The following is a 288,358-nucleotide window of genomic DNA, read 5'->3' on the forward strand; positions in this document are numbered from 1 at the left end:
TGTATAGTAAAAGTTGTGAACTTACAAAGCAAACATGCATACCATCATAGGGGGGTCCCATACATCAACCCTCTACCATCACCTTGCATTGTCCTGAGATGTTTGTTACAAACTATGAAAGAACACTGTCAAAATCTTACTACTAATCACAGTTCTTATCTTACATTTGGTGTGTTTTTCCCCCAACTCACCCTTAATTATTTTTTAAATATTTTTTTTAATGACAGAAGTTGTAAGCTTATAAAACAATCATGCACATGTGTGGAATTCCCAAACAGCACCCCTCCATCAACACACCACAATGTGGTGTGTCATTTGCTACAGATAAAATAATATCATCTGATTATTGCCATGTCCATAGTGTATACGTTTGGCTCACATTTTCCATACTGCCTCAGTATCAACACAATACATCCTTTGCACAGATGCAAGAATGTTATATTATTACTACTAACTACAGTCCATAGGTCACTCCAGCTGTGTTTTTCCCATGCTTCTCCACATTCCCAGCACCCTGCAGTAGTGATATACATTTGTTCTAGCTAACAAAGGACACTCTTGCATCTGTACCATCAACCACAATTCTCACCCTCCTCTTGGTTTACTGTGCTATCCAGTTCCTAGATTATCCTCAAGCATTCTGTCAGATGGCATGTATATAACTAGACTACCATTTTCTATCACATCCCCATTTATAAACCAGCTGTTATTCACCATGCACTCTATACATTTCCACACTTTTTCAGTAAAGCTAATAAAACTTCTACAGACATTAAACATCAGTAGTCCACTCAGTCCTCCTTCTATCTTCTCTAAGCTAAGACTCCACCACCTACTACCAGGTCTTGAAGATATTTTCCAATAATTTCTTTTAGAAGTTTTATGGTTCTTGCTTTTATTTTTAGTTTTCTCATCCATTTTGAGTTAGTTTTTGGATAAGGTGTGAGATAGGGGTCCTCTTTCCTTCTTTCAGCTACGGATGCCCAATTCTTTCAGCACCATTTGTTGAATGGATTGTTCTGCCCGAGCTGTGTGAATTTGACAGGCTAGTCGAAAAGCACTTGACCATACCTGTGAGCGTCTGTTTCTGAACCATAAAGTTGTTTCCATTAGTGTGTTTTGTCTGTCTTCAGGCCAGTACCGTGTTGTTTTTACCACTATAGGTAGGCATTATGATTTAAAGTCTGGAGATGAGGGTACACTTTTCCTTTTTATGATGTTCCCGGCTATTCAGGACCCCTTACCCTTCCAAATCAATTTAATGATCGTGTTTTCAATTTTTTCTTTAAACTGGTGGAATTTTTATCGGGATTGCAATAAATCTGTATACCAATTTGAGTAGAATTGACATCTTAATGATATTTAGCCTTCTAATCCATGAGCATGGAATGTTCTTCCAGTTATTTAGGGCTTTTCTGATTTAACATTGAGTTAGTTTTCTGAGTACAAGTGCTTTACATCATTGGTTAAGTTTATTCCTGACTATTCGAGTTTTATCTGTCATATTTTATTTTCACCACTCTTTTGTCACTTTCAGTTACTTTTATTGATCTAATCTTCATTTCAGACTCTCTTCCAGGCCCCTCTCTCCTGTCTTTTCTTTTCAGGCTCTAGCACACCCTTTAATATTTTCTGAAATTCTGGCCTCTTGCTTAGAAATTCTCTTGGTTTCTGTTTATCTGTCAATATTCTAGTTTTGCCCTCATTTTTGAAAGACAGTCTTGCTGGATATAAGATTCTTGGCTGGAAGTTTTTCTCCTGTAGTATCTTAAATGTATCAGACCACTGTCTTCTTGCCTCCATGGTTTCTGGTGAGAAATCAGCACTTAATCTTATTGGATATCCCTGATATGTTACGCATTGCTTTTCTCTTGCTGCTCGCAGAATTCTCTTTGTCTTTGGCCTTTGACATTCTGATGAGTATGTGTCTTGGAGTTGGTCTATTTGGATTTTTTTGGATGGGAGTATGTTGTTCTCCTTGGACATGGATATCTATGTCCTTCAATAGGGCTGGAAAATTTTCTACCATTATTTCTTTAAATATCCCTTCTGCCCCTTTTCCCTTCTCTTCTCCTTCTGGGACACCCATGACACATATGCTTGCATGCCTTTTGCTGTCGCTTAGTTCCCTGAGACCTTGTTCACTTTTTTCCATTCTTTTCTTCATCTCTTCTTTTCTATGTTCACTTTCAGAGGCCATTTCTTCAAGCTCACCAATCCTTTCTTCTGCCTCCTCAAATCTGCTATTATATGATTCCAGTGTTTTTTAATTTCATTGATTGCACCTTTCATTCCCATAAGATCTGCTATTTTTCTGTGTATGCTTTCAAATTCTTCTTTGCGCTCATCCAATGTCTTCTTAATATGCTAAATCTCTTTAGTCATCTCATTGAATTTATTAAGCAGATTTGTTTGAACATCTATAATTAGTTGTCCCAACTCCTTTATGTCATCTGGAGGCTTATCTTGTTCCTTTAACTGGGCCATAGCTTCCTGTTTCTTGGTGTAGATTGTAATTTTTTTGTTGGTGGGTGTTTCGTACCTGGCTTACTAGTGTATTTTTTCAGGGTGCAGTCTTTCTCTTTAGTTTAGGGCTTCCTGTCCTTTCTCCCTTGCTGGTTGTGCAGTAGGAGCCAAGCATGTAGTTGGTGCTGTAAGCTGTGGAGGCTCAAGCTGCCCTTATTGCATCAGGGACCAATGAAGCTTCTTCCAACTTTCTCCTTTGCCAGGGGTAGGGACAGAGTCACAGCCATGTAGAATATTCCACGTGCAGGCCTAGACTGTAGTTGCCCAGAGAGACTGATGAAGCTTCACATCCCTTTCTCCCCTGCCTGGGTCAGGGATGGAGCTGCAGGTGTGGGCAGTAATCCATGCAGTGCAGGTCCAAGATGACCACAGTTGCTCTGGTAGACTTCCGATTTTCAGTCTATGCGGGTCAAAGTTCCCTGCAGTTCCCACACAGGCTGGTGCAGGGCTTCTCAGCCTCCTCCCTGCCAGAGGCGGGGCTGAAGCCTAGGCAGGCTGCAGACTGATCTGCGTGAAGAAAACTGGTTCCTGCCGACACTGAGCGTTTCGGTCAGCCTGGCTTCCCCTCAGGCTGGCGGCAGAGTCAGAATGGCGGCTACTGGCCTCTTTCTGACTTGGGCTGGTTGACACCCCAGCCATTCCCAGGGTTGTCTCTCAGCCAGCCAGTCTCCCATTCAGTAGCTGAAATCGGCAGCCAGCCACCTCCTCCTCCCCTGTTTCTGGGAAATGGAGCTTCCAGTTCCCATCAGAGAGCAGCTCCTGGGACGGCTTGTGCCACCAGAGTAGGATGATCATCAGCCTCTGCGGTTGGCCGGTAATTTCCTGGAGAGGCTGGCGCAGGTCCCCGCAGCTTCCTCCCTGCTGGAGGTGGGGCTGGGGCCTAGGCTAGACCTGCAATATGATCGGGATGTGAAGAAGCTGGTCCCCACTGGCCCTGGAATTTTCAGTCCACCCTGCTTCTCCTCATGCCAGGCGTGGAGTTAAGTTAAGATGGTGGCTCCTGGCCTCTTTCTGACTTGGACAGGCTCAAACCTTAGCTGTTCTCAGGATCATGCTGTAGCTCACTGCATTTCCTCATCATAGCTGAAATTCAGACCCAACCGACTCTTCCTCCCCCGTTTTGGGGAAGTGGAGCTTTCGATTCCAGCCGGGAAACTGCTCCCGAGGTAGCGTGTGCCTCCAGTGGAGGATGGGCACTGGCCTCTGTGGCGTGGAGTGCTCTACTTACGAGTCTTCTCTGCAGATGGACAGTCTCCTCCTGCCACTCCTTCAAGGACATTGCAGGATGCTCTTCTGGCCTCCTGGAGCACCCAAACAGGTGCTTCAGCTGGCTCCAGAGAGCTCTGGGTGTTTGCTAACTGCCCTGTAGCAGGACCTAACCTAGGAGCTCCTTACTCCACTGCCATCTTGCTGGTTCTCTCGATATTTTTTTCTAAAGATTTATTTTTATTTATTTCTCTCCCCTCCCCTCTGTTGTCTGCTCTGCTCTGTGTCCATTTGCTGTGTGTTCTGCATCCGCTTGCATTGTCGGGCAGCACTGGGAAACTGCGTCTCTTTTCGTTGCATCATTTTGCTGCATCAGCTCTGTGTGTGTGACGCCACCCCTGGGCAGGCTGTGCTTTTTATCATGCAGAGCGGCTCTCCTTGTGGGGCGCACTCCTTGTGTGTGGGGCACCCCTGCGTGGCATGGCACTCCTTGCACGCATCAGCGGTGCGCACACCACACAGCTCACCACACAGGCGTCAGGAGGCTGTGGGTATTGAACCCTAGACCCTCCCTGTTATGGTAGGCAGACGCTCTATCAGTTGCGCCACGTCCGCTTCCCTCTAGTGTATTTTTAATCTTCATTATTGTGTTCTTCAGCCCCATAAAATCATGGTTCTGTTTCTTTTTAGACTTTCTAATTCTTTTTTTTTTTTAATACATTTGTCTTCTAAATAACTTTAGCTCTGTATCCACATTTCATTAGTTTCTATTTTCCTTTAGTTCCTTGAACTGATTCAGGAAATATGTTCAAACTCTTTGATTATGTGTTCCCGTGTCTGTTTTTATGCTGGAGTGTGGGAGGAAGGGCACCCGGCTTGCCACAGTAGCAAACGGTGCGGCAAGAAGTGATACCGCCTCTGCCCACTGGGCCTAGATAAGGTGACCACGCCTGACTAGGCCTTTGCTGCTAACGGCTGGCCGGCGCTGCCCTCCCCCTTTTTATCTCCCGCCTAGCCCAACATCTGGCCAGCTCTCACTCCCCCTTTCCCCTCCCCTATTCCAAACCTCTCCGCCAGCCCTCTGCTTAGCAACCGCTTACAATCACCTATCAGGAAGCAGTACCCGCCCGCACCTATCAAATCCCTCCACGCAGTCCCTAACCCTATAAAGCTATGTCCCCTTCCGCAATAAACCGGACTTGCGTACCAGACCTGGTCTCCGCGGCATTCTTTCTCCCCTCGCCGCGCGTCCTCCATGCCTGAGAGCCCCTCTGAGGCTGTCTGCCACAGCCTCAGAGGCCTTTGCGGCCAGCTGACCCCTCCAAACCCCCCCGTCAGCGTCGGGGTGCAAGCCGCCCCAGCCGCAACTGGCGCCCGAACAGGGACCGGGGCCAGTCCGACGTGACCGCTGCCTCACCCCCGTGGGACCTCGCTCCCACCCCTTCGCCGCACTCTCAAGGTAAGGACCCCCGTTATCGGCCCCCGGCAGAAAAATGGGCGGGCGTCTATCTTCCCGCCAAGCGCTGCAAGTCAGAGCGCTTGCTGGCCTACTAGCCTGCCACCAATGTGAAGTTTCGGGCAGGCAACTCCAGGCTTACTGGGATCTACTGGTCCCCTTCAACCCCTAGCTTTCCACTGCCAATCTCTCGGGCCCTGATACCTATCTGAAATTAGCCCCGCCTATCAACAAGGCCAGCCACAAGCCCGAAAATCCACACAAGCTTATAAGGCAATCAACTCTGTTCCAGCAAATGCCCACCCCCTTTCACAACTCTTTGGGCTCCCTACTATCTACATGACAATGTATCTCTGGGCTAGTGAAGGCTGATATAATTAATCCACTGGTATGAGAGAAAAACGTGGCAACATTTGTGTTTTGTTTTATTTCCATGCTAATTCTGATTGGGCTTATTTAACCAAGATAATAAAATGAGTACAAAAATTTTATCAAGGTTTAAAAAGGAATTTTCAGTTTTAAATCAATAGTTTACTCTTGAACTTCAAGTCTCACTATAGTCTTACAGTAATTATCCAAAAATGTGTGCTAATGGTCTGCCTAACTGCTGCTCAGGTTATTTTAGCTGATTGCTGATAACTGATAGGAATGTTTCCGAGCACAGGCTTTCGTGTTGCAGGCAGCATGGGTTCCAGAGAAAATCTTGAAAGGTACAATCTAAAATGTGCTATATAACAGAGAACTTAAAAGCAGCTATACTAAGAAACTAAGAATTATGAATTAATTGTAAACTGTATGTTTCTGTTACTGTGTTGTGATTGTTCTGTGTTTGTCTGTTCGTTCAATGTCAGTGTATATTTTGATACCTCCGGATGGTAAATATAAATTAATAAAAATTTATAAAAGAGCTCTATACAAATGGCCAAAAATTAAATAAGCGCTTATATTAATACTTAAGTTTATTATATCAATACATGAGCTTAAATGTTAATAAGATATCTACAATAAGAGAAATTGTAAGTCTTAATTGACAAGATTAACTGTACGTCTTCATAAAAGGTTGTTCTTGCCCAGATTAAAATGAATAACTTATTTCTCTTCACAGGATAATATAAAGAATGTAAAGCTTAAATGAATATTAAAAAAGGTTAAAAGTTTGTGAAAATGCTAACTGAAATGTAATAAGTTTTGCAAAAAGGCGTATTATGTCCTAAAGTAAAATAGCTAATTTTTCATGAACTCTTGAAACTTAATTTGCAGATGGCAAGCTGTAAAAGGTATTGTGATAACTTTAAGTAAGGGAATGTGTTCTATAAAAATAAAATTTGTCTTCAATAGTCTATATGGTTATAAATAAAAGGTTTAATAAAGCATTGTTTACATTAAAGTATTAAATGGCTAATTCCAAAAGGTCATTCTTAAATATATATAAAACTGAATTCATGATGATAATAATAAAAGGTAATTTTATAACAGGAAAGATTGGCAGCAACCAGCCTCCCCTGCCAACTTGCTTCTAGAAAACTGTTTCTAATATTGCATGCTACTAAGTATTTAAAGAAAAGTTCATTATTTTAACAAGCTTGTTTAATGTTCACAGTATTGTTATAAGAGGTTTGCTTGATAACTTTGATGTAGGCTATATGGAATGTGTTTTTATTATTAAGGAAACAGAAAATAATTTTGTCCTGAAATAAAATGATTGACTATTGGAAAAAGTAGAGTATAGGACGAAACCTGAGTGAATGCTAAAACTGCAGAAGATTAATGGACAAAGAATTTTTACAGTTAAAGTTAAATAAAATTTAATGGGTCTATCTATAAAATTTTACAAGCTTTGGTGTCGGGTAGTATGCTGATGCAAAGTTGAAAATTTTTGTTCTTTCTCAAGGCCTCTCACCATTAATCTGTTTTAGTAAAAGTTCTTATCCTCAGTCAGTATACAAAGAGAGTCTGTCTTATGTTTCTTGTGCTTATCGTTTCCTCGGTGTTCCAAGAAGGAAAGCTTTATCTCTTAAAAGAACATAACGTTCAAAACTGCTTTCTCAAAACCTAATCCTGAACAGTAGCCTTTTATTCCAAACTAATTATAAGAGATTTGTTCTTTTACCTTGAAAGAAAAATTAAAGTAATAATTAAGTTCATTTAATATGTTATAAGCTAAATAAAGGTGTTTTACAGTGTTATAAAATTAACTTTTTCTTCCCTTAAACCCTCTATTAATTAAAGTCGTATGGATAAAAGGTTTCTATGAATGTTTAAAAGTGTATAAAGTTACCAATATTTCAGCATAATATTAAAGAAAAGTACAATATGGTTAATTATAGCTTTAATTATTATAAAAGAGTATATGTCACAAAAACAACCCCTTACCATAGATTAAAGTAACAACACTAGTATGCAGCAATCCCAAATACTGCTAGTTTGTTACAAAAAGTTAAAGTCCAGCTGTATTGCTATCACTTTGTTTTAAAACTTGCTGAGACTCTCTTTAGTGTCTTACACAAATCAAGCCACCTGCATTCCTTTATCTGTAAAGAACCCAACAATAAACTTTTGCAGTGCTTTTCAAGTCTATGTGCATAGCCCAACCATCCTGTACAGTATTTACTAATAGTAATAGTAATGAAAAAGCAGCATGAAAAAAAAAAAACAGCATGTGTTACTTTCCAAAAAGAACAGGTTTAGCCAACTCCTTATTCATCTGCTCAATGCACAGAGCTTTGAGCCATCATTAAAGGTTTACAAATGTTTTAAGAGTCCTTGAATATTGTCTCTAATTCTGAATATGTATGCCTTACTGATAAGCACACCACTGCCCTTTTCTCCGAAAACCCCCGTGCTCAAATTCTTCTAGAAATCTTCCACGGGACCTTTGACTGCCATTACCCCCCCCCCCCACAAGTTGCTCCAGGGCCTCACAAGGCTCCCCCTCTCCCCACTATACCACCCTTTCCCTGGCTCCAAGCCTCTCTCCAACTCCACTACTGTCTTCACGGACGCCTCTAAGACCAAGTTTACTTATATTGCCTACTCTCCCAGCCGTGACTTGCCAACATTTTACTGCCAAACCCATCCCGGATCGGTTCAGGTGGGCGAGCTACTAGCCATCCCCACTGACTTCCAACACCATGGCAATGAGCCCGTCAACATCTTCACTGACAGTCAGTACGCCCTGCAAGTTTGTTCAGTTATTGCCCATGCTGTTTTCTTTCCACGTGACACGCCCATTGATCAAGCACTCCATGCCTTGCAGCGAGAGCTCAAGCTCCGCACACAGCCATGGTACATTTCTCATATTCGCAGCCATTCAGGGCTGCCCGGGCCTCTAGCCACGGGTAATTCTGCTGCCGACCAAACCGTCTCCACCCATACAATAGCCACTGTCGGAGACTTGGTCAATCAAGCCAAACTTCTCCATTCTAAGTTCCACTTTTCAGCAGCCTCACTTCAACGTCTTTTGCCAGGCCTCCCCAAGGAAACTTGCAAGCATTTGGTGCGCGCCTGTAAAACATGCGCCCCCTTCTTGCCGCTTGGACAGTTGCAGCCACAAGGGGTCAACCCCCGTGGCCTCAAGCCAAACTCCCGATGGCAAATAGACGTCACCCATGTGCCATCATTTGGGCGCCTCAAGTATGTCCATGTCACAGTCGACACCTTTTCTCACCTTTGCTACGCTGTCCCCTTACCGGGAGAAACAGCCAAGCATTGCATTAAAGCATTGCGGCAAGTCATCTTATTCATGGGGGTTCCTTGGATGTTAAAACCGATAATAGGCCTAGGTATCGCAGCTCCTCATTCGCTGCATTTCTCCAGCTCTACAACATTACTCATCACTTCGGCATTCCATACAACCCCCAAGGGCAGGCTATAGTAGAATGCATCCACCGCCAGCTCAAAGCGCAAATTCAATAAGAGAAGGATCTACGCCCACATAGTCAACCAGGCGACATTATCACTGCCTGCCTCATTCACATAAACCTCCTCTCCTTTGATAAAAACGGTCTTTCCCCCCTCCATAAGCATTGGGGCCCCTCCTACGCACCAACAGTTGCCCCAGTGGTGTTTTGGAAGGACCCAGAAACAAACAATTGGCAGGGACCCAGTCCCCTTCTCACCTAAGGCAGAGGGTTTCTTGTGTCTTTCCAGAAAATGCCTCCCAGCCGCTCTGGATCCCCGGAAAAAAAACGTCAAACCCGCCACCGGCCAGCAGCAGGTTCCAACGACGGATGATGAGAGCACTCGCCCATCGGATGGAGAGGCTAAATATGGCCGCGAATCCAGCTCATGACACCCTCCTCCTTGGACAGCTAGTACAGCTTGCTGTCCCCACCTTGGCTTCAAACAAAAAACCTAAAAATCTACACTCTCCTGCTTTTCATGTTAGTTCTGCTCCCCTCCACTACGGACCAGGCTAGTATAAGCCATCGGCCCTTTAACTGGACACTCTCTCTTTAGCAGCAGGAAAAGCTCCTCGCTAATAACATTACTGCGGGTGCTCCCTCCTTCACAGTGCACATATGTAATCTCGCCAACCTTCCTTTTGCCAGTGGTGGTTCCCTTCAAGACATTACACACAATACTCACCAGTGTTGGTACAGCTCACTTACAGGCCTTAACGGCCCTTATAATCATGAAGTCTCAGGCTTCTATATCTGCCCTTCCACAGCCAGAGGCTGCCATGACCCAGCGCACTATTACTGCCCCTCCTGGGGGTGCAAAACCATGGCCCACGGGTGGTCGGGAGCTCCCAATAGGGACCCCTACCTCTCCCTTTCTTTTAAGGATAAAAGTCACAGGAGCAGCATTAAGCCCTACTGGAGCAGCATTACGTTCACTGTCAAAAACCCTAAAAATGCAGGCTGGTACAGGGCCGCACCTGGGGAGCCCGACTTTACATGAGCAACTATGATTACGGTGCCTTTTTCATTATAAAGAAAAATTCAATCCGCACACAATCCGCCACCGTGGGCCCAAATCAAGTTCTCAATCCTCCCCACACACGGCCTCCCCCTCCTCCCTCTGTTTCTCCTTCTCCTCCCGCTACCACCTTAAATCCTTCCATCACTAGGTATCCTCCCCACCGCCAAACCCTGCCACCCCCCAACCCTCTTGTAACCCTCCTCAACGCATCATTTATCTCCTTAAACTTATCCCAGCCCAACCTTACACAACGTTGCTGGCTCTGCTTCTCCGCCGCGGCTCCCTTCTATGAAGCCATAGCTACCAACGGCGCCTATCACGCCTCCCCAGACTCCACCGGTACCTCTTGCAATTGGAACCAAAAAAAAGAGGACTCACCCTCCGATCAGTTTCCCAGACTGGACTCTGTATAATAAAAATCAGCGGCAAAGTTCTCCCCTCCATGCGGTCCCTCTGCAGCCTAACTCACACCCCTAATGCAGCCGCTAAGTTCCTAATTCCCCCTAATAATACCAAATGGCTATGTTCTTCCTCCGGCCTCACTCCATGTCTCAATGTTCAAACCCTTAACTCCACCAGCGACACCTGTGTGCTCATACTCATTGCCCCCCGTGTTCTCTTTTATACTGATAACCAATTCTTTGACTCCTGGCAGCACTTCAGCTCCCCGCAGCACGAGCAGAAACGGGAAGTCTTCACCGCCATCACAATTGCCACCCTTCTAGGTCTTGCCGGTGCAGCCACTGGAGCTGCAGCTCTCAGCCTCCAAGATAATTCCTTTTCAACCCTTAGGCAAGCTGTCGATGCAGACATCGCCCGCCTTGAGACTTCCATGGCCCACCTTGAAACATCTCTCAACTCCCTGTCTGAGGTCGTTCTCCAAAACCACAGGAGCCTAGACCTCCTCCTCCTAAAAGAGGGGGGCTCTGCGCAGCGTTAGGAGAAAAATGCTGCTTCTATGCTAACCACTCTGGCCTCATTCGAGATAACCTCGCACAAGTTAGGGCCTCTGCAAGAGAAAGCAGGAACGTGAAGCCGGATGGTCTTTCTCTTGGGGGCTGCCCAATGGAATCCTTTCTTACTTTCTCCCCTTTCTAGGCCCACTCCTCACCCTTGTCCTCCTATTAGCCCTAGGACCCTGGATCATCAGGTGAATTGTCCGGCTTGTCAAAAGTCAAGTTAACTCTGTCCTTAGTAAGCCCATCCAGGTCCGGTACCAGCGAATCCGCACCACCGACGAAGACGCACCAGGAGTCTCCATTAATTGCCGTCCTCCCCAAATGGCCAGCCGCCTCTCAACACACCCAAGCCCCAGCTCCCCTGCCCCTACCCCTTCTCACTGCCCATCCTAACCCCTTACCCTTACCCTTTCCCCTCCCCCGCCCTGTTTATCTAAGGCCGCCAACATTCCATCGAGGCGCTGGACTGGTTAGCCAATGACGGGCAACGGGATCGGCCCGCCAGTCAACCTAAGGCAGGGACACGGCCTTTTGCTGCCACGTTTCCCCATGACGGGTAAGACTGGCCACCTGTGTGGCACGGGCATTGCCCGGCTGGGCGCAATCCCGACCTAAGACAGGCACAGTCCCCCTCCCTCCTCAAATCAAGCTTTTCGGAGGAGCTTAATAAAAACAAAGGGGGAAATGTGAGAGGAAGAGCGCCCGGCTTGCCACAGTAGCAAACGGTGCGGCAAGAAGTGATACCGCCTCTGCCCACTGGGCCTAGATAAGGTGACCACGCCTGACTAGGCCTTTGCTGCTAACGGCTGGCCGGCGCTGCCCTCCCCCTTTTTATCTCCCGCCTAGCCCAACATCCGGCCAGCTCTCACTCCCCCTTTCCCCTCCCCTATTCCAAACCTCTCCGCCAGCCCTCTGCTTAGCAACCGCTTACAATCACCTATCAGGAAGCAGTACCCGCCCGCACCTATCAAATCCCTCCACGCAGTCCCTAACCCTATAAAGCTATGTCCCCTTCCGCAATAAACCGGGCTTGCGTACCAGACCTGGTCTCCGCGGCATTCTTTCTCCCCTCGCCACGCGTCCTCCACGCCTGAGAGCCCCTCTGAGGCTGTCTGCCGCAGCCTCAGATGCCTTTGCGGCCAGCTGACCCCTCCAAACCCCCCCGTCAGCGTCGGGGTGCAAGCCGCCCCAGCTGCACTGGAGTTTTATTTTCTTCCCTTGAATGAGCCATATCTTCTTATTTCTTTGGATGGCTTGTGGGTTTTTTTTGATGTTGTGTGGGATTTGATTGTTTTGGTGTGCTAACTCTGGCAGCCGTTTCTCCCACTTGCCTGAGGCTTTATTTTAGATTGGCCGTGTGTTAAGGCTTTTCGTCATCACTTGGTCCAGTTTGTACTGAATCTTTAGAGCAGCCCCCTATTGAATTGCTCAGCTTTTCTCAGGTCTTCTGCACCTGTTGCTCACCCTGCAGGCACTGCAAATTTTAAAATTACCAAGTATGTGCAATTATTTCATTTCCAGGAGAAGATGTCCTTTTTTGTTCCTTCTGGGCTCTTCTGCTTGCTTTTATGCAGACTTCCTTCCCCAGCATATGTGCTTTGTCCCACTGTTCTCCCACGCTCAGGTCTGCCTTTTCCCTACAACTTTTAGCGCTGTCTTCCCTGCTTTACATGGTTCACTTTCTCCCCACTTTCCCTTGCAGCTTTTTGGCCTCAGGTAACTTCCACATTAGGGTATCCCACCCTTGGGAGCCTAATGGCATCATGGTTCAAAATCAGCCTTTTTCTTCATTTAGGTACACCAGCTATTGGGGTCCAGATTGAGGGTGTGCACTACTTGCCAACAGTTCTACGGCAGGTCGCTCTTGCTTCCTGGACAGCCTTTTAATCCCTGCCAGTGGCTACTAGGGCCCCTCCCTGATTTCATAGCCCTGGGTCTTGTGCCTGAATGTGTGTGTTGCTCCAAGTTGCTGCAATGTGGGGCTCTGTGGTCAGTGACCACTAGGTGGCTGGGCTGGAAGCCTGTCATTCTGCCTCCCTCCCCTTCATGCCCCTTTCCTCCCCTTCTTCCTGCAGGTGCACATTCCTAATTGATAGGGAACAGACCTCCTGTCCCTGCTCCCTCCTGGCTCCCTCCCTTCACATTCTGGTATGATAGTAGCACCCAGGTCAGAGGGACGTGGATGGAACTACAGAGCCCATAGGAGTTACCTCACCCCGACCTTGAAACTGCAAAGCTAGCATACTACAAACTAGTCCCTTTGTAGTCTAGCCGCAGATCAAGTTATAAAACCCGCCTCCCCCTCTTTCGCTGCTGCTCTCTATTCTAGACTCAGCTGCCTGCAAAGCTCTCTCATTAAAGGCTTTGTTTCAACTAAGCTCAGCTTCTGGTCTGATTTCTAAGATACCTCCCTTCCTCGGCTTCCCTTCGAACTTAACAGTAGTTCCCAGTTGCATATCTCCAACCTTCTTTTCGGGGGGCTTGCTTTTTTGTTTTCTGTCAGCATTTGTGGAGTCTCTGTCATCCTGCAGATTTCCAAGCAAAAGGAACGAGCACTTTTGTTTAGTTGTCTCTACAGGGAAATGTTTCCAGGGATGTGTTCTGCCACCATCTTTTGATAACACTCTACTACCTGATTATGTTTTATTTTTCATGTTATTTGTTTTTTCTATCTTTTTTTAGGAGGTACTGATGATTGAACCTGGGACCTCCACCACTGAGCTCCACCAGCAAGCGAAGCAGGCCCTGCACTACTGAGCTCCACCAGCTCCATAAATCATTTTATTTTAAGCATAGGTCATAACGACAGTGGTGCACCTTTTAAAAACTGAGGTAAAATTCACATAGTATAAAATTAACTCTTGAAAAGTGTAAAATTTAGTTGCATTTACTATGTTGCCAATGTTCTTTAACTGTCACTTCTCTCTAGTTCCAAAACATTTTCTTCATTCCCGCAATGAACCCTGTACCCATTAAGCAGTGATTTCCCAATACTCCTCCCCAGGCCAGGCTGTCAAAAGAAAAATCCGTGTTGGACAGTATTAATCAGGCAAGAATGACTTTACTCAAGGACTGCTGCAGGAGGGAAGAGAGGCTAGAACTCAACTCCAAGGAAGGCAGAGGTTTAGTTAGGAAGAAAACTTTTAACTGAATGTTACACATTAATTGCTAGGAGACCAGTCATCTTGTGATGTCACTGCTATTCAGGCTGAGAAGCATTGTGATGGCATAGGATTAGTTTATCTGTGCAGCCTTAGCAAGGCAGCATTTGAAGCTGCAGTGTTGAAAACCATGCAGGTGAGAAAAATAACTGAGGGCAAATTTATTTAACATGGAAGTTCAAGATTCTTCTCCGAAAGACAGATCAACTCATTCAGAAACCTCCATTGCGTCTCCTTCCTGTGGTCACACATACACTGGAGACTCAGACTTGAGGTCTAAAATTGAAGAAAATGCTTTTCAGGCTTTGTCTGAAGGACCCTTGATGAAGAGACCACGTTACACATTTTGTGTTCCCCGGCCAGAAGAAGATGATTTCCTTTCTTTGACCTTCCCCAGAAAACTCTGGAAAATAGTTGGAAGCGACCGTTTTAAGTCAATTTGGTGGGATGAAAATGGGACTTCTATAGTGATTAATGAAGAACTCTTTAAGAAAGAAGTTTTGGAAAGAAAAACCCCTTTCAGAATATTTGAAACTGAGAGTATGAAAAGTTTGGTTCGACAGCTAAATCTCTATGGATTTAGTAAAGTGCGACAGCATTTTCAAAGATCTGCTTCTCTGGCTGACTTTCTGGCAGAAGAAAAAGAAGCCTCTGTTTTAAGCAAGGTATTCAAAGATTTTCAGTTACTGCTTAGATGGGAAATAAATGATTTTATTTTTATATGTTGCTAAGTACTTGAAAATATATAAGAAGTAAAATTAGATTTTTTAAATGATGTGGGAAAATTAGGGTTAAAATTAATTTTAAAATACCAGGATAGCTTAGACATTAATCATTGAGGATTATGCAAAAAAACTTGGAATTTTATCTTTGAGCTTTAAAGGCACTGAACTAAATGCAATTCACTGTACTTGTAAATATACAGCATATTTTCATTTGGAGATCATAATATTTAAATGTTTGTTTCCCAACAGTGAAATTTTGAAGACTAGTCAACAGGATTCAGGCATTACTGATGATATTAACTTTATGTGATGAAACTAAAATCCGAGATTTTTTTGAGTTATATTTATTATTGTCTGACTTGCTCTTGGTTGAAAATGTCACTAAATAATGTTTTCCTTTGCTTTTAGTTACAGTTCTACCAACACCCAAACTTTAAACGAGGCTGTCCCCAGCTTTTAGTAAATATGAAAAGAAGAGTCGGGATTAAAAATGCTTCTACCGTATCTGCTTCATTAGTTCAAGACTTCAACAAGAAGCACTTTAGAGCAGTGAGTAACGCGGACAATCAGAATTCCGGTGCAGTTGCTGAAACTAGTAGGGAAAGATTACTTTCAGCCTCTACAAATGTAAACGTGCCTTTAATAAGGCAGCCTTCGAACAGCCAGGAAGTTGCTAGTACAACTCCCCTAGTCAGAAGTGTTTTTTCTCCTTCATCAGCTTCAATTACACCATCAGAACAAATCCTAACAGATAAACATGGTGTTTTAAACCAGCTGACCACTTTTCACATGCAATCCCATAGCAGCTACACTCAAGCAAATGGCTACATTGTGAATTTTGTTAGAACTGCAACTTCTGTTTCTCAGTACCATATCGTATCTCCTATAGAGAACAATTACTCTGGACTGATGGTGGAGCCGCCTTCTGTCCCAACTGGTTATCCTGATTTACCAGCCCATGAGGCTCCTTTTTCCACCTTCCTACAAGGAGGCAACCCATGGCTCCCAATGGCTGTAATACCTGATTCGTCTGCCACCTCTCTTTTAAGGTCACCTCAACAACCATCTTCATTATACCAACATTTTCCTCATTTCAGTTGACCTTCTACCAAAAGAGGTCCAGATTTTGCAGGATGAGAAAGACTAAAATTTTCTTTTGACAAGTGTCAACCTGCAATTCTCTAATTTGAACAATAAACTTAAGTGTTTATTGTCACTGTTTCGTTTTCCTTATTTTTTAAAATAATTAAGAATGAAATGGGGTGCAGCCGTGCTCAGAGATGTATTCACCAAGTGCAATGAATGTCTCATGATGGAGGAGGTTGTGGTTATGGGAGGAGTGGGGTGAGGGGGGTGGGAGGCATAGGGAACCTCATATATATTTTTTAATGTAACATTAAAAATAAATAAATAAATTTTGAAAAATGAAATGCAATGAGAAAAGAGTTAAAAAAAAAGATACAATAATATAAAATGTCTGGTAAAGGGAAACCTAGGCAGGCAAAAAGCAGATGAACAATTTCCTAGGGTGTCAGAGTGAGAATAAATATTATTTGTTAACGATTATGAAAAGAATCTCTTCAGTGATAGAAATGTCCTAGAACTGGATTGCGGTGATGGTTACACATCTCAGGAAATGTACAAAAAGTCATTAAATTGTAACTTAAAATGGTGAGTGTTATGGTATGTGAATTATACCTTGATAAACTTGCTAAAACATTAAACTAATAAAGAAGTGTGATATCTACGAAAAACAAAAAAGAATAAAATGGGTCAGGCTCTTGTGCCATATTGTACTATATATATATTATATGTGTACTTCATTATGCAGATGACTTGGGTCATTTGAACCCAAGGATGTTTGAAATGTATGTAAATTATATTCATACTGGTATACTTAATTGTGTAAGAAAGAAGAAAGAATGCAGTGTGTGGAGAATGAATGGGGCTGTTTGGAGATAGGGAGAGGTAATCTACGATGAATCAAATGAGGGTTTGAATTAGGAGAGCATGGAGGAGGAAACAGATACTAAGATGAATCTAGGGAAGGTAAATACACACTATTTTCTCTAATACTTCCTCAAGTACATTGCATTTCCCTACCCCATTATTTTCAATAATGGCCTTGAGTTAGCAAAGAAGACTGACTTCATAAAGTACTGTCATGCTTGAAAGTCTTACATAATCTAGCCAGCCCCATAACCATGATGGCCATTAATTAATTCATCGCTGGAATAATAAAGACCGCATATCAAAACATGGAATTTTACAGCCTAGAGTTAGCAAGGGCCCTTTTTCCTCTGCCATCCTCAAAGACTTCCAAATGGTTTGTGCTGTTAATTGTGCTTCATGAGTCCACACTTTGACTTTTCTTTTTCTCCCCAAGATTTATTTATTCCTCCCCATTTTTATTCCCTGTTTGATCTTCTGCATCCACCTCTCCCCCGTCTTCTCCTCTCCCCCAGGATCCACCGGACTTGATCCTGGGGACCTCCGATGTGGAGAGAGGTTCCCCGTCAGCTGCGCCACCCCAGCTCCCGGCCTCCGCTGCAGCCCACCCTGGACTCTTTCCCCTTCGACCCTTCCCAGTTGCATCATCATCCCGCTGCCTGACCCAGCTGCATGGGCACTGGCCCACCAGGAGGGCACCTGTGCTTGCCACGCAGGCACTCACAAGGGCACTGGGCTCACCGCGTGGGCACTCAGCTTGTGATGTGGGCACTCACACGGGCACTCTGCTCGCCTAGCGGGCACGGGCCTGTTGTGCAGGCACGCCCCCTCCTCTCCTTCACCAGGAGTCCCAGGGATCGCACCTCGGCCCTCCCACATGGCAGGCAGAAGCCCCATCACTTGAGCCACATCTGCTCCCTCGCTTTGACTTTCATAATGCACACTTTTATTAGGTTACTTTCTTGCTGTATACAAAGGAGGCTTAATTCTGTATCCTGGCTTTTAATACCACATAGATTCTGAGCCCAGATCCTTAGCATACCTTAAGGCCCTTAAAAATGTGGCTTCTTTTCAGTTTTGCAACTTAAATCTCTGCTTCTCCACTCTTTGGAGCTCTATTCAGACAATTGCTTTTACCAATTCTCATTTCCATCTCGTAACTTCTGTCCAAGATCTGCCTGGGGCTTTCTCCCTGTGGACCCTCTCCCTCATTGCTTATCCTTTAGGTCTCAGCACAGCTGTCAACTCCTCAAGGAGGCCTGGTGTTCTCCTTGTCTGCCTTGGACACCCAGCACTGACGCAGGACAGTGGCTGGCACATCACCTTTTTCAGTACTTATTGAATGGGTAATAAGGAAATGCTTCTTTAAAATCTACTTTCATTGCCAAAAAAAAAAACAAAACAGTACACATGCCATTGCCATCAAACTACTACTGGGTGGTCTCCACTCTGCATTGCAAGCTTTGTTTTCACAGCCCTTGGACGTTTGCCAGCTGCCCTTGACACGTGAGTGGGGCTGTGGTGCTGGCCCTGAGAGACAGGTATTCATTGTCCCTTCCTGCCACATACCTCCTGAGATCTGAGGCATCCCCTCCCTATGATGAGTTTGTTGCTCTCCCTTCAGCCCCCAAAATTCATTTCTCATATCCCAGAACCTATCCCTTTTCCTGCTCATCCCCTATTCACAGATCTTTGTCCAGAAGGGTCAGGGTGGAATCCCAAATTTTCAAAATAAATCTATAGACTCCATGTGGCCCCTACCTACCCCTTTCATCCTGTACCCAGGAAGCAGCCAAGCAGAGATAAATGCTTGTATTCATCACGAGACTACTTCACTCAAATGTGTGGACCTGGAGGAGGTGAGGGTGGTAGAGTTTGGCATTTGTCCAGCGCTCAACAATACCAGATGCCCACAGGTGTTAGGGAGGATAGAACATCCGTCAAATACTTTTAACTCCCACTACTCTGTGGTTAAAGGTGTACTGTTGTCAGAATGTAAAGGGCCTGAGAAGCTGAAAACCCTGCTATCAAGGGGAATGAGAGTTCTAATTACAGTGATGTGGCTGGAGTAAATGGATTGGACTGGAACAGGAATAATGTAACCTGAAAAACGATCGCCAGCCATGAGCCAATACTCTGGGAGGGGGTCAGGGATCAGGGCAACATCCCTAATGTGATCTCCTTTACTAGGAGACAAAAGGATCATCTTTTGGCAGAAGTCACAAGTCTGCTATGTGGTAGTGGCTTCTGCGTCAGAATCACGGCTCTAATTTGTGGCACCTACCTATGAGTGGGTGTTGGTTTACAGTGACAGCCTGCGATGGGTAGGTACATTCAATTGGGGGTGTGATTCCAGTCGGTCTCAGCAGAGAATGAATCCTTACCATGGACACCTTCAGAGTGGCCTGAAGAGGGATTCCGTAATGTGCAGTTTTTAAAAATATAACGGCTTACTTTATCTGTTTCTTAGATGTTAACCCTTATATACGTGTGTTGATGGTAATTTCACCTTTTTTGATGACATAGAGTGACCACAATAGACAATTATCAGAAGATGATGTGGCTATATTGATGTCCTCTAGGCTGGGCTGGCTGTTCCTGCACTAAGAGATCTTGGATAGCGTACGCTATTCAGTTTTGTTCAGTCTCCTTTTCAGGCCACCACTTCTGAACTGTTAATGAGCTTGAGGGTGGGAAATCAAATAACCGAAATTATTAAAATCATATAAAACAAATGCATCAGCTCTAATGTATAGACTTTGTGACTTAAGTGGCTTGTTAAGAGCCATTGCATCAGCTCTAATGTATAGAATTTGTGACTTAAGTGGGTTGTTAAGAGCCATTTAAAGAAAAAACCATTACACCTTTCTCAGGTGTGTTCCATTTTGATGAGATTGCCAGATAATCTCTGGAAGAATAAGGCATTGCTGTGCATAAATACTTAAACACCTTCATTTGACTCTTAATAGAAATGTGTGACAAAACACTGCCTTTATAAACAAAGAATTCTCTAACTTTAAGGTGACATTGGGTATTGGGTATTAGGTTTAACTTTCCAGTTTCTTACCTCCCCGCCCCCAAAGTGAACATAAACAAATGTCCTATTGATAATATCAGTCTGAAAAGAAAATTGAGGTGCAATCATGTTACAGTGAATGTGTGTCTGCTTCCGATACATTCAAAGACAGTATTAAAAAAGAAAAAAAAAAAAAGAAAATAGTTAAAAACAGGGCCTTTTGCATTTTCAGTCCGACAATTCAGACTGAAAAAAAAAAAAACTGCAAATACATATACATGCAAATTCTTCATATATACAAATCTTAACAAAATTAAGAATTTGCACACAAATTGGAAGGATCCATAGTAGTTTGAATTTTTCTACATGACTGTCTAATAAAATTTTCTCTTTTAGATCTAAAAGTCACTAGAAGTCTTCTGAAATTCTGATGTAAGAATTCAAGATATTCTCCATTCACTGCTCATATTTATGGTCACTGTGGTAAAGGCACTGCAGCAAGAACACAAAAACAATGCGTATTTTCTCATTTTTTTTCACCTGCAAACTGTAGCAAAACATGATCAGCTTTATTCTTCAGAGAGGAATTCCTCAACATTGTAAAAGAATTTAGACATTTGTAAATAGAAGAAGTCTGTAGAAAGGAAAAATTAAAGAATGATTAAAACCTTCCACGTTTGTTTTTGCAGCTTTCCAGAAGCAACGGTTCAAATGATTTTGGGTCATTCGTTCCGACATACATGATAGCACCTTCTTAAAAGTGGCTGATCTATTTCCCAGGAACATTTTTCACATAGCAATGTGGTTGTTAAAGTTATCCATACTGAAATGCACAAAAGCTAACATCTAAGAAAAATATGTACAGTACTGCAGCATAAATGAATGTGGTATCTGCAATAACTTAATATTAGCCAATTTTTAAAATATGCCTGATACTGCTACCTTTTCCTGCAAATTCATAGATTAAATGTAACTGGTACCATGTTGTTACTCTGTTCTGCACATATCATCTGGTGCTTAACCCACAAGACAGGGTTTTTAAAGACTTCTCTTGTCTTGAAAGTGACACAAGACAGCAGTGCAAGAGGTGGACAGATGTAATGTGACCAGATTAAAGTTTGCTCCCGTAAAGTGCCTAAATAAGGATAAGCTGTAAGAAAGGACTGGTTGATGAACTTCCTGTTGGAAATTGTCCTGTTGGTGCACTAGTCACAAAAGGACTATTAGATACTCCAGAGGCTGCAGCTTGACGAAAAGGGGTTACCACTGGCTTTGTTTGTCCAAATGCTGCAAACCTGGCACCACTGGGTTGTTGAGAAAAAGCTGTCTGTTGAGGGAAAGCTGTTTGGGCTGGGAAAGCAGGCTGCTGGAAGCTGCCAGTAAAGCTGGTGGGGAAACTGTGGGGAGCAGGGTACCAATCCTGCAGGCATGCTCATGGATGCAGCGGCAAAGGTTGAGGCTGTTGTTCCTCTGTTTCTGGCCTGAAATGGGTTTGTAGAAGATGCCACAGACGGGCGAGCAGCAGCAATGAATGGATTTGTGAAAGGCATAACTGGCAGATAGAGTAGGCACACTGGAAGAGTTGTAGCAAAAGGAGGAGTTCTGAACTGTAGAAACTCACCACCGGCACTCCAGAAAGGTGGGTGAACAGTTTTTTATGCACGGGACCAGAGGAGAGTCAACCTCCAAATTCTGAGGCCCGTTTTTCAGTTTTCATAGGTTTGTATAGGATTTCAGGTGGGATCAGCATAATGTTTGCTCATTGGCTAACGCGTTGCTAGGTGAAATTTTGCAAGCAGGGGAGTTACAGAGGCAGAATGCCGCTGATTTACAGAAGTGGGGGCGGGGGGTGAAGTCACTCACTTGATATCTTTCTACTAGGCCATGTTTTCACAGGCTGATTTACAGATACAGAGGCAGGAGTTATTTACTGGATATTCTGCAGCAAGGCCAAGCCCTCACAGGCCCATCCACAGAAGCGGGGCAGGAGCGACTTGTTAGATATTTTACAGGGTCATGCTTTTTATTCCTCAACAGGAGAAGCAGGCTGTCAGTGCAGAGGCACCCACCTGCACTCTCCCAAAAACATGGCCTCTGGCATTATTGGTACAAGTACATGCATTGATGGATGTAGCTGCAGAACGGAAAATGCTGTCTAGTTCTGCCAGCGCTGCACACCTGTCTGGAGATGCACTTGCCTGCCTGGGAACTGAAACCCTGGCACCAGAGGGAACTTTACCTGTGGTTCCTTGATCACCACCTACATGACTGTTAAAATGTGCAAAACTGGCTGTAGCTGTTGACTGAAGAGCTGGAGCAGCAAAGACGTCTGAGCCCAGATTACTCAGAAGGCCAGACTGCTCCTTTTCTTGTAGCTGACCCAACAGCAGGAGACTGACTAGGTGTGCCATTATGTAAGCGCAGTCTGGTGCTGAATTTCCATCTCCGCTGCGGAGGTTGGAGGCGCTGTGCCCGCGACCCGCTGTCCCGTGGGCCTCCTGGGCCGTGGCCTCCGCCTTCTCTCACTGTGCTCTACCAGAGCGGACCCTGCCGCGGGGGCTTGGCTGGACTGGACTCTGCGTGGCGTGGAGGCTGCGAGCACAGCTGATCCGTCACATCAACCTGCCCGGCCGGGAAAAATGCCGCCGCCGCCACCTTCTGCATACCTGCAGTTTTCACATGGCAGAACAAACATGCAGGCCCTCGGCAACAGCCCCAGATTCGATAGAAACCGAACAAGTTTCAACTATTGGCCAGCTCGGTGGAGCAAGCACATCTGCTTTTGCACCTGCATAACAGATGGTAGAGTGGAGCAGATACCATCCGATCCTAAACCAACAGTGAGTTATTCCTTGCAGTTAGGGGAGTATCTGGGAATCACGGCCTGGGAGCTAAGATTTCTCCCAGAAGGGTAGCTGTTTCCACATGTTCATGCAAAACTGAGATGATGTTAGGCAAGGCCACTGCACTCTTTCAGACACTGTTTCCGTTTGAGCTGGGAGGCACTTACAGTCTCCAATAGCCAAAGAGTCCCATGAAGTACTGTGCCTCTTTCCTAGTTGGGGGGTTGAGGGAGCAAAGAGAGCAGGCTTTTCTTGTCTGTCAGAGGGATGAGCGTTGTGCATCCATCTACACAGTCCCAAGAAACTTTTCTTGCAAAGAGGCCCCTCAACTGCACAGAGTTTAGGGGTAAGTCCTGTTGACAAAGGCGTGAAAATACTGAACTGCAGGACTGTTGAAACCGAGTGTTCTCCCTTGCCTAAACCAAAGGTCATGGTCTACGTATCGTGAAGGCTTTGAGCATCAGAGAGAAGTGGCAGCTGCACTATCCCAAATCCTGCACTGAAACCTTCCCCACTCATGGCAAATATCAGGTGAAATTTGCCTCCCTAGGTGCTTCTCCATAGTAGTGATTCTCACAGAAGAGAATCTCCTGTGACACTTAATGAGCACTTAACTATTTAAGCAAGTGACACATCATATGTACCTTAGAAGTCCCTACATACCATACAGTCATAGGACCTCACTCTCAAGGTCACTTCAACCTCTTTCCTCCCTGTGAGTTTTGCTCAAAACTTTTCAGACAAATTCAAATGCTTTCTCCCCCTGTGGAAACACAGACTGAGGGATTTAACACCTGCCAAGAGATCTTGTTATCTGCAGCCTGGGAGCATGGCAGCTGTAGGTGGAGAGGGCTGGCAGACTACCACCCTGTGTGGAGATGGTTGGCAGAGGATTCTTCTCACCTCTGGGCTGTGTATGTCTCAGTGTCTGGAAAGTAACCTGCTCTGAGAGTCTTTCTTTCTGCACCGCCTAACATGCCACAGCTGTGTACCAAGCCCTCAGCATTTAGCCACACATGCACTCAGGACTCCTTTCCCCATGGGACCGGATAGGATTATAAAAGTTTGGGTCCCTCCTATCCCCAAAGTTCTCCAGCATATGCAAGTTTTTTGTTTGTTTGTTTTTGTTTTTGTAAAGAGCCGTCAGAGAAGAGAGTAAGAGAGGTATTAGGGAGAAATAGAGGGAGGGTGCAGCTCCACATTTATAAGCAAGGCATTGCATTTATTTTAGGTTTCGAGTTTCCACCCATGCAGACTCAGCAAAAATAACTTATGATTTTTTCCCTCATTGCATTAACACTTCAGTTTTGAGGATCCCTTGACAAAGCAGCCGATCCATACTCTCTTTAAGCTGAGAATTGCCATGCAACCTCCTTTCTTCCTCGCCCTGAGAAGAGTGACAACAACCCAGGTAGCGTTTGGGAAACTGAGGCTTCTGTCGCTTGAAGACATGCTTTAGGAAGCTGCGGGGAGCTTTCTCCTTTATCTCCTTCCTCTGAGGAACTGAGGTGAAGAGGGCCATCCTTTCCCTCAAGCACCAGCTGCTGTGCCTTTCCAGTGGAAGTTCTCTGCCACATCCCACCCTCCTGCACATTGCTCATATCTGTTGGGGCAGCAAGAACAACCTTGCCCCTCTGAAGCCTCTTTGGTTAGATTTTGTATATGTTCTGAGGCAGGGCCCCAACCTCATTTTTTATATCAGATTTTTTTCCCTTTACTTTTTAAGGAGCTTTATTTATTTATTTTTTCTCCCTCCCTGCCTCTCCCCCTCCCCACCCCGAGTTGTCTGTTCTCTGTGTCCATGCGCTGTGTGTTCCCTCCTTATCAGCGGCACCGGCAATCTGTGTTTCTTTTTGTTGCATCATCTTGTTGTGTCAGCTCTCCATGTGTGCGGCGCCGTTCTTGGGTAGGCTGCACTCTCTTTCGCTCTGGACGGCTGTCCTTACGGGGCGCACTCCTTGCGCGGGGACACCCCTGCATGGCACGGCACTCCTTGCGCACATCAGGCCTGCATGGGCCAGGTCCACACGGGTCAAGGAGGCCCGGAGTTTGAACCGCGGACCTCCCATGTGGTAGGCGGATGCCCTATCCATTGGGCCAAGTCCGCTTCCCCAGGAGCTTTAGGTTACATAAATGTTACATTGAATATATATGGCATTCCCCTATATCCCACCCCTCCCCTTCCGACACTTTCCCACATCTACAACATCTTTCATTAGTCTGGTACATTTGCTACAATTGATGAATACATGTTGAAATGTGTTACACATACACTAACCATGGTCATAGTATACGTTATGGTTTACTCTCCGCCCCGCACAATTTTATGCATTTTGACGAAATGTATAACGACCTGTATCCGTCACTGCAATAGCATGCAGAATGATTCCAATGTCTCCAAAATACCCCCCACGGTATTCTTCCCTCTATCTCCCCTCAGAATCTCTGGTGACCACTGTCTTTATATCACTGTTACAAGTTCTTCCGTTACTAGGATAATAAGTGTATTTAGTCCACAGTTGCATTTCTCTCGTGTGTTTGTTCATTTCTTTATCTTGAATGTTTATTCAAACATTCTTTTGAATGTGGCTGTTCGGTGTTTTTACCACCATTTGTTGAAGAGACCCTTCTTTCCACAGTTAATTTACTTGGCACTAGAGTTGGAAATCAGTTGGCCAGACGTGTGTGTTTATTTCTGAGCTCTAAACTCTATTCTGTTGCTCTATATGTTTATCTTTTTTAAAACTTTATTTGAAAGGTATTTTTGATTACAGACAAGTTACATAGAAAATAAAGGGGGACAGTGGGGGTATTTGAGGACATAATGGTCAAAAATGTCTAAATTTCCCAAATCTTATGAGGGAGGTTATATTAGCCAGCCAAAGGGTTGCTGATGCAAAGAACCAGAACTCTGTTGGCCTTTATCAAGCGTATGTATTTGGCGTAGAAGCTTACAGCTACCAGGTCCTAAAGAGTCTAACTCAAGGTACCGTAAGAGGTACTTTCTCTTTGGGTCAACAGACCCAAAGTCTATTGCCACATGTTGGCACAAGATGGCCGACGATGTCTGTGAGGGTTCAGCCTTCCTCCTTCCCCTGAAGGCTCCATGGTCCCTGCTTCTTTCCAGGCTCAGCTGCTCTGTTCTCTCTACAAGGTGAGCTGTAAACTATCAGGCTCATCTCTCTTCCTGCGGCTGAGTCTGTGGATCACTCTGTCTTCCTGCATGTCTGCTTTTCTGTGTCTACTTCCATGTGTGAGTCTGTTTCATCAGTCCAACAGACTGGGTCTCAGCACTGAGCCACACTCTAATGACATGGTCGACTCAAAGCCCTGATCTTAACTTAATTTAACAAAGGTCTCAGCTGAATTCAATACAGTCAAAGGGTTATCACGCCAGAGGAACAGACCATTTACAAACATAATTTGTATTTCTTTTAGTAATTGAAAAATAATATCAAGCTGCCACAGACATGGCTATCCATGTCCATGGAAGCACAGTGTACCTCACGCACAATAAACCCTAGACACATACTTATCAGAATGTCGAGAGCTCAAGACAAAGACAGAATCCTGAAATCAGCAAGGGAAAAAGAGATCCATCACATGTAAGGGAAGCTTGATAAGATTAAGGGCTGCATCCTCATCTGAAACCATGGAAGCAAGAAGGCAGTGATGCTATGGCATAGTTATGGTGCTGAAAGAAAGGAAAACAAAAACAAAAACAACTGCCAGCACAAAATTCTGACTCTAGAAAACTTGTCATTCAAAAATGAGGGAGGTTTCAAAATAGTCACAGATAAACAGAGTTTGGGAGAATTTGTTAAGAAAGGAAGATTATTGGTAAGAGTAACTAAAAGGATAAAAATGGAAATAAAGTAAAATATGACTTATGTAAACCTAAAACAAAATTCTTTAAGTTCTGCCTTTAGAGTCCTAACATTGAATGCCAATGGGTTAAACTCTCTTATCAAAAGACACAGAATGTCAAAATGAGTAAGGAAGTATGACCCATGTATATGCTGTGATACAGCATATATGTAAGATGTAACTCATCTATATGAGTTTACAAGGAGCTCATTTGAGACCCAGGGACAGAAGGAGGTTGCATGTGAAAGGTTGGAAGACAATTTTAAAGGCAAACCATTACCAAACAAAAAAAAAGGGGGGGGGGAGTAGCTATGCTAATACCAAACAAAATAGACTTTAAATGCAAAACTGTTGTAAGGCATGAGGAAAGACACTCTCTGAATAAAAGGGGTTATTTACCAAGAATAAAGAACAGTCAAATATATGTATGCACTTAAGCAGGGGGTCCCAAAATATTTGAGGCAAATGCTGGCAAAACTAAGGGGAGAAATAGATGCCTCTAGAATCCTGTTGGGGGACTTCAATACACCATTATCTCCGTTAGACAACATGTAGACAGAGCCTCAATGAAAACACGAGGCCTTGAATAATACGTTAGATGAACTAGACCTAAAGAACTTACACAGAACATTACACCCCAAAACAACAGGATATACATTTTTCTCGAGTGCTCATGGCCCATTCTTCAGGATAGGCCACATGTTGGGTCATAGAACAAATTTCAATGAATTTAGAGAGATTGAAATTACACAAAGCACTTTCAATGACCACAACAAAATGAAGCTAGAAATCAATAAGGGGTGGAGAACTGTTACCGTCAGAGAAAAATGGAAGTAAACAACACACTCTTAAACAATCAGAAGGTCAAGGAGGAAATTGTCAGCTAAATCAGTAACTACCTGAAAGCAAATGAAAATGACAGTGCAGCATATAAAAATTTATGGAATTTAGCTAAATGAGTGCTGAGAGGGCAATCTACAGTCCTAAATGCCAACATTAAAAAAGAAGAAAGCGTTAAAATCCAAGACATCACTGCACACCAGGAGGAACTAGAAAAAGAACAAATTAATGCCAAAGCAAGAGGAAGGAAGGAAACATCAAAGATTAGAGCAGTATTAAATGAAATTGAGAATAAAAAACACCAGAAAGAATTACCAAATCCAAAAGCTTGTTTTTGGAGAAGATTAATAAAATTTAAAAACCTTTAGCTAGACCTACGAAGGGAAAAAAAAGAAATGCAAATAAACAAAATCAGAAATGGGAGAGATATCAGAAACAAAGTATCGTAAGAGGATGCTTTGAAAAATTTTATGCAAACAAGATGAGCAATTTCGATGAAGTGGATGGCTTTCAAGAAACACAGGCAACCTACTTGGCAAAAGAAGAAAAGTATTCATCCAACCAATCACAAGCAGTTGAGATTGGAATAGTCATTAAAAAATCTCACAAACAAAAGAAAGTCCAGGACCAGGTGGCTCCACAGGTGAATTCTACCAATCATTCCAGAAAGAACGAATACCAATCCTGCTCAAACTTTTCAAAAAAATTGTAGTGGAGGAAACATAACCTAACTCGTTCTATGATGCTGACATCACTCTAATACCAAAGACACATAAAGTTCCTAAAAGATCAGAAAACTACAGAGCAATTTCTCTCATGAACTCAGAAGGAAAAAAATACTCAACAAAATATAGATTTATTTTTATCCTACCAGTACCACATTGGGTTTTTTTGAAGATTTAGTATTATTATTGTTTTTTATTTCTCTCTCCTTCTCTGCCCATCCTCCCTCCTCCCTCCTCCCCACCTTCCCCCACCCCCAGCTCTCTGTATCTATTCGCTATGTGTTCTTCTGTGTCCACTTGTATTCTTGTCAGTGGCACCCGGAATCTGTGTCTCTTTTTGTTGCATCATCTTGCTGTGTCAGCTCTCCGTGTGTGCGGCACCATTCCTGGGCAGGCTGCACTTTTTTCGCACTGGGCGGCTCTCCTTACAGGGAGCACTCCTTGTGCGTGGGGCCCCCCTACGTGGGGGACACCCCTGTGAGGCACGACATGCCTTGTGAGCATCAGCACTGTGCGTGGGCCAGCGCATCACATGGGTCAGGAGGCCCTGGGTTTGAACCGTGGACCTCCCATGTGGTAGGCGGACGCCCTATCCATTGGGCCAAATCCACTTCCCCACTTACAGTGGATCTGTAGTAAATTTTGGAAAGGGTACATTTGCGATCTCCATCCTTGTTGTTTTCAATATTGATTTGACTATTTGGGGTCTTTGCAGTTACATATGCGTTTGAGGATTGCCTTTTTCCAGTTCTGCATGAAAGGCTGAACTGGCACTCTGATTCCCACCAATATACACACACTAACATTGCAGGATGCTTTATTATTATTATTATTATTATTAATTTGGCTTTTATAAAGGGTACTTATTTGGGGTAAAGTCTTATAGGTCCCAAGGGCATGGAAAGTCCAACCCAAGGTAACAACCAGAGTCAGCGGCCATGTATTTGAGGCAAGATGGATGTGATCTCTGCTGGATTTAGCCTTCCCCTCTGGACTTTCTTTTTCCCTCTTGAGGTTCCATGGGCTCAACTTCTTCCTGATCTCAGCAGCAGGCCAGCATAAGACTTGTCTCTCAGGGCTTCCTTTATCAATCTCTGCTCTCTCCCCAAGGTCAACCGTAAGCTGACCTTACCGGCAAATGGTCCATCTCTCCCTGGGCCTTTAGCTGTTTCAGCCTTCTCTTTTCTGTCACTTAGTAGGATCAAAATGACAGTGTTCTCTCCTCTGTGTGTCTTCTTGTCTGTGGGATCCTTTATATCATGTGAGTTCATCTGAAATTCTGGCACTTCCTCTACATCCCATTACATACGGTGGTCACTTCTACAGACCTTCAGAACAGGCATCCCAGGAAGTTTCCTCCTCACTCATCTGTATTTCATTACTTTTATAAATCTGACAGGTTCTTTTCCATCCACAGCACTATGACCTATCTCTGTAGTACACTCCTCCACATATATAGTGTGCTTTAATGCATTCCCATTGTGAGGAAGGTAAATTCCTATAAAAACTATGGTGTGATCATTAATATCTCAGAGGAGTTCATTTACTACTGCGGTGTGACGCTCTATATTCTATTTTTAAGTATTGTGGGCTGTGCTTACATTTATCTGCAGGTCTGCTACATCACATGTGAATTCTGTTACACATATGATAGTCTCCTTATTTTCCTATGGTGGGCAACTCTAGATCCATGGCGAGAAGTTCAGTATCCATGAATATCCTCTAGACCCTTCTTGTATTCCTTCTGGTGCATCTCCTGAACTTGCTGCAGTCCTGTCCTCCCATGATGAACTCTTCACCTCAGGTCAATTCCATTCCACTTACTGTGACCTACTTATATTCTCATTCAAATGAGCAGAGCTTCTCTACACAGATGGTAACCTCTTCCTGGCTGCAGATGACTTTCACCTACACAAACGGTGAGCCACCCAAATACAGTGAATTGCCCAATCTAATTATCTGTTATAGATAAGTTTATATGGTATTTGTAAGGTCCTCTTCTCTACATACTCACTAAAATATGTTAGACTCATCTATTTCTTGCTGTGACCACTAAAGACAAACCAAGTACTTTTATAAACCCACTACAAGGTTGTCTCCTTTTCATTTAGACAGATACTCTATGCCTCAGATGAGTACCTTTATCTTTTTAGTCTGTTTATGCATGTTCCCATCATATGTATGGGTGTGTCTGCTTTTAAAATATGGATATAGTCTACATCTCAGGAAATTTCCTTCATACCCATCGTGCCGTATCCTACATACTTGTACAAATACGGTGGACTTCTGTACACGTACGGTGATGTGCTCCAAAACCTTGGTTTTAGTTCCTCTAAACCATCAGCATATTCCTCTCCATATCCACTACAAACTTTTCCAGTCATAAATTCTAGTGCTTCCCCACTATTCCACAACAACCTTACTTTGTTTCCTTCGCCAGTTTGAGCTCATCTACAACCTAGAGGGCTCTCTTCTACACTCTCATAGCCCATGCACCTGTGGTTTGATTATCTATGCACCAGATAGGTATCTTTGAACTTAGCACATCTTCCTTTCCATGATGGAGAAATCTACTGCATATCCACTGCACAGAGATCTTCTGTGCATCTTTATTGATTTCTTCTGTGATACCCACTTCACTCATTTTGAGTTGGCCTACACTTATGTATCATTATTACACATACTAGAAACATGGTCTTCTTTTCTAAATCCATAGCATTATGATCTTATGTAACCCAATTAAGTTATGGTGATGCCTCTGGACTCACTATGTTCTCACTATACTCATGATATAAAACCTCACTCATCTGGGGATTACTTCTAGACTATGGTACACTCCCTATGTTACAATCACCCACATGGTGGAGCAATGTTGAACTCTAACCACAGTTTTATTACTTTACACTAATGGCATTTTCAATGATCATGTGTTTTCCAATGTTTCCACTATAAAACTTGGTGGATTGTTTTTCATCATTAGTGCGCTTTCCAAACCTCAGATAAGTTTCTGTGCACAAAACAGAGTTCCCCTACACATGCTTTGCCTTCTCCTACACACCTCTACAAAATTGGTAAACTGGTTTGCCATTTTGTGTGCTGTTTAACTTTGAAGTTCAGTGTTTGTACACTTGTCTATATTCATATAAAGACATGGCCAGTTCTGCCTCTCTAGTAAGTTCCTCTATAATCATGAAAAAGTTGTTCAAATCTGTGTCAGAAATATGGAACAAACTACACATTATGCTATGCCCTGTGTTTCTCCCGCACTTTAGTGGATCGGCTTTCCAAAATGATGAGCTCTCTAAACCCTAGATAAGTTCCCCACATGCATTCTAAGTTTCTCCCCTGCATTCTGACTACAGGTGTGCCCTACAACTTTTTGAGCAATTCCTCTGCACTGCTGGTGTGCTCCTATATTTTTGTTACCTATGCATGCTGCGTTTTCATCACACATGGTGAACTGTACAATCTCCAATTAAGTTTCTCTTTATTTAACTTGTGTTCCTCCTTGTATATCATTTTCTCCCCTGCATTTCCACGACAATTTTGATGTACTTGCTTAACATTTTTGTGAGATTTCTCTTCCAATATTATTGATTCCAAACCTAAGTTTTCTCCTACACATTTACATATCAGTACATGATGGATGTGTATCCTCTTTAACCCCATATGGGACTTATTTAAATTTCAGTTAGAGGTGGGGTGGTATTCTCCACTGCACCCCCTCCACTGAGCACTTTGTACTCTGCGTTCTTCAACAACATGGTGTATTCTTCTGGATTCCAACTTCAAACTTGTTGAGCTCCTCTTCATCCAAGATCATCTCTTCTTATTTCAGTTATCCACTTACACTTTGAGCCAAATTTGGGTTGACTTCCATTAGATTCTCACTACTAATATTGTGAATTATGCTACACATCTAGTGAGTTCCTCCACTCTGTGGTGCACTCGCTATATTATTGTTCCTCACAAGTTGCATTCCTCTACCCACATGTTGAGCACTTATGAAACTCAGATCCTTTCCTGCCTTTCATGATGGGCTCATTTAACTATCCACTTCATGCACTAAAATGTTGAACCAATGGTCCCCTATACATCCATACACTAATGGTGAGCAGTTACACAATCCTAATGCACCAATATTGCATCTTCCAAATTCCATTACGAATATGGTTGGCGCCTCAACAAAATTCTCAGCCCTAACATCCCTGGTTCCTTTTCCTACAGGTATGCTGTATTTTTCTTCATAGCACCTTTAAGTGTGGCATAATCAAAGTTCAAATTTTTAGTTCCCTGCTAAAGTCCTCTACACCTCATACGTTTTGCTAGAATTCTATCAAGAACTTAATGGATTCCTAAAACACCCATATCAGATGAGTTACTTTAAGCCCCTAGTGTACTCCTCTACATTCCCACTGTAAACATTTTGGGTTCTGTCAAGTTTATTTGGAGCTCTTCTATGTCCAATGGGAATTCCATTGCATCCTTTTTTTAAAAAATTTTTTTATCGATTTTGTAAAAATATTACATTAAAAAAATTATATGAGGTCCCATTCAACCCCACCCCCCCCATCCCACCACTCCCCCCCCCCCCCCCCCAGCCACACTCACTCCCTTCATCATGACACATCCATTGAATTTGGTAAGTACATCTCTGGTCCATTGCATCCTTGTGTCCTCTTGTACTCTGCCTCCCCACTCTGAGATGGCTCTCTTGTCTGTTTGCTTATTGTTTTTGGTTTTTTGTCCTCTCATTGTTTCTGCTCATTGTTTTTCACTCATTCTCTGCTCACTGTCTGTCATTTCTTTAGGTGGCACCAGGAACTGGAGCTGGGACCTCCCGTGTGAGGTCCCAACTGCTTGAGTCACGTCTGCTCCCTGCTTGTTTGTTTTTGATTTTTGTCTGTACATTGTTTGCTTGTTTTCTTTTTCTAAACATTTTATTTATTTACTTATTTTTAAAGATGTACAGATCACATAAAATGTTACATTTTAAAATAGGAGGTTACCCTATATCCCACTCCCCATATCCCCCACTCTTTCCACATCAACAGCTTCTTTCTTTATTTTGACACATGCATCACATTTGATGAATACATTTTGGAGCACTGCTACACAGCATGGATTATAGTTTTCATATACATTTCCTTCAGTGGGTTATGGCAGGATATATATGTGCTGCATCTGTCCCTGCAATATCATTCAGTACAACTCCAAGTCCTGAAATTGCTCCTGTATCACACCTCTTTTTCCCTCTCCCTGCCCTGAGCAACTCCTGTGGCCACTGTCTCCACATCAATTTCACAGTTTCTTCCATTGCTCGAGTCACAGTAATTCTGTAGTAGAATACCCGTAATTCCTCTCTAATCCGTATTTTGTTCCTCCATCCTGAGGACCCTGGGATGGCGATGTCCACTCTACCTCTAAATTGAGAGAATCCTTAGATCCCACATGACTGATAGATGGGATTTTCCTGTTGGCAGTTAAGACTGTCTTGGTTCCCTTGTGCAGTGATTGACCATACTCACTTTCTTGTTAGCTGACCTGGGTAAGCTTATAAAAGAAAATGGTATTGGAAGACTCTCACTTCCTGACTTAAAAGCATATTACTTACCTACTGTGGTAAAAACAGCACGGTACTGGCATAAAGACAGACATTGCCCAATGGAACTGAATCAAGAACTCAGACACAGACTCTCACATCTATTATTTTTCATTTATTTATTTTTATTTGTCTTTTTTTTTTAAAGATACATAGGTCACAAAAAATGTTATGTTAAAAAATATAAGAGGTTCCCATATATCCCCTACACCCTCACCCCATTCTTCCCACATCAACAACCTCTTTCATCATTGTGGCACATTCATTGCATTCGGTGAGTACATTTTGGAGCACTGCTGCGCTGCATGGGTTATAGTTTATATTGTAGTTTATACTCTCCCCCAGTCCATTCAGTGGGTAGGATATATAATGTCCAGCATCTGTCCCTGCAGTATCATTCAGGACAACCCCAAGTCCCCAAAATGCCCCCAAATCATATCTCTTCTTCCCTCTCCCTGCTCTCAGCAAATATCGTGGCCACTTTCTCCACATCACTGCTACAATTTCTTCCATTGCTAGAGTCACAATAGTTCTATAGTAGAATAACAGTAAGTCCACACTAATCCTTACCTGTGGGCCCTGGGATGGTGATGTCCACTCTACAGGCAGGAGAATCACATCCATCAGCCAGAGAAGTAATTTTTGACAAGGTAATCAAGCCACCAGCCGGGTGAAACAGTCTATTTAATGGATGGTGCTGGGAGAACTGGATCTCCATATCTGAAAGAATGAAAGAGTACCCCTATAACACTCCTTATAAAAAGTAACTCAAAATGGATGAAGTGCATAAATACAAAAGTCACAGCCATAAAACTTTTAGAAGAAAATTCACAGAAATATCTTCAAGGTCTGTGGTATGTGGTAGTTTCTTAAACATTATAACAAACGTGAACAAGAAAAGAAAAAACAGAAAAGTGGGACCTCCTCAAAATTAAACAATTTTGTTTTTCAAAAGAATTTCAAGAAAGTAAAAAGGCAAAGTATTAATTGTGAGAAAATATTTGAAAGCCAAATATCCAATAAGATTTTGATATCCAGATCATACAACAATGACAAAAGACAAGCAACCCAATTAAAAAATGTGCAAAAGTCGAATAGACATTTATCCAGAGTATATACAAATAGCCAAAAGGCACATGAAAAATATCCAACATCACTACTATTGGGGTAATGCAAATCAAAATTATGATGAGATATCTTTTCATACCTTATAGAAGAACAGATATCAAAAAACAAAAAACAAAAAACAAAAAAAACATAAAACAAAAACCACCCAGAAAATTAGAAGTGCTGGAGAGGATATGGAGAAATAGGAACATTCCTTCACCATTGTTGTGAATGCAGAATGGTGATGCCTTTATGGAAGACATTTCTCTAAAGAAGCTAAATGTAGAATGGCCATATATTCCAGCAATCCAGTTACTAGGAATATATTCAGAAGAACTGAAAGCAAAGACATGAACTGACATTTGCACAACAGTGTTCATAGCAGTATTATTCACAATTGCTCAAATAGAGAAACAACCCAAGTGTCCCTTTACCTATAATGGATAAATAGAATGTATACACAAAATGGAATATTATTCAGCTGTAAAATGGAACAAAGTCCTGATAGAAGCAACAATATGGATGAACCTTAAAGACATCAAGGCGAATGAAATAAGCCAGACAGTAAACGAAATATATTGTGCCATCTCTGATTTGAAATTAGGATAAGCAAATCTAGAATACTAATATAAATTACTCTGAATCAGGTTGGGGATGGAATGGAAAGTTAAGTCTTCAATGATACAGGTTTCCTATCTGGAATATTGAAAATGTTTTAATAATGCATAGTGGCACGACATTGCCAACACAATGAAATACATATCTGAATATGATTAAAAGGGTAATGTTAGATTATATATGTGGTAACAGAATAAAATTTAAAAATAAATCCATGGAACTACACTGCAGAAATAGAAACTGTAAGTTAAACCATGTTCTTTATTTAATAGTATTATAAACATGTGCTATCATCAACTGCAAGAAAGTTTTCCATACCAATTGAAGGTGTTGATGGTCGGCTGGTATAGGGGAATCCTTTATTTTATGCATGATTATTCCGCAAATGTACACCTTTTCTAATAAGGAAAAAAATTAAAATAAAAACAAAAGCAAAGTCACTGTATAGAATGGAATAAATTATATGCATGTCATATACTATCCACAATACATTAAGGATTTTTACAGTTTAACAACAAAAAGCAATCAAATTTAAAAAGGGGGAATTGTGGGAACATGGTGAAAGTTAGCCCATAAGGCTCAGTGCTCTCACCAAAACAGGAGAGAAAAAGTCTAAAGCTGCCAGGGGGACTTGCTTTGGGGTCAGCAGACAGGGACAGCACTTCACAATTCCCAGCAGGTTGAGGCTCAGAGAGAAGCAGCAAACCTTGAGCTGACGCACCTCCAGGTGGGCTGGAAGGGCCCCCTTTCCCCACCTCCAAGATATTCAGAGGCGGTAAAACACACTGCACATTGAAGCTGACTTAAAGGAGAGCAGATGTCTTCCTCCATGCCAGCTGTTACAAAGGAAAAGAGGAGGTTTAGGGGCCTTTTCTTCAGTGAATTATATCTGCGGAGACCACTCTGAATCTTGGCTCTGGCTAGACTTAAAACAATGGAATCTCTAGAAACACCTCTGTGGAAACCTGCGCCAACATGCGCCATCTGCTGGCTGGTCTGGCATTTACATGGACAGAAACTCTCAGAGCTCTCTTTATCCCACCCTTGGGAAAAAGTCTGTCCCCTAATAGTGAGATCCAGGCATGGTTTTGGTAATGTAAGCAATAATTTAACAGTCTGAAAAGAAAAGTAGCTGACTTCATGGAAATGAAAGACATGATGAGTGAGATTAAGACATGATGAATAACGTTGCAGTGACTACTACAGGTCATTATATATCCTGCCGTATTCTACAGAATTGAATGGGAGAGAGTGTAAACTAAAATGTAAACTATAATCCACCCTTAGTGGCAATGCTCCAAATGTGTTCATCAATTGCATCGAATCTACCAAACGAATGAAAGAAGTTGTTAATGTCGGGAATAGTGGGAGGTGTGGGGAGAAGGGCATATGGGAATCCCCTATATTTTTTGTGTTTTCAATTTTGTGTAATCTAAGATTCTTTAAAAAAAATATATACTAAAAAATAACACATAGAGTCATGTTAGAGCAGATTTGAAATGCTTAAAGAAAGAATTAGTGATTTTGAAGATGAACATCTGAACTGGAAAAGACAGAATAGAAAGAGAATGGAAAAAAGGGAAAAGAGTCTCAGAGAATTGAAAGATAATGTGAAATGCAGAAACATACATATTATCAGCATCCCAGAAGGAGAACAGGAAGAATATTTGAGGAAATAATGACTGAAAACTTCCCTAATCTTATGAAGATACAAGTAGCAATGTCCAAGAAAGACAACACACCTCAAACAGAATAAACATGAATAGGCCTACCTCAAGACACCTACTATTCAGAATGACAAATATCAGAGATAAAGAGAAGATTCTGAAAGCAGCAAGACAAAAACAAAGCATCATATACACAGGAAACTGAGTAAGATTAAGTGCTGACCCCTCATAAGAACCGTAGACAAGAGGAGAAAGTGATGTAAGTAAGGTATTAAAAGAGAAAAACTGCCAGCCAAGAATTCTGTATCTGGCAAAGTTTGTCCTTCAAATATGAGGACAAGTTCAAAGACTTCACAGACAAACAAAAACTGATACAATATGTTACTGAAAGAATTACAAGGGATATTCAAGGGAGTACTTCAGACTGAAAGGAAAAAACAAGGGCCAAAAAGTTGGAGAAAAGTGTAGAAATGAAGAATATTAGATAGGGAAAAAAAAAAATAGACTATAGTGTAAAACAACAATGAAAGCCCGAGGTCAAATGCATGAAATAAACAATGCCTTTACACTTAAAAATTTTGATGTTGATGGCCTGAACTCTCCAATCAAAAGACACAGACTGATAGAATGGATTAAAAAATTATATAACCCAGCTGTATTTTGTCTACAAGAGACTCACCTTAGATGTAAGGGCACAACCAGGCTAAAAATGATAGTTTGGGATAAGACATTCCATGCAAATAGTAATCAAAAAAGATCTGGAGTAGCAATACTAATTTTGGACAAATAGATTTTAAATGCAAAAGTGTTATAAGGGATGAAAAAGGTCAAAATATATGTTAATAAAAGGGTCAATTCAACAAGAAGAAATAGTTATTCTAAATATTTATGCATCAACCCCAGTGCCCCAAAATACATGAGGCACACCCTGGCAAAGCTGAAGGGAGAAATAGATGTCTCTACAATAATAGGTGAAGACTTCAACATATCACTTTCAGTATTTGATAGAATATCTGTTCAGAGGATGAATAAAGAAACAGAACTTGAATAATATGATAAATGAACTTAACAGACATCTATAGAACATTGCACTGCAAAACAGCAGGATATACATTCTTTTCAAGTGCTCATGGATCCTTCTCCAAGTTAGACCCTATGTTGGGTCACAAAACGAGTCTCAATATTGAAATTATACAAAACACTTTCTCTGATCCTAACAGAATGAAACTGGAAATCAATAATAGATAGAAAAAGGAGAAGTCATATATGGAGATTAAACAACACATTCTTAAACAACCAGTTGGTCAAAGAAGAAATTGCAAGGGAATTGCAAGCTATCCAACGAATATCTTGAGATGAATGAAAATGAGAACACAACATAAAGAAACTGATGGGACACTGCAAAGGCAGTGCTGAGATGGAAATTTATAGCCCTTGATGTTTACATTAAAAAAGAAGAAAGAGAGAAGGAGATGTGGCTCAACTGCTAGGGCTTCCAAATACCATATGGATGACCTGGGTTTGATGCCTGGGGCCTCATGGTAAAAGAAGAAAAACAAAGAGAGCATGCCTGTGCAGTGACCCAGTGCCTATGTGGCAAGCCAAGTGTCCATGTGGCCAGCTGAGTGCCCATGTGAGTATCCTTGTAGTGAGCTGAGACCCAGGTAAGTGCCTGTGCAGTGAGCCAGTGTCTGTGCAAGTGAGTCACACAGAAAGATGATGATGAAACAAAGGTAAGACAAAGGGGAGAGTCAAGGTGAAGTGCAGCAGAAACCAGGAACTGAGGTGGCTCAGATGATAGGAAAATTCTCTCCACATCAGAGATCCCTAGGATGGAATCCTGGTGAATCCTCGAAGAGAAAAAATGAGAAGAGAAGAAAAAGGGAGAAATAGATACAGAAATAGATACATACACACAGTGAATGGATACAGACAGCAAAAACACCAGGGTGGGGAGACTGGGAGGGGAAAATCCTAAAAAAGAAAAGAAAAGAAAAGAAAGCTAAAATTGAAGCTCTAACTGTACACCTGGAAGAGCAGCAAATGAATCCCAAACCAAGCTGAAGGAAAGAAATAGTAAAGATCAGGGCAGAAATCAATGACATTGAGAACAAAATTACAATAGAGAGAATCAACAAAATCAAAAGATGTTTCTTTGAGAAGAATGACAAAATTGACAAACCCTTAGCTAGACTGACAAAGAAAAGAGAAGACATATATAAACAAAATCAGAAATGGGGGCGGGGGTGGGGGATATTAAAACTGACCCTATAAGAAATGAGAGATCATAAGAGGATACTGTGAATAGCTGTATGCCAAAAAACTAGAAAATGTAGATGAGACGGACAAACACATTGTGATTGTTAGGCTATTGTGTCTACACAGCCAGGTAATAGTGCCCAGTCGTTTGGTCAAGCAAGCACTGGGCTAATTGTAATTCAAGGGCACTTACGGACTTTAGTCACCATTCACTTTACTGCAGTGGTAAATAATAGATAGCTGGTTATAATTACATCGATCAGGAAGAGTGCCATCAGCAATGACTGACACTTAATCCAATCAGTTGAATCCCTTAAAAGGGAAAGTGATTCCAGCATTGAGAGAGAATTTCCCAGCTCACCTTTGGACAGCCAACATCTCCCAGAACTCATTAAGAACCTTTATTGGTCTGTCATTGCAGCTCCTGGTTGCAGCCTTCCTGCAGAACTGGACTTGTGCATCCCCACAGCTGCATGAGATACTCTTATGAAATTGCATAATTTTGACAGATATCTCTTGTTGATTCTGTTTCCCTAGAGAACCCCAGCTAATAAACACATGAACCATTTACAGTGACTTAGAAGAAATAGAAGACATCAACAAATGAATCACAAGTGAAGAAATTGAAATAGTCATCAAAAACTTCCCAAAGATGGAAAGCCTGGGACCAGAGAGCTTCATAGGTGAATTCTACCAATCATTCAAAGATGAACTAATATTGAGGTTGCTCAGCTCTTCCAAAAAATTGAACAGGACAGAATGCTACCAAACTCATTCTATGAAGCCACCATCATCCTAATACCAAAACCAGATAAAGATACAACAACAACAACAAAAAACAAAACTACAGACCTATATCTTTAATGGATATAGACACAAAAATCCTCAACAAAATACTTGCAAACAGAATCCAAAAGTACATTAAAAAAATTATACACCATGATCAAGTGGGTTTTATCCTAGGTATGCAAGGGTGGTTCAACACAAGAAAATCAATTAGCATAAAACCACATTGATAAATTGAAGAAGAAAAATCACATGCTCCTTTTGATTGATGCAGAAAAGGCATTTGATAAGCTACAGCACCCTTTCTTGATAAAAACACTCCAAAAGATAGGAATAGAAGGTTTCTCAAAATGGTAAAGTAAATATATGAAAAACCTACAGCTAGTATTGTACACAATGGTTCAGGACTAAAAGCTTTCCCACTGAGATCAGGAACAAGACAGGGATACCCACTGTCAGCATTACTACTCAATATTGTGCTACAAGTCCAGCTGGAGGAATTAGGCTAGACAAAGAAAGAAAAGCTATGCAGATTGGAAAGAAAGAAGGCAAAAATCAACAGCATTTATGTACACTATTGATGTGCAGTCTGAGGAGGAATTGTGAAAAAAAAATTCCATTTATAATAGTGTAGCAGTTTGATATGAAAAGAAATATTGATTATGCTTGTAATCTGATCTGTACCTAGGCATGATTGAGTTATGATTACGGCATGGCAAAGAACAGAGCTGAGGGTTTTCTCATGTTGGAGTTTGATGCTGAAGTCTTAAGCTGGAGCCCCAGGGAAAGAGACAGAGCTGTTAGCCTGATAGTCTACAGTTGACCTTGTGGAGAGAGGCAACACCTATAGAACCTCATAGTGTACAGCTGACCTTGTAGAGGAAACAGAGGAGCTGAGCCCAGAGGAACCCAGGAAGCCTGAACCCTCGCAGACGTCAGCAGCCACCTTGCTCCAAGATGTGGAAATAGACTTTGGTGAGGGAAGTAACTTATGCTTTATGGCCTGGTATCTGTAAGCTCCTACCCCAAATAAATACCCTTTATAACGCCAAACAGATTTCTGGTGTTTTGGATCAGTATCCCTTTGGATGACTAATACAATAGCATGAAAAACAATCAAGTATTTAGGAATAAACTTAATCAAGGGCATAAAGGACTTATAGTTCAAAACCTACCAAGCATTGCTAAAAGAAATTGAAGAAGACTTAAATAAATGGAAGGACATTCTGTGTTCATAGATCAGAAGTCTAAATATCATTAAGATGTCAATTCTACCAAAACAGATTTACAGACTCAACATAATCCCAATAAAAATCCCGACAGCCTTTTTTGCAGAAATTGAAAACCTATAGTCAAATTTATTTTAAAGAGGAAGGGACCTCAAATAGCAAAAAACTATCTTAAAAAAGAAGAATGAAGTTGGAGGACTCTCACATCCTGACTTTAAAGCATATTACCAAAGGAGCTGAGGTGGCTTAAGCAATTGAGTGCCTTTCTCCCACATAGGAAGTCCCAGGTTTGGTTCCTGGTGCCTCCAAAGGGAGACAAGCAGGCAGCAAGAGCAAACAACAAGGTGGGTGGGGCATGAATAAAAACATAAAATAAAGCATATTACCTATATGCTCAGTGGTATAAAACAGTCTGGTACTGGCATAAGGACAGACAGTTCACCAATGAAATGGAAATGAGAACTCAGAAATTGAGCCTTACATCTATAGTTAAGCAATTTTTGACAAGGCTCTTAAGCCCTTTTAGGTGGGCCAGAACAGTGTATTCAACAAATAATGCTGGGAGAACTGAATATTCATATTTGAAAGAAAGAAAGAAGACCTCTGTTACACACCTTATACAAAAACTAACTCAAAATGGATCAAGGACTTAAATATAAAAACAACAACCATAAAACTCATAGAAGAAAACATAGGAAAATACCTTCAAAATCTTGTGGTAGGCAGTTGTTTTGTAAACCTTATGCCCAAGGCATGAGCAACAAAAGAAAGAAAAAAAATAATTGGGGCCTCCTCAAAATTCAACACTGTTGCACCTCAGAGGACTTTGTCAAAAGGGTAAAAAAGCAGCTGACTCAATTGGAGAAGATGTTTGGTAATCACATATTTATTGTATCTGATAAGGATTTAATATCCATGATCTAAAAGATCATAAACTCAACAATAAAAAGACAAAGTATCTGATTTAAAAAATGGGCAAAAGACTTGAAAAGACAGTCACCCAAAAAAGAAATACAAATGGTGAGGCAATACATGAAAAAATGATCATCACTAGCAATTAGGGAAATACAAATAAAAACTACAATGAGATATTATTTCATACCTGTTAGACATGCCACTTTTAAAATCAGAAGACTAAATTGTTGGAGAAGATGTAGAGAGATAGGAACGCTTATTCACTATTGGTGGGAATACAGAATGTTACACTGTGGAGAACTATTTGGCAGTTTCTAATGAAGTTGAATATAGACTTGCCAGTGGACCCTGCAATACCATTGCTAGGTGTATACTGAGAAGCACTGAGAGCAGTAACATGAATAGACATCTTCACACCAAAGTTCATAGCAGCATTATTCATGATAGCTAACAGCTGGAAACAACCCGGGTGTCCATCAACTGATGAATGGATAAAAAAAATTGTGGAGTATACACATGATGGAATATTATGCATGTGTAAGAAGAAATGAAGTCATGAAACATGTCAACTTGGATGACCCTGGAGGACATTATGCTGAGTGAAGCAAGCCAGACACAAAAGGAAAAATACTGTATGACTACCCTATTATGAACTAAATATATTATGTGAAATATGAATATGGGTAATATTGCATATGTAAGACCATTTTTCCTTGAAGCTGAACAAATGTAAGTTAATACTACACAATGTTAGTATCAGACAGAAAAAAAAACCCATTATGCTAAGTGAAGGAGATCATATACAGAGTACTACATATTGTACAATTCCATTTAAATATGAATCAATTTATAAAGATGAAGGGTTAGTTGTTATATAGATCTGAGGAAGGAAAGTTAAGGATTTGGGTCTTTCTTTTTGGAGTAAAGAAATTTTTCTAGATTTTTAAAAGAGGATGAATGTATAACATTGTGATTATACTAAAAGCCATTGATTATACATTTTGGATAGAATAGCCAGAAATAGCAGCTATATACTATGGGGGAAGTATAGAGGGATTGAGAAGTGAAGAATTTTCCTGTTTGTTTCTTTGTTTTTTTGTTTATTAACATTGAAATAATGAAAATGCTCTAATAATGACTGAAATGATGAATGCACAGATATGTGATTATGGTAAATGTCATTGATTGTGTATCTTAGAGGATATGCTTTATTAATCAATAAAATTAATAAAAAATGTGCAGAGAATCTCAATAGACATTTCTCAAAAAATTATCTTTTGGCATATAACACATATAAATGATCTAAAAGTACATGTAAATATGTTCTGTGTTGTTTGGCATTAGAGAAATGCAAATCAAACACCACAAGGTACCCTTCATACCTATAATAATGACTATGATGAAGCAAAGTGAAAATAACAAAGTGCTGTTTAGGATTTGGAGGAATTTGTCACTGATACCATGCTGGTGGGAATGTAAAATGATGTAGCACTGTGCCACACACACTTTGGTATTTCCTCAAAATGTTAAACAATTACTATTATGATCTAAAAATTTTGTTGTGTATATTCCCCAAAGGATTGAAAACAGTAGTGAAACAAAAACTTGGACATGAATATTGATAGCACACTATTCACAGCAGTCCAATGGTGGAAATAACTTAAATATCTATAATACCAACTGATAAATAAACAAAATGTGGAGAACTCATACAATGGGAAAAATTTCAGCCTTGATAGGGAATAAAATACTGATACTGTAGTATTTTATTAAAATTTGTTAATCTCTGGAGAGAAAAAATACACATATTTTAGATATTTTTAGAGATTTTTTTGGCTAATATTCTACTCTTCCTCCTCACTGTCAGCTCTATTGAGGACTCAGTTTTATCATCTATACAAATTAGTGAATAAAGATGGGGAAGGTGGCAAAATCTTGCTTTTGTTTAGATTCTGAGGTAAGAGAAGGTTTAGCACAGATTTAATACGCTGGAATGATGTTCACTTGACTTGAATACTTGAAGAGAAACCAATTTCAGGGATTGTATCAACATATTACCCCACTGAACGTTGAGTGCAGGGTGGTTGGCTGAAATTTAGGTATAATTATCCAAGAACAGAAAGAATTCTACTACTGACCCTAGAACACAAATGTGGATTGTTTGTACCCTTAATTCAATCTGATAAATTCTTCCTCCCAGAAAACATTCATTAAATGGCTTTTAATTATACAAGACATAAAGATGCTCTATGACTGGGTCTTGTTGATTAGCATTAATATTAGCCACTGAAACATTTAATAGTTAAAGTGATTTGGAGTAAAACGAATTCTGAGATCAAAGGTTTTTCAATCTGTCTTTTCTGTACTCCTAAAACAGTACCAAACAGTGCTTAAATTTAATTACATCTTCCTTAATGATGTTTACTCATAGTTCACTTCAGCAAGTTACTTATAAACATTGATACTATTACTGCTTACTATTACATTGATACTTACAAACATTGAGGTGGTTCTGAAGACTTTTAAAAATTCTTGTCTAGAATTGCTATGGTTAACAAAAAGGGGGGAAACTAGATGCTTACTCTCTAACATGAAAGCAATGTAGATAAGGATTTTTTTTAAATGACTATGCTGTACATCGTCCCATCTGTGATTTCATTTCAATGTATTAATTTACATTAATAATTAATTTATTAATATGAAGAATTTGGTAACAGGAACTAATAGCATAAGATGGAGACTTTAGCAGTGACAGACATTAAAGGGAATGTGCATAAGGAAAAAAATTAATTAAGTGATGTAGTGAATGGAGTTAAGAGAAATGAGATTAGCTTTTTCCTAGAATTCTCCAGAATTTTAGAAAAGAAATTGGATTTAACCATAGTAGAAATTTATTGGAATCTACATAGTTTGGAGGTTGGTTAAAAATTACAACAGAATATTAATACCAGTGTGGAGGTATTCTGTGAGGAAGAGAATCAAGAGCTTTGTACATTTTGTTAAGCAGGTTGGTGACTACTTTCTCCTTTATTATTTTTTGCAACTTTTGATAGCTTTTATGAATTACTTAGAGAATTATTGGATTAAGAACTTAACTCTTGTAGTTTTGCCTGTTGGTATTTTTATGCAGAATTACTGTATCTAGTGCTTGTCACTCAGATAATTTTATCATTTTAATTTCAAGAACTACATACATTTGAATTCCCTACTAGGGTGCCCAATCTCTCTATTTTTCCCCCACACTAAGCGTTAGTCATGTAGGCTTAAATAAGCCTACAATATATCTCTCTGACCAAGCGTCTTGTCATTCCTCTGGTTGCTTGCACAATGGCCGTTTACAACCGGGGTTGCAAGCTGTCGTCATAATGGGAATGTAGGCTCAGTTATTTCTAGTGGATGACGGTTGAGTTCTCCTATCGCGAGACATCGAGCCTATAAGCTAGTCAACATGAGCCTCTGAGGTACTGCCTCCATCTTCTAGAGGCTAAGTGCAGTGATACCCACCTTCCGAGAGTCTTAAGTTTTCTACTAGATCATTATGCCTTGATTTTCGAGGTAAAGTATTGCTATTTTAGTTCTCTGTGGTTAAGACTTCTATTATTAATTTTGCAACTGGCTTATGTGACCTGTACGAACGCCTAATTTTCTACCCTGATCTTCCTCTGCTTTTCATTTTTTGACAAAATTTGAGAAAATTTACCAGCCTTGTATGTGGGTATGCATTTCTTTCTCGTCTTTAAGTGTAACGGTTTTTCCTTCTCCTGTATTATTGTTTGATAACTTCGTCTTTTTCTTTGATTTATATTTAATCCTTGTATTTCCACATACTCTTTTATAGCTAAATTTCGGTTTCTCTTTTTTCTTCCACTTAATCTGTCTTTACGGTGTTCAGTTTCTCATTTGTCACTCTCTGCCTTTGTCATCTGACTTTTAATATTTTAAATATTAAATGTAATATGCCTTCAATTTATCACCTTTTTATTTTCGGTCCTTTCTGCCTCACTCGTTTTGATTATAACGTTTGTCTCTGATTTTTTGGCTTTGCCTCTTCCTATTTTTTTCCCGTCTCTGCCCTGTATCTTTAACTTTTTTCTTTTTCTATCTTCCACTGATCTTGTTTCTTTCCTTTCAGATTATTTAGTCTTAAATTTTTTTTTCAGTCTTGTCCTACCCAAATTCTTGAGTACCTTTTTCACGTTATCCTTAATTTTTCTATCACTTTTGACTCCTTAAGCCTTACTACTGTGTATTCTGCAAACTTTGTGTACTGGCTCTCTTTTTTTCCTTTTTCTATTTTTTGTCCATTTTTCTTTTCATCTTTTCCCCCTAAGCATTCAGTAATGTCTGTCTTTCTATGTCTTTGAATCCTTGTGACATCTTTTTGAATTTGTACTTCCTCTTTCTTGTGCTTTTTTTTTTCCTATTTTCTCAATTTTCTCCACTTTGTCTCCTTGCCCTCATTTCTAATCTTATATGATCTTTTGTTCTTTTACCTTAGTTTTCCTTTCAATCTTGCTCATTATTATCTACTCCCTACCTTACTTTCCTTTATTTCATGGTCTTTTTTTTGTTTCTCTTTCTGTCAGTCTTAAAACCTCCCAAACCTCTTATTTCTCTGAAGTTCTTGATGTTTTTCTTTGTGGTTCTCATTTCTGCTGTGATTCTTTTTATGTCTTTGTCTTTCTTTCTCAATTTGCTTCTCTGTTTTTCTTTACAACCTTTTATTTTTATTCTTTTTTTTTTAAAAGATACATGGATCACACAAAATGTTACATTAAATATATGAGGTTCCAATATACCCCAAGCCCCACCCTGCCACCCTGCTTACAGCTGTAGACTCTTTCGCTTGTCTGGTGTAGTGGTTGTCTATCCTAACCTCCTTACAAGCTTTTATTTTATGACAGCCTTATTCCTTCTAATGTTCTTTTTTTCCCAAGGTCTCTCTTTAAAAAATTTATTGACATGTTTTCATAAACCATACAAAATGTACAATTATTAACATTTGGTATAATCATGAAGCAAGATCTCTTTACATCCCAAATTTTCAATATCCTGTTTAAAAAAACAAATCAATTTTATTGATACATATTAATATAGCATGCAGTTTTTCCAAAGTGTACAGTCATTAGTATTTGGTATAGTCACATAATTGTGCATTCATTATTTCAATCATTACAGCATTTTCATTATTTCAATAAAAAATAATAATAAAAAACAAGATAATTCCTCACCTAGCAGTCTCTTTGTTTCACCCACTGTACATAGCTGCTGTTTCTGGCTATTCTAGCCAAACTGTATAATCAGTGGCTTTTAGTATAATCAAAATGTATATTCATCATCCTAAAAATTGTAGAAAAGTTTCATTGCCCCAAAAAGAAAGATTCCACACTCCTTAACATTCCTTCCACAGACCTACATAACCACTAATCTCCTGGCTTTTAGTATAATCAAAATGTATATTCATCATCCTAAAAATTGTAGAAAAGTTTCATTGCCCCAAAAACAAAGATTCCACACTCCTTAGCATTCCTTCCACAGACCTACATAACCACTAATCTCCTTCCATCTTTATGAATTGATTTATATTGACATTTTATATAAATGGAATTATACAATATATGGTACTCTGTGTCTGGTCTTTTTCATTAGTATATATATATTTTTTGGTTTTTTTGTTCTGATATTAACATTGTGTAGTATTAATTTACATTTGTTTAGCTTCAAAGAAAAATGCTCTTATATATGCAATTTTACCCATATCTGTATTTCACATGTTTAGTTCATAATAGGGCAATTATATAGTGTTTAATATTTCATTATAAATCTTTCTCACTCATGCTCATTTTCTCTGTTTTTCTTTTTCTACTTTGCTCCCTGTATCTGTGCTTCTTATCCCTTCGCCCATTTTTTTCCTCTTTAAGTCTGCCACTGTCTCAGAACATCCCACCATCCTATTTCTGGCTTCTAATCATCTCTCTCCTTCTCTTGGCTCTCTCTCTTTCTCTATTCTCCCCGCCCCCCACTCCTGCACTTTCTGTTTTTTTTTTTTTTTTTCTTTGTTTTTTGTCCTTCACCTTTCCAGACTTTGTCTCCTGATTTTTTTTGACTCTGACCTTTGGTACAAGGCTTTGAAAGTCTTTATTTCTTTTTGTTTTATATTTGTTATTGTCTTTGAAAGACTTTGAACAATTCTTTTTTTATCTTCCTTCCCTCACTGTCTTTCCTCAATCTTGGCTATACTCTGATATTTTCTACCCTATTTCCACTTGTTTGAGGCTCTGATTGCTCTGTCTTTGATTAGCTCATCTACTACCTTTTGTCCTACTTTTCCCACCTTACTCTTAAACAATTTCTAGACTTTGTCTTTTTGCTTATGTCTTTAAATTTTGTTTGTCTCTGATCCTGTCTCTTTCTAGATGTTTTAAAATGTCTCTTTAGGTTTCTGTATCTTCCTATGCATTTGTTTGTACTTTTGTCTGTCTCTGAAACTCTCATTTTTTCACATACTCCTTTCTCGCAATTTATGCTTCGCTGTGTGTGTGGTGATTCCACTTTACCTTTCTTTTGTTCTCCTTTTCTTGATTTTCTTTTTCTCTGTATCTCCTACTCCCTTTTCTCTCTCATTGTCTCTGTAATGTTTTCACTTCAACTCTCCTTTAATTTGGTTTCTCTTCTGTGTGCCGTGTCTTTTACTCTCAGGTTGTTTTTTCTTTCATTTTGCCATGTTTTTCTGGCTCTTTTATAATAGGTGTTCCACGAAAGCAGGGACTTTTGTGTTTATATTTTACTCATGTATACTAGCACATATATTTAAACATGAAGTAAATTGACAATAGTCATGTTATATTAAATTACTGTCTTGTTTCTCTTTGACTCATCCTATCTCTTTTTACATAACTTATTTTTTGCATATCCTTATCTGTCTTATTTCTCTGATTTTATGTTTGTTTCACTGTGCTTTTTCTCAAAGTAACTGTATGGGTGTAGCAGGTTGTGATTGTATGGATATAGGTGGCTTTTTACTTCTTTTCTCTTAGTTTGTATTCCAATTTCTGGCTTTAATTCTCTTTTTTGGTTTGTTTTTGACTCTCATTCTTTATTATTTAACTATCTAGTATCTCATCAACCAATTTTGCCCTCTTCATGTTACTCCATGCTAATACCAGAGCATGCTCTTTGTTTTGTTTTTATTTTATTCTTTGCTTTTAATTATTTTCCTCTCTTTTTGTGTGTGCTTATTCATCTTTCATATTCCCTTAGGTTTTCATGCTTTTAAGAGATGTGTTTTGTCCTTTATTCTGGAAATAACTACTGCTGATGAACTTCATTTACTTCTGTATACCACTAAAGAAAATATTAATTCTAGGAACCTGGGTTAAGGGTAATATGCACTGAGAGGTTGGTGGGGTGAAAGACATTTATGCGGTCCCTTACTCATCTATTCCAGCCCCCCTTCGCTTCACCTTTATTCACACTTCTTAAATCTACTAGATGGCTAAATTAGAAATTGAATTCTCTTGAAATTTATAGGACTTAATGTGAAAATGGCTGAAGAAGATTCATCTCCTTCATCTGCTGCCTCTCAGGAACAAGAGCAATTTACAAGCAGAGGTTTGACAGTGTTCTTTGTGACTGCAGAACACCAAACAGAAAACTTGACTAAAGCTGCAACAGCCCTGTCCAGTTTTGCAAGTATTAACTCTAGCATTGGCTCTGCCAAGAAGTTGGTAATTAAAAACTTTAAAGGTAATATAATAATCATATATTAGAGATTTAAATTTTGTGTCCTTACTCCCTGTTGTTGCTCTCATATTTTAAATCTGAAAGTCCACAATTGATTATTTGAAGGGTTGGAAACTTTGTTAGTTTTGGACTTAGAAAACTAGGGTTCTAGCCGTGATATACCACCACAGAAAAACATGACATTGGCAAACTGCTTCATGCTCCAGATCTTTGTTTTTCCTATAAAAATAAGCAATTTCCTTTGATTTCTGAAGTGTCATTCTAGATTAACAAGACTTTAAAAATTACATTTTTTGTGTTCCATCTTAATGAATAACTAAAAAAATTAGTGAAAACCATGCATCTTAAGGAACACAGTGAAGTGAGATAAAGATCCGAGTGAATTTATTTTAAAATTTCCAAGAAAATATTCATACTATTTTTAAAAAGGAGAAAATAAGTACAACTATTGAATCATTAGGTTTTGTCATGTAAAATTTGTACAGAAATCATCTCTACATGGATATTTAAAAAAAAAACAACAAAACCACATATATCCTTAGTATCAAGAAATATGTTTACTATTCTTTGTTTACAATTGGAAGGGCATAAACCAATCTTTTTGCTACTTTTTTCAGAAGAAAATTTAACATTCCCTATTCAAAATAATATTTTTATTTAATTTTTTCTGTAATACAGTTTTTCATTGTTTATAAGAAATGACATATTGCAAAGCTTTCTGAGACCCCAAATCTTCCATAAAAAACTGCAAAAATAAGTGCTGTTCTTGACATTTTGCCCCTTGATGATTTCCCCCTCCCCCCACTTACTCCTGTCTCAAAATGGTACATGCTGAATTTATTTTGCTGAAGCTTAACATTGGAATTTTTTTTGTTTTGATACTCAGGATTGAACCTGGGGCCTTGTATGGGGGGTGCTGACACTCAACCACATCAACTTCCCTGTGTTGGTTTTTTGTTGGTTTTGCCTACTGTTTTGCATTTTTTGTTTGCTTTTTCTGTTTTGTTTTCAGGAGGCACTGGAAACTGAACCCTGGACCTCCCCTGTGGGAGGGGTGCTCAACTGCTTGAGCTATGTCCTCTCCCTTGACAGTGAATTTTGTTAATACTTAAAAATCAGTCTTCCTCACTTTAGAAACCAATTATTTCATGAGACATGATAAATTTGAAATTTCCATTTATTCTTGGTAAATTTGAAAAAAAAAAAAAAATATATATATATATGAAAAATTTTAAGAAAGGGGATGCCTGGGCCCCCCAAAAATTCTTTCAACAATATTTGTAATTCATTTGAACTATATTTTCATAATTAAGGTTAGTATTTTATATATCCTTTAAAGCATCTACGTAATTTTTGGCTATTTTCAGTTTTTATTCTACTTCATATTAATGAAATTTGTTGTTTTGTTTCAGATTTTAAGAACACTATCAAATTCAATTTAGAAAATATTCTTCCATGGAAATTTCCGAACATTGAAATTGTCCTCTCGACCCACACAATATTTGAGTCTTAGTCTTTTTTCCTGACTTCATATGAACTTGTAGATTTTAAAAGGAAATTAATTGCATATTGGCCAGTTCTTCATGACATATTTTTCAATCTTTCAAATCATTCTTTCAGGATAAAATTTATATTATGTTCATAAACACTACCTTAAAGGAGGAGAGATGTTTGCTTTCTTGCATAATAATTTCTAAGGAGTAAGAGTGAATACTATATAAAGAAAAATGAAATCCAATTTGGTACTTGTTATACTTGGCCTAGCAAATTTACTTACAAGGAGTTTCAAAATAAAAATGCCAATTTATTCTGTGGAAGTAAAGTTCTGATTTGGTGTTATGTTTTTGGAGTGCCTTAAATGCATAATAATATACATATATAAATATCTCGGATTTTGGTTATCTGTTTTCTAATTCACTTAGTTTTTGCTCACATTGGTAGTCTTGCTCTCCCCCTTATTTTAGATTTGTTTTGTTTTGCTTTGCAAGCATCAAGTTCAGTCCTCACTTTTAATTCTTTTAAAATATTTCTTTTGTTCAGTCATTTAAATATAAAATTTCTCAATTTTTATCCAGAATACCTTTTAGTAATTTTGTATTTTTTTCTTATTGAGATAAAAATTCATATAACATAAAAGTAACCATTATCCACTTTAAAGTTTAAAGTGAAATACGTTAATAGTGTTGTGTTACTGTCAATCTCTGTCTCATTCTAAGACATTTTCATCACCTCAAAAGGAAATCTTAGAAATCACTTCCCGTTTCCCTTCCCTTTAGCTCCTGGCAATTAATATCTGCTTTCTTTCCCTATGGATTTATCTGTTCTAGATGTCCTGTATAGATAGAATCATACGCAATGTGACTTTTTGAGTGTGATTTTTTTCACTTAATTTAATGTTTTCAAGGTTCATCCATGTTGTAGCATGTATCAACTTTTTAATTCTTTGTATAGCCGAATAATATTTCATTTTAATGCTATACAAAATTTTGTTCATTCATTGGTGGACATTTGGATGTTTCTAACTTGACCTTTGTGAATAGTGGCCTTATAAATATTGTGTACAGGATTTGTGTACCTGGTTTTTTTTTTGTCTTTATTTTTTTAATATTATATTTAAAAAATATGAGGTCCTCATATACCCTCCAATCCCCTCACCCCACTCCTCCCCCCATAGCAACAATCTTCTCCATCATCATGAGACATTCATTGCATTTGGTGAATACATCTCTGTGTGTGAAAACATCCTGTTTTTAGTTTATTTTCCATATACACAGAGAATGCACTTTATTGTCATGTGGTAATTCTCTGTTCAACTTTTGAGGAACTACTAAAATGTTTTTCACATCAGTGGCACAATTTTATATCCCTATAGGCAATGTATGAGGGCTCCAGTTTATCAACTTTCACCCACCTTTGTCATTTTCTGTTTGTTTTCTTAAATTATAACCATTCTAGCATGTATGAGGTAGAATCTCATGTTGGTTTTGATTTACATTTTCATAATGACTGAAGGTGTTGTGCAAATATCTTTTCATGTGTGTTTTGACCATTTTTACATCTTGGAGAAATTTCTATTCAAATTCATTGTCCATTTATAATTGGGTTGTTTATTATTTTGTTGTGGAGGTGTAGAAGTTCTCTATATGTTCTTGATTCTAGATCATTATGAGAGAAATGATTAACCAATATTTTCTTCTATTCTGTGGGTCTTACATTTAGATCTTAGATCTATATTCATTTTTTATTTTTAGGAAGTACTGGGAAGTGAATCTGGGACTTTGTACATGGGAAGCAGTTTCTCAACCACTTGAGCTATATCCGCTCCCTCTTAGATCTGTTTTGAGCTGATTTTTCTAAATAGTGGGAGGCGGGAATCTAATTTAATTAATTCTTTTTTATGTGCATATCCGATTTTTAAAAAACCAATTGTAGAATTCTTTCTCTATTGAATGGTTTTGGAACATATCAAAAATTAGTTGATCGTAGATGTTTTGGTGAAGTTGTTTTCTAATCTTTTGACATTATTTCCCATAAGATTTCTTGCTATAATAATATTTTTTCATTTGTTAGATAAACCCTTATTGCTGGAAAAATACACTGAGAAAACATGGAAAAAATTAAAAGAAGCTGTACAAGCTATCCAGAAAAATACCTCTGTTAAGTATAGCCTGGAAGAACTCTATCAGGTACATGTTATTTTGGGTACAAATATTTATTCATTTTAAAGGGAGTCAGAATTTACATAATTGTGTTAGATTTGTTTCTGATTCTTGAATCTGTTTTATAATAATGCAATAAAATCATGGAGTCCATTATGGATTATAATAATGCAATCTATTTTAAAATTCTATGTGTTAATTTTTTTTTCTTTATTTTTAAAGAAGCTTTACATGTCATAAATGTTACATCAAAAATATAGGGGATTCCCATATACCCCATCCCTTCCCCCTTCCACATTTTCCCCATTAACAACATCTTTCATTAGTGTGGTATTTTGTTAAAATTGATGAACACCTATTGAAAAATTGGTACTAACTGTAGTCTATAATTAATAATATGGTTTACAGTTTGCACAGGACAATTTTACAAATTTTGACAAAATGTGTAACAACCTGTATCCCTCATTGCAACATCATGCAGGACAACTCCAATGTGTCCCCCAATGTCCCATGTTACCCCTATTCTTCCCTCTCCCTCCCCTCAGAGCCTCTGTGGCCACTGCTTTTATATCAATTTTACAAGTTCTCCCATTACTAGAATAATGATAAGTCTACTTTAGTCCATAGTTGCAGTCCCCCTTACGTTTGTTCATTCCTCAATCTTGAGTATTTGGGGATGGTGATGCCCACTCTGTTTATTATTGAGAAGAGCCTTAGATCCCATGGGGCAGATGCATGGAACTCTTTTGCTTGCAGTTGTCGATACTCTGACTTTTGTGGTGGGCTTTGTCCATCATCCTTTTCATAGTTTTCCTGGATCAGTCCGATAAAATGGAGAGTAGATGTTGGTTGCAGCTCTGCTGAGATTCAGGGCTCAACTGGTATATGAACAGCCAGAAGATTTAAGTCTGTGGGACATAATTTAACATGTATAGTGTTATTTGAAGGTTCAAATAAAAGGGGCAGAAGAACATGGAAACTGTAAATGAGTCTAACTCTGATATACTGGGGAGATAATCATATATTCCAAGGTAAGGCCCACTGAGGGGGTGCCGATTTCCAATCTGCCCTGACTATAGTTCCTAGATGTCTCTAGGGCCCTCAGGAACACCTGTGCTTGAGGCGCTGGTAATTTAACTACAGTTATGCTTTGCTCACTGCATAATTTTACATATTTGCATCAACCAAATTGTTTTAATTCAGTATCAGAAGGTTTTGCATAAATTTTCATAAACAGTCTAGAATGGCTTTTTTTTTGAAGTTGAGTAATTATATAGAATCAATAATGGATTTCCAGGACCTTTTTGGTAATACTCTAAATACAGTTTTAGAAGAGTATTAAATCATTGAATAAACTGCTAGTTATTTTTAAAAAACTTTTTATAGCTTATAAACAATTTATTAGTTTGGGAATTCACTATTTGTTGTATTTCAGTTATTTGCACAGACTCTGCATTTGTTTTTCAGAAATCTGTTGTCTGTGGCTACAAGAAATAAGCATTTCTTCCTGGACATACAAAGGAACTTTCATGTTATTTATGCAGTACATGCGCTGGGACTTTGAATCCCTGAACGCACTTATTTCCTTTAATACCTTTATCCATTGTTTTTATGACCAGCTGGCCAACACTTTATCATTTTTAACTTCATAAAACTCTGCTAAGCTTTCAAGTACACTTTCACCCAGGGCCTTATAAAAATTTGAGTAGTAGTATCAAAAGTGTGGTATTTTCCATATCTTTATTGCCAACTCACACCATGGACTATCATTGCCCTCTTAATCATTCAAAATAGACTCATTAGTGTCTTTTAATCTAATCAGATTAGAGAATCAGTTCTAAAACCCCAAACCATTTAGAAATCTCACTCTTAAGATTCTATTTCTCAAGAACCATTCCTGACGCCAAAAATCTTTATTAAACTTTTCTGAGAAAAGGACATATAAGAAATATACGTAGGTGTGTTTTATGTTAGTTTAGGTATAAATATACCTGTAGCATGTGTGTAAATGAGTTTATTGTAAATATGAATGTATATGTATATACATATATTCAAATATTTAGAGATTTATTATAGTGATTGGTTTATGCCACTGTAGGGATTGACAAATCTGGATTCCATAGGGCAGGCCGAGAGCTAGAAACTTTGTAAAAGGCAAAGTTGTATTTTTAAGAAGAAGCTGGATGGCTGAAGAAGAAGCAGAAATTCTTTTTATTACTGTTGATTGTAGATACCATTAACTGTAGATGTAGTCAACTAACTAGATGCCAATCTACACATAACCATCACAGTAATAATCAGGCCAGTACTGCTTGTTGAAACAACTGGACAAGATAGCCTAACTATTTGACACATGAAATTAACCATCACAAATCTTTAATTTCTCTCAGGGATGTTGGTTAAGTATATTCCTAGAAATATCATTTTAATATTAATAGATAATATTTTAAATAGAATTCTTTTATTAATTTCCCTAATTTGCTGGTTTACAGTAGTTCATTATGTTTGACTATTATTCGTTCATATTCTGTAATGCCAGAAGTTATGTCCTTATTTTTTACATTTCTCATTTTAGTTATTTGCATCCTTCTCTTTTTTCTTTGGGTAGTGTAGATGAAGATCTCTCAATTTTATTGAACTTTGCTTTCATTGATCATCTCATTTTTCTCTTTAACTCATTTATCTCTGCCATAAATCTTTACTTCTTTCTGTTAATTTAAATTTATTTTGCTATTGTTTTAGTTCTTCACGTTTGAAGAATTAAAAAAGAAAAAAAAGAATTGAAATCTTTTAAAAAATTTCAGCCAAAAATTTGAGTATAGCCTTTGCTGTATCACAAAGTCTTGGTTTGTTGTATTTACAGAACTTGTGTCTCTCAATTTTGTGACCTAACATATCATCTGTCATGTTATATGATCCATGTGTACTTGAGAAAATATGTATTCTGATGTTGTTTTTTGGAGTGTTCTATATATGTCTGTTAATACTAATTTTTTTATAGTAAAGTCTTGTTTCCTTATTTTTTCTGTCTAAATGTTCTGTCCATTATTGAAATTTGTGATTCAAGTCTCCAAATATTATTTTATAAAGGTCTTCTCTTTTTAATTCTATCTGTGCCTGCTCCATGTATTTTTCTTATATTAAGTACATATGTCATAATTTTTGTGTTTTCTAGATAGTTCACCCTTTTAATATCTAATGTCTTTATTTGTCTATTATAACAACTCAATTTGTTTTTTTTTTTTGTCTGCTATTTGCACAGTTACCCCACTTATATTGGGTGCTATTGATCTTTTATTCCTTTTCTTTTACTTCTGCCTGTTTGTTTCTTTGGACCTATGCTGAGTCTCCTGTAAATAGCATATTGTTAGATGATGCTTTTTATTTACCTGATAATCTTGGTTTTAAATGACGTGTTCATTTCATTTACGTTCAAAATATTTACTCATAAAGTTTGACTCATCAGTCATTTTGACACTTTTTTGGTCTTTTACTTTTTTGTACCTTATTTCCTCCATTATTGGCTGCTTTTGTGTTTAGTTGATCTTTTGTAGTGAGACATTTTGATTGACTTCTCACTTTCTTTTTTGTATGTGTTTTAGACATTTTCTTTTGGTTAATATGAGGTTAACTTTAATATCCTAAAGCTATAGCAGTCTATGCTGTTCTTATCACAAGTTATACCTTAATACTTTGTGTGCCCAATAATATTTTTATGTACATTTATTTTAGATCATTTAAGAAATAAAACTTGGTATTATTACCAAGAATATAGTAATGGTATAGTTATATTCAGTTATGTGGTTATGATTATCATGGATCTTTAGTTTTTAAGCTTTTAATTTTAGTAACATACATACAAACCAAATTTTCCTGTTTTCACTTTCAAGAATACAATTCATTGGTCTTCATTATGTTCACAAAATTGGGCTTCATCACTATCATCTGTTACAAACCCTTTCCATCCACCAGTCAGAAACACTGTGCACTTTAAGCAATAACTATAGTTTCCTCACCAAATTCTGTCTTTATGAATTTGCTTATTCTAGATATTTCATATAAATGAGATCACATAATATTTATCTTTTTTTTGTTCTGGTTTATTTCATTTAACATAATGTCTTAAAGGTTCATACATGGTGTAGCATGTTTAAGAACTTCATTCATTTTTATGACTAATAGTCCTCAAAATATGAATATACCACAGTTTGATTATCTTTTCATATATTGATGGACACTTGGGTTACTTCCACCTTTTGGCTATTATGAATAACATTGATGTGAATATTGGCATACAAACATCTTTCAGGTTACTGCTTTCAGTTTTTGTGGGGATATACCAAGAAGTGAGATTGTCAAGTTGTATGGTTTGGTTTTCTGAGGAACCACCAAACTGATTACCACAATGGAGGGATTTTATAATCCCTCCAACAGTATGTAAGAATTCCAGTTTCTCTGCTGAGTATATCACATTTGAAGTTTGTTAAGTTCTTTATGTGTATATTCTTGTCATTTGGCATATTTTGAATGTTTTGGCCATTTCTAAAATATTCCGTTTGCCCTCTTTTTTCCTTTTCTCCTGAACACCCATAACACATATATTGTCATGCTCCATGCTATGTGGTATGTCCTTTAGGCTCTGCATTCTTTTATCATTTTTATTTCTGTCCCTCAGACTGGATACTCTCATTTGACCTACCTTCACATTCATTGTTTCTTCTGCCTGCTGAAATTGCTGAGCTTTTTTATTCATATTTTTCGTATAGTTTATTATACATGCTCTAGAGCTTCTATTTTGTTCCTTTTTATAATTTCCATGTAATTGTTGAATTTCTTATTTTTTGAGCACTTTTTCTCCTGGTTTCTTTTGGGTCTTTGTCTGTGGTACTTCTTACTTTTCACATATATTTAAAACAGGTGCTTTACAGCATTTTTGTATTAAATACAATTACTTTCCCCCTCCTTAGATAGCTTCTGAATGAACCATAGTTTCTTGTTTTACTTAATTAGTTTTGTTATTTTTAAATTGAAGTCTAGACTTTCAATATTGTGTTATGGATGGAAATAGATAACTCCCCTTTCCCCAGAGTTTGTGTCTCATGTGTTTTTATTTTTTGTTTAGTGATACTTCTTAGTTAAATATTTGAAGACTGTATTGTCTGTATTGTCTCATTTTGCCATTGAAGTCTATGTGCCATTAGCTTAGTGGCCAGTTTGTAATTTTACAGAGTTCCTTAAATGCTTGGAGCCAAAAAAACAAAAAACAAAAAACAAACACCAATACTTTCCTTTTTTTTTTGCCTTCCTCCAAGGTTTAACCAAGACTTTTAAAACTTTTCATTATCCTCTTCTCCTGCTTGTATGGAGTTTGAAGATCTGGCACAAATGAAAGTTTTGGTCTCCTCAGGTCACATAGCATGCATTTAGTATGCCCTAGAAAGATATGTGTGTAACCTCATTTTCCCAGTAAATGTGGGAGTTTTTAAAAATCTTTGATCTGTCATGGACCTCTTTATTTTTTCAACATCTTATCACACACTTTTTAGTTCTAGCCTTCCTTTATTATATTTAGGCCCATGCAACCATGGTTCATTTATTTGCATTTTAATCTTTTCTTCAACCTTTCCCCCATTCCTCCCACATACATATCTTTTCTTGGGGAAACTCTGAGGAAGCCTTCAGAAACAAAGTCTCTGTGATCATCTATCAGGGATCGACAAAACCTCTTGAAACACTATCCTCAGTTCCTTGAGAACAAGATCTGTGTTGCTCCATCTGACACCAGCAAGCTATGCCCAATAAGGATCTATGGTCTCCATAGTCATTGCTGAACTAGGGTTTGGAAATGGTAGGTCTGTAGATTAACACCCCATGTTCTTTTTCTAAAACATATCATTCTCTTTATCTCATTAATCCTTTCTCTGGTAGTTTCGATTTTGTTATTATATCCTAGCCCTCTGAAAATGTTCTAACTCTCCTTGCCATATAATTGTGTTTTCAATGGAAGAATGGCATTTTTGAATTGCTTATCCATGAGTTTTGGAATTACAAATTCCAGTTGTTCATAAGTATAACTTAATATAAACAAACTGAATTCTTGTATTATTCATTCCAAACATTTTAAGCCAAATTTGTATGTGGTTGTACTAATTGTATACATAGTTTTTAATTCATTTTACTGTTCTTTTAACTTTATAAACTAAGATTTTCTCTTAAACATTTAAAAATGGTGTTATATTTAATTATTACTAAGTTTTTGCTTTCTTTATTTTGGTGAATGTCTTTGGGTAAATTAAATTACCATGGCCACTTTCTCCACATCAATGCTACAATTTCTTCCATTACTAATCACAGGAATTCCGTAGTAGAATATCAGTACATTCATTCTAATCCATACTCTATTCCTCCATCCTGTGGACCATGGGATGGTAATGCCCACTCCCCCTCTATATGGAGAGGAGCTTAGATTCCACATGGATGATCAATGCAGTTCTCCTGCTTGCAGTTGTAGGCATCTTGGCTCCCTGATGTGGTGGTTGACCTTCTTCACCACCCTGTTACCTGGCTGGGCAAGTCCAATAAACCAGAGGGTAGGAGATGCAAGTCTGCTGAGGCTCAGGGCCTAGCTGTCGTGTGGACGGCCCAGCCCAGAGATTCAGGTCTCCTGAGTATACTCCAATCCCAGTGCCAACCACAGGTCCGGTAAAAGTAACAGAGGAGGCATGTGTAGAAGGGTCACATTTGAGTCCAACTCCATCACACTCAGGAAGACAAACTCCAAAGTAAGGCCAACTGGCATGGCGCTGAACTCCAGAGCCATCTGCCATGACCATAGAACCTGTGTGTCTCTAACCATCAGGAGAAACATATCTGAGCTTCTATCTACTTTGGCTGTCTCTGGGCCCTGCTGAGGCATGCATAAACATTACCCCTCTGACTACCTCCTGACTCTTATTTGGAGACTCATAGCCATATAAACTCATTTGTCCATTCCATTTCCCCCTTTTATCCAAAGTCATAAAGCAGTTTTTAACACCTGGTACTACATGTAGGCTGAGATATTCTGCTGGTCTGTGTTGACCCTTTTATTCAAGGTCTTTTTCTAGTTATATCCTTAGCTGTTGCTTGGTAGTAATCCCTTGGCATTAGGGAGACTGAACCCCGGGAGTCTGTTCATGTTGGGAGGAAGGTCATGCATTTACATGCTGAGTTTGGCTTAAGAGAATTGACACATTTGAGCAACATGGAGGCTCTCAGGCTTAGGCACCCTGCAGCTCTAGGCCTAGTTCATATATCAGGCACACAGGCTCATAATCATAGCTATCAGTATCAGGGGTTCATTGTTGGACCATCCTTCTTTATTGGTCTTTGCCATTGCACTTGGGGGATTGTTGCTGTTGCATTGGGAAATGTGTTAGAGCTACCCTGGCTAGGAACTGAGCACTCCCTCTGTTGTCGTTTTTAACTGAAACCACTATGAAAAGGGCTGAACATTTTTATGTACCCTGTATACATGCCCTAGAGAACTCCCTCCCAACCATGTGCCTCCTATCAATAACACCCCACACCAGTGTTCCTCCCCTGCCATAGTTGAACCTCTCTGTCATCTGAAAGTTCTTTAAAAATGAAGCCTAATATATTGCCAGGTTCCATTAATAGTAAAATTGAATATAGTGATGAGTTTAAAGGTTAGGTATAGAATACATACTAATTTAGAAAAATTAAATAAAGTAAAAATAAATTGGGGTATCAAAAAAAGAAAAAATGAAGAAGCTTTGTTTTTGACTTTCTGCCTTCATCACTGCTGTAAGTGTTGCCCTGTATGTACAGTGGCAAGGCAGTTTTTTCCATTTCTTCCTCATTGTCTACATCCTTTCTTTTTTTTCTCCCTCTAATTATTAGTTTTGTCTTCACAAAAGTTTTAGATCACAGTAATTCACATATACAATATACGGTACTCCCACATATCCAACATCAAACCCTTTGTCCCTTCCCCAGCAATGATCTTTTCACATGTTCATATTATATTTGCTGCAGCTGATATACAGATATTGAAACAATAGCTTTCAAACATGGTTCCATTTGAGTTTACATTATGGTTTATTTTTTCAACTATACAAGTTTCTAAATTTTTAGTTATCTTACGTTTTACATTATGGTTTGCATTTTAGCCTATAGACTTTTATACATTTTTGGTGTAATTTAACGTGTCATGTATCCATCATTGCATGATCTTGTGGAACACTTCTGTTGCTCCACAGTTACATTGATTCCATCTATTTAACACCTCTTTCCCCCTCCCCTCAGGGCCCACCATGACAATTAATTTTCATTACTTAAAGGACCGTATTCAAAGATACTTGTAATAATGTTGAGGGCTTGACATACTTGACTGCCCTAACCCATTGGAACCCACCAAATCTCTCAAGAGATACGATTCCCTCTGTTTGAGAACATCAGTCCTTCCCAGGATGTGGGTATATCTTCACTCTCATTGTATGGATCTCCACCCAATGAGATAAGCCACTATGACAATATGAGCACTCACACAATCCCAGAAGCTTGCTCTGTGTCAGATGCCCCCCTTAAGCATTTTAAACAGGTAGTCTTCCATATTATATTTTCAAAAAGAGTTTTCTCTACATTATAATTTCAGCCAATACCTGACAATCTCCTATATTCAAAGGTTCCCCCCACCTTCCCCTCAATTTCTTGGGCCATCTGACCCATCCTCCCATCCCTACCCCCCTTCAAGCCCATAAAGCCCCACCCAAAGATACCCCTATGCCTCCATTCTGTCCCTTCCTTGTACAAATACTTACCTCCAGCTTATCATAGATTTCACCCATGTAGGTGTCAGCCCGCAACTTTCCTCTACCACATGACTTCCTTTAAGTTTATCATCCAGTCTGTCACTCTCTGAGACAGCTTGGTTTACTTATTTCATATCAGAGAGGTCATGTAGTATTCTTCAATGCCTGGTTGCTTCACTCCACGTAAGGTTCTCAAGATTCAGTAAATACAGTTATCACATGTGTTTGTACTGTATTCTTATAGCTGAGTAGTATTCCATTGTATGTATATACCACATTTTATTTATCCATTCATCTGTTGATGGGCATTTGAGTTGATTCCAATTTTTAGTATTAGGGAATAGTGCTGCTATGAACATTGGTGGTCATATATTGGTTTGTGTCCTTATTTTCAGTTCTACTGGATATATACCCAGCAGTGGTATTGCTGGGTCATATGGCAAATCTATAGCTAGTTTTTTGAGAAACCACCAAAATGTCCTCCAGAATGGCTGGATCCTTCTGCATTCCCACCAGCAGTGGATGAGTGTTCCCATTCCTCCACATCCTCCCCAACAATTGTAGTCTTCTGATTTTTTGATAGCTGCTAGTCTTATGGGAGTAAGATGATATCTCGCCAAGGTTTGATTTGTATTTCCCTGATAGCTAGTGATTTTGAGCATTTTTTCATATGTTTTTTAACCATTTGTATATCTTCTTCAGAGAGTTGTCTGTTCAAATCTTTTTCCTATTTTTTAAATGATATAGTTCTTTATATATGCAAACATAAGTCTCCTATCAGATGTAAGGTTACCAAATATTTTCTCCCCTTGTGTAGGCTCTCCTTTCACTTTCTTGACAAACTCCTTTGAGGTGCAGAAGTTTTAATTTTGAAGAAGTACCATTTATATGCTCTCTTGCTGCTTGTGCTTTTGGTGTGAAGTTCATGAAGACGTTTCCTATTAGAAGGTTTTGTAGATGCTTCCCTATATTGCCTTCCAATGTCTTTATGGTCTTGGCTCTTTTATGGTCTTTGATCCATCTTGAGTTGATTTTTGTATAAGGTATGAGTTGGTAATCCTCTTTAATTTTTTATTTACATATGGATATCCAGTTCTCGAGGCACCATTTGTTGAAGAGGTCATTCTCTACCAGTTGAGATGGTTTGGTGGCCTTGTCGAGTACCATATGGCTGTATATGAGGATCCTTATTAGAACTCTCAATTCAGTTCTTTTGGTCAGTGTTTCTATCCTTGTGCCAATACCATGCTGTTTTCACTACTGTAGCTTTGTAGTTAGTTTTGAAGTCAGGTATTGTGATTCCTCTAATTTCATTTTTCTTTTTAAATATATAGTTAGCTATTCAGGGCTTCTTTCCTTTCTAAGGAAATTTTGTAGTTTCCCTAGTTCATTAAAGAATGCTGTGTTGATTTTATTGCTATTGCATTGAATCTGTAGATCAGTTTTGGTAGGATAGACGTCTTAATAATATTTAGTCTTCCTATCCATGAACAGGGAACATTCTCCCATTTATTTAGGTCTTCTTTGATTTCCTTAAGCAGTGTTGTGTAGTTTTCTGAGTATAAGTTTTTTGCATCTTTAGTTCAATTTATTCCTAGGTGTTTGATTTTTTTTACTATTATAAATGGTATTTGTTTCTTGATTTCCTCCTGAGATTGCTAATTATTGGTATACAGAAATGCTACTGATTTTTGTGCATTGATCTTGTAACCTGTGACTTTACTGGACTCATTTATAAGTTCTAGAAGCTTTGTGGTAGACTTCTCAGGGTTTTCTATCTATAGGATCATATCACCTGTAAATAGTGAAATTTTGACTAGTTCCTTTCCAATTCAGATGCGTTTTATGTCTGGTTCTTGCCTCAGTGCTTGAGCAAGTACTTCTAAGTCTATGTTAAATAGATGGGTGATAGTGGGCATCCTTGTCTTGTTCCTGTTCTTAGAGGGGAAGATTTTAGGACTTCAACATTGTAAATGATGTTAGCTGTGGGCTTTTCATATATACTGTTTTTCATGTTCAGAAAGTTTCCTTCTAATCCAATCTTTTGCAGTGTTCTAATCAAAGAAGGGTGCTGTATTTTCTCAGATGTTTTTTTTTTGCATCTATAGATATGACCATGTGATTTTTTCCCCCTTCAATCTATTTATATGGTATATTGCATTAATGATTTTCTTATGTTGAACCGTCCTTGCATACCAGGAATGAATCCTACTTGGTCATGGTGTATCATTTGTTTAATGTGTTGTTGAATATGATGAGCAAGTATTTTGTTGGGGATTTTCGCATCTAGGTTCATTAGAGTTATGGTCTGTAATTTTCATTTCTTGTGGTGTCTTTGTTTGGTTTTGGTACTAGAGTAATGTTGGCATCATAGACTGTGTTAGGCAATATTCCTTTTGCTTCTATTTTTTGGAAGAGTTTAAGCAAGACTGGTGTTTGTTCTTCCCGGAATGTTTGTTAGAATTCACCTGTGATGCCGTCTGGCTCAGGGTTCTTCTTAATTGGAGGTTTTTAATGACTGATTCTCTTTACTCGTGATTGGTTTTTTGAGATCATCAATTTCTTCTTTTGTCAATGTAGGCTGCTTATGTGTTTCTAGGAATTTGTCTGTTTCCTCTCAATTGTCCATCTTTTTGGCATATAGTTTTTCAAAGTGTCCTCTTATGATAGTCTTTATTTCTGTGGGATCAGTGGTGATATCTCCTTTACATTTCCTATTTTGTGTGTTTGCATCTTCTCTCTTTTTTTCATTTGTTAGTCTAGCTAAGGGTTTGTCAATTTTATTGATCTTCTCAAAGAACCAGCTTTTGCTTTTGGCTTTGTTTATTTTTCCCATTGCTTTCTTATTTTCTATTTCATTTTGTTCTGTTCTGACTTTTGTTATTTTTTTCTTTCTTCATTCTTTTGGTTTAGTGTTTTTTTTTTTTTTTTACTAATTCCTCCATGAGTGCAGTTAGGTCTTCAATTTTAGTTCTTTTTTGATGTATGACTTTATGACTACAAATTTTCCTCTCAGTACTGTTTTTGCCACATGCTATAAGGTTTGATATGTTTTGTTATCATTTTCATTAGTTTCAAGGTAGTAACTAATTTCTTTTGAGACTTCCTGCTTGACCTATGGTTTTTCTAAGAGTGTATTGTTTAACTTCCATATCTTGTTACCAAATCTGGGTCTCTGGCACTTGCAGATTTCCAGCTTCACTCCACTGTGGTCAGAGAAATTATTTTGTATGATTTCAATCTTTCTGAATTCATTGAGACTTTCTCTGTGGCCTAACATGTGGTCTATCTTGGAGAATGACTTATGTACACTTGAGAAGAATGTATGTTCTGCTGTATTTGGGTGTAATGTTCTGTATATGTCTAGTAGGTCCAGCTCCTCTAATATATTGTTCAAAGTCTTTGTTTCTGTATTGATTCTCTTTTGAGATGTTCTGTCCAAAGTTGATAGTGGTATATTAAAGTTTCCCTCCTTGTAATTGCAGGGGCATCTATTCCTTCACTTAGTTTTTCCAGTGTTTGCCTCATGTATTTGGAGGAACTCTTGTTAGGAGCATAAATGTTTATGATCTTTCTTCTTGAAAGATTATCCCTTTCACTACTATGTAGCATTTATATTTATCTCTCACAATTGCTTTGCATTTAAAATCTATTTTGTCTGATATTAATATAGCTAGTCCTGCCCTTTTTTGGTTATTACAGGTTTGTAAGATGGTTTTCTAGTCATTCACTTGCAACCTCCTTGAATTCCTGGGTCTAAGATGAGTTACTTGTAGACAGCATAAAGATGGGTCATATTTCCTTTTCCAGTATTCCAGTCTGAGTCTCTTGTCAGGTAAGTTTAATCCATTGACATTCAGTATAATTACTTTCAAGGAATTACATATACTATCCATATTTTCTTTGGATTTGTGCTTGTCATATTTTGTCTGATTTTTTTTCTTTTTAGTTGCTCTTACACTCTAGTTTAACTCTCTCTCTCTTGTTTTTTTCTTTCTTCCTGTATAACTCCATTTAATAATTCTTGAGGCGCAGGATTCTTGTTGGCATACTCTCTTAGTTTCTGTTTATCTGTAAATATTTTGAGCTCTCTATCATTTTTGAAAGCTGATTTTGCTGGATAGAGTATTCCTGTTTTGAAGTTTTTTTAGTACCTTGCCTATGTCATACCACTGTCTTCTTGCCTCCAAGGTTTCAGATGAGAAATCAGCACTTAATCTTATGGATCCTCCTTTGTATGTGATGGTTCTCTTTTTTCTTGCTGCTTTTAGTATTTTTTGTTTGTCTTGCGCATTGGATAGTTTTGACAAGTATATGTCTTGGGGTAGGCCTGTTGGGATTCATGCTGTTTGAGGTGTGTTGTGTTTCCTGGACATGTACATCCATCTCCCTCAATAGGTTTGGGAAGTTTTCCGCCATTATTTCCTCCATCACCCATTCTGTCCCCTTTTTCACCTCTTATCTTCTTCTGGATGCCTATAATGCATATGCTTGTGCTTTGTCAGTCAAGTCTCTAAGTACCTGCTAGTATTTTTGTATCCATCAGTTCTACCATCTATTTTATTTCAGATTACTGTCTTCCACATCACTAATTCTTTCCTCTGCCTTTCAAGTCTGCTCTTATTTGTTGAGATTGCATTTTTGATTTCTTGAATTGTGCTGTTTATCACTGTCATACCTCTTATCTTTTTGTGTATGATTGCAATTTCTTCTGTATTCTCTCCAAGTGTTTTCTTCATATTCTTAATCTCATCCTTCACTTCATCAAATTGGTCCCTAATATATATTTTGAGAGCTTTAATTACTTGCTCAGTGTTCTGCTCCTCTTCCTGTTTTTCGTTTATTCATTGGTTTGGGGCATGTTTTCCTGATTATTGGTTTGGTTTGTAGTTTTTTCTTCCTGTCTGGTCATCATTTTATCATGATAGGTTTAATCAGTTGCTTAGCTTCTTTGTCTAGTTTGGGGTTTAAATAGTTGTTTCTGCATGTGTGTTAAGTTTTCTCTTTGTCACTTTGTTCTTCTTATTCTATTTCCTTGTTGTTGACTAAGTTCACTTGGAGGAAAATATTAGGGCCAGAGAAGGTAAAAGGAGTAAGAAAAGAAAATGAATAATAGTAGTATTGATAGTAAATATTAACAGAGGAACCATGTGTGATCTAGGAGAATGGATATTAGACTCATGTAAGCTCTGTAAAGTTGTAACAGTAAGCAAAGTAGAGTACCTATAAAGAGACAGTAAACTGGATATGGAGATCAATATAGTGTGAATTGAAATGCCTGTGTGTTCGGAGACAGGGAAAGAGAAAAGAAAGGACAATAATATAGTGAATATAAGACAGAAAATAGAACAAAGGTGTTAGAAATAAAAAAGTCTGAAAAACTCAGTGCCAAGCAAAGAGAGGTGTAATGTAGGAGAAACAATAAATGATGGAGGATAGAAGATGTAGAGGAAAGTGGATTAGTGTTAGTGGCCAAAATCAATACACCCAGAAAAGAGGAAATGGAGAATGAGAAAGTACAGCAAATGTGAAGTGCCCCCTGCATCACCTAATATAAAAAAAAAAAAAAAGAAGAGAAAGAGAATGAAAAGGGACAAAAATGGGGATGAGGGAAGCATGAATCAAGCAAGAAAAAAGAAAAAGGAAAAAAAAAAGAAGAGAAAAGGGCCTTTGGGGATAAAGAGGAAGGAAAAACAAGAAGACAAACCAGCAAAAATACAAAATTTCAAGGAAGAAATCATCTTTGCAGTTAAATAAAATGCATAGGAATCTGATGTTTTGCCTTTTTCCGTTCCTTGCTTCCATTTCTCCCAGGGCAGCAGGAAAGCTGCCTGAGAAGTCCAGAAGGAGATTCAGTTGGTTCCTTGTTGTATCAGCACAGAAAACAATGACTCTTAATTTCCAGAGAGAGAGCACCCACATGTCACCAGGAACCCCAACTATGGTTTTGGAAGCTTGGAAAGCACCTCCTTAGGTGTGTTACAGGAGGGCTAGTTGATTTTCTGACTCCACCTTTTCCCAGACCAAGTTTCCTATCTCAGGTGTTCAGGTAAATTGGGCTTTCTCAGCAGATTCTCCACTCCTTTCTTTTCAGGCTCTCCCCAGGCCAGCTGGTATATTCCTCCAAGTGCAAAACAACAACAACAACAACAACAAACGGGGGGTGGGGAGGGGACTAGAAAATTGAACCTGCACTTGTTTGGCTCCTCTGCACCTCCCACCGAATCCCTTCCATTTACTGAGTCAGTCCAAAACTGGAGGGCTAGGGTAATCCTGGACCTCAGGGAACACTGGATTCGGGAAAGGGAAGTCTGGGATGTTGCAGACTCAGGGTATGAGGTCGTGGAATGGGGGCTTAGGAGACACAGATCTGGGGCCATGCATCTGGGGATCATGGGGCTTGGGGACGCTGCCATACAACTGACGGTTTTTAGGGAACACTGTGGCTGCCAGCCCTAGGGGGAACGGTCCCACCTCTCCACAACTTCTGACCTTTGTGCTAGTAACCTGCAGTTCTATCTTTAGCAAGCACTACTTCTGTCACCGTCTCTCCATATCGACATCCACACACCTCCTGCCTTGCAAGCCCTGGAAACAACTTCCTCTGGCAAGATTCCCACCCTACTCAGCCGTTTCTTTGCAGGAGAGATTGTGAGGTGCACTCACTCAGATGCCATCTTGCCCTGCCGCCTCTAAATTTCTTCTTAATAGATATGTGGAAATTGACTTACTGGAAAAAATATGTACATTTTTATGCCCTTTCAATTATTCCAAATTTAATTTCCCTACTGCCCTATCCCATTTAATATTTGCATTGTCAGTGTGAGCACTGATGACATTTCTATTAATTTTTCTGAGGTAAGTTCACATTCTGTACTTACTGTAGTTAATAAATGGGGAAGTAATTTGAAAACTATCAATTTAACTTTTAATTTTATTTTGGGTATATATTTTTAATTTTCAGCATGTTGAAAATCTTTGCTCCTACAATTTATCTGCAAACTTATATCAGCAATTAAGACTTCTTTGTGAAGAACATATCAAAGCACAGATTCATCAGTTTAGAGAGTATCCTTTTGTGAACCCAAGCTTTTATTATTGTACTCGCTAGCCTAGCTTTAACAATGTATAATTTATAGTTCTTATGTGTGGCAGAAGAAAGAGGGAAACTGTTTTGTATTTATTTTAGACATCTAAATTGCTTTTTAAGCTTAATTTAAAAATAATCTTTTTTCTTTTTGCAAGTTCATGTTAGATTCCTTATGATTGGGTGGGTTTTAATTGTGGTAATCTTGAGTGTTCTTATTTAAGATTTATAGGTGCTTGAACTTCTGATTTTTCACTAATCAGTTTTGTCAAATATTTTTATCTCTTAGAAGTCCATTTTCCATTTGTAGAATATGTGTTAGGTTTAGAATGTAAACTTTTTCTTAACATTACCTCATGGATTCTTTGGATACTGAACCTTTCCTAAAGAAAATGGATAAATGCTGGCAAGACCATGGCAGACAAATGGTAAAGTGAAAAAATTAAGTTTTTATTGAAAATATTATATGGAAAAAGTTAAATGGTTCTACATCCAAAATGCAGTTTTCATATATTATTTACAAACTTTTGGTAGGAGTTTATTCTTGGTCTTTTAAAATTCACCTTATAGATTTTCTAGTTACAAGTTGGGAAGTTGTCTTAGTTTTGTATTAATAAGAATTTATAGATTAATATGTCATTATAAAATAGCGTTTTACGAAGTGGGAGTATATCTATTAAAAGTAAGGGATAATTGCTAATACAATGGTTCTTAAAGCCCCATATTCACAACCATGGCAATCATGATATTTTTAGGGAGGATTGTGGGGGAAAAACTGTTTCATAATAGTACTAACATGCTTATTTTCCTTTTGGAAGTATTTGCGCGGCTTAAAAACAATGCTGGGTAAACAGCTGATGCCTCTTGGCATGATGAATGTATTTATCTTATTCACAACCATGCACTTACAGTAAAAACAAGACATTTTCATATAATAATGTATTTATACAGTAAAATTTATTAAATCTTGATCCTTGAATATATTTGTTTTAAACGAATCTGCATAACAAAAGGGAAGTACATACAAGACAATTCTGGTGGGCACTAAATTATAATGATTATTTTGAAAAATTAGCCACTTTTTACTCCTTGGCAAGCAGTTTGTAACTGAAAGAAGTATTGACAAACTATGTTTTCTTTGTTTTTCTTTTTCTTTTTTTTACCTTTGAGATTTTGTATGCATTTTCTTAAAAATAAATAATTTGATGCCTTTTGCGAAAACAACTTACCAGTGATAAAATCTGAGTTTCAAACATAAACCTTAAGGTTTTAGAAAACTTTTACTCATTTTATTAAGTCTGAGAGCCTCTCAGATCTTAAATACATTTTTGGTAAGATAAGTGATGATATTAACAAAAGTGCTTTTCTGCATCAACTTTTGGAAGATATGGAAAACTAAAACACCATTTTCCGAATTTCACATGGATTTACAAAATTTTGCTTGGGAAGAACTTCTACTTCAAGTTCAAGGGAAAAAGAACTGTCCACAATTATCAGAAAAGGCTATTAAAATACTCTTCTCTTTCACATCTGCATACATGTGTGAGGCTAGATTTTGTTCATGCTATAACTAAAACAACAGATTGAATGAGGAGGAAACAGAATTGTCTACAGTTCATTTTATTTAATAGATTTTAAAAAGATTTGAGAAATATAAAAACTTTTATTTTCTTTACCATATTGTTTTGGAAAATAGTTATTTTTGATAAAGATGTTACCTATATTAATATGTAAAGAGTCTTATTTTTAAAATCAATGAATTTAATGTATAAATTTCTAACAGTAAATAAATGCCAATAGATATGAGCAAAAGTTCTTAAGGATGATCAGTAATTTTTATGACAGTAAAAGAATTTTAAGACAAGAATGTTTGAGCACTGCTGTCTGGCATTTGTGCAAAGTACAATTATATGTACACACAACTTATTTATAGATCAAGAATTATCTTTTTGTTGCTATATTATGTCTTTATATGAAAGCCATAGTGTCTTATGTTTGAATATTTTGTGGCAATTGCCATTAATTTTTCTGTCTACCACTTTTTATATTCATAGTTTATTAAACTATGCTGAGTATTGACATCAACAACTTTTATATGAAAAAATAAACTTTTAAAAATAAACTATCATTTAGGAAGAAATTTAGGACTAAAAGTGTGGAAAATAAATGGGAGTTTTGAAAATCTTTCAAAATTAAATTATTATTGCCTGTGTTTGACTTAGCAGACTGATAGGACTATTTATAAATGCCAAACATTTTTTATTAAGAATAAGCTTAATTTAGGTGGCTTAACAATTTAACTAAAAATCTTCGAAGTCGTGATGTTTATTTTTTGTTTTCTTTCTGGCAGGTCATGATTAGGAACATTTTCCTGTTCCTAGATAGAACTTATGTTTTTCAGATTTCAGTGCTGTCTTCAATTTGGTAAGACTGCCAAAAATTACTTTAAGGAAAATTATCACATATATTTGTAATAACTTTTATTTATCCTAAATGAAAGAATATATTAAAGAAAAGTTGCCAAAATCTTCATGTCTTTATGTCTGTAATAATATTCTTAATTACAGTAATTTAGTTTAAAAATGATCATTGGGCACTGTAGATGGCAGAACTGTGTTTATTTAGACTTTTTCCTTATTGTTTAAACAATATTTGTCTTATTTAGGAAACATGGTAGTTGTAGGGTTTATTTTAGAATAATCGGTTATATTTTGCATTCTTTATTATTAAAAACCTAGAAGGTGACTAAGTTTATGTTAAATTGTGCTTTTTAAAGGCTAACATCTGTGGAATCTAACAGAAGGCCAAATTAAAAGCCTGAAAATTTATGCTAAACATTACTTTAAGATTACTTCAAAAAATCATTTTATATATAAAATAATTTATGTTCTATGGTAATGTATATTCAATTCCATTTATTTGAGTTAGTTTCATTCTCCATCAGAAGTCAAAGAAAAATTTACCCAACTGTACATAGAATGAGCTAAACATCAATATTTTTTATTGTATTATGAGCTATGTATTTATAAACATAAATGGATAGTTAACAATAAAATAAGTTAAAATTTGATTACAGGGTTTTTAATGGCATTTATTTAGGCAGTTTTTTTTTTCTTTTTAGGGATATGGGTCTAGAATTATTTAAATCATTTATAATTTGTGATCAGAAAGTTCAGAGCAGAACTATAGAAGGCATTCTTCTGTTAATTGAAAAGGAAAGAAATGGTGGAATGGTTGACAGATGTTTGATTCAAAGGCTTTTAACTATGCTTTCTGATTTACAGGTAAGTAATAACTTGTCAAATTGTAGCTAGTATTAATCTATTTAAGACAAATTTTAGCTGAGTGTCTTTTTATATATTCTCAGATTTACCAAGAGTCTTTTGAAAATAAATTCTTGGAAGAATCAAGCAGTTTCTATGCAGCGGAGGGAAAGAAGCTAGTGCAAAAAAGAGAGGTATTTGAAATCAAGATAACTGTTATAAAAAGCTTCCATTAATACCCCACGGAACCATCATTATTTATATTTCATATATATGTATTTCATATTCTCATTATTCTTTTTCTGTATTACAGAAAAAAATACAGTTGTGGATTTAAAGAACAATCGTGAACAAAATACATGATTCCCATATGCAACCCTGTTAACCTTGCATTGGTACGAACATTTGGTACCCTTGGTGAAAACTTGTTTATATACCTCACATTCCCCCTTTAAACCACATTTAGATGTGTATTCCAGTGCTGTTGATGTCAGTTGCAATGTTGTGGTGCTTTCACCATTATTCATTACTAAAACATTTCATTCATTCCAAATAGGAACACTGTACATTTTAAATCTTAACTGTCCATTCTCAATCCCCATCCTGTTCCCTGGTCATCTACCTGTTATCTAGATTCTCACTCTGTGAGTTTGCTTATTGTACTTACTTATCAATGAGGTCGTACAATAATTGTCCTGTTGTGTCTTTTTTCCCTTAACATGTTGTCAAGATTCATCCATGTAGTGGCATGTATCATGACTTCATTCCTTTTTTTTAAGACTGAATGATATTCCATTTTATGTGTATATGACATTTTCTTTATCCATTTAGTGGTGGGCAGTTGGGTTGCTTCCATCTTTTGGTACTTGTGAATAGTGTCTCTCTATGAACATTGATTTGCAAATATCTATTTAAGTTTGGCTTTGAATTATTTTGGGTACTTACATAGTGTTGAACCCAATCTGGGTCATTTGGTAATTTTATATTTAACGTTCTGCGGAACCCACCAAAATGTCTTTCACACCAGTTACATCATTTTTCCATTGCTACCAGCAAGGAATGAGTGTTCGTATTTCTGTGCATCCTCTCCAAAACTTGTAATTTGATGATTTTTTAAAAAATAGCAATCATTCTAATAGGTGTGAGATAGTATTACATTGTGGTTTTATGATTTGCATCTCCCTGGTTGATTATGACATTGATCATATTTTCATTTGCTTTCTGGCTATTTGTATATCTTTGGAGAAATGTCTGTTCAAGTTCCACCCTTTTCTTTTGCAAATGGAGATCCAGTTTTCTCAGTACAATTTGTTTAAGAGACTATTTTTTTCCCAAATGAGTGGACTTTTCTCTTTATCAAAAATCTGTTGGCCATTAATATGAGGTTTGATTTCTGAATCCTTATTTGATTCCATTTTTCTTTGTCTATTCTTGTGCCAGTACCACGCAGTTTTTGAAAAAACAATTATATTGGAACATAGTCATATACCATAGAGTTCATCTATGGGACTGTATAACATAGCAAATCATCTTGTGAAGAGTGAATATGGTTAATAATGCCTCTATAAGACAGTTTTCCCCTGAAACAGAAAAAAAGTGCCTTAATATTACAAGAGATTAATACCAGTGTGATATTTGAGCAAAAATGCTACTAAAATAAATGACGGACTATGGTGTATGGTAATATATTAATAATCTCTTCTGTCACAGCCTTAGACTTTGTCTCTCAACCACCATCATGCCTGTATGTTATTGCTACTAAATACAGCGCCTATGATGTGCTTTCACCATTTCTATTAATGTCCAAACATTTATGAACAACCTTTTTACTAATTCTGCACAGATTTAACCTCAGTTTCCATTCTTTAACCACATTCTATTCTCTGGTAATCTATAGTCTAGTTATTAACTCCCTGCGTTTGCTTATTATATTTGGTTCATAATAATGAAATCATGCAATATTTGTCCTTATGTGCCTGGCCTGCTTCATTTAATGACCTCCAGGTTCATCCCTGTTGCCATATTCTTTATTATGTCATTTATTCTTACAGCTGAATAATATTCCATTGAGTGTATTTACCGGTTTGTTTATCCATTCATTGGTTGATGGAGACAAAGTTTATTTCCATCTTTTGGCCATTGTAATAATAACCCTATGAATATGGTGAGTGGATGTCTGCTTGTATACTGGCTCCCAGGTCTTCTGAGTGTATACCTAGTAGTAGTATTGCCAGGTAACATGGCAGAATTTTTTCTAACTTCCTTAGGAAATACCACTGAGACTTCCACAGTGGCTATGTCATTCTACATTTCTAGCAATAGTGACTAAGTGTTCTCCACTCTCCATGTTCTCTCAACACTTGTAGATTTTTTAAAATATTGCCATTATAGTAGGTGTGAAGTGATATCTCATTGTAGCTTGAATTTGCATTTCTCTAATAGCCAATGAAGCTGAATATTTTTTCATATATTTTTTCACCATGTGTTTTTGCCCATTTTTTAATCTGGTCTTTTAATTTTTGAGCTGTAGGTCTCTTTATATATAATGGGTATTAGACCCCTGTTGGATGTGTGATTTCCAGATATTTCTCCCATTGAGTAGACTGCCTTTTTACCTTGTTTACCAAAGTCCTTTGAGGTGCAGAAGAGGAGGTCTCTTTTATTATTTTTTTCGAGGAGGTCTCTTTTATCTTTTTTTTTCTTTTATTGCCCTTTTGTTCGGTGTAAGGTAGTATAGATGTTGATACAAGCTCTGACTTTTATCAAAAATCAGTTGACGATAGAGTTGTGGGTCTATTTCTGAACTATCAGTCCATTTTCATTGATCATTGTGTCTTTCTTCATGTGAATACCATGCTGCTTTGACTACTTTAGTTTTATAACACACATCAACGTCAGGAAGTGTGAGTCTTCCAACTTTGTTCTTCTATTTTCTGGCTGCTTTTGGTTATTCAGGACCCTTTCCCTTGCAAATAATTTTGGTAGTTGACTTTTATGTTTCTGTAGAGTAGGTTCTTGAATTTTGATTGGTATGCATTGAATCTATAAATCAGTTTGGGTAGAATTGACTTCATTATGTTTAGTCTTCCAATCCATGAACATAGAATGTCTTTTGATCTTCTTTGATTTCTTTTAGCAATGTTTTGTAGTTTTCTGAATACAGATCCTTTATAATCCTGATTAAATTAGTTCCTAGATATTTGCATTTTTTGTTACTATTGTAAATGTATTTTTTCCCCTTGATTTCTTCCTCACCTTGCTTATTGCTAGCGTATAGAAACACTACTCTTCTTTATTTTTTATCTTTATTTTTATATAAACATTTTATTTTGAAATAATTTCAAACTTATAGAAGACTTAGAAAATCAATGCAAATTGCATATAGAGATTTCCAGCATATCCCCCACCCAGATACCTAGATCCACATTGAATTTTAATATTTTCCACATTTGCCATGTCATTGTACCTATCATTCCATCCTTTGGGTGTGGGGTGTGGGGTAGATGGGAACTTCTTATGCTTTTTAATGTAATGTTTTATGTGATCTATTAACTTAAAAAAACATAGAAGTAGCTTTAATGGAAAAAAATAAAGAAGAGAGAATGAGAGTAAAGAGACAATCTAAATTTACATGATCCTGGACTAAATATAATAATGGAGGGAAAAATGCCCCAATGGACATAATGGGGGCATATGGAAAAGTTTAAATACTGACTGAAAACTTTATGTGAGTATTAAATTTCCTGACCTTGATAACTGTACTTAAGGTAGTTACACAAGAGACACTATTTTTTTGAGAATTGCTTTTGTTGTTTTTTCCTTCTTTATTATTTTTTAAATGTTACATTAAAAAAATATGAGGTCCCCAAATACTCCCCACCCCATGCACCCCACCCCTCCCATGTCAACAACCTCTTCCATCATTGTGGCACATCCACTGCACTTGGCGAATACATTCCGGAGCACCGGTGCCCCACGTGGACAGTGATCCACATTGTAGTCCACACTCTCCCCCATTCTACACAGTGGGCCATGGCAGGACACATAACATCCAGCATCTGTCCCTGCAGCACCACCCAGGACAACTCCAAATCCTGAAAATGCCCCCACACCATATTTCTTCCCTCTCCCTACCATTAGCAGCCACTGTGGCCACCCTCTCCGCATCACTATTACGATTTCTTCCCTTACTAATCACAGTAGTTCCCCAGCAGAACACAAATAAGTCCCTTCTAATCCATACTCTATTCCTCCATCTTATGGACCTGGGATGGCTATGTCCAGTCCCCCTCTACATCAAGAGGGGGCTTAGATTCCACATGGATGGTATCCTGCCACTTTGCTGAACTCATTTATTAGCTCTATTTACTTTGTTGTAGATATTTTGGAATTTTCTAATCATGCCATCTGTGAATACTGAGATTTTTCTTCCTTTTTTAGAATTTGGATGCCTTTTATTTATTTATTTTTTCTTGCCTAATTGCTCTAGTTAGAACATGTAGCACAATGTTGAATAACAGTGGTGGTAGTAGACATCCTTGTCTAGTTCATGATCCTCAAGGCACAACTTTCATCTTGCCCCACAGAGTATGATGTTAACTGTGGCATTTTCATATATACCCTCTATCATGTTGAGGAACTATCCTTCTTTTCCTATCTTTTGAAGAATTTTTATTAAGAGTAGATGTTGGATTTTGTCACATGTCTTTTCTGTATTGAGATATTTTTTTATCTTCAATTTGTTAATATGATATGTTATGTTAATTGATTTTCTTATATTGAATCACCATTGTGTATCAGAAATAAAATCCACTGATTATGAGGTGTAATTTTTTTTATATGCTCTTGAATTTGAATTATAGGTGGGGTTTTTTTTTTAAATATTTGCATCATTAGAGAGATTGGTTTGTAATTTTCCTTTTTTTGTAGCATCTTTGTCTGGGTTTTTAAAAAAATATATTTTTTATTTTTTTAAATGTTATTAGATTACATGAATGTTACATAATAAATATACGGGATTCCCATATGCCCTATTCCCTATTCTTCCCATATTATCCCATATTAACAACATCTTTCATTAGTGTGGTACATTTGTTACAATTGATGAACCATTTGGAGCATTGCCTCAGCAGTAGTTTACGTTGTAGTTTACACTCTCTCCCACACAATTTTTTAAGTTATGGGAGTATATATAATAGCTTGTATCTGTAATTGTAATGTCATTCAGGATAATTTCCAAATTCTGAAAATGCCTCCATATTACACCTGTTTTTTCCTTTCCCTTCCCTCAGAACCTCCAGTGGGCACTGCCTCCACATCAGTGTTATAAGTTCTTCCATTACTAGAATCACAATGAATCTATAGAAGAATACTAGCAAGTCTACTCTACTCTATCATTCAATAAGTTTATATGGCTAAGATACTTCAGAGTGAATCATGAGGTCATTCTAGAAGTTATGCTTATGCACATCTCAGCAGGATCTCATTGAGTGCCAAATTAGACATTACCCCAAATAGTGGGGCTGCTGAGGGCTCTGGAGAGGACACATTCTTGTTAATGAAATCCCTTTGTTTCTGTTTGTCTGTAAATATTTTAAAGTTACCATCATATTTGAAGGACAGTTTTGCTGGGTAAAGAATTCTTGGATGGCAGTTTTTCTCTTTCAATACCTTAATTATGTCCATTGCACTGCCTTCTCCTGTGGTATTGGGAGGGAAATCCATACTATGTCTTACTGGGCATCCTTTGTTTATGATATTTAGCTGATCCTCAAAGTAGGGCCTTTATGGATAACCAGAGATGGCATGAAGAAAACTAGAATAGAAGAGTTAGGCAAACTTACATCTGCAGAGGTAAGGGGCCATGGTCAGTCTAGAGTGACTCAGACCCGACCCCCCATGCTGCTATTTCACTCTTGCTTGAATACCTAAGTTACTACTTATCACTTGCTTTGATTTTGCGTTAGCGTTTATGCATGTGGATGAATATACATAATTAGTTATATAATTGTATGATAGTGTGTTTAGGAAATTACACTTGCACAACAGAAAAAGGGCGGATAACTCCACTCCTGGGTGGGAAATTTGCTATGTTAATTAAGCAAGTTGAAGTGAGGACAGCTAGGGGCTTCTTCTGTGCAGGTCTGGCCAACTGGTTGAATCTGGTTTCACTTCATTGTTTCAACAGTATGTTTCTTTTTTTTTTTAAATTTTTTAATTTCTCTCCCCTTCCTCATCCTCTCCCAGTTGTCTGCTCTCTGTGTACATTCGCTGCATGTTCTTCTGTGTCTGCCTGTATTCTTGTCAGCGGAACCTGGAGTCCATGTCTCTTTTGTTGCATCATCTTGCTGCATCAGCTCTCCACGTGTGCAGCGCCATTCCTGGGCAGGCTGCACTTTTTTCACACTGGGCGGCTCTCCTTATGGGGCTCACTCTTTGTGCGCGTGGGTCTCCCTCATGTGGAGGACACCGCTGTGTGGCACAGCACGCCTTATGAGCATCAGCACTGCGCATAGGCTAGCTCATCACACAGGTTAGGAGGCCCTGGGTTTGAACCCTGGACCGCCCATGTAGTAGGCAGATACCCTATCCGTTGGGCAAAATCCGTTTCCCTCAACAGTGTGTTCTTTGCCACCAAAAGTGGAATTTGGAACCAAGAAAGGGTTTCATTTGATTACGGTCAAATTTACATATAATTCATTCCTTTGTATCCTAGCAACAGGGAGAGAAACAAGTTACTTTCAGATTTCCGTTACCCTACATCCATCATAATTTGTCCGTTGCTGCTTTCAGAATTTTCTTTCTCTTTGGCATTCTGAGTATAATGCATCTTAGAGTGTGTTTATTTGATTGGAGTTACTGTGTTCCCTGGACACTGTGTTCATTTCTTTCTTGAGAGTTGGGAAGTTTTCAGCTATTATTTCCTCAAATACTTTTTCTGCCCCTTTTCTCTTCTCTTTTTCTGAAACACCTGTAATACCTATGTTGGTTTGCTGTGTGATATCATTCAGTTCCCTGAGCCCTGTTCAATTTTTTTCATTGCTTTGTTTCTGTCTTCTCTCTTTTCAATTTCAGCTGTTCTGTCCTCTCTGCCACTGATTTTTCCTTCTGTGATTTCTAATCTGCTATTGTATGCTTCAGTTGTGTTTTTTAAGTTGTGTTCTTGAAGAAGCTTTGCATAAATGATACATTGAAAGTGTAGGGGGATTCCAATATATCCCACCCCTCCCAATCTGTATTTTTCCTCACTATCAACATCTTGATTAGTGTGGTATATCTCTTACAATTGATGAACACTTATTAAAGCATTGCTACTATCTATGGCCAGTAGTTCACATTATAGTTTCCATTTTGCCCTGCATATTTTTATAGATTTGGACAATATGTATAGTGGCATATATCCATCATTGCAGTGTCAATCAGAACAATACCAATGTCCCAAAAATGTCCCATGTTATACTTACACTTCCCTCTCCCTCCACTCAAAACTTCAGGGGGCCACTGCCTTTATATCAGTGTTACAGTTTTTTCCATTGTTAGAATAATAATGTCTACTTTAGTCCATAGTTGAGTTCCTACCTTATGTATTTTCTTCCTCAATCTTGAGTATTTGAGGATGGTGATGCCCACTCTGATTCTGATTGAGAAGGGGATTACATCCCAGGGGGGCATATGGATGGAACTGTTTTGTGTGCAGTTGTAGATACTGTTTTTTTTTTTTTTTTAGGAATGAGCATTATCTATCATCATTGTTTTGTTAGTTGTCCTGGGCTAGTCGGATGAACTAGAGAGTGGGTGTTGGCTGGAAATCTGCTGGGATTCAGGCCCAACCAGCATATGAACAGCCAGAAGATTTAAGTTACTGATACATATATGTAATGGATATAGTGCTAATTATAGGTTCACATAAAAGTGGCAGAAGAGCCATGTGTAATGAAATTATAAATAAGTCTAACCCTTTTACACTTGGAGACCACTGAGAGGTGCTGAATTCCATCCAGAGACAGTGTGCCTTGTCTATGTCTTTGCACAGTTTACTGTAGCATTCAGTGAGAACATCCTCAGACATGGAATAGCTATAAACTCTAGAATGACCTGCTAACTCAGTTTGAAATATCTCAGCCATAAAAACTCATTGTATTTAGTATTTCCTCCCTTTGGTCAAAGTCTTTTTCTAAATGCATTGCTCTTTGGCGCTTGGTGTAATAATCCCTCAGTACCAGGGAGGCTTATCTTTGGGAGTCTTGGCCCATGCTGGGGGAAGACCATGCATTTATATATTGAGTTTGGCTTAGAGAGGCCACATTTAATCAACAAGTAGGCTCAAGAGATAACTCTTAGGCAATATATAATACTAAGCTAAGTTGCAGTTTCACAAGAATGAGGTTAATAAGTACAAGCATCATTATCAAGGGCCTGTTGTATTGGTCTATGTCCTCCTTCACTAATCACTGCCCATGTACTCTAGGGATTCTTGCTGCTCTATTAAAGAATGTATCAGGACTTCCCAGGTTCAGAATTCCATTTTCTTTTGGTTATTTTGTGGGTCTCCACCCAGTGAGTCAATACCCCATGACCACTTGAATATATTCATATGCCATAAAGACATGCCCCAGTCCCCCGCCTCCACACATACCTGTTACCAACATCCTGCACCATGATCCTCCTTTCCACAGTTGGAACTCTTCTGCAATCCAAAATCTCCCCCCAAACTAAGCAAAAACATAAATGAATAAAAGTAATACAATAATAATAAAAAGCAAATAAAATACCAAATAAAAATTTTAAGCAAATAAATTTAAAAAATTTCTTCATTGTATCTTTTATCACTATATGTTATCTTTCATATACAGTGACAGTTTCTTCTATATGTTCTACCAATGTCTTACTTTTTTTGCTTTATTTTCAAAGAAACCTTAGGTTACAGAAAAGTAATGGAAAATATAGGGGATTCCCCTAAATCCCAGCCTCTCATTTCCTCACATTTTCCCTAATTGATAACATCTTATATGAATATGTTACATTTGTAAAAATTGATGAACAAAGTTTGAAGCATTGCTACTAACCATGGTCAGTGGTTTACATTATGCATTACTTTGTGTACTATACAATTTTATAGATTTTGACAAAAGTTAAAATGGTCTGTATCTGTCAATACCAAATCATGCAAAGCCATTCCAATGGCCTAAAAATGCCCTATATTCCACTTATTCTATTATTCCCTCCCCTTTCCCTCCTAGTCTGTGGTAACCACTAATTATCAATTTTTGAAGAATAAGGTTCATCGTTACATGTATTAATACTGAAGTTTTGAAATACTGGTTTTGTAGTAGTTTTGATGTAGTTCATGAATTCCAGAGATAGATTTGGATTATGTTTGTAAAGTGATCTGTATCTGGGTGTGATTAAATTATGATTAGGGGAAAGAGGGCTTGGCTCAACAGATAGAGTGTCTGCCTACACATGGGAGGTCCAGGGTTCAAACCCAGGGCATCCTGACCCGTGTGGTGAGCTGGCCCACGCACAGTGCTGATGTGCGCAAGGAGTGCAGTACCACATGGGTGTCCCCTGAGTAGGGGAGCCCCATGAACACGGAATGCACCCTGCAAGGAGAGCTACCCTGTGTGAAAGAAAGTCCAGCCTGCCCAGGAGTGGTGCCACACACAGAAGAGCTGACAGCAAGACGATGCAACAAAAAGAGACAGATTCTGGGCGCCGCTGACAAGAATAATCGGATACAGAAGAACACACAGCAAATGGACACAGAGAGCAGACAGCTGGGGGGCGGGGGGAGAAGGGGAGAGAAATAAATAAAAATAAATCTTAAAAAAAATCATGATTAGGGCTAGGACTGGACCAAATCAGTAGGGCGTTGAGTCCTGCCCCTTGCTGGGTGGGTACTTATAGATAAGAGACATGGCAAAGGACAGAGTTGGAGTTTTGATGCTGGAGTTTTGAGCTGGAGCCCAGGAAGGAAACACACAGGAGTAGAACATAGAGTAATAGAGATGACTCCTTAGACATGGCAGAAGCCCCAGGGAGGGAGACAGAGCCAGTCACCTGATAGTCAGTAGGTGGCCTTGTGGAAAGAGGCATAGCCTTAGAGAGCCTTATGGTCTACAGCTGGCCTTGTGGAGAAAACAGAGGAGCTGAGCCTGGAGAGAAATGAACCCTGGGAAGAAAGGAACCCAGGAAGCCTGAGCCCTGGCAGATGTCAGCAGTCATCTTGCTCTGACATGTGGCAAAAGACTTTGGTGAGGGAAGTAACTTAAGCTTTATGGTCTGGTAACGGTAAACTTCTACCCCAAATAAATACCCTTTATAAAAACTAACTGATTTTTGGTATTTTGCATCAGCACCCCATATACTAATAGAGGTCTGTTTTCTTTTATTTGGCACTGCCTCTGTTCTTGAGAGATTCTTGTCCCTCTAATTGAGTACATAGTTGTAGTCCTCAGGGTGAGAATTTAATATTTTCTTATTTATTGTATGGGTCTCCACCCACTGAGGTAATACACGATGAGAAGATGAACATTTTCATATTCCAAAGAAGCATGCCCCAGGTGTGCCCAGTCCCACATTTCCCCCCACCCTGATAAAGTGCATCAGTAACCCTTCCCTGCCATATTTGCCAAAAGAACATTCCCATCATTGTAGTTTTAACCACATACTTACAAATTCCTAGAGATTACCTGTTCCTTCCTCACTCCTCTACACAGTTCCATGGATAGGCCAACCCAACCCCTTTACCCTATTCCCCTCCCATTCCAGCATCATCAAATCTCCTCATATCCTGGCACCACCATCACTCCCATCCACTGCCCAACCATGCTCTTCAACGTTATCGTAGGTTTTGCCTGTTACTGAACATTGACTGACCATAATCTATTCCTTTTTTGTCTCCTGATAACCAGTCTTCCAGACTTCAGCTCTTGAGTCTGCTCAGTTTGCTTAATTTATATCAGTGAAGTCATGTAATACTTGTCCTTCCATACCTGGCTTATTTCACCCAATGTTAGGTCTGCAAGATTCATCCATGTTGACCCATGTAGTAATTCTGCATTCCTTCTTATAGCTGCATAATAGTCCATTGTATGTATATACCACCATTTGCTTATCCATTCATCTGTTGATGGACGCTTGTATTTCTTTAACTTTTATTAGTAGTGAATAATGTCACTGTGAAACATATCTGTTCATGTCCCTGCCTTCAGTTCTTCTGGTATACCCAGCAGTGGGATTGCTGAATCATATGGCAGTTCTATAGTTAGCTTCCTGAGGAACCGTCATACTGTTCACCCTTTTACATTTCCACCGGAATGGATGAGGGTTCCCTTTGTTCCACATCCTCTACAACACCTGTAGTTCTGTTTTTTAAATAGCCACCAGTCTAATAGGTGAGTTCTGTTTTTTAGACAGCTGCCAGTATAATGGATTTAAGATGATCTCTCATTGTAGTTTTGATTTATATTTCTGTAATACTAGTGATTTGAACTTCTTTTCATGTGCTTTTTAGCCATTTGTATTTCTTCTTTGGAAAAGTATCTGTTCAAATCTCTTGCTCATATTTTAAATGGGTTGTTTTATGTGTAAGAATTTTTTAAACTATGCTAGATATTAAGCTTTTATTGTATAAATGGTTACCAAATATTTTCTTATGTTGAGTGGGTTGTCTTTTAAGGAAGTTTCCTTTATTTTTTTTGTTGCTCACAATTTGGTAGTAAAATTTATGAAACCATCTCCTACTACAGGATCTCATAGATGCTTCCCTAATTATCTTCTAGGAGCTTTTATGATCTTGGCTTTAATATTCAGATCTTTGAACCGTCTTGGGTTAATTTTTGTAACTGGTTTGAGATGTGGTGATCCTCTTTCAGTCTTTTGCATATGGATATCCAGTTCTCCAAGCACCATTTGTTGAAGAGGTCATTCTGACCAGTTGAGTGGTCTTGGTGGCCTTGTTAAATATCTATTGACTTTATAGGCGAGGTTCTATTTCAGAACTCTCAATGCATTTTTTTAACTTTCTTAAAATTAATTTTTAAAATTTTAAGTAGATTACATAAATGTTACATGGAAAATATGAGGGATTCCCATACACCCCCTTCTGCCCCCTCCCACACTTTCCCACATCAACAACATCCCTCATTACTTTGGTACATTTGTTACAGTTGATGAACACATGCTGATGAATTTCTACTTCTTTGGATTACAGTTTATGTTATAGTTTACACTCTGTCCTACACAATTTTGTAGGTTATGACAAAATATACAATGACCTGTATCTGTCACTGCAATATCATGCAGGACAATTCCAGTGTCCCCAAAATGAACCCCATATTACATCTATTCTTCCCATTTCCTCCCCTCAAAACCTCTGGTGGCCATTACCTTTATACCAATCGTAAAAAAGTTTTTCCATTGCTGGAATAATAATAAGTCTATGGTAGAATAATAAGTCTACTTTCGTCCATTGTTCATTCCTCAGTCTTGAAGATTTTGGGATGGTGATACCCACTCTGCTTCTAATTGAGAGGGAGCTAGATCTCAAGGGACAGATGGATAGAACTATCTTGCAGTTGCATACACATTCTGTTCCTTGGGATGGTCATTATCCATCATCTCCTTGGTGTTGTCCGGGGTGAGTCCAGTGAGCTGGAGAAAGGTGTTGCAACTCTGCTGAAACTCAGGGAAGACCTAGCAGATGTGTCAGTCAAAGATTTAAGTCTCTGGGACATATATGTTGATACTTTTCTTAAAAAATTAAAACATGCAGAATAATACATGTTTACATTACTTACATATATATGTATTAATTGCATTCTCTTTAAGGGTAAAATCTTTGTATGGGAAGAATATTAAGGGAGTCTCCATTTTCCTGTAAGTGCTTTGCATGCATGTTTGTATTTAGCACAGGCTGGGGTCTTTGAGAAACAAACTGTGATTCAGGGTTACTGTGTAGGATATTTATTAAAGAGTGTCTCTTGGACCACTGTGTATTGAATGACTCAGGGAAGCATGGAGAGAGGGAAAAGTTGAACTTCATTGCAAACCCAGTAATAACCTCAGCTGACCATGTGAGGACCACTTCAACTCAAACTACCCATCAGAGTTTTTTCACCTTGAGCCAAAATGGCTGGACTTTATATTTCTGCCAGAATCAGTCATTGAATAAGAGTCACTCTTGGAAGGACCTGTCTTGCAGAGAGCAATGCAGCTCTCTGAAGCTGATGAATGCCTTGAAAGAGCTGACAACTGAAAATTCCCTCAACTAACAGCACTTCTAGCAGCTGCTAGGTCAACAAATTCTTCCTTTGAAGGGGATCTGGGCAAAGTTAAATCAAGTTAAAAGGTAAATGCATAAGAAAATAGGGAATAAATATTTGCAAAGAATGTGAGTGACAAATGACTAGTTTCTTAAGATGTAAAGAGTTCTTATAGAGCAATGAGAAAAAAATAAATACAAAGATATAATAGAAAATGTGCAAAGGACATGAGGTTATTTACGCTTACATGTTAAATAAAAACTTAAGTGAAATTTGGGTAGGTTTTTTTTAAATCAATTTGTGGACTGGGAAGATTGCATTCCTCAGGTGGGAGAGAAAATTCCACTGAACAAAGAGAGCAGCTAGATTTTATATAAGGGCAAGAGAGTACTTTGGGAAGAAGTTTTCTTTGGTTGGTGTGTAGCAACGAGGAGATTAGCTGCTCTAAAAACAGGGGTTGATGATAGCTTATTGGCTGATATAAATTCTCTTTTTCTGGGAGAGATGGGTATTTACAGGGAATGGAAACTTCCTTGTTTTGCTGATATGGAGTTTATCACTGGGCATCTTTGGTTGGGCCTATTAGATTTTATTTTTCTTACCATATACACATGTTTATGTATCCACACCATATATACATGTTTCAGTGCACTTTGAGCACTGTTCTTTTGTAGTATGATTCCTCTAATATTGGTTTACTTTTTAAATATTTTTTTGTTATTTAGGGCCCCTGCTCTTCCAATTAATTTAGTAATTTGTTTTTCCAATTTAATAATGTAATTTTTATTGGGATTGTATAAAATCTGTAAATCAGTGTGGGTAGGACAGACATCATGATGTTATCTCCCACTTCATGAACATGAAATATTCTTCTACTTATTTAGGTATTCTTTAATTTCCTTTGAAAATATTATGTAATTTTCAGTGTACGAGTCCTTTATATCTTTAGTTAATTTTATTCTTATACATGTGATTCTTTTAACTGGTATTGACATGGAATTTTTTTCTCGACTTCCTTCTCAGATTGCTCCTGAAAGGGTGTACAGAAATGCTACTGATGTTTGTAAGGACATCTTATATTCTGCCACTTCATTGAATTTGCTTACCAGGTCTAGAAGCTTTGTTGTAGATTTTTTAGGGCTTTCTACATATAGGATCATGTCATTCTTTCCCATTTGGATGCCTTGTATTTCTTATTCTTGCCTAAGTGCTCAAGCAGATACTTCTTACACAATGTAAAATAAAAGCAGAGATAGTGGGCAGATTTTTGCTTGTTTCCAGATCTTAGAAAGTCTTTAGCATTTACCATTGAATATAATGTTAGCTGTGATTTTTCCTATATACCCTTTATCATGCTGGGGACATTTCCTTCTACTCCTATCTTTTGAAGTGTTTTTTATCAAGAAAGGATATGCTGTATTTTGTCAAATGCTTTTTCTGCATCAATAGAGATGATCATGTGATTTTTTCTCTGTTGCTCTGTTAATGTTGTGTATTACATTGGCTGATTTTTTTAGATTGAACCATCCTTTCATACCAAAGAAGAACCACTTGATAATGGTGTATAAGTTGTTTGTTAAGTTGTTGGATAAGATGAGCAAATATGTTGTTGAAAATTTTCACATCCAGATTCACTAGAGAGATTGGTCTGTAGTCTTCCTGGCATCTTTATGTGACTTTGGTATTAGGGTGATGTTGGCATCCTAGAATGAGTCAGGCAGTGTTCCCTCCACTTCTGTATTTTGGAAGGTTTTATGCAGGATTGGTGTTAGTTCTTTCTGGAATGTTTAGTAGAATTCATCTGTGAAAACATCTGGTCCTAGGCTCTTCTTAGTTGGGAAGTTTTTGTGAGTGATTTAATCTCTTTACTCAAGATTAGTGTGTTGAGTTCATTACTTTCTTATTTAGTCAGTGTAGGCTGCTTGTGTGTTTCTAGAAATTTTTACATTTCATCTAAATTATCTGTTTTGTTGGCATATAGTTTTTCAAAGTATCCTCTTTATTTCTGTGGCATAAGTGGTAATGTATTCGCTTTCATTATTTTATCATTTTGTATTTGCCTTTTTTCTTTCTTTAATTGTGATTTTAATTTTTAGGGTTTGTCAGTTTTACTAATCTCATAGAACTAGCTTTTGGTTTTGTTCATTTTTTCTAATGATTTTTAATTCTCAGTTTCCTTTATTTCTGCTCTAATCGTTGTTATTTCTTTCTTTATGCTTGCTTTGGGATTAATTTGTTATTTTTCTAATTCCTCCAGGTATGCAATTACATCTTTGATTTTAGCTCTTTCTTTTTTATTAAAAAATATTTTCTTTTATTACAGAGGTTAAGAAATTACAAAGGAATCATGCACATGTGCAGAATGCCTATACAACACCCCTTCACCAACATACCACACCATTGTGGAACATTTGTTACAGATTATGAGATAATATTATAAGACTAATGCAATTTACTATGGTCAATAGTTGTTGATGTAGCATATTTTTTTATATCCCCATTATTAACACTACATATCTTTGGCACTGATGCAAAAATATTGCAGTATTGCTGTTAACTATAGTTCATAGATTACATTAATTGTATTTTCCCATATTCTCCACATTCCCATCATCCTGCAATAGTGACGTACCTCCATTCTAGGTCACAGAACTACATTCTTGCTTTCATAGTATCAACCACATAAAACTTTCCTCTCAGCACTGCTTTTGCTGTATCCCATAGGTTTTGATATGTTATGCTTTCATCTTCATTTATTTCATGATTTCTTTTGCAGTTTCCTCCTTGAGCCATTGAGTGTCTAAGAGAGTTTTGTTTAAATTCCCTATCTATATTCTGGTTCTCTGCCCCTTTTTAATTTCCAGCTTCAATCCATTGTGGTCAGAGAAATAATTTTGTATAGTTTTAGGCTTTCTAAATTTGTTGAGATTTGTTCTGTTGGCAATCATGTGGTCTATCCTGGAGAATGATCCTTGTGTACTCAAATATAGCTACTATATTTGGATGTAATGTTCTGTGTATGTCTGTTAGGTCTAGTTCTTCTTAAGTATTATTCAAAGACTTTTATTTCTTTATTCACTCTATGTTGAGATGTTCTGTCTAATGGTGATAACAGTGTATTCATGTCACCCACTATAATTTTAGAGGCATCTGTTTCTCCACAGTTTTTCCAGTGTTCTTTCTTCTTGGTAGATTACTCCTTTTATTTATATATAGTGTCCTTCTTTGTCTCTTATGTTTTATATTTAAACTCTTATTTTGATGTTAGTATAGCTACTCCCACTTTTTATTTGTTTATTTTTGCATGTAAAATCATTTTTCAGACATTCATTTGCAACCTGGTTTCATCTCTGGGTTAAAGGTGAATTTCTTGTAGACAGTTTAGAGATGGGTCATACTTCCATATTTATTCTGCCAGTCTGTGTTTTTGATTGGACAGGCTAGTTCCATTATCATTCATTGTTCATATTGTTAAGGTGTACTTACATTATCCATTTTTTCTTTAGATTTGTATATGTCATATTTTGCTTTTATTTCTCTTTTTATATTTTAGTTATTCTTACAAGTAATTTTCCTCCCTGCACTATCCTTTAACCCTCTCTCATTTTATTATTTTCTTTTCAACTTGCAGAACTCCTTCTAGTGTTTCTTGAAGGGGAAGTTTCCTGTTGATAAGCTCTCTTAATTTCTATTTATCTATTTTGAAGTCACCCTCATTTTTTCTTAAAGATTTATTTTTTATTTATTTCTCTCCTCTTCCCCTGCCCGCCCCAGTTGTCTGTTCTCTGTGTCCATTTGCTGTGTGTTCTTCTGTGACTGCTTCTAATCCTTATCATTGGCACTGGGAATCTGTGTTTTTTTTTTGTTGCATCATCTTGTAGTGTCAGCTCTGTGTGTGTGTGGTGCCACTCTTGGGCAGGCTGCACCATCTTTCGTGCTGGGCGGCTCTCCATATGGGGTGCACTCCTTGCATGTGGGGCTTCCCTACGTGGGGACACCCCTGCGTGGCACAGCACTCCTTGCTTGCATCAGCACTGTGCAAGGGCCAGCTCCACATGGGTCAAGAAGGCCCAAGATTTGAACCGCAGACTTCCCATATAGTAAGCAGATGCCCTATCCATTGGGCCAAGTCTGCTTCCCAGCCTCATTTTTGAATGCCAGTTTTGCTGGATATAGAATTCTTGGCTGGAAGTTTTTTTCTTTTAGTATGTTAACTATGCCATACCACTACCCCCTTGTGTCCATGGTTTCTAGTAAGAAATCAGTGCTAATCTTATCAAGCTTCCCTTTTATGTAATGGATCTCTTTTCTCTTGCTACTTTCTTATCTTGTCTTTGTCTTCAGCATTGGACAATTTGATAAGTATATGTCTTGGGGTAGGTATGTTAGGATTTGTACTATTTGGAGTACTCTGCACTTCCTGGACATGTACATCCATGTCCCTCAAAACAGTTGAGAAACTTTCAACCATTATTTCTTCCAACACTCTTTCTACCCTTTTCCTTTATCTTCTTCCTCTGGAATGACTGTGATACATATGTTTGTGCATTTTGTGTTGTCATTCAATTCCCTGATTCCCTGCTGAATTTTTTCTTTCTTTTTATCTATCTGTTCTACTACCTAAGCAATTTCAAATGTATCATCTTTGACATCACTAATTCTAACTGTTTGTGACCTATCTCTCCTGGCTTCTTTCACTCCAGGGCTGTTAACCTGCTCCCTCAGTGATGTAGTCTCTTTCTCTCCCAGGGTGGTTGGGTATGACAGCCTGCCTGATCTTACCTGCTTCCCTTCTCCCTGGGGCTCTTTCAGTGCTGTCTGTGGTCTTTTTTATTTTTTTCCTGTTCTACCTGACTTGTCTTCCTTCCCCCATACATTTTCCTTTCTCTCAGTTTGCTGTATGCCTGTCCTGCATTTGTTTGCCCACAGTAGGTCTCTTTCGAACTCCACTTCCTGGGCTGGCTACATCTGAGATTCAAAGGTAGCTCACCTGGCCACAGTGACTGAAGAGAAACCACTGTCTGTCCTCCTCCAAACCCCTATTCCTCCCAGGAAGGAGGACTGTGTTTCCCCTCTCAGTGGACTGCAGTGATCTAGGGATTTTACTGAAGAATCTCACCTTGAGGGTGGGGTATGTATGCTGCTACCAGTCAAAGGGGTAACTCATGATTTATCTTTGGCTTCTTTGTCTCTCAGTACTTCTCCTTCCTGGATGTTGCAAAGCACTCTCCTGGACTGCAGATCCCCAAAGCAGCTCCCTCAGAAAGCTTTGTACCCTTCCTTTGTTGTTTTTGTGAGAGGGTTGAGTCCTGCCTATCTACTCTGACACCATCCTCAGGGAAGTCCCCTCTGTTGTATTTGTAATGTCGTTTACTGTGTCTTTCATTCCAATAAGCTTTATTATTTTTTTATCCAAGTTTTCATATTTTTCTTTGTGCTCATCCAGTATCTTCTTAATGTCATTTATCTTGTTAGCCATGTTGTCCTTCAATGCCAGGATTTGCTCTACATCCTTCTGAACATCATTGATTGGTTATTTCAAGTCCTTTGTCTCATACAGAGTTTAGATTTGCTCCTTTGCCTGATATATATTCCTTTTTCTTAGTATGGTTTGTAATTTTTTTGGTTGATGTCTACTTATCTGATTATGTTGTTGTGTTTACTCTGATGGTCAGTTTCTCTTTCTTACCTACAGATTTACCATTATGTAACTGTGTGATTTCAAGATTCTTTGATTCTTGGCCCAACTTGTTCCAGATCTTTAGGATTACCCCTGCTTAACTGCTCTAACTAGGGTCAATGACCCAGTAATGGGGTGCAAAACAATTTTCAAGGCCTTAGAGAGGATGGCAATAAAGGCATCAGATTGCCTCTTATTTATTTATTCTCTCTCCTTTTTATACATTTTCCTGGTCTGCTAGCAGATGACGGCCTTCAGCAGACCCCTAAGCTCAGGCCCTGGGTGCTAAGCAGGAACGCATTTAGGGTAACCCTGCCCAGGTGCAAGGTTCAAAAGAAATGTCCTTGAAGGCAGGCCAAGCCTCACAAACAAACATTTTCAGAAGTTGCTGTCTTCCCTTGTCTAACCACACATTTTGCCTCCTCAACAACTAGTCAAGGGCAATGGGGAGGGTGTTTGAGAAGGCAGATTATATTTTACCTCCCCTGTGGTTCTTGGGGCAAACAGTGTCACAGTACTATGTGGCCTAGAAGTGTGTAATCCTTTGGATGCAGCAGACCAAGTTTGCTGAACAAAATCCACTGTTAGCTGTGTCCCTCCCTCTTTACTTTCTTGAACAGGATGTCTGCAACTCCCTCATTCTGTTGGCTGTTGGTGGGAGGCCAGAAGACCTTACTGCTGTTTGTGCTGATGCTGGGGCTAGATACCAGCAGCTGATCCTGCAGCTATACTCTGGTTTTTCCCCAACCAGTTGAGACTCCAGTCCTTTGACTCTTTCACTTTTGGTGTGCTAATCCCTAGACCAGTTTTCTGGACAGTTTCTATCCATCTTCTAGCTATTTTTTTTCTGGAGGAGAAATGAGCTCTCTGCTTCTCTAATCTTGCATCTTCCTGGGAACATTCCAGTTTTTAAAAAATTTATTTTAAATATACTTTTTATTTATCTTAAGAAGATACATTTTTACACAAAATGTTACATTAAAAAATACAGGAGATTCTCATCTGTCCCACTCCCCACACCACCCACTTTTCCCATATCAACAACTTCTTTCCTTAGTGTGGTTCTTTCATCACGTTTGATGAATAAATTTTGGAGCACTGCTACACAGTATGGATTATAGTTTACATTGTAGTTTTTACTCTCTCCTAGTCCATTCAGTGGGTTTTGGCAGGATGTATAATGTCTTGCATCTGTCCCTGCAATGTCATTCAGGACAACTCCCAAGTCCTGAAAATGCCCTAAAATCACACCTCCTTTTCCCTCTCCCTGAATTCAGCAACTACCATGGCCACTGTCACATCAATGATGAAATTTCTTCCATTGCTAGACTCACAATAATTCTATGGTAGAATACCAATTGTCAGAGTCACGGACCCGAAGGGTATCAGGAATGAAAGACAGAGAGATTGGGATCAGGGGATCTGAGAACACTGAAGTCTCAAGCTCATCAGACAAACTTACTGGTCTCAGGGGCTTCCTTATATATCCCAACCGATCGTGAGCAGGAACTATTCTAGATAACTATTACCACTAGCAGGAACTATTCTAGATAACTATTACCACTATCTCATTCTTATTAACACAGTGGATTAGATAATAACCAAAGCTCACAATGTTCAATTATGTTATTGAAACAAATGTAGTTATGAATCTTGTTGCCCATGTTGTTCCGTACTATCAAGTCCTGGTTCTGCCAGAATATTACATCTCCCGGAGAGATTTATGACCTACACGTATATCTCTAGGGACAGCATGACCCAATGATCAAGGAAGTAACTTGCTATTTTGGAAACAAAATGCCTTTGTTTCCCACAACCAATAAATCCACTCTAGTCCATATTTTTTTTCCCAGTTCTGAGGAATCTTGGATCATGATACCCGCTCTACCTCTTAATTGAGAGGGGACTTCTATCGCATGTGCCTGAAGGATGGGACTCTCCTGCTTGCAGTTGTAGTCTCTCTCCATTTCTTGGTGTGGTGGTTGTCCATCCTCACCTCCTTGTTAACTTTCCTGGATAAGTCCAGTGAACTGGAGAGTAGGTGTTGGACCATGCTGTTTTCATTACTGTGGCTTTGTAATAATTTTTAATATAGGTTAAGTGTGAGTTCCCTCCATATCATTCTTCGTTTTCAAGGTTGTTTTGGCTATTTGGAGCCCCTTACTATTGCATATAAATTTAATGATTGATTTTTCCATTTCTGCAAAGAAGGTATTTTGAATTTTGATTGATTGCATTGAATCTATAAATGGCTTTTGGTTGGATTTATCTCTTAACAGTGTTTAGTTTTCCAATCCTGAACACAGTGTCTTTCCATTTATTTAATTGTTCTTTGATATTTTTTAGCAGTGTTTTGTAATTTTCTTTGAAAAAAATCCTATACATCCTTGGTTAGGTTTATTCGTAGATACTTGATTCTTTCAGTAGAATAATGCAAATGTTGCGTAGTGTTCATTAGCCATAGTTTTCCATATCCCGGTTATTATGAAAGAGGAGGGCTGAGAAGGACTATCCATGCTTAATGTATGTAGAACTTTTAATTAAGTGTAGAAAATGGATAGAGTTGATGGCAACAAATTATAGCAAGTAGCAACCTAGAAATGGGATTGTGACTGAAAATAGTAATCTATGGATGTAAATGCCAATTGAAAGAAAGTTAAGGAATAATCTAGGGACTTGTAACAAGGTGAACTCAGAAGGGGATATGAATTGTGGTTATTGGTTCAGATGCATGAATGCTAGAATAGATGTATGTCGCTGTTGCAGGGTGGTGGGAATGTGGAAAAGCATGGGAAAGAATACAGTTACTGTGATCTGTGGACTGTGGGTAACAACAATAATGTAATATTCTTACATCAATGCTTCTAATGTATTTTTAATCTTCTCCATGTCTTTCATTCACGTAAGCTCTACTGATTTCCTTTGCAGGCTTTCAAGTTGTTTTTATGCTTGCCCAGTGTATTCTTAATATCTTTTTATCTCATTAATCACGTTCTCCTTCAATTTTTTGAATTTATTTAGGAGTTTTGCGTGATTATCATTGATTACTTGTCTTAAATCCTTTATCTAGTCTGGATTTTGGATGTTCTTTTGACTTGCCATCGTTTCCTGTTTCCTGCTATGGCTTGTAATTTTTTTGCTGATGTCTAGGCATCTGAATATTTTGGTGAATTCATTCTTGCCCAGTAGTTTCCACCCCCCTCCCCATAGCTCATCTTTGATACATGGTTCAACTTACTCCAAGTTATTATTTTGTAATAATTAATTCTAAGTCTTTAAAATTGTCCAGCTTATGTTACCAAAATCAGGTCAGGGACTCCACTAATGGGTGCAGATTTACTCTGAGAGGTGTGGCTAGTGACCTAAAAGCAGTTTTCTTGCAGTTTCCTGGCTGTCAGTATGTGGTGCTTTGCAGGGAACCTTCTCAGGGAGATCTTTCTTTGAATTTTTGCTTCCCCATGTTTCTGATCTGGCTGGAAGTGAGATTCAAAGTGGGCTCTGCTGGCTGATTTTACTGACGAGAAGCCCCTCAACTCACCCTCTGTCTTCTTCTTGTAACAGCTGAAAGGAAAGAGGACTTATGTTCCCCTCTCAGTCAACTGCCATGAGCCAGTGGTTTTACCCAAACTTAGTATTATGGGGGTGGGGCTGGGGAGCTCTTTGCATCTGCCACAGATACTTTGTAATTCAGTGTTTGTTGTTTTGGGTTCTTCATCTCTCTGCCTTTATCCTTCTGGAAGTTGCATAAAACTGTCCTAGATGTTAACCCCCAAAGCAGTTCCCTCCGACAGCTTTTGACTATTTCTCCATGGCTTTTGTGATAGAACTGAGCCCTGCTTGCCTAATCAGTTACCATCTTCTCAGAACTCCTATTTCTTCTTGAGTTACTGTAGGTAGTTTGTGTGTTTGTCTAGGCCATCTCATTTGTGGCATACAGTTATTAATAAACCCTCTTAAGATCTTTTTTGTTTCAGCAGAGTCATTTGTAATGCCCCTTTCCATTTATGATTTTTAAAAATTTATCTTTTCTTTATCAGTTTAGCTACAGATTTGTAAAGTTTTTGGTCATTTCAAAGAGGTAACTTTTGGATTTATTAATTTTTTAAAGCAGCAGTTTCATGGAGAAGTATACATATACCATCCATTCACCCAAGATGTAAAATCAGTCACTTTGTAAGTATAATTCAGATTTGAGTATTCACCACCACAGTCAATTTTAGAACATTGTCATTACTCAAAAAAAATACAGAGTAGCAGTAACTTAGTCATCCTGTTGAACTACATAAAACAACTAATCTAGTTTTTTCCCTTACAGTTTTTAAATTACATTTTATTCAAATGGTTTCACACCATTTGTAGTACTTTTTTCACTTTGTAAAAATTTTTATAGTAATTTAAAAAAATTTGAAGCAGTTGTAGGTTTACATAAAAGTCATTTAAAATTCAGCATTCCCATGTTCTCCCTATTGTTGACACTCTGCATTAGTGTCACATCTTTGTATCAGTTATTGAAAGGATATCAGAATAAACTGTTACCTGTAGTCCATAGTTTGCATTTGTTGTATTTTTCATTATGTCAGCACCATGCTGTTTTGGCTGCTGTAGCTTATATGCTTTAAAGTCAAAGTATGATTACTTCAGCCCCCTTCTCTTTTTTTAGATTTTTTTTTTCTTGCTATTTAAGGCCCTTACCTGCCAGATAAATTTTATAATTGACTTTTCCATTTCTGCAAAGCACACTGTAGGAATTTTGATGGGGTTGCTTTGAACTTATATGTCAGTTTGGGAAGAATTGATATATAAAATGATATTTTTTCTTCCAGTCCATGAAATTGGAATAGGCTTCTCTAGGGAAACAATCAACAGGAGATATCTTTCAACAGTATGTGATTTTATGAGTCTCTTATGTGACTGTGGGGATACACAACTCTAGGTTCTGCAGGCAGGCAGCAACCAGGGGCTCCAGTGAAAGTCCAGTGAAGGTTGTTGATGAGTTCTGGGAGAAGTTGGTTGTCCAAAGATGAGATGGGAAATTCTCTCTCAATGCTGGAATCATATCCCCTTCTAGAGGGATTCAACTGGATGGGTTAAGCGTCACTGGTCACTCATTGCCGATGGCAATCTCCCTGACTGATATAATTATAACCAGTTATCTATGATTTACCACTGCAGTAAAGTCAGTGGTGACTAAAGTCCATAAATGCCCCTGTATTACAGTTAGTCCAGTGCTTGCTTGACCAAACAACTGGGCACAATTATCTGGCTGAATTGACACAACAGCTTAACCATCACAGTCCACCCCTGGTCAGCAACCATACACATTACCTTAAACCATAATTAGTCTCTAAGTAGAAACAATAACAGATATGCACATATGTATATTTCTGCCTAACAATGTTCAACTCCCCTACATACAACCAGAAATGCATTATTTCCATACAGAATAGGGTACAAGTTCTTGGATAATATTCACTCTCAGACTTGGCATCCTCATGAAACTGATACAACTTTTTAAATGATAAGGGAAAAGTTGGGGAGGAAGGCAAAGAAATTTGTTTTGTGTACATATACAGTCATCATCATAATGAAACAAGGAAGAAAGATTCATAACCATTTTAGTCCTGATTTCTGTAACTGGTCACATGGTCAAAGTTCCTATTAATCACTTCCTTCTTCCGCTACCCATTCCATGCTTCTATTACCCTCAGCAAGCCCTTCAGCTGGCCGTGGTTCTTTGCCTGGTGGGGTGACCCAGCCTTTATTCCTGAAGATTCTGAGCCATTGTTGGTCCTGCTTGGATTGGGTTGTTGCATTTTTTGATTGACTTGAATCACAGGACATGGCAGTACTAGGAGATGCCCTAGAAGATCTCCTGTATTCCAGTCAAACTCTTCTTTACCCCCATTCTGTAGATGCAGTTCTATTTCCCCTTGATAGTCAGGATCAGTCACCCCAGCCAGTAGAGTAAATCTCTTCTTCGACTGTTGATTCAAAGGTACGAGGAGCCCAAAGTAGCCAGGTGGCGGTTTTAATTCCAAGTTCAGTGGAATCACTGTTGTGTTCCCTGGTGAGAACAGTCCTCCTTTTGGGTCTAAAATCTGTAGACCAGCAGTTTGAGGTTGCAGGAACAGGAAGCAGAAATTATCCTAGTGGGTCGCTAGGGGTAATGGTGAGTGGTGCCACTCCCCTTTCCACACCTTGATTCCTGGACCCATGGATCCTGTTGTGGGAGAGAGAGCACCATAGAGTGGATGCTGATTTAAAGCATACACAGCCTCCTGGAGAATATTGACCCAGGCCTGCAAGGTATTGCCACCTAGTTGGTGCCATAATTGAGTTCTTCAAAAGGCCATTCCACCGTTCTGTCAGTCCAGCTACTGCAGGGTGATGGGGAACATGGTAAGACCAGTGAATTCCATGGCATGTGCCCATTCCACACATCATTTGCTGTGAAGTGGGTTCCTTGATCGGAAGCAATGCTGTGTGGAATGCCATGGCGATAGATAAGACATTTGGTAAGTTCCCAGATGGTAGTTTTGGAAGAATCATTGTGTGCCTGAAAGGCAACCCATATCCAGAGTATGTGTCTATTCCAGTTAAAAGAAATTGCTGACCTCCCATGGTGGAAGTGGTCCAGTGTAGTCAACCTGCCCCTAGGTAGCAGGCTGGCCACCTTGAGGAATGGTGCCAAATCTGGGGCTGAGTGTGGGTCTCTGCTGGTGGCAGATTGGGCACTCAAGCAGTGGCTGCAGCCAAGTCAGCCTTGGTAAGGGGAAGTCCGTGTTGCTGAGCCCATGCATAACCTCCATCCATACCTTCATGGTGACTTTGTTCATGAGGCCATTGGGCAGTGATTGGAGTGGCTGGGGAAAGAGGCTGAGCATAGTCATGGAGCAGGTCATCTTATCCGCCTAATTATTAGTATCTCCCTCTGCTGAAGTTACCCTCTGGTTAGCATTCACATGGGACACAAATATTTCTTTCCCCCCCCCCCCCCTACTCAGAAAAGCCTATCCACGTACCTCTTCCCCAGACCTATTTGTCACCAATTTTCCAATCATGTTCCTTCCTAGTCCCCGACCATCCAGCCACACCATCGGCAACAGCCCATGAATCAGTGTACGAACTCACCCCTGGCCATTTCTTCTTCCAAGAAAAATGGACAGCCAGGTGCACTGCTTGAAGTTCTGTCCGCTGGGAGGATTGCCGTCACCACTGTCCTTCACGGACGTTGCAGAAAGGGGCTGCAGTGCTGCAGCTGTCCACTTTCGAGTGGTACCTGCATATCGTGCAGAACCATCTGTAAACCAGACCCGAGTTTTCTCTTCCTCGTTCACCTTATTGTAAGGGACTCCCCAAGAGGCCAAAGCTGTGGGCTGGGGAAGAGAAGGTAACATGGCACGGGTGGTGACCATGGGCATTTGGGCTACTTCCTCATGTAACTTACTCATACATCTTCAGGACCCGCTCGCACCCTGTCTCGTTTTTACCACTTCACTGTACTATGGAGTGCTGCCGTGCATGCCCAGCTTTATGGTTTGGTGGGTCAGACAATACCCAGCTCATGATCAGCATCTCAGGGCTTATGGTAACTTGATGGCCCAAGTTAAGCGTTCAGCTTCTAGTAAGGCCCAGTAGCAGGCCAAAAGCTGTTTCTCAAAAAGGGAATAGTTATCTGCGGAGGATGGCAGTGCTTTGCTCCAAAATCCTAAGGGTCTGCATTGTGATTCCCCTATAGGGGCCTGCCAAAGGCTCCAGGCAGCACCTCTGTTTGCCACGGAAACTCCAGCACCAGTGGATCTGCTGGATCGTGTGGCCCAAGTGGTAGTGCAGTTTGCACAGCAGACTTGACCTGACGTAGAGCCTCTTCTAGGTCCAGTGCCCAATCAAAACTAGCAGCTTTTCTGGTCACCCAGTAAATGGGCTGGAGTAGCACATCCAAATGAGGCATGTGTTGTCTCCAAAACCCAAAGAGACCAACTAAGCATTGTGCCTCTCTTTAGGTCATAGGAAGAGCCAGATGCAATAGCTTATCCTTCACTTTAGAAGGAATATCTCGACATAATGCACACCACTGGACACCTAGACATTTCACTGAGGTGGAAGGACCTTGTATTTAGTTGGATTTATCTCCCATCCTCTCTCACGCAAGTGCCTTACTAATAAGTTTAGAGTCTTTGCTACTTCTTGCTCACTAGGTCCCATCAACATGCTATCATCAATATAATGGACCAGTGTGATGTCTTGTAGGAAGGAGAGATCAAGATTCCTGCAGACAATATTATGACCTAGGGTTGGAGAGTTGATATGCCCCTGAGGCAGGACTGTGCAGGTATACTGCTGGCCTTGACAACTGAAAGCAATCTGTTTCTGGTGGTCCTTACTAATAGCGGCTGAGAAAAAAGCATCTGCCAAATCAACAGCTACATACCAGATACAAGGGATGTGTTGATTTGCTCAAGCAATGATACCGTATCTGGGACGGCAGCTGCAATTGGAGTGACCACCTGGTTAAATTCACGATAATCTACTGTCATCCTCCAAGATCTATCTGTTCTCTGTACACGCCAAACGGAAGAGTTGAATGGGGATGTGGTGGGAATCCACCCCCTGTGCATCCTTCACATCCTTGATGGTGGCACTGATTTCTGCAGTCCCTCCAGGAATCCATCTGGTATTGGTTTTGGTTTACTGTTTTGCTAGGTAGGGGCAGTTCTAGGGGCTTCCACTTTGCCTTTCCAACCATAATAGCCCTCACTGCACAAGTCAGGGATCCAATGTGGGGATTCCTGCAGTTATTGAGTATGTCTATTCCAATTATGCGTTCTGGACCTGGGGAAATAACCACAGAATGGGTCCAGGGATGCACTGGGCCAACTGTGAGACAGACCTGAGCTAAAACTCCCATTAATTACCTGACCTGAGTAAGCCCCTACTCTGACCGGTTGGACCACAGTGAGATTTTGGGTTTCCTGGAATTAATGTCACTTCTGAGCCAGTGTCTAATAATCCCCAAAATGTCCAATCATTTCCTTTTCCCCAGGGCACAGTTACTCTGGTAAAAGGCCTTAGATCTTGGTGAAAGGTGGGAGGAAGATTAAGAGTATAAATTTTGGGCCATTTGACAGGATCCTTCCCCAAGGAGACCTGGCCTCCTCCTCATTCAAGGGATTCTGGGTCTGTAAACTGTCTCAATTCTGGGAATTGATTAACGGGCCATGATTCTCTGTAATTTGAGTTAGGGTTTCGTTCACTTGACCTAGAACTCTTCTGTTCATACAGATCCAGAAGAAATTTAGTAGACTGCCCATCTATTTCATTTCTAGGTGCCCCATGATGTACTAGCCAACACCATAACTCTACACAATTCAGACTTTTTGAGTGCTTTTTTGAATCTGCCGTTCATTGCGGTCGCCACAACCACCTCGACTTTGGCGATTAACTGCCGATACTTGCCTTTTACCAGACCGACATTGGATCATCCCCATAATTCAAATTCATCACAGCCCTCCCTACAGTAATATCTGGACTAGAGAGAAGAACATCCACAGAACTCTTAAGGGAAATGGAGTTAGTCTTACAAATTTATTCCTCACAGTTCTGGTTAAAGGTGTGTCCTCTGGACGTTCCTGGTGTGGGTGGGCAGCTTGCAAGTGGTAAATCCAGTCTAGCATGCCAATCTCCCTAAGCCTTTGATTTCTCTCTTCTCTTGCATACCAAGGCAAATCCGTCACCTCAACTTCAGACATGGTAGGCCATCTTTTGGTCCATGTTTCAGTCAGTCACCCTAACAAATTGTAGAGCCCTTTCTAACCCCTCGAGCTACAGCATTGAATCCAGAATTTCTGCTTTGTGGGTCCATAACAGTAAATTCAGCCTGATCCAATTTTATATTCTTTCCACCGTTATCTCACACCCGTAGTATGCATTCCCACACGTATTCCTCTGATTTCTGTTTATGTAAGTTGGAAATCTCATAGAGTTCTTTCTGAGTATACCTTACTTCCTCATGGGTCACACTTTGTATTTCACCTCTGGGGACTTGTTGTGATTTTAGGCTAGTAAAAGGTCTAGAAGACAAGAAAGGTGAGGGGGTGTGTAAGGAGAAGGACTAGAACTGCCTTGCAAGATACTGACCTCAGGGCATTCCCTTGCATTTTCTTCTGGTGAGACAGGATTAATCTCTTCAGGCAGGGGTTGGAAGGCAGTTTTCTCAGGGCAGACTGGAGGCTTGGCAGTGCATGCTGGAGTTTGGCTGGTACGTGCCTCAGGGCTAGGAGGAGGTCCACACTCCCTGGGGCAGGTTGAGGGCTGGATCCTACAAGGTTGACAAGCTGTGGTCTTGCCACATCTTGGGCAGACCATGGCAGGCTTAGCTGGTATACTCTAAGCAGAATTCAGGGTTTCAGTGTCTCCACCGCTATTGTTACCCCATATGTCTCCATCCCAGTTACCTGGATTCCACTCTTTTCCAGTCACAGTGCCTTCACTTTAGGTACAGAAACCCTGCATGGTTGAGACGATAGTTTCCTCTGTAACTCTGCTACTCATACAATGAGAGTCTGAGTTTGTGGCTACAGGAGAGAAGATTTTCTTTCAGCGCACACATAGAAACTTGCATCATTCATGCAGTGTTTAAGTTTCAAATTTGAAGCCGTTAACTCATCTCTTTCATTTGTAACAGTATCCAGAGTATCTAGGAGGAGCCAGCCAATGCCATTATACCGTTGACTCCATAAAACTCTGTAAGGTGTTGAAAACACTGTCACCCAGAAGCTTGCTTATACTCATGGAAGTAGGGGAATCCAGTGATGATGTTTTGTGTATCTTGATTGCCAACTTGTGCCATGGACTGTTAGCAGCCTTTTCATTATTGGAAAGGGAGTCATCAGTACCCTTGAGTCCAATTAGAGTAGAAAGCCAAAGGCAAAACTGCCAAACCACCTTAGACAGCCCATGTTTAAGACTCCGTTTCCCGATAACCATCCCATTCCTGGTACCAAGCTGTATTAGACAGGGTTCTGTAGGGAAACAGAATCAACAAGATATGCCAGTAGTATGTGATTTGTCTCTCACATGACCATGGGTACACACAAGTCCAGGTCCCACAGGCAGGCTGCAAGTTGGGGCTCCCATGAAAGTCCAGTGAAGGTCCTTGATGAATTCTGGGAGATATTGGCTGTCTAAAGATGAGCTGGGAAGTTCTTGCTCAATACTGGAATCAGTTCCCCTTTTAAAGGATTCGACTTATTGTGTTAAGGGTCACGCCTTGCTGATGGTGATCTCCCTGATTGATGTAATTACAACTAGCTATCTATGATTGACCACTGCAGTAAAGTCAGTGGTGGCTAAAGTCCATAAATGCCCTTGAATTACCATTAGCCTAGTGCTTGCTTGACCAAATAGTTCAACACAATTACCTGGCAGAGTTGACACAATAGCGGAAGCATCAGAAGCTACCTTGTTTTTTTGGTATAATCTCACTCAATCATGGGTAATTTTGTTTTATTTTAACAAATAAAATTTACTCATACACTTTAATAAAGCATAAATCTAACCAAAGTCTGCAATGATTTGTATTCAGAATGATCACAGGTTTGTGCATTCATCATTTCTGTCATTTTTAGACCATTTTCATTATTCCAGTTAATCATAATAATAAAAAAACACAAAACAACTACCAAACAAATAAAACTCATTACTTTTCAATCTCTCTGTGCTTCCTGTTCCATACATAATTGCTATTCTCTTTCTATATTTCTTTTAATGGCTGTTGTCTTTGATTTGAAAGTTTGTTGAGGAGTTTTGCGTTTATATTCATTAGAGTAATTGGTCTATAATTTTCTTTTCATATTGTTATATGGTGTTGGTATTAGGAAGAGGATGGCTTTCATAGAAGGAGCTAGGTAGTAATCTCTTGTCTTCAGTGTTTTGAAGAGTTTGAACAGGATTTGTATTATTCTTTGGATCATTGGTTGTATTCACTTGTGATGCCATTTTGTCCTTTAGTTTCTTTGCTGGGATGTTTTAGATGGCTAATTCAATACCTTTACTTGTGGTCTGTTTATTGAGGGTTCTATTTCTTGTAGAGTCAGTATAGGTTGTTTTTATATTTCTAGGTGTTTGTCCATTTCATCTGAGTATTTTAATTTCTTGGCATAGACTTGTTCATAGACTACTCTTATGAAGCTTTCTATTTCTGTGTGGTCACTAGTGAGGTCCCCCCTACATGTCTGATTTCATATATTTGCTTATTCTTTTTTTTCTTTGTCAGTCCTATTAGTGTGTTTGTTAATTTTATCAATATTCTCAAAGAATCAACTTTAGGGTTTGTTTACCATGTTTTTTGAAATTTTCAGTTTCATTTTTTTGTGCTGTAATCTGTTATTTCTTTCCTTCTCCCTGCTTTTGGATAATTTTGCTGTTCTTTTTCTAGTTCCTCCAGGTGTGCCATTAGGTCTTTGATTTTAGCTCTTTTTTTCTTTTTTAGTGTAGGACTTGAGGACTAGGTATTTCCTTCTTGGCACTGAAGTTTGCTGTGTCCCCTAAATATTAGTAATTTGTGTTCTCATTTTTATTTGTTTTGAAATATTTATGACTTCTTTTGCATTTTCCTTTTTGACACAGATTGCTTAAGACTGTGTTTAACTTTCATGTATTTTTGAGTTTCCAGTTTCCACTGCTAATGATTTCCAGCATAAATGCATTGGGATGAGAAAATGTCGTTTGAATGATTTCAATCTTTTTAATTATTTGGGACCTGTTTTGTGACCCAAAACATGATCTGTCCTGGATAGTGATCCATGAGCACTTGAGAAGAATGTAAGTCTGCTGTTTGGCAGTGCAGTATTCTGTATATATTTATTAGGTCTAGTTCATTTTCAAATGATTTGTCTGTTTCTTCATTGATCCTTTGTTAGATATTGTATGTAGTCACACCTGTGGAGTATTGCAGTCTCCAGACATTATTGTAGAAATGCTTGTGTCTCCCTTCGATTTTGCCAGTAGTTATCTCATTTATTTTGGAGCACCTTGCCTAGCTGCATAAGTATTTATGATTGTTTTTTCTTCTTGGTGTTTTTAATTGGGGCATTTAATCTATTAGCATTCAATATTATCACCATAAAGTGCTTCTTCCACCATCTTATTCTTTATCTTTGTGACATATCTAATTTTTGTTCCTCTTTTTACCCTTTTAGTTACCTTTCCTGAATATCTCATTTCTACACACTATTCCAAACCTCTCTTCTATATTTTTTATCAGCTTGCAGAACTCCCTTCAGTATTTTTAGTATTTTTGATAAACTCTCTCACTTTATGTTTATCTGTGAATATTTTGAACTCTCCCTTATTTTTTAAAGATACTTTGGCTGGATAAGAATTCTTGGCTGGCAGTTTTTCTCCTTCAGTACTAATGATGATTAGGCTTATGTGTCAACTTGGCCATCTAATGGTGACTGGTAGTTTGGCCAAGCAAACACTGGCTTAATTGTTACCTTGAGGACATTTTTTGGACTTAAAACATTAGTACACTATTACATTTATGGCTGATTTCATTTATCATCGACTGAGGAGATTACTTTCAGCAATGAGTGATGTCTTATCCAATTAGTTGAAGGCCTGAAAAGGAGAAATGATGATTTATGAGGTCAGAGTAGAGAGAATTTTCATATTTACTTCAGCTGGACAGCTACTTCTGTGAAATTCATTGAGACCTTCATCATAGTTCCTGGCTTGTCTTCTAACCGACAGAATCTGGACTTGTATGCCTCCACAATTGCATGAGATAATCTCATAAAGTCTCATAATATTTGCAAATAATTCTTGTCTGTTTGTTTCCATAGAGAACCCTAATATAGCTTGGTACTTGGAATGGTTCTTGAGAAACAGAATTTAAAAAAGGGATTTCTGAATTGGTTCTGAGATTTTTGCAGTTGACAGTTTACTCTGACTATATTCAAAGGTACAAATACTCAATTTTGAGTGATCAAAATGCCAAATGATAGTTCATGGCAGGCTGTGACAATAGAGATATGCAAAATATCACCACTGGCTACAGTTACGTCCTTATAAGAGATAGGGCCTTAAGTGAGAGAGTTTTTGATGTCTTAATAGAGTTTATGTAATTAAAAGATATACTCATTTTTCTTAAATAGCCTGTATACAGTTCTAAAAAGGATGAGCAGAAGTCTTTAAATTTGCAACTTAAGTGCCACATGGATGTAAATGTTTCTATGAATGCCGTGAAAGAAAATCTTGTTTTGTGTAACCGCAGACATGAGATCTCTGAAAACCAGACCCAGAATCTCATTGTGAAAATAAGTAGAGTTTCAACAGAAACTAAAGTCTCAACTTTTCAGGATGTCTGCTATTAAAGTGAAAAAACTGATTGGAAAGGAATGGGGTTCTAAGAATTGGAATGAGGACATATGAGTTGATAATGATGGCAATGTGGACATTGAAACCCTAAATTCTGCTGAGTCTTTGCCACATAAACCTGTAATTGGAGTGTCCTGAGGAAACACTTCCTGTCCTTTAGATGACCCTCAGTGAATGCCCTGGGATAATTGATTTGCAGAAAACTTCTAATTACTCTTGTTGCCAGCCCTTAGAAGCCCTTTTTCCTTCCAGACCTCTAAGTAAACTAAAGTTTACTTAGGCCCCAAAAGGTGAGGTACAAAGTTTAACCCTTGAGGAAGTATGCTATACTTGGGAAAATTTGTCTGAATTTTCCAATATATATTGACAAATCAGGGGAATATGTATGGGAATGGGTATGTGATAATGATGGAAAGAATATAAAATTGGATCAGGCTGAATTTATTGATATTGGCCTACTAAGCAGAGATTCTGGATCCAGTGCTGTAGCTCAAGGAATTAAAAAAGCTCTGTTTGTTTAGGTGGCTGGTTAAAATATGGACCAGTAGATGGCTGACATTACCTGAGATTGAAATGCTAGAACTGCACTGTTTACTGTAGATGAGGGGATACAAAAACTTAGGGAGATTGAAATGCTGGAGTAGATTTATCATGTAAGACCTGCTCACCCATGCAGGAATATCGAGATGATACACCTTTCACCAGGAAAGTAAGGGATAAATTTGTGAGACTATCTCTGTCTTTGCTGAAGAGCTCTGTAAAATGGGTCTTTTTTCTAGTTAGATATTACCTTGGAAACTGTTGCCACCAGTTGGGATCCTTAAACACAGTGGACATGATTGGGTCGCGGGTTAGCAGAAACCAAGTAATAGCACTTAATTGTTCAAAAGAGGGTGGGCATGGCTATCATAATGAACAGCTGATTCCAAGCAGTAATTTATATAGTCTGAGTCACAGACTATCTACCTATCGCATTGGATAATAATTCATGTAGTACCTAGAAATAAAATAGACGGGCAGTCTACTAAATTCCTACTTGATTTGTATGAGAAGAGGTCTAGATTAAGTGAACAAAAGTCTAACTCGATTTACAAACAGAGGGGGTCATGGGCCCTTAATCAATTTCCAGACTTCGTACAGTTTATAGACCTAGATTTCCTTGAATGAGGGGAATTAAGGGTCCATAGGAGTGACCTTTTTACACTGTCAAAAATTTTTACTGTTAATCTTTCTGTGAACTCCCTAAAGAGAGAACTAAGACATTGTATCAGAGTGAGCTTAGGAAAAAGGAAATAATTAGACATTTCAGGGATTAGTAAACACTGATTTAGAAGTAACATTAATTCCTAGACATGCAAAAAATAACTGGGGTCTATCAGTCAGAGTTGGGACTTTGGAGATCAGGTGATTGATGGAGTTTTAGCTCAGGTCCATCTCACAGTATGTCCATTGGGTTCCTAGACCTATTCTGTGGTTATTTCTCCAGCTCTGTATAGTTGGAATTGATATACTCAGCTATAGGCAGAATCCCTATGTTGGATCCCTGATGTGAGTTTTGAGGGCTCTTATGGTAGGAAAAGCCAAGTGAATACTCCTCCCACATAGCAAAATAGTAAATTGAAAGCAATATTGGATTTCTGGAGGGATTGCAGAGATAATTGCTACCATCAAAGATTTGAAGGACGCGGGGTTGGTGATTCCTACCACATCCCCACAGTGGAATGCCACACTCTTAATTGGCCTGTGCAGGAAACAGATGGATCTTGGAGGATGACAGTAGATTATTGTGAACATAAGATAGGAAAGGGACTCCAATTGCAGCTGCTTTCCAGACATGTTATTATTGCTTGAGCAAATCAACACCTTCCCTGGTACCTGGTAGGCAGCTTTTGATCTGGCACATGGTTTCTTCTCAATTGCTTTTAGTGAGGATCACCAGAAACAGTTTGCTTTCAGCTGGCAAGGCTGTACTATCTCATGGGTATATCAACTCTCCAATCATATGTCATAATATTGTCTGCAGGGACCTTGATCATCTCTCCCTCTCACAGGATATCACACTACTCCATTATATTGATGATATCATGTTGATTGGAACTAATGAGCAAGCGGTAGCAACTACTCTTGACTTACTGATAAGGCATTTGTGTGGGAAAGAATAGAAGATAAATACAACAGAAATACAGGAACCATCCATGTTGATGAAATTTCTAGGTTTCTGGTGGTATGAGTCATGTCTAGATATCCCTTATAATGTGAAGGATAAGTTGTTGCCTCTGGCTCCTCCTACAACCAAAAAAGAGGAAAAAGGCCTAGTTGGCCTCTTTAGATTTTTGGAAACAAAATGTTTCTCATTTATTCCAGCCCATTTACTGACTGACCTGAAAAGCTGCTAGTTTGAGTGGGGGCTGGAAGAAGAGAAGGCTCTTCAACAGGTCCAGTGTATTGGGCCAGCTGCTTTGCTACTTGGACCTTATGGTGCAGCAGAAATTTCAGTGGCAAATAGAGTTTCCATCTGGAGCCTTTGGCAGGCTCGTGTAAGAGAATCAGTGCAGACTGTTAGTATGTTGGAGCAAAGGCTTTCTGTCTTCTGCAGATAGCTAATCTTTGGAGAAATAGCTTTTGGTTTGTGTATTAGTCAGCCAAAGGGTACTGATGCTAAAAAGAGAAATCTGTTGGCTTTTATAAAAGGTTTTTATTTGGGAAAGAAGCTTACAGTTATCAGGCCATAATGCATAAGTTACTTCCCTCACCAAAGTCTGTTGCCACGTGTTTTGGCAAGATGGCTGCTGATATCTGCAAGGGTTCAACCTCCCTCTTCCTCTTAAGGTGCCATGGAACCATGGAGTTTCTTCCAATGTCAGCTGTAGTCTGAGATGAGTCTCTTCTGTCTCCCAGGGCTCATTTCTCTCTGTGTTCAGCTGCTCTGCTCTCTCCACAAGGTCGGCTGTAGACCATGGAGCATTCTCTCCTTCCTCATGTATCCGCTTCTCTATATGTTTACTTCCTGGGCTTCAGTACAAAAGTACTAACCTCCCTGCTCTGCCATGCAGTTTTCTTTGTGATTCCCCACCTGTGGGAATGTCCCATTAATGTGGCCCAATCATAGCCCTAATCACAATTCAGTCAAATGAAAGTAAAACCTGTGAATCCAATACAATCTAATATGCCCAGAGGAAAACAGTTCACAGACATAATCCAATATCTAATTTTGGAATTCATAAACTATATCAAACTGCTCCAGTCTGTGATTGGGCCTTAGTAGAGAATGAACACTTAGCAAGTTAGCATGAGACCTGAGTTGCCTATCACGAACTGGATGTTTTCTGATTCTCCAAACCATAAAATTCGGCATAAACAGCAGCCCTCCGCCGTAAGTGCAAGTGGTATGTAAGAGATAGAGCTCAAGAGGACCTGAAGGCACAAGTAAGTTACATAAGGAAGTAGCCTAAATGCCCATGGTCACCATCCCTGCCATGTTAACTTCTCTTCCCAGCCCACAGGTTTGGCCTTTTGGGGAGTCCCTTATAATCAATTTACTGAGGAATAGAATTCATTGAGGACCTTCATCATAGTTCCTGGCTTGCAGCCTGACATATTGAATTTGGACTTGTTGCACTCCCACAATCACATGAGACAATCTTATAAAACCTCATAATATTTATAGATAACTCTGTGGTTTGTTTTCCTAGGGAATTCTTACCATTTCCAGTATCTTAAATATATCATACTGCTTCTCTCTTCGTGGTTACTGATGAGAAAACAGCATTTAGGCTTATTGAGCACCCCTTGGATATGTTGAGTCACTTTTCTTTGATGCTCTTAGAATTATCTGTCTTTGGCATTTGGCATTCTGATTACTGTGTGTCTTGCAGTAGGTCTGTTTGGATTCATTCTCTGTGGAGTAAGTTGTGCGTATTGGATATGTATGCTATGTCTTTCATAGCAGTTGGGAAATTTTTGGCCATTTTTTTGGGAGGGGCATAGTTTTATTTCACTAATGTTATTATTTCTTTAAAGATACTTAAATTAAATAAATGTTATATAAAAAATATAGCAGATTCCCATATGCTCCACTCCCTACCCCTCCCACACTTTTCTATGTTAACAATATCCTTCATTAGTATGCTACATTTGTTATAATTCATGAACACATATTGAAGCATTGCTGCTGTTTACATTTTAGTTCACATTCTGCCCTGTGCAATTTTGTGTTATGACAAAATATATAGTGACCTGTATTCATCAATGCAATGCCATGCAGGACAATTCCAGTGGGTTCCCCCCCCTCCCTCCCCTCAGAACCTTCAGTTGCTGCTGCCTCCACATGAATGATAAAATTCTTCCAGTGCTGTATAATAAATCTGTAGTAGAATAATACTAAGTGTACTTCAGTCCATTGTTCATTCCCCAATCCTAAGGATTTTGGGATGGTGTTGCCCACTCTGCCTCTATTTGAGAGGGGGCATAGATCCCATGGCACAGATGGATGGAACTATCTTGCTTGTAGTTGCAGACACTCTTTTCCTTGAGATGGACATTGTCCATCATCATCTTGTTAGTTGTCCTTGCTGAATTCAGTGAACTGGAGAGTAGATGTTGCAACTATGCTGAGATTCAGAGCCCAACTGGCACATGGATGAACCAGAGATATGTCTCTTGGACATACACTTATCTGAACTGTCAGTTCAGATAGAAGGGGCAGAAGAGCTAAGTGTAAGGAAACCACAAATGAGTCCAACTCTGTCACACTGGAGAGTGTAAATTCCAAAGTAGGGCCAACTGGCAGGGTGCCATGTCAAACTCCTGAGCTCTTTGCCCTGAGTGTAGTGTCGGGATGTCTCCACAGCACTTAGGAGCCCTGCTATTTGAGGTTGTATTTACTTTGGCAGTCAGTGAGATCCTGCTGAGACGTGCAAAGGCATGCATACCATAAGTTTTTGCAGGCTCTTTCTTCATTGCATTCTTGAAGTGTTTTCTAGATTCCCTGTGACCTCTTGACCTATTGGTTATTTAAGAATATGTTGATTAATTTCGTATACTTTTAACTTCTCAAATTTAGTTCTGGTAATCTTTTCCTGTTTCATCCCATGATGATCAGATAATACATATAGTATTTTATATAATTTCAATACTTTTAAATTTATTAAGACTTGTTTTGTCATGAATATACATTGTGTGTGTGTGTATATATATACACATAATGCTCCAAATATACTTTAAAATGTATATTCTTCTGTTATGTAGCTGAGTGTTATATAGGTATCTATTAAGTGTACTTCATAAGTACTGTTATTCAAATCCTCTCTTACTAATTTTGTCAGGATTTTTAAGTTGTTGACGGGGATATTCAAGTCTCCAACTGTTATTGTTTAATTGTCTCTTTCTCCCTCAAATTCTTTCAGCATTTGCTTTGTATTTTGGGGGTACCTATTAAATACATTAAAATTTTGAACTATATAATTCTCAATTAAAATTTTTGTATAGATTTATAATACTTGGCACTTAGTCTAAACATTATGAACACTTCCTGTAAGTGTCTTTGAAGGATATGTACAGCTAAATTTATTAAGAGAAATGTACTTTAGTTTCTTGGGCTAAATCAAATACTGTGCTATGGTTTGACTTAAATAATGGGGATTTATTTGCCCACTGTTTAAAGGCTATGAGAAAGTTCAAATCAAGGCATCATCCAGACAATAATTTCTTCCTAAATACTGGTGTTCTGCATCTGTCTGCTGGCAATTCTTAGTCCTGGGTTCCTCTGTCACATGGTAGTGCACATGGCAGCACACATGGCAGCCTCTCCTGGCCCCTTATTTCTCTTCAGTGTTCTGTTGATTTTGGCATCATTTTTTAAAAATTTTTTTAAAATGTTGGCATCTTACTATTCACTCTGTGGCTTTCTCCCTCTCTCTGAATTTGATTCATTTATAAAGGACTCTTAGAATAGGATGAAGGTCCATCCTGAGCCACATTAAGTGAAGAACTTCATCAGTAGATTACATTTTTTTTTTTTCCTGAAGTCCTACTTCAAATGTGTTCACACCCACAGGAATGAATTAATTTTTCTGGGGTACATAGAGCTCAAACTACACTTCACCCTCTGGATCTCTAAAAGACATGCTCATTTTTTCATGTGAAATACATTAATTCCATCACAATATCCCCCAAAACTTTAGTCATTTCAGTACCAATGCTCAGTACCAAGTCTCATCACAATTGGTTATGAGTGTTGTTTTTGTCTCTCCTGTTACTCTCTGGACCTGTGAAACCTAGATGGCAAGTTAGATAACAATGGAAGGACAAGCATAGAGTAGATATTTCCCATTTCAGTATGGGAAATTGGAATTGAACAGGGCTCAGGTGTCCCAAATAATTCCAAAACTCACAAAATGTATACCTCTTTGCATTTCAGGGTCTGAGAATCATCTGTGGATTGCTGTTGTCTCCTCTAAGCCTGATAGAATGGCAGTCCCACCCTTTCCAGGAGCTTGTGCATTAGCTCTGCATTCCTGAACCCTGGGGTGAAGGCTGTAGCCTCTCTAAGTCAGGATATCAGCCAGTCTGACCACAAGCTCAGGGACATAGACGCCATTCTTTCCTTACATTGAGATGACAGCTAGGCTGTACATATATGCTGGGACATGAGCCCTTACCATATTCAAGCCTTCGGGTGGCAGCACTCTTCCAGAATAAGGCTTGAACTACAGGCACAGGGGTGGACCCATCCTTTTCACACACATCCGTGGGCCCATTCTTTTGCGCAATGAGATGCTTTTAGTCCAGTCCTCAGCTTCAGTGCTTCTTCCTTCAATATACCCTTTTTCTCTACCTTTCAGTCAAGTCTGGTAGTGGATTTGCTCAGACAAATATACAATATACTTAAAGGTCACAGGGACATAACCCTTTAGTTAAGAGGTTTCTAATCTTTACTTCCCCTGACCTGATGACTGGTTCTATGTTCAGTTAAACTCTCACAGAGTATTTTTGTTTTTGTCTATGTCTTTTACTTAAAATCCTGATTCTTGAAAAATAGAAAAGTTACAATTTTCTTTTCAGATCCCTGGATGCCTTTACCATATTAAGAAACTTTTGGAAGAAGAAGTAGACAGAGTCAGAATATACCTACGCCTGAATACTCAGTAAGGATTATATATTTATGTATAATTTTAATTCTTGTTTGAATAGGTCAATAATTGTTAGTGTGTTAGGATGTAACTTTATAAATTTCTTTCCTTTTTCTTATTTTCTCTCTCTCTCCTACTCTTTTTCATCAAAGCAGTGCTTGGTAAAGAGAAAGTTTTTCCTCAGTTCTGACCAACTTTTTGAATGAGTCAAAGTAGAGAAACTTGGTTTAGAAAACCCATTGTTGAATTAAAGACAAAACCTTATTTAATTATAAGGGTTCTTAGTATTACCTAGTTTCTTCCTGTTATATAATGTCAGTTGTAACCTGATATTGAAAGGGGAAAATTTATGTGATAGAATGTGAAACTGTGGCTCAAAGTAGTTGTTTTTTAGATAGGTGAAATAATATACAATGTAAAACAAGCCAGGCTCAATGATATATGTGCTAGTAATAGCCTTTTGAAAGTATTTGAACTCTTTAGTGTGGGATATTTTTAGTAATTTTTTTTTTTTTTTAATAGGAAGCTACTGATTGCTATTGTGGAAAAGCAGCTTTTAGGTGAACATTTGTCAGCTGTTCTCCAGAAAGGTAAATAAGAGCAGATGTGTTTTACAAAGTAGGATTATCAAGGAAAAATCAATAATAAAAATCTGCATTCTCTGTGATGTTTTATTTTAAGGATATAAATAAGATGGAATATGTGTTTTTTTTTTTCACCTGAAAAATAGATTGTACTAGCTAAGGGTGTCATCATTCAGAATTTTTAAGAGTTAGGAATACCAAATGAATCATACATATACTTCAAAACAATTATTCAGTAATTGGCTAGATATACTAAAAGTAGACACTATTGTTTGATTTTTATGGTATTTTAAGGTTTGGGTTGTAATTAGAGCTTTTGGACATAGCAGTTTGCTTTCCTTTCTAGTATTGCATGTTCATTCAGAGTCGACATTTATTCAACAAATAATATGGAGCTTCTCCTTTGTGGCAAATAGATGGTAATTTTGATACAGGTGGAGTGCTGCTTTAGAAAGCTTTATTAAGAGTGAAATTCAAACATAAGCTTAAAGGTTGAAGAAAAGCCATTTGAAGATCATGTTATCACATGAATTACCACTAGTTAACACATTATCTCAGGGTATTAATAATGGAATTTATTAGAGCTCTGCAGTTTATGAATGTTTCACTAAATCTTCAGCATCTCTAAAAAAATAAATACACAAATATGTAAATAAATAAGCAATAAGGTTTGGTGAATTTTGAGCAAAAATAATATGAATGTACTCTGGGAGTGATTGGGGTGATGAATGCACAAATGTGATTACATGAAAAACCATTGATTGTACTCTTTGAATGAATTTATCCTTTCAAATTTGTATCAAGAAAAATAGAAAAAGATTAATTGTATTCACTTAGAATAAAAATTCAGAAAGCAAAATTAAAATTGTTTATCAAAGACACCTCTTATTGCAAACAATTCAAAGAGTAATGGCAATAAATATAGATTTGAACAATACAGATTTCAAATAAAAATCATCATAAAATCATTTACATGGCATTATAGATACTTAATAAAAAATTCACAAAAATTAAGAATGTAGAAGAAAATAATGCAGTTTTAATTATGTGAATGATTTAGCTAACAATGATGAACCAATGAAAAGTAAAATATTAGTGGTATTTCATGTGATAACATTATTTTAAATTTGCAATGAGTATTTGTCGATGGTTTACATTAGCGTTCAATGTTTTTGTTGTACATTCTTATTTTTTTGTTCTAGTAATATATATAAAATCTAAAATTTCAAGGTTTTGAAACACTTTTGTTCATGTTGCTATGTCACATTTCTCTATACTGGATAAGTTCAACTGTGTAAATAAATAATGATGAAGAAAATAAAAGACTGGAATAGGTATGAGAAAAAAAAGCCATTTGAAGTATGAAGGACTGAGCTACTGACCTCTCAGTGCCAAAAAGAGTTAGGCATGATTAAAGAAAATCATGAGGGCCAGTGCTGAAGAAACATAGTAAGAATTTTGGAGATTCATAGTTGTTTAAAGTATAGAAATTAATCAGATTGGATTTATGAGATTTGGATTATATTTTAGGTATGATTAGGAACTTTTTGGGCAGGGTGGTCAAAGAAGAAAGAACCTGTATTAGGAAGGGTTCTCTAGGGAAACAGTTTCAGGAAGGGAGATCTGTTGATAGTAAGAGATTTTGAAGACTCTCATGCAGCCATGAGGATGCCCAGGTCCAGGTTCTGCAGGCAGGCAGCAGCCAGGGGCTCCCGTGAAAGTCCAGTGAAGGTTGTTGATGAGTTCTGGGAGAAGTTGGTTGTCCAAAGATGAGATGGGAAATTCTCTCTCAATGCTGGAATCATATCCCCTTCTAGAGGGATTCAACTGGATGGGTTAAGCGTCACTGGTCACTCATTGCCGATGGCAATCTCCCTGACTGATATAATTATAACCAGTTATCTATGATTTACCACTGCAGTAAAGTCAGTGGTGACTAAAGTCCATAAATGCCCCTGTATTACAGTTAGTCCAGTGCTTGCTTGACCAAACAACTGGGCACAATTATCTGGCTGAATTGACACAACAGCTTAACCATCACAGTCCACCCCTGGTCAGCAACCATACACATTACCTTAAACCATAATTAGTCTCTAAGTAGAAACAATAACAGATATGCACATATGTATATTTCTGCCTAACAATGTTCAACTCCCCTACATACAACCAGAAATGCATTATTTCCATACAGAATAGGGTACAAGTTCTTGGATAATATTCACTCTCAGACTTGGCATCCTCATGAAACTGATACAACTTTTTAAATGATAAGGGAAAAGTTGGGGAGGAAGGCAAAGAAATTTGTTTTGTGTACATATACAGTCATCATCATAATGAAACAAGGAAGAAAGATTCATAACCATTTTAGTCCTGATTTCTGTAACTGGTCACATGGTCAAAGTTCCTATTAATCACTTCCTTCTTCCGCTACCCATTCCATGCTTCTATTACCCTCAGCAAGCCCTTCAGCTGGCCGTGGTTCTTTGCCTGGTGGGGTGACCCAGCCTTTATTCCTGAAGATTCTGAGCCATTGTTGGTCCTGCTTGGATTGGGTTGTTGCATTTTTTGATTGACTTGAATCACAGGACATGGCAGTACTAGGAGATGCCCTAGAAGATCTCCTGTATTCCAGTCAAACTCTTCTTTACCCCCATTCTGTAGATGCAGTTCTATTTCCCCTTGATAGTCAGGATCAGTCACCCCAGCCAGTAGAGTAAATCTCTTCTTCGACTGTTGATTCAAAGGTACGAGGAGCCCAAAGTAGCCAGGTGGCGGTTTTAATTCCAAGTTCAGTGGAATCACTGTTGTGTTCCCTGGTGAGAACAGTCCTCCTTTTGGGTCTAAAATCTGTAGACCAGCAGTTTGAGGTTGCAGGAACAGGAAGCAGAAATTATCCTAGTGGGTCGCTAGGGGTAATGGTGAGTGGTGCCACTCCCCTTTCCACACCTTGATTCCTGGACCCATGGATCCTGTTGTGGGAGAGAGAGCACCATAGAGTGGATGCTGATTTAAAGCATACACAGCCTCCTGGAGAATATTGACCCAGGCCTGCAAGGTATTGCCACCTAGTTGGTGCCATAATTGAGTTCTTCAAAAGGCCATTCCACCGTTCTGTCAGTCCAGCTACTGCAGGGTGATGGGGAACATGGTAAGACCAGTGAATTCCATGGCATGTGCCCATTCCACACATCATTTGCTGTGAAGTGGGTTCCTTGATCGGAAGCAATGCTGTGTGGAATGCCATGGCGATAGATAAGACATTTGGTAAGTTCCCAGATGGTAGTTTTGGAAGAATCATTGTGTGCCTGAAAGGCAACCCATATCCAGAGTATGTGTCTATTCCAGTTAAAAGAAATTGCTGACCTCCCATGGTGGAAGTGGTCCAGTGTAGTCAACCTGCCCCTAGGTAGCAGGCTGGCCACCTTGAGGAATGGTGCCAAATCTGGGGCTGAGTGTGGGTCTCTGCTGGTGGCAGATTGGGCACTCAAGCAGTGGCTGCAGCCAAGTCAGCCTTGGTAAGGGGAAGTCCGTGTTGCTGAGCCCATGCATAACCTCCATCCATACCTTCATGGTGACTTTGTTCATGAGGCCATTGGGCAGTGATTGGAGTGGCTGGGGAAAGAGGCTGAGCATAGTCATGGAGCAGGTCATCTTATCCGCCTAATTATTAGTATCTCCCTCTGCTGAAGTTACCCTCTGGTTAGCATTCACATGGGACACAAATATTTCTTTCCCCCCCCCCCCCCTACTCAGAAAAGCCTATCCACGTACCTCTTCCCCAGACCTATTTGTCACCAATTTTCCAATCATGTTCCTTCCTAGTCCCCGACCATCCAGCCACACCATCGGCAACAGCCCATGAATCAGTGTACGAACTCACCCCTGGCCATTTCTTCTTCCAAGAAAAATGGACAGCCAGGTGCACTGCTTGAAGTTCTGTCCGCTGGGAGGATTGCCGTCACCACTGTCCTTCACGGACGTTGCAGAAAGGGGCTGCAGTGCTGCAGCTGTCCACTTTCGAGTGGTACCTGCATATCGTGCAGAACCATCTGTAAACCAGACCCGAGTTTTCTCTTCCTCGTTCACCTTATTGTAAGGGACTCCCCAAGAGGCCAAAGCTGTGGGCTGGGGAAGAGAAGGTAACATGGCACGGGTGGTGACCATGGGCATTTGGGCTACTTCCTCATGTAACTTACTCATACATCTTCAGGACCCGCTCGCACCCTGTCTCGTTTTTACCACTTCACTGTACTATGGAGTGCTGCCGTGCATGCCCAGCTTTATGGTTTGGTGGGTCAGACAATACCCAGCTCATGATCAGCATCTCAGGGCTTATGGTAACTTGATGGCCCAAGTTAAGCGTTCAGCTTCTAGTAAGGCCCAGTAGCAGGCCAAAAGCTGTTTCTCAAAAAGGGAATAGTTATCTGCGGAGGATGGCAGTGCTTTGCTCCAAAATCCTAAGGGTCTGCATTGTGATTCCCCTATAGGGGCCTGCCAAAGGCTCCAGGCAGCACCTCTGTTTGCCACGGAAACTCCAGCACCAGTGGATCTGCTGGATCGTGTGGCCCAAGTGGTAGTGCAGTTTGCACAGCAGACTTGACCTGACGTAGAGCCTCTTCTAGGTCCAGTGCCCAATCAAAACTAGCAGCTTTTCTGGTCACCCAGTAAATGGGCTGGAGTAGCACATCCAAATGAGGCATGTGTTGTCTCCAAAACCCAAAGAGACCAACTAAGCATTGTGCCTCTCTTTAGGTCATAGGAAGAGCCAGATGCAATAGCTTATCCTTCACTTTAGAAGGAATATCTCGACATAATGCACACCACTGGACACCTAGACATTTCACTGAGGTGGAAGGACCTTGTATTTAGTTGGATTTATCTCCCATCCTCTCTCACGCAAGTGCCTTACTAATAAGTTTAGAGTCTTTGCTACTTCTTGCTCACTAGGTCCCATCAACATGCTATCATCAATATAATGGACCAGTGTGATGTCTTGTAGGAAGGAGAGATCAAGATTCCTGCAGACAATATTATGACCTAGGGTTGGAGAGTTGATATGCCCCTGAGGCAGGACTGTGCAGGTATACTGCTGGCCTTGACAACTGAAAGCAATCTGTTTCTGGTGGTCCTTACTAATAGCGGCTGAGAAAAAAGCATCTGCCAAATCAACAGCTACATACCAGATACAAGGGATGTGTTGATTTGCTCAAGCAATGATACCGTATCTGGGACGGCAGCTGCAATTGGAGTGACCACCTGGTTAAATTCACGATAATCTACTGTCATCCTCCAAGATCTATCTGTTCTCTGTACACGCCAAACGGAAGAGTTGAATGGGGATGTGGTGGGAATCCACCCCCTGTGCATCCTTCACATCCTTGATGGTGGCACTGATTTCTGCAGTCCCTCCAGGAATCCATCTGGTATTGGTTTTGGTTTACTGTTTTGCTAGGTAGGGGCAGTTCTAGGGGCTTCCACTTTGCCTTTCCAACCATAATAGCCCTCACTGCACAAGTCAGGGATCCAATGTGGGGATTCCTGCAGTTATTGAGTATGTCTATTCCAATTATGCGTTCTGGACCTGGGGAAATAACCACAGAATGGGTCCAGGGATGCACTGGGCCAACTGTGAGACAGACCTGAGCTAAAACTCCCATTAATTACCTGACCTGAGTAAGCCCCTACTCTGACCGGTTGGACCACAGTGAGATTTTGGGTTTCCTGGAATTAATGTCACTTCTGAGCCAGTGTCTAATAATCCCCAAAATGTCCAATCATTTCCTTTTCCCCAGGGCACAGTTACTCTGGTAAAAGGCCTTAGATCTTGGTGAAAGGTGGGAGGAAGATTAAGAGTATAAATTTTGGGCCATTTGACAGGATCCTTCCCCAAGGAGACCTGGCCTCCTCCTCATTCAAGGGATTCTGGGTCTGTAAACTGTCTCAATTCTGGGAATTGATTAACGGGCCATGATTCTCTGTAATTTGAGTTAGGGTTTCGTTCACTTGACCTAGAACTCTTCTGTTCATACAGATCCAGAAGAAATTTAGTAGACTGCCCATCTATTTCATTTCTAGGTGCCCCATGATGTACTAGCCAACACCATAACTCTACACAATTCAGACTTTTTGAGTGCTTTTTTGAATCTGCCGTTCATTGCGGTCGCCACAACCACCTCGACTTTGGCGATTAACTGCCGATACTTGCCTTTTACCAGACCGACATTGGATCATCCCCATAATTCAAATTCATCACAGCCCTCCCTACAGTAATATCTGGACTAGAGAGAAGAACATCCACAGAACTCTTAAGGGAAATGGAGTTAGTCTTACAAATTTATTCCTCACAGTTCTGGTTAAAGGTGTGTCCTCTGGACGTTCCTGGTGTGGGTGGGCAGCTTGCAAGTGGTAAATCCAGTCTAGCATGCCAATCTCCCTAAGCCTTTGATTTCTCTCTTCTCTTGCATACCAAGGCAAATCCGTCACCTCAACTTCAGACATGGTAGGCCATCTTTTGGTCCATGTTTCAGTCAGTCACCCTAACAAATTGTAGAGCCCTTTCTAACCCCTCGAGCTACAGCATTGAATCCAGAATTTCTGCTTTGTGGGTCCATAACAGTAAATTCAGCCTGATCCAATTTTATATTCTTTCCACCGTTATCTCACACCCGTAGTATGCATTCCCACACGTATTCCTCTGATTTCTGTTTATGTAAGTTGGAAATCTCATAGAGTTCTTTCTGAGTATACCTTACTTCCTCATGGGTCACACTTTGTATTTCACCTCTGGGGACTTGTTGTGATTTTAGGCTAGTAAAAGGTCTAGAAGACAAGAAAGGTGAGGGGGTGTGTAAGGAGAAGGACTAGAACTGCCTTGCAAGATACTGACCTCAGGGCATTCCCTTGCATTTTCTTCTGGTGAGACAGGATTAATCTCTTCAGGCAGGGGTTGGAAGGCAGTTTTCTCAGGGCAGACTGGAGGCTTGGCAGTGCATGCTGGAGTTTGGCTGGTACGTGCCTCAGGGCTAGGAGGAGGTCCACACTCCCTGGGGCAGGTTGAGGGCTGGATCCTACAAGGTTGACAAGCTGTGGTCTTGCCACATCTTGGGCAGACCATGGCAGGCTTAGCTGGTATACTCTAAGCAGAATTCAGGGTTTCAGTGTCTCCACCGCTATTGTTACCCCATATGTCTCCATCCCAGTTACCTGGATTCCACTCTTTTCCAGTCACAGTGCCTTCACTTTAGGTACAGAAACCCTGCATGGTTGAGACGATAGTTTCCTCTGTAACTCTGCTACTCATACAATGAGAGTCTGAGTTTGTGGCTACAGGAGAGAAGATTTTCTTTCAGCGCACACATAGAAACTTGCATCATTCATGCAGTGTTTAAGTTTCAAATTTGAAGCCGTTAACTCATCTCTTTCATTTGTAACAGTATCCAGAGTATCTAGGAGGAGCCAGCCAATGCCATTATACCGTTGACTCCATAAAACTCTGTAAGGTGTTGAAAACACTGTCACCCAGAAGCTTGCTTATACTCATGGAAGTAGGGGAATCCAGTGATGATGTTTTGTGTATCTTGATTGCCAACTTGTGCCATGGACTGTTAGCAGCCTTTTCATTATTGGAAAGGGAGTCATCAGTACCCTTGAGTCCAATTAGAGTAGAAAGCCAAAGGCAAAACTGCCAAACCACCTTAGACAGCCCATGTTTAAGACTCCGTTTCCCGATAACCATCCCATTCCTGGTACCAAGCTGTATTAGACAGGGTTCTGTAGGGAAACAGAATCAACAAGATATGCCAGTAGTATGTGATTTGTCTCTCACATGACCATGGGTACACACAAGTCCAGGTCCCACAGGCAGGCTGCAAGTTGGGGCTCCCATGAAAGTCCAGTGAAGGTCCTTGATGAATTCTGGGAGATATTGGCTGTCTAAAGATGAGCTGGGAAGTTCTTGCTCAATACTGGAATCAGTTCCCCTTTTAAAGGATTCGACTTATTGTGTTAAGGGTCACGCCTTGCTGATGGTGATCTCCCTGATTGATGTAATTACAACTAGCTATCTATGATTGACCACTGCAGTAAAGTCAGTGGTGGCTAAAGTCCATAAATACCTTTATAGAATAGTTAGCCTAGTGCTTGCTTGACTGCATAACTGAGCACAGTTTCATCACTGGATTGACACCAAAGCCTAACCATTACAGAATTGAAAGGAGAATATTGAAATGATCCTCATGAACAGTGACATCTAACTTGAGGTGAAGGGAATGGGTATAGTTTCTTCATGATTAGTGTAATTTAATGTTGGATAGTAAATTCTTTGATCTCTTAATCCAAAATTGTTTTTCTTATTAATGTCCTGTTTCAAATTTTAATCCCATTAGTGTCCTTTTTTTAAATATATATTTTTCATTATTCCAGTAATTTAAAGGGATTTATAATATAAGAAACTAAATTTAAATATAAATATTAATGTGATTACAGAAATATAAAATATTTTAGGCAGAATTCAGATCAGTAGTGTCTGTGAGGACATTTATTTATTTTATGATCTAAAAGAGGTTTCATGCTTTTGAAATTAGTAAAATGGGATTACAAGCAGTTGTGGGTTTAAAAGAAAGAACAAATTTATTATTAATGTTTATTTTCTGTAACGTGATTGTGATTGGAGAGCTTCCCAAGGCCCTTCAGGTCAGTGATTTGCTAGGATTTACAGATTTCAGAAAAGCTGTCATACTTACAGTTAAGGATAATTACAGTGAAAGGATGCAGCCAATGAGGCACATAGGAGTAGGGTCTAGAAGAGATTAAATGCAAGATTCCAAATATCCTCTCCAGGAGCAACTGTGTGGACAATGATAATTCTCCTAGTAAGTTTTGGGTACAACATGCCTTAAGTATTGTCAACCAGACAGGCTAAACTGAATTTTGGTGTCCAGGTTTGGAGGTTGATGACATAGGCATGACTGATCATCCACAAGATTTACCTTTTTACTGTCCCTTCTAGAGGTCAAGCTAATACCATATAACCCAGGGCTTCTACATAAATCACATTGTTAGCATAGACTATCTCACATGGCCCAGTTTTCCCAGTAGTCATAGACACTCTACTTTACAAATACTCTAAGGGGTTACAGGTTACGTTCCATGGGTATGTGCCAAACCTTTGTTTATACAAGCTTAATCCTTTACTGTGCAGGCCACCCCTGAATGATGGCTTTAACTCTCTTTTTTTTTTTTAGGAGGTACCAGGGATTGATCCCAGGATCCTACATGGGAAACAGGTCCTCAAACACTGAGCTATATTGACTCCCAATGATAGCTGATTTTTCCATTAGTTTTTTTGTTTTGTTTTGTTTTGTTTTGTAGAAATACCAGGGATCAAACCGAGAACCTCACAAGAGAAGCAGGAGCTCAACCACTTGAGCTATGCCTCTCCTGGCTTTGACTCTCTTTTGGCAAAATCGTCATTTACCTGAGCACAGCTGCATTTAGTATAGCATTTATATTCAGATACAGCAGTAGTTTTACTATGAATCTAACATCTCAGGATCTAACATCTCAGGATCCTATGGACTTGGATAGATTTAAAGAAATAAATCTTTTATGAAAACAAACATTTTTGTATTTTTGTACAAGTTTGATAAATATTCATTTTTTCCTTTGGTTAATTGCTACTGGTATTTTGTAAACGTCTGTGGACTGTTTAGCATTAAAATTAGCTGATAGTTAGCTGAATCCAGTTCTTCCTTAAGGTCACATTTTCACTGATATTACACCTTGAGAAGACTTTAATTCAGTGTACCAATATCTTGATCATTAATATTAGTATTATCATAAGACTTATTTTCCATAATTTGAATCTTAAGAAAAATGCCATTGTGCTACCATATTGTAGTTTAGTACTGTGAGGAACCTGAAAAATAAGATAGAAGATATGGTGCCACACAATTATAATATTTGATTCAGTTTATCATGTTCTGTGACAAAATTGTTTGCCAGAGCACTGGATTAATTTCTGAACAAATGGCTTAGTTTAAGAGAGACCTGTTGCGAAAGTGCAACATTCTTAAAAGTCTCGACTCATCATTGGGCAGTTTCACTTTGAAGAAAAATTAAGATTAACATTCTTCAGAATTTCATTCATTTTTACAGGGAATATTCCACTGTGTGTGTATGTATATATATATATATGTACATACATACCATATTTTGACTATTCAGTCATAATTTGATGGATGCTTGTTTTTTTCCTAACCTTGGGCAATTATGAATAATGCTGCTATGAACATAAGTGTGCTGTGTCCCTGCTTTCAATATTTGCACCTTTATACCTAGTAGGGGGATTGCTGAGTCATATGGTAGTAATTTTCTGCTTAGCTCTCTGATGAACTGCCAGACTGTCTTCCATGATGGCTGTACCAACTTGTTGTCTATTTATTTTTTTCATTTTTGTGTCCATTTAAAAAATAGTAGGTGGGAAATGGTATCTTATTGTGATGTTTTATTTGTATTTTTGGCCTTTCCCATTAGATGCATACGTATTTAAAATTCTTATGTTTTCTTGTTGAATTGACCATCTTATGACTGATTTTTTTTGTACCTTTGAAGTTTTTGACTTAATGTCTCTTATCTGATCTTAGTAAAGTTGTTCAGATCTCTTTTGTTATTGATATACCTGGTATATTTTTCTCCATCCTTTCAATTTTTACCCACTTCTGTCTTTGAATTAAGGTTATTCTCTTGTAAACAATACAATTTGCTCATGCTATTTAAAAAATGTAGTCTGCCTGTTTCTGCATAGTGATGCATATTGACTGCAAAAAATTCATTTATACTTTTCACTACTGATACTGCAAAACTTTCTGTGTCAATTTGCTTAATAAGTCTTAACATGTTTATTCCTCAATTTTTCTCTGACTACTTACATAAATAGTTTATTTTTGAAGTGTACAATTTTGAGTTTTCTTCTTTCTGAATATATTATCTATATATTTTTTTCATGGTTACCGTATAGCTTAAATCATCATCCTAAATCTATAATAATCACTTTTGATTTGCTACCCTAACTTGACTTCAGTAGCATGTATTTGCACAGTTTCAATACTCCAATTTCCCATCTTTGTTTTGATAACTTGACTTAAATAGCATGTACTTACACAGTTCACATACTCCTTTTTCTCTACTTTGTTGTACTTCTTACAGATTATGTTCTTATACATTATAAGTCCCAAACCATAGACTTATAATTATGCATTATGCATTTGTATTTTAGATCTGCTAAGAAGTCAAGTTACACAGGAAAAAATACAGTGGCACTGGCATTTACAGTAGATATAAAGTTATACATTAATGATAGAAAACTTTAATATACCACTTTGAATAGTGGATAAAACATCTATTATTATTAGAGGTTTTTTGTTATTAGACATTTATTATTATTAGAAGATCAAAAAGAAGTATAATTGAAGTATCGTGTAGACATAAAAGACATGTAAAAAACACTTCACCAAAGAGCAGCAAAATACATAATCTTCTCTAATGCACATGAAAAATTCTCCAGAATAGACCATTTGTTAGGTCACAAAACAAATCTTAATAATTTCAAAAGTCATACAAGGAATTTGATTCAACCAGTGTGGAACTTTTATGGTTACCTTTACTGGGGGCCTTTTATTTCTTCCAAGCAGCAGAAAGAAATAAAAGGCCCCCAGTAAATTTGCTTTCCGTCTGAAGACCTGCCTTTGGCAATGCTTATAGGGAAGGTCTCGTGGGATGAACTTGCTCAGCTTTTATCTGGAGATGTCTCAATCTTTCCTTCACTTTTGAAAGGCAGTCTAAGCATATATAAAAATCTTCGTTTTTTTTTTCACATTATCAATTTTATTGAAGCATATTTATAAACAGTAAAATACATCTGAAATCTCCAATCAGTGGCAATTGATATAATCACAGAGTGGTGCATTCACCACTTAAATTAATATTAGAACATTTTCATTACTCCACAAAAAAAAAAAAAGAAAAGAAAAACAACAAATGACAAACAAAAAAACCCTTCATCTTAGTTGTCAACTCTGAATCTTTCTAACTTTCTCCTATAATACTTAACTGCTATTTCTGTCTCTATAATTTTATTTATATTTATAGTTTGTACAGAATGAGTCACAATATATATTAATTTTTGCCTAGTTTCTTTTAATTAGCATACTTTCTTTTTTACTATTGATGAAAGTTTATTAATATATTACTTTATTCTATTGTCCGTAGTTTGCTTTGGTTGTATTTTTTGCCAAAATATCACCTGATAGTGACATCTTGTAACATCAACATACATTTATTATGTTTCAGAGGAAAATACTCTTAAATGTGCCCTGTTAACAACACTCAGTTTTCCTGAGGACTTGCAGTGCTTTACAGTCCCATGTTTCATTTTTTTAGCTTTCCTTCTCTTGATATATATGACCTTAGACTTTCTCTTTCTACCGCAGTCATATCCGTATATTAATGCTAATTTCGAACACTCTGATGCACTTTCATTATTTCTACTCACTTCTAAACATTTACAAACAACCTTGTCTTATTTTGCCTAGGGCTGCCAATGCAGAGTACCAGAAATACATTGGCTTTTATAAAGGAAATTCATTTTAGGAAAAAGTTTACAGTTTCAGATCTGTAAACCAAATCAAGGCACCATCAGAGATGCTTTCTCTGGGTCCTGCCATGTGGTAAAGATAGAAGCTTGATCTCTGCTGGGGTCTTTGCCTTCCCTTCCAGAATCTGTCTCCCAGAGTTCAGCTGCAGGTAACCAGGCACAGGGCTTATCTCTTCCTGGATCCCTTTTCTCAGTCTCCACTGAGAGTTGCTCTACTTTCTGAGTTCAGCTGTGAGCCATCATGCATAGAGCAGGGCTGTCTCCTCTTGAGCTGCCCTTTGGGCCACCCTTGGGGACTTTATACTTAAGCAGTCCTCTTGGCCTCTCTCATTTGTCTGGATCAAAAATAGAGCTTTCTTTCCCTGTGTCTCCATTTATGTTAGACCTAGCAAGAGGATGGAGACTTGATCTCAGTCATGCCTCATTCTTGATGTAGTCCAATCAAGAGTCTCCCACCCACATGGTGGATTAGTTAAAAAAATTTAATGTTTCTCTTTTTGGGATTTATAAAAGACTTTCAAACTGTCACAATTTTTGCCAGTTTTGCAGCTTTTAAACCTCAACTTTCCATTCTCTAACCTTCTATTTTCTGGTTACTGATACTCCAGCTATTAACTCCAAGGTTTTGCTCATTTTGTTCAATTCGTAATAGTAAAGTCATACAATATACGTCCTTTTGTGCCAGGCTTGCTTCTCTCAACATAAAGATCTCCAGGTTCATCCAAGTTGCCATATGCTTCATGACTTTATTTCTTCTTAGAGTGTGAAAAATATTCAATCTCGTATATACTATTTTGTTTATCCATTTGTCAGATGATGGACACCTGGCTTTCCATCTTTTGGCAATTGTGAATAATCTGTCTTTGACCACTGCTGTGCAGATATCCGTTCATGTCTGCTCTCAATTCTTCTGAGTATACCTAGTAGTGGTATTGTAGGGTGTCATAAGCAGATCTATATCTGACTTCCGTAGAAACTGCCAAACAGTCTTCCACAGTGACTGTACCATTCTACATTCTCATGAACAGTGAATAAGAGTTCCTATGTCTCTCCACATCCTTTCCAACACATGTAGTTTTATGTTTTTCAGAAGAGCCTATTCTAATAGGTATGAAATGATGTCTCATTGTGGCTTTGATTTACATTTACATAATAGTGCTGTTGAAAATTTTTTTCCATGTGTTTTGCCATTTGAATTTCTTCTTTAGAAAAAAATGTCTGTACAAGTCTTTGCCCATTTTTAATAGGACCATTTGAGTTTTTATTGCTGAGTTGTAGGATCTCTTCATATTTCATCGTATAATAAACTCTTGTTGGAGGTGTGATTTCTAAATATTTTCTCCCATTGCGTGATCTGCCTTTCTACCTTCTTAACAAAACTTTTGCATTGAGGGGCAAAGTATTTAATTTTGAGGAGGTACCATTTGTCAATTTTTTCTTCTGTTGCTCATGCTTTGGGTCAAACATTTAAGAGTTCCCTGTCCCTCCTGTTTCTCTTTTTGTCTTCTCTTCTTGTATCTCCTCCGGGATTCACTGGGATTCAATCCTGGGGCCCTACGATGTGGAGAGATTCCCTGTCAGCTGCACCAGCTCAGTTCCTCGTCTCTCCTGTGCTTCACCTTAACTCTCCCCTTCGTCTATCTTTTGTTGCGTCATCCTCTTGCTGTGTGACTCACTTGTGTGGGCATTGGCTCACCACAGGCCCTTGGCTTGTTGTGCAGGTACTCGGCTCACCACATGGGCACTGGCTTACTGCCTGGACACTGGCTCACTGCACAGGCACTGGTTCACAACACGGGCACTCACATGGACACTCAGCTCACCATGTGGGCACTAGGCTCACCATGCAGGCACTTGACTCACTTCATAGGTATTGGCTTGCCACGTGGGCACTGGCTCACCATGCAGCCACTATGCTTGCCACGTGGGCACTCGGCTTACTGTGAAGGTACTTGCTCGCCATGCTTTCACTGGCTCACCATGCAGGCATTCATGTGGCACTTGGCTCACCACATGGGTACTTGCATGGGCACTCAGCTTACGCGCAGGAACTTGGCTTGCCACGTGGACACTGGCTCACTGCACAGGCATGCTTTCTTTTCTTCTTTTTCACCAGAAGGCCCCAGGGGATTGAACCCAGGTCCTTCTGTATGGTAGGCAGATGCCTTATCACTGGAACCACATCCTCCAACTTCACACTTCTATTTCAGGGTGTTTTTGGCCTTTAGGGGCCCCTTTCTTTCCAAATATTTGATAAATGACTTCTCTATTTTTATTAAGTAGGCTGTTGGAAATTTGATTGCAATTGCATTGGATCTGTAAATTATTTTAGGTAGAATACCCATCTTTTTTTTTTATTGACTTTGTAATAATATTACATTAAAAATATATATGTGAGGTCCCATTCAACCCCACCCCCCACCCCCCCTCTCCCCCCCCAACAACACTTGTTCCCATCATCATGACACATCCATTGCATTTGGTAAGTACATCTTTGGGTACCTCTGCACCTCATAGTCAATGGTCCACATCATGGCCCATACTCTCCTCCATTCTATCCAGTGGGCCCTGTGAGGATTTACAATGTCCGGTGATTACCTCTGAAGCACCATCCAGGGCAGCTCCATGTCCCAAAGACGCCTCCACCTCTCATCTCTTCCTGCCTTTCCCCATACCCATCGTCCACCATGTCCACTTTTCCCAATCCAATGCCACCTCTTCTATGTGGACATTGGATTGGTTGTGTCCATTGCACCTCTATGTCAAGAGGAGGCTCAGATTCCACATGGATGCTGGATGCAATCCTCCCATTTTCAGTTGTAATCACTAGTACCAAAGCCAAACAAAGACATCACAAGAAAGGAAAATTACAGACCAATTTCTCTAATGAACCTAGACGCAAAAATACTTAACAAAATACTTGCTAATCGTATTCAACAACACATTAAACGTATTATACACCACGACCAAGTGGGATTCATCCCAGGTTTGCAAGGATGGTTCAACATAAGAAAATCAATCAACGTAATACACCATATAAACAGATTGAAGGAAAAAAATCACATGATTATATCTATTGATGCAGAAAAAGCATTTGACAAAATACAGCACCCTTTCTTGATAAAAACACTCCAAAAGATTGGAATACAAGGGAATTTTTTGAACATGATAAAGAGTATATATGAAAAACCTAAAGCCAATATTGTTTACAATGGAGAAATCCTAGACTCCTTCCCTCTAAACTCAGGAACAAGACAAGGATGCCCACTGTCTCCGCTCCTATTTAACATTGTCTTAGAAGTACTTGCTCGAGCACTGAGGCAAGAACCAGAAATAAAAGACATTCAAATTGGAAAGGAAGAAGTCAAAATTTCATTATTTGCAGATGACATGATCCTATACATAGAAAACCCTGAGAGATCTACAACGAAGATTCTAGAACTCATAAATGAGTTTAGTAAAGTCGCAGGTTATAAGATCAATGCGCAAAAATCAGTAGCATTTCTGTACACCAATAATGAGCAAGATCAGGAGGAAATCAAGAAACAAATACCATTCACAATAGTAAATAAAAAAATCAAATACTTAGGAATAAATTTAACTAAAGAGGTAAAGAACTTATACACCGAGAACTATACAAGATTGTTCAAGGAAATCAAAGAAGACCTAAATAAATGGAAGACTATTCCTTGTTCATGGATAGGAAGACTGAACATTATTAAGATGTCTATCCTACCAAAACTGATCTACACATTCAATGCAATCCCAATAAAAATCAACGCAACCTTCTTTAAGGAACTAGAAAAACTAACTATGAAATTTATTTGGAAAGGAAAGAGACCCCGAATAGCCAAAGACATACTGAAAAAGAAAAACGAAATTGGAGGAATCACACTACGTGACTTCAAAACATACTATAAAGCTACGGTGGTGAAAACAGCATGGTATTGGCATAAGGAGAGACACATAGACCAATGGAATCGAATTGAAAGCTCTGATATAGAACCTCACATATACAACCACATAATATTCGATAAAGCCACCAAACCCTCTCAACTGGGAGAGAGTGGCCTATTCAACAAATGGTGTCTGGAGAACTGGATAGCCATATGTAGAAGAATGAAAGAGGATTACCATCTCACACCTTATACAAAGATCAACTCAAGATGGATCAAAGACCTAAAAATAAGAGCCAAGACCATAAAAACCTTAGAAAGCAGTGTAGGGAAACATCTACAGGACCTTGTAATAGGAAATGGATTTATGAATATCTCACCAAAAGCACGAGCAGCAAAAGAACTAATAGATAAATGGGACTTCCTCAAAATTAAAGCCTTCTGCACCTCAAAGGAGTTTATCAAGAAAGTAAAAAGGGAGCCCACACAGTGGGAGAAAATATTTGGCAATCATATATCTGATAAGAAACTTATAACTTGCATATATAAAGAACTCCTATATCTTGAAAATAAAAAGATAAACAACCCATTTAAAAAATGGGGAAAAGATTTAAACAGACACTTCTCCGAAGAAGAAATACAAATGGCAAGAAAGCACATGAAAAAATGTTCCAAATCTCTAGCTATCAGGGAAATGCAAATCAAAACTACAATGAGATACCATCTTACACCCATAAGATTGGCAGCTATGAAAAAAACAGAAGAATACAAGTGCTGGAGAGGATGTGAAGGAAGGGGAACACTCATCCACTGCTGGTGGGAATGCAGAAGGATCCAACCATTCTGGAGGACAGTATGGCGGTTTCTCAAAAAACTAGCCATAGATTTGCCATATGACCCAGCAATACCACTGCTGGGTATATACCCAGCAGAACTGAAAACAAGGACACAAACTGATATATGTACACCAATGTTCATAGCAGCATTGTTCACTATTGCCAAAAGTTGGAATCAACCCAAATGCCCATCAACAGATGAGTGGATCAATAAAATGTGGTATATACACACAATGGAATACTACTCGGCTGTAAGAACAAACACACTACAAACACATGTGATAACATGGATGAATCTTGAGAACCTTATGTTGAGTGAAGCAACCCAGACATTGAAGGACAAATACTACATGACCTCAATGATATGAAATAAACAAGCTGCCCTAGATAGCAAGAGACTGAACGATAGGCTTACAGGAAATCGGAGGGTGGAGGAAGGATATGAGCCGATGTCTGCAGGGGTGGAATTTAAGACGAGATGGTGGTAAGTATGAACACAAAGAAGAATACCCATCTTGATTGTATTTAGTTCTTCCAATCTATGAACATGGAATGTCATACTTTTTCTTTAGGTCATCTTTAGTTTCTTACAGCAATTTTTTTTGTAGTTTTCTGAATATAGGTCATTAATGTTCTTGGTTAAGTTTATCCCTAAATATTTGATTTATTTTAGTTGCTATTGTAAGTAGGATTATTTTTTCTGACTTCCACCTCAGATTGTTTGTTAGGAGTGTATAGAAATGTTACTGATTTTTGAGTCCCACCACTTTTCTGAGCTTGTCTATTCCAGTAGCTGTGTTTTTTTTTTTTGGGGGGGGGGAGGATTTTCTGGGTGTAGCATCATATCGGGGAATAGGAAAGATTTTAATTATTCCTATCCTATTTGGATGCTTTTTATTTCTTTCTTTTGTCTACTCCAGCTAGAACTTCTAGCACTGTATTGAACAAAGTACTGACAGAGGCCATATTTGTCTTGTTCATTATCTCAATGGGAAAGCTTCTACTAGTCTTTACGCACTCAATTTAGCTGTGGCTTTTTTTTTTATATGCACTTTATCAAGTTCAGAAAGTTTCTTTCTATTTCTAAATTTTGGAGGATTTTTATCCAGAAACGTTGCTGCATTTCGTTAAATGCTTTTCCTGTGTCAGTCGAAATGATTGTGTGATTTTTTTCCTCCTCAGTTTGTTAATGAGTATTACACTAATGGATATTTCTGTGTTAAACCTCACTTGCATACCTGGGATAAAACCCACATGCTTGTCTGTATAATTCTTTTAAAGTGTTTTTGGATTCATTTAGCAAATTTTAGTTAGGGGACTTTTGCATCTATATTCATTAGAAAAATTGATCTGTAGTTTTCTTATATCAAAGTTTGTCTGTCTGGTTTTGGTATTGGGGTGATGTTGGCTTTATAGAATGAGTTTGATAGCATTCCCTCTGTTAAGTTTTTGGGAAGTGTTTGTGGAAGATTGGTTTTATATCCTCTCTAAATAATTGGCAGAATTAACCTGTGAATCCATCTGGTATCTGAACTTTACCTTTTCGGGATATTTTTGATGACTTTTAATCTCCTTACTCGTGATTTGTTTATTGAGGTCTTCAGTTTCTTCTAGGGTCAGTATAGATGGTTCATGTTTGTTGATCTTTTCAAAGAACCAACTTTTGATTTTTTAAATTCTCTTTTGTTTTTTGTTCTCAATTTCATTTATTTCTGCTTTGATCTTTGTTATCCTTTCTTTTCTACTTTCTTTCTTTGCTGTTATTTTCTAATTCCTCCAAGTGTCCAGTTCAGTCTTCATTTAACTCTTTTTAAGTGTAGTGCTGAGGGCTATAAATTTCCCTTTCATTACTAAGTTTGCTGTGTCCCATAAGTTTTGGTAATTTGTGTTGTTTTCATTCTTTTGAAATATTTACTGACTTCTGTGATTTGTTCTTTGAACCATTGACTGTTTAAGAGTCTGTTGTCTGATCTCCATGTTGTGTATTTTTCCTTTTCCTACCTGTTACTTATTTCCAGCTTTATTCATTATGATCAGAGAAAGCACTTCATATGTTTCTGTCTTTTTAAATGTTTGAGACCTGTCTTTGAGAAAACATTTGGTCTTTCTTGGAAAAGGATCTGTGAGCACTTGAGAAGAGCGTGTCTTCTGCTGTTTTGATGTGTATGTCTGTTTGGTCTAGTATATTTATTGTATTATTCAAGCTCTCAGTTTCCTTATTATACTCTGTCTGCATGTTCTGTCCAAAGCTGAAAATGGTGCTTTGAAGTCTCCAGCTATTATTGAAGAGATGTCTATTTATTCCTTCAGTTTTACCAGACATGTGTGATGTATTTTGGGGCACCCAAGTTAGGTGCAGAAATATTTACAGATGTTATTTCTTCGTGGTCTGTTGCCCTTCTTTTTGTGATATAGTGAACTTCTTCATCTTTATAAGTTTCCCATTTTAAATATATTTTGTGTGATGTTATAATCACTACTCCAGATCTTTTTTCGTTACTGCTTGTGTGGATTATCTTTTTCCAACCTTTCCATTTCAGTCCTTTTTTTCCTTGCATCTAAGGTATTCACTTGTAGACAGCATATAGATGGCTTGCATTTTTTAACCTTTCTGTCAATCTTTGCCTTTTGATTGGGGAGTTCACTTCATTAATCTTTAATGCTTTTGCTGTAAAGGCATTATTTATTGTCCATTTTATCCTTTGATTTTCCGTTGTGGTGGTTTACTATTGTCTCTCTTTTTACCCCTTTAGGTATTCATTTTTATACTCTTCTCCTACTCTTTTCCCTTGTCTTTTCATTTCAGGCCTCAAAACTCCATTTGGTATCTCTTGTAACTCCATTCTTTTGGTAATGATCTGAATTTTTGTTTGTGAAAGCTTTAAACTCATCCTCATTTTGAAGGACAAAGAATTATTGACTGATAGTTATTCTCTTTCAGTACTTTAAATATATAATACCACTGCCTACTCGCCCACTTAGTTCTGATGAGAGCTTGACACTTGGTGTTATTGAGCATCTATTTTATGTGCTGCATTGTTTTTCTGTTGCTTTTTTCATAACCTCTCTTTATCACTGACATTTGACATTCGAAAGGTAGGTGTCTTAGAGTAGGTCTGTTCAGTAGTGTTCTTTTGGGGTACATTGTCCTTCTTGGATAGTGCTATTTGTGACTTTCATAAAGGTTAGTGAGCGTTCTGTCATTGTTTCCTCACATACTCTTTCTGACCTTTTCTGTCCTCCTCCTTTTCTGAGACACCTATTGCATATATGTTTGTGTCATGCAGTCACCTGAGATCTTGTTCATTTTGTCTGTTCTTTTACTTTTCTATCTTTTCAAATTCAGGTGCCCTGTCTTCCTCACTTCTTTTGCCCTTAACCAGTTCAAATCTGCTACTATATGCCTCTAATTTACTTTTAATCTCATCCATTTTATCTTTCTTTCCCATAAGCTCTGTTACTTCTCTTTGCAGTCTTTCAAATTTTCTTTATGTTCACCAGTGTCTTAACATTCTTTTTCTTGTTAGTCATATTTTCTTTCAACTACTTGAATTGATTTAGATTGTGTGGACATCATTGTTTTGTTGTATTGTATCCTGTATTCTTGAGGATTTTTGACGTGATCCTTTGACTGGGCCATCTCTTCCTATTTTTTAGTATGGCTTGTAATTTTCTGGTGAGGTCTAGGCCTCTGATTATGTTGTTAAATTTACTCTGACAGTCAGTTTCTCTTTCCTGGTGGTTTTGTTTCACAGCTATTCCTTGATATTTTAGTTCAATTTACTCTACATCATCAAGATTGCCCAGCTTATTATTAAAATAGGGCCAAGGATTCACTAATAAGGCACAAATTAGATACAGTAGTGCCTGACCATGACTTGATTTCAAAAACCTTTTTACTTATTGCAATTTCTGTCGGCCGGCAGATGGCAGTCATTTGTGAACCTTCCATGGAAGTCTTTTTCAATGTCCACTTGCTAGTGATTCTTTTCTGGGCAGAGTGGAGATTCAAAACAGACTTTGAAAGGACTCGGAGAATGTAGACTACATAAACTTTAGTCCATGCTGTGTGGCAGTGCTCCAAAATGTGCTCAGTAAGTGCAGTGAATGTACCACACTAATGAAAGAAGTCGAGGTGGGAAGAGTGGTGGGTGTGGGGAGGGAAGTATATGGGACCTCTTATTTTTTTTAATGTAATGTTTTGTGTGATCTTTAAAAAAAAAAGGTAATAATAAAAAATTTAAAAAATTTAAAAATGAAGGAAAGAAAAAAAAAATAGACTCTGCTTGTGAAACTCACTGAAGAGAAAGCAAACTCTGCCCTCTGCTGGTCCTTCCTCATCCCAGGGAGGAAGACGTTTGTTCACCTCTGTTGGCTGCAATGAGCCGTGGGTTTCACTAGGTTCTTTACCTTGGTATTGGGTGCTATTTCCAGCTGCATGGGCTGTTAACCCAGTGTTTTCATTTTGGCCTCTATCTCTCTGTTTCTCTTTCTCTGGATGGTGTGCAGCACCCTCAAAGTAGCTCCGTTAGATAGCTCTTTACCTTCCTCCATTGTTTCTGTAAGAGTGTTGAGCTCTGACACCCTACTCTGATGCCATCTTTCTGGAAGTCCTATTTGAGTATTTTTGTGGCTATTTTAAACAGAATTTTTTTCTTCATATTCTTAGATTGTTCATTACTGGTATATAGAAACATTACTGATTTTTACATGTTGGTCTTTGTATCCTGTCACTTGACTGAACTCATTTATTAACTCTAGTGCTTTCATTTTAGATACTGCAGAATTTTAAGTATAGAATCATGTCATCTGTGAATAATGAGAATTTTGCTTCCTCTCTTCCATTTTGAGTGCCTTTTATTTCTTTTATCTAGCCCAATTGCTCTAGATAGAACATACTGTATAATGCTGAATAACAGTGGTGGCAGTGGGCATCCTTGCCTTATTCCTGATATTAGAGAGAAAGCTTTCAACTTTTCCCCATTGTGTGTGATGTTGGCTGTACCCTGTATCTTGTTGAGGAAGTTTCCTTGTATTCCTGTCTTCCTCAGTGTTTTATCAATAAAGGATTCCGGAATTTGTCAGTTGCCTTTTCTGCTCAGTGGAGATGATCATGTGTTATTTTCCCTTTGATTTGTTATTGTGTTGTATTACACTGATTTTCTTTTGTCCTACCAGCCTTGCATATCAGAAATAAAACCATTTTATCATGATGTAAAAAATGTTTTAATAGGCTGTTGGATTTCATTGGCAGTACTTTTTTTAAGAATCTCTTCATTAGATTGTTTTGTAATTTTTCTTTCTTTTAGTGTCTTTATCTAACTTTGATCTTATTCGTATTAATGGCTTCATAAATATGTTGGACAGTTTTCCGTCCTCCCCAGTTTTTTAGAAGAGTTAACCAGGATTTATTGTTCTTCTCAGATGGTTTGATAGAATTCACATGTGAAGATATCAGGTCCTGCATGCTTATTTGTTGGAAGATTTTTCATGAATTATTTGATACACTTATTTTTAAAATTAATTTGAAGAGATCATTGTATTTTTTGTAGATTCAGTACAAATTGTTTTTGAGTTTCTTGGGATTTGTCTGTTTCATCCAGAGTGTCTAATATGTTGTTACACAGTCTTTTATAATATCTTCTTATGATCCTTTTTATTTCTGTGGCATGATTCATTATGTCCCCCTTTCATTCCTGATTTTATTTGCATCTTCTCTCTTTTTCTTTGCCAACTTAATTTATTTTTCTCAAAGAACTTGCTTTTTGTTTTATTGATTTTCTCTATTATTTTTTTGTTGGTTTCAGTTTCATTTATTTCTGCTCTATCTTTATTTCTGCTCACTTTGGAATCAGTTGCTTATTCCCTCAAGTGTTCAATTAGGTTTTTGTCTCTGTTCAATTAGGTCTTTGATTTTAGGTTTTTCCTCTTTTTTAATATATACACTTAGGCTTGTAACTTTCTCTCACAGCAATATTTTTGCTGTGTTCTGTAAGGTTTAATAATTTGTGTTCTCATTTTCTCTTGTCTCAAGGACTTTAGTAATGTCTTTTGCAATTCCTTTTTTGACCCACTGATTATTTAGGATTGTGCTCTTTCACTTCCATATGCATGTGAGTTTATCATTTCCTGCCTATTACGGATTTCTCAGCTTCATTCCATTATAAGAGATGGTGCTTTGTATAATTTAAATCATTTTATATTTATTGAGATTTGTTTTATGGCCCAACATATTATCTAGAAAGATTCATAAACTGTTGAGAAGAATGTATCCATTATACATTTTACAATATCATGTGGAACAAATCCATTGTCCTCCAAATGGCCCATGTCTCTGCCTGCTTTTACCAGTTGTTCCAGTTTGGATGACTAGAAACTTTTAGACTCTTGAACATTTTAAGTGAAATTTAGATCTTCTGGGTTGAAGACTGCTGAGAGAATTCTCAAGCCTTGTATTAATTTTCTTTTGTCTTGATTTTACATATGCAGCAATTAGTATTCCTAGGAAAAAGTCTTTGCAGAAAATTATATTGTGCAATATTGGTTTTGATTTTTTAAAAGGATGCAAACAGCATGTATATATTCTAGGGTGGAGCTCATGAGGTTTTTAATGTATTTCTCCAGTAATTCTTATACTTAGTTTTAGTATTACAATAATGTATTTATCCATTGGAAAGCAGTTTGCAATTTTCATCCATATTATTTAAACTACTACTCATTGTTGAGAAATGACAGAGTTAAAATAATTTGTTTTAACTTGCTCAATATTCTTTATAATTTCCAACTTATATTATCTTCACTTTATGTTATTTCTAATTTGCCAAAAGCTGCTATTCTGATAAAATTTAAACTACGTATTAATTGCACGTACTACATATTAATTAAACTATGTATTAATTTGCTTTTCACCTTCCAGGTCTTAGAAAGTGTATACTTGATAGATTTCTCTTCGCACATACTTTATTCACAAAACTCTAAAGAATGAAGTCCAGTCTGTTGAACCTGTAAATAAATTACCTTACATTACAAAAGGGAATTTGAAAATGTGAATAAATTGTCTTGAGTTGGCAAGGTTATCCTGGTTTTGCCATGTAATACATTTTGAGCAAATTGGGGGACTTATTTAACCTTTTTATTGCGTCTGTTTCCTCATCTATAGAATTAGAATGTTGATAGTACTTATCTTATGGACAAGGACCTAATTATCTTGGTGGACATAATGTAATCACAAAGATTCTTATGAGTCAGGAGGGTCATAGAAAAGGAGATATGACAATAAAGGAGAGAGAGAGACAGATTAAAAGAGAGAAAAAGAGATGTCAAGAGATACAGAAATGCCACACTAAAAAATTGAAGAGTTTAGAGTTGTGACTTATGGCTTCCCTCAACCATGTCATCAGATGGAATAAAGATGGAATTACCCAGTCTTCTGATGACAGCTCTTATCTGATGACCTGTAGCCTGAGATAAACACAGGAGCACTCAGAAGACTATTGAGAATGTTTCATGGATACAAATGAGGCCAGCATGGACTGAAGGCAACAGACAGGACAAAATGGAAGAAGGCTTTCTGGCTCCCCAAATTCTACAGATAGGAAATAGGCTGATAATTCTATTTAAGTCAAAGTTTAGTACTTCACAGTAAAAGAAAATGACCCAGTGGGTGAAGCCATGAACCCTGCTCACATTTATATTAAAAAATTGTTTACTTTACTATTTAACCTAATATATATATATTTGAAGGAATGTTTGTGTTGGGAATTCAGTTTTTCCAGAGGAATAAATTACCCTTTTATTAACTATATTTAATTAATCCTTGATAAAAGCTTTTTGGGTGGGATCACTCTTTTTTGTAAACTTGAGATAGCCATATTTTTAATCAGGAAATTTCTTGATGTAATAACCTCTAATTAATGAATCATTATACTCTTTATCTTGATATAGGTTGTTGTATTGCTAATTTCACTTTCATTTTTCTTACATATAGGTTTAAGTTATCTTCTTGATGAAAACAGAACTGAAGATTTGTCTCTTCTCTACCAGCTTTTTAGTAGGGTAGAATGTGGAGTTCAAGTTCTCCTCCATCATTGGATTGATTACATAAAGGTATTAATTTAAAGAAATGCCTTTTATTTTATCATTTAGAATTTTCTTTTATTTCTCCTTTATGATACTGTATAGATATTTTGTTTGGACTTAATATTTTCTTGTTTAAAAATGTTTATCTAAAGTTTACAAAGATATTTATAATTCTAAGTCCTTTCTTTGTATCTCTTCTTCATTTATGCCTATGAGTTTTTTGTTCCTTCAAATAATATTTGCTTTTTGGGGGGAATAGCTGGGGCCTTTATTTTTAAAGTTTATTTTTCTATCCCATGCTTTTTATTCTTTGGTTAATACAGTTTATCATTGATGTACTATGGAAAGTTAGAGAAGCAGAGAGCAAAGGAAAGATTCTTGGAAAGAAAGGAAAAAGTACCCTTGACTAGCTCCAGGTCCAGTAATAAATATTGTTTTAAATACACATAATTTACCATATTAACCATTTTAAAGTGTGTAATTCATTGATTGACTTTTAATATAGTCACAATATTGTGTAGTCATCATCACTGTAGTTCCAGAACATGTTCATCATTCCAGAAGGAAACCTGAACCCATGAAAAAGTCATATCCCATTTCTTCCCACATTCCCCTCACAACACCAACTTTGTTTCTATCTGTATGAATTTGTCTGTTATGGATGGTTTACATAAAAGGGATTATACAATATGTGACTTTTTTCTTTTCTCTCTCTCTATTATTACTTTTTAAAATGTTACATTAAAAAAATATAAGAGGTCTCCATAATACTACCCAGCCCCCTCACCCCATTCCTCCCACATCAACAACCTCTTTCATCATTGTGGGACATTCATTGCATTTGGTGAATACACATTGGAGCACTGCTGCACTGAATGGAGAATTGTTTACACTGTGGTTTACACTATCCCCTAGTCCACCCAGTGGGCCATGGCAGGACATACAATGTCCAGCATCTGTCCCTGCAGTACCACCCAGGACAACTCCTAGTCCTGAAAATGCCCCCACATCAAGAGGTAAGATTAGGGGGTAATATGTGACTTTCTGTATTGGATACCCAATAATTAGCAAATTTTCATGGTCCATACAAGTTGCAGTATATATATCAGTACTTATTCCATTTTATGGCTGAATAATATTCTACTGTAGTATGAATAAATGTATACATCTGTATATGTCACTATTTATCCATTCATCACTTGATGGATATTAGGATTATTTCTACATTTTGATTACTATAAATACTTGTGTACATTCTGTATTTGAATATTCGTTTTCATTTCTCTTGGTTATATAATTAGAAGTATTGAATCATATGGTAATTCTACTTTTCACTTTTCAGGGAACCATCAAAATTTCTTCCACAATGTCTACTCCATTTTACATTCTCACAGCCATTTTCAAAAGTTTTTCTCCACTTCCTTTCCAACAGATTACTTTCAAAAAAAAAAAAATTAGAGTTAACCTAGTGGGTTACTGGCCAATTTCATTTCCTTTTTCTCAATGAAAAATGACATTGGGCATCTTTTAATTTGATTTTTAGTCCTTTGTATATGTGCTTGAAAGAAATATGTATTTATTAGCCATTTTAAATTGTATTTGTTACTGCTGTTGTTCAGTTGTGTCTTAGTTTGCCATAGGCTTCCAATTCAAAGAACCAGAAGTGGGTTGGCCTTTATAATGGGAATTTTATTTAGGTAAAAACTTACAGGTTTGAGCTGTGAAATGGTCCAAAGCAAGGCTTTTTCACCAATGTCATCTACTGGTGATCCTGGTGTCCTGCAACATTATTAAGTAAGATAGCTGTTGATTTCTGCGGAGGTTTCTGCCTTCCCCTCCTAATCTCCCATCTCAGGGAGCTCAGCTGTGGGTAACCAGGTATAGGACTTGTGTCTTTCTTGTCCATCTCTCTTTAATATCAGCTGCTCCTCCTCCTTCCTGTATCACGGCCATTTTATATTGTATTTGTTTTAGACAGTTTAGAGCAAGATTTCTTAAATGGAACACTATTGATATTTTAGGCTGCATCATATGGTGAGTTCCTGTCCTGTGCATTGTGGAATGTTTAGCAGCATCCCTGGCCTCTGTCCTTTAGATGCCAGTAACACTTCTATTCCAGATGCGACAACAAGAAGTGTCCTTCAGTTGTTGCCAGACGTTCTCTATTAAACAAAGTTACCCCTAGTTGAGAACATTTGACCTAGAGGTATATGGAAATAATGTTCCTTTACAAATTTTAAATATGTAGCTCATCTGTAGTATTTTAAAATCTTGGAGAGTGGATATAGCTCAGATATTTGAGCACCTGCTTCCCATATACAGGCTCAATTCCCGATACCTCTTGAAAACAAAACGACCAAAGGAAAGAACCAGTTCTCATTGGGGAGCAGGTGTAGCTTAGTGGTTGAGCACCTCCTTCCCATGTAGGAGGTCCTGCGTTCAATCCCTGGTATCTCCTAAAAAAACAAAATCAACAAAAAGTCTTAATGGTTTCGAAATAAGCAACAACTTTAACTTTGATAGTTCATGTTCATTAATAAGGTTAGGTTTATAGGACAGCCCCTGTGGAAGGTTGTTAAATTGTTTTAGTCACTTCATTTGCCAATTTTGTAAATACCATTGCCATTTTAGTAATTAAGAAATGTCTTGATATTTTAAGGTTATAAATAAAACTCACAGGGCTTGTTCAACCATATTAAATGAAATTAATATTTATGTAACTTTTGTTTTGTCTTTAAACATTTCATAGTGCAATTTCAGTTTTAAAAACTTGATGTGGGTGAATTGATTAGTATGTGAATTATATCTGAATACAGCAAGCTGTTTTCTTTTTTAAAGTGAGTCTTTTGTAAGTTGCATATAGCTGGGTCATTATTTTTTTTAAAAAAACAACTTTATTGATATATCTTAATAAAGCATAAATCCATCCAAACTGTACAATCAGCAGTATCTGGTATAATCACATAGTTGTGCTTTCATCACTTCAGTCATTTTTATAGCATTTTCATTATTCCAATTTTATAAATCTCTTTATATGCTTCCCCTGTCGTACATAGCTGCTATTCTATTGCCTTCTCTCTAGTTTGTTTTTATATTTTGTGAAAACATTCTTATATATGCAGTATTACCCATATTCAATTTTTACACATTTCACTATGATATAGTCCCATGTTTAAGTTTTCCTTCTAGTCATATTCATGACCTTAGACTTACTCTTTAAACCACTGTCACCCATATAATAGCTCTTCTAGCTAAAAACATTGTGATGTGCTTTTACCACTTCTATTCATTTTCAAGCATTTATAAACTATCTTACCAATTCATCACAGATTAACCCTTTCTATTCTCTATCCTTATTATATTTTCTGGTGACCTATATTCTAATTATTAACTCCATGAGTTTACATAATATATTTAATTCATAATAGCTCAATCATACAGTATTTATCCTTTTGTGTCTGACTTGCTTCACTCACCATAATATCCTCCGGTCATCCATGTTGTCTTGTGCTTTATGACTTAATTTCTTCTTACCACTGCATATTCCATCATGTGTATACATGACAATATGCTTATCCATTCATTAGTTGATGGACAACTGTGTTGTTTCTAACTTTTGGCAATCATGAATAACCATATGGCCATCAGCATGCAAAAGTGTATTTGTGTCTCTGCTCTAAGCTTCTTCTGGGCATATACCTAGTAATGGTATTGCCTGGTCACATAGAAAGTCTTTATTCAACTTCCTTAGGGACTAAAACAAGTTCTCCACAGTGGCTGTACCATTCTGAGTTCCTACCAATGGTGAATAAGTGCTCCTGTCTCTCTACCTCCTCTCCAACATTTAGTTTTCTGACTTTTTAATAGTGGTTGGTCTAATAGGTGTGCAATGGTATGTCCTTGTAATTTTGATTTGCATTTCCCTCATAAATAGTGATGTCGAAAAGTTTTCTCATATGTTTCTTTGCCATATATATTTCTTTTTTGGAAATTGTCTTTTCAAGTCTAATGATGAAGACATATTGAAACATTGCTGCTAACTATGGGTTACAGTTTTCACTATAGTTTACATTCTGTCCTGCACTATTTTGTAGGTTATGCCAAAATGTAAATGACCTGTATCTGTCACTGCAGTGTTAAGCTCCTGGAAATGCCCCATATTACACCTATTCTTACCTCTCCCATCTCTCAGAACTTTCTGGGGCCACTGTCTTTATAGCAGTGATGAGTTCTTCCATTGCTAGAAAAATAAGTCTATAATAGAATAAATATAAGTCTACTTTAATACTTTGTTATTCTCCATCTTGAGGATTTTGGGATGGTGATGCCCACTCTGCTTCTACTTGAGAGAGAGCTTAGGTGCTATGGTTTTGGCCGTTTTAAAATCAGATAGTTTGCCTTTACTTATTGAATTGTAGGGAAGCAGATTTGGCCCAATGGATAGGACCTCCGCCTATCATATGGGAGGTCCAAGGTTCAACCCAGGGATTGCTGACCCATGTGATGAGCTGGCCCATGCACAGTGCTGATGTGTACAAGGAGTGCCATGCCACGCAGGGGTGTCCCTATGCCCCCATGCGCAAGGAGTGCACCCTGTAAGGAGAGCCACCTAGTGTGAAGAAAGTGCAGCCTGCCCAGGAAGGGCACGGCACACATGGAGAGCTGATGCAGCAAGATTATGCAACAAAACAAGACATAGATTTTGGGTGCTGCTGACAAGAATACAAGCGGACACAGAAGAACACACAGCGAATGGACACAGAGAGCAGACAACTGGCAAGTGCAGGGCAGTGAGGCGGGGAAGGGGAGAGAAATAAATAAAAAATTTTTTTTTTAAATTGTCGATTGTATGATCTCTTTATGTATCTGGATTTTCAATGCTTATCGGATGTGTGATTTCCTCCCATTAAGTCAGTTGCCTTTTCACCCTTTTGACAAAATCTTTTGATGTGAAAAAAGTGTTTAATTTTGAGGAGGTACCATTTTCCTATTTTTTTCTTTTGTTGCTTGTGCTTTGGGTGTAAGGTTTAACAAAACTACAACCTACCACATGATCTTGAAGATGTTTTCCTACATTTTCTTAGTTCTATGGTTTTCACTTTTATAATTAAGTCCTTCATTTTTAATTTTTGTGTAATGTGTGAGATATAGAGATCCTCTTTCTTTTGGATATGGCTATCCAGTTCTTTAACACCATTTGTTGAGTAGACTATTCAGGCCCTGCTGGAGGGCTTAACAGTCTTGTCAAAAATCACTTGACTGTAGATGTGAGGGTCAATTTCTGAGTTATCGATTTGGTTCCACTAGTCAATGTGTCTGTCTTTATGCCAGTACCATGCTGTTTTTACCATTATTGTAAGAATCCTCCAACTTTGTTTTTCTTTTTTAAAACAATTTTGGCTATTCAGGTTTCCTTATCCTGCAAAATAAATTTGATAATTGGCTTTCCTGTTTCTGCAAAAAAGACTGTTAGGATTTTTATTAAGACTGTGTTGAATCTGTCAGTCAGTTTGGGGGAATTGATGTCTTAATGATAATAGTCTTCTAATCCATGAACACACAATATCTTTTCATTTATTTAAATCTTCTTTGGTTTCTTTTAACAATGTTTTGTAGTTTTATGAATACAGGTACTTTATGTCTTTGGTTAAGTTTATTCTTACATATTTGATTGTTTTCTTTGCTATTATAAATGTAATTATTTTTCTGATTTTCTCCTTAGATTGCACATCAGTAGTATATAAAATGCTGTTTATTTTTCCATATAAATCTTGTATCCTGCCACTTTGCTGAACTCATCTATTAGTTCTGGTAGCATAGTTGAGGATTTTTCAGGATTTTATAGATACAGTATCATATCATCAGCAAATAGTGAAAGTTTCACATCTTTCCTATGTGGGTGTCTTTTATTTCTTTGTCTAGTCTCCTTGGAGTAGCTAGAAATTCTAGCACAATATTGCATAACAGTGGGGATTGTGAGCATCCTGGTCTTTTTCCTCATCTCAGCAGAAAAGCTTTCAGTCTTTCACAATTGAGTACCTGTAAGTTGTTCATATATGCACTGCCCTTTACCTTATTGAGAAAACTTCCTTCTATTCCTATCTTTTGGAATGTTTTTATCAAGAAAGAGTGCTGTATTTTGTCAAGTGTTTTTCTATATCAAATCAAGAAGATCATGTAGGTTTTCTTCAATTTTTCATTGTGTTTTTTTTAAACTAAGATTTTCTTGTGTTTAACTACCCTTCCATACCTGAGATAAAACACACTTGATTGTGGTCTATAATTTGTTTAATGTGTTTTTGGATTCTGTTTGCAAGTATTTTGTTGAGGGTTTTTACATCTATATTCATTAGAGTTACTGGTCTGTAATTTTCCTTTCTCATAGTACCTTTATCTGGTTTTGGTATTAGGGTGATGTTGGCTTGATAGAGTGAGTTTGGTAGCATTCTTTCCTGTTCAACTTTTTGGAAACACTTGAGCAAGATCAGTATTAGTTCATCTTTGAATAATTGTTAGAATTCACCTCTGAATCCATCTGGTCCTGGTCTTTTCATCTTTGGGAGGTTTTTGATGACCGTTCCAATCTCTTCAGTTGTGATTGATTTGTTGAGGTCTTCCGGTTCTTCTAAAGTCAGTGTAGGTGTTTCATGTGTTTCTAGGAAGTCGTCTATCTTGTCTACATTTTCTAGATTTTTGGCACACAGTTGTTCATAGTATCTTCTTATGATCTTGCTTATGTCTTTGAGGTCAGTGGTACTGTCCCCTCTTTCATTTCTGATTTTATTTATATCTTCTCTTTTTCTTTGCCAGTCCAGCTAAGGGTTTGTCTATTTTGTTGATCTTCTCAAGGACCCAACTTCTGGTTTTGTTGATTGTCTTTTTAGTTTTGTTCTCGATTTCATTTATTTCTGCTCTGACCTTTACTGTTTCTTCCTTCAACTTCATTTGGAATTAGTTTGCTGTTATTTTCTAGCTCTTCCAGGTGTGCAGTTAGATCTTCAATTTTAGTTCTTCTTTTTTTTAATGTAAGCATTAAGAATTATAAATTTCCTGTTTCTTTTTCCTATCCAAGAATAAATGGAATATTTTTCCATTAAGTCTTTTTTGATTTCCTTTAACAGTATTATGTAATTTGCTATGTGCAAGTCATTTACATCATAGTTAAATGTATACCTAGATATTTGCTTCCTTTTATTTACTATTGTAAGTGGGACTTTTTTCTTTATTTCCTCCTAGAATATTCATTATTGGTGTTCACAAATGCTGCTTTTTCCACATTGATCTAATAACATGCCCTTTTTCTGAACTTGTTTATTAATATAAGCTCTAGAAGCTTTGTTGTAGATTTCTCAGAGTTTTCTTTGTAAAGGATCATGTCATCTGTAAATAGTAAAATTTTTACTTCTTGTTTTCCAGTTTGAATGCCTTTTATATATTTTTCTTGGTTAAGTGCTCAAACAAGTACTTCAAGCACAATGTTAAATAAGAGCAGTGAAAGTGGGCATCCTTGTCTTGTTCCAGGTCATAAGAGGGAGATCTTTTAGGATTCTGTCATTGAATATGATGTTGGCTGTGAGTTTTTCAGTATACCCTTTATCATGTTGAGGAGATTTCCTAATATTCCGATCTTTCAAAGTGTTTTTATCAGGAAAGGGTGCTGTATTTTGTTGAATGCTTTTCTGCATCTATGGAGATGGTATGATTTTTTTTCTTTTGATCTGTTTATGTGGTATATTGCGTTGCTTCATTTTCTTATGTTGAACCATCCTTGCATACAAAGGATGAAACTCACTTGGTGACAGTGTATAATTTGTTTGCTATATTGTTGAATATGTTTAGCAAGTGTTTTGTTGAGAATTTTAGCATCTAAATTCATTGGAGAGATTTGTTTCAAGTTTTCCTTTCTTGTTATGTCTTTGCTTGGCTTTGGTATTAGGGAGAGATTGGTGTCATGGAATTAGTCAGGCAACGTTCCCTACACTTTTTTTTTTTTTTTGGAAGAGGTTTAGCAGGATTGGAATAAGTTCTTTCTGAAAACCTTGGTAGATTTCAACTGTAAAGCCATGTGGTCCTGGACTGTTTTTAGTTGGGAGGTTTTTGATAACTAAATCTATGTTGTTATTTGTGATTGGTCTGTTGACTTCATCAATTTCTTCTTTCATCAATGTAGGGTTTCTAGAAATTTGTCCATTTCCTCTAAATTATCCATCTTGTTGACATACACTTTTTTAATACATTGTCTTATGATACTCTTTATTTCTGTGGGGTCAGTGATGATATCCCTTCCTCATTTCTTATTTTATGTGTTTGCATCTTGTCTCTTTTTTCTTTATTAGTCTATTAGGTTTGTCAATTTTATGAATCTTCTCAAAGAATCAGCTTTTGGTTTTGTTTTTTCTATTGTTCTATTTTCTATTTCATTTAGCTCTTCTCTAATCTTTTTATTTACTTCTTTCTACTTCCTTTGGGGTTAGTGTTTTTTTTTTTTTCCTCTAATTCCAGCAAGTATGTAGTTAGGTCTTTGATTTTAGCTCTTTTTCTATAATCGTGTTTATGGCTAAAGTTTCCCTCTCAGCTCTTGCTGCATCCCTTTGGATTTGGTACTTTGTGTTGTCATTTTCACTTGTTTCAAGGTTGTTGCTGATTTCTTGAGTGATTTTTTCCTTGACCACCATTTGTCTAAGAGGATGTTGTTTAAGTTACATATCCTTGTACCTAATCTGGTTCCCTGACCCTTACTGATTTCCAACTTCATTCCATTGTGATCAGAGAAATTACTCTTTATAATTTCAGTCTTTCTGAGTTTATTGAGGTTTGTTCTGTGTTTCCTCCGTGGTCTATCCAGGACAAGATCCATCTACACTAGAGACGAATGCATATCCTGCCGTATTTGGGTGTAATTTTCTATATTTGTCTATTAGGTTCAGATCTTCTAATATATTATTAAAGATCTTTGTTTCATTATAGTTTCTCTGTCAAGATGTTCTGAATAGTGGTGATAATGGTGTATTAAAATCCCCACTATAATTGTAGAGGCATCTATTTCTTTACTTAATTTTTTCAATGCTTCCCTCATATATTTTGAGTCATCCTGGTTAGGTTCATAAATGTTTATGATTATTTTTTCTTCTTGATTGATTAGCCCTTTTATTAATATATATATGTAATGGCCTTCATTGTCTCTCACAGCAGTTTTGCACTTAGCCTATTTTGTCTGATATCAGTATAGCTACTCTTGCCGTTCTTAGTATGACTGCAAATTTTTGTTGGTGTCTAGGCTTCTGTTTATGTTTATGGGTTTATTCCATTGATTAGCTTCTCTTTCTACTCTAGGATTTTATTTTTTGGTTGTTCTGTGTGTGTGTGGTAAGGTTTCATTTTGACACTTCTTTTCTCTTATTCTGTATATTTGCTGTCTAAATTTCCTTGAGAAAAAATTATAATCAGAAAAAAGGAAAAGATAGGAACAGGAAAAGAGTAATAGTAATAATTATAGTGTAAGATAGAAGAGTAACTATACAAGACCTAGGAAAATGAGTAACATGAATAAACAGTACAATGCAATAGGAATAAAACAGTGTAATAGACAATAAAAATGTGAATGAAAATAAAGAAAAATATATAGAGTGAATTAAAAGGCTGGAATGATGAGAAGAAAGGAAAAGAAAACAGAGAAAAAGTAAAAAAGAAAACAGAGAGCCTGGTTTTAGGAAGTAAAATAAGGGACAAAAAAGAGGACACATTAAAAAAAAAGAACTCCATGGAAAGCTAATATAAAAAGAATATCTATATGTATCCTGTCATAAAATATCAACTGAATGCCTGAATATCCTGTGGCTCAATTCTCTAAGAGCTGAGAATCAAATCAGGGACCTCTTATATGCAAGGCAGGGATTCCTCCAGTAAATTAAACTGTCCCCTTAGCGTATTTAATCTTTCAGAAAGCTGTCCTGCCCTTTCCCTTGGGCAGGTTAGATTCATAGCACTTTGCCAGAATCCTGCTGATTAGGCACCTGTCTGTTCCTGCCCTCTCTCTAATTCCTCTCTTTACCCACGCACCCACCTGGGCATGACAGCCTGGCTCAGGAGATCCCCTCTACCTTATCCCCATCGGGTTGGGGTCCTTTCTGAGATCAAACTCATTGCTAAGAAACCATTCTCCACCCTCCCAGACCCCTCTTCCTTCCAGGGAATGCCCCCTCCCAACTCCATTGGGAACAGCAAGCCAGGGTCTTAAACTTAGGCTGTTTGCCCTGAGGATGACAAATATTTGCTGCTTTCTGCCACAGGGATGAGCAACTCATGGTTTTCCTTGTTTTTCTTTATCTTTCCAGCACCCTTCTAGATGACTCAGAGCACTGCAGATAGGTCTCTGACCCTCTCTTTGCTCCTTTGTTTTGAGAGGGTCAGACTCTGCCTAACCACCTCTTTTTCCCCTACTCAGCCTGTATCTTTTGATTGGTAGTTTAATCCATTCACATTCAGCGATATTATGGTAAATGCATTATTCACTTCCACTATTTCATTCTTTGGTTTTCATTTTCACATCTTGTTTTTATCTGTCTTTTTGTTCTTTTCTGCTATTGTTCCTTCTATACTCTCCTCCAAGCTTCTCTCTCCTTACTTTCTCTTTCAGACTCTAAGGCTTCCTTTAATATTTCCTGAAAAGGTAGATTCCTTAGTATCTCTTTGTGAATATTTTTTACCCACCTTCATATATGAAGGACAGTTTTGCTGGAGAAAGAATTCTTGGGTGGCAGTTTTTTTCTTTCATTATCCTATTGTGTCATACCACTCTCTTCACTCCTCCATGATTTCAGGTGAGAAATCCTCACTATCTTACTATGTGTGCCTTGTATGTTACAGTGTGCATTTCCCTTCCTGCTCTCATAATTTTCTCTTTCTATCTTTGATGTTTGACATACTGAGTAGCATGTGCCTCAGAGTAGGTGTATTTGGATTTATTGTGATTGGGGTATGGTGTACTTCTTGGATATTTAAGTTTATTTCTTTCCAGAAAATTGGAAAATTTTCAGATACTATTTCTGCCTCTTTTCCCTTTTCCCTTTTTGAACTCCCATGACATGTATGTTGTGTTTCATATTGCCATTCAACTCTCTGAGCACTAACCCAGTTTTTTCCATTCTTTTCTCTTTCCAATTTCAGTTGTTCTGTCTTCAGTATCATTTATTACTTCTATCATTTTGAGTCTGGTGTTGTATGCCTCTAATGTGCTTTTGATCTCACATATTGTGACTTTCATTCCTGTGAGCTCTATGACTTTTCTATTCAGAATTTCAAATTCTTCTTTGTGCCTGCTCAATGTCTTTTTGGTTTCATTTCTCTTTAGTTATATTGTCTTTCAACTCATTGATTTGATTTTGGAAATTTGTGTGCATCTCATTAATTGTCTCAAATATTGTGCCTCTTCTGAGGTTTTGATATATTCCTTTTCTTGGCCCATGTTTTCGATTTTCTTATATGACTCCAATTTTTTGCTAATTTCTATGGATCTGATGAGGATGGTGAATTTACTCAGTAGCTCAATTTCTATCTCATTGTAGGGATTTAGGGGCAAAATGCTGTGTATTACTGCTATTCTTTAATTCTTGGTTCAACCTGCTCTTTAGAACTGTCCCTGTTACTTGCTCAAAACTTGGATCTTGACCAGGTAATGGATTGCAGATCTGCTTCCTAGCTCTTTGGGAAAGGAGGCTGTAAAAGCTGGAAAAAGCCTCTTTAAGTATGTACTTTTAATTTCCTCCCATGCATTTCTTTGATATGCCAGCAGATGGTGCCCTTTAGCAGCCCTCTTAGTATGTATTTGTTTCAACAGGGACTGGATCAAACTCTGATAGAGGATTGTATCTGGAGGCTAAGAGCCTTGTAATTCAGTTTCTCAGAGATATTTCTCCAGCCTTTGCTGGCAGCCCCCTCCCTTTTCCCTGGTAGGAAATAATTCCACTCCTTTCTCCATTCTCAACAATCAGTCCTGATTAGTACAGAGAGATTGGGAGGGTTGTACATCTTTAGCCTCTTGCTGGCTCCCATGGTAATCAGTGGCAGGCCCCACCTGACCTGAAAAGGTTCCTGGGACACAGGAAAACAAATCTGTGTGTCAGCCTTAGGCTGTGCCTTCTGGATCCCCCTTGTCTGTAGCCGCTGTCCCAGAGGCCCTAGAATTCTAAAGTGTCGTTAGTGTGAGGGAGGGTGCTTGTACTAGTAGCTACTGCTTTATCTCACAATTTTGCCTTCATGGTTCTTTTCATTTGTCCTTGTGCTTTATGTCCGATGTTCAGCCTTTACCTGGTATCCTAAACCCTAAGAAGATTTTTTTATCAGGCCCATTTCTCAATATTTTCTTTAAAGTCATTAATTTGATTAGGAGAGTTATGTGATTATCAGTGATTAATTGTACTAAATTCTGCATCTCTTCAGGTTATTCAGTTTGTTGGTTTGGCTGGGCCATTTCTTCCTTTTTCCCAGTATGGCTTGTAATTTTTTTGCTGATATCTAGGCATCTGTGTATGTTGGTGAATTTACTCTGCTGGCCAGTTCTCCTGCTTGCCAGTTCTCTTTCATGCCTTTTTTTTTTTTTTTTTTTTTTTTGGTCAGCTCTTCTTTGATATTTGGTTCAACTTATTCTAAGTTTTTAAAATTGCCCAGCTTTAGTTATAAAAGTGTGCCAGGGACTCAGTAATGATGCCCCGATTTTCTCCCAGGAGTTTGGGTTAAGAGAGTCCTAACTAAAAGCAGTTTTTCTTTGTGCACTTTCTAGACTGACCAGAGAAAGGTGATTGTCGATGTACCTTTCCATGGAGGAATTTCTTTCCATCTCTGCTTTTCTATGTTTTAGTCTGGCCAGAGTGGAAATTCAAAGTGGGCTCTGCAGGTTGAATTCACTAATGAGAAGCTCCATGACTCCTTTTTCCTTTTCCCTTGAAGCATCCCTTAGGGAGGAAAATGTCTGCTCTCCTCTCAGTCAGCTGCAGTGAACCAGAGGTTTTACCCCAGTTTAATATTTTGCAAGTGGGGGATGGAGCCCTTTCTGTCTGCTGTAGGGGTTTGATAACTCAATGTTTGTGTTTTGGGTTCTTAGGAGTTGTAAAGCACTGGTCCTGATCTGCTGACCCCTAAAGGAGGCCTCTCAGACAGCTTTTGGCCCTTTCAACATTGTTTTTGTGAGAGAGTTGAACCCTTCCTACTCTCTTTGAAGCCATTTTCCTATATCTCTGGGTCATTATTTTTCATTTATCTTCCCAATCTCCTTGTTTAAGTTGTGAATTTAATCATTTAAAAAATTATTAATGATCATGAAGGACTAATTTTCTGCTGTCTTAGTGTTTGCTTTTTTATATGTCTTAGTATTCTCTGGCCCTCACTTTGTCTAGTATGGTCTTTTTTTGTGTTTTTTTGTTTTGTTTTTTGTGTTTATCATTTCTAGTCCTTCTTTATTTCCTTTTAAGCTTAGTTATTTTAGTGGTTAAATGGCATTTATAGTTAGTGTCTAAATTTGTAATCTATTTTAAGTTGATACTAAAAATGATTTGAAAGCATAAATCAACTCTGCTCCCATCTTGCTCTATAGACTTACAAATTTATACATTGTTTGCTGATTAACATAGATTTATATTTGTTATCTTATGCCTTTGACTGTTAAATCACACAGGAAATAAAGCAAGTGTAAGCAAAGCTAAATTTTTTATTTATTTGTATAAATAGTTTTACTGATGTTCTTTATTTCATTTGCCTTGTGTCTTTCTAATTTAATGCAAATATTAACATTTCTTGTAGAGCATGTCCTTTAGAGATGAACCCCCTTTTCCTTTGGTTATTAGGGATTGTCTTACTTTCACTTCAGTTTTGAGTGGGAATGTTCCTGGATATAGAATTCTTCATGGACCATGTCCTTCCGTTTTTCCCTGTGTACCTGGCTTCTGTTGCTTTTGTTGAGAAATCAGGTTTTTTTTTTCTTCTTTATTTTCTTTTAAATGTTACATTAAAAAAAAATGAGGTCCCCATATATCCCCCACCCCACCCAAGCCACCCCTACAACATCAACAACCTCTTCCATCATTGTGGCACATCCACTGCACCCGGCAGATACATTCTGGAGCACTGCTGCACCACATGACAGTGGTCCACATTGTAGTCCACACTTTCCCCCAGTCCACCCAGTGGGCCACGGCAGGGCACACAATGTTCAGCATCCATCCCTGCAGCACCACCTAGGACAATGCCAAATTCTGAAAATGCAAACCATATCTATATCTCTTCTTCCCTCTCCCAACCATCAGCAGCCACCATGGCCACTCTCTCCACATCGCTACTACAATTTCTTCCCTTACTAATCACAATAGTTCCCCAGCAGAACACCAGTAAGTGCACTCTAATCCATCCTCTATTCCTCCATCCTGTGAACCTGGTATGGTTATGTCCAGACCCCTCTAGAACAAGAGGGGGTTTACATTCCACATAGATGATAGATGCAATTCTCCTGCTTGCATCTGTAGGCACTCTTGGCTCCCTGGTGTGGTGGTTGACCCTCTTCACCTCTCTATCAACTGGCCAGGGTAAGTCCAAGAAACCAGAGGGTAGGAGTCACAAGTTTACTGAGGCCCAGGGCCTGGCCATCACAAGGACAGTTCAGAGATTCAGGTCTTCCTGAGTATACACCAACCCCAGTGCCAACCACAGGTGCAGTAAAAGTGACAGAAGAGGCATGTGTAGAAAGGTCATATCTGAGTCCAACTCCATAACACTCAGGAACCCAAACTCCAAAGTAGGGCCAACTGATGTGGCCCTGAACTCCAGAGCCATCTGCCTTGACCATAGAACCTGTGGATCATTGCAGCCCTCAGGAGAAGCAGCACCTGGATTTTCATCTACCATGGCTGTCTCTGGTATCCTGCTGAGGCTTGCATAAGCATTACCCTTTGATGATCTCCCATCTCTTTTTTGGAGACTCTTCACCATATAAATTCACTTATCCTTTCCATTTCCAGCTTTTATCCAAAGTCAAGAAGTTTTTAACACCTGATATTACATGTAGGCTGAGATATTCTGCTGGTCTGAGTTGACCTCTTTGTTCAAGGTCTTTTTGTAGTTACATCATCAACTAGTGCTTGGTAGTAATCCCAGGGAGTCATGTCCCATGCTGGGGGGGAAGGCAGTACATCTACATGCTGAGTTTGACTTAGAGAGTGGCCACATTTGAGCATGGAGGCTCTCAGGAGGTAACTCTTAGGCACCCCACAGCTATAGGCCTAATTCATATTTCAGGCACACAGGCTCATAATTGGAGCCATCAGTGTCAGGGGCTCATTGTTGGACAATCTATCTTTATTGGTCTTTGCCATTGTACTTGGTGGATTGTTATTCCATTGGGGAATGTGATAGGGTTCCCTTGGTCAGGAATTCAACACTCTCTCATCTGTCGTTTCCAACTGAAACCACTATGAAAATATCCAAAACTTTCTATGTACCCTGTATACATGCCCTGGAGAACTCCCTCCTAACCATGTGCCCCTCACCAATGACACCCCACACAAGTGCTCCTCCCCTGCCATAGTTGAACCTCTGTGTAGTCCAAAACTTCTTCAAAAAGGAAGCCCAATATATTGCCAGGTTCCCGTAATAGAAAAATCGAATATAGTGATGCGTTTAAAGGTGTTAGATATAGAATACATAGAAATTTAGAATAATTAAAGGAAAAATAAATTGGGTATAAAAAAATGAAAAAAGTAGAAAGCTTTGTTTTTGACATTTTGCCTTTCATCACTGCTACAGGGTTGCCCTGTATGTCCAGTAGCAAGGCAGTTTCTTCCATTTGTTCCTCAGCATCTACCTCCTTTTTTTTTTTCTTCCTGATTATTAAGTTTCTCTTGATATAAGTTTTAGGTCACAGTAATTCACATATACAATATATAGTACTCACACATATCAATCATCAAACTCCTTGTCCCTTCCCCAACAGTGATCTTTTTACATGTTCATATTATATTTGCTGCAGCTAATGTATAGATATTGAAACAATAGCTTTCAAACATTGTTCCATTTGGGTTTATATTATGGTTTATATTTTAGACTATACAGTTCTCTTAATTTTTAGTCATCTTATATTTTACGTTATGGTTTACATTTTAGCCTATAGACTTTATACATTTTTGGTGTAATTTAACTTGACCTTTATCCATCAAGGCATTATCTTGTGGAACACTTCCATCACCCCACAGTTACCCTGATTCTATGTATTCAGTATCCCTTTCCTCCTCCCCTCTGGGCCCACCATGACAATCAATCTTCATTACTTGAGGGACCATATTCAGAGATACTTGCAAAGATGTTCAGGGCTTGACGTACTTGACTGCCCTAACCCATTGGGAGCCACCGATTCTCTCAAGAGATACAATTCCCTCCTTTTGAGAACATCAGTCTTCCCCAGGATCTGGGTATACCTTCATTCTCATTGTATGAATCTCCACACAATGATATAATCCACTGTGACAAAATGAGCACTCACATACCGCCCAGAAGCTTGCCATATGTCAGATGCCATGCCCCCCCCTTAAGCATCCCAAACAGGCAACCTTCCATATTACATTCTCTGAAGAGTTTTCTCTGAACCACAATTTCAACCACACACCTGACAATCTCCCACAATCAAATGTTTCTCCCACCCTCTTCCCAATTTCTTGGGCAATCTGACCCATCCTCCCATCCCTAGCACCCCTCAAGTCCACGCAGCCCCAACCAAAGTTATCCCTGTGCCCTCATTTTATCCCTTCCTTGTATAAACACTTACCTCCAGCTTATCCTAGATTTCACCCAAGTGGCTGTCATCTCACAACCTTCCTCTATCCCCCAACTACTTTTCAGTTTATCATCCAGTCTCAGCTCTCTGAGGCTACTTGGTTTACTTATTTCATATCATTGAGGTCATGTAGTATTTGTCCTTCAATGCCTGGGTCATTCAAATTAAGGTTCTCAGGATTCATCCATGTTATCACATGTGTTTGTAGTGTATTTGTTCTTAAAGCTGAGTAGTATTCCATTGTATGTATATACCACATTTTATTTATCCATTCATCTGTTGATAAGCATTTGGATTGATTCCAACTTTTGGTAATAGTGAACAATGCTGCCATGAACATTGGTGTGCATATATCAGTTTGTGTCCTTGTTTTCAGCTCTACTGGGTATATACCCAGCAGTAGAATTGCTGGGTCACATGACAAATCTATAGCTAGTTTTTTGAGAAACCACCGAACTGTCCTCCAGAATGGCTGGATCCTTCTGCATTCCCACCAGCAGTGAATGAGTGTTGCCATTCCTCCACATTCTCTCCAGCACTTGTAGTCATCTGTTTTTTTGATAGCTGCCAATCTTATGGGAGTAAAATGGTATATCATTGTTGTTTCGATTTGCATTTCCCTAATAGCTAGTGATTTTGAGCATTTTTTCATGTGTTTTTTAGCCATTTGTATATCACCTTTGGTGAAGTGTCCAAATCTTTTTCCCATTTTTAAAATGGACTGTTTGTCCTTTTATTTTCAAGATATAAGAATTCTTTATATATGCAAGATATGTCTCCTATGCGATATATTATTACCAAATATTTTTTTTTCCATTGTGTAGGTTCTCTTTTCACTTTCTTGACAAACTCCTTTCAGGTGCAGAAAGCTTTAATTTTGAGGAAGTCCCATTTATCTATTTGTTCTTTTGCTGCTTGTGCTTTGGGTGTAAAGTTCATGAAGCTATTTCCTATTACAAGGTCCTGTAGATGCTTCCCTACTTTGCTTTCCAAGGTCTTTATGGTCTTAGCTCTTATATTTAAGTCTTTGATCCACCTTGAGTTTGTTTTTGTATAAGGTGTGAGCTGGTAATCCTCTTTCATTCTTTTACATATGGATATCCAGTTCTCCAGGCATCATTTGTTGACGAGGCCATTCTCTACCAATTGAGAGGGTTTGGTGGCCTTGCCAAGTAATACATGGTTGTATGTATGAGAACATATATCAGAACTCTCAGTTCGGTTCCATTGGTCATTGTGTCTATCCTTGTGCCAATACCATGCCGTTTTCATTACTGTAGCTTTGTAGTATGTTTTGAAGTCAGGTAGTATGATTCCTTCAATTTTCTTTTTCTTTTTCAATATGTCTTTGGCTATTCAGGGCCTCTTTCCTTTCCAAATGAATTTCATAGTTAGTTTTTCTATTTCATTAAAGAGTGCTGTGTTGATTTTTATTGGGATTGCATTGAATCTGTAGATTAGTTTTGGTAGGATAGGCATCTTAGTAATATATACATTTCCTATCCATGAAGAGGAAATATTCTTCCATTTATTAAGGTCTTCTTGATTTCCTTGAACAGCATTGTGTAGTTTTCTGTGTATAAGTCTTTTAGATAAATTTATTCCTACGTATTTGAATTTTTTATTTACTATTGTGATTGGTATTTGATTCCTGATTTCCTCCTCAGATTGTTCATTATTGTTGTGCAGAAATGCTACTGATTTTTGTGCATTTATCTTGTAACCTTTGACTTTACTGAACTCATTCATAATTTCTAGGGCTTTGTTGTAGACTTCTCAGAGTTTTCTATGTATAGGATCATATCATCTGCAAAGAGTGAAATTTTGACTTCTTTCTGTCCAGTATGGATGCCTTTATGTCTGGTTCTTGCCTCAGTGCTTGAGCAAGTACTTCTAAGACTATGTTTATTGGAGGGATGATAATGGACATCCTTGTCTTGTTCCTGATCTTAGAGGGAAAGATTTTAGGATTTCACCATTGTAAATGATATTAGCTGTGGGTTTTTCTTATATACTCTTTATCATGTTCAGAAAGTTTCCTTCTCTCTCTTCTTTTGCAGTGTTTTTATCAAGAAATTGTGCTGTATTTTGTCAAATGCATTTTCTGCATCTATAGATATGATCATGTGATTTTTTTCCTTCAATCTGTTTATGTGGTGTGTTTAATTAATAGATTTTCTTTCATACCAGGAATGAACCCCACTTGGTCATGGTGTATAATTTGTTTAATGTGTTGTTGAATACGATTAGCAAGTATTTTGTTGAGGATTTTCACGTCTAGGTTCATTAGAGAGATTGGTCTGTAATTTTCCTGTCTCGTAGTGTCTTTGTTTGGCTTTGGTACTAGAGTAATATTGGCATCATAGAATGAGTTAGGCAATGTTCATTCTGTTTCAATTTTTTGGAAGAGTTTAAGCAAGATTGGTGTTAGTTCTTTCCAGAATGTTTTGTAGAATTCACCTGTGAAGCTGTCTGGCCCATGGCTCTTTTTAGTTGCGAGGTTTTTAATGACTGATTCTATTTCTTTACTTGTGATTGGTTTGTTGAGATCATCTACTTCTTCTTTTGTCAATGTAGGCTGTTTATGTGTTTCTAGGAATTTGTTCATTTCCTCTCAATTGTCGTTTTTGTTGGCATATAGTTTTCAAAGTATCCTCTTATGATAGTCTTTATTTCTGTGGGATCAGTGGTGATATCTCCTTTCTCATTTCTTATTTTGTGTATTCGCATCTTCTCTCTTTTTTTCTTTGTTATTCTAGCTAAGGGTTTGTTAATTTTATTGGTTTTCTCAGAGAACCAATTCTTCGTTTTATTTTTTCAAGTGCTTTCATATTTTCTATTTCATTTAGTTCTGCTTTGATCTGTTGTTATTTCTTTCTTTCTTCTTCCTGTGGGTTTAGTTTTTTTTTTAAACTAATTCCTCCAAGTGTTCATTTAGTTCTTCAACTTTAGCTCTTTCTTCTTTTTTGATGTATGACTTTATGGCTATAAATTTCCCTCTCAGTACTGCTTTTGCTGCATCCCATAAGTTTGGATATGTTGTGTTATTATTTTCATAAGTTTCAAGGTAGTTATTAATTTCTTTTTGAGATCTCCTCCTTGACCCAATGTTTTTCTAAGTATGTTGTTTAACTTCCAAATCTTGGTGCCAAATCTGGCCTCTGACCCTTGCAGATTTCTAGCTTCATTCCACTGTGGTCAGAAATTATTTCATGTGATTTCTATCTTTCTGAATTAATTGATACTTTTTCTGTGACCTAGCATGTGGTCTATCTTGGAGAATGATCCACATGCACTTGAGAAGAAAGTTTATCCTGCTGTATTTGGGTGTAATGTTCTCTATATGTCCATTAGATCCAGCTCCTCTAATATATTGTTTGAAGTCTTTGTTTCTTTATTGATTCTCTTTTAAGATGTTCTGCCCAAAGTTGATAGTGGTATATTAAAGTCCCGTACGCTAATTGTAGAGACATTCATTCCTTCACTTAGTTTTTCCAGTGTTTGCCTCATGTATTTGGAGGCACCCTTGTAAGGAGCATAAAGGTTTATGATTGTTCTTTCTTCTTGAAAGATTATCCTTTTCACTAATATGTAGTGTTCGTCTTTGTCTCTCACAATTGTTTTGCATTTAAGTCTATTATGTCTGATATTAATATAGCTACTCCTGCCCTTTTTTGGTTATTGTTTACTTGTAGGATTGTTTTCCAACCATTCACTTTCAACCTCCTTGAATCCCTGGGTCTAAGGTGTGTTTCTTGTAAATAGCATATAAATGGGTCATATTTCCTTATCCAGTCTTCCAGTCTGAGTCTCTTGACAGGTGAGTTTATTCCACTGACATTCAGTGTTATTACTTTCAAGGAATTAATTATATTGATCATATTTTCTTTGGCTTTGCATTTGTCATATGATTTGATCCTTTTTTCTCTTGTCTTTTTAGTTGCTCTTATACTCTCTTCCAGCTCTGTGTCTCCTATTTTTTTCTTCTTCCTGCTGAACTCCTTTAGTATTTCCTGAAGGGCAGGATTCTTGTTGGCATACTCTCTTAGTTTCTGTTTTACTGTTAATATTATGTACTCTCCATCATTTTTGAATGGTAACTTTGCTGGATAGAGTATTCTTGGTTGGAAATTTTTTTTCTTTTAGTACCTTGACTATATCGTACCACTGTCTTCTTGCCTCCATGGTTTCAGATGAGAAATCAGCACTTAATCTTGTGGAGCCTCCTTTGTATGTGATGGTTCTCTTTCCTCTTGCTGCTTTTAGTATTTTTTCTTTATCTTAAGCATTGGATTATTTTACAAGTATATGTCCTGTGGTAGGTCTGTTGGGATTTATGCTGTTTGGAGTGTGTTGTGCTTCCTGGACATGTACATCTATCTCCCGTAATAGGTTTGGGAAGTTTTCAGTCCTTGTTTCCTCCAACACCTCTTCTGTCCCCTTTCCCATCTCTTCTCCTTCTGGGATGCCTATAATATGTATGTTTCCGTGTTTTGCATTGTCTTTCAGGTCCCTAAGTCCCTGCTGGATTTTTTCTATTTTTTATTGACCAGTTCTACTATCTGTTTGATTTCAGGTGTACTGTCTTCCACATCACTTAATCTCTCCTCTGTCTCTTCGGGTCTGCTCTTATTTGCTGAGAGTGTGTTTTTGATTTCTTGAATTGTGCTTTCATCACTATCATATATTATCTTTTTGTGTATGATTGCAATTTTTCTGTATTCTCTCCAATTGTGTTATTCATATTCTTTATCTTTCTTTACCTCATCAAATTGGTCCCTAATATATGTTTTGAGATCTTTAATTACTTGTTCATTTTTTGCTCCTTTTCCTGGTTTTTAGATTGTTTATTGGATTGGAGCATGTTTTCCTGATTATTGGTTTGGTTTGTAGTTTTTTGTTGCTCTCTGGTCACCATTTTATCTTGATGGGTTTAGTTAGTTGCTTAGCTTCTTCGTCTAGTTTGGAGTTTAATTAGTTTTTTTTTTGCATGCATGTTAAGTCTTCTCTTTGTCACTTTGTTCTTCGTATTATATTTCCTTGGTGTTGGCTAAGTTCACTTGAAGGAAAATATTAGGGCCAGAGAAAGCAAAAGGAGTAAGAAATGAAAATGTATAATAGTAGTACTGACAGTAAAAATTAACAGAGGAACCCTGTGAGATATAGGAGAATGGATATTAGACTCATTAAGGTATGTAGAGTTATAACAGTAAGAAAAGTAGAATACATGTAATGAGACAATAATCTCAATATGGGGAGGAATACAGTGTAAATTAGAAGGCCCTTATGTTAAGGAGAAAGGGAAAGAGAAAAGAGAGGACAATAATACAAAGAGTGAATGTAAGGCAGAAAACAGAACAAAGGTATTAGTATTAAAAAGTAAAAAAATAGGTGACAAACAAGGAGAGGTAATGTAAGAGAAACAATCAATGATGAAGGATAGAAAAATGAAGAGGAAAGGGAATAGTGTTGGTGGCCAAAATAAATACACACAGAAAAGAGTAAATGGAGGATGAGGAAATAACAGCAAATGTGAAGCTTCCCCTGCAGCACCTAATTAAAAAGAATAAAAAGCAGAGAAAAAAAGAATGAGAATAAAAAAAGGACAGAAGGATTGGGGAAGTAAACAGGAAAAAGAAAAAAATAAATAAAAAAGGGACTTGGGGGGATAAAGAGGAAGAAAAAACAAGGAAAAACTAACCAAATACTAGGGAAGTTTCAAGCAAGGAATCCTGTTTTTAGTTAAATAAAACACTTAGGGATCTAACAGTGCCCCTTCTCTCCTTTCCTCACTTCCCTCTCTCCCAGGCAGCAGAAAAGCTGCCTGAGAGGTCCGATAGGAGATTCAAGTGGGTCCTTGTTGAATCAGCTCCACACAGAAACCAGTGACTCTTAATTTCCAGAGAGAGAGCACTCACACCTCACCAGGTACCCCAAGTTTGCTATTGAGTCTTGGAAAGCACTCCTACAGACCCTCTCCTTTAGGTGTGCTATGAGAGGGCTTGTTGATTTTCTAACTCCACCTTCTCCCAGACAAAGTTTCCTATTCCAGGGTATTTGGGTGAGTTGGACTTTCTCAGCAGATTTGCCACTCCTCTCTTCCCAGACTCCCCAAGTCAGCTGGTATGCTCCTCCAAGCACACACAAAAAAAGAAAAAGATAAAAAAGAAAAAAAAAGGGGGGGGGGACACCAGAAAATTGAACCCGCACTAGCCAGGCTCCCCTACTGCATCCGGCACCCCATCCCTCCCACCCATGGAGTCAGTCCAAAACCGGAGGGCCAAGGCAATCCCTGACCTCTGGGAGCGCTGACTTGGGAAAGGGAAGTCCGGGACTCTGCAGACCCAGGGCATGTAGTTCTGTGGAACACGGGCTATGGGGGCTCAGGGGACACTGATCTGGGGACCACGCATCCGGGGACCATGGAGCCCAGGAACGCCACCCCACAACTGACAGTTCTCAGGGAACACCACGGCCACCAGTCCCAGGGGGAAAGATTCCACCAGTTCACAGCTTCTGACCTCTACACTTGTAAGCGGCAGTTCTACCTTTAGCAAGCACCAGCTCTGCCACTCTCTCTCCAAATTGATGTTCACATGCCCTCCCCCCGGCAAGCCCCCAAGACCTGCTCTGGCAAGACTCCAACCCCACTCGACCGCCTCTTTGCGGGACAGACTGTAAGGTGCACTCACTCAGAAGCCATCTTGCTCTGCCTCTCTGAGAAATCAGTTTTGCTGAGTTCCTCTTGTACATAAGATATTATTCTCTTGCTGATCTCAAGACTGTCTTTTTTTTTTTTTTTTACTTTAATAGTTTATCTCAATGGAGTCTCTTTGACTTCATGCTGCCTGGAGTTGGTTTATTTGTTCCTTCATGCATTTCTGATTTCTTGGAATTAGCCTTTTTTAAAAAAAATTATTGAAATAGATCACTCATACATAAACATACATAAGCAATAAATGTATAATAGTTGTGAACTTACAAAACAAACATATATAATATCAAACAAAAGTATATAACATCTTACCCTACCACCAATAACTTGCATTGTTTTTAAACCTTTTTAACTAATGATTAAAGAACATGCTCGAAATATTACTGTAATACATAAAGAAAATATTTTCCCTTAACCAATATGATTATTATTATCTTAATATCATTTATATATGAACATACATAAACGATTAAGTGTATAGTAAAAGCTGTGAACATATAAAGCAAACATGCAGTGATCACATACATCAACTCTCCACCAGTACCTTGCATTGTCATGAGACGTTTGTTACAAACTATGAAATTACACTGTCAAAATCTTACTGCTAATCATAGTTCTTATCTTGCATTTGGTGTGTTTTCCCCCATCCCACCCTATTATTATTTTTTAAATATTTTTTTATGACAGAAGTTGTAAACTTATAAAACAATCATGCACATGTGCAGAATTACCAAAATGTGGTATGTCATTTACTTACAGATAAAATAATATCATCTGATTATTGCCCTTTCTATAGCATACATTTGGCTCACTTTTCCCATATTGTCTCATTATCAACACAGTATATCTTTTGCGTAGATGCAAGAATATTATATTATTACTACTAACCATAGTCCATAGGTCACTCCAGCTGTATTTTTCCCATGCTTCTCCACATTCCCAACACCCTGCAGTAATGATATACATTTATTCTAGCTAACAAAGGACACTCTTGCATCTACCATCAATCACAATTCTCACCCACCTCTTGGTTTATTGTGCTATCTAGTTCCTAGATTATTCTCAAGCATTCTGTCAGTTGGTATTTACATAACTAGACTAACATTTTCAGGCACACCCCCATTATAAACTACCTGTTAGTCACTGTGTGTCACCATCCACTCTATACATTTTCCATACTTTTACAGTAAAGCTAATTGAAACTTCTCCATACATGAAACATCAGTAGTTCACTCAGTTCCTTCTTTTATCTCCTTTAAGAATCCACAACTTACTACCAGGTCTTGAAGATATTTTCCAACAATTTCTTCTAGAATTTTTATGGTTCTTGCTTTTATTTTAGTTTTTTGATCCATTTTGAGTTAGTTTTTGGATAAGGTGTGAGATATGGGTCCTCTTTCCTTCTTTCAGCTATGGATGTCCATTTCGTTCAGCAACATTTGTTGAATGGATTGTTCTGCCCAAGCTGTGTGAGTTTGACAGGCTAGTCAAAGGTCACATAACCATACCTGTGAAGGTCTGTTTCTGAACCATAGATTTGGTTCTATTGGTCTATTGTGTCTGTCTTTAGGCCAGTACTATGCTGTTTTTACCGCTATAGATAGGTATTATGATTTAAAGTCTGGAGATGAGGGTTCACTTTTCCTTTTTAAGGTTTTCTGGCTATTTGGGACTCCTTACCCTTTCAAATAAATTTAATGATTGTGTTTTCAATTTTTCCTTTAATGCTGGTGGAATTTTTATCAGGATTGCATTAAATCTGTTTATCAATTTGAGTAGAATTGATATCTTAATGATATTTAGTCTTCCAATCCATGTGTATGGAATGTTCTTCCAGTTATTTTAGGCCTTTTTTAATTTGTTTTAACATTGAGTTGCAGTTTTCTGAATACAAGTGCTTTACATCGTTGGTTAAATTTATTCCTATTTGAGTTGTATCTATCACATTTTATTTCCACCACTCTTTTGACACTTTCAGTTACTTTCATTGATCTAATCTTCATTTCTACACTTTCTTACGGGCTCCCCTCTCCTGTCTTGTCTTTTCAGGCTCTAGCACGCCCTTTAGTATTTCCTGAAATTCTGGCCTCTTGCTTCAAAATTCTCTCAGTTTCTGTTTATCTGTGAATATTCTAATTTCACCCTCATTTTTGAAAGACAGTCTTGCTGGATATAAGATTCTTGGCTGGAAATTTTTCTCTTGTAGTATCTTAAATATATCAGACCACTGTCTTCTTGCCTCCATAGTTTCTGGTGAGAAATCAGCACTTAATTTTATTGGATATTCATTATATGTTATGCATTGCTTTTCTTTTGCTGCTCTCAGAATTCTCTGTCTCTGGCCTTTGGTGTTCTGATTAGTATGTATCTTGGAGTTGGTCTATCTGGATTTTTTCAGATGGGAGTACATTGTGCTTCTTGGACAGGGATATCTATGTCCTTCAATAGGGTTGGGAAATGTTCTACTATTATTTTTAAAAATATTCCTGCTGCCCCTTTCCCTTCTCTTCTCCTTCTGGGAGACCCATGACAGGTATGTTTGCATGCATTTTGCTGTCCTTTAGTTCTCTGAGACCTTGTTCAATTTTTCCATTCTTTTTTTCTTCTCTTCTTTTGTATGTTCACTTTCAAAGGCCATTTCTTCAAGCTTACCAACCCTTTCTTTTGCCTCCTCAAATTGGCTATTATATGATGCCAATTTTTAAAAAATTTCATTGATTATACCTTTCATTCCCATAAGACCTGCTGTTTTTCTGTGTATGCTTTCAAATTCTTCTTTGTGCCCATCCAGTGTCATCTTAATATCCTTAATCTCTTTAGCCATCTCATTGAATTTATTAAGATTTGTTTGAACATCTATGATTAGTTGTCTCAATTCCTTTATGTCATCTGGAGGCTTATCTTTTTCCTTTTACTGGGCCATAAGTTCCTGTTTCTTCGTGTAGATTTTTATTTTTTGTTGGTGTCTTCGCATCTGGCTTTCTAGAGTATTTATTCTGGGTGCAGTTTTTCTCTCTAGTTTAGGGCTTCCTATCATTTCTCCCTTGCTGGTTATGCAATTGGAGCCAAGCATGTAGTTTGTGCTGTAAGCTGTGGAGGCTCAAGCTGCCCTCATTGCACCAGGGACCAATGAAGCTTCTTCCAACTTTCTCCTTTGCCAGGGGTAGAGACAGAGTCAGAGCTATGTGGAATAATCCATGTGCAAGCCTAGACTGTAGTTGCTCAGAGAGACAGATAAAGCTTCACATCCCTTTCTCCCCTACAGAGATGGAGCTGGAGGTATGGGCCGCAATCTTTGCAAACTTCTGATTCTAAGTCTATACCAGCCAAAGTTCCTTGAAGTTTCCTATATAGACTGTTGTAGGGCTCCTCAGCCTCCTCCCTGCCTGAGGTGGGGCTGAAGCCTAGGCAGACTGGAGGCTGATCTGCATGAAAGAAGCTGTCAGCCCGGCTTCCCCTCAGGTTGGGGGCGGAGTCAGAATGGTCACTCAGGGCTCTTTCTGACTTAGAATATTTCCCACCCCAGCTGTTCCCAGGGTTCTCTCTTAGTCAGACCTCCCAATCAGTAGCTGAAATTGACTGCCACCCATCTCCTCCTCCCCTGCCATTGCATTGTAATTCTCAGCATCAGAGTTTGTTTTGTTCCTTTTTATAATTCTTATTTCTTTATTACTATGTCATTCTCTTTTAGTTTTTTGTTCATTATTTCTTTTAACTCTTTGATCACATTTGAAAGACTTCATTTACAGTTTTTGGCTATGTCCACTGTTCATCATCAGGGATGATTTCTCTCAGTTTCTATTTATTCTTGCTACTGAGTCATAATTTCTTTTTTGTTCATTTGCCTTTCTAATTTTTTGAGACCTAGAAATTTCAAACATTTTAGAGTGGTTATCCTGGGAGTCTGATTCTCTCCCCTCTTAAGGGAACCATTGATGCTTGAAGAAGGCTTAAATTCATCTGTTTATTCAGGGAGTTTTCAAAACTATTTTTTCCCCAAAATTATGTTTCTTCTTAGGTAAGTTTCTGAAGTTTTTAATTTGTTAGCTCTATATTAAGCCAGTCATCTGGCAGGCTGTCTTTAATACCTAGCATTTTCAGTAAGGGGAAAATGTGTTCTTTAAATTGTTTTGACAAAGGTCTACCACAGAACTGCTTCTCTCAAAGGCATTCAAAACAATCACCCTGTGTTAAGACTCATCTTGTCTAACCATATTACCCCTGCTACCTTTGAAGTACAGAGGACAATCTTGCTTATTCTGGCATCCACAGGATTCACCAGGAAGGCAGATCAATTTCCCTATAGAAGCCTGCTGCAGACTGGAGGATGGGGATGGGTAGATTCTATGCATAATTCACCAAAATATATCAGTCTCTGTCTTCATCAGACATTCCTCTGATGTTGCAAATGTGTAAATAGCTCGTAGTTTCCTGTTTTTTTTTTTTTAATGGCCATTCTGTAAGGCGTGAAGTAATAACTCTGTAGTTTTGACGTAATTTTTGTGTAGGGCAAAAAATGGTGATCCTCTTTCATTCTTTTGGATGTGGATATCCAGTTCCTCAAGCACCATTTGTTGAAGAGACTCTCCTGTCCCATTTGAGTGGGCTTGCTGTCTTCTGGAATATCAGTAGGCCAATTATGTGCAGGTTTATATCTGAAGTCTCAGTTAAGTTCATTTGTGCTAATACTTTTCAGTTTAATACCACTAGCTGTGTAGTATGCTTTAAAGTCTGGGTGATTCTGCCAATATTTTTTGCCTTTTCAAGATGGTTTTGGCTATTCAGGATCCCTCTACCCTTCCAAATAAATTTGATAGCAGGCTTTTCCTGTTCAGTTAAAAAGTGTTGTCAGTTTTATTAGGATTGCATTGAATATGTAAATCAATTTGGATAGGATCTTTTTTCCCTTTTTTTTGTAAGAGAGTCTTAGGTTACATAAAGGTAACATAAAAAATATGGGGAGGGGGTTCCCATGTACCCCAGCCCTCCCGCACCTTCTCTTTCCCCCATTAACGACATCTTTCATTAATGTGGTACATTTGTTAACAGTTGATGAGCACAATGAGGCATTGGTCCTAAGCATGGTCTGTATTTTATAGTATGGTTTACACTTTGCACTGCACACTCTTATAAGTTTTGACAAAATGTGTAATGCTTTTAATCTGTTAGTGCAATATTATCAGAACAATTCTAGTGTCCCCAAATTACCCCATGTTATATTGATTCTTCCCTCACCCTCCCCTCACAACCTCTGGTGAATACTGTCTTCATATTAATGTTACAAGTCTTCCATTTCTACAATAATAATAAGTCTGCTTTATTCCTTATTTGCATTCCTGTTATGTTTGTTTGTCCCTCAATCTTGAGGATTTGGGGATGGTGACGCCCACTCTGCTTCCAGTTTAGACAGGACTTAGATCCCATGGAATAGTCAGATAGATGGTACTGTCTTGCTTGCAGTTGTAGATATTCTCTATTTTTTGTGATGGGTGTTGTCTTATCACTCATAATTTTGTTCATTGTACTGTGTTAGTTTGATGAACTGAAGTGTAGTTGTTGACTGCAACTCTGCTAATATTCAGAGCTCAACTGGCATATAATCAACCAAAGATTTAAGTCTCTGGGACGTATATTTAATGGGTATAATGCTTAATTATGGGATCAAATAAATGAGGTAGTAGAATCATATGTCAAGAAATAATAAATGAGTCTAAGTCTGATACATTGGGGAGATGGGTTATCATATATTCCAAGGTAAGGCCCACTGACTGATACCAATTTCCTTGGATTGTCTGCCCTTCCTATAGTGTCTAGATTTTCTAGACCCCTCAGGCGCCCCCCACCTGAGGCACTGTTTACTGTGAAAGTGCTCAGAGATGTGCTTAAGTGTAACCTGTGGACCTCCTGCCTTTGAAATCTCTTAGCCATAAAACCTCATTTGTATTTAATATTTCCCCTTTTTGGCTAGGTCTTTTTCTAAGTGCATCACTAGGTGGCAATTGATAATACTCCCTTGTTGTCAGAGAGTTTCATCCTTGGAGGAGGAAGGTAGTGAATTTGTGTGTTGAATTTGACATAGAGAGAGGCCACATTTGAGCAACAAGAACACTTTCAGGAGGTAACTCTTAGGCCATATATGTTACCAGGCCAAATTTTGATTTCACAGGCACAAGTTTCCTAAGTAGAAGCATCAATATTAAGGGCTGGTGTATTGGTACATCCTCTGTTGCTAGACACTGTCTGTATAATCTAGAGATTCTTGTCACTCTGTGAGATAATATTGCAGGGCTCTCCAGGATGGGAATTCAGTATTCTATCAGTTATTTTGTGGGTCTTTTCCCAGGGTAGATCCTAATGGTATTTGGTCTTCTCATCCATGAACATGGAATATTCTTCCATTTATTTAGATCTTTTATTACCTTTAGTAATGCCATGTCATTTTTTGGTGTATACGTCTTTTACATGCTTAGTTAAGTTTGTAATCAGACATCCTAGATATTTAATTCTTTTAGTTGGTATTGTCAATGGCCTTTTAAAATTTCCTCCTCAGATTGCTTATTATTAGTGTACAGAAATGCTGTTAATTTTTGTGAGTTGATTTGTATCCTGCCACTTTACTGAAGATGTTTATCAGCTCTAAAAGCTTTGTTGTTTTTCTTGTTTATTTTTATTTCTTTTTCTTTTTCCTGTCTAAGTGCTTCAGCAGACCCTTCTAATACAATGTTAAATACAAGTGGTAACAGTTGGCATACTTGTTTTATTCCAGATCATTGAGATAAGACTTTAGCCTTTCACCATTTTGTATGATATTCTGATGGGTTTTCATCAAAAAAGGAATGCTGTATTTTGTCAAATACCTTTTCTATGTTGACTGAGATGATCATGTGGTTTTTTTTTCCTTCTGTTAGTGTGATGTATTACATTGATTAATTTTCTTAAGTTGAACCATCTTTACATACATGGGATAAATCCCAATTGGTCATGGTGTATAATTCAGTTGACACATTGTTGGATTTCATTAGCAAGTATTTTATCAAGGATTTTTGCATCTAAGTTCATTTGAGAGATTGCTGTCTAGTTTTAGGGTAGTGTTGGCATCATAGAATGAGTTAGGTATTTCCCTCTCTTCAGTCCTTTTGAAGAGTTTGAGCAGAATTGATAATATTATTTGTGGAAATTATTGGTAGAATTCATTTATGAAGCCATCTGATCCTGAGCTTTTCTTGGTTGGGAGGTTTTTGATGACAAATTCAATCTTACTATTTGTGATTGGTCTTTTTTCTTCTATTTTTTCATCAATTTGGATTGTGTGTTTCTAGAAATCCATTCATTTCACCTATATTTGCCATCTTGTTGGCATACAATTTTCAAAGTATCCTTTTTATGACACCCTTTATTCCTGTGAGGTGAGGGGTGATATTCCCTCTCTAAACTCTGATTTTATTTATTTCCGTCTTCTCTTTTTCACTTTGTTCATCTAGCTAAGTGTTTGCTAATTTTGCTAATCTTTTCAAAGATCCAGCTCTTGTTTTTGTTAATTCTTTCTAATGCCTTTTTTTTAAATTCCCAATTTCACTTTGTTTTTCTCTATCCTTTATTATTTCCTTCCTTCTGTGTGCTTTGGGATTAGTTTGCTATTCTTTCCCTTTTCCTCCAGGTATGAACTTAAATCTTTGATTTTAGCTCCTTCTTTTTAGATAAGGCGTTTATGCCTATAAATTTCCCTTTTAGCACAGGTTTAGCTGCATGCCATATATATATTTACATATATATGTATATATTTATTTATTTATTTATTTAATTTTTAAAATATAATCCACAGATTTCTGGCAAAGATTCCAGAAAACAGATTTATTCTCATCTATTTGGAATATTAAGTGGTATCAATTTTCTTAAGATATTTTGGCTATATATACCAAATGCCTAAAAGTATGCATACTGTTGATCTAGTAATTCTACTCTAAGAAGGTTCTCTAAGGAAGTGATTGAGAAATGAATATTTAAATACAATAATGTTCTTTAAGAAATATTGATAGGAGTACAAAACTAAACAGCCCAGAAAATGAGAATGGGTATTTTAAAAATAGAATGTAATATATTCATTTAATAATATGTGCTACAACTACTTTAAAACTTTAGAAGGTTCATTTTACATATTTTTAAATAATAAAATTTCAGAATAACACAGATAATGTGATTCCAATTTTGGTTAACTATGTATATGTGTATTTGAAATGATATACATTAAAATGTTATGAGTGCAAACAAAAACAAAGAAAAAATGTTATAAGTGGATAGGTCTGGGTGGTGATATTTTGAGTACTGATGACTTAGCTTTCTTATTTGTACTTTGCTTCTCTGTATTTTGCAAATTATCTACAATGGAAATGTATTAGTAGAGAAAATGTGAATATTATTTTAAACCCCTGTTGTAACACTCTTCATATCAGAGTTATGGCCTTTCTGCAGTATTTTAAAAATCATTCTTATTGATATATATTAATAAAGCATAAATGCATCTAAAATGTACACTCAGTGGTATTCTGCATTCCGTAAATTTTGATGTGTTGTTTTCTCATTTTCATTCTCTTTGCAGTAGATATTGATTTCTCTGGCATTTATCTCCATGACCTACTGATTTTTTTTTTTAAAGATTTACTTCTCTCCCCTTCCCTCCCCCACCCCAGTTGTCTTGTCTTTGTTCATTCGCTGTGTGTTCTTCTGTGACCATTTCTGTCCTTATCAGCGGCACCGGAAATCTTTTTCTTTTTGTTGCATCATTTTGTTGTGTCAGCTCTCAGTGTGTGCAGCGCCATTCTTGGGCAGGCTGCACTTTCTTTCACTCTGGGCGGCTCTTCTTATGGGGCGCTCTCTTGCTCATGGGGCTCCCCTACATGGGGGACACCCCTGTGTGGCAGGGCACTCCTTGCGCACATCAGCGCTGTGAATTGGCCAGCTCCAAATGGGTCAGGAGGCCTAGGGTTTGAACCACAGCCCTCCCATTTGGTAGGCGGACATCCTATCCATTGGGCCAAGTCCACTTCCCTGATTGTTTTTAAGAGTGTTGTTTAACTTCCATATATTTGTGCTTATTCCAGTTTTCCATCCTCTTGACTTTTAGCTTCATTTTGTAGTGGTCAGAGAAAGTGTTTTGTATATTTTCAGTCTTTCTAAATTTCTTGAGGTTTCTTCTGTGATGTAGCATGTGCTTTGTCCTGGAGAATGACCCACGGACACTTGAGAAGAATGTAAATATAATTATTTTTTTATGTAATGTACCATATAAATCCACGAGATCTAGTTCCTCTAATGTATTAAAGTTTTTTCTTTCTTTGTGGAACCTCTGTTGAGATGTTCTGTCTCATGGTGATAATGGTATATGAAGTCCCCCACTCTGATTGTCGAGTTGTCTGTTTCTCCCCTTTCTTTTGCCAGTAATTGCCCCAAGTAATTTGGAACTCCTGCATTAGGTGCATACATATTTATGATTGTTCTTTCTTCTTGGTTGAGTACCTTTTATTAGTATATTGTTCTTTGTCTCTTATATCACTGTTACATTTAAAGTCTATTTTGTCTGCTTGTAGTATAGCTACTCCTGCCCTTTTTTTGGTTATTGCTTGTGAATAAAATAATTTTCCAACTTTTCACTTGCAACCTGTTTGTGACCCTGAACTGAAGGTGAGTTTCTTGTAGACAGCATATAGATAGCTCACATTCCTTATCCATTCTGCCAATGTGTGTCTTTTAATTGGAGAGTTTAATCCATTTACCTCCAGTGTTATTGCTGTAAATGCTTTTTTAGGCTTATATATATCATTTATTTTTATTTCCTTTATATCCTTTTAGTCATCTTACCAATAATCTTCCTGTCTATGCTCACCTCCAACCCTCATTCTCCTATCATTCCTTTCTACCTGCTTAATTCCCTTCAGTATTTCTTGAAGGGAAGGGCACTTGTTGAGAAATTGTTTCTGTTTATCTATGAATATTTTGAACCCTCCCTCATCTATGAGTTACAATTTGCCGGATAGAAATTCTTAGCTGACAGTTTTTCCCTCCGAGCATCTTAACTATTTTATATTTTCAGATGAAAAATCAGTATTAATCTTATTGAGTTTGCATTATATGTGGTTGATCTCTTTTCTCTTGCTACTTTCAGGATTGTCTCTTTTATTTTTAAAGAAGTTTTAGATGACAAAAATGTTTCCTCGAAAATACAGGTGTTCCCATTACCATATCCTTCCCTTCCCATACTTTCCCCAATTAACTACATCTTTTATTAAGGTGGTTCATTTGCTACAATTGATGAACACATATTGAAGCATTGCTGTTTATCATGGTCTATGTTTTACATTATGATTTACTCTCTGTACCGCACAATTTTATAGGTTTTGACAAAATGTATATGGCCTGTATGCATCATTGCAGTACCATGCAAAACAATTCCGATGTCCCCCAAAATGCCCCATGTTACACCTATTCTCCCCTTTCCCTCCTCTCATAACCTTTGTTGACTACTATCTTTATATCAGTGGTACAAATTCTTCCTTTACTAGAATAATACTAAGTCTATTTTTGTTCATATTTTCATTTTTCCCTTATGATTGTTCATTCCTCAATCTTGAGGATTTGGGAATGATGAAGCCCACTCTACTTACAATCGAGAGGGGGCTTAGTTTCCATGGGGTAGATGGAGGGGACTGTCTTGCCTGAAGTTGTAAATGTGTGTGGGAAAATTAAAATGAGTCTAACTCTGATACATTTGGGAGATAGGTTATCATATATTTCAAGGTAAGACCCATTGATGAGATGCCAATTTTCTGGGTGTTGTATGCCCTGCCTATAGTGTCTGGATGTCTCTAGAGCCCTCAGGAGCTCCAGTGTTTGAGCCACTGTTTACTATGGCAGTCAATGATTTGTGCATAAGTGTAACCTCAGGAATGACTTCCTGACTAACTTTGAAATCTCTTAGCCCTAAAACCGCATTTGTATTTAATATTTTGGTCAAGGTCTTTTTCCAAATGCATTCCTAGTTGCTGCTAGGAAATAATCCCTTGGTTCCAGGGAGGCCCGTCATTGGGAGTCTTTCTCTCAGCCAAACTTAACATATGAGCTCACTACTTCCCGCTAGGTGTGGAACATGACTGTGTCTTTGTCTAGAGGTTTTAAAAGTCTAACACACATGTATCTTGAAGTAGATCTGCTAGGATTCATTGTGCTTGGTGTGCACTGTGCTTCCTGGACATGTATATCCATGTCCTTCATAAGAGTTGGGAAATTTTCCTGCATTGTTGCTTTTAGCATTCTTCCTGTCCCCTTTCCCTCTCTTCTCCCTCTGTGATGTCTATAAGGCATATGTTTATTTCTTGTTGTCATTCAAATCTCTGAGTCCTTGCTGAATTTTTTCCATGTTTTTATCTCCTGTTATCTGTGCGATTTTGGCTGCCCTATTTTCTGCATCACTACTTTTTTCCTCTGCCTATTCAGATCTCCTATTATGTGCTTCTAGTGTAACTTTTAAATTTTTTATTTGTTTATTTTTATTTTGAGGTACCAGGAGATGGGGATTGAACCTGGGACCTCGTATGTGGAAAGTCTGTCCTCAACCACTGAGTCACATCAGCTCCCCTGACTTGTTTTTTTCATTTATTTTGCTTGTTGTTTGTTTTTGTTATTTTCAGGAGTCACAAAAACCTAAACCTGGGACCTCTTATGTGGGATGTGCACACTCAACCACTTGAGCTACATGTGTTTCCAAGAAGTTTTAATCTTTTTTTCCATTTAGGAGGTACCAGGGATTAAACCCAGGACCTCATGTGTGGGAAGAAGGCCCTCAATCACGGAGCTTCATCAGCTCCCCTTACTGTCTTTCATCACAATAAGATCGGTTATCTTTTATGTTTGTTTACAGTTTGTTTTGGGTGTTCCCCCAGTGTCTTCTTGATATCCTTTATCTCTCCTGTTATTTCATTGAGTTGATAAAGGATATTTGTTTGGACATTCTTGATTCGTTCCATGTTCTGCATTATATCTCTTTTTTAGTTTATTCATTAGACTGTTTACTAGTATGATTTACAGTTTTTTACTGTTTAGAGTTTTTCAGCTTTTCTGCTTTTTATTCTTGGCCTGGATAGGCAGTACAACTTTTAAAATTTTCCTTTTTTGTTCAGGTGTTTTACTCTCGAGAAAGTTTCCTGTTCTATTTCTTCTCCAGCAATAATGAACTGCTCTGTTTGTTTCTGTGCAGAATTTGCACCCCAGCTCCTATGATTTGTTTAACTTCTATCCCTCATTTACTGTTCCCTTTTCATTACATTCTTTAGTGTTGGGTCTCATCCTGTATTAGTAGTTTGGTCACCCCATCCCCTTTCTTTTTCTTCCATAAGACTTTTCTGCCTGTTGTTCCCCACGGAACCAAATGGAGTCAGTCCAGATAGGTCCATTTTACTGTGGTTCATCAAAGAGAAAGTGTAATGAGTTGTGTACACCTCTTGCACTAGTTCTGCTGTGGTCTCTTTATTTCTGAGGGAATGCTTTTGTGTGCAAAACTCCATAGCTGCTTGTGTTCGAACCTGGGTCTCTGTGGACTTGGGTCCCTGTGCCTGGGTATGCATGTGATTCTTACTTATTGTTATGGGTGGCTCCATGGTATGTCGCCATGGTAGGAGGGACACAGGCCATGCTGCCTATATGCGGCTCCCAAGCTTCACTGGGCCATGTGAGGCAGAGGGGACTGGAATGGTGATTCTGGAATGTAAATTTCCTTCATGATTTTGGTGTTTCCTTTTCCTTTTCTTAGATTCACCTTTTTTGGAGTCTCAGTCATACTTCAGAGTTCCAAGCAAGTGTTATTTGTCCAATTTTTAATTGATTCTTCTGGGATGTATTATTATGTTGTCATGGTGGTAATATTACTTCCACGAGGCTATCTTGCCATAATCCTGCTCCTCTTTCTTTGTTAAGGATTCTTGTAGTTTTATGTTTTTTATTACATGCCAGAGTTCAAAAAGGCTGATTTTTTATAGTTTTTACTAGCTTAGTCATTGTGTTAGTGGTAGGAATAGAATTTTGGGTTCACTATTCTACCAGTTTTGTAAGTAATTTCAGTTTATCTTTTCAGTATTTTTTCTCTAATTTATATTTATAAGTGTAATATGTCCATGCTCCTTTTTGATTATTTAGGATCATTTAGTTCTGGTATGATAAATAAGGATCTGATTCTCTAGTCTTCCCTTTTTCATGATTTTCTAGTATATCACAATTCTTGAATGAGAGTATTCTTCATTTTATTATGAATTTTTAAATTATGTTCATGTCAGTACCACATAACATGATATAGTTTTTCTTTTTGACCTTTATTTCAAACCATTTTATACTTTGAGCATGCCTATATACCCCACCCTAATTTCACACTGGCTGTCATGAATACCTCAGATGGATTTTTATAAATCTTTGTCTACTTCACCTAATTAGTTGATTTACATTTATTCCTGATGACTTCATTTCCAGGGTACTTTGCCTTTGTCTAGAATTATATTTTTCTTTTGAAACTTACTGCATAACTGCTATTCTGGGATTTTCTTGTAAGTTGAATGAAATGAAATTTCCCCCAAAATGATGATGTTTCTATTTGCTACCCAATAATAACCTCAGAAAATTTTATTTTTCAGAAAATTGGTAGTACTATAGTTACTAATCCTGAGAAGGATAATACAATGATACAAGAACTTCTGGATTTTAAAGATAAGATTGATTTTATTATTGATACTTCTTTTCTGAAGAATGAGAAGTTTATTGTTGCTATGAAAGAAGCTTTTGAAACATTTATTAACAAACGACCCAACAAACCAGCTGAACTTCTAGGTATGGTTTCCAAATTTTGGAATAAGTATTAATTTTTTATAATTATTTTTATGATTAATTTCAAAATAATTTATAAAATGAATTTCAGTGTCCTGTCTTATCACAATATTGTTAGTCTGATTATGCATCAGTGATTGAAAGAGGAACTGTTTACTTCTATTTGAAATTCCTATATATATTATTCCTCTGTTCACTGGTAATAGAGGACTTTGGAAACATCTGTGCCTTGAATTTGCTATAAAATTTGCAATTTCTTTAATCACTGAAATGTGATTAAAGACTTTTTTTTTCCCTAAATCTCTTGAAAGACCCCCTCTTCTTCATCTTTATCCTATTCTTTTTAAAGATAATTGAATCCCAAGCCCTGGCTAGTGTTTACAAGATGATTGTGGCCATTTAATGCGATCCAGATGAGATCATTGTGCTCTCATTAACTGGTCCCACCTTTCTCCCCCACCAAAATGTTTTGGAATAGCATTTGGAGGATGATGGGAGTAGATGACTACAGAAGGAATGGACTGAGCTAATCCCCTTTTGGTGATGTTTCTTTTAAAAAACGAAAAATTTAAGTTTTATGCAGAAACATTAATAAATAATAAAATTCTTTTCTTATTGTAAAAAAAGATAATAGAATGCCTTCTCAAAAGTTAATGGTAATATAACTAATGTTGGAGGGTTAAAATGGTTCTCTTTTATTGATATGCTTTTAGAAAATACAGCGGAGATCACATTTTTGTATACTTTGGTCTTTTAAAAATGAATATAATCAACATATGAATTTAATATATCTTCAAAGTTATTTATATAATATGTAAATATGTAATTATTTATATAATCTCTTTTTTAAAATAACATTGGAGGTGAGGTAATGAAAATATTCTTTTGTAATATTTTTGCTAGGGAAGTTTTTGAAATTTTAAAGACACTTAGAAGAGATATTCAGTCTTTTATCTTTTTAGTGATCTGTCCATCCATCCATCTATATACTCATCCATCCTTTCATCCTATCTCCATTAACTAATTCATTCTCTGCTTTCTGGTAATGAAGTTTTTTGAGGGAATGTGTTTTGCACATGACACATATTTTAAAATAGGTTATTCCTTAACAAATCTTTTTTTTTTTTTTTTTTTTTTTTGCTTTTTAGCAAAATATATAGATTCAAAACTTCGTGCAGGTAACAAAGAAGCTACAGATGAAGAACTGGAAGAGTTGTTAGATAAAATAATAATTATATTTAGGTTCATTTATGGTGAGTAGTTCACTTTAATATTTCTATTAAGGATTTTATCAGAAAGTATGTAGGAGAAGTCTATAGGATTTTTATGCCCATCCATCATAAACTGGATAGAAATGATTTTTAATCTAGTAAGATATTTATGATATAAAGTTACAATTTCAGCCATTTTAAAGTGCATCGTGGTTCTGAATACATTCACATTGTTGTACAACTGTGACTGTATATTCTAGAATTTTTCATCACTTTAAATAGAAAACCTTTACCCCTTAAGAATTCCCCTCACCTCCCGTCCCTGACAACAATTAACATGGGTTCTGTTGCTTTGTATTTTCCTATTCTGAAATTTTATGTAATTGAAATCGGATAATATGTGACTTTTGTGTTTGGCTACTTTCACTTAGCCCAATATTTAACAAAGTTCTTCACTATTGTTAGCATGTATCATTACTTCATTCCTTTTTATGACTGGATGATTTCCCATTATGTGGATTTACCACATTTTTCTTTATTGTTTCATATATTAATAAATATTTGTGTTATTTCTGCCTTTGGCTATTATAAAAAATGCTGTCGTTCTCATGTTTATTTTGATGAACATGCTATTTTATTATATGATAACCTTTTGTGTGTTTCATAGTCTGATATTAAGGGTTTTATCCCTTAAATATTATAGGCAAAGATGTTTTTGAGGCTTTCTACAAAAAAGATTTAGCAAAACGTCTTTTACTTGGCAAGAGTGCTTCAGTTGATGCAGAAAAGTCGATGCTTTCTAAACTTAAAAAAGGTATGTGTATTGGCCTCTGTGTTATTTGTTTCAGCTATTTTGTGGTTTGTATGCCTACATAAATCATGATAGGAGATAGTTATTTCTCTTCAGTGTTTACATCTCATTTGTTCATATTATTTTGAATATTACTTTTGCTTAGTGTCTTGAAAACATGTTAATTTAATATGACCCTCTAAAGGTATATGTAGTTTTGATTTCACCTCTATCATCTTCAAAGTGTGTGGCCATGAGAAAGTTAATTTAAATTTTGTATTTAACATTTTAAAATAATAATGGCTTTTGTTTTTTTGTTTTTTGTTTTTAGATTTATTGCTGTCCCCTCCCCCCATTGTGTGCTCTCTGTGTCCATTCGCTGTGTGTTCTTCTGTAACTGCTTCTATCCTTATCAGTGGCACTAGGAATCTATATTTCTTTTTGTTGTGTCAGCTCTCCATGTGTGCAGCACCATTCCTGGGCAGGCTGCACTTGCTTTCGTGCTGGGCAGCTCTCCCTATGGGGCGTACTCCTTGGCGTGTGGGGCTCCCCTATGTGGGGGACACTCCTGCGTGGCAGGGCACTCCTTGCACGCATCAGCACTGTGCATGGGCCAGCTCCACACAGGTCAAGGAGACCCTGGGTATGTACCATGGACCTCCCATGTGGTAGGCGGATGTCCTATCCATTGGGCCAAGTCTGCTTCCCAGTAGTGGCTTTTGAATACATATGGAACTAAATATATCAGTGGATGTAAATAACTTGTGGTCTACTGTGGTTACAGTCTAATAAGCAAAAATATAAACTTGCATCTATTATAAGCATGAGTGCTTTTAAAAGGGGTACTTAATATGATCATTGAGCCAGGGAGACTTCCCTAAGGAAGGAAGATTGAATGATGGTAGATAGAAAACACATTATGCACCATGGAAGAACATTTCATGCAATGGAAGGATAGTATATTTGAGAAATGGAAAGGTCACAGTAATCAGAGGGGAAAAATCTACTGGGAGTATGGTATAAATTGAAGGTGAGAAGTAAATGGGAGATTTTATTTGACTTTAGCGGAACTTGTTAAGTATATTGAGTTATGTTCTAAAAGCAATGAAACTATTTAAAAGATTTTAAGTGAAAAGTAGAAATGACCATTTGTAGTCTGAAGATATTAATTTATCTACAGATTTTGCTAAAGTAATTGTGATTTTTATCAATTATTTTTAGTTATGAACATTTTTCAATAGAAGTTGAGTGAATCTTCAATGTCTTTGAGTCTCACAATAACTCTTTGCAGTTGAAAATGGCTCTATTAACCTATTTTTTCATTCCATAGGGATGAATGATTAATTTTTCTTATTTAAGGTAAATTCACATATCATAAAATAAACTATTAATCATTTTAAAGTGAACAGTTCAGTGGCATTTAGTCCATTCAATATACTGTAAATCCCTTACTGCTATTTCTTTTCTGTAAATATATTTATTTATTTTTAAAAGATATTTAGATTATATAAAATGTTACATAAAAAATATAAGGGATTCTCATATGCCCCACTCCCCACACCTCCCACCTTCCCTATATTACAACTTCTTTCATTAGTGTAGGACATTCATTGCAACTGCTGAACACATTTTGGAGCATTGCCACACAGCATGGATTATAAGTTACATTGTAGTTTACACTCTCCCCGACTCCATTCTATAGGTTTTGGCAGGATATATAATGTCCTAAATCTGTCTTCACATTGTCACTCAGGACAATTCCAAGTCCCCAAAATGCCCCCATATTATACCTTTGTTTCCCTCACCCTGCTTTTGGCAACTTCAGTGGTATTGTCTTCACATCAATGTTATAATTTCTTTCATTGCTAGAATCACAATAAGTCTGTAGTAGAATATTTGTAGTTCCACTATAGACCATGTTTTATTCCTCAGTCCTGAGAATTCTGGGATGGTGATGCCTGTTGAGATCAGCTCTACATAGGAATGCTCAAAAGACATTGCAGAACTTAAGAACGGTGTGGGGGCATTTTCAGGATTTTGAGTTGTCCTGGGTGGTGCTGCAGGGATGGATACTGGACGTGTGTGTCCTGCCATGGCCCACTGGGTGAACTGGGGGAGAGTGTGGACTACAATGTAGACCACTACCCATGTGGTGCAGCAGTGCTCCAGGATGTGTTCGCTAGGTGCAGTGGATGTGCCGTGATGATGGAAGAGGTTGTTGATGTAGGAGGGGACTGGTGGGTGGGATGGGGTGTATATGGGGACCTCATATTTTTTTAATGTAACATTTAAAAGAAAATAAAGAAGTAGAAGAAGGGAAAAAGAAAGCAAGAAAAGATGGGAACTGGGGACTCAAAGTCTCAGGGACTCAGAGCTTCAACCCAAGCTTCCACTTTGTGTTTACTGAGTATCTCAAGGACAGGAGTATACATTCTTTAGTTAACATTTTGCCAGCGTAATCATGTCCACATCTTTCCCATGTATGCTGTGCAACGTTTAAATGTTTCCTTCTGCAATCAGTCATGGGTTGTCCAGTACAGTATTCCATCTTGAAAGGACCTGATGTTCTAAGGTCTGTACCCTCATTTGCATCATGGAAACATCTTAACTGCCACTATTTCTCCACAGATGCCCACTCCACTTCTAATTGAGAGAGGGGTTTTGATCCCAATATGGCTAATGGATGAACTCTCTTTCTGGCAGTTGTAGACTTTCTTGGTTCCTTGATGTGGTGGTTGTCCGTCTTCATCTCCTTGTTAGTTGTCCTGGGTAGGTCCAATGAATTGGGGAGTAGGTGTTGCAACTCCACTGAAGCTCAGGGCCCAGCTGACACAGGAACAGCCCAGATATTCAATACTAACTCCAGCACCAACTATAGGTTCAAATAGAGGGGACAGAAGAGGCATGTGTAGAGAATTCACATCTGAGTCCAACTCTATAGCACTAGGGAGCTTATTACTCCAACATAGTACCCACTGGTGAGGCACCAAACTCTGAAGTTACTGCCATGACTGTAGAACCTGAAGTGTCTCCATAGCCTTCAGGAGCTCCACTATTTGGGGTAGTATCTCCTTTGGCTGTCTATGAGATCCTGCTGAGATGTGCATAAGCATGACCTCTCTGATGACCTCCCAACTCATGTTTTAGTCTCTTAGCCATACAAATTCATTTGTCTTTACCATTTCCCCTTTTCTTCAGCTTTACCTCTATTTCTAAGACATCTTCATAAGGAAACCCCATATTCATTAAGAAATCACTACCTATTACTCCCTGCCTCCCATCTCCTTACATCTACTACTATGTGTTATATCTGTTCTGTGCTGATGGATCAAAGAATGTGTTATCTAAGTACGTGAATTCCCTTACTTAGCTTAATGTCTTGGAGGTTCATCTATATTGTAGCATGTATCAATACTTTATTCTTCTTTTGTGGTTGAATAGTATTCCATTTTATATGTATATTACAATTTATTTAATCATTTATCAGTTGATGGATTTGGACTTTTTTCATCTTTGGCTATTTTAAATAGTGTTACTATAAACATTCATATTCAAGCATTTGTTTGAACACCTGTTTTCCCTTATTTTGGGTACTACATAATTCCATATTTAGCTGAGAAACTGCCAAACTCCTTTCTCCTGTGGCAGCAGCACCATTTGCATTCCCAGCATCAGTAAATGAAGGTTCTATTTTCTCCACATTCTCTTTAATGTTTGTTACTTTCCTTATTTATTTATTTAATTTATTTTAGTATAGCTATCAAGTGGTATTAAGTGCTAGGTCCTTAACATTTGATTTGCATTTCCCTTATGACCACTGACATTGAGCATCTTTTCATGTGCTTGCTTGGGCATTTGGCAAAATGTGTATTTATGTCCTTTGCCATTTTTAACTGGTGCTTTGTCTTTGGGTTGTTGAGTTTTAGAAGCTTTCAATATTTTGAAGATATGAGACATATCATTTATAAATATTTTCTCCCATTCTGCATGTAGTATTTTTACTTTCTTTTTTGTTTAATACATAGCTTTATTGAGATATAATTCATGTAATGTACAACTAATCCATTAAAATTCACTGGTTTTTAGTATATAAACAGAATTGTGTAACCATCACCATAGTTGTAGAACATTTCCATCACCCCAAAATGAAATACCTTGTCCATTAACAAGCCCTGTAGGCAACACTGATCTACCTTCTGTCTCTATTGATTTGCCTACTCTGGACATTTCATATAAATGGAATAATAAAATATATGATTTTTATTGTGCCTGGCTTTTTTGAATTAGTATAAAGTTTTCAAGTTTCATGTTGCAGCATGTATCAGTACTTCTTTTGTTTTTACTGCCAAATACAATTCCTTTGTGTGGATATATCAATTTTATTTATCTAATCATTAGTTGGTGGACATTTGGATTGTTTCCACTTTTTAACTATTGTGAATGATGCAGCTGTGAACATTCATGTGTAAGTGCATGTTTTCATTTATCTTGGTCTATACTGCAGATTGGAAATATTGGGTGATATGGTAACTTTATGCTAAACTTTTGAGGAACTGCCATGCTGATCCAAAGGACCATCACTATTTTTATATTTCATTAGCAGTTATGAGTTCCAGTTTCTCCACTTCCTATCCAGACTTGCTATTACCTGATTTTTTATTATAGCTATCCTTGTGATTATGAAGTGGTATCTCATTGTGGTTTTTATGCTCATTCTTTTCTCTTTTTGTTTTTCTTTATTAGCATAGTTGAAAATTCATGCTTAAAATACAGAATTCTTAACATTTCACATTGGTGTGGAACATTTGTTAGAATTGATAGCTCATTTTTGTAATTATACTATTTACTACAGTTTTTATGAATTAGTAAGGATCAGTGTGTTGTGTAGTTCTGTGTACTTTTTTATATTATTATTCAGTTACCGTTTATACAATCTAACATTTCCCCTTCTATTCACTTTCAGATACATATTTCAGTGCTATTAATAATGTTCACAGTGTTGTGCTACCATCACTACCATCCTCTCCCAAAATATTTCCATCATATCAGATAGGAACCCTGTGTATTTAGACCATAACTTCCCATTCTCTAGCTCCATCCCCTGGTAACATATAATTTTGATTCTGACTCTACTGAGTTTGCTTTTGCTAATTATTTCAAATGCTGCCAATAACAAATGCAAAATACTAGAAACGGGTTTGCTTTTTAATGGAAATTGATTAGGGTAAAAAGCCTACAGTTTCAGAACTTCAAAAAGCTGTGAAAGCATCCAAATCAAGGCCTTATCAGGGATGCTGTATTACCAGAGACAGACTGCTGGATCCCAGACTCCTGCCATATGGCAAGGTAGGATTGCCAGTCTCTTGTTTTCTCCTACAGGCAACCTTCTTTTTCTGCTTTGAGCTCATCCATTGGTGAAACCTTGTGGGGTTTAGCTTCTCTGCTCATTCCAGCATTTGGACTCTCTCTCATCCTCTTGTTTTCTCTGCCCACAGAAGCCTCTAGTTTTCTATGCCTGTAAGAGATCCTGGAGCCTGCTCTCACATGGCAGGGTAAATATGGCTCTTTTTCTGTGTTTCTGCTTTTGCTTCTCTGTTTATATAGACCCCAGCAAAAGCACAGAAACCCAACCTGGGTCACACTTCACTGATGTTGTCTTATCAAAGACCCTAAGGACATCTAACCAAGTGATCTAATCAAAATGTTCTTTAACTGAATCTATTATTGCAAACAAAGGGCCCTACACTCAATGAACAGATTAATTCAAAGAATGTGATCTTTTCCAGGATTCACAAAACTTCAAACTGTCACACCCTGCAATTTATGTCTTGCTGTGTCTGGGTTATTTCACTAAACATGATGTCTTCAGGGTTCATCCATGTTTTCATATGTTTCAGAACTTCATTCCTTTTAATGGCTGAATAATATTACATTGTGTGTATATATCACATTTTATCTGTTCATTGATTGAAAGAATTTGGATTGCATCAGTTTCTTGGCAGATGTGAATAATGCTGCTATGAAAATTGATGTGAAAATATGTATTTCAAGTTCCTCCTTTCAATTCCTTTGAGTATATGCAAGTTAGTGGGATTACCAGATCATATCAGAGTTCTGTATATAGATTTTTGAGGACTGCTGAACTGTCTCCCATAGCAGCTGCACCATTTTCCATTGCCTCCAGCAATGAGTGAATATTCCTTTTTCTCCATATCCTCTCCAACATTTATTTTCCATTTTAAATATAAATTTTATTCAAGCAACATACATTTCATCTAAAGTGTTCTCATTATAATCAGAGTTTTGCGTTCATCACCACAATCAATTTTATAACATTTTGATTACTCCAAACAAACAATAAAAAGAAACAAAGAAATAAGGCTAATCTCATTTAACCCCTTTTATTGACCCTTAGTATGGGTTTAGTACCTGTGTTACAATTGAAGAACAATTATTAAAATATTGCTATAAATTACAGAGCATAGTTTGCCTTAGGTATACTCTTTTCCATATACTACCATCATTATTGACACCTTGTACTAGTGAAGTATAGTTGTTTTGTTTCATGAAAGAACATTTCTATATTTGTACTCTTAATTATGTTCCTTGTCCACAACAAGATTCACTGTATTTTACAAGACATATTTCATCCTCTAGGTCTCCTTTTATGACAGATGCAACCCTAAACTTGCCTTTTCAACAGACACAACTCAGTCCTGTTAATTACCTTCACCATAATGCTACCATTACCTCTATCCATTTTCAAACATTTACCATCATACTTACAGATAATTTTGCACAAATTAAGCATTAGCTCCCATTCTCTAACTTTAATTTCATCTCCTGGTAATTTACATTCTAGATATTAGGTTACCATGAGTTTACTCTTTACGTTGAGTTCATGTTAGTGAGATAATCAATATAATGTCCTCAATGTTCACCCATATCACATGCATCAGAACTTTATTTCTTCTTGCAGCTCAAAAATATTCTCTCATTTGCATGTACCACAGTTTGCTTTTTCATTCTTTGGTTGATTCCACTTGGGTTGTTTCCATTTTTTGGCAATTATGAGCAGTGCTACTATGAACAATGGTATGCAATATCTACTTGTGTCCCTGCTTTCAGATTTTGTGAGTATATATTTAGACGCAGAATTGCTAGATCATATGTCAATGGCTTCCTGAGAATCAGCTTTTTTCCACAGTGACTGTACCATTTTTATATTCCCACCAGCTGTGAGTAATGGTTGCTTATTATCTAATCCTCCCCAATACTTGTAGTTTTCTGTTTTATTTAATATTGTCTGGTAAAGAAGGTGTTAAATGATAACTAGTGGTGTTTTGATTTTCATTTCCCTAATACTTAATGATATTGAACATCTTTTCATGCGCCTTTTAACCATTTGTATTTCATATTTGGAAAATATCTTTTTAGGCCTTTTGTTCATTTCTTAATTGGTATTTTAATCATTGAGTTTTGGTGTCTTTTTATATAATATTGCATATTAAACTTATCAAATACCTGATTTCCAAGTATTTTCTCGCATTAAATAGGCTGCCTTTTTACCTTCTTGGCAGAGTCTTTGAAGCCCAAAAATAATTGAGAGGACCCATTTATATATATATTTTTTTCATTGTTTGTGCTTTAGGTATAAGATCTAAGACATCATCTCCTTCCTACCACAAGACTAGAAGATGCTTCCCTACATTTTCTAGGAATTTTATGGTCCTAGTTCTTATAAAAAGTGCTGGACATTTTTTTCATGTGGCTTTTGATGTTTTGTGTTTCCTCCTTGGAAAAATGTCTGTTCTATTCAAGTCTTTTGACCATTTTTAAATTGAAATGCTTGTCTTTTAATCATTGATTTGGATGACCTCTTTATATAACATGGATATCAAACTCTTATTGGATATGTCACTTTCAGATATTTTCTCCCCTTGAGAAAGCTTCATTTTTTACTTTCTTGACAGAGTCTTTTGAAGAACAGTTATGTTTAATTTTGAGGAGGTCCCATTTACCTATTTTTCTTTCATTTTTTTGTGCTTTCAATGTAAGGTTTAAAGAACAACCATCTACCGCAAAGTCTTCAAGAAATTTCCCTACATTTTCTTCTAGGAATTTTATGGTTATAGCTTTTATATTTAGGGCTTTGATCCATTTTGAATTAATTTTTGTATAAGAGATGATATAGGGGTCCTCTTTTATTCTTTGAATATGGATATCCAATTCTCCAAGCATCATTTATTGAATAAACTATTCTGGCCTAGATGCTTGGGCTTGACCAAAATCAGTTTACCAACACTTCTTGGATTACAGAGGACTGGAGAGGTATAGGAATTCTCTTCCAGAAAAAGTACCTAGAAAACAGAAACTGCCCAAAAATTTTTCAGTGCTTAGGAACCAGGGTAAGACTAGACAACACCCAGAAGAGAAAGGAGAAACAAAAGCCAGCTTCTAGGGAAATTCATGAGTAAAGTTGCAGTCACAGTTGCTGGTGTCCATCTCCCTTGGTGCAGATAGCAGTGAGTTTTCTGGCCCATGGCCAGCAGCTAAAGACTGAGGTGTTGCAAGAGTCTAGCTGCCTAAGACATAGGAGAGGGAGGTACTTCTGTATGGCTGATTCAGCTTTTGATCACTGGATTTGGTCTGTGGTGTCCCAAGTGTTGTGCCCTTCTATGTCAGGTAGGGCCAAGACATAGTTCTCACCTTTAGCTGGCAAGGAATGGAAGAGAATCTGCCTTCTCAAACATCCTCCAAATAACCTGCCCTGGTAGCTGAGCAAAAATTTAATTCCTTCCTGGGAAAGGGAGGGTGGGGAGAACAGGCTTCTGAGCCAGATTAATTTGTGAGGCTTGACTTTGAACAGCTCACCTTAAAGGGATTTTGAGAACATTTATTCTACACCGCATGCCCTGGTGGGGTTCCATTGAATGCATTCCCTCTAGCTGAGGAGAGGTCTGCTGCAGACTGCCATGTGCTGTTAGATCAAAAGAGTGATGGAAAACAGGAAAAGTAAATAAGAGGCTTTTCGGAACTCTTCACCGCCTACCTCCCCAAGGCTCTTGGAAACTGGCTGTACCCCAGTACTGGGTCCATGGCCCTGGGTTGAGCAGTTCGATAGAGATAGTGCTAAAAACATAGAACAAACTGAACAAAGAATAGAATGCTAGTGAAAACACACAATAAATCCCTAAATAACAGAGGGAAATTGAGAATAAGAGTAAAGTCACCATCATAATCAGCTTCCTGGACATCATAAAAAATATGAGCCATTATTAAGAAAAGGAAGATAAAGAAAACTCAGGCTAAGGAACAAAATAGAGCCCCATATGAGAAACAGGACTTAAAACAATTAATGATGTTCATTCAAATCTCTTAAATTGAGGAGTTGAAGAGCAACATGGCTAAAGGGATAAAAAGATACTAAGAAGACATTGGACAAACTAAAAGAATTTTAAATCTTGAACAAAAAAATAACACCTTATGGGAGTGAAAGACTATAGGTAACATTAAAATATGCCAGAGGCATAAAAAAGTGATATGAAATTATAGAAGAAAGAATCAGCAAAGTAGAGGATAAAATGCTGAAAATGAAGATAGACTATTAGAGAAAAGAATGGGAAAATTAGAACAAGAGCTTGAGCTGCTCAATGAAGCATGGAGTTCAACAACGTGTGTGTCATGTGAGTTCCAGAAGAAGAAAAGAATAGGATTGAGTATTGGAGGAATTACTGACTGAAGATTTCCAAACTACAGTGAAAGACATGAATCTATATTTTTGAGAAGCACAGCAGACTCAAATAAAAATATGTCCAAATATGCCTGTTTTGCTAAATAGCAAAAATAAAGAGAAAATACTGAAATCAGCAAGGGAGAAGTGAAACAATGCAAACAATGAATGCTAAGTAAGACCTAGTGCTGATTTCTCACCAGAAACTGTGGAGGTGAGAAGACAGTGGGTAATATAATTAAAATATTGAAAGAGAAAAATTCTGGCCTAGAAACTTTTCTCCAGCAAAGTTGCCCTTCAAAATAGGGAGGTGAATTTAAAATATTCACAGATAAACAGTTAAGATAAAAGAGTTGTTAAACAAGAAGCTGGCTCTTAGGTAACATTAAAATGAGTTCTACAGCCGGGAAAGAAAGGTCAGGAGTGAGAGCAATGTGATGAGAAGAGTCTATCAGAAAGAGTAACCAAAAGGGTAACCAAAAGGGTAAAAACAAAAACAAGACATGGATATCAAAAACCAAAGATACAATGCCTTTGCATTAGTAACGTTGACTGCTAATGGGTCAACATTCCAAAAAAATACACATAGATAAATCATGGATGAAAAAACTTAACCACCCATATGCTGTCTGCAGGAGACTCAGGTTAGATCCAAAGATACATTTAGGTTAAAAATGAAACATTGTCAGACAAGCAGAGCAGGGGTAGATTTCAGACAAAATAGACTTTAAATGCAAAAAAAAAAAAAAAGATTCAAGAAATGCAGAAGGCCATTATATACTAATAAAGGGGACAAGCCACCAGGAATTAGTAATAGTCATAAATATCTATACACCTAACCATGGTGCCCCTAAAGTACATGAGGCAAACTCTTGCAAAACTGAAGGGAGAATTAGACATCTTCACAATAATAATTGGAGACTTCAAAATGCCACTCAAGTCAATGAAGAGAACTTAGGTCAGCAAGGAAACAGTGAACCTAATATAAAATCCTAGACTTAAATATACAGCAGATATACATTCTTTTTGAGAGCTCATGGATATTTCTCAAGGACAGACCACATGTTGGGTCACAAAACAGGTCTCAATAAATATTGAAATTATACAAGTACCATCTGTGATCACAATGGAATGAAGCTGGAAATCAGTAATAGTTGGGAAATACTAAATTCTCAAATATATGGAAGATAACACATTCATGAATAATTAGTGAGTCAGAGAAGAAGTTGCAAGAGAAGTTAGCAAATAACTCAAGGAGAGTTAGGAGAAGGAACAAAGCATCAAAACTTATGGAGTACAGTGAAGGCAATGCTGAGAGAAATAGCCCTAGTAGATATATTTTATTTTATTTTTCCTTCCCTATTACATATATTTTATTTTATTTTTCCCTTCTTTATAATTTTTTAAATGTTGCATTAAAAAAATATGAAGTTCCCATATACCCCCACCCCTTCACCCCACTCCTCCCACATCAATGACCTCTTTCATCATTGTGGCACATTCATTGCATTTGGTGAATATATTTTGGAACACTGCTGCACGAAATGGATAGTGGTTTACATTGTAGTTTACACTCTCCCCAAGTCCACCCATTGGGTCATGGCAAGACATACAGTATCCAGCATGCATCCATGCAGTACCACTCAGGGCAACTCCAAGTCCTGAAAATGCCCCCACATATCTCTTCTTCCCTCTCCCTACCCTGGCCACTTTCTCCATATCAGTGCTACAATTTCTTCAATTAGTAATTGCATTAGTTCTATGGTAGAATATCAGTAAGTCCACTCTAATCCATACTCTATTTCTCCAGCCTGTGGACCCTGGGATGGCTATGCAACTCCACCTCAATGTTGAGAGGGAACTTAGATTCCACATGGATGATGGATGCAGGTCTCCTGCTTGCAGTTGTAGGCACTCTTGGCTCCCTGGTGTGGTGGTTGACCTTTTTCACCTCCCTGTTAGCTGGCCAGGGTAAGTGCAATTAATGAGAGGGTAGGAGTTGCAAGTCTCCTGAGGCTCAGGGCCTGGCTGTCACATGGAGGACCCAGAGATTCAGATCTCCTGAGTATACACAGCCCCAGTGCCAACCACAGGTCCAGTAAAAGTGACAGATGAGGAATGTGTAGAAGGTCACATCTGCATCCAACTACATCACATTCAGAAACAAACCCCAAAGTAGGGCCAGCTGACATAGCACTGAACTCCAGAGCCATCTGCCATGACTGTAGAACCTGTGGGTCTCTGTAGCCCCAGGAGAACCAGTACCTGGGCTTCTATCTACTTTGGCTGTCTCTGGGACCCTCCTGAGGCATGTGTTAGCATTACCCCTCTGATGACCTTCCACCTCTTTTGGAGACTCAAAGTCATATAAACTCATTTGTCCTTTCAATTTTCCCCTTTTATCCAAAGTCATAAAGCAGTTTTTAACACCTGATATTTACATGTTCTGCTGGTCAGAGTTGACCCTTCTATTCAAGGTTTTTTTCTAGTTACATCATCAGCTGGTGCTTGGTAGTAATGTCTCTGCACCAGAGAGGCTCATCCCCAGGAGTCATTCCCATGCTGGGGGGAGGTAACGCATTTACATGCTGAGTATGGCTTAGAGAGAGGCCACATTTGAGTAACATGGAGGCTCTCAGGACACAACTCTTAGTCACCCTGCAGCTCTAGGACTAGTTCAGATTTCAGGTGCACAGACTCATAAGCATTTCCATCAGTATCAAGGGCTCATCGTTGGACCATCCATCTTTACTGGTCTTTGCCATTGCACTTGGGGTATTTGTTGCCATTCCATTGGGGAATGTGATAGAGTTCCCCTGGCTAGGAACTCAGCATTCCATCAGTTATCATTTTTAAGTGAAATCACTATGAAAATATCCAGACATTTTTATGTCCCCTGTATACATGCCATGGAAAACTCCCAACCATGTGCCCCCCATCAGTAACACCCCACACCAGTGTTCCACCCCTGCCATAGTTGAACCTCTCTGTGGTCCGAAACTTCTTTAAAAATGAAGCCTAATATATTGCAGGTTCCATTAATAGTAAAATGGAATATAGTGATGGGTTTAAAGGTTAATTAGAATACATACTAATTTAGAAAAAGAAACTAAAAATAAATTCAAGTATCAAAAAATGAAAAAATGAAAAAGTTCTGTTTTTGACATTTTGCTTTTCATCACTGTTATATGTGTTGCCCTGTATGTACAGTGGCAAGGCAGTTTCTTCCATTTATTCCTCAGTATCTACATCCTTTACTTTTTTTTTCCTGCTTAATAAGTTTGTCTTCACAAAAGTTTTAGATCACAGTAATTTGCATATAGAATATATATTCCCATATATCCAACATCAAACCTTTTGTCCCTCCCCCAGCAATGATCTTTTTACATGTTCATATTATATTTGCTGCAGCTGATGTACAGATATTGAAACAATAGCTTTCAAACATGGTTCCATTGGATTGACTTTATGGTTTATATTTTAGACTATACAATTTTCTAAATTTTTAGTTATCCTATGTTTTACATTGTAGTTTACATTTTAGTCTCTAGACTTATACATTTTTTGGTGTAATTTAACATGTCCTATCTCCCTCATTGCACGATCTTGTGGAACACTTGCATTGCCCCACAGTTAACACTGATTCAATCTATTCAATACCTCTTTTCCCCTCCCCTCAGGGCATACAGAGACAATCAATCTTCATTACTTGAAGGACCATGTTCTGAGATACTTAAAACAATATTGAGGTCTTGGCTTACTCGACAGCCCTAACCCATTGGGAGCCACCAATTCTCTCGAGAGACACAATTTCCTCTGTTTGAGAACATCAGTCGTCCCAGGATGTGGGTATACCTTCACTCACATTGTATGGGTCTCCACTCAATGATATAACATACTATGATAAAATGAGCACTCCCACACTCCCTAGAAGCTTGCTCTGTGTCAGGTGCCTCCCCCTTAAGCATCTTAAACAGGTAACCTTCCTTGTTATATTTTCTAGTTTTCTCCACATTATAATTTCAACCACATCCCTGACTATCTCCTATGTTCAAATGTTCCCTGCGCATCTCCCCCCAATTTCTTGGGCCATCTGACCCTTCCTCCTATCCCTAGCACACCTCCCCAAGCCCACAAAGCCTCACCCCCCCAAGCCCACAAAGCTTCACCCAAAGGTATCCTTATGCCCCCACTTTATTCCTTGTACAGATACTTACCTCCAAGGTATCATAGAGTTTCCCAATATCGGTGTCAGCTCGCAACCTTCCTGTATCCCCCAACTTCCTATCATCCAGTCTGTAACTCTCTGAGACAGCTTGGTTTACTTATTTCATATCAGAGAAGTCAGGCAGTATCTGTCCTTCAAGGCCTGGGTTGCGTCACTCAACATAAGGCTCTCAAGATTCATCCATGTTATCATATGTGTTTCTACTGTATTCATTATTTTAGCTGAGTACTAGTCCATTGTATGTATATACCACATTTTATTTATACAGTAATCTGTTGAAGGGCATTGACGTTGATTCTAACTTTTGGCAATAGTGAACAATGCTGCTATGAACATTGGTGTCCATATTATCGGTTTGTGTCCTTGTTTTCTGTTCTAATGGGTATATACCCAGCAGTGGCATTGCTGGGTCATATGGCAAATCTATAGCTAGTTTTTTGAGAAACCGCCGAACTGTCCTGAATGGCTGGATCTTTCTGCATTCCCACCATTACTGGATCAATGTTACCATTCCTCAACATCCTCTCCAGCACTAGTAGTCTTCTGATTTTTTGATAGCTGCCAGTCTTCTGGGAGTATGATGGTATTTCATTGTTTTTGATTTGCATTTCCCTAAGTAGCTAGTGATTTTGAGCATTTTTTCTTGTGCTTTTTAGACTTGTATTTCTTCTTTGGAGAAGTGTCTGTTCAAATCTTTTCCCCATTTTTTAAAAAATGGGTTGTTTGTCTCTTTATTTTTGAGATATAGGAGATCTTTATATATGCAGGGTATAAGTCTCCTGTCAGATTTTTGGTCATCAAATATTTTCTCCCATTGTGTAGGCCCTCTTTTCACTCTTTTGACAAACTCCTTTGAGTTGCAAAAGGGTTTAATTTTGAGGAAGTCCCATTTATCTATTCTTTTGCTGCTTGTGGTTTTGGTGCGATGCTCATGAAGCCATTTCCTATTACAAGGTCCTGTAGATGCTTCCCTACATTACTTTGCAAGATCTGTATGGTCTTGGCTCTTATATTTAGGTCTTTGATCCATCTTGAGTTGATCTTTGTATAAGGTGTGAGATGGTAATCCTCTTTCATTCTTCTACATATGGATATCCAGTTCTCCAGGCACCATTTGTTGAATAGGCCATTCTCTCCCAGTTGAGAGGGTTTGGTGGCTTTATTGAATATTATATGGCTGTATATATGAGGTTCTATATCAGAACTTTCAATTCGATTCCATTGGTCTGTGTGTCTCTCCTTATGCCAATACCATGCTGTTTTCACTATTGTAGCTTTGTAGTATGTTTTGAAGTCAGGTAGTGTGATTCCTGCAATTTTGTTTTTCTTTTTCAATATGTCTTTGGCTATTCAGGGCCTCTTTCCTTTCCAAATAAATTTCATAGTTAGTTTTTCTAGTTCCTTAAAGAAGGCTGTATTGATTTTTATTGGGATTGCATTGAATTTGTAGATCAGCTTTGGTAGGATAGACATCTTAATAATATTTAGTCTTCCTACCCATGAACAGAGAATATTCTTCCATTTATTTAGGTCTTTGATTTCCTTGAACAGTGTTGTGTAGTTTTCTGTGTATATCTTCTACCTCTTCAGTTAAATTTATTCCTAGGTATTTGATTTTTTAATTTACTATTGTAAATGGTTTGGATTCCTGATTTCCTCCTGAGATTGCTAATTACTGGTGTACAGAAATGCTACTGATTTTTGCCCATTGATCTTGTAACCTACAACTTTACTGAACTCTTTTATAAGTTCTAAAAGCTTTGTGGTAGACTTCTTAGGGATTTCTATGTATAGGATCTTGTCATCTGCAGATAGTGAAATTTTGACTTCTTCCTTGTCCAATTTGGATACCTTTTACATCTGGGTCTTGCCTGAGTGCTTGAGCAAGTTCTTCTAAGACCGTCTTAAGGAAATTAGCAGGAGTGATAGTGGGCATCCTTGTCTTGTTCCTGAAATTACAGGGAAAGATTTTATGATTTCAACATTATAAATGATATTAGCTGTGGGTTTTTCATATATACTCTTTATCATGTTCAGAAAGTTTCCTTCTATTCTGACCTTTTGCAGTGTTTTTATCAAGGGAGTGTGCTGTATTTTATCTAACGCTTTTTCTGCATCTATGGACATGATCATGTGATTTTTTTCCTTCATGTTGTTTATATGGTGTATTACATTAGTAAGTTTTCTTATGTAGAACCATCCTTGCATACCAGGAATGAACCCCACTTGGTCATGGTGTATAATCCATTTAATATGTTGTTGAATATGATTAGCAAGTATTTTGTTGAGGCTTTTCGCATCTAGGTTCATTAGAGAGATGGTCTGTAATTTTCCTTCCTTTTTTTTTAGAGATTCATTTTTTATTTATTTTCTCCCTTTCCTTCCCCCCACGTTGTCTGCTCTCTGTGTCCATTCGCTGTGTGTTCTTCTGTTACCACTTCTATCATTATCAATGGCACTGGGAATCTGTGTTTCTTTTTGTTGCGTCATCTTGCTATGTCACCTCTCCATGTGTGCAGCGTCATTCTTGGGCAGACTGCACTTTCTTTCACTCTGGGTGGCTCTCCTTATGGAGCACACTTTTTGAGCGTGGGGCTCCCCTAAGCGGGGGGACACCTCTGCGTGGCAGGGCACTCCTTGCGCATATCAGCACTGTGCATGAGCCAGCTCCAAACGGGTCAGGGAAGCCTGGGATTTGAACTGTGGGCCTCCCATGTGGTAGGTGGATGCCCTATTCATTAGGCCAAGTCCGCTTCCCTGATTTTCCTTTCTTGTGGTGTCTTTGTTTGGCTTTGGTACTAGAATATTGTTGGCACCACAGAATGAGTTCGGCAATTTTCCTTCTGTTTCAATTTTTTGGAAGAGTTTGAGCAAGATTGGTGTTAATTCTTTCCAGAATGTTTGGTAGATTCATCTGTGAAGCCATCTGGATCAGGACTCTTCTTAATTGGGAGGTTTTTAATGAATGATTCTATCTCTTTACTTGTGATTGGTTTGTTGAGATCATCATTTCTAGGAATTTTCCATTTCCTCTCAATTGTCTTTCTTATTCACATAAAGTTTTTCAAAGTATCCTCTTTTGATAGTTTTTATTTCTGTGGAATCAGTGGTGATGTCCCCTTTCTCATTTCTTATTTTTTGTATTTGCATCTTGTCTCTTTTTTTCTTTGTTAGTCTAGCTAAGGGTTTTTCAATTTTATTGATCTTCTCAAGGAAACAGCTTTTGGTTTTGTTTATTATTTCCAGTGCTTTCTTATTTTCTATTTCATTTAGTTCTGCTCTGATCTTTGTTCTTTCATTCTTCTTCCTGTGGGTTTAATTTGTTGTTTTTTTTACTCATTCCACCAAGTGTGCAGTTAGGTCTTCAATTTTAGCTCTTTCTCCTTTTTTAATGTATGAATTTATTGCTGTAAATTTACCTCTCAGTACTGCTTTTGCTGCATGCCAAAAGTTTGGATATTTTGTGTTATCATTTCCATTAGTTTCTAGTAGTTACTGATTTATTTTGAGATTTCCTCCTTGACCCACTATTTTTCTAAGTGTGTTGTATATTTTGTTGCCAAATCTGGGTCTCTGGCCCTTGCAGATGGAAAACTTCATCCCACTTTGGGAGAGAAATTATTTTGTATGATTTCAATCTTTCTGACTTCATTGGGACTTTTTCTTTTCCTAGCATGTCATGTCTCTTGGAGAATGATCCATGGGCACTTGAGAATAACAGACATTCTTCTGTATTTGTGTGTAATGTTCTGTATATGTCCGTTAGGTCCAGCTTTCTCAGATATTGTTCAAAGTCTTTGTTTCTTTATTGATTCTCTTTTGAGATGTTCTGACCAAAGATAATAGTGGTGTATTAAAGTCCCCCACTGTAATTGTAGAGGCAGCTATTCCTTCACTTATTTTTCCAGTGTTTGCCTCATGTATTTGGAGGCATCCTTGTTAGGAGCATAAATGTTTATGATTGTTCTTTTTTCTTGAAAGATAATCCTTTTCACTAATATGTAGTGTCCATCTTTGTCTCCCACATTTTTTTTTTTTGCATTTAAGTCTATTTTGTCTGATATTAATATAGGTACTCCTGCCCTTTTTTGGTTATTGTTTGCTTGTGAGATTGTTATCCAGCCATTTACTGTCAATCTCCTTGAATCCATTGGTCTAAGATGTGGTTCTTATAGCAGCATATAGATGGGTTCTATTTCCTTATCCAATCTTCCAGTCTGAGTCTCTTGACAAGTGAGTTTATTCCATTGACATTCAATGTTATTACTTTCAAGGAATTAATTATACTGACCATATTTTCTTTGGGTTTATGTTTTTCATATAATGCTTGATTTTTTTCTCTTGTCTTTTTAGTTGCTCTTACACTCTCTTCCAACTCTGTCTCCTGTTTTTTCTTTCTTCCTGCTGAACTCCTTATCTGTGACTGTTTTGAACTCTCCGTCATGTTTGAATACTAACTTTGCTGGATAGAGTATTCTTGGTTGGAAATTTTTTTCTTTTAACTCCTTGAGTATGTCATACCACTGCCTTCTTGCCTCCATGGTTTCAGATGAGAAATCAGCACTTAAACTTATGGAGCCTCCTTTGTTTGTGATGGTTCTCTTTTCTCCTCCTGCTTTTAGTATTTTTTCTTTGTGTTGAGCATTGGATAATTTGAGAAGTGTATGCTTTGGTATAGGCCTGATGGGATTTATGCTGTTTGGTGTGTGTTGTGCTTCCTGGACATGTACATCCATAAGTTTGGGAAATTTTCTGGCGTTATTTCCTCCAACATCCTTTCTGTCCCTTTTCTCTTTTCTTTTCCTTCTTGGATGCCTATAATGCATATGTTTGTGTGTTTTCCATTGCCATTCAGGTCCCTAAGTCCCTGCTGGTATATTTTAATTAATCAGTTGTACCGTCTGTTTGATTTCAGATGTACTGTCTTCCACATCACTAATTCTTTCCTCTTCCTCTTTGAGTGTGCTGTTATTTGCTGAGAGTGTATTTTTGATTCCTTGAATTGTCCTGTTCATCACCATCATATCCATTATCTTTTTGCATATATTTACAATTTCTTTTGTATTCTCTCCAAGTGTTTTCTTCATATTCTTAATCTATTCCTTCACTTCATTAAATTGGTTCCTAATATATGTTTTGAGTGCTTTAATTACTTGTTTGATGTTCTAATCCTTTTCCTGGTTTTTAGTTGGTTCATTGCATTGGCGAATGTTTTCCTGATTATTAGTTTGGTTTGTAGTTTTTTGTTGCTGTCTGATCATCATTTTATCTTGTCAGGTTTAATCAGTTGCTTAGCTTCTTTGTCTAGTTTGGGGTTTAATTAGTTTTTGCATGCATGTTACGTCTTCTCTTTGTCACTTTCTTCTTCTTATTCTATTTCCCTGTCGTTGGCTAAGTTCTTTTGAAGGAAAATATTAAAGCCATGATTAAGGGAAGAAAATGAATAATAATAGTATTACTACTAAATATTAGCAGAGGAATCATAGGAGATCTAGGAGAATTGATATTAGACTTATGTAATCATGTAGAGTTATAACAGAAAAATCGAGTACCTAAAATGAGACAGTAAACTGAACATGGGGAGGAATATAGTGTGAATTAAAATACCATTGTGTTCAGGAGAGAGGGAAAGAGAAAAGAAAGGACAATAATATGAAGAGTGAATATAAAAAAGAAAATAGAACAAAGGTGTTAGAAATAAAAAGTCAGAAAAATAGGGGGCCAAACAATGAAAAGTGTAATGTAAGAGAAACAATAAGTGATGAAGGCTAGAAAGATCTTGAAGAAAGTGGATAATGTTGGTGGCCAAAATCAATACAGAAAAGAGGAAATGGAGGATGAGGAAATACAGCAAATGTGAAGTGTCCCCCTGCAGCACCTATTATGAAAAAAATGAAAAAGAAGAGAAAGAAAGAGAATAAAAAGAGACAAAAATGGGGGCTGGGGGGAAGCAGGAATCAAGCAAGAAAAAGAGAAAAGTAAAAAAGAGACAAGTTTGAGGAAGGAAAAACAGGAAGACAAACCAAAATACCAGAGAAAATTTCAAGTAAGGAATCCTCTTTGCAGTTAAATAAAATGCTTAGGAATCTGACGTTCCCCCTTTCTCCCTTCCTAACTTCTCTCTCTCCCAGGGCAGTAGGAAAGCTGCCTGACAGGTCTGGTAAGCGATTCAAGTGGGTCCTTGTTAAACCAGCTCAGCACAGAAAACAATGACTCTTAATTTCCAGAGAGAGAGCACCCACACCTCACCAGGACCCCCAAGTATGGTATTGGAAGCTTAGAAATCACCTCATGCAGTCCCTCTCCCTTAAGTGTTTTACAGGAGGGCTAGTTGATTTTCTCACTCCTCCTCCTCCCAGACAAAGTTCCCTATCCCAGGGAGTTTAGGTAAATTGGGCTTTCTCAGATTTGCCACTGCTTTCTGCCCTGGCTCTCCCCAAGCCAGCTGTAATGTTTCGCCAAGTGCAAAAAAGGGGCGGGGGGCGGGGGGGCGGCACCAAAAAATTGAACCCGCGCTTGTTTGGCCCCTCTGTACCTCCCACCGAATCCCTCCCACTCATGGAGTCAGTCCAAAACTGGAGGGCTAGGGTAATACCCGACCTCTGCGAGAGCTGGATTCAGTCAAGGGAAGTCTGGGATATTGCAGACTTAGGGTATGTAGGCCATGGGGGTTTAGGGGACACAGACTGGGGACCACGCATCTGGGGATCATGGTGCTTGGAAATGCTGCCGCACAACCGACAGTTTTCAGGAAACACTGTGGCTGCCAGCCCCAGGGGAAAGGTCCCGCCTCCCCATAACTTCTGATCTCTGTGCTAGTAACCCACAATTCTACCTTTAGAAACACTACTCCTGTCACAGATTCTCCAAATCAACATCCATACCCCTGCCTTGCAAGCCCCTGAAACAGCCTGCTCCAGTACTTGACCGCTTCTCTGCAGGAGAGATTGTGAGGTGCACTCACTCAGATGCCATCTTGCCCCACCTCCTCTTATATTTTAAAAAGAAAAAAAAAAAGCTTAAATCAAAGAGCTAACAGTACCTCGAGGAATAAGAAAAAAAAAAGCAAACTATCACAAGACAAATGAGAAAGAAAAAACAAGGAAGTAAATGAAACTGAGAGTAAAAGAAACAGTAAAGACAACAAACCTAAATCTTGTTCTTTGAGAAGATCAATAAAATTGACAAATGCTTAGACTAACAGAGAAAAAAAAAATGTTGCAAATAAAATCAGAATGAAAAGGGGACCTTATTGATGATCCTACAGAGATAAAAGGGATCATAGGAAGGTATTATGAGACGCTATATGATAACAATTTGGACAATCTACGTGAAATGGACACATTCCTAGAAATGCACAGTGTACAATGGCTCTGCAAAAACTAACCCAACCAATCACAAATAAAGGGATTGAATCAGTCATGAAAAATTTTCGAATAAATAAAGCCCGGGACCATCCCCCCATGGTGACTTTTATCACCTTTTTTAAAAAAAGCATTAACTACTAATCCTGTTTATTCTGTTCCAAAAATTAAAGGAAGAGGGAAAACAGCCGAGGATATTTTATGAAGCCAATATCACAATAATACAAAGATCAGATAAAGATACTACAAGAAACTTATAGACATTCTCTTATGAACATAGATACAAAAATTCTGAACAAAATCCTTGCCTATCCAACCTAACAGCATATTAAAAGAATGATACACCATGATCAAGTGGTTTTTATTTGTAGTATGCAGGGTGGTTCAAACAAGAAAATCAATCAACATATTACATCACATTAATAAATGATCATATTGATATTAACATCTTGTAACGTTAATGTACATTTGTTCTGTTTAAAAAGAAAACATTCTTATATGTGCTCTATTAACCATAATCATTTTTCCCAAGAGGATTTGCTATGCTATGTAGTCCTTTGTTTCATTTTTTAGCTTTCCTTATAGTAACATATATGACCGTAAACTTTTCATTTCAACCACCATTATAGCCATATATTAGCAGTGCTAATTGTAAATGCAAAGTTGAGGTTTAATTTGTGCAGAAATGATAAAAAAAATTTGTAAATGTCTGGAAATTAATAGAAATGGTGATCAGATGTGCTATCACCATTTCTATTCATTTCCAGACATTTACAAACATTTTTATCATTTCTGCACAGATTAAACCTCAACTTTGCATTCTCTAATCTCATTTTGTTTTCTGGTGACATATACTTCAGCTATTAATTCCATGATATTGCTTATTTTATCAGTTTATAATAGTGAAATCATATAGTATCTGCCCTTTTGCATCTGGCTTGTTGACATGATGACTAGGTTCATCCATGTTGTCTTGTGCTTTATGAATTCATTTCTTCTTACAGTTGAATAAAATTCAATCTTATGTATATCACAGTTGGTTTATCTATCTTTGGGCATGTGGATTGTTTCCATCTTTTGACAAGTATAAATAATGTCGCTGTGAACATTTGTGTGCAGATGTCAGTTCGTGTCACTACTCTCAGTTCTTCAGGTGAGACGTAGTAAAGGTATTGTCTGGGTCCCATGGCAAATAGTCTTCCACAGTGGCTGTTGTTTTCTACATTCCCACTAACAGTGAATAAGCATTCCTAATTCTCCACATCCTCTCCAACATTTACAGATTTCTGACTTTTTAATATAGGCCAGTCTAATAGGTATGAAATGATATCTTTTTTGTAAGTTTGCTTTGCATTTCCTTAATCATTAGTGATGTTAAATATTTTTCATGTATTTCTTTGCCATTTGTATTTCTTCTTTGGAAAATTCTGTCTTTTCAAGGCTTTCGCCCATTTTTTAAATTGGGTAGTTTGTCTTTTTATTGTTGAATTATATGCTGTCTTTATGTATCATGAATATTAAACCTTTATCAGGTATTACTGCCAAATATTTTCTCCCATTGAGTTGGCTACCTTTCACCCTTTGACAAAATCCTTTGAGGTGCAAAAGTGTTTAATTTTGAGGAAGTCACATTTATCTATTTTTTCTTTTGTTGTTTGTTTTGGATATAATGTTTGAGAAACTACTGCCAATCACAAGATCTTGAGGGTGTTTTCCTACATTTTCTTCTAGTAGTTTTATGGTTGTCACTTTTATATTTAAGTCCTTCATCCATTATGATTTAAATTTTGTTTAAATTCATCTTTCTCTCTCTAGCATGTGGCTATCCATTTCTCCCAGCACCATTTGTTGACTAGACTGTTCATGTCCAGCTGGGAGGGGCTGACTGCTGTCAAAAATCACTTGACTGTAGGTGTGAGGGTCTATTTCTGAGTTCTTGATTTGGTTCCATTGGGCAATGTGTCTGTCTTTATACCAGTAACATGCTGTTTTTACCCTGTAACTAAGTAACATGCTTTAAAATCAGAAAGTGAGAGTCCTCCAACTTTGTTCTTTTTAACCCTGTCTTTGAATAGTTGGGGTACCTTGCCCATTGCTTGAGGTTCTGTTTATTGTGACAGTTAATAAAAATGCGTAAAACTTGCATAAATGTAACATCCAGAAGACCTCCCAGCTTACTTTGAACTCTCTTAACCATAAAAACTTTATTGAATGCTTTCTCCTTTAGTTTAAGGGCATTTTCCACATGCATTGCAGGTTGGCTCTTGGTAATAATCCCTTGATTTCAGGGAGGCTCATTCCCAGGAGTCTACTCCCACATTTTCTAAGTTAAACTTAGAGACCATGTTTCAGTAACAGGTAGATTTTCAGGAGATAATGCTTAGGCACTAATTATAATTAGGCTAAGTTTAATTTTTACAGAATTGAATTTCCTTAATTTTACAGATTAAGATTTAGGACTTGGCATATTGGCCTGCTTTCTTTTATTAGGCACTGCCTTTATGGTCAGAGATTTTTGGCATTTTATTTGAGAAAGTATCAAGTCTTCCTATATGGGGGTTCAGTGTTTTGTTATTAATTACCTGGGCCTCTGTCAAACAAGAAAACATACCTATGACAGCATGAATACATTCATATCACATAGAAGTGTGCTTTAGTGCATATTCTCCCTTAACCCTCCACTATTGACACCCAGTACTAGTGACATATCCTTGTTATAGATCATGAAAGAACATTCTTATAATTAGATTCTTAACCACAGTCCTCAGGCACCCCAGAGTTCACCGATTTGCACTGCCATCTGTTTTATCTCCTAGTTTCATAGCTTCTCCCAAACCTTAATAAGAAAATGAAATAGTAATAATAGGTTTAAACATTAGAAATAAAATATATAAGAATTTAGAAAAAATAAAAATAAAAAATAAGAATATTATAAAAATTTTTTGACATTTTCCTTTTGTCACTGTAATAGGTGTTGTCCTGGATGTACAGTGGCAAGGCAGTCTCTTCCATTTCTTCCTCAGTGTCTTACCTTTTTTTTCTTCTTCATTATATCTTCAAAGAAGTTTTAGGTCACAGTTAAGTCAAATACAGAATATAGGGGACTCCTATAAACCATCATCCTTCCCCTTTCTCCCTTTCCCAACAATGGTCTTTTTACATGTGGATGTTACATTTGATATAATTGATGTACAAATACTGATACATAGCTAATAACAGTGGGCAATTGTTTACATCATGGTTTACATTTTAGACTATACACTTTTATAAATGTTTGCTGAAATTTAACATGACCTGTATCCATCATTACAGGATCATGCAGAACACTTCCATTGCCCCCCAGTTACCCTCTCTTCCATTCATTATATTCCTCTCTCTCCCTCCCCTCAGGGCCCGGAGTGACAACCAAGCTTCACAGCTTGAAGGACAAAATTCACAGATACTTGCAACAATGCTGAGGACTTGACACACTAGTCTGTCCTTCCCTATTAGGAACCACTCATGCTCTCATGAGACACCCTCCCTTCTGTTTGAGGACATAGGACCTCCCCAGGATAGGGACACGACACCTTCCTGCTCATTTGTATGTGCTCTGGCCACTGATGTAACACTATGACATGATGAGCACTCACAAACTCCCTAGAAGCCTGCTCCAGGTGCACCCTGTGCCAAATGCTCCCCATCAAACACCCTAAACCAGTAAACCTTCCTTATTATATTTTCTAAAAACTTATTGTTTCAACCATGTACACACCAAACCCCCATGTCCCCTACCTCCCTCAACCCTACCCCCAATTGCATGGACTGTGCGATGCATCCTACCAAGCATAGCCCCCATCAAGTCTGCACAGCCTAACACAATAGCATCTCTATACCCGTCATATCCCTTCACTGCACAACTACTTACCTGCACTTTATCATTGATTTCGCCCATGTGGGCATTGACTTTTGGATTCTATTTGCAGGTATTTTGTTGAGAATTTTTGTATCTATGTTCATTAGAGAGATTGGTCTGTAATTTTCTTTACTTGTGGTATCTTTATCTGACATTGGTATTAGGGTAATGTTGGTTCCATAAAAATATGTTGGTTAATTTTTCCTCCTCTTCAATTTTTTGGTAGAATTTTAAAAGAATTAAGGTTAATGTTTTTTGAAATGTTTGTTAGAATTCACATGTGAAACCATCTGGTCCTGGACTTTTTTTTGCTGAGAGATTTTTGATGATGGATTCAATCTTTTTAAATGTGATTGGTTTATTAAGTTTTGTATTTCTTGTAGTGTCAGTGTAGGTAGGTTGTGCATTTTTAGGAATTTTTCCATTTCACCTAGGTTGTCTAGTTTGTTGGCATACAGTTTCTCATGATATCCTCCTATGATACTTTTTATTTCTGTGGCATCAGTTACAACTTCCCCTCTTTTGTTTCTGATTGTATTTATTTGCATCTTCTCTCTTTTTCCTTTGTTAGTCTAGCTAGGGGTTTGTCTTTATTGATGTTCTCAAAGACAGCTTTTGGTTTTGTTCAATTTCCTTTTTTTTTTTTTTGTTCTCAGTTTCATTTATTTCTACTTTAATCTTTATTATTTCTTTCCTTCTGCTTGCTTTGGGATTGGTTTGCTGTTCTTTTTCTAGTTTCTCTAGTTGTTCACTTAAATCTTTGCGTGTAACTCTTCTTATCTTTTTTAATGTAGATATTTAGGGCTATACATTTCCCTTTCAAGGCTGCTTCCAGTGTATCCCATTAGTTTTGATAAGTTGTGTTCTTGTTTTCATTTGTCTCAGTATATTTACTGATTTCACTTACAGTTTCTTCTTTGACTCACTGATTATTTAGGAGTGTGTTGTTCAGCCTCCACACATTTGTGAATTTACTTTTTTCCTGGACACTGTATTATTGATTTCCAGTTTAATTCTATTATGATTTGAGAAGTTGCTTTGTATAATTTCAATCTTATATTTATTGAGAGCTGTATAGTGCACTAACATGGTCTCACCTGGAGAAAGATCCGTGGGCATTTGAAAGAATGTATAACTCACTGAATTTGGATGTAGCATTCTGTATGTCTGCTCAGTCTAAGTCGTTTATCATATCGTTCAAGTTCTCAGTTTCCTTGTTCATTTTCTGACAGTTTTTCTATCTAATGATGTGAGTGGGGTGTTGAAGTCTCCAATGATTATTGTAGAAATGTCTGTTTCTATCTTCTATTTTGCCAGAGTTTGTCTTATGTATTTTGGGACATCCTCGTTAAGCACATAGATATTTATGACTGTTATATCTTCCTGATGGATTGTCCCTTACTATTAATATATAACGGTCTTCCTATATCTCTTAACAACTTTTTTGCATTTAAAGTCTGTTTTGTCTGATGTTAGTATAGCTAACCCTGCTCTTTTCTGGTTACTATTTGCGTGGAGCCTTTCTTTTCTGTCCTTTTACTTGCCATTGTTTCATATCCCTGGGTCTAAAATGAGTTTCTTATTAAGCAGCATATGGATGGCTAATGTTTTTTAATTCATTCTGCCAGTCTATGTCTTTTAAATGGGAAGTTTAATTCATTCACATTCAATGATAGTATTGTAAATGCAGTATTTTCTTCCACCATAATATTCTTTGGTTTTCATATAGTTTTGTCTGTCTTTTTACTCTTTTGGTTATCCTTTCTGCTATTCTTTCTTCTATTACTCTCCTCTAAGCCTTTCTCTTCTGTCTTTTTCTTTCAGATTCTAAGTCTTTAAAATTTCCTGCAAAGGTGAAATGTTTTTGCACTCTCTTAGTTTCTGTTTGTGAATATTTTATACTCACCTTCATATTTTAAGGAAAATTTTGCTGGATAAAGAATTTTCACCTGGGGGTTTTTATCTTTTATTATCCTAACTGTATCACATCACTGTCTTCTCACCTCCATGGTTTCTGAAGAGGAATCTGCACTAAGTCTTACTGGACATCCCTTCTATGTGATGGGTTGGTTCTCCTTTGCTGCTCTGAGAAGTTTCTGTTTATCTTTAACACTTTACATTCTGAGTAGTATGTATCTTGGAGTAGGTCTATTTGGATTTATTCTGATTGGGGTATGGTGTGCTTCTTGGACATGTAAGTGCATTTCTTTTATGAGAGTGTGGAAATTTTCAGCTATTATTTCTTCTGCCCCTATTCCCTTCCCTTCTTCTGCACCTCCCATGACACATATATTGTTGCATTTTATGTTGTCATTCAACTCTCTGAGCCTTTGCTCTGTTTTTTCCATTCTTTTCTCTCTCTGTTCTTTCCTTGTGTCTTTGGTATCACTTTTTCTTTTGTCATTTCAATTCTGCTGTTATATGCCTCTAATGTGTTTTTGATCTTACATGTTGTGTCTTTCATTCCCATGAACTGTGTTATTTTTCTCCTCAGCATTTCAAATTCTTCTTTGAGCTCTAGCAGTGTTTCTTACTATCATTTTTCTCTCAACAAATATCATGTTATCTCTCAACTCATTAATTTGATTTTGGAAATTTGTGCGCATCTTGCTGATCAGTTTTCTCAAATCCTGCATCTCTTCTGGGGCTTTGATATAATCCTTTTCTTGGGCCATGTCTTCTATTTTCTGTGTATGGCTTGTCGTTTTTTGCTGATATCTGGGCATCTGATTAGGATGTGGCTGGCTCAGATGCCAAGTTCTTTCTATTTCATAGGGATTTAGTGGCAGGAGGCCGTGCGTTACCATTGCTCTTCAATGCTTGGCTTGACCTGGATTGTTAGGATTATCCCCGCCTGCTGCTCAAAGCTGGGCACTGGACCCAGTAATTGGTTGTAGAGTCGCTCCTTTGGGCCTTGGGGAGGGAGGCTAGAGAGGCCAGCAGAAGGCTCTCCTACTTTTAATTTTCTCGCGTGGACTTCCTTGTTCTGCTAGCAGATGGTGCTCTTTGGCGGCTCTCAGTTTGAGGCCTGGTAGGAGTGTTCTTGTAGCTACACAGACCATGTCAATATGAAAGAGCTCCTGCCTGGAGGCTTGAAGCCTGGCAATTCAAAGTTGCTCAGAGCCAGTTCTCCAGCCTTCTCTGGCAGCCCCCTCCTTTTCCCCAGCCAGGAAATATTTCCACTCCACTCTGAGCCCTCAACCAACAGCCCTGGTTAGTAGAGAAGGAGATGCGAGGTTTGCATATCCTTAGCCCCTGGCCCACTCCAGGATGAACAATGGCACAGCCCCACCCAGGCTGGAAGGGCTCCTGGGACCCAGCAGTCCAAATGTGTGGGTCAGGAGCTGAGTCAGCCCCAGGCTGTGTCCCTCTCCATCTCCCTTTCCCTGGGGAGGTGGGTTCCTGGGGCACCCTCTGTCTAGCCACCGGTACAGAGGCTGAGAATTCTCAAGTGTGATTAGTGTGGGGGATGGTGCCCACAGCAGCAACCTGCTGGTTTCAACTCACAGTTCTTTTGCAATTTGCCTCCTTTGTTCATCTTTTCTCTGGGTGGTGTTTATCCTTTGTCTGGTGTATAAACCCTAGAAGATCTGTTGCTAGGCTGCTTCAGCCTGTCCTCTAGCTATTTTTCTGGAGAGGAAGAGGGTGCCTTGTCTTTCTTGTCTGTAATTTTCCTGGAAGTCCTGTAGCTTTTTAATATGCTCTACAGTCAGGCAGTGTGATTCTTCCAACCTCATTTTTCTTTTTCCAGATATTTTTGGCTATCTGGGCAACTTACTCTTACAAGTAAATTTGATAGTTGGCCTTTCTATTTCTATAAAAATTGCTGTTGGAATTTAAATTTGGATTGCATTGAATCTCTACACCAGTTTGGATAGAACGGACTTATTAGTGATATTTCATCTTCTGATCCATGAACATGGAATATCTTCAATTTATTTAGATCTTCTAGCATTTCTTTTAGCAATGTTGTGTAGTTGCCAATGTATACTTCTTTCACATTCACTATTTTATTTCTGTGTACTTGAATCTTTGAATTACTGTCATAAAAGGAAATTTTTCTTGTTTTTTTCCTCATACTGTTCCTTATAGTGTAGAGAAATGCTACTGAATTTTGCATGTTGATTTTATATCCTGCAACTTTACTGAACTGGTATATCAACTCTAATATTTTTTTATTTTATTATTTATTCATTTTGAAAAAATTATTACATTCAAAAACTATGAGATCCCCATTCACCCCCACCGCCCCCACCCCACAACTCCCCCCACAGTAACACTCTCCCCCATCATCATGACACGGCCATTGCATCTGGTGAGTACATCTCTGGGCATCACTGCACCCCATGGTCCACACCATAGCTCACACTCGCCGACGTTCCATCCAGTGGGCCATGGGAGGACATTCAATGTCCGGCAATTGTCCCTGCAGCACCACTCAGGACAACTCCAAGTCCCCAAAATACCTCCACATCTCATCTCTTCCTCCCATTCCCCCCCCCCCCCCAGCAGCTACCATGGCCACTTTTTTCACACCAATGCCACATTTTCTTGATTATTAACCACAATAGTTCATGAATAGAATATCATTAAGTCCACTATAATCCTTACTGTATTCCTCCTTCCTGTGGACCTTGGCTCGGTTGTGTCCATTCCACATCTATGTCAAGAGGGGACTTAGATTCCACATGGATACTGGATGCAATCCTCCCGTTTTCTTTGTAGGCGCTCTAGGCTCCATGGTGTGGTGGTTGATATTCTTCAACTCCATGTTAGCTGAGTGGGGTAAGTCCAATAAATCAGAGTGTAGGAGCTGAAGTCTGTTGAGGCTCAGGCCTGGCTATCATATTGTCAGTCCAGAGATTCAAATCCCCTAGATATATCTTAAACCCCAGCACCAACTACAATTCCAGTAAAGTAGCATGAAAGGCTTGTGAAAAGAGATCCCATCTGAGTCCAGCTCCATCAGGCAAAAACACCAGCTCCAAAGAAGGGCCAACTGACACAGCAGTGAACTCCATCTGCCATGACCATAGAACTGTGGGTCTCGTTAGCCCTCAGAAGAACCAATACCTGGGGTTGTATCTACTTTATCTGTCTCTGAGATTCTGCTCAGGTGTGCATAAGGGCAATCCTTCTGACAACCTCTAGACTATCTTTTAGAGACTCATAGCTTTATGAACTCATTTGTCCTTTCCATTTCCCCCTTACTTTAGGTCAAACAGCATTTTTAACTCCTGTTATTATATGTAGACAGGGATATTCTGCTGGTCCACGTTGAACCTTAAATTCAAGGTCATTTTCTAGTTACGTCATCAGCTGGTACTTTGTAGTGATCCCTTGGTGCCAGGGAGGCTCATCCCTGGGTGTTGTATCCCACGCTGCGGGGAAAGCATTGCATTTACATGCTGAGTTTGGCTTTGAGACTGGCCACATTTCAGTAACACGGAGGCTGTCAGGAGGGAACTCTTAGGTACAGTGCTGTTCTAGGCCTTGTTCTTATTTCAGGTGTATAGGCTCACAAGCATAGTTATTAGTATCAGGGGCTCACTTTTAGACCCACATTCCTTCCTGGTCCTTGCCGTTGCACCTAGGGGACTGCCGCTGCTCCCCTAGGGACCACGACAGAGCCATGCCACCCCCCCCACACCCCAGCCAGGAACCCAGTACCCCCCCAGCTGTTGTTTTTAATTGTTTCCACTATGAGTATATCCAAACATTTTCATGCACCCTGGACACATGCCCTGTATAACTCCCTGTCAACCATATGTCCCCTGTCAATAACATCCCATACTAGTATTCCTCCGCTGCCATTGTTGAACCACTCTGTAATCCAAAGCTTCCTGAAAAGTGAAGCCCAATATAATGTCAGGTTCCCTTACTAGTAAAATGGAATATAGCGATAAGTTTAAAGGTTAGATATAGAACACATATTGATTTGGAAAAATTCTACATCCTATCTTTTTCTTTTCTTTTTTCCCTAATTATTGAGCTTCTCTTCACAAGAGCCTTAGATCACAGTAATTCATCTATACAATATACAGTACTCCCACATATCCATTATAAAACCTTTTCGCTTCCACAGCGATAATCTTTTAACTTATTCATATCATATTTACTGAAACTGATGTACAAATATTGAGACAATAGCTTTAAGACAAGGTAACATTTATGTTTACATTGTGGTTTATACTTTAGGCTTTACAGTTTCCTAATTTTTTTAGTTATCCTATGTTTTACATTATGGTTTACATTATTAGTCTGTCGTCCCCTATATGTTTTTGGTGTAATATTATGTTTTATATCCATCCTTCTGTACTCTTGTGAAACACTTCTTTTGCCCTCACATTTACTTTGGTTCCATCTATTCAATATCTATTTCCCCCTCCCATTGGGCCCTACAGTGACAGTCAATCTTCATTTCTTGAGGAGCCATGTTTAGAGATACTTGCAACACTGTTGAGGGCTTGACCTGCTCAACTGCCCTAATGCCCGGGGAGCCACCATTTCTCTTGAGAGATACAGTTCCCTCTATTTGATGGCATTAGTCCTCCCCAGGTTGTGGGTCTACCTTCACTCTCATTATATAGGTCCCTACCACCGGTATAACCCACTCTGGCAAAATGAGCATTCAGATATTCCCTAGGAGTCTGTCCTGCATCAGATTATCCCCTTTGAGTATCTTAAACAGGTAACTTTCCTAATTATATTTTGAAAAGGTTTTCTCAGCATTATACTCTCAACCAACACCTGACAATCTCCTATGTTTGAGTGTTGCCCCACCCTCCCCCCAATTTCTTGGGCAATATTACCCATCCGCCCATCCCTAGATCCCTCAAACCCCCAAAGGTAACCGTATGCCCCCATTTTATCCCTTCCTTGTACACATACTTACCTCCAGCTTATCATAGATTTCACCCATGTAGATGTGAGCTTACATCCTTCCTCTACCCCCTGATTTCCCTTAAGCCTATCTTCCAGTCTCTAGCTCTCTGAGGCAGCTTGCTTATTTCATATCATTGAGGTCATGTAGTATTTGTCCTTCAATGCCTGGGTTGCTTCACTCAACATAAGGTTCTCAAGATTCATCCATGTTTTCACATGTGTTTGTAGTGTATTTGTTCTTAAAGCCGAGGAGTATTTCATTGTATGTATATACCACATTTTATTGATCCACTCATCTGTTGATGGGCATTTGGGTTGATTCCAACTTTTGGCAATAGTGAACAATGCTGCTATGAACATTGCTGTGCATATATCGGTTTGTATCCTTGTTTTCAGTTCTGCTGGGTATATGCCCAGCAGTGGTATTGCTGGGTCATATGGCAAATCTATGGTTAGGTTTTTGAGAAACCGCCAGTCTGTTCTCCAGAATAGTTGGATCCTTCTGCATTCCGACCAGCAGTGGATGAGTGTTCCCATTTCCTCACATCCTGTCCAGCATTTGTATTCTTCTATTTTTCTCATAGCTGCTAATCTTATGGGAGTAAGATGGTATCTCATTGTAGTTTTGATTTGCATTTCCCGGATAGCTTAATATTTGGAGCATTTTTTCATGTGCTTTTTAGCCATTTGTATTTCTTCTTTGGAGAAGTGTCTGTTTAAATCTTTCTCCCATTTTTTAAATGGGTTGTTTATCTTTTTTTTTCAAGATATAGGAGTTCTTTATATATGCAAGTATAAGTCTCTTATCGGATATATGGTTGCCAAATATTTTCTCCCATTGTGCAGGTTCCCTTTTTACCTTCTTGACAAACTCCTTTGAGGTGCAGAAGGCTTTAATTTTGAGGAAGTCCCATTTATCTATTTGTTCTTTTGCTGCTTGTGCTTTTGGTGTGATATTCATGTAGCCATTTCCTATTACAAGGTCTTGTAGATGTTTCCCTACACTGCTTTCCAAGGTCTTTATGGTCTTGGCTCTTATATTTAGGTCTTTGATCCATCTTGAGTTGATCTTTGTACAAGGTGTGAGGTGGTGATCCTTTTTCATTCTTCTGCATATGGATATCCAGTTCTCCAGGCACCATTTGTTGAATAGACCATTCTCTCCCAGTTGAGAGGGTTTGGTGGCTTTATCGAATATTATATGGCTATATATATGTGGTTCTATATCAGAACTTTCAATTTGATTCCTTTGATCTGTGTGTCTCTTCTTATGCCAATACCATGCTGTTTTCACTACTGTAGCTTTGTAGTATGTTTTGAAGTCAGGTAGTGTGATTCCTCCAATTTTGTTTTTCTTTTTCAATATGTCTTTGGCTATTCGGGTCCTCTTTCCTTTCCAAATAAATTTCATAGTTTTTCTAGTTCCTTAAAGAAGGCTGTATTGATTTTTATTGGGATTGCATTGAATTTGTAGATCAGTTTTGGTAGGATAGACATCTTAATAATATTTAGTCTTCCTATCCATGAACAGGGAGTATTCTTCCATTTATTTAGATCTTCTTTGATTTCCTTGAACAGTATTGTATATTTCTCAGTATATAAATTTTTTACATCTTTATTAAATTTATTCCTAAATACTTGATTTTTTAATTTACTATTGTGAATGGTATTTGTTTCTTGATTTCCTCCTGATCTTGCTTTTTATTGGTGTACAGAAATGCTACTGATTTTTGTGCATTGATCTTGTAACCTGTGACTTTACTAAACTCATTTATGATTTCTAGAAGCTTTGTTGTAGACCTCTCAGGGTTTTCTATGTATGGATCATGTCATCTGCAAATAATGAAATTTTGACTTCTTCGTTTCCAATTTAAATGACTTTTATATCTGGTTTTTGCCTCAGTGCTCGAGCAAGTACTTTTAAGACAATGTTAAATAGAAGGGGAAAGAGTGGGCATCCTTGTCTTGTTCCTGACTTAAGAGGGAGGGATTTTAGGATTTCTCCATTGTAGACAATGTTGGCTGTAGGTTTTTCATATATCCTCTTTATCATGTTCAAAAAATTTCCTTGTATTCCTTGTATAGGGATGCCTATAATACGTATGTTTTTGTGTTTTGCATTGTCATTCAGGTCCCTATGTCGTAGCTGGAGTTTTTCTACCTTTTTATCAATCATTCCGCTATCTGTTTGATTTCCGATGTACTGTCTTCTACATTGCTGATTCTCTGCTCTGCCTCTTCTAATCTGGTGCTATTTGCTTGCAGTGTATTTTTGATTTCTTGAACTGTGGTGTTCATTCCCATCATATCTGTTGCGTATGTCTGCAATTTCCCCTCCAAGTGTTGTCTTCATATTGTTAACCTCTTCCTTTACTTCATTAAATTTGTTTGTGATATATGTTCTGAGATCTTTAATTACTTGTGCAAAGTTCTGCTCCCCTTCCTGGTTTTTAGTTTGTTCATTGGATTCAGCCATGTTTTCCTGTTTACTGGTTTGTAGATTTTTGTTGCTGTCTGGTCATCATTTTATCTTGACAGGTTTAATCAGTTCCTTAGCTTCTTTGTCTAGTCTTGGGGATTAATTAGCTGTTGTTTTTGTGTAAGTGTTATATCTTCTCTTTGTCACTTTGTTCTTATTCTAATTTCTTATTGCTGGCTGAGTTCACTTTAAAGGAAAGTATTAGGGCCAGGGAAAGGCAATTGTGTAAGCAAGGAAAATGTGTAAAGTAGTATTGGTAATAAATGTTAACAGAGCAACAATATGAGATCTGGGAGGATGGATATTAGATTCATGTAAGTTGTGTAGAGTTATAGCAGTAAGTAGAGTACCTATAATAAGGTAGTCGACTGAATCTTGGCGGAATATGGTATGAATTAAAAAGCTAGTGTTTCCGTGAGAGAGGGAAAGAGAAAAGAAAGGCAATAGTTTCAAGAGTGGATAAAAGAAAACAAAACAAAGGTATTAGAAATTAAGAGTTAGACAATTTGTGGATCAAAGAAAGGGAGGTGGAATATAGAAGAGACAGTAGATGATGGAGGATATCAAGATGTGGGGGAAAGGGGATAGTATAGGTAGCCAAAATCAATTCACACAGAAATGAGGCAACAAGATAAAATAAGAAGAAAATGAGAGGCAAGAGAAAATAGAGAAAAAAAATAGAAAGAGAGAGAAGAAAGAAAGAAGGAAAAAGGGGGGGGTTGGGTAAAGAAAAGGGAGGGGAACAAGTAAGGAAAAGAAAAGAAGATATAGAACACCAACAGCAGCAGCAACCAAAAACCCCTAAATAAATGAAAAAGAAAAAAAGACCTTGGGGGATACAATGGGAGAAAACACTGGGAAATAATGCAATATTAGCAACCAGGACAAGAAAAAAGAAAAATTAAAAGTAAAAAAAAAACCAAAAAAACCACCAAAGTTGAGGGCTAGGACAATCAAGGACCTCAGATGGGCCTCAGGGCATGGTAGATTCAGGGATGGAAAGTCTGTGATATTGCAGACTCTAGAGGTGTGAGTGTCTGGTGTGTGGGCCACCAGGGTTTATGGGACACAGACCTGGCAACCTTAAATGCAGTTAACAGGATGTCTGGGAGCACCGCAATGCAACACAGCCTTCAGGGATCCCCGCAGCTGGGTGCCAGCCCTATGAGAGAGGTCACATCCACAAACTCTGACCTATGTGTCCGAAACCTGCAATTCCCCCTCTCTCTAGGGTCTCTTCTGTGGCTGTATCACCAATTCAACTTCAGGACACCTCCCTTCCTCATGCCCCTGATACAGCCATGTGGGGGCGCCTCTATATTGCAGCCAATTTAAGGACGCTGCAAATCTGCAGCCAGGCCTAGGAGGCGGGGCTCTAGCCAGAAGCGCTGTGCAGTGTCCGAAACCAAAAATCCCATGCCTCACAAAAGATTCCCCTAATTGGCTTCCAGACGCCTCCCACCCTGCAATCCCCCAAATCGCCTCCTGGTGATGTCTCTTTACTGCCAGTGTTTTAAGGCCACTGCAGATCAGCAGCCAGCCTTGGGGGCGGGGCTCTAGCTGGAAGCGCTATTATTCGTGTAAGAAATCAAAAATTCCCCACCTCGCAGAAAATTCCCGTCTGTCTCACCAAATCAGTTTGCGAAGGCCTCCTGCCCTGTTAGCCCCTTAATAGCCCACTCGAGGCTTATGAATTACCCAGTACCACAGAGCCTCCAGGAATCGCCACCGCAGTGCCAGCGCCACAGTTCCGCCTGCCCCAGGGGGGAGCCTCCGGCGCACAGCCCCTATCTCCGTGTAAGAGAGCCTCAATTTTATCTTTTACACGAATTTTCTCTGTTACCTTCCCACCAAATCGATGTCCAGACACCTCCTGCCCTGCAAAATCCCAAAACAGCCTGGTCCTGAAGAATTTCTAATGCTGTCCAGCCACTTCTTTGCAAGAGAGACTATCAGGTGCACTCACTCAACCACCATCTTGCCCCGCCCTCTCAACTCTAATAATTGTATTAGAAATGTTTAGGACTTTCTATGTGTAGGATTTAATATGCTAACAGTGATGGTTTCATTTCTTCATTTCCAATTTGGATACCTTTTCTTTTTCTTTCCTAAATGCTGTTATCAATATCATTTCACACAATACTGAAGAAGAGTTATGAAGTGGGTATCCTTCTCTTTTCCAGATCTTCTAGGGAAAGCCTTTAACCTTTCTCCATTAAGTATAAAGTTAAGTGTGCCTTCTCATTTATACCCTTTATCATATTGAGGAAGTTTCCTTCTATTTATATATTTTTAAGTGACTTTATCATGGCAGGATACTGTATTCTGTGAAATTCTTTTCCTACATCTATAGAGATAATCATTGTAATTTTTCTCCTTTACATTAATGTTTACTATATTGATTTTCTTACACTGAACCATCCTTGCATACTTGGGATAAAACCCACTTGATCATGGTGTATATAACTCATGTGATGTGTTGTTGGATTCAATTTACAAGTATCTTGTTGAGAATCTTTTTTTTTTAATATACTTTTTTATTTTATTTTTTAAAGTACTTAGTTTACATAAATGCTACACATAAAATATAGGGAATTCCCATATGTGCCACTCCCTGGGTCTCCCACATTTTCCACATCATTAACATCATTAGTATGTTAACATTTGCCACAGTTGATAAACATATCTTGGAACTTTGCCATTAAGCATGGATTATAGTTTATTTTGTAGTTTACCCTCTCTCCTGCACATTTTTTGCAGTTGTTACAAGGTATGCAATGACCTATATATGTCATTGCAATATCATTCAGGAAAATTCCCAAGACCCAGATATACCTCTAAATTACATCTATTTTTCCCTCTCCCTCCCCTCAGAACTTCCAGTGGCCACTGCCTCCACACCATGATAAAATTTCTTCCTTTGCTAGGATCACAATTCTACAGTAGAACAACTATAAATCTACTCTAGTCCATTGTATATCCCCTAATCCTGAGGATTCTGGGATGGTGATGCCCATTCCAGCTTTAATTGAGAGGGGGCCTAGATCCCATGAGGCAGATGGATGGCCTTTCTTGCTTGGAGTTGGTTTCACTGCTTCTCATAGGTTTTGGTATTTTGAGTTTTCATTCTCATTTGCTTTGAGATATATACTCATGTCTCCTAAAATTTCCTTCTTTTCCCACTAATTTTTCGGGAGTGTGTTGCTCAACTTCTGTATATTTGTGACTATTCCAGTTCTCTGTCCCTGTTGATATCCAGCTGAATTTCTTTGTTGTCAGATAAAGTGCTTTTATAATTTCAATCTCTTTGATTTCATTAAGATTTATTCTGTGAAAGGCTAATCTTGGAGAATGATTCATGAGCACTTGAGAAGAATGTATGTACTTCTATTTGGGGATGTAGTGTTCTGTATATGCCTACTAGTTCTAGTTCCTTTAATGAATTACTCAAGATCTCTTTCTTTATTGATCCTTTCTTGAGATGACCTCTGCATTGGTTATAGTGGTATATTGAAGTCTCCCACTGTGATTGTGGAAAAGTCTATTTCTCCCTTTATTTTTGCCAGTTTTTGCTTCAGGAACTTTGGGGCACTCTGTTAATGTACAAACATATTCGTGATAGTTTTTTTATCTTGGGAAATTATCACTGTTATTAATATATAATGTCTGTCTTTGTCATTTACAACAGTGTTGCTTTTAATATCTATTTTATCTGATATTAATTTAGTTACCCCTCCCCTTTTTTGGTTATGGTTTGTGTGAAGAATTGTTTTCCAACTTTGCCTTTGCAACCTATTTGTGTCCTTGATTTTTAAATTAAAAAAATTTTTTTTTCAAGTGATGAATACACAAGTCTGTGATTACATGAAATGCCATTGATTCTTTACTCTGTAAGAATTGTAGAACTGCTACATGAATCAGCAATCCCACTCCTGGTTTATATCCAGAAGAAATGAAAGCAGGGACACAAACAAATATATGAACATGAATGTTCACAGCAGCATTATTCACTATTACTAAAAAGCAGGATATAACCCAAATGTCCATCAGTAGATGTATGGGTGAACAAGCTGTGGTATATACATACAATGGAATATTACTCACCTGTAAGTAGGTTGCAGTATTAATACATGGGATAACATACTGAATCTTGAAAATCTTATGTTGAATGAAGTAAGCCAGGCCTTGATGTACAAATATTACATGACCACACTGAGAGGAATTAAGCAAATTGAGCACAAAGCTAGAGTCTGGAAGACAGGTTTACAGGAGACAGAATGGGAGAAGAAGGAAAATGTGGGAGGAATTGGGAGGGGGGCATATGGGAATTACCTATGTTTTTAAATTTAAGTTACATAATCTATCTTTTATTAGGAAAACAAAATATATTTTTTAAAAAAGAAAGAACCAGCAATTTTGATGATAGTTTTGAAATGAATTTAGCCAGTTTGTGATGCAGAAAAAAGAAGACAATGAGCAGGTTAAGAAACCTCTGAGAAATCATCAAATGCTCCAACATACATATAATAAAAAGACAAAAGAAAAGCATAAAAGGATGGAAGAATAGTTGAAAAATAATTGAAACCTACATAAAAACTTTCCAAAAATGAAAATCCCAGGACCAGTGCTTCACAGATGAATTCTACCAATCACTGAAAATAAAGCTAATACCAGTCTTGCTCAAATGCTCCAAAAAATTGAACAGGAGGGAAATGACCAAAATAATTCTGTGAAACCAGCATTACCCTAATACAAAAGATAATATGAAGAAAGAAGATTAGAGGTCAATCTCTCTAATGAATACAGATGCAAAAATCCTCAAAAACAATAAGTAAAACAAAACCAACCCCCCCCCCCCCGTTAACCCAGTCCAAAAGCACATGAAAAGAATTGTACACCATGACCAAGAGTAGTTCAACACAAGAAACTTGATTATACACTACATTATTAAATTCAATAAGAAATATCGCACCATCTCAACTGACACAAAAAAGGGCATTTGACAAAATACAACATTATTTCTTGTGTGTGTGTGTTTTGTTTTGTTTTTAGAATTTTTTTTGAAAGATACTTAGATGACATAAATGGCACATATAGGGGATTCCTATATCCATCCTCCCCACCACCTCTCACATTTTCCCACATTTGCAATGCCTTTCATTAGTGTGGTACATTCATTGCAACTGATAAACATTTTGGAGCATTGTCACTAAGCATATTGTATATATGGGAATCACATATATTCTGAAAGTGATTTTCTGTAACCTTAAGCTTCTATGAAGACATATGAAAAAATAAGGCACTGGGGGAATAAATGGAAGAAAGTGTCACTGTACATACAGGTCAATAGATCTTACAGTGATGAAAGACATAATGTCAAAACTATTCTTAATTTTATATATTTTACTTTTTTTTAATTTAAATTTTTTTTGTATTTTGTACATTATTTTTAAAAGTATCACTATTATATCATTTTCCTATTAATGTATCAATTATTTTATTGGCTTCAGTTTTGAATTTTTGCATCACAGAAGGGTCACAGCTTGGCAGGGGAGGATCATTTGTGCAGGATGTCAGAGATAGAAGATGCATGGGAGCAGGTTCACCTGGGGAATACCTCTAAGGCATATGAATGCATTCAAGTGGTCGTGGGGCATTGTCATGGTGTGTGGAGAGTCACACAATAACTGAAAGAATATCAAATTCCCATCTTGGGGAATTCTGGCACATTCTCTAATGGAACAGCAAAATTCCCCAAGTACAGGAGCAATGACTAGTGAAGGACAATAGACCACTGACAGGTCCTTAATACTGATAACTGTACTTATGATTCTTTAGTTTTGAAATTAAAAACTATTATCAAAGGGTGCCTCAGAGTTACCTCCTGAGAGCCTCAATGTAGCTCAAATGTGGCCTCTCTCTAAGCCAAACTCAGCATATAAATGCATTACTTTTCCCACAGCATGGGACACAACAACCAGGGATGAGCCTCCTTGGCACTGAGGGATTACTACCAAGGACCACTGGCAATGCAACTTCCCCCCAAAAGGGGGAAAGAGTAAAGACAAATGAGTTTATATGACTAAGAGACTTCAAAGTTGGTTGGGAGGTCATTTCAGATGTTATACCTTTGCATATCTCAGTAAGATCTCACAGATTCCCAAAGTAGATATTATCTCAAATAGCAGGGCTCCTGAGGGCCTGGAGACATCCAGACACATAGGCAGGGCAGACAGCTCAGGAGTTTGGCACTCTGACAGTAGGCCCTAATTTGGAATTTATGTTCCCCAGTGTGACAGAGTTGGACTCAGCAATGGTTTCCCTATGCGTGGCTCTATAGTAAATAATAGAATTGATAGATGTATGCCCAAGAGACTTAAATCTTTGGGCTGTCCATGTGTGACTAGGGTATATTGAAGTCTCATTCTTTTGGATATGGCTGTTCATTTCTTCCAACACAATTTCTTGAACAGACCATCCTCTCCCAGGTGAGTAGAGTTGGTGGCCTTGTCTGATATGTGTGAGGATCTGTATCAGAACTCTGTTTGGTCCCATTGGTCAGTGTGTCTATTTTTGTGCCAATGCCATGCAGTTTTGACTACTGTAGCTTTGTGGTATGTATTAAAGTCAGGTATTGTGATTCCTTTGATTTTCTTTTTCTTTTTCAGTATGTCATTGGCTATTCATGGTCTCTTGCCCTTCCAAATAAATTTCATAATTAGCTTTTCCAATTCATTAAAAATGCTGTTTTTATTGGGATTGCATTAAATCTGTAAGTCAGTTTGGGCAGGATAGACATCTTAATGATGTTTAGTCTTCCCCTTCCTTGTTTCTTATTTTAAATATTTGCATATTCTCTCTTTTTTCCTTTATTTAGCTAAGGGTTTGTCAATTTTATTAATCTTATAGAACCGACTTTTGGCTTTGTTTATTTTCAATTTCTTTTAGTTCTGCTCTAATCTTTGTTTCCTTCTTTCTATATGCTTTGGAGTTAGTTTATTCTTTTTCTAGTTCCTCCTGGTGTACATTTATATCTTTGACTTTAGCTGTTTCTTCCTTTTTAGTATATGCATTTATGACTGTTGAGTTTCCCTATCAGTTCCCCTTTTGCTGTGTCCCACAGATTTTGAAACATTTTATTGTCATTTTCATTTGTTTCAAGGTAGTTACTGATTTCTTTTGCCATTTCCAGATTGATCCACTGTTTGTCTAAGAATGTGTTGTATAACCTCTATATCTTTCTGCCTTATCTTCTCTGCCCCTTAGTCTTATCCAGTTTCATTCCATTGTGGTCAAAGAAATTACTTTGTATAATTTCAACCTTTCTGAATTTGTTGAAAGTTGTTCTGTGCCTAGCATATGATCTGTCCTGGAGAATAAACCAAGTGCACTGGAGAAGAACATATATCCTGCTGTATTTGGGTGTAATGTTCTGTTTATGTCTATTAGGTCCAGACCTTCTCATGCATCATTCAAGATAATTGTTTCTTTTCTGATTCTTTGCTGAGATGTTCTGTCTAATGGTGACAATGGTGCATTAAAGTCCCCCACTAAAATTGTAGAGGCATCTATTTCTTCACTTAGTTTTTATATTGTTTACTTCAAGTATTTTTAGGTACCCTGATTAGGTACATAGATGTTTATGATTGTTTTTTCTTCTTGATAGATTTCCCCTTTTATTTGTATGCAGTGTTCATCTTTGCCACTTACAATAGTTTTGTATTCAAAGTGTTTTTTCTTCTCCCACCTTTTTTTTTTTGTTTATTGTTTGTATGTAAAATTGTTTTCCATCCATTCACTTTTACCTTCTTTCGTTCCCTGGGTATAAGGTGAGTTTTGTGTAGATAGCATATAGATGGGTCATATTTCACTATCCATTCTGTCAATCTATGTCTCTTGATTGGAGAGTTTAAGCCACTTACATTCAATGTTATTACTGTCAAAGAATTACTTACATTAGCCATATATTCTTTAGGTTTCTATATGCCATATGTTGTATTTATTTCTTTTTATCTTTTTGGTTATTCTTACTTCTTTTCCAACTCTCTCCTGTTTTTTCCTTTCAACCTGTAGAACTCCTTTTATTATTTCTTGAAGGGAAGGTTTCTTATTGAAAAATTCAAAGGGGGCTCAATTGGCCAAGCTCATTGCAAAGAAACCACTCTCCATCCTCAGTCAGACCCTGTTTCCTTGCAGGGAATACCCTTTCCCAGTACCTTGGCAGTAGTGGCCAAGGAACAGTAAAGCTTCCTGCTCTAAGAGCAGGGTATATGTGCCATTTCTTTCCTAGAGGTCCTTGTGATTCTATTTTATCCAAAACAGCTCCTTTTACTGCCTCTCTGCATTTGTGTGTGTGTGTGATGACAGCAGTCTCTGCCTGCCTACTTCCTTGCAGTTTTCCCACAAGTCCCCTCATTCTTTCTTTTTCCTGGTTAAATCTATTGTTGACCTTCTGTGATGAACTTTACTTTCAATTGTTTAGTTTTCTTTAGTTCTTTTCCCTTGGTTTCCTTTTAGTATTTAAGTATGTTTAAGAGAGCTTACTATTTAAGCATGTTTAAGAGAGTCTTTGTTGAATAAGTCCTGTGTCCATGGTCCTCATGGACATTTTATTATTTTTCTCCTATAGTGGGCCCATACTTTATTGTTTCTTTGCCTGCCTTATAATTCTTTTGTTGAAAATGGACCATTTTTTATATTTTTCTAAAAGTTATGTTTTATTCTTGTCCTGTGTAGTCTAACGTCTTTCTTAATTAGCTTCATGTGCTGGTAGTAATTGGTCATTCTGGATATTAAAATGTGGTGATTCTGGATTACAGATTTCCCCCTTTTCCATATTTTTTGTTGCTTGTAATGGAGTACAGTTGTCTATTGTTTTCAGTGGCTTTTTCAACTCTTTACAGAATATTCCTTGTTCTGTGTGATACACAAGTTTCTATTTATCTTGCTGACTAACCAATTACCTGACAAATTCTACTAATGCTTGTTGACAAAAAAATGAAAAAAGGGCAATGGGGGGAGAGAAGAAGAGAAATGAAAGGGAAAAAAGGAAATGAAAAAAGAAGAAATAAAAAAAATATACACAGGACTTTGTATATTGGTCTTAAATGTCCCTATATACTTAGCCGAGTAGTTTGCAATTCTGACTTATCCTTCGTTTCTTGCCATGTACCTAAATATCAGCCAGAAGTAAAAGCTTATGGTTTCTCCAATATTTTGTGAATATTTTCCTTCCTTTGCATGTTTTTTGTGTGCTTAAGCCTTTTCTTCAAAATCCTTACTCTGACTTTTCTTCCCAGACTTTCAGCATGTCTGTTGTTTGTCCTAATTATTATTGTTATATTGTCATTATCATTATTATTATTTTCTTTAGACGGCAGCTGTTTATTCATTTGTCTTCCACTGTTTTGGAAATATTCTCCCTATAGACTTCTGATTCAGTTCAGAGATAAATACGAAGCCCATTTAGTCAGTCCTTGGAGGAATCCCAGTCTGATCAAAATAGACAGACATAGTTTCTTGGGCTAAAGTCTGCTCTGCTCCATTCAGAAACTCATATGTACAATATGAAGATGGGCTGCATCCCATTAGGATGGGATAAGTTAAATACCACAAAAATCTCCTTTTCCTCATAATAATGACATTTCTGTTTCCATAAATATTTGCTTGGTTTCTGAAAACTTTGATCATTTTCTGATCATTTTGATTTGGACAGTTTTTGCCTGCATTTTTGGTGTTTATTAGGAGGCACAAATTTCCAGAATTTCCTATTAAGCCCTTTTCAGTAATGTCACCATTTTTTCTTTTGGTTATTTTTAAATCTTTTACAGAATGTGGAACCGCTTTTACTAATAAACTTCAAGGAATGTTTAAAGACATGGAGCTTTCCAAGGATATCATGATTCAGTTAAAACACGTGAGCCTGCAGTAAAATTTGAAGAGTTTTGTTTTTAAATAGTATTAAAGTGTTAAATGATTTGGTTTTCCTAGAGTAGTGTATTTTTCAGGTTGAATAATATTTAATTTATTATTTCATTGAATAATATTTAGTTTATTATTTCCTCCTGATTTTGGGGAAAGGAAATCAATAACCATATATACATAACCCTCCTATTCTTAGTTGATAGAATTATGTGACATAGTCTGAGTTTTTCAACTTGTTTTCCAATCATTTGCCTCTCTATTGCTTCATTACCCATGATTTAGTTTCTGTGTACTATATTTATCAAGTACCTCAGATCCTTTTGGTATGTGGTGAACTTTTAAAAAAAATCTAATAGTTGACTTAGAAATGAATTAGTGCAGGATGCTAGGATTCTGGGTTAGTATTTCTTTTTCAATATCACTAAAATGAATTGTATGTTTCATTTTCCAAGGCATGTTATAATTGGCAATGAATAATTTTTATTCAAAGTGAAATTTTTAAAAATGAATTTCTCTTAGAAGATTATAACTGTGAGAACTTTTTTATTTTTAGTGTTATATTTCAATATATGCTTGCCCTTTTACAGTATATGCGAAGCCATAATATACCAGGAAATATTGAATTAACTGTGAATATTCTAACTACAAGCTTTTGGCCAGTCTATGTCCCTAAGGAAATCCAGTTACCCCGAGAAGTAAGAAATTCATTTTTAAGTTGTGGCACATAATAGAGTATATTGGTTTTATTCTGTCTTGAACCTTTATATACCATGTTTAATGTTAACATAAATGTCTACTCAGTTTGCCATTTTGTAGTATAGTGATTCAGATTTTTGAATGAGGTATTATAAGACAAATGATTTAGTGTTTGAATAGTATATTTTAATACATAGTCAAAACTAGATATTGATTCTTTTGGTTTTTATTTTTATTTTGTTTTTAAATAAAGTAATTTATTTGTGTGTCATGTAGCACATGGCAAACATATACACACACACACAATGCCTCTCGTCATCAATTTTCCACTTACACTTTTGTTCAGTAGTACTGGCACTTAACCCCAAGTTCTTCACATTTTCAGAGGTTTTGGTGTGCTTCTTTGACTTTATCTTTCTTCTTTTCTAATTAACTTACCCATCAAGTATTGGTTGTATGTCCATCCTACAAAAATTTGTTGGCAAGTTAGCAACTATTGCCCCCACATCCATAATCTGTGTGATTGTGAACTTTTTTGAATTTTATACTTACACTCTCATCTTGGTGAGATTTCAGAGGGGAGCAATGTACATAGCAGAATCTGAGGGGTTGAAACTGAAGAGATGGCCGTAGTCTATGTTCTTAGGACTTCTCTTGTTGACTTTCCTCAATCCTTTCTACACAGTGACTTTGATGACGCATGCTTGGTCATGATTTATTTTTTTTGTAAAAAGCACTTTGGGGCTGCAATTATGATTTTTGAAGATAGTTCATCAGTAAAACCTTTCTTTGTCTTCTTTCTTTTAGATGGAAAAACTTCAGGAAAATTTCAAGAATTTTTACTTGAGCAAGCATAGCGGCCGGAAACTTCAATGGCAGTCAACACTGGGGCACTGTGTTCTTAGAGCCGAATTTAAAAAGGCAAGCAAGTGGTCCTTAAACTAGAAGTTTAGTTTTTTTGTTTTACCCTTCTTTCCATAAACTTGCTAGAAATGATTTATCTAAAGTAAGTTAGTGAATAAATAGAGCTTATTTTTTTAAATTTTATGTTTTTAAACTTTAAAATACAACATTATCAGTTTGTGGGATATAGTGTAATATATGTAGTTAAATTTTTTTTTTTTAGCAAATTTTTTATTGTCTTTTTTTAAAGATACATAGATCAAACAAAATGTTACATTAAAAAATATAAGAGATTCCCATATACCCCACTCCCCACTGCCCTCCAATTCCTTCCACATCAACAACCTCTTTCATTGGTGTGGCACATTCATTGCATTTGGTGAATACATTTTGAAGCACTGTTGTACCTCATGGATTATAGTTTACATTGTAGCTTACACTGTCCCCCGGTACACTCAGTGGGTTATGGCAGGATATATAATGTCCTTCATCTGTCCGTGCATTATTATCCAGGACAACTCCAAGTCCCAAAAATGCCCCCATATCACACCTCTTCTTCCTTCTCCCTGCCCTTAGCAACTCCTGTGGCCACTGTCTCCACATCAGTGATAAGTTTCTTCCATTGCTAGAGTCACAATAGTTCTATAGTAGAATACTAGTAAGTCCACTCTAGTCCGTATTTTATTCCTCTGTCCTGAAGACTCTGGGATGGTGATGTCCACTCCACCTATAGAGATTATTTGTGTGGGTGTGGGTGTATGAATGCATTATTTTAATAAGATATTACAGACATTGCAAACTCAATCCATGCTTATGATAAAAGCTAGCCAGTACAGAGGTGTATTTAAAAATAGTAATCTAGTTTTATCTTTTCCAATTCCAAAGTCTTCGTGAATAACCATATTGTTTCCTATGACAATAAACATTCAGTGCTTGCTGGGATTTTGATCTCTGTATTTAATATTAGAGACCAGTCTCTATCACTTCTTTCTTTTTTATCTGCTTTTGGATTAATCATGAATACATGAAAGTAAAAATAAAAAGATAGCATCTTGAAATATGACATAGTTTGATTGTATCTTCATGTCTCAAATGTTCTTCTAGGAAAAAAAGTCTAACTATAAGGAAATAGTAAATGGTTAAGTGTCAGTGATGCTACTATTGGAAAGGAAAACATGAAATTCTTTAGATTTTCCCAAGTATTTCATTTGTGATACTAATACTTGTGGTTAGTATCCAAGGAATAAAGCTTTTCTCACCCTTTTCTCAGGAAAGAATGGGCGCACACACACATACATCATGTAGAAGTTGCCAGATTCATATTTTCCGTATTCCTCATCTATAGCACATATTCTTGAACCATGTAGGTTGACATCAAGCTCCCATCAGTCTGAAGGGGAAAGAATTTGGATAAAGGGGTATCAGTAAGGTTATTGCTATAGTAAGTAATATTTCCCTGTCCCAGTGATGTCATGTCTGCTTTCAGCATTATTCAAAATATTAAAATTTAGCCGTATTTTGATGTGTTGAAATATACTAAAAGGAAATATACATATCTTGCTGAAAACATGGTAAAGGATATGTATATGAATCTAAACTAATAAACAACACAGGGAAAACAATCATATAAGAAAAGAAATGGAATCTTTAATAGTGAATACAATTTATATAATCATAATTGTCATTACACTGATTTGTGTGTTTTTTTCCAGCTTTAAAAAGATAAAATGCTATATTCCTTTTCCCACTCTTAATATTTTCTTTCATGTGTATGCTGTTTTGTAATTTCTTAATCTTTTTCTTAGGTAGGTATATGCATATTGTGTAAGATTCAGACACCACCAAAGGGTTTACTACATGGGGGAATATCAGAGGGAAAGGGATAATTAATAGGAAGATTTGGACCACTGACAAAATTGAAAGGCTTAAACATGGATGAGGCTACACCTTGGTCTGAACTGGAAGAAAATAAAAGAAAATTGAGCTAGAATGAGTAGGCAGTTAAAGCAATATAATTTAAATTTATATTGCAAAGACAGTTGTTATAGTTTAAAATTGTGTTAAGACTATTTGAAGTAAATTCTAAAAAAGAATTCTATGTAATAGGGGTAAATAGAATGATGTAATAGGAGAGACAGTTCAATTGAGCTCCTATATAATAGAGTGTAAATCAGTTTATAACTCTTCTAGTAATCAATATATTTCAGTGGCTACTGAATCAGCCCCTCTCATAAACTTCCCCAAAAGAAATATTGTTTTCTTCATAACTGACAAGTGAATGATGGATAGGAAATTACTAGATGCTAAAATTAAGAATGCCTTGATCACTAGTAGGTAATAGCATAAATATTCGAGAGATTTAAATTTGAAAGCTTATTTATTTTTGGAAAAAAGTAAACTCTGTCAGTGAAACCAGCCACTTTTATCTCTCCATTGACCTTTGTAGAATTCAATATATTTTAAAATTTGTATTACTGTATCTTTATTGCAGTATTTGAGTCATAAATAAATAATTATCTTTCTCTCATAAATTACTGTACTACTGTTTTCTAATAGGGGAAGAAGGAACTTCAGGTCTCCCTTTTCCAAACATTGGTGCTGTTGATGTTTAATGAAGGAGATGAATTCAGTTTAGAAGAAATAAAGGCAACTACGGGAGTAGGTAAGTATTGGTTGTAATTGTTTATGTTTGTGTTTTAATAGAAATACTAATTTTTTTTTCTCATGTAGAAGATAGAGAATTAAGAAGAACCCTCCAGTCATTAGCTTGTGGCAGAGCTAAAGTTCTCATTAAAATCCCGAAGAGTAGAGATGTGGAAGATGGTGACAAATTTTCTTGTAATGAGGAATTCAAACACAAACTCTTCAAGATAAAGATCAATCAAATCCAGATGAAGGAACCGGTATTTGTGTTTCTTGTCAACCTCCTAATCTTATCTATCCTTTTCTGATATCTTTTGCAGTAAAATCTTCTTGTTGATAACTCTTTCAATTGCATCCATTCTTTAATCTACTGCATAGTACAGGAATTCTGTGCTTTGTCTTCATAACATTTTTGCATTATAGTTTTCTGAAATAATGTCTCTGTAACTATCTATTATTTAAACTGCTCAATTTCAGAACTTTTGCCCATGTCTAGCAAAAATGTATAACACAAAAACTGTGTTTACTAATTTTTAGGTAAACAATGAAAATTATTGAGTAAATGTGTAAAGAAAAAAGATCCTATTCTTTTTTATATGGCTTAAAATTATAGTAGAAAATTCTTCGGAAATTTAGAGTTCAGAGTTATTACCAAATGTGGATTATGGGAAGACTTTACCTAGGAATACAGTATTGGTTGGGTCCATTTTAAAAGGGGCTAGAAAAATTATGTATTTCTGCTTTTTCATACATCTTATTGTTCAGAAACAATCTTACATGTCTGAAATAATATACTGTCACAGTCTATTTAAAGGCAAAGCACCAAAAGTAAAGCTGATCAACTGTCCAGAGTTGTCAGGTTAGATGATCTCGCTTCCTGATTTTACTTTAATTTCTGAAAATCAGAAATGTTATCTCCGAAAACTGTAAGGGAGTTGTAAAGAAATCATTTTATTCAATATTACAGTTGTAGAAATGGAGTATATTTCCTTCTAGAAATGAAAAACTAAGAACACAATGCCACTTAACATTGTTGGTATGCCAGTGTAGGCCAGCAAGGAAAAATACTGCGATGAGATTGTATTTTTGATATTGGCAGGAAGAAATTCTAGTCCAATCTAAATAATAAGCTTCCTGTGTTTTCACTAACTGTTTTTTCCTCTGCTGCTTTTCATCCTTTTCCACATTGCATAGTAAAGGATTGACACATCCTTTTAAACTTCTCTAGTAGGAACTAGCCCAGTATTCATTGATTTCTTCTCAAAAGGTACTCTAACCCATCAGATAGCCAGACAGATTCATTTTTAAGAATACTCTACCTATGAAAAAACTCAGTAGTGTGCAGAAGAATCCAAGGAATAGAGGAAGAAATCCTATTGAGTTTTGGAATGTTTGTTACACATGCTTAGTCCAGGATTATTAACCATAAACTTCCATTATAAACAGGAAGATGGATGCAAGTCCTTCCATAATATATTGTCCATTTACTCCATAGGCCAGGAAAGCTATTGGCCTCTGCTTTGCATGTTTATCAGTCATAGATCCAACACTTGGAGGTTCAATAATAACATCATAAATTACTCCCCCAGGGATGAGAAAGTAAGACACCGCTACCAGTGCATATACCATGATGGTCGATGGCATGTGCATCCAGGGCAGCATCTTCAGCTTTAGGTTGGGACATTCATGTGCTGAGAATAAAGCTCAGCACAAGTGTCTATGTTGGTGTCTGGGCAGCTCTCCATCTCCACATGCCACCCAGAAACAGAGTGGTTGGATCGTTTTTAAGTCATTACTGAATTTGGATTTTGAACATTGCATTTTTGTATTTTTTTCAAAAGTTACCAGACGGTAAAGTTGATTATCTTCTTGCAATTCTTAATATACAGTAAAATTGCAAAATCACAATATTGTAATACACAGCACAAAATTTCCCATTTTAACCACTTTTAAGGGTACAATTCATTGATATCAATTTTATTCACAGTATTCTGCTACCATCATCAACATCGATTACCCAAACTTACCATCACAAATTTACCACCCCTTAAGAAATAACTACCCATTCCTCTCATCAGCCTGTCCTGGTAACCTGTGTATCTGGCTCATTTCACACAATATAATGTTTTCAAATTTCATCTGTGTTGTAGCATTTATCAGAACTACTTTCCTTTTCATGGATGAAAAATACTATTATGTTGCATCATGTTTTATAGTTTTATATATGTATAAGTACATACATTTTGTTTATCCATTTATCTGTCGGTGGACACTTGGATTGCTTCCATCTTCTGTTATTGCTTCTGTGAACGTTGAATAATGAAAAATGGACTTAATGTCAATTTTAACTCTGGAAAGTATATTGTGTGAGAGCATTTTCATTTCAGATAGAAGCAGGTTATACGTTATATGTGTGTGTGAATATATATATACATTAATATCAAAAAATGTTATCCTCTTAGTACATTCAACATAAATTATATTTTTTACACAGATGATAGATATATTAAAAGTTTAAATATTTATATTTTACCTATTTTTAAATATTTCCATTAGATAGAGGAACGTGCTGTCACTACAGAGAGAGTTTTCCAAGACCGACAATACCAGATTGATGCTGCAATTGTTCGAATTATGAAGATAAGGAAAACACTTAACCACAATGTGCTTGTCACTGAATTATATAACCAGCTGAAATTTGCATTAAAGGTATATCTCCAGTAGTGGCATTTTAGAAGCATTCAAGAAAAAAAATTTATGAAGTATTTTAAAATAAAAGTTGTACCTGCTATATAGAGTGAACAATTTTAATATGGTTATTATGGTTTGTAAAATACAGGATTTCTTTTACTTTTTATGCTCTGTATTTCTGTATTTTAATTATTGTATATTTGATAAACAGAAACAATGTTTTCATTACATTTAAAACATCAAAAAAGAAAGAGTATCATGATCTTATTTTTTTAATTCATTTTTTAAAATATTACAATAAAAAAATATGAGGTCCCCATGTACCCCCCACCCCGCTCACCCCACTACTCCCCCCATAGCAACATTCTCATCCATCATCATGATCTAATTTTAAATCTTTATTTTGTATCTCTGTAGCTTCCCTTCCTGGAATATGCATGCTTTACCCATTATTTTTATTTGTATTGTATATAATTGAACACTTCAGAATTGCTAACAAAGAGGCTTTGGTGTCATCATGATACTCCTTTTCAGTCTTTTGTTTCTTGAGATTAGTCTTTAGAATATTAGAAAATTAGATATTTCAAATCTAGCAGATTATACAACACAAACTTTTTGGAAAATCTCAATTCTAATAATTTTTAAAAAGGGTTTTTTAAAACTGTACAAAATATAGTTTGGGCTTTGGATAAAATATTTTCTAAAATATAGTTTAGAAGCTTCAAACTGAATTTTGTCTTTAAAGTGAAAAATTATTTATACTCCTATATAATTTAAATAATTATTAAAATATAAATATAGACAGAAAGACATAAAGCAAGATGGCTAAAATTTCTGTTCCACCTACTTTTGACTCTCTGTGATTTTGACTTTCTTTTTATGTACTAAACTCTCTATCTCAGTTTCCTCAAGTAAAATGATAATGTTAAAGAAAAAGATTTCTTAATCTTATTACATTAAAAGAGTTCATTTATATAAAGTATTTGGAACTGTGCCTAAAATATAGTGTTATATAAATGTTTCCTGCTACTGCCCTTATTGTTTTCTTTTCCCCCTTTTTACTTTTAAATGCTATTTGTTTCTGCTTGAAAGTAACGCATTCATGCTTTATTTCTTTCTCTATTCCCTACTTGACTTGGTGCTTTCTTTTACGTTAATAAATCATGGGCTTTTTGATTCAATTATTTATTTATATTAGTCTTTAAATGCAAAGTAAATATGCTCTCAACTGAAACAGTCAAATCAAGTAGCTAATGCCTTTGAGCCTTAACTACACAGTGTATCTTGGTTGTCAAATATAAGTATTTTCCCTACAAAATTATATAAAGAATTTGTATTTGTTTTAAAATTTATACCAGATTAAAATTTTCATGTATTTTCTTTACTTTTTTGTCACCTTTCATTTGTATTCAGCAATTTTCTTGTGTATGTCTAGATTTTTGTACTAGATATGTTTAATTAGGCAGTATATGTTTTATTTTTAATGTATATGTAGATTAAATGCAGTAGTTTATTATGTATATTTGGGGGATGGTTAATATTGTGAATTCACTTCTTAATGCTAATAGTCTGTTTTATTTTATAGCCTAGTGATCTGAAGAAGAGAATAGAATCCTTAATTGAAAGAGACTACATGGAAAGGGATAAAGAAAATTCAAACCAGTACAAGTATATTGCATAAAACCCTGGCTTAATTTGAACACTTGATTTCATTCCCTCTTGTTAGCAGGTGCCTTATGGTTTGTTAATTGATTAAAAAACTCTCCTGAGATTTGAATAAAAGCAATGTATTAAAATATAAATGTATCTGTGAAATTATAATTTCCATTAACGTGCGATGGGGAAGCAAGGGAGTGGGGGCATCAAAATTCTTCTGGCTACTTCCTTCTGTTATGTATGGGTCGACACTGGATTCTCTTGTCCCCTTTTCAGCAATGAGATATTTTGACTGTGACCTCTGGTTCAGTGACTTGTACTTTATTTCCGACAGCAGGAGAAGATTATGGGTGGTATTTCAGATGGTTGTTTGAATAAACCGAGTTAATGATATATGTGTGGATGATATATGGACCTATTGATATGAGGAGAATGAGAGTTGCAAGTGTGGTAAGGGTAGGAATTAACCATGGGTTATAAGTCCCTCGTCTCCAGGAGTCTGAAGAGTGTTGGTAAATTTTGTTGTTTTTTTTTCTTTTCTTGTATTTTCCAAATTCTAATCAATTTATTCATTTTTTAAAAGATATTACATTAAAAAAATATGAGGTCCCCATTCACCCCCACCTCCCCCACCCCACCACTCTCCCCACAGTAACACTCTCCCCCATCATCATGACACATCAATTGCGTCTGGTGAGTACATCTCCAGGCATTGCTGCACCCCATGTCCCGTGTTCCGCACTATTGCCCACACTCGCCGACGTTCCATCCAGTGGGCCATGGGAGGACATACAATGTCTGGCAGTTGTCCCTGGAGCACCACCCAGGACAACTCCAAGTCCCGAAAATGCTTCCACATCTCATCTCTTCCTCCCATTCCCCACACACAGCAGCCACCATGACCACTTTTTCCACACCAATGCCACATTTTCTTGATTATTAACCACAATAGTTCATGAATAGGATATCATTAAGTCCACTCTGATCCTTACTATATTCCTCCTTCCTGTGGGCCTTGGCTTGGTTGTGTCCATTCCACATCTATGTCAAGAGGGGGCTTAGATTCCACATGGATGCTGGATGCAATCCTCCTGCTTTCAGTTGTAGGCACTCTAGGCTCCTTGGTATGGTGGTTGACATTCTTCAACTTCATGTTAACTGAGTGCGGTAAGTCCAATAAATCAGAGTGTAGGAGCTGAAGTCTGTTGAGGCTCAGGGCCAGGCTATCATATTGTCAGTCCAGAGATTCAAATCCCCTAGATATAACTTAAGCCCCAGCACCAACTACAATTCCAGTAAAGTAGCATGAAAGGCTTGTGAAAAGATATCCCATCTGAGTCCAGCTCCATCACGCAGAAACACCAGCTCCAAAGAAGGGCCAACTGGCATGGCAGTGAACTCAATCTGCCATGACCATAGAACCTGTGGGTCTCTTTAGCCCTCAAAAGGACAAATACCTGAGGTTGTATCTACTTTGTTTCTGAGACTCTGCTCAGGTGTGCATAAGGGCAATCCTTCTGACAACCTCCAGACTCTTTTTTAGAGACTCATAGCCATATGAACTCATTTGTCCTTTCCATTTCTCCCTTACTTTAGGTCAAACAGCATTTTTAACTCCTGTTATTATATGTAGACAGGCATATTCTGCTGGTCCGCGTTGAACCTTTAATTCAAGGTTGTTTTCTAGTTATGTCACCAGCTGGTACTTGGTATTGATTCCTTGGTGCCAGGGAGGCTCATCCCCGGGTGTCATGTCCCACGCTGGGGGGAAGGCATTGAATTTACATGCTAAGTTTGGCTTCAAGACTGGCCACATTTGAGTAACATGGAAGCTGTCAGGAGGGAACTCTTAGGCACAGTGCTGCTCTAGGCCTTGTTCTTATTTCAGGTGTGTAGGCTCACAAGCATAGTCATTAGTAGGGGCTCACTTTTAGACCCACATTCCTTCCTGGTCCTTACCGTTGCACCTGGGGGACTGCTGCTGCTCCCCTAGGGACCACGACAGAGCCCAACCCCCCCCCCCAGCTGTCGTTTTTAATTGTTTCCACTATAAGTGTATCCAAACATTTCCATGCACCCAGGACACATGCCCTGTATAACTCCCTGTTAACCATATATCGCCTGTCAATAACATTCCATACCAGTATTCCTCTGCTGCCATTGTTGAACCGTTCTGTGATCCAAAACTTCCTGAAAAGTGAAGCCCAATATAATGTCAGGGTCCCTTACTAGTAAAATGGAATAGAGCGATGAGTTTAAAGGTTAGATATAGAATACATATTGATTTGGACAAATTCTACATCCTATTGTTTTCTTTTCTCTTTTCCTAATTATTGAGAGTCTCTTCACAAGAGGCTTAGATCACAGTAATTCATCTATACAATATACAGTACTCCCACATATCCATTATAAAACCTTTTCCCTTCCACAGCAATAATCTTTTAACTTATTCATATCATATTTACTGAAACTGATGTACAGATATTGAGACAATAGCTTCAGACAAGGTAACATTTATGTTTACATTGTGGTTCATACTTTAGGCTATACAATTTTCTGAATTTTTTAGTTATCCTATGTTTTATATTATGGTTTACATTATTAGTCTGTCGTCCCCTATATGTTTTTGCTGTAATATTACATGTTTTATATTCATCCTTGTGTACTCTTGTGAAACACTTCTTTTGCCCTCACATTTACTTTGGTTCCATCTATTCAATATCAATTTCCCCCACCCCTTGGGCCCCACAGTGACAGTCAATCTTCATTTCTTGAAGAACCATGTTCAGCGATACTTGCAACAGTGTCGAGGGTTTGACTTGCTCAACTACCCTAATGCCCTGGGAGCCACCATTTCTCTTGAGAAATACAGTTCCTCTATTTGATGACATTAGTCCTCCCCAGGATGTGGGTCCACCTTCACTCTCATTATATGGGTCTCTACCCAATGGTATAACCCACTCTGGCAAAATGAGCATTCAGATATTCCCTAGGAGTCTGTCCTGCGTCAAATATCCCCTTTGAGTATCTTAAACAGGTAACTTTCCTAATTATATTTTGAAAAGGTTTTCTCAGCAAGTACTTCTAAGACAATGTTAAATAGAAGGAGAGACAGTGGGCATCCTTGTCTTGTTCCTGACTTTAGAGGGAAGGATTTTAGGATTTCTCATTGTAAATGATGTTGGCTGTAGGTTTTTCATATATAATCTTTATCATGTTCAAAAAATTTTCTTGTATTCCGATCTTTTGGAGTGTTTTTATCAAGAAAGGGTGCTGTATTTTGTCAAATGCTTTTCTGCATCTATAAATATAATCGTGATTTTTTTCCTTCAGTCTGTTTATATGGTGTATCACATTGATTGATTTTCTTACATTGAACCATCCTTGCACACCTGGAATGAATCCCACTTGGTCGTGATGTATAATTCATTTAATGTGTTGTTGAATATGATTAGCAAGTATTTTGTTAAGTATTTTTGTGTCTAGGTTCATTAGAGAAATTGGTGTGTAATTTTCCTTTCTTGTGGTGTCTTTGTTTGGCTTGCTTTGATACTAGGGTAATGTTGGCATCATAGAAGGAGTTAGGCAATGTTCCTTCTGTTTCAATTTTTTGGAAGAGTTTCAGCAGGATTGGTGTTAGTTCTTTCTGGAATGTTTTGTAGAATTCACCTGTGAAGGCGTCTGGCCCTGGGCTTTCCTTAGTTGGGAGGTTTTTAATGACTGATTCTATCTCTTTACTTGTGGTTGGTTTGTTGAGATCATCAATTTCTTCTTTTGTCAATATAGACTGTGTATGTGTTTCTAGGAATTTGTCCATTTCCTCTGAATTGTCATTTTTGTTGGAATGTAGTTTTTCAAAGTATCCTCTTCTGATAGTCTTTATTTCTGTTGGGTCAGTGGTGATATCCCCTTTCTCATTTCTTATTTTGTGTATTTGCATCTTCTCTCTTTTTTTCTTTGTTAGTCTCACTAAAGGTTTGTCAATTTTATTGATCTTCTCAAAAAACCAGCTCTTGGTGTTGTTTATATTTTCAAGTGCTTTCTTATTTTCTATTTCATTTAGTTCTGCTCTTATCTTTGTTATTTCCTTCCTTCTTCTTCCTGTGGGATTATTTGCTGTTCTTTTTCCTAATTCCTCCAAATGTGCAGTTAGTTCTTCAAATTTTGCTCTTTCTTCCTTTTTGCTGTATGAATTTATGGCTATAAATTTCCCTCTCAGTACTGCTTTTGCTGAATCCCATAAATTTTGGTATGTTTTGTTATCATTATCATTTGTTTCAAGGTAGTCATTGATTTCTTTGGAGATTTCCTCTTTGACCCAGTGTTTTTCTAAGAGTGTGCTGTTTAATTTGCATATCTTGGTGTGAAATATGGGCTTCTGGACCTTGCATATTTCCAGTTTCACTCCACTGTGATCAGAGATATTATTTTGTATGATTTTGATCTTTCTGAATTCATTAAGCCTTTCTTTGTGGCCTAGCATATGGTCTATCTTGGAGAATGATCCATGTGCACTTGAGAAAAATGTATATCCTGATGCGTTTGCATGTCATGATTTGTATATGTCTATTAGATCCAGCTCCTCTAATTACTGTTCAAATATTTTGTTTCTTTAGTGATTCTCTTTTGAGATGTTCTGTCCAGAGTTCATAGTGGTGTATTAAAATCCCCCACTATAATTGTAGATGCATCTATTCTTTCACTTAGTTTTTCCAGCATTTGCCTCACATATTTAGAGGTGCCCTTGTTAGGAGCATAAATATTTATGATTGTTCATTCTTCTTGACAGATTGTCCCTTTCACTAATATGTAGTATCCTTCTTCGTCTCTCACAATTGTTTCACATTTAAAGTCTATTTTGTCTGATATTAATATAGCTACTCCTGCCTTTTTTTGGTTATTGTTTGCTTGTAATATTGTTTTCCAACCATTCACTTTCAGCCTCCATGAGTCTCTGGGTCTAAGATGTGTGTCTTGTAAACAGCATATATGTGGGTCATATTTCCTTATCCAATGTCCCAGTCTGAATCTTTTGATAGGTGAGTTTAATCCGTTGACATTCAGTGTTATTAGTTTCAAGGAATTATTTATGTTAGCCATCTTTTGATTGGACTTGTGTTTGTAATATTTTGTTTGTTTTTTCTGTCTTTTTTGTTGCTTTTACAGTCTCTTTCAACTCTGCCTGTCCTGTTTTTTCCTTTCTTCCTGCAGAACTCCCTTTAGAATTTCTTGAAGGGGAGGTTTCTTGTTGGCAAACTCTTTCACTTTCTGTTATCTGTGAATATTTTGAATTCTCCATCATTTTTGGAATCCTAGTTTAGCTGGGTAGAGTATTCTTGGTTGGAATTTTTTTTTCTTTTAGTACCTTTACTATATCATACCACTGCCTTCTTGCCTCCATGGTTTCAGATGAAAATCAGCACTTAATCTTATGGAGCTTCCTTGTATGTGATGGTTTTCTTTCTCTTGCTGCTTTTAGAATTTTCTCTTTGTCTTGAGCGTTGGATAATTTGACAAGTATTTGTCATGGGGTGGGCCTGTTGGGGTTTATGATGATTGGGGTGCGCTGTGCTTCTTGGATATGTACATCTGTCTCTTTCAGTAGATCTGGGAAGTTTTCAGCCATTATTTCCTGCAACACTCCTTCTGATCCCTTTCCCTTCTCTTCTCCTTCCGGAATGCCTATAATACGTATGTTTGTGCATTTTGCATTGTCATTCATGTCCCTAAGTCCTAGCTGGAGTTTTTCTATCTTTTTATCGATCAATTCTACTATGTTTGATTTCTGATATACTGTCTTCCATATCACTAATAAATGTTAACAGAGCAACAATATGAGATCTGGGAGGATGGATATTAGATTCATGTAAGTTGTGTAGAGTTATAGCAGTAGGTAGAGTACCTATAATGAGGTAGTTGTCTAAATATGGGAGGAATATGCTATGAATTAAAAAGCTAGTGTTTTCATGAGAGAGGGAAAAAGAAAAGAATGGCAATAGTTTCAAGAGTGGATAAAAGAAAACAAAACAAAGGTATTAGAAATTAAGAGTTAGACACCTTGGGGATCAAAGAAAGGGAGGTGGAATATAGGAGAGACAGTAGATGATGGGGGATATCAAGATGTAGGGGAAAGGGGATAGTGTAGGTAGCCAAAATCAATTCACACAGAAATGAGGCAGCGGAGGATGAGGAAACCCAGCAAATGTGAGGTGTTCCCTGTGTCACCTATTGTATAATTGAGATAAAATAAGAGAAAATGAGGGACCAGAGAGAGAGAGAGAAAAAAAAAAGACTTTGGGGGATACGATGGGAGAAAAGACTAGGAGATAATGCAATGTTAGCAATCAAGACAATAAAATAAAAACAAAACAAGAAAAAGAAAAAACACAAATGTTGTGGGCTAGGACATTCAAGGACCTCAGATGGACCTCAGGGCATGATGGATTCAGGGATGGAAAGTCTGTGATATTGCAGACTTAAAAGTTCTGAGTCTCTGGGTTGTGGGCCACCAGGGTTTAGGTGACTCAGACCTGGCAACCTCCAATCTGGTTGACAGGGAGCCTGGGAGCACCACAGTGCAGCACAGCCTTCAGGGATCCCCGCAGCTGATGCCAGCCCTATGGGGGAGGTCACATCGCAAACTCTGAACTATGTGTCAGAACCCTGTAATTCACCCTCTCACTCCGGTCTCTTCTGTGGCTGTATCACCAATTTGACTTCAGGACACCTCCTACCCTGTAAGCCCCCAAAATGGCCACCTGGGGGTGCCTCTACACTGCAGCCAAATTAATGATGCTGCAGATCAATAGCCAGGCCCAGGAGGAGGGGATCCTGCTGGTATCGCTGATATCAGAGTCTGAAGTAGAAATTCCCATGCTTCCCAAAATATTCCCCTCACCAGCTTCCAGACATCTCCCACCCTGCCAGTCCCTGAAACAGCCTCCTGGTGATGTCTCTTTATTGCAAGCAATTTAAGGCTGCTGCAGATCAGCAGCTGACCTTGGGCCTGGGGCTCCAGCCAGAAGCGCTATTATTTGTGTCTGCAATCAAAAATTCCCCACCTTGCAATAAACCTCCTGTTTGTCTCCCCAAATCAGTCTGTGAAATCCTCCTGCCCTGTTAGCCCCCCAATAGCCTGCTCAGAGCTTATGAATTCCCCAGTACCGCAGAGCCTCCAGGAATCACCACCACAGCGTCAGTGCCACAGCTCCGCCCACCCCAGGAGGGGGCATCCTGCGTGCAGCCCCCACCTCCATGTAAGAGAGCCTCAATTTTATCTTATACAGGAATTTTCTCTGTTACCTTCCCACCAAATGGATGTCCAGACACCTCCTGCCCTGCAAAATCCCGAAACAGCCCGGTCCCAAAGAATTTCCAACACTGCCCAGCCACTTCTTTGCAGGAGAGACTATCAGGTGCACTCACTCAGCCACCATTTGCCCTTCCCCTTGTTGGTAAATTTTGGAGGCTCAGTCAACTAGTTTTTTTACTGCTTCTCTAACTATTCCAGATTGGTTGAAATAAGAACAGCTTTCTTCTTCTAAGACTAAGCAGAGTCTACCTTTTTTTGCAGTTTAAAGGTCTAGTCCTTTTCCATTTTGTAAGGTGATTGCTGCCTGGAAGTATACCTGATCTTGTACTTGTATAAGGCTTTTGGAGATTTCATCTAGACTTTCCTGGAGGTTCTGAGATAATGTTTGGAAATAGGTACGGGAGCTATTTTCAGTAAGTCCTGAAAAGAGACTGGTGGTGTAAATTTTCTATTTGCTTCAGTAGTTATGCTCTAGTCCACTCTTTTTGATAGATCATGGTTTTTCCATTCTTTTTTATGTAGCAGATTATCTTTTTTATTATTAACAAAAATGTGTTGACAACAGATGTAAGTTTTGATCTACATAACAAGAAGCTAGTGATTGTCCAGAACTTTTTTTTTTTTTTAAAGATTTATTTATTTTATTTAATTTCCCCCCCTCCCCTGGTTGTCTGTTCTTGGTGTCTATTTGCTGCGTCTTGTTTCTTTGTCCGCTTCTGTTGTCGTCAGCGGCACGGGAAGTGTGGGCGGCGCCATTCCTGGGCAGGCTGCTCCCTCTTTTCACGCTGGGCGGCTTTGCTCACGGGCGCACTCCTTGCGCGTGGGGCTCCCCCACGCGGGGGACACCCCTGCGTGGCACGGCACTCCTTGCGCGCATCAGCACTGCGCATGGCCAGCTCCACACGGGTCAAGGAGGCCCGGGGTTCGAACCGCGGACCTCCCATGTGGTAGACGGACGCCCTAACCACTGGGCCAAAGTCCGTTTCCCAAGAACTTTTATATTCACAGTCTTTCATTAAAATTGGCTATTTCCTGTTTAGAATCATCTAGAAGATTTAGATTTTAAATTCTTCTAACTTAATACAGTGAAATGTAGTATGAATCTGAAAAATGTGTGCTTTATAAAGTTGTTATTTGCAGTTTAATTCATTATCCTATTTAAATACCTCATTTGGCTCTTTTTTCTCCCTGCTCTCTCAGCATATTTTGACAATCTTTTTAAAAGATTCTAATTCTAGATTTTAAATCAGAAAAGGATACTTTTTAAAAGCAGTTTTATTGCAGCATATTCATAAAATCATACAATCCATCTAAAGTGTACATTCATTGGCTTTTGTTATAATCACAAAGTTGTGCATTCATCATCACAGTCAATATTAGAACATTTTCATTACTCCAAAAGGAGAAATTCCCTACCCTTTAGCAATCACCTCTTAATCCTTCTGTCCCTTCCCTGCCATACATATCTTCTAGTCTAAATGTCTATAAATTTATTGACATTTACAATTTATATAATTGTAGGTATTTGATTTTAGCTCTTCTTTTCTATGCCAGCAGTTAGGGCTATAAATTTCTCTCTCAGCACTGTCTTTTGCTGCATACCATACATTTTGATTATGTTGTTTTCTCATTTTCATTCATCTAGTAATTTGCTGATTTCTCATGCAATTTCTTTTTGGCTTCCTAGTTCTTTGAGTGTGATGTTTAATCTCCATGTATTTGTTAAATTTCCTGGTCTCCCTGGTACTGATTTCCAGCTTAATTCCATTGTGATTATAAAAAGTACTTTGTGGAAAGCAGACTTGGCTCAGTAGTTAGGGCATCCATCTACCACATGGGAGGCCCATGGTTCAAACCCTGGGCCTCCTTGACCCATGTGCAGCTGGCCCATATGCAGCACTGATGCGTGTAAGGAGTGCCCTGCCATGCAGGAGTGTCCCCCATGTAGGGGTGTCCCCCATGTAGGGGAGCACCATGTGCAAGGAGTGCATGCCCAGTAAGGAGAGCTGCCCAGTGCAAAAGAAAGTGCAGCCTGCCCAGGAATGGTGCCAAACACACGGAGAGCTCACACAACAAGATGACACAACAAAAAGAAACACAGATTTCTGTGCTGCTGACAACAACAGAAGCAGACAAAGAAGACGATGCAGCAAACAGACACAGAGAAGAGACAACCAGGGCAGGAGGGGGAAGGAGAGGGACACAAATAAATCTTAAAAAAAAAGTACTTTGTATAATTTCAATCTTTTAAAATTTACTGAGACGTATTTTGTGAATTGATATATGTAGAAAGACCCATGCTGACTTGAACATATATCCTGCTATTTTGGGTGCAGTGTTCTTCTATAGATGTCTGTTAGGTTTGTTCATTTATCATATTACCCAAGCTCCCTGTGTGCTTATTAATCCTCTTTCTAGGTCTTCTGTCTATTGAGAATAGTTGTGTATTGAAGTCTCCAACTATTATTGCAGAGACACCTATTTTTCCCTTCAGTTTTGTCAGTGTTTGCTCATATATTTGGGCACCATGATTAAGTACATAGATATTTAGGATTGTTATTTCTTCTTGGTGAGTGACCCCTTTTATTAATATATAAAGTCCTTATTGTCTCTTTAAAATTTTTGCATTTAAAATATGTTTTGTCTGATACTGGTTTAGCTATCCCATCTCTTTTCTTGATTGTTTGCTTGAAATATCTTTTCATAATCTCACCCCATTTGTATCCATTCATCTAAGGCAATCCTATAGTAGATGGTATATAGATGGCTCTTTTTTTCCATTCTACTAATTTGTGTCTCTTGATTGGGGAGTTCAGTGCATTAACATTCAATATTGTTACTTTAAAGGCATTATTTACTTTGACCATTTTATTCTTTGGCATTTATTCTTTATTCATATGTCATATATTTGACCATTTTATTCTTTATTCATATGCCATATCTTACTTTTTTCTGTCTTTTACTTTTTAGTTACTCTTACTAATTGTTAGATCTCAGGTTAAAGAGGCTCAGAGACAGGTTCAGATTCAGGCAGGATTGTGGTGTGGTAGGTAAATGTGAGGATATAATTTTAGGAACTTTATGGTGAGGTTTCATTAAGGGGAGGAACCGGGGGAATCTCACCAGGGAGCTTTCTTATTCATAATCTGAGATTTCCCTGAACTTCACAGGTATAGGTAGGAGGGTGTTGTTTGTTTGCTGGAGTTGATTCCTCTGGGTTGGGGTTAAGACATGAGGATGATGTGGGACTGGAGTCTGCTTCTGTTGATATGTGGGCAAGTTTTAACCTGAAAAGGTGAATCCAAGAGAGAAAACCTGATAGTTTTGTTGCTATTAGAGTTGTTAGGGGAACTAGATATGGGTCTGATCACAAAATCTAGTGTGGTTTGGGATGGAGGACTTTTAAATAGGCCCCGTCTCCAGGATCTAGGAAGTATTGTTTTTGATTTAGAGTAGAAGATAATCTATTAGCAGGGAGGGGGCAGAGGATATATTTCCCAGTATAAGGGCATTTGTTCAGTATTTCAAAAGGGCTTAGGAGGTGAGTGTAGCAAGGTAATGAGTACAGCTTTAGGAGAACGACAGGTAGTAAGTCTATTCGGGTAGCCTGAGTTAGATTCATGAATTTGGTAAGATGGCTTTAGATTAGACCATATGTTTGTCTACCTTGCTTGGGTCTGTAAGGAATGTGTAGTTTCCAGGTAATGTTGAAGGAAGTGCAGACACCTTATATGATGTGGGGGTGTGAAAGCGGTGGTGCTTTCTGATTGAATGGAGGTAGGGAGGCTGAATCAGGGGATGATTTCATTGGTTAGGATTTTAACAACTACACCTGCCTTTTCAGGGATGCTTGGGAAGGCTTCTACTCATCCTGAAAAGGTGTTTGCAGAGACTAGAAGGTATTTTTGACCAGAGGCATGTGTGTGAAGTCGATTTGCCAGTCTTGTCCAGAGTTTTTATGTGTTGGGAAAGATGGAGAAACGGTGTTTCTGAGGTGAAATTTTTAACAGAGCAAAAAGAAGAGATTGTGGAGAGACTATTGAGATTGGGATGGTCAAGGAATTGGGAAGAATTGTGTTAGTGGTTTGAGCTAACATGGAAGTGGTTATGAATAGCAGTAAGAATGTTATGACTTTCTTGTCTTGGTAGAATGATTTTGTTGTTTTTTTATGAAACATTCTTCTTTGAGAGATGATTCATCTTAAGTGAGAGAATTTATTTCTTCTGAGTAATAAGTGGGTGGGAATAGGAGTAGGACTAAAACTAATGGGGTGGTTTGATTTTGTGTGGCCTATAATTTAACTTCTTTGTCTGTTTTGTTATTGCCTTAAGTTATGGATGTGGATGCCCTTTGCAATGTGGTGCCCTCTGCAATGGAGAATAGCTGCTTGCAGCAGGAGGGATGCTGCATGGAGGAGCGTGACTATTGATGATGGGGGCCCAGTAGTTGTGAGGTATCTATCCTCTTTCACTCCAGATTGGGGTGTGTGAATGGGTGATATGGTAGGTGTATTTTGACTCTGTATATATGTTTAAAGAGAGACCTTTTGGCCTGGTTAGTGCACTAGTTAAAGCAATGAGTTCTGCTTGTTGTGAGGTTGTTCCCAGTGGGTGAGCATTTAATTATATGATATTATATAGGTTTATGATGGCATATCCTGCTAGAGTGGAATTGTTTTCTTTGTCATCAGTGAGCCAGATGGGAGTACATAGTCATAGATGTTAGGAAAGGGGTTTAGGAAATGGTCTAATATTTCTGAGCAGGTGTGTTCACTGTCATCATGGGGATGACAGTCTGGTGTCAGGAGGGTGGCAAAGTTGAGGGAGGTACACTGGAGGGGGATAACATTAGGTTTTTCTAAAAGGGTTGTGTGTAGAGCCTTTAAGTGGGTGTTTAAGATTATTGATACTGCCAGATGGGTTAGAAGGGCCTGTAGGGTATGAGAGGTGTAAATAGCAAGGGTTTGGAAGATAGCAGTTTTAAACTTTTAAGGGTTAGAAGGAAAACAGCAGCTAGAGTATGGAGGCAGTTGGCCTTCCCAGAATGTTTTGGTCCACTTATTTACAGAAATAAACTGTGGCATGAGTGTTGGAACTGTAGGCCTGTACAAGTAGGCCTACTGCAAAGCTCTGTCTTGGGTCTACATATAGTTGGAAGGGCTAGGTGGGGTTGAGGAAGGCTAGTGCTGGAAGAGTGGTTAGGGCTTATTTTAGCTGGAGAAAAGACTTTTTAATTGAGTTGTTACAGCTGATGTACAGATATTGAAATATAACTACTAACCATGTCAGTAGTTTACTTTATGGTTTACATTGTAGACCATATACATTTATAAATTTCTGGTGAAATTTAACATGACTTGTTAAATTTCCAGCACTGCAGGATCATATAGAACACTTCCATTGCCCTGCAGTTATTCCCTCTTCCATCTATTCTATTCCTCCTTCCTGGTTCCCCCCCCCCCCCGCCCTCCCCAGGACCCACAGTGACAGCAGTCTTCACTCCTTAAAGGACAAGATTCATAGTTACAACAATGCTGAGGGCTTGACACACTAGTCTCCCCTCCCCTATTAGGAACCGCCCATGCTCTTGAGAGACACACCCCCTCTGTTTGAGAACATAGTCGCCTCCCCAGGATGGGAGTCCAACTCCTTTCCTCTCATAATATGGGTTTCCACCCACTGATACAACACTGTAACAAAATGGCGGCTCCACGCTTTCTAGAAGACTGCCCCAGGTGCATGCTATCCCAAATACACCCCCATCCAACACCCTAAATCAGTAACCCTTCCTTGTCATATTGCAAAAAGAGCTTTCTTGACATTGTAGTTTCAACTGTGTACCCAACAATCCCCAGTATTCACCTGCTCCCTCCCCCAACCATTCCCCCAGTTCCATGGAGTGTCTACCCACCATCCCCCCCTACCCCCTGGTCAAGCTTGTACCACCCAACCCAATAGAAACCTACACCCCTGTCATATCCCTTCACTGAATAACTAATCATTTCCCCCTTATCATAGATTTCACCCATGTGGACATTGGCTCACAACCTTCTCTCTTTCCATTTCCTGTAAACCTATCTTCTAAACTCTTGCACTGAGTTGGCTCAATTTGCTTAATATAAGAGAGGTCATGTAATATTTGTCCTTCAATGCCTGGCTTGCTTCACTCAACATAAGGCTTGTTTTACTCAACCTAAGTCTTGCTTCACTCAACATAAGGCTGTCAAGATTTATCCATGATATCCTGTGTATTAAAACTGTATTCCTTCTCACAGCTGAGTAATATTCCATTATATGTATATACACATTTTGTTTATCCATTCATCTAATAATGGGAAATTGGGTTTATCCAACTTTTGGTAATAGTGAATAATGCTGCTATGAACATTGATGTGCATATATCTGTTTGTGTCTTTTCTTTCAGTTCTTCTGGTTATATACCCAGCAGTGGAGTTGCTGAGTCATATGGCAAATCTATAGTTACTGTTTTGAAGAAAGAAACTATCTTGCACAATGGCTGGACCATTCTACATTCCTACCAGCAGTGGATGAGGGTTTCCATTTCTCTACATTCTCTCCAACACTTGTAGACCACTGTTTTTTAAGGGCCACCAGTCTAATGGGTATAAGATGGTATCTTACTATAATTTTGTTTTGCTTTTCCCTAATAGCTCATGATGTTAACATCATTTCATGTGCTTTTTAGCCATTTGAATTTCTTCTTTGGAGAAGTGTCTGTTTAAATCACTTGCCCATTTATAAAATGGGTTGTCTTTTTATTTTTGAGATATAGAATTTCTTTGTATATGCTGATGTTAGACTACTATCAGACACATAGTTATCAAATATTTTCTCCCAGTCAGTAGGCTGTCTTTTCTCTTTCTTGACAAAATTTTGAGGTATAAAAGGTCTTAATTTTGAGGAGGTCCCATTTATCTATTTTTTCTTTAACTACTTGTGCTTTAGGTGTAAAATTCATGAAGCCATTTACTATTACAAGATCCAGGAGATGCTTCTGCATCTTCCAAGATTTTTATGGTCTTGTCACTTATATTTAGGTCTTTGATCCATCTTGAGTTGATTTTTATATAAGGTGTGAGATGACATTCCTCTCCCATTCTTTTAGATATGAATATCCAATTCTCCAAGCACTATTTATTGAAGAGGCCATTCTGTCCAAGCTGAGTGGGTTTGTTGGCCTTTTCAAATATCAGATGACTGTGTATATGCAAGGATTTATAGCAGAACTCTCATTTCGGTTCCATTGGTTAGTATGTCTACCCTCATGCCATAACATGCCATTTTGACCACTGTAGTTTTGTCGTATGTTTTAAAGTTAGGTAGTATGATTCCTCCAGTTTATTATTATTATTATTATTATTATTATATCTTTGCTTTTCAGGGCCTCTTGCCCTTCCAAATGAATTTCATAGTTAGTTTTTTTAATTCAGTAAAATATGCTGTGTTCATTTTAATTGGGACTGTATTAAATCTGTGGATTACTTTGGGTAATATAGATATTTTAATGATATTTAGTCTTCCTATCCCTGAACAAGAATCAGAGAATGACATCATAGAATGAGTTCAGCAATGTTCCTTCCATTTTGATTTTTTCAAGGAGTTTAAGCAAGATTGGCGTTAATTCTTTCTGGAATGTTTTGTAGAATTCATCTGTGAAGCCATCTGGCTCAGGGTCCTTCATAGCTGGGAGGTGTTTAATGACTGATTCTATGTCTTTACTTGAGATTGGTTTTTTGAGATTGTCAATTTCCTCTTTTGTCAATGTAGGCTGCTTATGTGTTTCTTGGAATTTGTCCATTTCCTCTCAATTGTCCTTGTTGGCATATAGTTTTTCAGAGTATCCTCTTATGATAGTCTTTATTTCTGTGGGACCAGTGCTGATATCTCCTTTCTCATTTCTTATTTGGTGTGTTTGTATCTTCTCTCTTTTTTTCTTTGTTAGGCTAGCTAAGGGTTTGTCAATTTTATTGATCTTTGCAAAAAATCAGGTCTTTGTTTTGTTTATTTTTTCAAGTGCTTTCTTATTTTCTATTTCATTTAGTTCTGCTGTGATCTTTGTTATTGCTTTCTTTCTTCTTCCTGTGGGCTTAGTTTTGTTGTTTTTTTAGTAATTCCTCCAAATGTGCAGTTCTTCAATTTTAGCTCTTTCTTCTTTTTTGATACATAAATTTATGGCTATAAATTTCCCTCTCAGTACTACTTTTGCTGCATCCCATAAGTTTGGATATGTTGTGTTATCATTTTCATTAGTTTCAAGGTAGTTATTAATTTCTTTTTGAGATTTCCTCCTTGACCCACTGTTTTTCTGAGAGTGTGCTGTTTACTTTCCAAATCTTGGTGCCAAATCTGGGTCTCTGACCCTTGCAGATTTCCAGCTGTATTCCACTGTTGTCAGAAAACTTATTTTGTATGATTTCAATCTTTCTGAATTCATTGAGACTGTCTCTGTGACTTAGCATGTGGTCTGTCTTGGAGAATGATCCGTGTGCACTTGAGAAGAATGTATAGCCTATTGTATTTGGGTTTAATGTTCTGTATATGTCTATTAGGTCCATCTCCTCTAATATACTGTTCAAAGTCTTTGTTTCTTTATTGATTCTCTTTTGAGAAGTTCGGTCCAAAGTCAATAGTGGTGTATTAAATTTCCCCACTATAATTGTAGAGGCATCTGTTCCTTTGCTTAGTTTTTCTGGTGTTTGCCTCACATATTTGGAGGTACCCTTTTTAGGAGCATAAATGTTTATGACTGTTCTTTCTTCTTGAAAGATTGTCCCTTTCACTAATATATACTGTCTATCTTTGTCTTCCATGATTATTTTGCATTTAAAGTCTATTTTGTCTGATATTAATATAGCTACTCCTGCCCTTTTAGGTTATTGTTTGCTTGTAAGATTATTTTCCAGCACTCACTTGTCACCTCCTTGTATCCCTGGGTGTAAGATGGGTTTCCTGTAGACAGCATATAGATGGGTTGTATTTTCTTATCCAGTCTTCCAATCAGAGTCTCTTGACAGGTGACTTTAATCCATTGACATTCAGTGTTATTACTTTCAAGGAATTACTTACATTAGCTATATTTTCTTTGGATTTATGTTTGTCATATTTTGTTTAATTATTTTTTCTCTTTTTGTCTTTTTAGTTACTCTCACTGTCCTCCAGCTCTGTCTCTCCTATTTTTTCTTTCTTTCTGCAGAATTCCCTTCAGTATTTTCTGAAGGGCAGGATTCTTGTAGGCATATTCTCTTAGTTTCTGTTTATCTGTGAATATTTTGAACTCTCCATCATTTTTTAATGCTATCTTTGCTGGATAGAGTATTCTTGGTTGGAAATTTTTTTCTTTTAGTACCTTGACTATATCATACCACTGCCTTCTTGCCTCCATGGTTTCAGATGAGAAATCAGCACTTAATCTTGTGGAGCCTCCTTTGTGTGTGATGGTTCTCTTTTCGCTTCCTGCTTTTAGTATTTTTCCTTTGTCTTGAGCATTGGATAATTTGAGTACTATATGTCTTGGGGTAGGCCTGTTGAGGTTTATGCTGTTTGGGGTGCGTTGTACTTCCTGGATATGTACATCCATTCCCTGAAAAGTTTTGGGAAGTTTTCAGCCATTATTTCCACCAACACCCCTTTTATCCCCTTTCTCTTTTCTTCTCCTTCTGGGATGCCTAAAAGTGTATGTTTTATGTTTTGCATTGTCATTCAGGTCCCTAAGTCCCTGCTGGATTTTTTCTGTCTTTTCATTGATCAGCTGTACTATCTGATTTTAGATGTGTTGTCTTCCACATCACTTAATCTCTCCTCTCCCTCTTTGCATCCTCTGTTATTTGCTGAGAGTTTATTTTTGATTCCTTGAATTGAGCTCTTCATCACCATCATATCTGTTATCTTTTTTTTGCAATTTCTTCTGTATTCTCTCCAAGTGTTTTCTTCATATTCTTAATCTCTTCCTTCACTTCATATAATTGATCCCTAATATATGTTTTGAAAGCTTTAATTATTTGTTCAATGTTCTGCTCCTTTTCTTGGTTTTTAGTTGGTTCATTGCATTCGGGCATGTTTTCCTGATTATTTAGTTTGTTTGTAGTTTTTTATTGTTGTCTGGTCATCATTTTATCTTGTTGGTTTAATCAGTTGCTTAGCTTCTTTGTCTATTTTGGGGTTCCATTAGTTGTTGTTTTGTGTGTGTGTGTTAAGTTTTCTCTTTGTCACTTTGTTCTTCTTATTCTCTTCCTTGTTTCTGGCTAAGTACACTTGAAGGAAAATATTAGGGCCAGAAAAAGCAAAAGGAGTAAGAAAAGAAAATGAATAATAATAGTATTGATAGTAAATATTAACAGAGGAACCATGTGAGATCTAGGAGAATGGATATTAGACTCATGTAAGCTCTGTAGAATTATAACAGTAAGAAAAGTAGAGTACATATAATAAGACAGTAAACTGAATATGGGGAGGAATAGCATGTGAATTAAAAGGCCAGTGTGTTCAGGAGAGAGGGAAAAACAAAATAAAGGGCAGTAATATAAAGAATGAATATAAGAATATAGAAAAAAGGTATTAGAAATAAAAATTCAGAAAAATTGTGGACCAAACAAAGAGAGGTGTAATGTAAGAGAAACATTAAACAATGGGAGATAGAAAGATGTAGAAGAAAGTGGATAGTGTTGGAGGCCAAAATCAATACAAAAAGAAAAGAGGATATGGAGGATGAAGAAATACAGCAAATGTGAAGTGCTCCCTGCAGCACCTAATATTAAGAAAATAAGAAAGAAGAGAAAGAAAGAAAGTAAAAGAAGGGACAAAAGAGGGGAAGCAAGCAAGGAAAAGAAAAAGAGGGGGGAAAAAAGAAAGAAAAGTAGGGCTTGGGGGAGTAAAGAGGAAGGAAAAACAAGACAAACCAACAAAATACCAAAGTATTTAGCAAGGAATCCTCTGCAGTTAAATAAAATGCTTAGGAATCTGACATTCCCCCTTTCTCCCTTCTTCACTTCCCTCTCTCCCAGGGTAGCAGGAAAGGTGCCTGAGAGGTCCAGTAGGAGATTCAAGTGGTCCTTTGTTGAACCAGCTCAGCACAGAAAACAATGACTCTTAATTTCCAGAGAGAGAGCACCCACACCTCACCAGCAAGAACATGTATGCTATTGGAAGTCTGTCTCCCTTAGGTGTGTTACAGGAGGGCTAGTTGATTTTCTGACTTCATCTTTTCCCAGACCAAGTTCCTATCCCAGGATGTTTAGATAAATTGGGCTTTCTCAGCAGATTCACCAATTCTTTCTTCTCAGGCTCTCTCCAAGTCAGCTGGTATGCTCCTCCAAGCTCAAAATAAAAAAGGGGGGATGTGGGGGGACCAGAAAATTGAACACATATGCGTTTCATTCCTCTGCACCTCCCACCATATGCCTCCCATTCACAGAGTCAATTCAAAACGAGAGAGCTAGGGTAATCCCAAACCTCTGGGACCTCTGGGAAAGGCAAGTACAGGATATTTTGCAGACTCTGGGTATGTAGGTTGTGGAATGTAGGCAATGGGGCCTTAGGGGACACGGAACTGGGGCCACACATCTGGGGATCACAGGGCTTGGGGACACTGCCGCACAACTGACAGTTTTCAGGAACACCGTGGCTACCAGTCCTAGGGGGAAGGATCCTACCTTCCCACAATTTCTGACCTTTGTGCTAGTAGCCTGCAATTGTACCTTTAGCAAGTCCTACCTCTGTCACAGTCTTTCCAAATTGACGTCTACACAACTCCTGCCTTGCAAGCCCCTGCAACAGTCCACTCTGGCAAGATTCCTACCCTACTCAGTCGCTTCTTTGCAGGAGAGATTTGTGAGGTGCACTCACTCAGAAGCATGCCATCTTGCCCTGCCCCCCGAGTATTCTTGTAAGACCAAATATGTAGTCCCTGTGTCTGTCAGAAAGGAGGTTGGCTTACCTGGTACTGCTATCGTTACCCTGGGTTCAGCTTTGGTGGTGGTATTCATAGGGGCATCTGAGCCCAGGCAGTGTCAGTCTTCAGTGGTCAGTCCCAGTAATTCCAGGAAGGATAATCCTGGGTCTGGGTTTGGATTTGTTTTGAGGACAAGAGCCTTCTGGCCTGGAGCCTGAAGGCAGTCAGATTTCCAATGTCCTTTAACCCTGCACACTGGGCCTGGACCCAGCAGAACCTTGTGATTGGGGCATGCTTTTACCCAGTGTCCTTCTTAACCACACATGAAGCAGGGTTCTGGTGGAGCTTGATTGGAGTTGAAAGTTCATTTTCAGCTAGCTGTCCTGGATGTTGGCTGCAATTAAATTACATTTAGTCTGATCTTGTCTTAATCTTTGTTGTTTAATTTTTTTCATTTCTATTGTTAAAGACCTTAAAAGCTATTTTAATTTGATCTTCTTGAGGGGTTTGTAGTTTTTGTAATTTTTTCCTTATGTTTGGGGACCATCAAGAGATAAAGTGTGTAAATATAGTTTTTCTGCTTCTGAGCTGGAATCAAGGTTAGTATATTTCAAAACAGCTTTGGTTAGTCTGTTCATAAATAGTGTGGGACTTTCACTGGGTTTTTTGGTAATTTCCTGAATCTTGTCATAATTTACTGCTTTTAGGGTTGCCTTTTTCATTCCTTCAATTATGCAAGTTAGGAAGTGCTATGTACAGGAAAAGTCTGGGGAGTTGGGTTGGTAGTCCCAGTCCTGGGCTTTCGTGGGTACAGCTTTAGGGCCAGTGAGGTGGTTGTTAGGGTTCTGGGTACAAATGGTGTCAGCTAAGGTTATAGCCACTGCCCAAATACAAATATTTTCTTCAGGAGTGGTAGAGGAGGAAATAATAACATAGATGTCCTAAAGGGTTAGGTCTTATGACTGGGTAATGTATTTTGTTCCTTAGTGAACTGTGTGGGATTGGCAGAAAAGGAGCCTAAAAAATTTTCAGTGTAAGTGAAGTTTGAGAGGGAAAAGGGGGTGTGAATGCTGACATTTCCTTCAGCTCTGGCCACTTCCGTAAGGGAGATCCCAGGGGCTGGGGAGTAGGGAGTAATGATTTAAGTCCAGGAGCAGGTGGCAGGTGGGGAGAAAGGGGACTGGTTTGTTGTTCAGGGTAGTGGGACAGGAGGAGGAAGGAGTGGATTTGGAGGTAGCTGATGGGGCATAGATTGGTGTGGAGTCATCAGAAGGGCTGAAGTCAGATGGGGAATCTTCACATGGAAGGGACAGTCAATCCCAGAAAAGAAGAATTTGATAGGTGGTGCAGGATTGGTAAAGGGTTGGGTGGTTGTGCACAAAGAAGAAAGCCCAAATGTAGGGAACCTCAGACCATCTGCCATTACATTGGATAAAGCTCTCGAGATCTCAGAGAACTTCACCTTTAAGAGTGCCATGTTCTGGCTTTTGTTGTTTAATTTATATTGAGGCCAAATAGTGGTAGAGTAAAAAACGAGCTGCTTCAGTCTGACTTCTCTGGGATAGAGAGTTTTAAGGTTAGGGAGGAGATAACAAAAGAGAGTTTCTTTTGGCTGTAATGATTGGGAGTGTTCCATGTTTGTTGAGATAAGGGTGAGTCTGGGGACTTTTTAGGAAAGAGCGTGTGGAAGGAAAGAAGCAAGTGTCCTCAAATATTTTGCTTCCAGACCAGTTAAGAGCAGGTGACTAACCTGGGACTGGCTGTCCCCAGAGCTAGAAGGTCAGGTGAGGGGGACAGTTCCCCCATAACGGAAAGAATCTCTGACCTAACTCTAGAGTTTTCAAAAAGAAGGGAAAGGTCCTCCAGAGAGGTTTAGAGACTCACCTAAAGACAAATTGGTGTCCAGTGTTGGATGAAAGTGCTGCAGTGGCAAGGTGGTACTATAGATTTGATCTGTCTCAATGAAGCCTACCAGGTTTCAGGATTCAGGTAGGAGTTGAATTGGTTGCCAGTATGGCAGGGGTCTGAAGTGAGACTTCAGCCTGTCCATTGAGGTTGGGAGTACTCCTTTTGATCTGGGGAACTTGATGGGTTTACAGAAGGGGTGCATAGATGTGGTGCAAAGATACAGGGTGTGAAAGTACCAAGCTAGCTATTTCACGGTGGTGTGTAATGTTCTGCAAATTGTCTCACCACTTGGGAAGGAATATTCTGTGTCCTTGTGGGGATGATGATAAACAAGGAACATTCTGTGTTTGAGCATGTACAAACTCAGTGGCACATTCTTTTGAGCACACAGGGACTCGGGTAAGAGGTCACATTCTAACACTAATAATCATTTCTATATTCTCTTCCAAGTCTCTCTCTCCTGTTTCCTTTCAGTCTGCAGCATTTACTTTACTATTCCTTGTAGGGCCAGGTTTTGGTGAATTTTTACCTGTATTTTAAACTGACATTCATTTTTGAAGGACAGTTTTACCTAATAAAGAACACTTGTCTTGTAGTTTTTCTCTTTCAGTATCTTAAATATATTATTATATTGCCTTCCTGGCCTCCAAGGTTTCTGAGGAAAAATCCATACTAAGTCTTACTGGACATATGTGATAGATCATGTTTTTCTACCTGCTTACAGAATCCTCTCTATCTTTGGCATTTGACACACTGAATAGTAAGTGTTTTGAAGTAGGTCTCTCCTGATTTATTCTGTTTGAAATACATTCCCTTCTTAGATATGAATATCTATCTTTTTCTTAAGAGTTTGGAAATTTTGACCACTTTTCCTCTAATATTCTTTTGCCCTTTTTTACTTTTTCTTTCGGGATACCCATGATACATAATGTTTGTGTAATTTGTTATTCAATTCCCTGAGAACCTGTTCAATTTTTTTCATTCTTTTCTCTTTCTGTTCTTCTCTCTTTTCAAATTTAGATGCCCTGTCTTTCAATTCCCTGATTCACTGCTCTTAGTTCTTCTGGGCATATTAGTAGTATTGCAGGGTCACATGACAAGTTGATACTCAACTTTTTAGGAAATCCTCCACAGTGGCTGTACCATTCTCCATTCCCACCAACAGTGAATTAGTGTTCCCATCTCTCCACATACTCTCCAGCATTTACAGTGTCCTGACTTTTTAATAGAGGCCAGTCTAATAGGTGTTAAGTGATAACTTATTGTAGTTTTGATTTGCATTTCCCTAATCTTTAGTGATCTTGAACAATTTTTCATGTGTTGTGGGGCATTGCAGTTCATAAATATTTAGTATAGTTGTTTCTTCTTGCTAAATTGCCACTTGTATTAATACATGATGACCTTTTTAATCCTGTATAACAGCTTTAACAGTTTTGCATTTAAAATCTTTTTTTTTTTTTAAACAAAAATAGTTATTGCTACTCCAGTTCTATTTTGGTTACTTTGGTGTGGAATATCTTTTCCCAACTTTTCACTTTTCACTTGGTTGCATCCTTATGTCTGTGGTGTCTCTTGTAGACAACATAAGGATATCTCATTTATTTTATGCAAATTATTAGTATATGTCTTTTGATTGGGGAGTTCAAGCCATTAACATTCAATGTTATTACTGTAAATGCATTACTTATTCCATCCATTTAGACTTTGGCTTTCTCTCGTTATAGCATACTATTGTCTATCTTCTTTTTACCCTTTATAATAATCTTCATTTCTACACTCTTCTCCAAGACTCTCATCCTTGGTTTTTTTTTTTTCCCCCCTTTTAGGCTGCAGCACCCCCTTTAGTTATCTCTTGTAATTCTCATTCTTTGGTTACATACCTGTCAGTTTTTGTTTGTCTGTGAAGACTTCAAATACCCCTTCATTTCTGAAGGACAGCTTTGCCAAATACAGAATTCTTGGGGCAATTTTTCTTTTTCTTTATCTTAAATGCATCATACCACTTTCTTCTCTCCTCTATGGTTTCTGATGTGAGGTTTTCCTTCCAGTCTGCAATACTCCCTTTAGTATTTCCTGTAGCTCTGGTCTTTTGGTAACGTACTCTATTAGTTTTTGTTCATCTGTGAAGACTTAGAACTCACTCTCATTTTTGAAGGAGATTTTTGCCAGATTTTGAAGGAGATTTTACCAGAATTCTTGACTGGTAGTTTTTCTCTTTCAGTACCTTAAATACGTCATACCACGTTCTTCACTTCTCCATGGTTTCTGATGAGAGGTCAGCACTTAATCTTATCAAGGCTCCCTTGTGTGTGATGCTTTTGCTTTTCTCTTGCTGCTTTCAGAATCTTCTCTATCTCTCGTATTTCTCATTCTGAATTGTAGATATCTCGGGGTAAGTCTGTTTGGATTTATTGATTTTGGGGTGTGTTGTTCTTCTTGGGTGTTGGATTTATGTCCTTCGAAAGGGTAGGGAAATTTTCAGTCATTATTTCCTCAAATATTCTTTCTGCCCCTTTTCCCCTTTCTTCTCCTTTTGGGACATCAGTAATACATACATTTTTGCGCTTTGGATTGTCATTCTCTTCCCTGAGACCGTGTTCTATTTTTTTCTTAAGTTCTCCTGTCTTTTCTAGTTTGGATATTCTGTCTTTACAGTCACTAATTCTGCCTTTGAGCAATTCAAATCTGCTCTTAGGTGCCTCTATTGTATTCTTAATCTCATCCATTGTGTCTTTCATGACTGTAAGGTCTGTTACTTTTCTTTTGAGTCTTTCAAGTAGTTCTTTTTGCTCACCCTGTGTTTTCTTAATATCCTTTATCTCTTTAGCTATATTTTCCTTCAGTTCTTTAAATTAATTTAGACACAGCCAGCAAAGTGGCAGGATACAAGGTGAATATGCAAAAATAAAGTGTTTTTAAACACTACTTATGTGCAGTCTGAGGAGGAAATCAGAAAAAAATCTCATAATAACTAAAGAAGTCAGATATTTAGGAACAAATTTAACCAAGGACATAAAGGACCTGTATTCAGAATATTACAAAACAGTGCTAAAAGTAACTAAAGAAGACATAAATAGATGGATGAGTACTCTGGGTTCATGGACTGGAAGACTATATATTGTTAAGATGTAAATTCTACCCAAACTGATTTACAGATTCAGCACAATCCCAATAAAAATCCCAAAAGCGTTTTTTTCCTTCAGAAATCAAAAAGCCAGCAATCAAAATTATTTGGAGAAGGATAAGGTCCCTCCAAAGCCAAAACTGTCTTTAAAAAGAAGAACAAAGTTTGAGGACTCTCACATCCTGACTTTAAATCATGTTACTTAGCTACAGTGGTAAAACAGCATAGTACTGGCAAAAGGACAGATAGATTAATCAATGGAATTTGATCGAGAAATCAGAAATTGATCCCCACATCTACAGTCAAGTGATTTTTTGACAAGGCTGTTGAGCCCATCCAGCTGGGCTAAAATAGTATATTCAGTGAATGGTGCTGGGAGAACTGGATAGCCAAAAGAAAGAGAGGAGGCCCTTGTCTCCCATTTATACAAAAATTAAATCAGAATGGATCAAAGACTTAAATATAAAAACAATAACCATAAAACTCCTAGGAAAAAACATAGGAAAATCTTAAAGATTTTGTGGTAGGAGGTAGAGTCTTAAACCTTACTCCCAAAGCACAAGCAACTAAAGAAAAAAGAGATAAATGGAACCTCTTTCAAAATCAATATTTTTACACCTCAGACAACTTTGTCAAAAGGGTGAAGAGGCGGCTAACTCAATGGAAGAGAATATTTGGCAATCACATATCTGATAAGAGTTTAGTATCTATGATTTATAAAGAGATCATACAACTCAACAATAAAAAGACAAATTATCCAATTAAAAAATAGACAAAAGTGTTGAAAAGACAACTGTGCAAAGAAGAAATAAAAATGGCGAAGCAACACATGAAAAAATTTGCTTTTCCCTACTCACTGGCAAGTAGGGAAGAGCAAATCAGAATTGCAATGAGATATCATTTCATACCTAGCTGCTATTAAAAAATTGGAAAACTGTGAATGTTGGAGAAGGTGTGGAGAGATAGGATAGGAATGCTTATTCACTGTGTGTGGGAATGTAGACTTGAACAGCCACTGTGGAGGACTGTTTGACAGTTCTTAAAGAATTTTAATAGAAACTTGCCCTGGAACCCAGCAGTACTGTTGCTAGGTATATACCCAGAAGAACTGAGAGCAGTGACATGAGTAGATATCCTCAACTGTTGTTCAGAGCAGTGTAATTCACAGTAGCAAAAATTTGGAAAGAATCCAGATGTCCATTTACTGATGAATGGATAAACAAATTGGGGAGTATACACACAGTGGAATATTATGCAGTGGTAAGAAGCAATGAAGTCGTGAATCATATGACAACATGGATGAACCTGGAGGACATTACATTGAGTAAAGCATGCCAGACAGAAAAGTCCAAGTACTGTATGATTGCCCTATTTTGAACTAAATATATTATGTGAAATATATATTATATGAAATATGAATATGGGTAGAATTGTACATATGTTTTTTTCTTTGAAGCGAAACAAATGTAAGTTAATACTATAATATGCTAATATCAGACAAAACGCTAACATTATAGTAAGTGAAGGACACCAGACACAGAGTACTACACATTGCTTGATTCTGTTTATATGAAATATAAATTTAAATAGGTTTATAAAGATGAAATGAGATTAGTGGTTATATAGATCTGAGAAAGGAATGCTAAGGGGTATGGAATCTTTTTTTTTTTTTTTTTTTTTTTGGAGTAATGAAATTGTTCTAAAATTTTGAGATTATGAATGTACAACATTGTGATTATATTAAAAGCCATTGATTGTAAACCTTGGATTGAATAGCCACAAATGAAGTTCTGTACGGTGGGAGAAGCATACAGTGATTCAGAGGTAAGAAATTTTCTTGAAATAATGAAAAATCTCCAATTATTGAAATGATGAATACACAGACTATGGAAGTATACCAGATACTTTTGATTGTACACTTTGGATGAACTGTGTGCTTTTTAATATGTGCCAATAAAATTGATTTATTTTTAAAAATAGGTAGGGTTCGTAGAGCTGGAAGTGGGCCAGCATGTCGCAGCCGGGCTGCGACTAGCGGAAGGTGAGCAGGCCTTGCTTGCAGCGCCAGCGGTGGGCGCTGGTCGGGGCGCTGGCGCGGGCGCGGACGCCGCGCTGCAGTTGAGGTGGCAGAAGGCCTCGCTGTCGCGCAGCAAGCGGTGCAGCCAAAGGCTCAGCTCCAGGTAGCCCACGCTCTCGGCCCAGTGCTCGCCGCCATACAGGCCCAGCGCGTGGTGGTAGACCGACTGTAGCGGGATGCTGCGGAAGCTGTCGCGCTCATACTGGGCGCGCCGGGTCGAGCACAGCAGCGCCAGGGGCGCTGCGGCCGCCCCGCGCCCCCGGCCCATCGCGCCAGTTGGCAGCGGGCGGGAAGGTGGTGGACTGGGAAGAAGAGGAGAAGGGCCAAGCGACGCGGCGTCCAAGGGCCCGGGAGCGGGGACGCCCGGTAGGGCCTGCCCCAGCCGTCGCGTCGGCCCGTCGGGGGCGGGGCGCAGCTGCCCGCCTTCAGGGGCTGCTTTGGGGAAGGCTTGCTGCCACCCTCGGGGCGCCCCTGTTCGGTCGGCAAGCTGGATACGGCCCCAGGGGAGACCAGGTGAACGCCATTTTGGCTTTAAAGTCACTTGGGGGACTTGTGAAAATGCGGCTTCCCGGGCCGCTAGAGTTTCTCATTCTGCAAGACTAGGGTGGGGCCAGGGAGTTGACTTGGTTTTTTATTTTTATTTTTATATACATAAATGTTACATAAAAATAGCGGGGATTCCCATATGCCCTGCTCCCTAGCCCTCTCACATTTTCTCACATTAACACCACCATTCATTAGGGTGTCACATTTGTGACAATTGAAGCATTGCATGGATTGTAGTTTGCATTGAAGTTTACCCTCTCTCCCGCACAATTTTGTAGGTTATGGCCAGATATGTAACGGTCTGTGTCTGTCGTAATAATATTCAGGATAATTCCAAGTCCCCAAAATACCCCCATGTTTCACCTATTTTTCCTCTCCCTGCCCTCAGAACCTCCAGTGGTCACTGCCTCCACATCAATAATATAATTTCTTCCATTGCTAGAAGCACAATAAATCTATAGTAGACTATGGAATAAGTCTACTTTTTTTTTTAACAGCTCCTTGGTGAGGCTGCTTCTTAGGTCCCTGGCCTACACTTAGGATAGCACTGCCATTCAGCGACTTTACACTTTCGTTAGGGTGAAAGAAGATGCATAAATAAAATCAATAAGGTTGTTAGTGGCACTTTGTGAACACTTTAGCTAGTCAAGCTGACTCTACGATTCCACTCTTCGGAATATGATCAAGAAACCATTGCGTGTGCATCAAAAGATATGAATGATATATATATGAACATTTTTATGTACATTATATACATGCCCTGGAGAATTCCCTCCCAAGCATGTGTCCCTCCACCAATTACCCCACAGCAGCGTTCCTCCCCTGCCATAGTTTACCTCTCTTCAAAAATGAAGTCTAATATATTGCCAAATTCAATTAATAGGAAAATGAAACAGTAGTGATAGGTTTAAAGATTGTAAGTAGAATGCATACTAATTAAGAAAAACTAAAATAAACTAAAAATAAATTGGGGTATTAAAAAATAAAAAAAATACTAAAAAATAGTCATTCTAGTAGGAGTGGATTGGAATCTTATTGTGGTTTTATTCACACTATACAATTCATTCAAAGTGTACAATCAGTACCTTTTGGTATAATCACAGAGTTGTGCATTCATCATCAACCAATTTGAAAACATTCTTATTGATTCAAAATGAAAAACCCCATAACCATTGTACCTCCCTCTATTGACACCTAGAATTGATTTGGTACATTTGTTATAATTGGTACTGTAAACTCTAGTCTTTAGTTTTGAATTACTGGTTTTTTTTCCCCCTTATACCACACTATTATTAACTCCTTATAATAGAGGCATACATTTGTTCTAGTTCATGGAAAAATACTATGTTTGTATTATTATTTTTTTATTGACTTTGTAATAATATTACATTAAAAAAATATGTATATGAGATCCCATTCAACCCCACCACCCCCACCCCACCTCTCCCCGCCCCAGCAACACTCATTCCCATCATCTGACACATCCATTGGATTTGGCAAGTACATCTCTGGGCACCTCTGCACCTCATGGTCAATGGTCCACATCATGGCCCATACTGTCCCACATTCCATCCAGTGGGCCCTTTGAGGATTTACACTGTCCGGTGATTGCCCCTGAAGCACCATCCAGGGCAGCTCCATGTCCCAAAGACGCCTCCACTTCTCATCTCCTCCCGCCTTTCCCCATACCCATCAGGCACCACTTTTTCTATGTGGACACTGGATTGGTTGTGTCCATTGCACCTCTATGTCAAGAGGAGGCTCAAATTCCACATGGATGCTGGATGTAATCCTCCCACTTTCAGTTGTAATCACTCTAGGCTCCATGGTGTGGTGGTTGTCCCTCTTCAACTCCATCTTAGCTGAGTGTGGTGAGTCCAATGAATCAGACTGTAGGTGCTGGAGTCTGCTGAGGCTCAGGACCTGGCCATCACACTGTCAGTCCAGAGATTCAAATCCCCCAAATATATCCCAAACCCCAACACCAACTGCACCTCCAGCACATTAGCATGAAAGTCCCATGAAGAGAGATCCCATCTGAGTCCAGATTCATCACACATAAACACCATTTCCAAAGAGGGGCCATCTGACCTGGTAGTTAACCCCATCTGCCATGACCATAACTCCCACGGGTCTCTTTAGCCCTCAAAGGAACCAATACCTGGGGGTTGTATCTGCTCTATCTGTCTCTCAGACCCCGCTCAGTTGTGCACAAGGGCAATCCTTCTGACAGCCTCCAGACTCTTTTTTAGAGACTTGTAGCCATATAAACTCATTTCTCCTTTCCATTTCCCCCTTACATTAGGTCAAACAGCATTTTAAAGTCATGTTATTTTATGTAGACAGGGATATTCTGCTGATCCGCATTGAACCTTCCGTATAAGGTCATTTTCCAGTTGCATCATCAGTTGGTAGTTGATAGTGATCCCTCGGCGCCAGGGAGGCTCATCCCCAGGTGTCATGTCCCATGCTAGGGGGAAGGCATTGCATTTACATGCCGAGTTTGGCTTCAAGACTGGCCACATTTGAGTAACATGAAGGCTGACAGGAGGAAATTCCCAGGCACAATGTTGCTCTAGGCCTTGTTCTTATTTCAGGCCCATCAGCTCACAAGCATAGTCATTAGCGTCAGGGGCTCACTGTTGAACCCCCACTCCCCCCTGTTCCTGGCCGCTGCACCTGGGAGACTGTCGCTGCTCCCCTAGGGACCACGACAGAGCACCACTGGCGAGGAACCCAGTACCCGCCCTGCTGTGGTTTTTAATTGTTGCCACTATGAGTATATCCAAACATTACCATGCACCCTGGACATATGTTCTGTATAGCTCCCTGTCAGCCATATATCACCTGTCAATGGTATCCCATACCAGTATCCCTCCATTGCCATTGTTGAACCACTCTGTGATCCAGAACTCCCTGAAATTTGAAGCCCAATATAATGTCAGGGTCCCATACTAGGAAATGGCCTATAGCAATGGGTTTAAAGGTTAGATAAAGAAGACGTGTTGACTTGGAAAAAATTCTACATCCTATCTTTTTCTTTTCTTTTTTTTTTTCCCCCCTAATTATTGAGCTTCTCTTCACAGGAGCCCTAGACCACAGAAATGCATATATATAATATACAGCACTCCCATACATCCACCACAAAACCTTTTCCCTTCCACATCGATACTCTTACACCCTATTCACATCATATTTACTTAACATGATGTACAGAGTCTGAGACAATAGCTTTCTAACAAGGTGACATCTGTGCTTACATTGTGGTGCATACTTTAGGATACACAGTTTTTTACATTCTTGGTTATCCTATGTTTTATATTATGGTTTACATTATCAGTCTGTCATCTCCTATATGTTATGTTGTAATATTACCTGTTTTATATCCATCCTTGTGTACTCTCACGAAACTCCTCTCTTACCCCCCATTTACCTTGGTTCCACACATTTGACGTCTATTTTCCCTTCCACCTTGGTGCCCACAGTGACAGCCTCCATTTACCGAGGAGCCACTCCCAGAGATAGATGGAATAGTGTTCAGGGCCTAACTTGCTCAACTGCCCCAATGCCCTGGAAGCCACCCTTTCTCTCGAGGGATACAGTTCACTCTATTTGATGGCATTAGTCCTCCCCAGGATGTGGGTCCATCCCCAATCTCACTACTTGGGTTTCTACCCCATGGAGTCACCCACTCTGACAGAATGAGCATTTAGACATTCCCCAGGAGCCCGTCCTGCATCAGACCCTCCCCTCCAAGCATTCTAAACAGGTAACCCTGTTTATTATATTTTGATATGGTATTCTCGGCATTTTACTCTCCACCAACACCTGACACTCTCCTGTGTTCATATGCTACCCCTCCCTCCCCCCACTTTTGGGCAGTGTTACCCATCCGCCCCTCCCCAGCCACCCTCAAACCCACAAAGCCCCAACCAAAGGCAACCCCTTGCCCCCCTTTTATCTCTTTGTGTTCATACTTACCACCATCTCATCTTAAATTCCACCTCTGCAGACATCGGCTCACATCCTTCCTCCACCCTCTGATTTCCTGTAAGCCTATCATTCAGTCTCTTGCTATCTAGGGCAGCTTGGTTATTTCATATCACTGAGGTCATGTAGTATTTGTCCTTCAATGTCTGGGTTGCTTCACTCAACATAAGGTTCTCATGATTCATCCATGTTATCACATGTGTTTGTAGTGTGTTTGTTCTTACAGCCGAGTAGTATTCCATTGTGTGTATATACCACATTTTATTGGTCCACTCATCTGTTGATGGGCATTTGGGTTGATTCCAACTTTTGGCAATAGTGAACAATGCTGCTATGAACATTGGTGTACATATATCGGTTTGTGTCCTTGTTTTCAGTTCTGCTGGGTATATACCCAGCAGTGGTATTGCTGGGTCATATGGCAAATCTATGGCTAGTTTTTTGAGAAACCGCCATACTGTCCTCCAGAATGGTTGGATCCTTCTGCATTCCCACCAGCAATGGATGAGTGTTCCCCTTTCTTCACATCCTCTCCAGCACTTGTATTCTTCTGTTTTTTTCATAGCTGCCAATCTTATGGGTGTAAGATGGTATCTCATTGTGGTTTTGATTTGCATTTCCCTGATAGCTAGAGATTTGGAACATTTTTTCATGTGCTTTTTTGCCATTGTATTTCTTCTTTGGAGAAGTGTCTGTTTAAGTCTTTTTCCCATTTTTTAAATGGGTTGTTTATCTTTTTATTTTCAAGATATAGGAGTTCTTTATATATGCAAGTTATAAGTTTCTTATCAGATATATGGTTGCCAAATATTTTCTCCCACTGTGTGGGCTCCCTTTTTACTTTCTTGACAAACTCCTTTGAGGTGCAGAAGGCTTTAATTTTGAGGAAGTCCCATTTATCTATTAGTTCTTTTGCTGCTCGTGCTTTTGATGAGATATTCATAAATCCATTTCCTATTACAAGGTCCTGTAGATGTTTCCCTACACTGCTTTCTAAGGTTTTTATGGTCTTGGCTCTTATTTTTAGGTCTTTGATCCATCTTGAGTTGATCTTTGTATAAGGTGTGAGATGGTAATCCTTTTTCATTCTTCTACATATGGCTATCCAGTTCTCCAGACACCATTTGTTGAATAGGCCACTCTCTCCCAGTTGAGAGGGTTTGGTGGCTTTATCAAATATTATGTGGCTGTATATGTGAGGTTCTATATCAGAGCTTTCAATTTGATTCCATTGGTCTATGTGTCTCTCCTTATGCCAATACCATGCTGTTTTCACCACCGTAGCTTTGTAGTATGTTTTGAAGTCAGGTTGTGTGATTCCTCCAATTTCGTTTTTCTTTTTTAGTATGTCTTTGGCTATTCGGGGTCTCTTTCCTTTCCAAATAAATTTCATAGTTAGTTTTTCTAGTTCCTTAAAGAAAGCTGTTTGAATTTTATTGGGATTGCATTAAATGTGTAGATCAGTTTTGGTAGGATAGACATCTTAATAATATTCAGTCTTCCTATCCATGAACAAGGAATAGTCTTCCATTTATTTAGGTCTTCTTTGATTTCCTTGAACAATCTTGTATAGTTCTCGGTGTATAAGTTCTTTACCTCTTTAGTAAAATTTATTCCTAAGTATTTGATTTTTTTATTTACTATTGTGAATGGTACTTGTTTCTTGATTTCCTCCTGATCTTGCTCATTATTGGTGTATGGAAATGCTACTGATTTTTGCGCACTGATCTTATAACCTGTGACTTTACTAAACTCATTTATGAGTTCTAGAATCTTTGTTGTAGATCTCTCAGGGTTTTCTATGTATAGGATCATGTCATCTGCAAATAATGAAATTTTGACTTCTTCCTTTCCAATTTGAATGCCTTTTATTTCTGTTTCTTGCCTCAATGCTCGAGCAAGTCCTTCTAAGACATCCTTGTCTTGTTTCTGAGTTTAGAGGGAAGGAGTCTAGGATTTCTCCATTGTAAACAATACTGGCTTTAGGTTTTTCATATATACTCTGTATCATGTTCAAAAAATTTCCTTGTATTCCAATCTTTTGGAGTGTTTTTATCAAGAAAGGGTGCTGTATTTTGTCAAATGCTTTTTCTGCATCAATAGATATAATCATGTGATTTTTTTCCTTCAATCTGTTTATATGGTGTATTACGTTGATTGATTTTCTTATGTTGAACCATCCTTGCATACCTGGGATGAATCCCACTTGGTCGTGGTGTATAATTCATTTAATGTGTTGTTGAATACGATTAGCAAGAATTTTGTTAAGTATTTTTGTGTCTAGGTTCATTAGAGAAATTTGTCTGTAATTTTCCTTTCTTGTGATGTCTTTGTTTGGCTTTGGTACTAGGGTAATGTTGGCATCATAGACGGAGTTGGGTAATGTTCTTTCTGTTTTGATTTTTTGGAATAGTTTCAGCAGGATTGGTGTCAGTTCTTTCTGTAATGTTTTGTAGAATTCACCTGTGAAGCCATCTGGCCCTGGGCTCTTCTTAGTTGGGAGATTTTTAATAACTGATTCTATCTCTCTGCTTGTGATTGGTTTGTTAAGATCATCAATTTCTTCTTTTGTCAATATGGGCTGCTTATGTGTTTCTAGGAATTTGTCCATTTCCTCTAGATTGTCATTTTTGTTGGAATATAGTTTTTCAAAGTATCCTCTTATGATAGTCTTTATTTCTGTGGGGTCAGTGGTGATATCGCCTTTCTCATTTCTTATTTTGTGTATTTGCATCTCCTCTCTCTTTTTCTTTGTTAGTGTTGCTAAAGGTTTTTCAATTTTGTTAATCTTCTAAAAAAACCAGCTCTTGGTCTTGTTTATCTGTTCAAGTGCTTTCTTATTTTCTATTTCATTTAGTTCTGCTCTTACCTTTGTTATTTCCTTCCTTCTTCTTCCTGTTGGGTTACTTTGTTGTTGTTTTTCTAATTCCTTCAAATGTGCAGTTAGTTCTTCACTTTTTGCTCTTTCTTCTTTTTTGATATATGAATTTATGGCTATAAATTTTCCTCTCAGTACTGCTTTTGCTGCATCCCATAAATTTTGGTATGTTGTGTTATCATTATCATTTGATTCAAGGTAGTCATTGATTTCTTTTGAGATTTCCTCTTTGACCCACTGTTTTTCTAAGAGTGTGCTGTTTAATTTCCAAAGCGTGGTGTGAAATCTGGGCTTCTGTCCCTTGCAAATTTCCAGCTTGACTCCACTGTGGTCAGAGATATTGTTTTGTATGATTTCAATCTTTCTGAATTCATTCAGCCTTTCTTTGTGGCCTAGCATTTGATCTATCTTGGAGAATGATCCATGTGCGCTTGAGAAGAATGTATATTCTGCTGTGTTTGGGTGTAGCGATCTATATATGTCTATTAGATCCAGCTCCTCTAATATACTGTTCAGATGTTTTGTTTCTTTGGTGATTCTCTTTTGAGATGTTCTGTCCAGAGTTGATAGTGGTGTATTAAAATCCCCTACTATAATTGTTGATGTATCTATTGTTTCACTTAGTTTTTCCAGCATTTGCCTCACGTATTTAGAGGCACCCTTGTTAGGGGCATAGATATTTATGATTGTTCGATCTTCTTGACAGATTTTCCCTTTCACTAAAATGTAGTATCCTTCTTTGTCTCTCACAATTGTTTCACATTTAAAGTCTATTTTGTCTGATATTAATATAGCTACTCCTGCCTTTTTTTGGTTATTGTTAGCTTGTATGATTGTTTTCCAGCCATTCACTTTCAATCTCCAAGTGTCTCTGGGTCTAAGATGTGTCTCTTGTAGACAGCATATGGATGGGTCATATTTCCTTATCCAATATCCCAGTCTGAATCTTTTGATAGGTGAGTTTAATCCGTTGACATTCAGTGTTATTACTTTCAAGGAATTATTTGTGTTAGTCATATTTTGATTGGATTTGTGTTTGTCATATTTTGTTTGTATTTTTTTTGTCTTTTTTGTTGTTGTTGTTGTTGTTGTTCTTATACTCTCCTCCAACTCTGCCTTTCCTGTTTTTTTCCTTTCTTCCTGCAGAACTCCCTTTAGAATTTCTTGAAGGGGAGTTTTCTTGATGGTATACTCTTTCAGTTTCTGTTTGTCTGCGAATATTTTGAACTCTCCATCATGTTTGAATACTAGTTTAGCTGGATAGAGTATTCTTGGTAGGAATTTTTTTTCCTTTAGTACCTTGACTATATCATACCACTGCCTTTTTGCCTCCATGGTTTCAGAAGAGAAATCAGCACTTAATCTAATTGAGCTTCCCTTGTATGTGATGGTTTTCTTTTCTCTTGCTGCTTTTAGGATTTTCTCTTTGTCTTGAGCATTGGATAATTTGACAAGTATATGTCTTGGGGTGGGCCTGTTGGGGTTTATGACTAGTGGAGTGCGCTGTGCTTCTTGGATATGCACATCTGTCTCTTTCAGTAGATTTGGGAAGTTTTCAGCCATTATTTCCTGCAACATTCCTTCTGACCCCTTTCCCTTCTCTTCACCTTCTGGAATGCCTATAATACATATGTTTGATCGTTTTGCATTGTCATTCAGGTCCCTAAGTGCTAACTGGATTTTTTCTATCTTCTTATTGACCCCTTCTACTATCTGTTTGATTTCTGATGTACTGTCTTCCACATCACTAATTCTCTGCTCTGTCTCTTCTAGTCTGGTGATATTTGCTGCAAGTGTATTTTTGATTTCTTGAACTGTGGTGTTCATTCCCATCATATCTGTTATGTTTTTGCGTATGTCTGCAATTTCCCCTCCAAGTGATGTCTTCATGTTGTTAACCTCTTTCATTACTTCGTCAAATTTGTCGGTGATAAATGTTCTGAGATCTTTCATTGCTTGCGCAAAGTTTTGCTCCCCTTCGTGATTTTTGGTTTGTTGAATGGATTCAGCCATGTTTTCCTGATTACTGGTTTGGTTTGTAGATTTTTGTTGCTTTCTGGTCATCTCTTTATCTTGACAGATTTAATCAATTCCTTAGCTTCTTTGTCTACTCTTGGAGGTTAATTAGCTGTTATTTTTGCATAGGTGTTATATCTTCTCTTTGTCACTTTTTTCTTCTTATTCTAATTTCTTGTTGTTGGTTAAGTTCACTTTAAAGGAAACTATTAGTGTTGGGGAAAGGCAATTGTGTAAGCAAGGGAATAGTGTAAAGCAGTAGTGGTGATATATGTTAACAAAGCAAGAATATGAGATCTGGGGGGATGGAGTTTAAATTCATGTAAATTGTGTAGAGTTATAGCAGTAGGTAGAGTACTTATTATGAGGTAGATGATTGAATATGGGAGGAATATGGTATGAGCTAAAAAGCTATTGTTTTCATGAGAGAGGGAAAGAGAAAAGAAAGGTAATAGTTTCAAGAGTGGATAACAGACAGAAAACAAAACAAAGGTATTAGGAATTAAGACTTAGACCCTTCATGGATCAAAGAAAGGGAGGTGGGAGGTGGAATATAGGAGAGACAGTAGATGGTGGCAGATATCAAGATGTAGGGGAAAAAGGATAGTGTAGGTAGCCTAAATCAGTTCACACAGAAATGAGACAGTGGAGGATGAGAAAACCCAGCAAATGTGAGGTGTTTCCTGCCGCACCTATTGTATAATTGAGTTAAAATAAACTAAGTAGAATATGAGGGACAAGAGGGAGAGAGACATCAGAAAAAAAGAAAAAAAGAAAAAAAAGGGGGGGGAAGGGACGAGAGGAAGAAAGGAAAAGAGGGTGGGCAAAGGGTGGGGAACAGGTAGGGGAATGAAAAAAAACCAAACAAACAGATATATACGAACCAGAATTAAAACACCCACTACACAGCACCTACCACAAAAAAAAAAAAAAAAAAACCTTAAATAACTGAGTAAAAAAAGACTTTGGGTGATACTCTGTGAGAGAAGACTAGGGGATAATGTGGTGTTAGCAATCAGGTAATTGAAAAAAGTAAAGAATAAGTCAAAATGAAAATAAAAACAAAACAAAATGAAGTGATAAAGGAAAAAATACCAACGTTGAAGGCTAGGGCATTTAAGGACCTCAGATGGACCTCAGTGCGTGATGGATTCAGGGATGGAAAGTCTGAGATATTGAGGACTCAAGAGGTGTGAGTCTCTGCGGTGTGGGCCACCAGAGTTTAGGGAATTCAGGCCTGGCGACCTCCAATCTGGTCAACAGGAAGCCTGGGAGCCCTGCAGTGTAACACAGCCCTCAGGAATCCCCACAGCTGGGTGCCAGCCCTATGGGGGAAGTCAGATCCGCAAACTCTATATTATGACTGAACCCTGCAATTCACTTCTTAGCTGGGCTCATTAGAATTCGTATATCTCACTTCAGCTTTTGGACAGCCCCCGTCCTGTGATTCCAAACCACTGCCACTAGAGGGCGCCTCTACACCACAGCCACTTTACTAGTACAGATCCGAAGCCTGGCCTGTGACGCCGAAAACAGATTCCAAAACCGGAATTCCCAAGCTTCGCAGAATATTCCCTAATCAGCTTCCAGACGTGTCCCCCTCCCTTATCGCAGCCTAAAACAATTTTCCATTTACGTCTCTTTATTGCCTATAGCCTATTTGGGTTGGAGCTCGGCTGCCGGGCTTTTGGGGGCGGGGCTTCAAGCGGAAGCGCTATTGTTTGTATTCGCAATCCAAAGTTTCTCCCGCTTCACAACAAAACACCATCTATCTTCCCAAATCGATCTGCAAAGGCGACCTGCCGCATCAACCCGCCAACAGCTCGCCCAGAACTCGCGAAGTCCTCAGCACCTCAGACCCATCCAAAAGCGGAGCTGCCGGGCAGGGCCACGGTTCCCCCCACCCCCAACAGGGAGGAGCCTGTGCGCGGTCTCACCTGTGGGCAATAGAACCCAAATTATATCCACCAGACCAATCCTCTCTGTCTCCCCTCCACCCAATCGATGTCCAGGCACCTCTGCCCTGCAAAAATCCCAAAAAAGCCCCGACCTGGAGAACCTGCAGCCACGCCCAGCCGTCTCCTCCTGGGACAGACCGCCAAGGCAAGTTCATTCAGTGGCCATCTTGCCTCCTCCTGTTTGTATTATTAACCACAGTCATTTCCCACAATAGTCTTCACTATGTTTAATCTTCTAGCTTTCCTTCTACGGTCATACATGACCCTAATCTTCCCCTCAACTGTAATTCAGATCTGTTAATTAAACTTAAATTAATGGTCTACCATCACCTCTATCCATTGCCCAATATTTACAATCACCTTATTAAAAAGTCTGCAGAAATTATACATCAGTTACCCCCTTCTCTACCATCATTCTATCTTCTGGTAACCTATGCTATAAATTTTAACTCCAAAAGTTTTCTCATAGTAATTAGCTCATATTAGTAAGATCATAAAATATTTGACATTTTGTGTCTGGTTTACAATCACTATAATGTCCTTATAGTTCATCCATGTTGTCATATGCATCAGAACTTCATTCCTTCTTAAAGCTAAACAATATCCCATCATATGTATGTATCAAATTTTGCTTATCCTTTCATCAGTTGATGGACAGTGGCAATGTTTCCATCTTTTACTGTGGTGAAAAATGCCACTATGAGCATTGGTGTGCAAATGTCTTTTTGTAACCCTAATTTTAATTTTTTTGAATATATACCAAGTAATGGAATTACCAGATTACATGGCATTTCTATACTTAACTTTCTGTTGACTTTTATAAAGGATATTTATTTGGGCAGAAGCTTACAGTTACAAGACTGTAAAGAATTTAAATCAAGGTTACTTAAGAGATACTCTCTTTCCTGCATTTCCTCTTCTCCTTGAGGCTCTGTGGCCTAGCTTGTTCCTGATCACAGGTGGAGGCTGGCATAGGGTTTGTCTCTCAGGGCTTCCTATATCAGTCTCAATTCTCTTCCCAAGGCAAATGGCTCATCTCTCTTTTTGTGTATCTTCTTGAGTGAGTGTCCATTTATGTGGGCCCATCCAGGGGGCGGAGACTCAACCTGAGTCACATCTTATTGACATGGTCTAATCAAAGTCCTAATTTTAACAGGTAATTTGAGTTCAGAAGACATCTCAACTGACTCTAATATAAAGGGTATCACACCCAGAAAAATAGGTTATTTTACAAACATAATCTTTCTCTTTTTAGGATTCACAAACATGATCTCAAACTATTACAACTTGTAATTGGCCTGTTGAAATATTTTGTTTCATCTAAAGTCAGTGAAGTTTGTTCATATATTTCTAGGAACTTGTCCATCTTTTCCAGGTGGTCTAATTTGGAGTACAGTTATTCATACTATCCTATTATGACCCTTTATTTCTGTGAAGTCTGAATGTACCCCCTCTCTTTTTTTTTATCCACCCCCCCCTTGTGGCTTTTTGCTTGCTGTCTGCTCTCTGTGTCCATTGGCTGCACATGCTTCTCTGTCTGTATTATTTTTTATTTTATTCCCCCCTTGTGGCTTGCTTGTTGTCTGCACTCTGTGTCCATTTGCTGTGTGCTCTTCTGTTGTTTTTTTTTCCTTGTCTCCTTTTTGTTGTTGTTGTTGTTGTGTCACCTTGCGGAGTCAACACTCCATGATGCTTGTGGGCCAGGCAGCACACCACAGTGCTTGCAGCCTGGGCAGCACTCCATGGGGCTGGGCGATGGCTCTCTGCAGCGTGTGAGTGAGCCTGCCTTCACAAGGTATGGTAGGTGGGAGCCCAACTGGTTGAGCCACAGCTGCTTACCCTACCTCTCATTTTGTTTATTTGTATGTTATCTATTTATTTATTAAATTGTCCTTTTTTTAAAAGATACATAAATCACAAAAAATGTTATATTGCTGTGACCCACGCAGCTGAACAAGTCCCGAGGTGGCAGGGTATGAGGCTGAAAGAAACGAGAGACACAAAATAGCAGGGGGTAGGGGACCAGAAGAAGCTGATGGCTACCGTCCATCCCTGTGTTGTTTGCTCACTTTATTTTATACCACAAATACAAACAGCACATTCAGCGATGTTCATGGGAAGTTCTTATTTCTAGGTCACCACAGATAAAAACATACAAAAATTCTTTTCCAATTTTCTTGGAACTCAGCATGTTATTTGTTACAGAACTTTATTCAGAGGCCCTTCTTTATCTAATCTTTTTGTGAACCTTGGAGCCTGCTTTGCAGAGCTCCCATATTACATTAAAAAATATAAGAGGTTCCCACATACCCCACCCCTCATCCCCCCACACCCCCCACATCAACAACTTCTTTCATCATCTTGGAACATTCATTGCATTTGGTGAATACATTTTGGAGCACCGCTGCACCACATGGATTATAGTTTACATTGTAGTTTACACTCTCTCCCAGTCCATTCAGTGGGTTATGGCAGGATGTATAATGTCCAGCATCTGTCCCTGCAGTATCATTTATGACAACTCCAAGTTGAAATACCCCCACATCTGATCTCTACTTCCTTTCCATATCCTCAGCAACTACCTTGGCCACTTTCTCCAGATCAATGCTACAGTTTCTTTCATTAACAGTTACAGTATTTCTATAGTAGAATACCAGTGAGTTACTTTAATTCATATTTTATTCCTCCATTCAGTGGACCTTGGGTTGGCGATGTCCACTCCATCTGTATATCAAGAGGGGGTTTAGATCCATGGTTGATGGATGTGATTCTCCCACTTGAAGTACAGTCACTTTTGGTTTACTGGTGTGGTGGCTGACCATCTTCACCTCCTTGTTAGCCAACCTGTGCAAGCCCAACAAACCAGAGAGTAGGAGCTGCAACTCTGCTGAGGTTCATGGCCCAGCTGGCACATGGTCAGTCCAGAGATTAAGGTTTCCTGGGTATACACAACTACAGCACCAACCACAGGTTCAGTAAAAGTGATAGAAGAGGCATGTGTAGAAATTTCATGCCAACTCCATCACACTCAAGAACACAAATTCCCAGGTAGGGCCCACTGACAACACACTGACTCCAGAGCCAACTGCCATGGTTGTAGAACCTGTGTGTCTCCATAGCCCTCAGGAGCACCAGTACCTGGGATTGTATCTACTTTGGCTGTCTCTGGGATCCTGCTGTGGAGTGCATAAACATGATTCCTCTGATGACCTCCTGACTCTTTTTTGATGACTCTTAGCCATATAAGTTCATTTATCTTCACCAATTCCCCCTTTTATTCAAGGTCTCTTTCTAGTTGCATCACCAATTAGTGATTAGTAGTATTCCTCAGCACCAGGGAAGCTCCTCTCCCAGAGTCATGACCTATGCTGGGGGGGAAGGTAATGCATTTACATACTGAGTTTGGCTTAGAGAGAGGCCATATTTGAACAACATGGGGGCTCAGGAGGTAACTCTTAGGCACCCTGCATCTCTAGGCCTAGTTGAAATTTCAGGCACACAGGCTCATAAGCATAGTCATCAGTATCAAGGTCTCATCATTGGACCATCCTTCTTCACTGGTCTTTGCCCTTGCACTTGGGGATTGTTGCTGTTACATTGGGAAATGTGACAGAGCTCCCCTGGCTAGGAACTCAGCACTCCCTCTGTTGTTGTTTGTAACAGTAACTACGAAAATACCCAACATATATCTGAACAATTTTATGTACTCCTATATAAATGCCCTGGAGAACTCCTTTCCAAATGTGTGTCCCCCATCAATAATACCCCACACCAGTGTTCCTTGCCTGCCATAGTTGAACCCTTTTGTTGTCCAAAATTTCTTCAAAAATGAAGTCTAGAAGATGGCATCAGAGCAAGGAGCTCCTGGAGTCAGCTCATGAAACAGTAGTTGGTGGTCACCCAGAGCTACCTAAAGCACCTTTTGGAGGATCCAGGAGACCAGAGGAGTATCCTGCAACATCCTTGACAGTGTTGAAAGTGAAGACTACCCATCTGCACAGAGGAATCCTGAGTAGAGCACCTCACACTACGGAGGTCAGTGCCCGTGGTGTGCAACCTGCCTTGGGAGCTATTCCGTAGTTGGCATTGGAAGTTCCATTTCCCCCAATAAAAACAGGAGGAAAACACAGCATGGCACTGACTTCAGCTACTGATTAGTGGATTCAGCAGGCTGAAGTAGAGTCCTAGGAACAACTAAACTTTGAGCCTGTCCAGATCAGGGAAGCCAATAGTCACCATTCTGACTCTACCCTGGGCATGACGGGAAGCGATGCTGACTGAAAATCAGGGTTTGTAAGGACCAGCTTCTTTCCACCCAGGTTGATTGGGGTTTAGGCAGGTTTAGCCTAAACCCCAGTCTCACCTCTGGCAGGGAGAAAGCTGGGGGGGACCTGCACCACCTCTCTGGGAAGCTGCAAGCCACACCGCAGAGGCTGGTACCCATCTTAATCTAGGGGTGTAAGCTGCCTCAGAAGCTATTCTGTGGCTGGAGTTGGAAGCTCCATTTCCCATAAACAGTGGAGGAAGAGACAGATGTCCACTTACCTCAGCTCCTGATGAGTGGATTTGGCTGGCCAAAGTATAATCTTAGAGATAGCAGGGGCCTGAGTGTGTCCAAGTGGGAAAGTCCAGTAGCTGCCATGAGAGGAAGTGAGGCTGACTGAAATTCAGTGAAGTTAGGGAAGGGCTTCTTTCCACAAAGATCAGACTGCAGCCCTAGTATAGGTTCCAGCTCCACCAACAGAGAGGTAGCTGGCAGAACCTGCACCAGGCTCTCTAGGCAGCTGCAAGTGCTCTCTCCTGGCAGAGGCTGAATAGTCAGACACCTGGGGCTGCATCCCTGAACCCCAAGAGAATAGGAGAGGAGCTGGGTATCCTCAGCCTCTAAGGGCAACAGTTTTGGGTTGCACAGGTCTGTTGGGCACCTGTTGCTCCATCTCCATCCCTAACAGAACAAGAGATGGACTGTGTTTGCCCAGGCTCTTTCGGTAACTGCAGGTGCTGTTGGCCCACACAGCCTGGTCTGGTGAGTACTTGTGGACATACCTTTCCAGTAGGAAAGAAGGGAGATGGTCTTTCCACAGCCTTTCTGGGCAAGAGCAGACCTTCAGCCTGCATGGACTGGACTATTGGATGACTATGAATCCACCCCCACCCCTACCCCCAATAGGATAGGAGGGGTTTAGTGTCTCCACAACCTCTCTGGACAATGGTGGGTACTTTCAGCCAACAGGGACTGAACTGTCGAGTGCCTGTGGATCCAACCCTATGCCTTGAGAGAATAGAAGGGGACTGGTGTTTCCTCAGCCTCTCCAGGCTATGGCAGTTATTCTCAGCCTAAAGGGACTGAGGTATTGAGCACCCATAGAACCATTCCTCCCACACCATAAGATAGGAGTGAGCTGGTGCTTCCCCAGCCTCTCTGGGCAGCAGTGGGTACTTTCAGCCTACAGAACTTTGTGGTTCTGCTCCCATCCCCTAAAGGGCAGAAGGGATGGTACTTCCTAAGCCTTTCAGGGCAACTGCAGGCATATTTGGCCCACAGAGATTAGACAGTTGGGCACTCCAGAGCGTCCATTCCCACTCCCAGCAGGGAGAGAGTCTGGTGATACATCAGTTTACCTGAGCAACTGCGGTAATTTTGGACCCACACAGCATAGAGACCTGCACAACCTCTCCAGGAAGCTACAAGCCACACCAAAGAGGCTGGTACCCATCCTACTCTAGGGGTGCATAGATTGCTGACAAAAAGTATAGTTCTATCCCTGCCTAAGGTAGAGAAGGAAGGGATGTGAAGCTTCATCAGTGTCTCCAGGTGACTACAGACAGTCTTGTGTCCAAATGGGATTATTATACATGGCTACAGCTCTGTCCCTTCCCCTGACAGAGAAGAAAAGTGGGAGAAGCTTCATCCTGGGGCAATGTGGGCAGCTTCAGCCACCATAGCTTACAGAACCAACCACATCCTTGGCTCCTACTACACAACCAGCAAGGGAGAAAAGATAAGAAATCCCTAAACTAAAGGGAGAAACTGCACTCAGAATAAATACATCTGGAAAGCCAAGTGTGGAAACACCAAGAAAAAAATTATGGTCCACACCAAGAAACAGGAAGAGGAGGCCCAATTAAAGGAACAAGATAAGCCTGCAGATGACATAAAGGAGTTGAGACAACTAATATTAGATGTTCAAACAAATCTCCTCAATAAATTCAATAAGATGGCTAAATTGATTAAAGATATTAAGAAGACATTGGGAGTCATGTCCCATGCTGGGGGGAAAGGTAATGCATTTACATGCCAAGTTGGCTTATAAAGTGGCCACATTTGAGCAACATGGAGATTCTCAGGAGGTAACTCTTAGGCACCCTGCAGCTCTAAAGCCTAGTTCATCAATATCAAGGGCTCATTGTTGGACCATCCTTCTTTACTGGTCTTTGCCATTGCACTTGAGGGGCTGTTGCTGTTCCATTGGGGAATATGACAGAGCTCCCCTGGCTAGTAAATCAGCACTCCCTCTGTTGTAATTTTTAACTGTAGCCACTATGAAAATATACAAACATTTTTATGTACCCTGTATACATACCCTGGAAACTCCCTCCCAACCATGTGCCCCCCACCAATAACACCCCACACCAGTGTTCCTGCCTTGCCATAGTTGAACCTCTCCGTGGTCCAAAACATCCTCAAAAAGGAAGACTAATATATTGCTGGGTTTCATTAATAATGAAATAGAATATAGTGATTAGTTTAAAGGTTAGATGTAGAGTACATACTAATTTAGAAAAAGTAAATAGGGGAATAGAAAATGAAAGGAGAAAAAGCTTGTTTTTGATGTTTTGCCTTTCATCACTGCAGTAGGTGTTGCCCTGTATGTAAAGTGGCAAGGCAATGTCTTTTATTTCTTCCTCAGTGTCTATATCCTTTCTATTTTTTCTTCTAATTATTAATTTTGTCTTCACAAAAGTTTTAGATCACAGTAATTCACATATACAATATACGGTACTCCCACATATCCAACATCAAACCCTTTGTCCCTTCCCCAGAAGTGATCTTTTTACATGTTCATATTTGCTGCAGCTGATGTCCAAATATTGAAACATATCTATTAAACATGGTTTCACTTGGGTTTACATTGTGGTTTATATTTTAGATTATACAATTGCACCAGCTGATGATGTAACTACAAAAAGACCTCGAATAAAAGGGTAAACTCAGACCAGCAGAATATCTCAGCCTATATCTTATATCAGGTAATAAAATCTGCTCTTGACCTTGAATAAAAGGAGGAAATGGAAAGGACAAATGAGTTTATATGGCCATGAGTCTCCAGAAAAGAATCGGGAGGTCATCAGAGAAGTCCCATCACCCTGCAATAGTGATGTACATCTGCTCTAGCTCACAGAAGGACTCTCTCGCATATGTACCCTTAACCACAATTCTCAACTGCCTCTGGCTTCACTCTGTTATTCAGTCCCTAGATTATTTTTTTTAGCTTTCTTTCTATTGACATTTACTTCCCCAGACTACCTTTTTCAGTCACAATACCATTTATAAACCAGTTGCTACTCACTATAATGTGTTACTATCAACTGTCCATCTCCACACTTTAATAGCCAAGTTAATTAAAACTTCTATGTTGTTAAGCATCCACAGTTCTTCTCAGTCCTTCTCCTATCTCCTTATAACCTATACTCTAGATTTTAATTCCATGTGTTTATTATTTGTATTTAGTTCATATTAATGAGACCATGCAGTATTTGTCATTTTGTGTCTGATTTACTTCACTTAGTATAATGTCTTGAAGATTCATCTATGTTATCACATATGTCCCAATTTCATTTCTTCTTATTGCAGCACAGTATTCCATCATATGTATATACCACATTTTGTTTATCCATTCATTGGTGGATGGACACTTGTGTTGTTTCCATCTTTTGGCTATTGTGAACAATGCCACTATGAACATTGGTGTGCAGATTTCTGTTCACATCATAGTTTTTAATTCTTCTGGGTTTATTACAAGTAGAGGAATTGCTGGATCATATGGCAATTCTATATTTAGCTTGCTGAGGAACCGCCAAACTGTCTTCCACAAAGACTTTTGTGAGCAAGAGCAGATGTACATCACTATTGCAGGGTGATGGGAATATGGAGAAACATGGGGAAACAACAATTGGTGTGACCTCTAGCCTATGGTTAACAGAAATACTATAATATTCTTGCATCAATGCCAAGCTGTACTGTGTTGATAATGGAGGTGTATGGAAAAAGTTTGCCAAATATATTTTTGACCATGATTGGTGGTAATAATCTGATGATATTATCTCATAATCTGTAACAGATATTCCACCAGGGTGTGTAGTTGTATGGGAAATCTACAAATCCATATGATTGTATTGCAAATTCACAATATCTGTAACAAAACTATATTAAAAAAAATAGTATGGGTTGGGGAAAAATTATGCCAAAGGTAAAGAATATAGTTGGTAGTAATATTTGATGATGCTCTTGCATAGTTTGTAACAAATGTTTCACACCAATGCAAAGAGTTGGTGGAGGGGCAATGTAGGAGACCCCTCTGTGATGTCATGTATGTTTATTTTGTAAGTTTTCAATCTTTATATACGCTTATTGTTTATGTATGTTCATGTATTAATGAGTTACTTCAATAAAAAAATTAAGCCTAATATATCATCAAATTCAATTAGGAAAATGAAGCAAAGGTGATAGGAATACATACTAATTTAGAAAAACTAGAAGTAAAAATAAATTGGGGTATTAAAATATGAAAAAAATCATAAATCTTTGATGTTTTGCCTTTCATCACTGTAACAGGTGTTTCTCTGAATGTACAATGGCAAGACAATTTCTTTCATTTCTTCCAGAGTGTCTACACCCTTCTTTTTGTTTTTCTAATTTTTAATTTTGCCTTCAAAAAATTTTCGATCACAGTGTAGTCACATATATAATATAGGGATCTCCCATATATCCAACATCAAACTTTTTCCCCCTTCCCTAGGAGTGATCTTTTGACATGTTCATGTTATATTTGCTGTAGCAGATGTGCAGATACTGAAACAGGTATCACACATGGTTCCTTTTTGGCTTATGTTATCATTCATATTTTAGATTTTGCAATTTTCTAAATTTTTAGTTACCTTATCTTTTACATATGGGTTTACATTTTAGCCTATAAACTTTTACACATTTTTGGTGTAATGTAACATATCAATGATAGCACTATCTTGTGGAACACTTCCACTGCCCCTCAGTTACCCTGCTTTAATCTCTTCTATTCATCTCTCCTCCTCCCCTCAAGGCCTACAGTGACAGTCAATCTTCACTACTTGAAGGATCAGATTCATAGATACTTGCAACAAAGCTGAGGGCTTGACATACTAGACTGCCCTCCCCCATTGGGAGCCACCAATTCTCTTGAGAGACACACAATTCCCTCTGAGAGCATCTGTCTTCCCCAGGGTGTGGGTACAACTTCCCACTCTTTGTATGGGTCTCCACCCAATGATACAACACACTATGACAAGATGAGCACTCACACACTCCCTAGAAGTGAGCCCCTGTGCCTGATGCCCCCTTTAAGCACCTTAAACAGGTAATCCTTCCTTATAATATTTTCTGAAGAGTTTTGTCAACATTATAGTTTCAATCACATAACTGACAACCTCCTATGTTCAACAAATCCCCCCAGGTTCCCCCAATTCCTTGGGCCATCTGTCCTTAGCTCCCATAGGCCTTAGCCCCCATAGGCCTGCAAAACCCCACCCAAAGTTTTCCCTATGCCCACATTTTATCTCTTCCCTGTACAAATACCTCCAGCTTATCACAGATTTCACCCAGGTAGGCATCAGAAAAGACACTGTTCATCTGAATAATAAATGTTACTTTTTTCAACTGACATTTAGAAAACAAGGTAAATCAGTTTATCTGTGCATTATTGTAAATACTCTATAAACACATAAGCTACACACACACAGACCAATACGTGGGCATTTATAGGTGACTGAGACACCAAGAGGCACTGCCAGTAGCAATGGCACGTCTGGAGCAGGGAACAACTCTTGATGATCATCTCAACAAAACGAGGTGAAATCTTTCTTCAAGAAACCTGGTGTTTGCATTGCCGGGATATTCAGGATGCAATAAAACCATAAAAAGAATGTCTCAGGTTTAGATATAAAATGAAGTTAGTTTTTAGCCTCTGACAATCAAACAAATTTCAATGACATTGAAACCCCACTGTAATTGTGATAACCGAAACCTGCCCCCAAATTTCCAAAACAACATCCTAGAAAGCAGTGAAAACCAAATTGATAACCACGGATTCTCCTTTCTCCCTTCTTCAGAACCCCTTCTTAATATCAGTTTTGAATACTTTTTAAGAATTTTGCTATTTCTTCCCATCTTTCTTATTTTTTACCATTTTGAAACACAACTTGCTCTCATTCTCAGCTTTTTTCATCCCAACCAAATCCTTACACCTCTGCTTACCTTTATAAGTATTATTGATAATATTTGCAAATGAATTCTATTTTCAGTGAAAGTCACCTAGCTCTATTTTCTTAAACAAGAAATATAGGTAAGGTAAAAGTTCAAATAAATTTAGTTAGAAGGTTCTTGGTGGTATGAACTCAAGAAAATTCAGCTGTTGAATATTTTATAAAGCAATGTAAAATGTTGACCTCAGACGTTTTATTTTTATGCTTGTTCCCTTAATGTGAAATGGTAGTGAAAACAAACTTGTTTTAAAAGGATCAGATGCGCCATAACGCATGGCTTAATGTTTTTAGAAATCAGTTAGAATTGCCTGCCTATTCAATCATCACTTTAGAAAAATGTAACCTAAATTAAAGCATTAGCTATTTGTAATCCACAAACATAAAGCACCAAGCTATTTGTATCAGTGGAACTGTTCTCATTCATCTAAGAAAAAGATAGTTTCTTCATTACCTGCTTGAGGTGGGAGTATTGGCAGGATGGAAGGACTGTAATAAAATTCTGATTGTATCAGGGCTGTATTGGATAGCTCATTTCTAGCCTGGGGTTTCAAATTCTCCTGGATAACTCTAGCCATTTATTAGTGCTGGGTCCATGAATAAGATTTCAGGAGGAAAAAATTTACCTGTGTTCTCGCTGATGTGATGTTGACAAAACTTCTCAGCTTCTCCCAACCTGCGAGTGAATCCTAACAGAAGGTTTGAAATGAAGACGAGCTCACCAGAGAGCAGACTTCATTAGAAATACTAATCTGCACGATGACAGATGCCATCCATTCTCTCCTATCCCAAATTTGGTCATACTGTGAGCTTTACAAAGAGCAATCTAACCTCAGCTCAGTTCATTTCCACCAATATTTACCAAACACTCTCTACAGTTAAGACACCTTTCAAAACTATGGAAGTACAAGAGTGTGCATATTCCTGTTCAGGAGGAGCCATCATCATCATTACCCATCAAAAACATTCACTTCCCAGGTAGGGAGAAATGAGGTATCTTTCAAACATAAGCTGGGAGTGCCTCTGCCAAATTCCATGAGAAAGAGCAAAAGCTCTGCTCATGATCACCATCACATTCGATTGACACTCCCCCCCCCCCCCCCCAGGCACGTAGCAATACCTCTGTAAATTCAAGGTGCTGACAGTGTCTGTAAAATATGAGTGTTTCACATTCAAAAGAGCAGGCAGTCTGACCCAGGGGTTAAAGTAAAGGGGAAGTAAGGAACAGCCTTCTTCCTGTGTTTCTAGAAAGTCACATGTTTTGTTGCCCAGTGAAGCAAATCAATTCCTCAGACGGCTTGAAAGTCGTAAAATGTGTAGTTTAAGCACATGACTGTTCTCACCCCATAGCTACCTTTCGAGATTGTCTTTAGCTCAAAGGCTGTGCAATAGTATGTGGTTGGAAACCAGACAGTGATTTTCCAAGTGGTTGTGCTGAATCCGGGTCCAACAATCCACCTCCTGATAGCAAGGACTACCAGGATCTCAGGTATCCTTGGACCCAAGCCTCTGCCAAGATTACTTGTCCCACAGTGAACGGAACATGACTATGATCACTTCTTCTCTCATGCACAGCTATGCACTTGAGGTGGGGATGGCAAAAGGGCCAAGGGAGTTGGTTGCTGGCCATAAAAAGAGTTGAAGAAGTTATCCAGGGCACAGGTTTGGAGGAGCTCCCCAGCTAGGTGAGGGCTGTGAACCAGGTCAGAACTAAAAGGAGGCTGCCAAACAAACACACACCAGATGGAGCAGTCACCCCACCAGTAGATGGAGATGAACTCAGGTCAGAGAACAGGAGGCAGGTGAAAATGACACCGAGCAGAGGACACGGGAGGAAGCAGATAGACGATTCATGCAGACAGGGGAGTAGGAGCTGCACAAGTACTCTGCTTACGTTAATTACAGCTGTCTTTCCAGGGCTTGGGAGGTGGACATTTTGTTTGCTAGTTTAATGAGTAAAGCTGGCATACTTGGGAGGTAGCAAACTTACAACGTGGAAACCACCTGGGTTTCTTTGTCGGACTCTGAAAATCGATGCTGAGAATTCTGGGTGGGAGATGATCTGGCAATTTTTGAGGTAGTTCCATCAAAAATACAAATTATTAATAAAATAATATTTTTCTTTTCTCCACATCTCTAGATGAAATATTTCTCTTTACCTCTGCTGTCCTGAGTTCCTGCCCCTTCTTGTGTCTTGACAAGCTCCTGGGAGAAACTAGGCAGCAGCATAATAGAAATCCAACAGCTCCTGGAAAACCCTCTAGGTCTCTGTTATGTAGAACCGTTTTCATTGAGGACTCTGAGGGCTGCTGACACTTTTATCAGGCACAGTTGTCTGAGGTCACTTATTCTTACCTCTTGTGAGTTTCACCATGTCTTGATTTATACCATTTGCTAAATCATATTTTCTTTTTTCTTTCCCCAGATAGGCCATGGACTCTCTCTTTATTAGTCTGGTTTTTCCTTCTTTCTCATACATACCTAGTTTATGAGAAATGTGTATTCAGGCCTATCCAAGGTCTACATCATGCTCTCAGGTACACACCATCCACAACAGTTTCTGATAGAAAGGTGGACCCAAGGAAGAAAACAAGGAAAAAGGATCCTATAAGAGTGTGAAACCCCTTGCTCCCTGGAAGTTTCTTCCACTACTTACCTCAATTAGCCTCCTATCTGTCTGTGGTTTTTCTCCAACTTCTATCTTTATTATTAAGCAATTGCCAAGAGTTGTCATCTCCATGAAATAATCAGATTGGGTTATCCTAACTTCCTCAGATATTTCTGTGATTCCTGAACCATCTTAACATGTACAAACCTCCGAGGATTTCTTCTTAAAGAGAATTAAAAAGCATCATGTGACAATTAACTTGGCAAGCCCTTCCCAAACATTTTTTCTCTATTAAGCAAACAAAGGAATAATAGTAACCCTAAAAGTCAAGCAAATGTTTCCAAAATAAATGTTTGCTCTGCCAGCAAATATTTCTAAAGGTATTTCAATAGCTGCAAAAAAACCCAAATACTTGCATAGTAGGCAAATTACACACCAAAAATACTCTTGCATTCATTTCTGAGCACCTGGAGCTGCTCATGCTTCATTTTTGACCTAAGAACTCAGTATTCACTGGGTGAAAATGTTTGTTCTTCATCCCCTCCTTACCACGCATAATAAATGTAGCAAAACTATTTTGTTTGTCAAAAAAAAGCATACATTTACAAATGCAAACAGCTCTCAAATTCTTTGCAGTTCTTTGCAACTCAGTGCACACAGTGGCAATCTGATAGAAAATGAATGAAAAAGGTAGAAACTTGCACCACTGAAAAAGTAGCAACAGCAGCTCTTAATTTCACTGTAATCTGAATGGAAAAAAAGAAAAAACCCTTTTTAAGTTCTCTTCAGGAATGAGGGCTTTGTTAACCAGTTTTAATACCCAAAGCACCACCTGACTCTCGCAGTTCTGTAGGATTAGACTTGAAATCAACAAGAAATGCTATCTAAGTCTATTCAAAGATAAAACGACCTGCTTAGCTGACATGAAGAAAGGATTTTCCTTTGTCCAAACTCTGACTGGGTTTAATGAAAATAAGCATCATTCCGTATCATAACGTTATACTGCAAAATATAGATCCAGGAATATTTACATTTTAACCCTATCTGTTCTTCTTTTTCTTGGAAGTCATACCTAAAATGTAACATTAGTGTTGAAAACTCTATTGTAATTAATATCTCAATTATAATCTATAATTACATTCATAGTTTCTGAATGGAAACTCTTTAAAACTATATAAAAAGCCTATAATTTACTTCAGTTTGCCCCATCCAAGGGTACATTTAACAATATATGGAGATATTTTTGGTTTTCAGGACTGGCCGTTGTTACTGGCATGTAAATGTTTGAGGCCAGAGATCCTGCCAAACCTCCTACAATGCAGAGGTCAGTCCCCAAAAAAGAATTATCCAGCCCAAGGGACAAGAGGGCCGAGGTTGAGAAACCATGGTTTACTTTGAGCGTGTATCTTGTTGTTGAAACAAGTTTGAAACGTTAGAAAATACCTTATGATCAAGTTCTTAAAAGTAAATACTACTTATTTGAGATTTTATGTGTTAAAATGAATAAGATGGGAGCAGATGTAGCTCAGTGGTTGAGAGCCTGTTTCCCATGTACAAGGTCCTGGGTTCAAACCCCAGTACCTCCTCCCTTGCCCCAAAATAAATTAGATACAGGATAGAATAATTACAGAAATGAGTATCGCTTCAAACAGTTGGAATTCATGAATGTGAAGATTTTTTTCTTTTATATGGAAATATATTTTTCCATAAAGTAAAATTCATTATACTGTTTTACATAATGTGGCTTCCTGTTTTCCCAGAGAAATACTTAAGAATTTCTTACCAACGCAGCTCAGTTAAATGAGTTGTCCAGAAAAAAGATCAATGATTTAAGTGAAATGTAATAAAAAATTCAAATTTTATTCAATTTCCTTTAAAATTCCACATAGATTTCTAGATTAAAGGTAGAAACTGTCACATATGCATCTGTGGTTATTTTATGTTTTGGTGTTAGGGATTTATCAACTATCAGGAGATGAATGGATGATATCACTCATCTCTAAAATTTGTGACATAATTATTTCACTGTGAATTCTAATTTGGTAGAATTGAGCAAAGATTTCACCTCTTTTAATAAGAGTGTTTGAAAAAAGTGGGAACTACCTTAATCAAACCCCCATCAGTAATGGAACAAATCAAAACTGTGACAGAATTCAATGAAAACGACAGAGCGTCAGTCTGTGCTACTCCTGGAAAAGCTGTATAATCCAAATGTATTCAAGAGGAGATTGGAGACAAACCCTAACCGAGGAGCACCCTATGAAATAACTGGCCTGTAAACGTCGAAAGCATCAAAATCACAAACACCAAAGAAAGTACATTTCCACTGAAGACTAAAAAAACATGACAACGAAATAAATGCAATGCAAAGTCTACTTGGATCCTTTTGCTACAAAGGACAGTACTGGGATAGTTGGTGAAACGCGAGTGGGATCGAAGCATGAGATGGTAGTAGTACATCAATCGTCCTCCGTTGACTCTACATCGGGTCCATGTATGAGAATTCCCTTCTTTGTTCTTAAAGGATTTAGGGCATGTGGTAGCAGATTGGCAAAGGACACAGTTTCAGGGGGAAGAAAGTTCTCTCTATCCTAGGTGCAAATTTTCTGTAAATTTGTGATTGTTTCAAAATAATATACATATACATTTAGATAGTATTGTTTCAAAATTTCAGAATTTTAAAGAAGGCATTGTGGGAAACAAAGGCATGTTGTTTCCATGGAAGCAAGTTACTTTCTGACCACTGGGTCATGCTGTCCCTAGAGATATACGTGCAGGTGGCTAATCTCTCTGGGAAACATAACATTCCAGCAGAACCCAGACTTGATATCTCAGGTAACCTGGGCAACAAGATTAATGAGTATATTTGTTTCAATAATATAATAGAACATTATGAGCTTTGGTAACTATCTTATCCACTGTGCACTGTGTTATTTAGAATGAGGTAATGGGAATAGTTAGCTAGAATAGTTGCTGGGTCTCACATTTGCTTGGGGTATATAAAGAAGCCCCTGAGATTAATAAACTTGTCTGATGAGCTTGAGAAATCAACACTCTCAGAACCCCTGATCCCAATCTCTCTTTGTCTTTCATTCCCGATACCCTTCGTGTCCGTCACTCCAACAGGTGTGAAGTCATACTACGAAAAAAAACATTTTAAAAAAACATTAAATTTCAGAAACAAATTTGAAATGTATTGATGTAGAATTACTCCCACCAGAGTATCTTTCTTTCCATTGAAAGAGGCAGGTACTGGTTTTTCTGCTGTCTAATTCCTACAAATTCTGTAAATGACATAATTTAATCTGTTTATACATCTGTTCATTTATTCAGCAAATATCTCAGCACAGAATGTTGCTGAACTTCAAAGATGAGTAAGAAGGGAAATGGAAATGGGCGATCAAATATTCTTTCCTAAATCATTACCCATGTGTTTAAAACTCATACATACGAAGGTTCATCAATGCAAGTGAACAAATGAAAAGGAAGTATTTGTCGACGCTTTATGCTTGCAATCTCTAACATTTATGTTGCCTTGAGATCTTTATTTACTGAGGAGGCAGAGCTTTGCATGTTCTGTTAAACAGCATGTCTTTAAATTGTGATTTTGCATTTACACATTCCCGGTGTATGAAATACTTGGAAATCGAATGTGTTTGGTTTACGCACACATGTACATAAAAATAATCAGTTGAAGTATTTCAATATCAGATTGTCATTCTCTTAAAAAGTTGTCTATGCCATTCATTCTTTCATGCTTCCCCTTTTCGTGCCGCGTCCCGCACTTTTCTGATATGCCGATGAGGATTCCACAAGCACATTTCTTTGGAGATTGGTGTTTCCTCTTATTTTAGCAATGTGTCCTCCCAAGAAATTCCTTTCGGCCCCTCCAAGCTGTGCCTAGCATGGGTCAGTGTCCCTGCCCTCTTAGAGTCTAATACCTGGACTCGCAGTCCCTGACTCTGGCCCTGGGATCAACAGCACCAGTACCACCTGGAAGCTTGTTAAAAAGGCAGATTATTGAGCCCCACCCCAAGTGACAGAATCGGGGACTCTGGGATGCGGCCAAGCAAGCTTTTAACAAACCCTCCAGGTCTTGTGATGAACACGGAGAAACAGTCTTGGATTCTTAGTTCTCAAAGTCAAGCGTGGAACTTACTTAATCCATCCTGATTCAATGGATCCTGCTTGGGGGCCAGAAATTTGAATTTTTAGGAAAGCCCAGTTGTTGCTGCTGCGGGTCATTGGGACAGGGTGGGGGTCCCTTCATCAGCATTCTCTCTGAATGTTTAAGAAGTGTCTAAGAAGAATCCCACCATGCCATGCAAGGGTTAAGGTACAGTCTTCATGGGGAGATGGGGATAGGTACAGAGCCCCAAGGTCAATGACAGAAGAGAGGGCATGCAGCCCATCCTCTCCTCATCCCACAGAGAAGTGTGGCTGGACCCACAGTTGATGTCTAGACTACAGCCCCTGCCCCCCAGCGTGCCCCGCTAGCTGTAGATAGGCACAGAGACAACCTTATCAATAAAGCAACACTCAGCTTTCTCAGCTGCCAGGGAGTTTGCACCAGCCTTTACAGGCTGTCTGAAACTCCAGCTGCTGGTCCTGGGGCTTTGGCATTCATGGGTCATTACAGCCCCTCCTTTCAGGGGGGAGGCGAGTTTGGGTGCAGCCCCCTCCCTGATTCCAGGGGGTCCATCAGCCTGGCAGTCCAGAGAGGGCACCCAGGGTCCCTTTGAGAAGCAGCCCATGGCACCACAGCTGTCTACAGACTAGGTGTGGAAGGGCGCCTTCCTCGACTATTATACCTCGCATCTTTTGGATTTCCTGACTATGTGTTGCCTCCCATCTCCTATAGTAGAGTAAAGCAGTTATATAGGCATCTTTTTGTGGGATTCATTTCCTTTCTAATTCCGAACACAAGCACCCTCCATCTTCTTGCTACATTACTCTAGAAAGTTCACACGATCAGAGTCTGAATTGGTACGACTGTGATAGGCTGTTATTTTTTCATTTCTAGGTCCCTGAAACAATCCTCAGTGGTTCTGTAAGGACTGGGCTGAGACAGAGAGGAGGCGTACTTCCATCCCGTATGTTACCAGTGCAGGTGAGCTGGTCCTTTCCATACCTCTGCATGACAGTGGGTCAGAACGCGATGGCTGAGGGTGCTGAGTGCCTATCTTCATAACCCAGGGGATCCTGAATGCAAACTGACCGCACACAAGGGGTTAAATTAGGAGTACTATTGCTAGAGGAATTTTAAAGGTATTTCACAGGAAGCTTTGGTGCAGCACCAGTAAGAGCTCCAGTATTAATTCAAACCCAAACAGAAGCAACGCAAGAGGGAACTTCTGTTGCCTGGTACAGATTCTCTCCATTTCCACAGGAGGTGGGACCTTTAGCTTACCTTACAGAATTCACGCATATGTAGGAAACATATACATAAGTGCTTGGCTATTCATTTAGCAAGACACACAGTTTGGACTTTATCTTCAGAAAATGTTTTGCTCTATTTGTAAATCTTGATGAAAAAAATTCCTCTAGAAACTGTCATATAGATAACTGGAAAGAACAAGCCTTCCT

General features: G+C 38.2%; 3 protein-coding genes across 6 annotated transcripts; 2 read left to right on the forward strand and 1 right to left on the reverse strand.

Annotated features, from left to right (window-relative positions):
- Positions 1-4,674: 4,674 nt before the first annotated feature.
- Positions 4,675-16,172, forward strand: LOC139438398 (heat shock transcription factor, Y-linked-like). 4 transcript variants are annotated; one of them, XM_071213542.1, is made up of 5 exons: positions 4,675-5,191; positions 9,338-11,626; positions 13,753-13,902; positions 14,000-14,896; positions 15,365-16,172. In XM_071213542.1, the coding sequence occupies exons 4-5, from the start codon at positions 14,402-14,404 to the stop codon at positions 16,055-16,057; spliced, it is 1,188 nt and encodes a 395-aa protein (XP_071069643.1). In that variant the 5' UTR covers positions 4,675-5,191; positions 9,338-11,626; positions 13,753-13,902; positions 14,000-14,401; the 3' UTR covers positions 16,058-16,172. The 4 variants fall into 4 exon arrangements, with proteins under 4 accessions (XP_071069643.1, XP_071069645.1, XP_071069646.1 ...); XM_071213544.1 differs by having other exon boundaries at positions 14,075-14,896; XM_071213545.1 differs by having other exon boundaries at positions 9,338-9,570.
- A 4,885-nt stretch (positions 16,173-21,057) lies between these two features.
- On the reverse strand, positions 21,058-22,333 carry LOC139438251 (arf-GAP domain and FG repeat-containing protein 1-like). Its single transcript, XM_071213397.1, is given in 3 exon segments — positions 21,058-21,337; positions 21,339-21,474; positions 21,958-22,333. Coding segments are annotated over 3 exon segments (792 nt in total).
- A 27,585-nt stretch (positions 22,334-49,918) lies between these two features.
- LOC139438327 (cullin-4B-like) lies at positions 49,919-232,064 on the forward strand. Its single transcript, XM_071213425.1, has 20 exons — positions 49,919-50,126; positions 53,694-53,809; positions 69,560-69,663; positions 70,041-70,110; positions 72,033-72,106; positions 72,804-72,966; positions 73,050-73,139; positions 113,332-113,414; positions 113,922-113,989; positions 139,355-139,473; positions 176,645-176,837; positions 177,983-178,087; positions 178,749-178,859; positions 223,250-223,335; positions 223,931-224,038; positions 224,847-224,960; positions 227,499-227,604; positions 227,673-227,845; positions 230,142-230,294; positions 231,862-232,064. The coding sequence occupies exons 1-20, from the start codon at positions 49,925-49,927 to the stop codon at positions 231,955-231,957; spliced, it is 2,334 nt and encodes a 777-aa protein (XP_071069526.1). The 5' UTR covers positions 49,919-49,924; the 3' UTR covers positions 231,958-232,064.
- Positions 232,065-288,358: the final 56,294 nt, after the last annotated feature.

The sequence above is a fragment of the Dasypus novemcinctus genome, chromosome Y (assembly GCF_030445035.2).
Source record: "Dasypus novemcinctus isolate mDasNov1 chromosome Y, mDasNov1.1.hap2, whole genome shotgun sequence".
Lineage (NCBI taxonomy): Eukaryota > Metazoa > Chordata > Mammalia > Cingulata > Dasypodidae > Dasypus > Dasypus novemcinctus.

Bases quoted from the DNA above. Each gene is read 5' to 3' on its own strand.
- LOC139438398 (XM_071213542.1), top strand. From the start codon at position 14,402: ATGGAAGTTCAAGATTCTTCTCCGAAAGACAGATCAACTCATTCAGAA. The intron at 14,897-15,364 runs GTATTCAAAGAT...CTTTGCTTTTAG, and splicing joins AAGCCTCTGTTTTAAGCAAG to TTACAGTTCTACCAACACCC.
- LOC139438327 (XM_071213425.1), top strand. From the start codon at position 49,925: ATGGCTGAAGAAGATTCATCTCCTTCATCTGCTGCCTCTCAGGAACAA. The intron at 50,127-53,693 runs GTAATATAATAA...TTCATTTGTTAG, and splicing joins GGTAATTAAAAACTTTAAAG to ATAAACCCTTATTGCTGGAA. The intron at 72,967-73,049 runs GTAAGTAATAAC...ATATATTCTCAG, and splicing joins CTATGCTTTCTGATTTACAG to ATTTACCAAGAGTCTTTTGA.